Source organism: Dipodomys merriami, unplaced genomic scaffold (assembly GCF_024711535.1).
Source record: "Dipodomys merriami isolate MVZ:Mamm:240054 unplaced genomic scaffold, mDipMer1.0.p SCAF_1, whole genome shotgun sequence".
NCBI lineage: Eukaryota > Metazoa > Chordata > Mammalia > Rodentia > Heteromyidae > Dipodomys > Dipodomys merriami.
Window position 1 is genome coordinate 21,559,196 of NW_027202270.1, and position 285,988 is coordinate 21,845,183.

Consider the following 285,988-nt stretch of genomic DNA (forward strand, 5'->3'; position numbering starts at 1 on the left):
GACATTTACCCTTAGTTTCCATCTCTTGAATACCAATAAATATGTGCATCATTGTTATCACACAATTTCTGGAGCACCTCATTCTCATCTAACTTGCTATACTTGTTGTCTCATCAACTGATCATCTTGTGCCTCTAGAATGAACATTTCAGAGGGCAGGTTGTATTCTTCAGTTGTATTGTCAGGGTAAGAAGTTACTGAATGGCACAGTTAGATTTGCATTTAAGAAACATTGTTTTAACAACATCAAGAATATTTTGGATGGATGCCAATGGCAAGGAATAGAAGTGGAAAGAAGAGGAACAACTAGAAAATTATTTCTAAGAATATCACTTATATAGAATGGTGATGAATTCAATGTGAACATGTTGAGTTTGGATGCTCAAAGGAGATACATGCAGAGGTAGCATAAGAGCAGTTAGATATACTCAATATAGAGATATAATGTGGAGTCTTAAACTTTGTAGTTATTTAGTAAACAGCTTATAATTAGAGCTATAGAGGAAGAGATCCTCTAATCAGAACATGAAAATCCAAAACATCCAAGGTAGAATCAAAAGTTTGCAAAGGAAGAAGGAATGGTTTCTAGGTATAAGCAAAATCTACTGTTGTTTGCCCAGAAAGAACTAAAGCAACTTACTGATTTGCCTAGACGTGTGGGCTGGGAGACTCTGAATCAAATTACAGCATCATTCAAAAGAGCTAATGTGTAAAGCCATCAGAATAGAGTAGATAGACAAGCTGGGAAGACATAATGGGTTGATCAATATAATGTCATGCTTGGTATTAAATATGGTATATGATAAATAAGCAATAATGGATAGCAAGGTGCTGGGAAATGTCAAGTAGTAGAATGATGACAGAAAAAAATTAAAGAAAGGGAAGTGAAATATCTTACAAAGCTAATAGCCTATATACAATTTATATCAAATTTCCCTCTACCTTCAATCAACATAGTCTTGTATAATTTTGTAACACGGAAATCTCTATGTCTCATTGTCAACACATAGAAAATACTTTAGCTAGCACACTTTTATATGGGTTTCACAGTAATTCTATTGTACACATCAATCCTTTTGTCATTAGTGCTTATGATAAAGAGATACTAACTCTAATTACAAAAATCAGGTTGTTATCAGTGGTTTTTTGAGGATATTATTGCAAGATAGTGTGTGTGTGTGTGTGTGTGTGTGTGTGTGTGTGTGTGTGTGTGTGTGTGTGTGTGTGTGTGTGTGTGTGTGTGTGTGTGTGTGTGTGTGTATGCTGCTCCTAAGTCTTGAATTTAGGACCTAGGAGTTGTCCCTGAGCTTTTTTGCTCAAGGTTATTGCTCTACCACTTTAGCCACAACTACACATCTGGCTTTTGGTGGTTAATTGGAGGTAAAAATCTCACAGACTAACCTTTCAGGTGGGATTTGAACTGGGATCCTCAGATCTCAATATTTTGGGAATAGTAGCCATGTGTGATGGTGTATGTGATATATCATTTATTCCTGCAATAGCCCTAAAGAGAGATTCTATTGTTCCTGTTATTTTGCAACTAGAGAAGCTGAGACATGGAGATTTTGACTGTTTTGCTTGTTTAGATACAGAGCCTGAAATTATTTCAGTGTGATTCTAACACTCAGTCATTTTTCTTACAGTTGTTTTGCCTCTGGTCTTTTCTCATGTTGGACATTCATTTGCCAATCATTTTTGGGGGGAGGAGGGTAGAACTAAATCTCATAAGAAGAGTCATCTCTATAATCTTATATGATTCAGTATTAACTTTTTTATGTTTACAGTAGAAGCAAATTCTATTGTGTTGCTTTCTGAACTGAACAATCATACAGAAACTAAACTCAATAATGAAGCACTTACATATAGATTTTAATATGAAATAAATATAAAATTGTGATCAATATTTAATCTCTTACAAATAATGGGCTTATTTCCATTTCCTGGTGAGAAAGCCTCTGGAGACCCAATCAGCTAACAGAGCCGAAGACTGGAAAGGGACCACAGCTGGGTCAAGTATCTCCAAACTATTTCCTGAATGCCTGCTCTCTCTGAACTGAGATTATTTAAAACATGCACAGCAAGTACTTTGAGTTCAGCTTGCTGTATTTCCCTTACATTGTTATGAATTTTGAGTTTCTTGTAATTTCCTATACTTTGCTAAATGTATTTATTGGGTGATAGACATTTTTTTCCTATAATTTTACTCCTAGAAGACTTTAAGGTTTCAGATACGATTTTTATTTGCAATATTTTATATTTTATTTTGACATTTTAAACTTCAAATAATATCTAACTGTCTTTTATATTTAAACTCTAAATAAAATACTGCATGCATTGTATTTTAATTTTTCTTAAAAAGAGATTATATAAGGCAGCAAAAGACTATATATAAAAAGATGAAAGTAAAGGTTAGATGGTAAATTCACTGGTTTGATTTTGGTAATAATAAGTAGATAACTGAAACACAACTAAGTAACATTAGTTAAGTATATGAAGAAAGACCTTGTATTCTCAGTTTCATTCTAGACAGAGAGATAAATAAATACACATTGAGGTACTGGTTCCTAGTAGTAGAATTAGTTTTTTAGTAGTAGAATTAGTTTTTTAGTAGTAGAATTAGTTTTTGTTAGGCTTTTGGAAGATTGAATTATTCTTTTTAAAATAATACACCTAAGTTTTGATAAAGAAAGTAAATTCTGGAAGGAGAGGTGAGAGGAGGTGGGTATGACACTGTAACTCTCCAGTATCTTAACTGTGGTAATAAGAACAGAAAAGAAAACCAATGATAGAACTGTAAAGAAAGTCATGCATGGATGTGCATATACACACATATGCATGTAACTCACAAATAAATACAAATAAAACTGAAGCATATGCAAAAGATTGGACTGTATCAACATCAATTGCCTGGCTGGAATATTATGTTGCAGGGTTTTTTTACCTTTGGGAGAAAGTGAACAACACATGAGATAATTTTCTGAAGGCTTTCTCACACTAGGATGTCAGAATACAATTACTTCAATGAAAATTTCAATATAATATAATTATATATGATTTTCAATTAACTTTGTTAAACAGTGAATTAAAGTAAATATCAAATTAATTTTCAAACCCATATAGTTTTCATATATTAAATTCATTTAAGGCCAATGTTTTTTCCTTATTTAGAAACATTAGAGTCAGATAAAGTGGTACATGCTTGAAATCCTAACCCTCAGGAAATTGAGGTAGGAGGATCAGGTGTTTAAGGTCATCCTGGGCTACCTAAGTGAGACTTTCCTCTGCAAATTAAAGTACTTTTATTCATATAATTATCTATTTGTGATAAGTTTCTAATAAGTTCACTTCTAAGATTAGTTTTATTTTTAAATTTTTAATGTTTAGATATTTATTTCAAGGGCATGTGATTGAAGAGAATAGTCAGATTACATCTATAGCAAGCACATAGAAAGAGTAGTCTCAAACTGTGAAAAAGTAATTATATTTTATTTTACCACAAAGTTTTTAAATGAGTAATTTTTACATGAAATTATAATAATATCAAAACAATAGTATAATGATAAACACAAGAAAATTAGCTCCAAGACTTCTTAAGTATCTTTATATATGGAATTAATAATCTAAGTGTCTTGACTTCATTAACTCAATTAAAACTTATGTCAACATTAAAAGATTGATAGTATAATGATTACTATTTTATGGATGAGAAAATTGAAACCAAAGGAAATGAAATCATTCTGTCAAGACCAAATATCAAGTATCATAAGATTATATATAATATATACACATATATTATATGGAACAAAAGGTAATAATAAGGTATGTCAAGATTAAATATTGCTTTTTTCAAAACTTGAATTACAGGCAAGGAAGATTTCTTTTGGCCTATGGGTACTTTCAATGTTTTCAAATTCTATTGTAATTCTCTCTTTTACCCAAGATAAGACCATATTAGCTAACAAAAGTGTCAGAATACTCAGATTTGGTTAGAATTAGACCTACAAAAGTGATAACACTGATTATTTTTGCTAATCTTTAGATCTTTAGATGAACTATCAGGACATGTTTGTAATTTCTGTGGTCTGTAGTAAAAGAAGGAGAAAATGAAAATTATCATTTCAAGTATTTCCTATAATTCAAGAAAAGAAAGGATAAAATGACACTTTCAAATGCGTTTCTTCCACAGCTTTATAATTATTAAATGTGTTAAGTACAGTTTGATACTAATGAGATCAAATGTTGAAGTTCATGTGTTAGATTTATTCATTTAAATGTATTAGGAATTGTGCTATGAGAAAAGTAGTATTCTAAAATCTGAGTGAAACATGGAAGTATTTAAATTCTTTGCCCTTAAGGAGATCAAACTCTGACAAAAGATACAGCCAATGGAAGACAACATGAAGTATGAACAAATGAAGTGCTCAATTAAAGTATTTAGGGGATGAGTACAAATCTAGTTCAGAAGTTTTCTTGGTTTTGATACCTAGCTGGACTTTTAAGTCAATAAAAGCTAATTTATTGAATTATAAACTTAAAAGATCTCTTGTGATGTAAATTTCAGGGTAGGATTCTATCAGCTCTATTGTCTTTATTAGGGAAAAGTCTTGCTTCTCCAGTTTACTATTGTTACAAATGTATTCCAGAGCTGGATACCTTATGGTTACTAAATATCTACCAAAAGCCAAAATAAGAGGGTGAATATGAGAGAAAGAATAAGAGAATATTTGGTTTAATTTCTTATTTTAAGTATTCCACTAAAGACTTGAGGTGCCTTCTAATTGGACCACTCAAGTCCTGTGCTGATCCTGGGCTAATCTATCTGACTAGAAAGGAATTCCATGAATTAACATGGTTTACACCTTGATTTGTATGCTATATCCATGAACAAAGCTCTGCAGTAAACTTATGACTGGGTTAGTAGGATTGGTAACTGCTAATCAGAATCCATTGGCTTAACTGAATAAACGTAGCTGTTGGACAATAAATGTAGCATAGAATAAAAGTATGTCCATGCAGTCCACTCTATGAATCTACACATGCCTTCTCATTATGAAAGCCTTTTTAGAAGAGGTGGCATGTTATGGTGGCTCTTAAAGAACAGGAAATAAATGTAAGAAACAACCCCTTTCTTGATAATTTCAGGAGGCACTTGAAGTTCTTTTAGCAAGCTATAGAAATGTTAATATTCAAATTATTAAAGTGAAGAAACTACAAAAGCTTAGTTATTCAAGTCCCCACGGATAGGTATTCAGTTACAGACCAAAAAAGGCTGTTTTAGATGCAGTTGTTTTGACCAAGACATCCTATGATGAATATCTTGTCTTCCTCTCATCTCTCCTAAGCAAAATTTGCAGAATTGAACTCTGATCAATTCTATGGGTAACATGAGTTTGATTATTCAATATGCATGCAATATTCTACATATTAATCAAATGCTGCATACCCATGTTTGTTACTTATACTATCTGAGGTCTTGAGATCCTTGCTACTGTTTCTCAACTTTCTAATTTGATTCTATTCTTTTATATTTCCATTCTCACAGTGACTCCATCTTTTTCCTTATATATATATATATATGTATCTATATACACATATAGATATATGTATCTATATACACATATAGATACATATATATGTATATATACACAGATATATGATATATATATACATATATATATAATTTTTTTTGGTTGGTCTTGGGGCTTGAACTCTGGGCTTGGGTGCTGTCCCTGCGCTCTTCAGCTCAAGGCGAGTACTCTACTGCTTGAGCCACAGCACCACTTCTGGTTTTCTAGTGATTTTTAGTGGAGATAAGAGTCTCATGGACTTTCCTGCCCAGGCTGGCTTTGAATCGTGATCCTCAGATCTCAGCCTCCTGATTATCTAGGATTATAGGCGTGAGCCACTGGCACCCAGCTTTTTCCTGCTATATATTGTAGAACTTCTGTCATTTATGTAAACTGCTCTCACACATTTTTTGTGTCAGGAAATATATGTTAAGTAGAGCCCTCAATTTTTGACCCTATTTCATTTCTTACTCTCGGAGACTGAATTCCTTGAGAAAATATCACAACATGTATTTAGTCTTTAGCAAAGACTACATCTCACTGATGAGAAAACAAAAACTGGTGGGATTTTTGAGTCTCCAGACCTTTAACTTATCATTAATGTTCTATCTTCTTCCTTTGATGTTTACACAACCAGATATACCACTTTTAATTATTTCCACGTTTTCTTCATTCTGACTCTACCAGCCTCTACTGGCCTTTTAAAATTATTTTTCAAATTTTCAGAATCTGATTCATATGTTTAGTCCTAGTACTTAAAATTGGAGGCTATCCCAAACATTTCCAAATTCTGATATTGGTAGGATATCTTGACTTTAAAGTTATTGACCTTCTTGAGATCCATTACTAATATGTTTCTCCATTATGGATTTCCACCATGACCTGCTGTAGAGATAGCATTCTCATAATGTTCAAATTCACTAAGATTTCACAAACAAATCTAAGAATCACAAGTCTTGATCCTTCCCATTTTGAACTGGAAATTTACCTTCCATTGTCTCTGTCTTATTGAACTTGTTCTGCCTCTCCATCCCAAACTTCAATCATTTGATCTTTTCCTTTCTGTCACAATCTTCTGATGCTAAAAGTTACTTCTCTACAGAGTTGTCTAAGAGACTAGGTTTTCACATGGTCAGTCCTCATTTCATTTATTTCTCTCACATTCTTTCCCATCTCCTGTTTCTTGACATATATCCTTTGACTTTCAACACTGTTACATAGGCAGCCTTGCTTGAATTAATACTTTATACACCCTTCCTTCCTTCCTTCTTTCCTTTCTTTCTCTATGTCCTTCCTTCCTTCATTCCTTCGTTCCTTTGTTCCTTCCTTTCCAGTAATGAGATTTGTGCCTTTGGCTTCTCACTTGCTAGACAGTCATTCTATCACTGTAAAAACACCGCTAGCCCCAAATCATTTTGAATTTCCAAGAATCATTGAATTTCCAACTCTTTTGGACTTTTCCTCACAATGGCTCCTCTCACTTCTGAATCCTCATGGCACTTGTCCATATGACTTACTTGAAACTTAATATACACATTTTAATATATTTGATTTGTCATATTTAAAATTTTTTATTGTAAAGATGCTGTAAGAGGGGTTACAGTTACATGAGTAAGGCAATGAGAACATTTCTTGTCGATCATTGTTACCCCCTCCTTTGTTTTTCTCTAATGTTGAGTTTCATTCTTAAGACTTTAAGATCTTGCTGGGCACTGACATCTCACATCTGTAATCCTAGCTACTCAGGAAGCTGAGATCTGAGGATCGGAGTTCAAAGCCAGCTCAGACAGCGAAACCAATGCCAAACTCACCTTCAACTAACTACCAAAAAGCCAGAAGTGGAGCCCTGGTTCAGTTAGAGCACTAGCCTTGATCATAAAAGCATAGGGATAGCACCCAGGCCCTGAGTTTAAGCTCCAGGACTGACATGCACAATACAACATTGAACATAAGTCTAAGTCTTATGCTACTTTGTACGCTCCCTCTCCTCACAATGCTAAGTATATGAGACATGCACATTATAAAATTGTTGAGTGACAGAAATGAAGAATAACATGGTTGTAAGGTAGCAGGCTATTAACTCAGGCCTCCTGTTCCATAGATATACAACATTTTGTCTAAATTGTTCATTGACTGAATAATGAAAGAGTGAGGAAAGAAAGGATACAAGTAAATGTTCAGTTTTGTAAGAATTCCATGAAGTGGTCAAACTTGCAAGCTCTGATATCAACAAAACCTAGGTTTGAATCTAGTTTTAATAGATGTATAACAATGGGTAAGTTTCTTCTCCCTAAAACTCAGCCTTTAGGGTGAAGATTATAAGGTTACTTACCACATAGGATTGTTTTAAAGAGTAAAGTACTTAGCACTATGCTGAGAAGTTAGTAAATACCCGACTTATTTAAAATAGGCCAGGAATGGTAGCTCATACCTATAATTTCAGCTACTTGGAGGATAGAGATAGAAGGGTCATGGTTTGCTACCAATCAGAGCAAAAATGTCACTGAGACCCTGTCTCAAAACCAAACTAAACATGATGGTACATACTCTAATTTCAGCTATGTAAGTAGGAGGATCAGGCTATTGCTGGCCTGGGGAAAAGTGAAAGATCTTATCTGAAAAATAACTAAAGCAAAAATGGATAGAGAGATGACTGTAGTGTCAGAGGGCTTGCCCAGCAAGCACAAGGCTCTGAGTGTTTACCAGTACCATCACAAAAATAAGAAATATTAAATATTATTCTTTTCAAATATCCATAATACAAAGAAAACAATAAGGGGCTATTAGGAGGCTGGATGCCTACTGAGAAACTAAAAAAAAAATACAATTCATGTCTATTGCTTCCCCAAAACACTAATTGTTATTACATTACCGGCCAACTTCCATTTCATAAGAGATAGGTTGCAAACATCTAATAGCCCAGTATGTCTAACAATGGTAATTCTCCAAAAAGACGTGGTCTTTTACTTCAAGGTCTATCACCCATCGTAATTTGCTTCTAGAGTAATAATAGGTAATGGAAGTTCTGTATGGAGGCAATTGCTTCCTAGTATCCCTGTGTGTGAGCAGCACCATTGCCTCTAGTGACAACTCATTCAGTCTTGAATCTCCCCTTAGCCAGCACCTATTGCAACTACACAGTATTCTCCATCATGTGGATGCTATCGAATCCATTCAGTAGTGTTTTCCTGTGTTTATGGGAAGGTTATTTGTTTGCTTCCTGGATGATGTAAGTATTTTCCTTACAGATTCACAAGTTTAAAAGTAAGGTGCTTGAGATGATAAAAATTATGTTACCTTACTAGGGTAAAAGACGTCCATTTGGCAAAACATTGTTTTTAGTGTATTTGTGAGCTTGTTTTCAGAAAATATTAGTATGTAAAGAAAAAAAAATGGTCTTCCCCAATGCTTTGAGTTCCAGAATAGAACAAAAAGATAGAGAAAAGATGAATGAATGTCCTTCAGCCCTAGGATGTCAATGATTTTACACATTTACACTCTTACATCCTCTTACATCCCTTTTACACTTGGGATTTATGCCAACACATGGTCTCTGTACCCTCCCTCCTTTTCAGGCTTTCACACTCAGAATGAATTGATCTCAGACTGAATTGTATCACTGGTGTTCTTAGAGCTCCAGCTTGCAGACAACAGATGGAGGAATTCTTGATCTCCATAATCACATCTGCCAATTCCCATAGTAAATAAATATGCACACACATATGTATGTATATGTATATATTATGTGTGCATATATACACATATATTCTATTGGCTTTGTTTCTCTGGAGGATCCTGCACATACTGATAGGTCGATCATAAATTTCTTCTCCCTAAGACTTCTTATTTCTCTCAGCAAATTAATGGTCTTTTCATACTTTATATAGAGAAGGGATCTCCAAGTTGTTGTTTTCTGAGTCAGTTGGTCAGTTGGTCAACAAATATTCATAAGTGCTAAGTATGTATTAATTACATGCTAAATGTATTAATACAGTATTCTACATATAGATAAAGACCTCTGCTCTCAAAAGACTTATATTATAAAGGAATAGAAGAGTTAAAATGAGAGAGAGAGAGAGAGAGAGAGAGAGAGAGAGAGAGAGAGAGAGAGAGAGAGAGAGAGAGAGAGAGAGAGAGAATGTCACACTTCCTCATTTTGAATTCATGTATTCTCTTCTTTGGGCTAAACAAGTTTCTAAACTACTATAAGCTCATCAAAGACTGGCTACTTTCCTAGACTGTCAACTATGGACTACTCAAAAGATATCTTAGGTTTGACAAGGAACTTCAGTAGACTCTATATTCACTCTCATTAAACAGTAAATAGAAATAGACGGGGTAGGGTAGATGGATGATGAAGCTTTATGTTAAATGAAGCCTAATGTTCATCAGCCCCTAAAATATTTGCCCAGAGCGCAGCTTAAAACTCTCTTATATTTACTTAAGGAGAATAGAGGTCAAGACTCTAAATTCTTATTCTAGCAGTATTTCTATTTTATGAAATCCCTGGATTTGGCAGCAATATCTCCTTGCACAAATCTTGGAATCAATGCTCTGACCAATTTAAATAACATTAAATGTGAACAATGGAATAAAAAAAATTAAACCAATGCAAAACCCAAACAAAAATTTGAGAAATAGTTTTGAATTTGACTTTCAATCACAGTTTACTTTTTATACAATCTTTGCAACATTTTTCTACAAATTTAAAACTATTGCAAAATTGTTTATTTTTAAAATTATTTTTATATAAACACGGAATAAAAGAACATAGATGCCATTTGTCTCCCAACTTGTCTTTCTATTGCTTTATATTCTCTTTTTTATTATAAATCTTTTGGATAGGAACATAAAATCTTACTCATTGAATAAATTGAAATTAAGATGTATCTCCTTTTATTTTTCACAACTGTTTGCTTGATTTGTCAGAAGTCGATCCGATATAAAAAAATAAGTTATTCAAACCTTCATATCAGATAAAGAAAAGACTTAAATGCATTGACATAATACGTTGTCTGTCCTTCATATATAATCATAAGGTTGACATTCTTTCAATAGCAGTCAGCTTTGAAATGAACAGTAATGACAGGTTGAGGTTAAGCTATTCACAGAGAACCAGAGAATATTCTAGTATAAGATGGCTTAAACTTGAATGGAAGCAACACTGGAATTAAACCTGATTTTGGTAGACTTGAGTAAGAGTCAAAATTATGTTAAAGGCAAATTTTGCCCAGGATATAAAATTCTTCCTGCCATTAGTCAAGATGGTTACTGAGAATTTGAATGTGGACTACGATGGACTAAAGTAATAGTAATTAAATAATTGACTTCTTGGTTGTTGTGGCTTCAAAAGTAGTGTATGTTAATGCCCAAAGAAGTCTTCCTCAGAAAAGAAAAAAAAATCTCAAGTTTGAAGAAGTAAAGATTTAGAACTGACCCATTTATTTATAGCTGAAAAGAAATGCACTGATGTTTATAATACTTAATATGTGAATTGGCCCTCACTAGGTCTGCTTGTTAAGTGATTTTTGAGGAAAAATTGGTTTTCATATACCTTGTTTCTAAGAAGAGATTTTTCTAGGCAAACTCTTAGCCTTTCTACACTCCAACCTAATACTTTTAGCATTTTTTATTGGGTGGGGCTTATCCTTACTAGCAACACTTGGGATAAGTAAGTCTGGTATTTCTGGCATTAGTTATCATGCTGCTATGATTTGAATAAACATCCTATATGAATATCTTAAAGTTTTGTTACCCAGGAGATCGAACCTTTAAAAAGGTAAGTCACAGTGGGAGATTTTTAGGCCTTTGATAGTGTTCCCTTAAGGAAATTGTGGGATTGAGGATCTTTCTCTTCTGCATCTTATAGTAGCCATCATGATGTGAGAAATTTAATGCCAATACATGTTCTCTCTCTTATGTGCATCTTACAACTGACCCAAAGCCCAGGGGCTTACTGATCATGGGCTGGAACCTTCCAAACTGTGAAACAAAATAAACTTTTTGTCTTTGCATATTATCTCAGGTATTTTTTGTTAGTGATAGATGACTACCACAAGAACTTCCTGACTCTCACATATTTTAAAATAGACTTCTTAGTAACAAAAATGCTAATAGCATCCATATGCCAAATGATGTTTAATTCCAGTTGGTGAAGAGGAGACACCACTGAAGTTTCTGAGAGCAGTTGTATAATTGGAAGGCCTGCGAGTGAGTGGTTCCCTCATGCATTTGCTCATTTCCACTTCTCTTACATTGCTACTTCTCATGTGTATGTATGATTAAATAATTTTATGGGTATCCAGGTGTCATTAACCAGCCCTTCAAAACCTATTCTTCACCCCCTTTCAGACTTTAATGGGTTACATCCAGGGCTGTTGAGTGTTAGCTTCTGGTTGGTGACCTTTTTTTATGGTAACCAGGATTACACTGCCAAAGAAATACTTGCATAAAGAAAAATAGTCCATTCCTTTATGGTAAAAAATATGTTAATAATGAGTGATATATTTACTACTTTTCCTTTTTCTGCCAATACTAGGGATTGAACTCAGGGCTTTATACTTGCTCTGCTTCTTTAACCATACCCTCAGCACTTTTTACTCTGGTTAATTAGTGAGACAAAATTGTGCTTTTGGTTAGGACTGGCATGGACCATGATCTTCCTATTTACCTATCTTGCCCTAGCTAGGGTGGCAATGTGCACTAGCATACCATGTTCTTTCTGTTGAGATGTGTTTTGTAAACTATTTTTGCTGAGGCTAGCCTGGAATTGTGATCCTTTTGATCTCAGTTTCCCAAATAGCTAGCATTATAGTCATAAGCCTCCAGTGCCTAGCCAGTAATTACTTTCTAAAGAGCATCTCATCGAGGATGCCCTTTGAAAGCAGATTTTTTTAAATAGTTGCATTATATTATACCTTTTACTTTTATTTTTTTATTTTTTGTCACTCGTGGGGCTTGAACTCTGGGCTTGGGCACTGTCCCTGCACTCTTTAGCTCATGGCCAGCGCTCTACCACTTGAGCCACACTGCCACTCAGTTTTCTAGTTGTTTATTGGAGATAAGAGTCTCACAGACTTTCTTGCCCAGGCTGGCTTTGAACCGAGATCCTCAGATCTCAGCCTCCTGACTAGCTAGGATTACAGGAATGAGCCACCAATGCCTGGCTATACCTTTTATTTTTAAAGACAGATTCTTACTGTGTAGCCCAGGCTACAATCCTTCTGCATTGGCTTCCCAAATGCTGGGATGAAGTGTGTAACAATTAGTACACACCTTTTAGGTATGTACCTGTGCATCCAGTTATCCTACTATACTTTTGAAGTTGAATCAATATAAGTGAATATTAACATCTTCAAAAAATTTTATTTACTGGTAGGTAAACAACTTAAAAATAGAACTCTCTATAATGCTTTATGCCTGTGGGATGTGGAATGGCCTTTGTCAAAAACAGAGGAGTCAATCCTTGGATTACTTTGTGAAAACCATTAATTGACATCAGGGACTATGGAAGTTTTTATTTACCAGTAAAATTTCAACAAAATGTATGTACAACAATACAAAGCTTTGAAAACATATTCAGTGTGGATATTTTTTAAAGTATTTGACTGTAACTCTGACTATTAAGGGTCTTTTAACTGTAAAAACTACAAATCTAGGTGTTAAAATAAATTGAACTGCTAAACAGATCTTTGCTGCTTCAATAGAAAGTTTTTAAATCAATATTAAAAGAAAAAAGGTTTGGCAATATAAAATAAAATACTAAAGCTGGGCACCTAGTGGCTTATGCTTGTAATCCTAACTACTCTGCAGGCTGAGATCTGAGGATTAGAGTCAAAGCCAGCCCAGGTAGGAAAGTCCATAAGATTCTTATCTCTAATAAACCACTCAGAAAACTGGAAGTGGCACTGTGGCTCAAGTGGTAGAGTGTTAGCCTTGAGCTGAAAAGCTGAGGGACAGCATTCAGGCCCAGAGTTCAAGCCCCATGACTGACCCTTCCTCCCCCCCCAAAAAAAGATACGGTTGTATTAATCACTGAATGACATCTTATGAATCCATGAATACACAATAATTAAAAAATAAACTTTCAAGCCAAGCACTGGTGGCTCACACATTTTATCCTAACTACTCAGGGGGCTGAGATCTGAGGATCTTGGTTCAAAGTCAGCCCCTGGCAAGCCTATGAGACTATCTCTAATTAACCACCAGAATACTGGAAGTGGCACCGTGGCTCACAGTGGTAGAGTGCTCGCCTCAAGCAAAGATTTCTCAGGGACAGTGCCCAGGCACTGACAAAAACATTTTGAAAAATAAAATAAAATAAACTTTCAGTAGCTCGAAGAACAGTAGCTGTTCTACCTTGATCAGTACTGGAATTGGTAATTGGACACATGCTCCTATTATGTCTAAATACCAAAGTAAGTGGCATTGATTTAGTGAGACTAAAATAAGCTGATGTCTGGAAAGTTCGACTTAGCCTCAGCAAGTTTCAGGAGAGCTGCCATGGGAGGAGTGAAAGGCAGGCCACGCAGCTACGGAGTCTATGACGGAAGGAAGTAGTTGGAACTGACAGAACAGTTGTGTGTTGACCACAAGTTAAGTAATAAAAAGACATTTTCAGTTGAGTTTAGAATAACTTCCAAGTGGAGAGCAGAGGAGCGACAGTTCAGGGATGCCTCTATCCCTTACACTGTTGTAAAGTTAGTAGCTTGGGGACCTGAATAAAAATGGTGACAAAAGACCATTGTGATTTCTCCAAATGCAGTCCTTCGGTATACATCAGATTAAGAGAAATCCTTTTCTACAACAGAGTATTGTTTCAGGTAGCTTCAAGGTACCTGTCTATAAATGGAAGGAAATATATGAGATCTAGGCAACAAAGAGTAAGAAAACTTTAATGACTCTGTCTAGTATAAAACTTGGCACATGGAAGCAAATAGACCAAAGGCTTGTGCTAAGAAAAAAATTGAAGGAATTGTGTAATCTAGGACAAAAAAGAGCAGAAAAAAGATTACTCTTGAGAAGGAAAAGAACTACAAAAGCTGCCAACTTCCCAGGAGAGGATTTCCTCAACAACCATGTCAGATATCATAGACAATATTGGAGACGTAATTGTGGAATGAAGTATCCAACTATCAAGGACCAGTGAGATTTCTCAAACAACTCAGATAGTACATTAGCTCAAATCTTCAGTAGTCAGAATGTCTGCTCAGAAAGATTCAATCTTTTCTGTGGTCATTCAGGAATATGTATTTCCTATCTTCCTCTTTTCTGAGTAACAGCTTTTTTTTTTTTTTCAGTGGTGGGGCCTGAACTCTGGGCCCCCTTGAGCCATTCAGCTCAAGGCTAGCGCTCTACCACTTGAGCCACAGTGCCATTTCTGGCTTTTTCTCCTTATGTGGTGCTGTAGAATTGAACCCAGGGCTTCATGCATGCAAGGTGAGCACTCTACCCACAGAGGCACATTCCCCGCCCCTGAGTTACAGCTTTTACAGCAGCTCAGATAACCTAGATCACCAGGCCTAGGGCTTCCTTCTTAATTTGCAAGCCCCAAGATCAAATGAAAATGCAGTTCCATGTGTTCTAAAAAGCAGAACAAAAGTATAATTTCAAATATAAAGTGGGTTTTTCCTTATTTTTTTGGGGGGGGGTCCAGTCGTGGGGCCTGAACTCTGGGCCTGGGCTCTGTCCCTCAGCTCTTCAGCTCAAGGCTAGTGCTCTACCACTTGAGCCACAGCGTCACTTCTGGTTTTTTTCTTTTTGCTTATGTGGTGCTGAGGAATTGACCCAGGGCCGCATGCATGCAAGGCAAGCGCTCTACCACTGAGCCACCTTCCCAGACCCGGTTTTTCCTTATTTTGTAATAAGCTTTGACTAATAATGAGGTTTTATGTTCACTACTCATTGCCATTCTACATAAAAATTTTTAATTTTATGATTCATCTTTATATTGTGTGACGCCAGTTTTAAATGTAAATATGAGTGTTAAATGTGCATGCAGAATTACAAAAATGGCATAATTTGTATTCTATGGCTTGGGCATGTATGTGTTTTGTTCTTTACAGAACCTAGAAACACTACACATATCTAATTGAACTGTTTATATATTTTTATTTGCAATCTGTGCAAATTCTAGTAATGTTCATTATCTTTGGCATACTGATGAGAAAAGGAAGAATTAAAGAATGAGTTGCAGTTGCTGTATCTGTCTCTTTCATTTTGATATCATTTTAGTATAAGTTGCTGATAAATACAAGGGAAGGAAATGAAAGATTGAAAAAGAATATAATAAAGTTATTTTTTCCATTTTGTACTGCTCTGAACATTTTCTAGTTCACAGGGAAAATGTGGCTTCTGGGGCAGTCAGTGCCTTACTTTATTCAGTCATAGACATAATAATGTTATTGTGCACTCACTTTTCATAGTCCTGAATTCCCAGGTATCAGAGGTCTTCTGAAATTTCTGTTTTGAAGGACACAACATAAATGCTGTATATGAATGGGTAGCAGGGAACCGAGAATACACACATTGTACATTCCTGTCCTCACACTCATTTTCTTGACTCTAAAAGCACAGATTCAAAAATAAGATTATCAATAATTTCAAAATAGTAACAAACATCCAATGACAGACTTGTGAGTATAGGGCCCTCACAACCAATCAGGCCAAACATGCATAAGACCAGCTGGATCTGAAAGAACGACAGGAAATATGATCTGAAGATCTTAGACTTTGAGCTAGATTCAGGGTCTCTGTGTGTACCATTGGATGATCTCATTTGAGATGACGATGGGAGAATTCTTTTATGAGAAAAAGAATAAGATGAAAAAGTTTTGGTGAATAAAAAAGACTATGAATTCACTTAAAATCTTTCCTTTTCCTTCAGGACACACAGATGAAATTATCTACTCTTTTTGTTAGGTATATATAACATAACTAAGTCTAAAACAATGGAATCTGGACAAAAGTAATACACAGTAGTTATCTGCCTGACTAATAGAAACTTCCTGCATAATCTGCTGCTGTCTTTGTTTACTTGTCTGAAAGGAAAATACAGAAGGTCCAGTTGAGGACTCATATTCTCCAAAGGAATGACTGAGCAGCAGTTCAGAGGGGTCCTGGAGCTCATCAGATGCTTTGTGCAATATGTTAAGCTACTGAGATTTGGGGCATGCTTTCAATAAATGTTAACTTCTTTTGAATAGAAGTTCTAACAGCAAAATAAGCTACTTTTAAGTCAGGAACTTATAAGGAGGGGAGTTCAATGACAAGACAAATCAGGTCAAGTCAAGCAGCTGACACTGGTACACAGGAGACATGGAATTGTTCGGGGCTATGAAAAAGACACTGGTTGTAGGGATAGTTGGATATAGGGAGTTCACTGGTTAATTACAAATCTTGAGATGAAGCCACTGTTTTAATTTGGTGGGCCATAGTGGCTAGAGTAACAATTTTTTCTTCAATTAGTGTTGTCATTTCTTAGAGGGTGTCAGTGACATCCACTGCTTTATTCTTAATTGTGACACTCTGTTTCCCCTATGATACGTAAGGCACACTGTAATCACATATTTTTGCTACACTAATTCTTTCTTGTTTGTTTCATGCAGTATGACTTTCCTAAGGTTGACTTGGTCAGTTTTGTTAACTGTTGTCTAGTACAGTACATAGTACTTATATGACTGAATAAATGAAAGCAATTAAGATGTAAACTACATTCACTCATTAGGATATTTAATATATTAGACATTTGGTTCCTGTTTTGTCCCTTAGCACACATTTAATGAATCTCTTGTATCTAAGCTTGGTCTTTTTTGACAGTATCTCCATTTCATGCACACTCCTATCCACACTGCATAGGCCTCTATAATTTGCCTTTCACTTCTTTAGGCAGTACTTAGGATAACTCAGAGACTTAAGCTTACTAGGCAGGTATTCAACCACTTAAGCCACATCTCCATTGTCCTTTCAAGGCAGATTCTCACTTTATTATGTCTGGCAAGCCTTGGTTGTATTCCTTCCATTCGTGTTTACCCATATAGCTGGTAATCAATAGGCACTCAACCCTGTGCCCAGCTATTGATTGTGATGGAATCTTGAAAACTTCTCTTGGTTGGGGCTGGTCTCACATCACAATTCCCCACCCCTGCCCATCACTGTCTCAAGTAGCTCAGATTACAGATTTGGGATGTAAGCACCTGTTTTTGCCTTACATGTTGACCTTCATTCAAAATTTGCCTCACTTCTGCTTAAGGTAGATTTCCCTGGACTTTCTTCTCTTGGTTCTGACTCTTTTTGGTCATTTTGCCCATCCTTTCAAACTCAACCTATCTTGCAAATCACAATTTTGTGTGTTTGTTATATTTTTGACAAATATCAATATAATAATGTGCCACAAAATCTGCCCTCCCCTACTTCCAGTCCTAACTGGAAGTTAACAAAACTGACCAAGTCAACCTTGGCTCTCTATGCAAATGATTATGTTCTCATAGCCACATTGCATCACAGCAGTGAAGCAGGATAGGCTGAGGGAATGTAGTGCCTGCTCATAAAATCATTTTAAGTAAAAGAGTTCAAGATCCTTAGAACTGTCATTCCAATCTGTATATTTACTGTAGAACAAAAAATATCAAGGTCTCATGTATTTTTCCCCTTTTTGAGCTAATACCATCCATTTATGTGACAGGAAACCGAAGTACAATAAAGTCAGTAACCTCCAAATTTGTTTCCCCAAACATTCTGCTTTTGATTTTTCTTTTTTTCTTTCCCCTCTAAACTGTGGATGATTAGAATTGACAATCACATAGCTTGGAAAGGAATTAAATGCAATAACCTAAAGCTATAGTGTTTCAAAGGCTTAGGCTACATGCTGTGATATAGATCTCTGGGAATTTGTTATGTATCTATTTTGAGATAAACATTTTGATGCTGTTAAAATTCTGTAACTTTCTATTTAATTTTCCAAAAAAATAAGCCATTCTGGTTGCTATAGAAATGATTATGATGTCACAGAGGATGATGGCTTCTCGTAATCTATAAGCAGCAAGAGCAGATGTGCTTGTAAGAAACAAAGATCTTGTTTCCATACAAATGTTCTCAAAATAAAACACAAAAGAAGAAAAATACCCAGAGCACATAATGCAAAGAAAAAGAATTGCTTCTAAATAGAATGTTTTACAAAGTTTTCCATAAAGCCTCAGCTGCTCTTCAAAGCACAACCAGCTTGAACATGGATAGCAGACGTGAAATTACAGTATTCACAAAATTAGTATTCAGCTTGCAGAATCTCTCCTTTCAAAGGCTTCATGCATACTTTATGCATGCACAATTATAGAGGCAGGTAATGAGAGAGGTTCTGATTTTCCCATTGTTATTGTTGTACTTAGCCGGATAAGTCTTAATAAAAATTGCTTTGTTAAAAAATAAATCTCAGCAATAATTTATTAACTCTGTTGAAAAAGTCTTTTGGCTTGCATTATAAAATACATTGGATATTTTTTCAGAAGCACATATCTGTCCATAGGAGTAGATAGCAACATATCTACTTTTTATAAAGAATCAAAGCTCAGTAACATATATGCAAGCTAAAATAATTATTTATTATTATTATTATTTATTCACATCACAAATTATTAGAGGTTTTAAAAAAGGAAACGCAAAGTTTATAATTATGGCCACTGGAAATACAATGGAGGTGATAATATATCAAACAAATGAGTTAGATCAAAATTCATTTAAATGTTTCAATACCTAACTTTGATTTTATTCCTACATACCTTGATAGCAATTTATATTCTTCTAAATTAATTCAGTTTCTCAAGCTTCTGAATAACCCAGAATATTTCTTAGAATTAATCAGAGTTTACACAATAAAAACAAGTCAATAATGATACTCCAGTTTTGTTCATTACAATAAAAACTTTCTCCAACTAACTTGCAATGGGATTATGCCAAAAAATTAGGTCTTTATATAACCAAAAGAGATATAAATAGTAAAAATAAGATAAACTATGTGTTTTAAATAAGTCCTAACATGCTCATCTTAAGAAATATACCAGAAAATAGAGAATATTCTATTATAAACAAGCATAAAATACTACTATATTTATATATACAATTAGAATTCTTTTTTAGAATTCTTATATACAATTTAATTTCAATTTAATATCCAAATTATTTTTTCAGAGGGAAATGAAAATACTAGAAGGATTACATAAAAAGAAAACAAGTAAAAAATAAGCAAAGAATAAAAAATACCAACTCACTATATTTTCTAGCCTTAGATCAAAGAAATGGAAACTAAGTTAACAGGTGTTTCTGAAAGCTTGACTTTAACCCCAGTTTTAGTTCTGTGGTCATATTGGAGTCATGCACTATTTTAAGACACTAGCTCACTTTTCGAAAGTACATGATAGGAATACAGTACTTTGATGGACACTAGAGCTTGAGCTGTATATAGAGAACTAAAACTCTATGATCATATAATTCTGAAAATGGGGAGGTAAAAATAGTTGACAAGATTTTTATAAGCACTGGAAAAACCTAGGAGAAACCAAACAGATATTGTGTAAGAACTGCAAAGGAAGTAATTTTGGCAAAGTACAAAGGCCTAAGAAAAATGTAAGTATTTGAATTTACAAAAATGTAAAAAGAAACTGCATTCAAATTACTTCTTTTTACTTTTTGCCACTTCTTGGGCTTGAACTCAGGATCTGGGCATTGTCTCTGAGCTTTTGTGCTCATTAGTGCTCTATTACTTGAGCCATAGCTGCACTTCCAGTTTTTTGGTGGTTAACTGGAGATAAGAATCTCACAGACTTTCTTGCCCAGGCTTGCTTTAAACCAGGATCCTCAGATCTGAGTAGCTAGATAACAGGCATGAGCCCCTGCTGCCTAGCTAACATTGTATTTATTGAATGACTGAATGGACAACATTGAAATATTTTATTGTATTGATGAAGAATTTCATCTCTAGGAAAATTTTATTAACAACGACAGGGCATAATCTGTGTAAGGCACTGTTTTAAAATCAAGATTATTATTATTATTATTATTATTATTATTATTATTATTATTATTATTATTATTGGAGGTTGTGGAACTTGAATTCAGAGCCCATGCACTGTCCTTGAGCTAGGATAGTGCTCTACCACTTTGAGCCATAACTCCACTTCCAGTTTCTGAGTCGTTAAGTGGAGATAAGAGTCTCACATGGACAATTCTGTCCCAGCTAGCTTCGATCTCAGCCTGTTGAGTAGCTAAGATTACAGGCATGAGCCACCAGTGCCTGGCAAGAACATTATTTTTTAAAAGATGATTCAGTCTTTTGCTAAAATTGCTCTAATACAAAATAGCAGAAAAGACACATAGTGCATGAAAATCTGTATCTTATTATGAGCTCAATAATAGCAGTATTATTTATTTTTATTTTTATTTTTTTTTCGGTCATGGATCTGAACTCTGGGCCTGGGCACTGTCTCTCAGCTCTTCAGCTCAAGGTTAGTGCTCTACCATTTGAGCCACAGCACCATTTCTGGCTTTTTCTGCTTATGTGGTGCTAAGGACTCAAACCCAGGGCCTCATGCATGCAAGGCAAACCACCTTCCCAGCCCCAATAATAGCATTATTGATATAGACTATAGGTATTAAATAAGTTAAATGTTATAAACCATACATTCATAATACAAGGTATCAGCATAGTTGTGGGACAGAAGTAAAAATATGATATAATGACTTAAAAGATCGAAGCCATGTAACTAAGATATGATAGACTGTGATGGCTTTTCATATACAGCTTTTGCCTATAAATTTTCTGTATCTGTGGTTTGATGGCATTAAAAATATTAATAATCAAATTTGCTAGTTTAAAAATACCCAACAAGGGCTGGGAAGGTGGCTCAGTGGTAGAACACTTGCCTTGCATGCTCGAGGCACCACATAAGCAAAAAGAAAAAAGCCGGAAGTGGCGCTGTGGCTCAAGTGGTAGAGCGCTAGCCTTGAGCTGAAGAGCTGAGGGACAGCGCCCAGGCCCAGAGTTCAGGCCCCATGACCGGACCCAAAAAAAATAAATAAATAAAAAATAAAAATAAAAAAATAAAAATACCCAACAAGAGCAAAGAACAGTTTTTACTTTGGGAGGGTGACAATTTCATTGTCAAATTATCCTGAGCATAGATTAGATAAAATAATTATTGCCATGTGAGGGTTTTCTGGGAAAGGATACATATGCTCAAGCTATAGCTGGTTGAGGTTTGGGTACAGAAATCTAAATATGGCATATTTTATTAGGAATAATGCATTTAGAAAAGCAAGCATTAGAAATGGCTACTCTCACCCAGAGGCAGCAAATTTGTTTAAAAATGACAATACGGGGGCTGGGAAGTTGGCTCAGTGGTAGAGTGCTTGCCTTGTATGCAATAAGGCCCTGGATTCCATTCCTCAGTACCACGTAAGTAGAAAAAAGCCAGAAGTGGCACCGTGGCTCAAGTGGTAGAGTGCTAGCCTTGAGCTGAAGAGCTGAGAGACAGCACCCAAGTCCAGAGTTCATTCCCCATGACCAACAACAAAAAAAATGACAATATGTATGTGTGTGTATATGTGTGTGTGTGTGTGTGTGTGTGTACATATATGTATGTATGGCTATATATTAAATTATTCTGTGTGTGAAGTACTCTATTTCATTCTATGTTATTTTTTTTAACTTGTACTTTTTGTGCCATCCTTAGAGCTTGAACTCAGGGCTTAGAAGCTGTCCCACAGCTTTTTTGATCTCCACTTGAGCCACTTCTGGCTTTTTGGTAGTTAATCAGAGATAAGTCTCACATACTTTCCTGCCCAGGCTGGCTTTGAACTGTGATCTTCAGAATTCAGCCTCCTGAGTAGCTAGGATTATAAGCATGAGACACCAGTGCCTGGTATGTCAATATTTGAAGATAACAGTTGTTGAGTCACTAAATGCACAGCCTATTGATGGGTTATGACTAGGCACTTGAAAACATTATTCTAGAAGGCTATATTTAAACATTTCAGCTATGCTGATATTCCTGTCCAATGGAGTGGAAAACTAGAGTAGAGGGTGAGTCCTGCTAAGAATATTTCAAACAATAGTAGACGCAGCCCCAACCTTATATGTATGCTAATAAACTAAACATGCTTAACTCAGGTACTGAAACCATGCTTGTGAACTCTGGTTTCTTTGATGATTTCTTACCATTAGTTAATTCTAAAAATTTCATATGAAATTTTAAGTACAAGTTACATTTGTATTGATACAGCAAGATTACTCCTTTAAAGGATTCCTATGGGCAGTTTATTTGTAAATTAGAATATTTAAAAAATGAAAAGATAGACTCTGTTTTAGCTTATGTATTTATTTGTTATGTTGCTTAAAAATACACACTGCTCATAAAAATGACTTTCTCTACAATTCCATTATTCATATGAATTTTAGTTTCAGTTATATCACACTGAATTCATGGCCAAATTATGACCTTATTGACTCAAAGATCTCCTAAAATGATAGTGTAATGGCAATTCCTCTTTGGTGGGAAGGGATCATTCTTGTTCTTATTTTGAAAGAATCTTCATTAGAGTATATGTTAATTGATTTTGAAGTTTCATTTTAGTCTATGTCTGAGACTAAAGGTATAAGGATATGTTGCCTTTAAATATAGTGGTAATTTCTGTTCACTTTTTATATTGTCATCAGATGTAAGTATGATAATCTTTTAACATCAGCTCACAGTACACAATGGTTGGCAAAAGCTAGTAACTTCAATGAATAACTTAGTCTTCATACGATCCAGAGGCCTTAAGCTGCCTTGTTTTCTTACCCTGGTTTTGAAGGAAGTACTTGGAGTTCAGTTGGCAGAGAAAGAAGATATTCCAAAGTTCCAAATGAAAAATAGTCAATAAGTAAGTGATAGGGATAATGAGAGTAAAAGGCTGTCATACTAATTAGAAGACATTGTATCTAAAAGCAATGATCTACTTCCAGAGGAACTTAAATTCTGGTACATGGTCATAAAGGTCTCTGACCTGAACCTTGCTTCTCGTTTGTACAATGACCTGGTATAATCATTGGCCTTGGTGTAAAGACACAAATAAATATTGGACACATATAACCTCTAAGGTTTGGTTGTCCATCTGGCTCCAACTTGAAGGAATAAGAAAGCTGATATGAAGAGTGAAACACAATATGGGAGCACCTGCTGAGGCCAATTCACTCTTCAGCACTCTCAATTCTGACAGTGCCTGGTACCTCCTCTTCCCAAGTAACATTCCACTACTCACCACCCTCCCAAGTTCTTAGTATGGAGTCTGAAGGTCTTCTCCAAAGCAAAACAAAGTAAACAAGTAAGCAAATCCATCTTACAATCTCCCAATGTTTAAAAAACATATTTGTTTAGTAAAGAACTCTTCATTGAGGCTACTACTTCCCTTTAAGCTTGAGTGACTGTAATTTGACTTGGAAACCAGGGCACTTTTAAACAGTAAATGGGGCACTATTAATAATTATGTTAGGACCAGAGCTCTAAATTGGGCTGTTCTTGGTAAATTAGCTTTAAGGTCACCATTTATATAGTCTTCTCAATTGAAGAGTAGATTATTCACCCTACTCAGTGTTAAGACTGGGGGTGGGGGTGGGGGGATCAGCTTTCCCTACAAAAATCCAAAGACACTTTTAGAAAATTTATACTTCCATATAAAACCCAGATTTTATTTCTTGTCACCTCTTCATGACTCTTCACTCCCACTGTTCTCTGTCAACCTTTCGATGACTCTACCTTTATAGACTTCTGCTCCTACTTCAACATTTGCTTTATTACTCTAAGAATTATCAGAACTAGATCTCTTGATTGTCTTATCTTTTTTTTGTTAGATAACCCAACCCTTATTGGTCATGAATTTTAAACCTCCATTCTAGATCCTGTCATTTTATACTTCATCAAAAAATATCAACTTTCTCTTCACAGTCTTTTATACTACTTCACACTTGGCATTCCCACATACAACGCTTCTCAACCTCACTGATAAACACGGTCTCTACATCTCTCTACTTACTACTATATATAATCAGTTCTCTTTCTATTCATACCTTGTACAGAGTTTTTTTTTTAATTTAATTTTATTCTTTTTGTGAACATACTGTACAGAGGAGTTACAATTACATGGGCAGGATAATGAGTACATTTCTTACCAAGCATTGCAGCCTCCTCCTTTGTTTACCCTTCACATCCTTTCCCAGCCTCCCCCCTCCCCCCCAATCCCAATCCTTCTCCTTCCCCCCCCCCCCCCCGCACTGACGTTGTAAAGCTCGTTTTGGACATGACAACTTGTACTTCTCATTGTTGCAACAGGTCCACCTGTATCCTTAAACAACTGGTTTTTCCCCATCTACTCCACAAGTTATACTGACATCAAATATAGTGAAAGCAGGGGTTATACTGTGGGGGAGGGACATACAAAGCAACAAAGAGATAATCTTATAAATGCGTTAGAAACACATGCATGAAAGAAAAAAAACATTAAAATACATATCTAAGGGTTCATTTTCCTGACATCACATTATCTGACCTTTTCCGCTTGACTCATACATATACTAGATATTACAAATAAGGGAAACCATGGGACCTATGTTTCTTTGGGCCTGGCTTACTTCACTTAATATAATTTTTTCCAAGTTTTTCTATTTCCTAACAAATGGGGCAATGTCATTCTTTCTGATGGAGGCATAGAATTCCATTGTGTATATATACCACATTTTCTTGATCCATTCATCTACTGAGGGGCATCTGGGTTGGTTCCATATCTTAGCTATGGTAAATAATGCTGCAATAAACATAGTTGTGCTGGTAGCTTTAGTGTGGTCTTGTTTGTAAACATTTGGGTAAATGCCCAAAAGTGGGATTGCTAGGTCATAGGGGAGTTCTATGTGAAGTCTTTTGAGGAACCTCCATACTGCTTTCCAAAGTGGTTGAACAAGTTTACATTCCCACCAACATTGAAGTAAGGTTCCTTTCTGTCCACATCCCCTCCAGCATCTGTTGTTGTTAGAGTTCTTGATTTTTGCCATTCTAACTGGAGTGAGGTGATATCTCAATGTTGTTTTGATTTGCATTTCTTTTATGGCTAGGGATGTTGAACATTTCTTCATGTGTCTATTGGCCATCCTTCTTTCTTCTTCAGAGAAGTTTCTCTTTAAGTCTTTCACCCACTTATTTATTGGGCAGTTGTTTCTTTGAGGATTTGTTGTTGGGGGGTTTAATTTTTTGAGTTCCAAGTATATTTTAGATATGAGACCCTGTACAGAGTTTTTTTAATTGTACATTTCTATGATATTACTTCGTTAAAATAAGCTCAATTTATTTGATTTGGTGACTTCTAGCTTTCTTCCTTGCAAAATATTGACACTGGATCAGTCTGTGGCTCAATGTTTTCAACTTGGGTAGTGAGCTAAGCTGTCACTACAGCACTCAGCATACCAACACCTTATTTTCTGCTCACCAATCTCAAATGAGTCGTATATTTTCATTATCAATATTTCTATATCTTTTTAGTAAGCAAGTCTCTCTCATATTCTTCATAGGGACTGTTTCAAACTTATTGTACTTGATATGTCTCTTCTATGGCAACTGACAAGTTTATTTGCATCTGTACCCACCTTTTCATCTAAAGTCCATGAGGTAGGTTTTCCCCTTTCTGAAGTTCATCATGATACCTGTGCAATAGATCCTTTTCTTTCCTAACTTCAGAAATTTCCCTTCACAGCCATACATTTTAAACTCATAAAGAAATGGTTATAAATAATGTCTTTAGTATTAAAAATTATGATTGCAAGTATATTATTTCTTCATAGGAGAAGCATATAAAAATAAAATGATCAGATAGTGGCCCAGGTTTAGAACTAGGGGTTTTATGTATGATAGCTTGCCAAAGCTATCTAGTGTCTAGCTCCACATCAAGAATTACTTCTTAAAGTCATATTTCCAAAGACCTTCAAGAAGCAGGTACCCCTCTGTCATCCATATTATATGGTGAAGAAATATAATTCCTATTTAAATATTCAATCAGTCTGATGTCAAACATTCTCTATCAAAACTATTGGGAAATTAAAATGTAAAAATCTCTCAGAAAAATATCAGATACAATGTTCATTTTATTTTCTTGGTTACTTCTTGGCGTTTTGGGAGACTCTTTTAGATTAGAACAGTTAATTTTTTTTAAATGCTGTTCAGGAGACTGAGATCTGAGGATCATGGTTCAAAGCCAGTCCAGGCAGGAAAGTCTCCAATAAACCACCAAAAAACCAGAAGTGACACTGTAGCTCAAGTGGTAAAGTGCTAGCCTTGAGCTGACGAGCTGAGGGACAGTGCCCACACCCAGAGTTCAAGACCCAATGACTGACAAAAAAAAAAAAAGGAAAAGGAAAAAGAAAGTCCTAGATACAGGTGGTGGCACACATCCATAATTCCAGCAATGGGGAGGCTGAAGCAGGGGGATTGAGATTTTAAGGCCAAAGTAGATAGCAAGATGTGTTTACAAACAGCAAACAAACAAAGGCTCTAATGCAAAACTACCCTAATAACATTTATAAGCTTCTTTTGTAAATAATGCCTTTGTTATTCAATGAAAGTATATTTTTGTCTAAAACCCTGTTATGAGCAAGTCAATATACAAATTCCATGTCTATGTAAACTGTGAATTAAAAACATAAAATAATATAAGTATATTTCTCTGCCCTTGTATTCTTTTTATTTGGTTACAAGTCCTAATCTGACTAGATGCATTTAATAGATCCTAGCAAAATGACTTTTATTATTTACTAGAAAAAATGTTGTTTCCTGAGAATTTAAAGTATCAGTCAATGCTCTAGCCATTCAAAATTAGGACATTTACCCTAGAAAGTCATCTATTCATTCTTTGCACATGGTAGTTTAAGCAAGTCTTAAAGAGAGAAGGTTATGATCCATGTTTCTAGGAAAATTAAATTAGAAATTTTCTCCTTCAAAACAAAAAAGCAAAATGTTTAAATATGCTTGGTAACCCAGAATATATATAGATTATAACATTTCTAAACTGCATCTCATTGTTACCATTGCTGCCCAGATATTTGTTTATAGGACAATTATCTTTTAATTTATTCCCATAGATTCTCAGATTACTCAGTTGTTCAGAAGAACAGAAGATAGGTGTTAATGAATATCTGATATAATGGTACTGCATAGCAGATAGATCATCTTTTACAGATGAACATTATGTACTTGGATTCTCCATTTGATTGGACTTCTAAGAATACACTAGATTTTGGGTTTTCTTTCAAGAGATTTAACAGTGGGCAATATGTTACTCAAAGTGTGGGATTTAACTATAGCAACAGCTCTCTATCACTGATGAAAATAATTGGCCAAATGGGACTCAGTATATTATGATGGCTGTGAATGTATTTTCTAAATGTATTTGATACCATATTTGATACTGTAAGAATCAGGACAGTTAAGTAACTATACTCTTAAAAATTGCAGTTGGTGTTAAATGATAAAATACATCTAACATGCATACTCTGATGCCTGGAAAAAAAATTAGTTTAATGGTAATAATGATGACAAACATGGCCACCTTAGTTCCACTCTAGCTTCAGTGAATCCAGTACACCATCAATTTAATACTGTATAGATTCTGAATACAAACTTCCCTCTCAATAATAGTGTATTTCAAAAGCACAATCCACCGAATGCAACAGCTTCTGAAATATAGTTTGACTTTTAGTGATATTCTCTGTCTACTGAGTGGGACTTTCGTAGATGTCTAGTAGCTCACCCATGATGTCAAGTTAAAATACCTTTTGAAGCTTGAATACCACTGAAGGGGGAAAGATAGTGATGGTGTTATACTTTCTTCATATAGTGTCTTTATACAGTTCAGAATGTCATCCCAACTTCTATATTAAGCTAACCTTTCTCTAAACCACAAATCTTGAGAATTCAGAGGAAGTATAATTTGACTTTACTGTTTGTAAATGACCTTTCTTTCATTCAAAACCCTTTCTATAGCTTATACTCTCTTTTAGTTACCAAGCAGAAAATGGCACCCTAGTACTATACCCTTAGAGTTGTTAATTTCCTAGGTTGTAACCATCTGGCCATGAAGAAGGGGAAGATGGAACCCTTGCATTTCCTCTCTTTTTTCAGACCTTTGTAGAAGTGTCTATGTTTATGTGTTTGTGCACAGGTACTGGAAATTGAATTCATGACTTTGCTCTCTCATTTGGTCTCTCTCTCCTCTTCTCTCAAAACTGGTGTTCTATGGTGCTCTACCACTTGAATCATACCTCTACTTCCACTCCCAGGTCTTTTCTACTTTTGTCTTTTTTTTTTTTTGGTCAATCCTGGGCTTGAACTCAGTCTAGGTGTTGTCCCTGAGCTCCTTTTTTTCAAGGCTAGTGTTCTATCACTTAAGCCACAGGGCCACTTGTCTTTTTCTGTGATTAACTGTAGATAAGTCTCACAGACTTTCCTGCCTGGGATGGCTTCCAACAGTGATCCTCAGATCTCAACTTCCTGAGTAGCTAGGATTACAGGTGTGAGCTCTGCTCACTTCCAGATTTTTGCTTGTTAAATGGTGATGAGACACAGATTTTTCTGCCTGGACTAGATTCAAACAGCAATCCTCAAATCTCATCCTCCCAAGTAGATAGGGTTACAGATGCCCAGCTATAGGAGGTTCAAGCAAGTTAGGAGACTGCCATACTGTTCAAAGAATACTGGTTTACAAAGACTTGAAGAGTCTCACAAATTAGACTGTACTTCCACAAGCTTTTCAGAGGACTGAAAAGATGAGATCATATTACTATCAATGCTTCTCTCTCTCTTTCTCTCTCTCTCTTTTACACACACACATAAACACACACATACTTTTACTTGGTCATGGGCACTGTTCCTCAACTCTTCAGCTCAAGGTGAGCTTTCTACCACTTGAGCCACAGCGCCACTTCCAGTTTTCTGGTGGTTAACTGGAGATAAGAGTCTCACAGACTTTTCCTGTCCGGGCTATATTACATTTTCTAGAAACATCAGTGTTTTTCTACAAGAGCCTTATCTCTAATTGCAAAATGATACTTTAAGAGTTGTTAAAAGAAACTAATCAAGGTAAAAGGAATAAGATCCTTATCATGTAAAACTCACCAGCCAGAAAGACAGACCCTAGGCTATCAATGTAGTAAGGGAAGCAAAGGTACTAAAATGCGTACTTAAGAATTGGATTTTGATCCACTCATCTACTGAAGGGCATCTGAGTAGGTTCCATATCTTAGCTATGGTGAATAATTCTGTGATAAACATAGTTGTGCTTGTAGCTTTAGTATGGCCTTGTTTGTGATCATTTGGGTAAATGCCCAAAAGTGGGATTGCTGGGTCTAAGCTCTATGTGTAGTCCTTTAGGAACCTTCATATTGCTTTCCAAAGTGGTTGAACAAGTTTACACTCCCACCAACAATGCAGTAGGGTTCCCTTTTGGCCACATCCCCTCCAGCATCTGTTGATATTACATCTCTAGATTATAGAACAAGAATATGTGGCATATATATGTATATATGTATATGTATATATTCATATATGTACATACTATATGTATATGTATATATTCATATATGTACACAATGGAATTCTATGTGTCCTTCAGAAAGCATGGCACTGCCCCATTTGTTAGGAAATGGAAAATGGAAACACTTGGAAAAAATCATATTAAGTGAAGTAAGCCAGATCCAAAGCAATATAGGTCCCATGGTTTTCCCTTATAATGTAGTAATTAGTGTATGTCTAGGATAATCTTATCAGATGAGCAGAAAAGCACAAAAGCTATGTACATATGACCATATAAGATGATGCTAAGTGAAATGAACCCCAAGATATGAACACAAGAGGTTTTTCTTTGTTGTTGTTTTTAATGTGCTATGGGATTTTCTTATGTATGTTCTTCCCCCAAAGGTATATACCCCATTGTCAATGTATTTAATTTTGGTACCCTGAATCTTATATATACATTTATCCAATTTGGGGAGGGGAAGGGGCATAATAAAATGGTAAAATAAGGACACAGGATGACCCATTGCAACAATGAGACTCCCAAGACTATGTTGGAAATAAACTTTACAACTTCAGGGGAGGGGGGTGAAGTGGAGAAGGTGTCCATGTATGCTTATGCTGAGATTAACTCAACTTTTCCAGGGATGTAATTCATTTTGGAACATCTACTTCATGTGACTATGTCAAACAATAACAACTATTGAAATTAGTAATTAGCATATAATTAGTTTCTAAAAATTGATATTATGAAAGAACCACAATTCTCTAACTTCCTCCCCTCCTCCTGCCTATTCTGCTGAAAGCAAAACTAAAAACATGAAACTAATTCCTTGAGTAAAATCAATAAAAACTTCATGTTTCTTTAAAGGGAATAGCTTTTAAATTTAAAACAGATAACAAAAACCATCCAAAGGAAACAAAATCCATGATCTATATGTAATAATGTATCTTTTAGCAATACTACCTTGTAAAATTTTTCTTTTGCTATTTACACTTTATGGCTATAAAATTAAGTCTCTGAATTCTTTGATGTTTACCCTGGTTCTTGAATTGTTTATGAAACAAAGGAGTCATATAACTATAATTTAATCAAAAATTTCTTATGCTCCATGATATTAACTCCATTAACAATTGATATTTGTATAATTTATTTGATAATATCTAGGAAAGAATATATGTGACTTGATTTATATGCCAAGATTCTTGATGAAATCAGAATGTGTTTCTGAAATTTCTCTTCCTTGAAAATTGCTTAAAAAATAGGGAATTTGGGTGAGTATATGATTTCCTTAGAATTCTTTCAATCAGTGAATGTTTCTTGAGAAAATTGTATTAAGCCATGTAAGCAAGACTGAAAGAAACAGGTTGCATGTTTTTCCTCATTTGTAATAATTAGAATGTGCCTATAAATCTACAAGTAAACTCAATAGTAAAAGAGGAAAAATTACACGTAGACATGATAAATTAAATAGGACTCTAAACATTTACGCAGGATACTAATAGGAGAAGATCACAAGGGCTCAATAGCTATATGCAAAGATCATACAAAATGATGCTTATTGAAATGAACTCCAAGAAATGGAAACAAGAGGTTTTTCATTTTACTTTTTGTGTTTTTCTTGTACCCCCCTTTTGTTGCTTTTTTTTTTATTTCCGTACCTTTTGTCATATGTGTAAGTTTATCAGATTTTGGGAGGGTAAGGGGAAATCACAAAAATGATGGGACAAAGGTGAACTAATTTAGCAGTGATACTCACTAGACACTGCTGAAAATGAACTATACAACTTGTGGAGGAAGGGCACTGGGAGGCAAAAAAGCTGGGAGAAAACAAGGGAAGAGGTGACACTGTTCATAAAGAAATGTACTCATTACCTGACTTATGTTACTGTAACCCCTCTGTACATCCCCTTTACAGTAAAATTTTTAAAAATGTGCCAAATACTGCTCTAGTTTGGAGAAAACATGGTGAATAGGAAAGACATAAATGCTTCCCTTAAAAAGAACATATTCTTGCAGGGAACTCAATTTCATTTTAAAACTGACCATATGAATAAAACATTGATAAATGCGCTATGAAACAAATATTCGCAATGCTGAGGAGTTGGTACTGGGAAGGAACATAGTTGGGATAGGAAGAATGAGACAGCACTAGTCATGTGCAAAATGGCAGAGTTCAGGTATGCCTTCTCTCCACTTTGTCACTCCATACATGCAAAGTAAAGTCCCCAACTGGTCAAATAATATGGCACTCTACTTTCTTCTGGATATATTTTCAGACATGGTATAAACTTGTACAGTGTAGTTATGAGAAAAGACACAAATAAACATAGCCTTTCACTGCCATCAAAATACTGTGCAGAGAAGTCCTGAATCACTATGGTTTATACAAGTGTTCATTTTCCTAAGTGGATTTCAATGAGTCTTACTGAGTGCCAGGACTACAGATTCCAGAGTCATGAAATAAACTGCTAAACTCAGAATGCCTTTTTTTTTAAAAGACTTCTCTGGATGAATCCAACACATCAAGATCTACAATTTTGAAAGGAAAATGGGATGTTAAAAGAATATGCACCACTCTCTCACTGAAGATCTCTGCCATTAAAGATCTGGATTCCACCACTCTCTGCCAGTGTCTGACACATGGTAAACTATCTGAAGGCTTAACCACTAGAGGGAGAAAGTGTGCCTCCGGTTACTGGGAGCCAATGAAAGCAACTCATTAAAAAGACAGTCTTCATGGGAGTTAAATTAATCTCTTCTCAGCCAGGGGCAAAGACTATGTCTCAACTATGATAGCTTTGGTAACTTGAGTATGAATCCTTAAGACTTAACAATGGATCCTCTTCCAGCAAAGAATTTAAAAGCTTAAATTATCTTGATTTGAATATGCTTTTAATGCCTCTTTTCTAAGGATCTCTCTGTGCAGATTCTTCAATATTTAAATTTATCTTTTAGGAGGGACTTCTGACAATTCAGGGATGTTATGTTTCCTTTTAAACAATAGCTATTTATTATTAACAACATTCCAATTTCTGAGGTGATATAAAAAATCTTTGCTGTGTTTTGAGATGATTAGAACAACTTGTGAGTTCTTGGTTCAATCTTCCTCAGATATAATCTTAGGAGAATTAATTCTATATAGATAACTGGAAGACAGGTTAAACACCTGCATTATCAACACATACCACGACTACTGCGACTTTTCTGAAAATCATCAGAAAGTTTTAAGGCTGAGCGGAAATGATTTCTCTCAAGTGAAAATTGGTTAATCTTATTTCCTGTAGGGCACTACTATTGGCAATAACAATTAATAATAATAATAGATGGTGCAATGTATGACACACACTTGGAAAGGCAATTCATTATGGAATTCCAGTAGAGTATGAAAGTTGTAGATTAGCTAGTACTTAGTGTATACCATAAAAATGAATTCTTTCTCCACAGCAACAATCTAAAGAAAAGATAAAATTTCCCAGACGTAAAGTGATGCCTAAGATACGGCTGATGATTTTATTTTCAACGTGTCACTTCTCTTTCCTTAGGAGAGAGAGAGAGAGAAAAAAAAACCCACCAAGAAACCCTCAGCAACTATTTCTGGGATTCTTAAAAGGAGTAGGAGGACGGTGCCTGCTCTTACTCTTTCAGCATCGATTTTCTTCACAATCTGTGATATGGCTTCTCAGAAATGAGGCTTGGCAGTCCTGATAATTCCATGTGTTTTCAAACTTAACCCACCCAGACTACACAGTTCAGTATTTTCAGCTCCTTTCATTTTCCTTTTCCCTTTAATTATAGAAGTCTCTCTTCCCTCTTCTTGCAAATGTGGTCAAGAAACACACCAAAGGGCTCCTATTTGTAGCAAGGACACACATGTGTTTGTTGTTGTTTCAGCATTCCCATTCTTACACCTGTCACCCCGGTGTGATCGATGACACCGGGTGTACGAGGGGCGACCCCTCGAAGGCTAGTTACATCTCCCTGAGCCCTGCTGCTTGCCTTTGACTCAGGGCAGGTGGCACAAGCCAGGCGATCGGGGAGGAAGAAGAAAAGGAAAAGCGAGTAAACACTCTAATTTTAAACTTGCACCGTGAAGCACTTTCAAAATAGGAAGAGTCGAGCTTCACCTCACGCCGGCGTTTCTTTCCCTCCCGAGTCCAGTCCCGGGGGGGGGGGGGCTGCAGCCCCGCGGGGTGTCCGGGGTGCGCGGCGGGCCGCAGCCGGCCGGGGGTGTGGGGGGGTGTCCGGGGTGCGCGGCGGGCCGCAGCCGGCCGGGGGTGTGGGGGGGTGTCCGGGGTGCGCGGCGGGCCGCAGCCGGCCGGGGGTGTGGGGGGGTGTCCGGGGTGCGCAGCGGGCCGCAGCCGGCCGGGGGTGTGGGGGGGTGTCCGGGGTGCGCAGCGGGCCGCAGCCGGTGTGGGGGGGGGGTTCGGGGTGCTCGGCGCGCGGCGGGCCGCAGCCGGTGGGGGTGGCGTGGGGAGGGGTCTGGGGCGCCGGGCGAGCCGGCCCGACCCGGACGCCGCGCCCGCAGCTCCGCGCGCCCCGCTCGGCCTCGCACGCACGGACACACGCGCGCGCACACGGACACACACGCACACACACACACACACACACACACACCCCTCAGTTCCAAAGAAAACTTCCCGCGGCCGAAATGAACCTCCCTTCCCGGCTCCAACCGCTCCTCTCCCGCCGGCAGAAAACGTGAGGTGGACGGTGACTTCTGTGGAAGTGTGCGTGTGTGCGCGTGTGTGCGGCGGGGTTCGCGGACGGGAGCGGGTTACCTGGCCTCGGCCGCGGGGGCGGGGTCCGGGCGGTGGGGGAGGGGCGGCGGGCTGGGGGGGGCGAGGCGGGGCGGGGGCGCCGCGGCCCACAGAGAAAGAGAGAGGGAGGGAGAGCGCGCGAGCGCCGAGAGCCAGAGGGAGAGCGCGCTGGGCGCGAAGGCGGGCGCGCGTCGCGGAGCTGCCGGGCAGCCGCGGCGGCGGCGGCACTTGTCCTGTAATCGATTGCCGAGCGCGCCGAGCGGCTGAGCGCGCAGACACGCGCCCACGCGCCCGCCGAGCTTTCCCTCCCGCCCGCGCGCGCGCGCGCGCGCACACCCCCTCACATCTATACATACATACACCCCCCCCAGCCCCCGCGCGTACGCGCGCACCCACCTCACTCACTCGCACGGGCGCCTCGGCCACCCCTCCTCCCCCGTCCCTCGCCTTTCCTCGCTCGCACGCACGCACGCGCGCGCACGTTCGCGCCCGCCGGCTCTCTCGCTCGTGCCCGAGTGTGTGAGTCTGTGTGAGGTGAGGGTGGGGGTGGGGAGACGGGGGTGAGCCCGGCGCCCTCAGCCCCCGCCGCCGCGGCCGCCGCCGTCGCCGCCTCCCACCCGCCCTCCGCCCGCGGGCGTCTGCGCGAGCCCGGCCGGCGGGGGAGAGATGTGCTCGGGCTCCGCCGGATCGGTTTCTCGGGGTTTGACCAGCTGTCCCGGGCTAACCCTGCTCCTCGCTGAAGATGGAGGAAGTAAAAACAGGATTACCCTTAGCTACAGATCCACTGCCTTAGTTTCCACCACCCACTGCAGTGCACAAACACACGCTAGGCACAGGAAAGACAGAAGGAACAGAGAGAGACAGACAGACAGAGGACACACTAACAGTAAACACAAACAAAAGGGTGATGGGATTGTTTTACTGCATGCACTGCTGAGGTAAATCTCCGCTTGGCTCCCCCTTCTTTTTTCTTTCTTTCTCTTCTTTTTCTCTCCTGTTCCTGGCGTGGGGAAGGACAGCTCGCTGGCGTTGGTCTTCGGATTCCCGGCCGATTCCGTGCATTTGTGGATGGGTTTGCGAGCGGGAGGCTGGGGCGGGGGGGGGGCAGTGTTTTCAAAGTTAAGTGTAATTAATGTGGCATCGCGATTTTGCTCTGTGATGTGATCAAATGACTTGTTGCTGTTAACCAGTAGGAAGAATAATAATAGTAGTAGTAATGACAGAGGGTGGGTTTTTTTTTTTTTTTTTTTGCTTTTTTTTTCCTTTGGGAGGGATGGGTTGTGATTCTGATTAGGATCATGATTTCTGGTTAAAGGACGCTCAGGGAAATCGGGTTGAAGATGATGTCCTCTTCCTTCGTGTGTATCATCCTCCGCCTCTCCTGGTCATCTGTTTCTGGGATGTGAATCGATTAGTCAGTTCTCATCGGTGTAGCTGTCATGGATTTAGACTTGTTTTTGCTTTGTTTTAACTTGAATTCCAAGAAGAAAGATCGGATAACCTGACATAAATTGCAGCTGTCTAGATAGAAGGTAGAAATGCAGATCCTATTGGGATTAACACACACACACACACACACACACACACACACACACACACACACTAAAAAAACCCTGGTATGACACATGTAAAAAGGCAGCAGTTAAATCACTTTGACAGGCTCTGGTATGGGCGAAAGCGATGGAATTAAGATTTAATTTTATTTCTTTAATTTTTTTCTTTTTCTTTCTTCTTCTTCTTCTTTTTTTTTTTTTTTTTTTTTTTTTTTTGCCAGAGGCCAAAAGCAGTCCTGTGAAGTTGGCCTGGGTTCCCTGGCCGGGTTCTGCCTGACTGTCCCTCCCCTCCTACCCCCCCCCCCTTTTTTTTTCCTTTCAGTTTTCTTGTCTTAGCTTTTGGTCGATTCTTAAGGAACCGGTGGATCAAGTTTTTTCTCTTCTTGTTAATCGCATTGCTGTGGCACTGACTGACCTCTCTCTCTCTCCCTCTCCCTCCCTTTCTCTGTCTCTTTTTTCCTCTTTCCTGAAAGTACGTGGTGCCATTCCTGAGTGACTTTTCCTACTAGACCATCCCAAAGGGACAAGGGGGAGGGGAAGGAGGAGGAGAGGAGGAGGAGGAGGAGGAGGAGGAGGAGGAGGAGGAGGAGGAGGAGGAGGAGGAGGAGGAGGAGGAGGAGGAGGAGGAGGAAGAGAAGAAGAACAAGAAGAAGTAGAAGAAGAAGGGGGGGGTGTTACTTCTCCCTGATTCCTTGGTTTTGTTTATCAGCCGATCTGTTTGCTGGGTTGGGGCTCGGAATGACCCACCTGTAAAGTGCTTTTTCCGTCCTCCTCGCCTTGAACTCTGCAGGGGGCTTGGCTTGGAGGGGGCAAAGGAGGGAAAGAGAGAAAGGGGGAACCCAAGAAACTTCTTTCTTTCCCTCTCCGTGTATCTTCAGCACGACATTGTCACCTCCCTCTTGGAGGGGTTAGAAGAAGCTGAGATCTCCCGACAGAGCTGGAAATGGTGATGAATCTTTTTTAATCACAGGACAATTTCTTTTGTATGTACATTTGTTTCTCTTTCTCCTTTTTCCTTTCTTTCCTTCTCCGAGGGTTAATAACCATTTCATTGATGGGGCAGACTTCTTTCGCTTCTCTCTGACGTTTCTTTCTTTTTGATGTCTGTGTGTTAAATGTGTACATTTTTAAAGAGATAAGCTCAATTGTGCGTGTTTTTTTTTTTTTAAAAATCTCTAAAGAAACTGCTCCCCTTTGGAAACTTTACGGATCCCTTTCTTGAATGCCTTATGTAATCATTATTGAAAGAATTTGATAACCATACAGCAGGTTGAAATTTAAGTGCTATGTAGTGACTGAGTTAGGAATTTGATCTGATTATTCCATGAAGGAAGAAAGTTTTTTTTTGGGGGGGGGTGTTAGGGAGAGTGGTGGTGAAGAAGGGGAGGGGAGGGAGAAGGGAAGTGGTTTTGGAGACAAGAAGTGAAGCTGCCTGTTTTCCAGTAAGTAATGGAGAAATTCCAGGAGCCAGGGCTAAATATACTTGGCGATCAATACAGAAATGGCTCATTGTGAATAATTTAGCTGCTGGGGCAGTGAGAGTTTTGCAACTAAAGGCAAAAAGGACCGGGGCCAAAGGGGGGGAAATAAGTAAAAATTCTCTTCAAGACTTGTCAGTTCTTAAACTTTTTCCTTCACAGAATACAGTTAGATTATTGATCTTTTCATCATGTGAATCAAAGCTAGGGGGGTGTCATCTCATGCAATTTACTTTTGTTTCTGAGAATTAAGTTCTGTTTTGTGTCACTCATGCATGAAAATCATCTCCCCAACTTGGAGGGGGAAAAAAGTGATTCCTTCCTACACAGCCAGAAGTTTCTGAAATTCTCAAAATCGGAATGCATTAAGTAGATTTGGCATTCCTGTCCAACCAGGATCTGGCAGGAAATTAAACTTACACTAGACAGGTGCTTACACAGAACTTGGGGTAGGAAGGGAAAAAAAAGGTCGATTTTTTTTTCAAGTCAGACTTGTTCCGAGTCTTCAAGACAGAGTTGGGCACTAAGTTTTTTGTTTTGTTTTGTTTTCTTATATTTGTTTGTTCTCCCCCTCCCCGTTAGAACATGATGAACCAACTTGCAACAATTGTGAATAGAGCTATCTGTATACTGGGAAGTCCTCAAACTGTAGTGTGATTGTAGGAAGTGGTGAATGGTTAAAAACTACTTAAATCCTGGTCGAAGGTGGCAAATTTCAGGTCTACCCTTCCCATATTTTTATTTTTTCCTCTAAAACAAGTACATTTTGATGAGCAGAGCCCTTCCTTTCTTGCCCCAGCCCATCTCACAGCACACTTACCTTCCCTATCCTATCTCAGCAGGAATCAGATCATTTGCAGAAAGAGTTCAGTGACTTGCAAATGAGCACATACAGTACACTGGTGGTATGGTTCTTGGGCACAGGTTGCAGTAACAACCTTCACTAACTGCTTGGAGTTTCAAATAAGTTAAGAATTTAATGGCGTATTGGGAAAGGAATCATTGTGTGAAGGGTTTAATCTTTTGTCTTGCAGTACTGCACTTTGACTATGGAAACAGAGACTATTGATGGCTACATAACATGTAAGTATTCATTTTTATTAATTTGTTATTGTAATGTTAGCTTCATATCACTTATATTTTAATGTCTGAATTAAAAGATTTTACTAAGCATTTCGTATTCTTATTCATAATTTAACTTTAAATGAGTTTGAGGGAACAACTGCACAGAAGCAAAATAAGAAATTGTAAAATTAAGGGGAATATTGAAATCATTCGTGGCTTAGCATAGAAATACTTTTCTACTTGACTGTTTTTTCCAGTTACTTTAAATTTAAAGTATGTTAGGCTATGTGTATATTTACTGGTGTGATGTGTATGACATTTTTGCTACTCTGTAACCTAATTTTTCTGGATGCATAATGTGAAAGAATTAGCTTCAAACGTGTGTGTGTGCGTGTGTGTATGTGTATGTGTATGTGTACACTACCAAACTCTCTTCTTCAAACCTCTAGCTTTCTAATAGAATTTTGGAAAATGCTCATTATAGAAACTTTATATTAAATATTTAAAGTACATGTTAAAACTTACCTTTTTTAACTAAAAGATACTTTATGTATTAATTTCCTTCTCTTTGACAGTGTAAGAGTGTGTTAGGCAGTAAATTCACGTGCTTTTGTGTGTTTTTTGTTTGTTTTTTAGTTGTGACTTTCTGTCATTTCATTCATTTACTATGTATTTCTAAGAAGCATTTCTTTTTGGCTTCTGTGAGGGAGAATATTATTTTACTATAAAACTTGGTCAATGCATGCCACTGTGTGAATGCAGAAAATGTAGTAATTAGATTTTATGTTATGATGAGTAGAAACCAAAAGGTATTCTTTTGTGAAAACAGGTGACAATGAGCTTTCACCTGAAAGGGAGCACTCCAACATGGCAATTGACCTCACCTCAAGCACACCCAATGGACAGCATGCCTCTCCAAGTCACATGACAAGCAGTAAGTCTGCATTTTATGATTTTTTTCCCTATATCTCTAGAGACAGATTTGAATTTGGTTAGATCTGTGGGGTCTGCTCACATTGTGTTATAGCTACTGCTATAGATTTTGCTAAAGAAAGAACAATACCAATTTATTCCCGTTCTTTCTAAGTGAGATAAAACATGAGTCTGCTTAGTAGTGTGAACTATCCCAAGGTGGCATTTGGGAGCTGGTGCTTACCTGTATCAGGTAAGAAATGTCAAGCTTTGCTGGTGGTTGTTTTGTCAGGTTTTTGTCTGGATTTGTTTCTGTTGTTGGGTGAAAAATATGGAAACATGTCACTTGCACATGACTATTAGTATGTTAGAAAAAAATGAATTTTGTATTGTCTTTATACAAAACCAAACAATCAGTGGTAAAATTTAGTGGCACTTCCTCCTTTAAAAAAAAAGACATGATTTTTTTCCTCCAAAGCATAGGAAGTAAAGTATAATTGACTATTTATAGAACTCATTTATATCCATTTCTTTAACAGTGTTGAGAGCCTTTTGTTTAAGATTGTCCAGAAAGGACTGAAAAAATTTAGAAGCCTGATTTGGCTTGCAGGAATAGATAGTTTGGGCTGCTATTTTTGATAAAGGGTCATTCATTGGTGTAGTAGTATAACATGTTTGTGAAATAAAAAGAAAAATGTATATTCTGTGACAGAAGATAAAATACTCTTATTTATTAAGACTATAGTTTGTCTTCTCTTAATTAAAATGTTTTATCAAACTAGTTAGCAAGCACAAGTGCTTTGTTATTCCTACTCAAAGCAATTTACTTCATACTTTGGTATGTATTATATTCTTATATAGAAAAGATGTCTGATTTATATGCAGATTTTTTAAATTTGAAACTTTTCTATTTGAGGTTATATGTGAAATAAATATACTTTTTCCTATTTTTTTGAGCTTTAACAATTAAAAAAACTGAATTATGCACTTGGTTAGGAGAATACTTTGATTTTCCTAGAAAACTTTTCCTTTCCATTTACCTCTCTTACAGCCCAACCTAAGTAACTGTAAATGCACAAGCTGTGTAATTAATAAAGACTGAACTACAAGCAAAGTATAAAAACTACTCTTGAACTCATTTTGCAATTCATTAACTTTCAGTAATTTTAGCTATTTCCTTGAAATCATGATTGAACTCATTGAACTTACTTTATTTAAAACCTTTCTTTTTATGAATGGGAAACCTGAAAATTTCATCCTAGATGCAGTCCTTTAAATTCCTTTATCATGTAGAAAGGACAAGCTTATATAATTATTGAGTGAATATATGCGGCAGTATACAGATAATCTCTTAAGAGCGAATAGATCGTGCCATTAATCTTGTGGATCTTTTAGCATTAATTTATCATTTTTCTTGATTTGATAAGTTATACTATTGTACTGTACACAATAGTTACATTTGATATTATGAGACATTAATAGAATATGTTTTTATATCAGAGACTTTTCCATATAATGTCATAATGAGTTAAGATTGATTTTTGTGCGGTTTCTATTGGTTAAATATTTAGTTATTGGCTTTAGAAACATTCAGTAGTGTGTAATTTAGAGACTTGATTCTCAATTCCTGCCAGCACTAGAACGCCATCAGAAAAATGCTTGTTAATTAGTTTCCTCTTGTATTTGTGAATTTGATTCTGCTTTTCTAAGTACTTGCTTCAGAAAGGCAGGTCAATCATCTTCTGATAATAAATAATGAAAAGTATAGGCATAATTAATGGGAACAAATAAGAACATTTGGACAGCAAAGCTTTTTTCACCCAGCAACAGCAAACTTAGGTTTGGTAAAGAGTTTGTTGTTGTTGTTGTTGTTTTGGGTTACTAGCTTGTAGCAGTTCCATATTAGTACCATTTTTGGCTAAACTGCAAGTGTTTTCAAGTTCTTTTCCAAGGAGTTGCAGGTTAAATATTTTGGCTCTTACTTTAGAGCTGTCTGTTGCATCCTTTATGTTGCCTCTATTTACAGTATCTAGGTTACCCACTTAGGTGTTAGATGGAGAAGATACCCATTTTTCCTCTCTGTTAGATCTAGGAGAATATCAGCATTTTAGATTGGCTAAGCAAATAGAGTTAGAGGGACTCTTGTCTGTTAACTAGAACAGGGATCTAGAATTAGTTAGGCAGATTTTTTATTGTTTTATTGTGACTTGGAATTATGTTGGGGTTTATAGGACCTGAAAAATCACTTGTGTCTGAGATTACTGGTTTTGCTTACTCCTTTTCACACTCACACAGTTGCCTTTATTAAGTGAAAATAATGTATTTTCTACACTTCAACAATATCTTCAAATATACCTCCTGGAGGTATATACTGCTTGCAAAAGGGAATTGTGATTAAAGCCAAAAGTAAATGTGAATAGAATAAGGTAGTTTCTAGTAGCAGGAAGGAGAGGTCTATGTGTAGAGGGAAAAGAGTTATTTGAAACTAGTTCAGAAGAAAATAAAATGAGTAAAAACCTTTGACTTTTTAAGCTGATATTCTGGCCATAAGATTTTTATGGACAGAATGTGCAATGTATAATAGCCCATTTATTTTGGCTTTAGGAAAGTGGACAGTATTACTATCAGGTCCCAAACATTTGTTTTGGGTATTTTTTTGACTAGTCTAAGATGAAGGACATCTGTACAACTTGCTCCCAGCTATTGTGTAAAAAAAAATAATGACAGCAGCTATCATTATTTGACATTGCTAGAATAGAGTATTGGTGACTTGGGAGAGAGCTGAAAATGTTATAATGCCTGACAGTTTGGGGTTTTAAAATTCAGTGTGAACCTTCAAAGAAGAGGTATTAGTGGTCTTAACATTGTATAATGACTACTTCTTAAGTTTTAGAACATGTTTTCTTATAGAACTTTTGACTTTTTCTTCTTGAATGAAGAGCTCTTTGAGAAGAGGTTGGGCACTATTGCCAGAGATCATTAGTGTCCATATTGAGTTTGCTGACAATGTTCCGTGTCAGAGATGACAGCATATGCCTTGATGGCTACTGGAAATACACAGTGTTAAGTGATTTTAAAAATAGAATTCTGGAGGTTAAGAATCTGAGATAGACAGCTCAGACAGAACAATATAAAAATAATTCATATTGTGTTTCGGGCCCTAAGATGAAGCTTACTCTGTGATTCCTTGTGTTTGTGAGTTAGCTTATTTTCAGTTCTTGTATAGATGCTTCAGTATCAGTTGGAAGCTGTTCTTCATCTGGAGATCACTACTTTGAAAATGTTTTAGAGTTTAAAATTTGTAAATAATCATAATTGTCTTACACCTACTTTTGTAGTGCCAATAAGTCACTATTCTTTGTAGGTAAAGTTATTTCAATAGTATTTAAAAAGTATATCCTGACACAGAATTTGTTTCCATTACTTTAAAATTCTTATGTGGATCAGCTGTGCAGTCACTATTATTTATCAGTTGTTTGATGGCCAGGTGGCATGTAGAGAATTGGAAAAGCAGTAATTCTAGTTTTGCAAGACTCTGACCAGTAATCAGGTCAGAGAATCTTAGTGTATTCTTTTCATAGTACTTCACCTTCATTTTTTTGTCCTTTCCTACTTTCCATTTTTAGAGCCTTGAGAAGCCAAAATGTATTATGATTTCTGTTTCTCATAGGTGGAAATGGAGGATTAAAAAAACCAATTGACTTCACTGGTGTCTTAGCAGAAAGACCATGTTCACAGGGTTGGGACAAAAAGCTGGGATATTCTCTTGTGGATTAGATAACTGGTGTCTCAACAATGCCATCCTCTGAAGGCATCTGCTGTGTTGAACACAGACCGATGTTTTATTGACAAAAAATAGTATTAAAGAAATTGCAGTGTTGTTAGGAGGGTGGAGTGGTATCAGATAATCTTGTCAAGCCTTGTTCTAATGCTCTTTTCAAAATACAGCTTATATTATAGGACTCACTGGCTTTCTGAGTTGTCTTCTATAGCTTAGTTTGGCAGTCACTCTTGGTTGGATTTCCATGGACACACCCTAATATAACACCAGATGGAGTTGATGTAAGATCTGGCTCTGTTTGGAATCATAGTGATTTGATTTGTATTTTACATTTAGTTCTTATTGAAAAATTAAAACAACAGCGAAGTTTGATTAGTCTCCTTCATAGCTATCAGAATATATCACGATGATTGTGTATCAAAAGAAAAAGAAAGGAAAAAAGGAAACTTAATGGAAGTCTATATTTATGTAAGTAATCAATAGCATAATGCTACATTTTTTGAGCCTCCTTCCAGAAATGACCACTGTCTTTTTAGGGTGCTTAGAAGTGAGGTCTGTCTTAAAAAATCAAACAAAAACAAAACAAGCAATGTACTATAAGTTATTCTCATCTGTATTTGTCCAAATCTGTCTTTCCTGATGGAAGTATTTCTTTTTCGTTTGACGTAATATAATAGATTAGATTCTATTGGTATTCTTTCAGTAAGCTATAATGAATTAAGATTTCTATGTGCAATATTCTTCTCTCTTCTAGCTTAGGATACATTGATACGTACATAAATATATATGTATACATACACATATATGTGTATATACACATATGTGCATGTATGTGTATTTAGTAGTACTTATATATGTACTTATATAATGCATATAATTTGGAATTTGGTACTACTTTCCTTTTTTGGATTGAGATTAAGAATATCTCTGCTTTTAAATAGGTAAGGAGTATTTAGGAATTTTTCCCCCTTAACTATAAACATTGTAATCACCACTCAATTTCAAGGAGCAAGCATAATTTATTAAGGGAGCCTAGAATACTGTATTGTTTGAGGGAGGTAGATAATTTCTTCATTTTGTAACGGAACACTGAGGGTCATAAGGGACTTGGGATTTGCACCAACCTGCTACTAACTTGTGTGGAACTTTGACATTTTGCTTCACATAAATTTCTTAGCTCCAATTTCCTCATCAGTAATTTGCAAGTGACCAATACTGGCCCCAGTTGGCTTCTGTGAGGTTTAAATGAGACAGTACATGGAAAATGCCCAGCACAACCTCCTGCCATCCAAAACCTGATAAAATAATCACTACTGCTATCACTCAGAATCGTCACTTTCTATATACCTGTGACTCTTAAGAAAACAATTTGTTTTCAGATCCAGATTTGCTTGAAATATAGTTCTTTTGTTCTTGATATTTTTTACTGCATAGATCTATAGAATAGGGATAAGGATTTCTGATAATTTAGGGTAAAGTTGAAGAAAATAAATCTGCTTTTATTTAAAGTGTCTATCAGGAGTTAAAACATATATTAGGAGTCTGTCTGTATATATTGGGTTTTTAAAAATTGGATCTCAGTAGTCCTGAATAAAGTTTTGAATCCATGCAAAGAAAATCATTGCTTATCCTTGGTATTCCCAGGACACCAGTCATTAAGATGGAGTAGCCTGGGTATATGGAGAATCAGTTCATTCCCAGGGAGTTCCCATTTAAAATTTAATCTCACTTGATGCTTTTGAGAGTACCTCAAGTCCTTATGTAATTAAATTGTAGGCCTCATTGTTGTTACTTGTGCATTGCGGGCCAGTGGGGGCGGGGAGTACTAGTTTAAGTGTTTTAAATTTGAAGTGATTTTAAAATATGATTATTCATTGTAGGCATTTGATATTTTGTTTTATCATTTTTGTTGATTAATTCAACAAATGTTTTTGTGCCAGGTACATGGAAGGGAATCTAATGGGAGGCCATGCTTGTCTTCTAGGAGCTCATGCTTTGGCAGGACAGACAGATATCTGAACAGTTGTAATAAGCTCATTATCATGATATTTTGGGGCTGAGAGGTGGTACCAGTTTGGGGATATGTTCTAGAGGGAGAGAATGCTTCATCTGAGAAGTAGTAATCCTCAAGGATTTAGAAGAAAAGCTGAATATGTCTTTTGTAAATGGTATCCTCAAAATGAGAATTTTAAAATAACGCCGTATTCTGGGAAATTTAAGCAGGTTGTCCTGTAGGAATTTAGAAGCTAAAGATGATTCTGAAGAGTTTATGAGGGCAGGATGGTAGACTCTACTGTATAAAAGGGAACTTGGCTTTCATTGTCAGGAGAGCTGAGAGTGGCCACAGAGCAGGTAACTTCAATTTTTTGATTGATATGGATAACATTAATTGCACAGTTGTGATAAAGATTGTGGATAGGATAGAAAGCAGGCTAAACTCTGAATTACCTACTTTGTAATGAGAGCTAACTATAGTGGGGATAAAAAGGAAGAGAAGGATTTGGGTAACATTTTACAATGGACAGGACTTAGAGTTAAGGACTAGAGGAAGTTGAGGATGTTGAGCCCTAAATTAGTGGCTACATAGTGCTAGGCTTCATCAGCAAAGAAAGGAAATAATGGAACAAGTTTCTAGGAAAAAATTTGGTTTAATTTATGATACTATGTAGCATTGTAAGATAGGCTTTTGAAAGAGATAGCAACAGTAGGTAGAAAAACTAAATTGAAGTTGTGAATTTTCCTGATAAGTGGAAACTAGTATATAGCTTCTGTTCCATTGCATTGCTCCTGTATTGCTTTTAAAATAACTTAGTACTTCTTAAAAATTCAACCCTTAGTAATTATTAGCATTTTATCAGTGGCCTATTTCCTCAATTATCCCCATTAAATCAAATTCGATATCAAAATAGATATGCACATGCTTTAATAAACCCTTTGCTTAATGGATTCTCTTTATGCTAGTTTCAAAAGTTGAGTTAATTTGTAAGATTGACTCTCTGTTTTTAAATAAATTATACTAGCTACCACTTCTCCTTAAAATTGTTGTAGTATTTTTAATATAATTTTATGGTTTTGTTTTTACAATGTAATAAGTCTAATATATACTATATATTTCTGTTGTTCTACTCTTAATGATTTGTTTTTATTATATAACCCATTCTTTATAAATAAAGATGTTATATTCATAAATAGTTTGTTAGCTAAATACCAGCCTCTTCTGCCACTTAAATAGTAAAAAAAATTAGTAATGTAGTTTGGAGCCTTTTTGAAAATCTTGAGATAAATATGCAGACATTTATATATATATATATATATGTCTATCTGTATATACACACACATACACATAAACACATATAATATTAAGATGATTTGGGAAAAATCTTAATTTTGAAAAATGTTAGTATTGTGCACATTGGCAAAATTAGTATTGGGGAAAGTATAGTAAATACCTTAATTAACATACCTGCTGTCTTAGAATATCTATTATAGAATTTCATTTTAAAAGTAAGCTCTAATTACCTAAGACATAATCAAATGCCAACTGAATGTTAATGATGAACATATTTCTGAGCTTTTCTGTATGTGGATATTCAGAACTCTCTAAAGAGCTATTTTTCATGTTTGCATCACTGATATAGCAAATATTTATTGAGCACTTACTTTGTGTGATGCATTGCTAGTGTTTGAGTGCAAACATATGTTTGGGGTATTTTGAAAAGAAGGATGTTATCTTCAAAGATCCAAATGAATTGATATTTTATGTGAGTTCATAATGCTGCTTATAGCATTTAGGAGTTAATAGGTATGTTGTGAACACTATGATATATGTCCATTATAGGTACATTTTTTGCTTCTCATGGTTTACGTCTCAAGTGTTTTTCACATTTATAAATCTAAAGATGCAAATGCATAATGGCATAGGTAAAAGGGCAACTAGCTATCCAGGTAGGTTCCCATAGGATATCTTACAATGAATTCGCATATAATACCAGATTTAGTCCTTATCTTTCCAAGTTTCAGTACTTGATTTGTGCCAGTTCAAGTGAATCCTTTTATTGGGATGACTCAAATTAATGAGTTTACAAAACTGACATTTAAAGTCAGAATGACAATTTATGTTTATACTTTGGTTAAAATGGAAACAAACTAAAAACTTTAAGCAACTAACTTAGGGTCTGGGTCACTATAGTTGGCATAACCAGATTCCTTTGCTCTTGAGAAAATTTATGTAGGTAATTAGTGAAGATGATTTGGTGAGCAGAATCTGAACAATTAAAAAGTTATCTAATTCACATGTTTAATGCCCCAATCAATATATGCAGCATTGTAACAGAAGCTGCAGTTTTCATTGGTTTGAAGTCCAGGTCCTTTTTTCCCCTTGAATGGGATAGATTTAGACATCCTAGGTCTAGTCTGCTTGAAATTTTCATTTATTTTTTACCTTCCTTGGCTAATTTCTGGATTCAGTCTTTAACCTACATTAAAACAGAGAATCAGTTTGCAACTGTTTTTTGCTGGCCTGGAATACATTCCTTTTCTTTAATGTGATTTATATTTATGTTACAAATTTGTTAAATGTTGATTTTTTTTAATAGCTTAACTCTAACAGTCTTATAATTCTTTTAATGACTACCTTAACCATTATTACCATATATTCATCCATTCACAGACCTGTTTGCCAGGTGATTCAGGTCATCAGCAGTTTAAGAAGTTATTCCCCAGGGATCTATAAGATTTTTTTTTTAAAGCCCTTAAGTTTTCTGATCCTATGCCATCATATTCAGTAAATCCAAGATAATATTATTGTAGTGATTTTCTTGCAGCCACTATTGTCATCTGCATTATACTACTATATGTGGTACATGGAGAATTTACCAATTGAATTCTATCTACTTATAATTTTAAGCAAATTCTCTATTACTTACTTAAAATTGTTTTTAGTAGCAGGCACATGATGAAATGCTTCAATTAACTTTTCATATGCACTCCAGATATTTCAAGGAGCATATAATTAATCAGCGTAAAGTCACGTTTTAATACATTAACATTCTGGGTGTCTACACCTTTGACATTTTGTCATTGCTCTCTTATTATCATCAAAGCTGTTACACCTGACGATATCATCTCAACCTACATCTTATCATCGAGACATCAGATGTAGGGCTTAGTGATGTTTTGAAGTTGTAATTTTAGTTGAACTAACACTGGGAATTTCTGGTTGAGTTGTAAAGAGTTATCATATCTACTATATAAAACATGAACATTTTCATAAAGATCCTTCTGTTGTTTTAAGACAGTATGTATTTAAGTAAGTACTATTTATATACATAAGTACTATTTATTTACATATTTCTCTTAAAAAGGATTTAATCTTTTAATTAAACATGTCAATGTTTTCATTATTTAGCTGGTCTTATGTAGACTGTTTTAGTTTTAATACACTTGTTACTATTTAGATAAAAGTACGTATCTATAATTTTTAGGTTTGAGGGTTGATATTCCTGATTGTGAAAAATCCATTGATCTGTATTAGCAATGATTGATGGGTTGGGCATGGAGTCTCATATGTGTAATTCTAGCTACTCAGGAAATAGAGATATAGAGGAGTTAGGTTTAAGGCCAGCCCAGGGAAGAAAAGGTAACTAAAATCCATCTCCAAAATAGCCAGCAAAAGCCAGTATGGAGTCATGTCTCAGGTTTTAGAGCACCTGCCCATTAAGTTTGAGATCAGTAATTCAAACCCTGGAACTCTGGTTCTACAAAAATGAAAGGGGGAAAAAGAATAAGGAACAACAATTTGATGAGATAATTCACTTATTATTTAAAGGTTGGCAATCTGGCTGCTTAAATAAGAATTTGTAGTGTCAAAGATATGTGTTCTGTAGTAGGTAGATAGCAGTACTTGATCATCTTGGGATACTGTCTTAAAAATTACAAACACATTAAATACTGACTCTAATGTTATGATGTTAAATATTGACGAAATATTTGAAAGCTGCAATTGATTCTTCTTAGATATAACTGAGAAAGAACTAGGAGAAAAAAAGAAGCAAATATTGACTGTAAGTATTCTCTTTTCAAACGGTCAATACAGGATTTGTACCCTGTTCCCCTGTCTGAAACACTGACAAAGTAATAACCTAATGACAATTTTTGTACTTAGGAGTTTGGAAATTAAAATAAATAAGGACCACCTATTCCCAGGAAAATCAAATTTTTAAACAAACTATATATATATTGATATATATTAAATAATATATCACATGATATATAATTTCATAGTAAAGCTGTTGCTATGAAAGTTTTGATGAATTTGAGTGGTTTTGGTTGGTCTCATTGTTTTATAGTGGCTAGTTAGAATTCTGAAGTCTTTTTTGTTTGATTTTATTTATTATTTATTTTTGGGTCCAGTCGTGGGGCCTGAATTCTGGGCCTGGGCGCTGTCCCTCAGCTCTTCAGCTCAAGACTAGCACTCTACCACTTGAGCCACAGTGCCACTTCCAGCTTTTTTCTTTTTATTTATGTGGTGCTGAGGAATTGAACCCAGGGCCTCATGCATGCAAGGCAAGCACTCTACCACTGAGCCACCTTCCTGGCCCCTGAAGTCTTTTTTAAAAACCCCAGAAATCAAATCAAGAGAACCTAGTTAACTAGACAATTGATTTCTTACAGCCACCTGCAAGATAATACTACTTACATTTTAAAAGCATGTGCTTTTGATATAGTTCTGTGATCTGTGAAAGAAATAAGACTTGATCTGTTATTCTAAATACTTCTTAATTTAAAGATTTCTTATTGCTTGCACAACTAATAAAAAATGAATTTAGTTAGCCATAGTTTCGAATAAGTATGGAACTCTGGTTTGCAAGGGAACTAAACGTAGTTCTGTTCCTGTGAATCTACCTTTGACAACGCAGTGCTATTGTAGGCATGAAAATGGACAACTGATATTGATATTGTGGATAAACACCTAAATCTGAGGTATTTCCATATACAAATGCTTACTCATTAAATATTATTTTATATTTATTTACAATGTAGGATATTTTCTTAATCACAATAATACATAAGCATTTCTAGAAAATGTTATATATTCTAAATGAATATAGGTGATATTCATTTACAGCTTGAGATGCCTTAAAGTTAATAAATGTTACGATCACATTTAACAGTGGCAGTCAAGAAATTGTATCATTATGATAGGAAAAGAAATTTGAGTAGAAAGAGTTAAAACTTACACTTAGATTCTCTGCTCTATCTTCTAAGGGATAATCAAGTTTACTTAAAAAAATCATTAGTCTATGTTCATTTCCATTAATTTAAGATTTCATCGTGTTGCTAATGTTTTTTAATGTTAAACTCTTAAAAAGAAGCTGAGAGATGCCACCTCCTATAAAGACCAGCTAAAAGGAGGGGTGGAGGCTTGACTCAAGTTGTGGAGCAATAGCCAAGCTAGCAAGCTGAATGAGTATGACATGTTGAGTTCAAACCCCAATACCACCAAAAAGAGAAAAGAAAAAAAATTTTTTAAAGGAACTTTGTAGGAAATCAGCTATATTTAGTATATATAGTCTACTGTACTTTGTTAATGGAGTAGGACCTGTAAAAATGATTTGAGACATTTGAAAAGGATGAACAGAGGTATGACGAATAGAAAATACCCATCAGAGTAGCTCAAAAAACAATCAGAACAGATGATGGAAGTGATGGAGAAAACTGTTGACTGTGACTGGAGTTCTAGTGGAGAACAGCAAAAGGCAAAAGAAAATAAGGCTCTTGTGCTCCCTTTTATCGTTTTTTTCAAAATATGTATGTAATCCTAGCTTCTCAGAGGCTGAAATCTGAGGATTGTGGTTTGAAGCCATCCCAGGCATGACCATTTGTCAGTTTTTTTGTTTTTGTTTTTTGTTTTTGTTTTGTTTTTTGTTTTCTCCATAGGGCTTGAATTCAGGGCCTGGGTACTGTCTTCTGATGGTTAATCAGAGTTAAGAGTCTCATAGACTTTTCTGCCCTGGCTGGCTTTGAACTGTAGTCCTCAGATCTCAGCCTCCTGAGTAGCTAGGATTATAGGCGTAGGCCAATAGTGCTCAGCCTTTGAGACTCTTTAATCTCTAATAAAAGAAGAGCTGTGTTGGGGAGAGAAGTGATGGTAGGGAAAAACAAAGGAGGAGGTAACAATGGTCGGTAGGAAATGCACTCATTACCCTACCCATATAACTGTAATCCTTCTGTATAGTATCTTAACAATAAAAAAATTAAAAAAAAAAAAAACAAAAGAAGAGCTGTGGCTCAAGTGGTACTGAACTAAGCTTAACAGAAAGTTCAAGGATGGCACCTAGGTCCTAAATTCAAGTCCCAAGACAAGTATACAGGTTCACAGGCTCACACACACACAAGCACACACAATGTGAATAGAGAGAAATCAGAATTTTTAAGCCAACCATGGAAGCTTCTTGCCTGAATGATGACTGTGGCAAGAAGATAAATGTGATTTCTAGTAGAAAGCAAATGAATGAGCAGTGGGCTCCAGTGAAGAGAAGTATAGTTCTTGAGTTACTTGAAAGCTAGGTAGTAGGAGATGAAGGTAGATTAAATTGGAAAATTGGGGTTCTAAGGACATGAGCCTAGAAAAAATAATGTGTTTAAAGCCAAATGAATGTCTGTATTACTGGATTTTTTCCCCTTCTGTACTGGGATTTGAACTCCGAACTCAGGGCCATGTGCTTGTCCATTTGCTCTACCACCTGAGCCACACCCCAGCAAGTTTTGCTTTAAGTTCCCTCCTGCTTTTTGCTTTTGGGCCAAGGGCTACCCTTAGGCTGAGATTCTCTTACTTATGTTTTTTCATTTTCTTGTTTTTTAAATAGCTGAGGTTACAGGCATTTGCATTTAGACTACTGCACCCAGCCTAAAATAGTTTTAATATACCTGTAGTGGCCACCCTATACTGGTCTATTGTTTCTTTGTCTTTTTTTTTTTCTTCCCTGTTTTTGCAGATCTGAGGTCTGAAACTTGGGGGCTTGTACTTGCTAAACAAGTATTTGTCTACTGAGCTAAATTCCCAACCCCATACATTTATCTTTTGTACAATACTGTAATATATTCTGTGTTTTATGTGAGTTATACTAAGTGGTTGTATTGTGAAATTGTCATGATTCCTGAAATGCTGGTCTTGCCCCTCAGCTGTCATTTTATTTTACTTCAGTCAGAAGGAGAGATTAGGGAGAGCATGGGTCTGAAGGAAACAAAGAACATTATCCACTTTTCCCCAGCCCCCTCTTGTGGAGGTGTCCATGAAAGAGGAACTTGATATGGAGCAGAAGAGATGTTTTCTGATCTGTTGCTTTTTTACTTTCTTCTGGAAGAGTCTACCACATGGGCGCTAAGTATTTAAAAGACTTTTTCATCATACTCTCAGAGATTTAGAGTGCCTGGATTTGGGTTATTTTATTTTTTATTTTGGTAAAACCTTGTGATAATACTTCAGCAAAAATTTATCAGACAGATGAAGTTCATATGTATTATTGTTTGTTGAAGAAACAGGATGAAGGTATATGTATAATTTACTCAAGAGAACAAATGTTTTTAAGCCCATTGAAAGTAACACTTTATTTGTAAGATTCATTACACAGAATACTTTTATATCCTGCATAGAAAATATAAAGAATAAAACTTGAACTTGTTAGGTTAGAGTAGTACACGCTTATAATCCCCACTGCTTGGGAGGAAGGAGGGCAGCCTGCCCAAATGAATGAGACGCTATTTGAAAAACAAACTAAAAAGCAAAAGGGCTGAATGCAGATATCTTAAGCTTAATATTTATTTAAGCAACTGCAGAATAATCTGCAGTTTCTGATAATACTTAGCATTTTATTTTCTATTGGACAATAATATATAGGTTTAAAAGTGATGGTATTGAATGTGGTTTTCTCTTTCTTTCATATAAAACAACTCATACTCAGCAAGATAGATGATTCATCTCTTGGAATCTGAGCTCTATTTGTAACACAGGGACATTAATATCTGCTTGTCAAAGAGATGATGAACATGAGTGGCACTACAGGCAAAACTTCCAGAATGGTGACTAGCACGTTCAGAATAACCAAACGACAGTTATTGTTAGATTTTAAAAGTTGAAAAAAATAATAGAGAGCAAATCCTACAAACACATTAAATCAGGTATGTATACAAATATGTACATGTCAAATAGTCTTTTGGAGGGACATAGCTTTAGTCTACTTTTCACTAACAGCCATTTTACAAAGTAGTCTGAAGTTTTGTCTACAACCTTGACATGGTATTCTGATCACTTGTTGGATATATCTATTTCTATTTCTCTGGTTGCTATCAGGTAGATGTATTAATAATTTTGTTTGAAAAGAAGTATGTGTGTAAGATATAAGGAATTTATTAATGCTGTTGTATTTGAAATAATTACCAGAGAAATGAAAGTAAAATTACCTAATTAAAGCAAATCACAACTAAACCTGCTCTATTTGAGGAGAACTACAATGGTAATTATGGAGTACTAGTGCATTTCTTTTGAAGATGTCAACTGGAGATGCATTTGGTGGCAGGTCATGGCTGCGTAGTATATGTGCCTCCTTTTCGAGTGGCTTCTGTTTAGCATGAACTTGTTCTGTTGTATGCTAGACATGTTGGTAAGTGAATTCCTGATAGCCTCTGAAATTTTACAAATATCAATACTCAATGCTGTTATATGTCTTCTAGGTCAAACTTTTAACAGATATCAGTAGTGTCCTATTATTTTTCTCTTATCCTTTTAAAAATCAAGGAGAAAACAATCTTTTCAGAAGACTTTGACATAGAGCACATTGTCAATCATAGCTTGAACTTTTCATGCGTCTAAGCGGCTTCTTCTAGTAATTTTTTGTTCCAAAATTTTTTTTAAACCACTTCCCATCTCTTTTCCTCATTACCTATTTTTTTCTTGCAGCTTATCATTCCTATAAATTGGACACTGCTAGAGGGTAGAGAAAATGACTTTCTAATCTCCGTAGCCTAAAGGTAGCAGATGGAATTGGGATGTCACCGAACTCATTGGCTTTCAGTTTCAGCTATGGTTAGTCTCCCTTCATTTGCAAGAGATAAAGTGCACACGTGCACATACACACACACACACACACACACACACACACACACACACACACACACACACACACACAGAAGTAAACAGAAGTGCCTGTCTTATGGAGTTCAGAGGACCAATAAAGTGACTTTAATAAAGCTTTTCTCACAGGAACTGTTACCTTTCAAGAAATGATGAAAAAACAAAACAAAACTTGTTTCTCATTTACTTAGAACCTATGTAGGTAGTCTTATTCATAATTGTCCCCCAGTTAAGGATGTTTTCTATTATGTTAGTAATACATATGAGTAAATATATATTGATTATCTGACTGAATCCATTAGAAACCTATCACAGTTATTCTAGAAGTTATTTATTCAGATTACTCACCAGTGTGGTTGTGTGAGTTATGCCATTGGTGTTGAGGATGCCAGAGACCAAATCATCTACTTATTCTTGCCCACAAGGTAACGTTAACATAAACATTGTGCTTAGCTGTAGTTTCTACTTTCAACTTACTCATTCAAGCAGAATACTATGTTGGGCTAAAAATTTAATGTACTTGGAAACTTCGCAGGGCTTTAGAAAAATATACCTTTCATTCAGTATCATTCTAGAATATAGAGATGGATTTTACAGAAAAAAAGAACTTTTAAGGACATACGAAAAGTTTTGATGCATTATATCAAGGTATTCCTTTGCATGAAAGGATTGAAATTAACATCAGACAATTTTGTTATATATGGCTAAGAAGTAGGACATAAAAGGTAGAAATGTTTAGGTTGCATATGAATGTGGTGTGTAATAGTATTGTTGCTTTCAGTAAACTCTTAGCCAGTATTTAAATCTGTAAGATTATTTAGAAACCTGAGAGTCAAATGGTTCATCCTTGAAAGACAGTTCTATTTATGCCAGATTAGGAGGCTAGACCTCAATTTTTATAGAGTATTTGTGGTGATTATCACCTTTATCCGTGATTTAATTATTATCATAGTACTTTGGAGATACACAACGTTTATAAAAGAGACTTCCCCCATTAAGTTTAAGCTTTTCTTTTCTTAAGTGTATATAATGAATGTCCAGACTATTTGTTAGGTGTGCAAGCATTGAAAATATTTGTTTATAATTATTCCTATAGTTTCAAGAAGTAAGTCATTGGTGTATTTAATACTTTGGACAATTCTAAGTTCTCTCATTTTGTTTTCTTCCCTCCCTCCATAACTCCCTTCCTCTTTTTCTTCCTCCATCTTCCCTCCCTCCCTCCCACCCTCCCACCCTCCCTTCCTTCCTTCCTTCCTTCCTTCCCTCCTTCCTTCCTTCCTTCCTTCCTTCCTTCCTTCCTTCCTTCCTTCCCTCCTTCCCTCCCTCCCTCCTTCCTTCCTTCCTTCCTTCCTTCCTTCCTTCCTTCCCTCCTTCCCTCCTTCCTTCCTTCCCTCCTTCCCTCCTTCCCTCCTTCCCTCCTTCCTTCCTTCCTTCCTTCCTTCCTTCCTTCCCTCCTTCCCTCCTTCCCTCCTTCCTTCCTTCCTTCCTTACTTCCTTCCTTCCCTCCTTCCCTCATTCCCTCCTTCCTTCCTTCCTTCCTTCCTTCCTTCCTTCCTTCCTTCCTTCCTTCCTTCCTTCCTTCCTTCCTTCCTTCCGACTTGAATGTAGGGCCTGAGCACTGTCTCTGAGCTTTTTTTATTCAAGGCTATTCCTCTGCTACTTGAGCCACAGCTCTACTGGGTTTTTAAGGGTTAATTTCAGATTAGAGTATTACAGTCTTCTCTGTCAGGCTGACTTTGAACTGGGATCCTTTGATCTCAGCCTCTTGTAGCTAGATTTACAGATGTGAGCCACCAGCACCCCATTTGTTGTTCATTTGTTTGTTTTGCCAGTACTGGGATTTGAACTAAGGGCCTTGAGTTTTCACTCTGCTATTTTGGCTCATAGGTGACACTTTACCATTGGAGCCACACTTCTATGAGTCTTTTGTTGTGACTTTGAGATAAAGAGACTCTCAGATTTTTCTATCCAAAGTAGCTCTGAATAATGTGATCCAATAATGTGATCCTCAGATCTCAGCTTTCTGAGTAGCCAGGATTATAGACATGAGCCAAAGTGCCACCTTCTTTCTTCTTCCTCCTCTTCTTCCCCATTTGTGCTAGTACAAGGGCTTGAATTGGTTGCTGTCCTTTGACTTTTTTGCTCAAGTCTGGTGCTTCTCTGCATGAGGCATACCTCTCAATTTTTTTTTTGCAATTTTACTTCTTAACTAGAAATAAGAGACTAAAGAGCCCCAGATGGCTTCTATCTCAATCCTCAGATCTCAGTCTCCCGAGAAGACCTGAGCCACCAGCACCCAACAGAACATGATCTTAAGGAGTACTGTTTTTATTGCTCCTCTACCCTACTTGTGCTTTATTTCCCCCCTGAATCGTCCAACAAAAATTGATGTTATTCCGAAACAAATGAAATGTTATTTGCTTGGCAGGAGGTTCTGTGACTTAAACCCATACTATTTAGGAAACCAATGAATTTAATCCTAACTAAACTGAAGTGCAAACTTATGTCTGTTTATCTCTAATAGCAATTAAAGTATGATAGATCATATACATTTTTATGCTGATAAATAACCCTGTGTAGTAATCAGTTTGTAATTTTCTGTTTGATTTTGCTTTCATGTTTTGTGTGTGATTGGACTAGAATTACTGTAAAATACTTTCAACTGCAGGTGAGGTTTGTTTTAGGTCATAATTAAAATGTATTTTTACCTCGTTAAGTGGCTTTTAAGGATGGTTCCTAACTTCACCAGGCCCCCAGATGCTTCAAGTGTGAACTTTATGGATATTTTGAATTTAAATGTGTTATCAGGATCACATGTCTGGATAGTCACAATTTGGATTATTGATAGCTATTAATTGTGTGTATCACTTTGTAACAAAGTACTTATTGCTTTAAAATAGTTCCATGCTTTGAATTTGGAGTTTTCATCTTTTTGCTGCTTCTGAGGCCCTGAGCTTTGTGATTGTTTCAGAGTTTTTGTTTTTGTTTTTGTTTTCTTTTTTTTTGCCACTGTGTTTTGATTTTTAAGTTACTGAGGCTAAGAACAAGGTTCCAGGCCAGTCCAGGCAAAAAGGTTGTCAGAACTGCGTATTAGCCAATAAAAAATTAGGCCTGTTGATGTATGCCAGTCATTCCAGCTGCATGGGAAATATAAATATGAGGACTGCAATCCAGGTTGGCTTGGGCAAAAAGTGAAACCCTATTAAAACAAATGCCCAAAGTGAAGAGAATGGGCAAGCATGGCTCACATGTAGAGTGCTTGCCTATCAGGTGTGAGGCTCTAAATTCATACTCCAGTACCACTGCGAAAGATAAAGAGAAAACAAAGAAGAGCAAGATCTATTGCCTCAATCTAAGGGAATGAAATTGGGGAGTGGCTTTATTAGAAATAATAACAGTGACTGCCAGTTACTCTGCAAATTGAAAACTGCTAGATTCTGCTTTTATCTATCAGCAGCCTTTGTCTCCATCACAGTTCCTCTTTGGTTTCTTAGCTGCTTTCTTTATATTACTTTAAATTCTGTATCTAGCACTTTTCCTGTATCCAGTCCTTCAGAAACTGTTGTTTTCAAATACTTTCTGAGTATAAGCAATCTTTATCATATCTTTTCCTATAACCCTGATCTACTATCATTAAAGCCTGAGATATTGGAACAATTTACTACTGCTCTTTCTACCTTGACTCTTGTTCTAGAATTGCCCACCATCCACACAGTCTATAAGACCTAGATTTATTAAACCTTAAATTAGATTATAGCAATCCACTTGAGTAAATATAAAATATTTCTATTGAAATAGAATAAACTTGTAATTGTCTATAAAATCCTATAATTGTCTTCTTCCTGCCTCTAGCTCTTGCTCTTTTTCTCACTTTTCTGTGTCTTTTACTGTCTTTTTCTCCTTTCTTTTCCTTGACATGCTCTAATGTCGCACATTCCCATTCTCTGAGCTTCTGTACCCACTGTTCTTTTTGTTTGCATCACCCTTCCTGCATGATAACTTGGATCAAATACATCCTTCTTCTATCCTAATGTATCTGTTGCTTTTTTTGAGAAGTTTTACCTGAGCATCACAGGAAAATAAGCCCTAAGCATTCCAGGATAGTACCCCCTATTCTTTGTCTTTATGACCCTTAATAGAGCTTGATGTTGTTTTATTTATTTATCTTTCCTCCTAATACATACTTGAAGAACATTATTTATCTTGTTCTCTTGTTTTAGCCTCAACACCAGGAATAGGACACATAGAAGATAATAAATGTGGTTTCGGGAACTAATTGGCTGGCTATCTTTTCCCTTCTGTAAACAGAATTCTCTGCATCTGGGTCTGCAAATCATACACAGTATTTTTATACTATAGTATACATGCTCCTGTAGAAATCTGTGTACTAAAGTCCAGGATCACATGGGGAGAGAGTACACACTGATTAAAACCTTGCCTCAGGCTCTAGGTCTGTTCCTTCTTTTACATGACATGTTCACTCTTGTTTATTTCACACATGCTTATTTGTCTATTTACTACATTTTTGACAGATACTGGATGTTTGAATGCTCAGTCCCTGTGGGTGTACCTGTTCTTTTTTATGCTGTCAGGTAGATTCCTGGGGAAATGGCTAAAAATACCAAGTTGAAAGTTATGTACAACTCCGCTTACATCTTTACCTTTCCTAAGCCATAGGAAATTGGCTGATGTATTCCATTGGTTTTCATTCTTATACCTGAATAATAATGAAAGTATCCCTTGAATTTTCTAAGTTCAACTCCCTCAGGTGTAAGTATGTACAATGAGAAGTACTTTAAGGCTGTTTTACATATAGGAAATAAATGTACAAACTTTCATAGAGTGCTGAGCTCATTTTCTGTCATGATCTGCTGTTACTCATTAGGTACTATAAACATTTGCATGTTTTTTTTTTTTTTTTTTTTTTTTTTTTTTTGCCAGTCCTAGGGCTTGAACTCAGGGCCTGACCACTGTCCCTGATCTTTTTTTTTTGCTCAAGACTAGCACTCTACCACTTGAGCCACGGTACCACTTTCAGCTTTTTCTGTTTATGTGGTACTAAGGAGTTGAACCCAGGGTTTCATATATGCTAGACAAGCACTCTACCACTGAGCCACATTCCCAGTCCTCATTTGAATGATCTTTACACTTATTGCATCTTAAAGTTTAAAAATGAAGTGTCAACTCAGCCTGAAGTTATCAGTTGTATTCTATAGAATACATTTTTTTCTGAATTGATTGCTATAAGGCTAGACTATCCATATGCATTAAACAAACAAAAACTAAGTACCATCTTCTGACTTCACTGTCTTTACAAATCTATTTGATATTTTGCAAATCTGTTTTGTTAATTTTATAGTGGTAACTATTAAGCTTTTCTATTTGATTTTATATTATCGTTAATAGTGTTTTAATTATTGTGGTTGATTATCATGGTAATTTAATGGTCTCTTAGTACTTAGGAAAGGAATGTTTTATAAAAACAATCAAATCTTATTTCTTTAATTTCTAGGGTGTTTATGAAATACAAATTTTTAAGTTAGCTAATTAGATGGAAAAATTGCATTTTATAATTCTTTATAAGAGAAAATGGATATATCTAATCCAAATTTTAATGGCAATTTAGGACCTAAAGAGAAAATGCAAACAAGCATGCTATTGATTCCAAATCACCTTTATTTGGGTTGGATTAACTGTTTTCATTATATGACTAGTTACAGGTAATATAGAACAACTAAGGTGTTGAGAATGGAATTAACTGTCTAGAAGGAAGTGGTGTTATCTAACTACAACAGCTGGAAAATATGAGAATTAAAAACCTAATTAATTGATATTTTTCACATCATTATTCATTTACTAGAGACTGCTATGTAACCAACAAAATAGGATTTTCTTTTGGAAAGTAGCATCATAGTTGTAATGGTGTCCCAGTGGGCATTTAGTTAAAATGCTATATACTGAGAACAATTTAGGGTTTAAAAAGAGACTTACCCCTGTAACTTCATTGCTACAAAGCTTCAGACATGGGGAGTGGTTTACAGACCATATATAAAGTAAAAACAGCTATGACTTCAGCCAATATCTTAACAGTGCTTGTACTGAAAGGTCTTTGAGTATAATGGGCTTATACTCATTTTATTTACAGTTGTTACAACTAATGAATTAGAAGGAAATGTCCACAAGGACCTGATTGTTTACTTCACTAATAATAATTTACAGATGGCGAGTGCTGTGGTTGCCACAAACCATGTCCTTTAATAGAATTTGATGTGAGTTGCTGCTTATCACTCTATATTGTGGTTGGAGCTGGAGAAATAGAAAATTGGTCATTTCCCGGCAGATAGCAGTAACTTTCAATTCAGTCAGAATGCTGCATGTAGTATGATAGGTTTATAATTATTACCCAAAGATGGATGGGTTTTCTACCAGTGTAAAATTGTGCAGCAGTAATCCATTAAGAAATCAATAATCATTCCATTCTGATGTGTAGTTCCTATTCACTGTTATAAATGTGTATTAGAAGCTGAAACCAGTGTTTGGTGTGTGTGTGTGTGTGTGTGTGTGTGTGTGTGTGTGTGTGTGTGTGTGTGTGTGTGTGTGTGTGTGTGTGTGTGTGTGTGTGTGTGTGTGTGTGTGTGTGTGTGTGTGTGTGTGTGTGTGTGTGTGTGTGTGTTTGAAATCAGTCACCACTCTGAGAGAGAAATCCTTCTCAGTGTTTCTTTTCAAAGTCTATTTTTTTGGCTTGGGTTTTCTTGCCACATATGACTACGTATTTGTTACATACCTTCTGAACATCTTTCATGTTAACTAACCTTTTAGAAAATTTAATTAGACCCATTATTTTTTGCTTTAGTCTTTTATTTATTTTTTACTTTTTGTTTAATAATAAAAAAAAACATGAGTTCAAACGAATTCAAATGTTTCTAATGTGGAAGTGATTTACTGCCAGATCTTTATGGTCAGGAAAGATTCTTCATTTTCATAATAAAAAATTAACCTTAAAGCTATGAGCTCGCAAAGAACCCAAATCTACTATTTATTTATTACCAGACATTACAAGCATTCTGCTAGATACCACTGGTCGAAACCAGGCTCAAGACAGTACTGATCCTTCTGTCAAAAGAGCTTGTCAAAGGAATGAGAAGAAGGCAGACATCATCACAGATAACATGAGGATGTGAAGAAAGAGGAAAGTGGTGGAGGAAATGGCAGCTTTGAAATGATCCATTGTGTAAGTTCCAAGCTGGAACTTTGGCAATATGGCACCATTGTGCTGCAGACAAGAGCATATGAGATACACTTCTTACCACAGAGGATGTGGTCAATGTTACCAAATTTTGCATAGTGTGGGGCTAAAGAACATCCAAAGAGATTGTAAATAAAAAGGACACAAACAAAGAATAAAAATGTAAAGCTATAGAGGGAGGTATAAAATGAAAAGTCAAAACCTCATTACAGTTTCCTAATTATTTCTGCAAACTTAAGTATATATTATCACATTCATTTGTCTCTGAATATTCTACCTCTTTGTATTAATAAGAACAGGATTGTGTGTACTGACCTGTAGCTTAATTTTTCATTGAAGAATTTGTTTTTTTAATATTATACTTTATTCTTGTTAGCATATAATTCCATTACATAGTAAAGATACACAGTGATTTTACTGGTAATTTATTAGTTACTTGAACATTTGGGTTATTTCTAGGATTTTTGCTATCATGTAGACAGTGTTATAGTTGCTGGCTTGGTGTATCTACTTACCTTTGCACATGTATATTCTAGGTAACATTTTAGTTGTATATTAGCTGTCAGGAAGTTTGTGCAGTGACCATTTTGATGAAGTAGGCTAGATCCTCCTTTGAAAGGATAAAAAAATCACACCATAACTAAAAGTGTGTGAGACCTCATTTTTCACCTTGAAATCAATACATTTTGCAAATTTTTACTAATCTTAGAGGAAGAAAATATTCCCTGGGAAAATTTGACAATCCTTAATTATAGACACTCAAACATCATATGTTGACTGAAAAGTCTGGGTTGAAATTTTGCTTCTCAAGAACATTTGTGCTTCATTGTCTAAGAAAAACATAATTAAGAACTAGGAGAAAGGAGAAAATGATTTTATTTGGGAGCCATGTTTTTAGGCACAGGTAATAAAGAATAATAGAAGAGTGCAGGCTATGAATATTAAGTAAAAGCTTTCAAATATTATCATGCTACAACAGAAGGTGCACTTGTTACTCATACTTTTGTTTTTGTTTCAGTGGTTCCTGTAGTTTACATAAGTGACCTTTTCACCATATTTAGCATAGCACTTCCATAAAATTTAGAGCTTATTGAAATTTTAATTGATATAAGAAATGTAGACATTCATGTAACAATGTTTTGGAGCAAAGTGTATGCATCTGAAAGGTGGAGGTATGCAACAACAAAAAATTCCAGAAAACAAAAGTTCATCAGTTAACATTAAAGTTGCTAAGTGAAGTATCCAGGAATTGATACCATACATATGGTTTAAGGAGGTAAAACCATGATTTCTTTCAAAACTGTTTTAAGACTGCTGTAGATCTGAGTCTCAGTGATAAGCTAGCAACTCACAGGCTGAGCCGACTACTGAGAAAGCTAAAATCAGGTGTTTTCCTCTACACTCGTTCAAGAAACTACTGAGATTGGACTCACCTGTATTTTCTTCATATGGGAAATAAACATAGCTGAGAATGGAGAAGTTTCATTGCATGACTTGTTTTTACATGAGCAATTATGCATCCAAATGTGCTGTGCAGTTTTGTAGCACCTCTTCGGTTTCAAGAAATAGATTATTGGCAGGCTGTTAAAGAATATGCTAGAGGTCACTGAGGACCTAAGTTTGTTCTTTAACACAAAGAAAACCCTAAAATAGGAAAACCCTGTGTCACTTTCCCATGGCAGTTTGAGTGATCCTCTTTTGCTTTTTGCCTCCTTTAAAACTGTCAGACTTTCAAGCCCTCCGCTTCTATATGTCTGTGTGTACATATGCACACATACGTACATATGTCATTTATCTGAAAATAACCCTTGAGTTAAACACTAAATGACCTTTAGGTCATTTAGAGCAACTTCCTAAACAAAGCAAGAATATCCTTGACATGCATGTGTGACAGGTGGTCACTGGGATTTTGCCTGCTTCTAGTACTAGAAGAAGGAAGAACTCTGTTGCATTGTTGATCAGCTGTAATTCTTAGAAAGTTCTTCCTCATATTGAGCCCTTATCAGACTCCCTGGAATGCTAAGCTATTGGTTTTTGTTTGTTACTTCTACATTTCCCCCTCTATTTAGTGGAGTTTTTGGCACTTCATTCAGTAGTTTAAAATTTCCATAGGTTTTTATAGGGTTTTCTTGGCCTTGGTGTTTGGAAGACTATCTTAATGTCTTCTGAAAAATTACACCACTGGTAAAATGCTTAGCGTGTGTGTGTGTGTGTGTGTGTGTGTGTGTGTGTGTGTTCTGTTTCTTTCTGTTTGTGCCCACATAGCTATAAAGAAAGCATGTTAGTATGGTAAACAGCAAAACAAGACAATAATCTAAGTATATCTTCTGTAATTTTGTTATTAACATTAGTCTTAGGCATTTATCCTTAAACATCTTTAAAGTTCTTTTATTTGGAAATTCATATTAAATTATTATTCAAATGTCATTTTTCTTGAAAACTGTGTTATGAAGATATAACAACTGGTTACCTTTTTTACTTCAAATATAAAACAAAGCTTTGACAATACATAGAAGCGTTAGTAGGTATTATCCTACTTAAAATCAAATGTTTTGTGAGTTAAAAGTGGGATTTTTAAATTGAAGAGAGTTATAAAGTCATGTTGCAAAAACTCATATAAAGGAAATGTAATCATCTTTTAGGGTTTCATGTAACAAGGATGTGGAAATTTACCACAATTTTCTAGCTGACATTTCCTATGCAAGATTTTTGGGTTGAAAAAAAATAATAGGAAGGTCTTTAAAAGTGGTTCTAGGCACTCAGTTTGTTTCTTTGAGAATATTAGCATTATCTAAATTGGCATACAACTTTGTATTTCTCCCTTGCCTCAGTGGAAGTTTTACTGTGCCTTTATTGGGTTTACTATTGTAATTGGATATGGAATTGTGTTGGGAAGCACATATTTCAGTATGTGCACCTTAGCAATTTAACTTGTTAACATGGTGACTCACTCACATTTAACAGTGAAATTAGCTGGCTTCCTCTGTCTGAACATTCAGGGAGGAGCTGATCCTAGCTTCAGAGATATGACCAGTGGCCCAGGTCACCTGTGGCAAAACCTACCTGCATGCAGGCTTGGGGTCTCTCTTGATTAGCCAGGCTGGATTGGGTCAAACATGGCTTTGCTTTAGTTTGGAGAATTATCTTATTAGGAGATTCACTGGTTGAGAAATGATTAGAGGCAAGTTTAAGGGATGGGTTAGTCCAGTTAAGTATGTCACTAAAGATTTGGTAAGGGTTCATGAGCAAGGTCAAATAATATTCTGTGGTTTCCCATAAGGAAATTATTAAATTCTCAGGAAAGATTAGTCCTTACAACCAAACTGTTTTGAAAGTAGTTATGTCACAGAGACCTGTTTGCCAAACTTACTTGATCATAGGAATTATCCTGGAAGCCTGTGAAAATAAAGCTTCCCAGACCTCACCCCTAGGTATACTGAATCAGAATCCTCCAGGGAGGAGCCTCCTGATCATCAGGCCAGCTTAAGAAACGTTATCAAAGGTGCCAGGAATGGGAAAAGAGTGCACTGGGAATGACAATTGCTTCCAGAGCTAGAAGGTCAAAATGTTACCATCAGACACACAAATGTCCCTGACTTTGCAATGGATGATACAAGAATATAACTAAACTGTATCTTTAAAAGATTTGGTATGAGGGTGATAGTTCTTCTCAACAACAACAAAAAATGTAAATACATATTACATATGAACTTATTGTACTGTGCAAAAGGTTTTGTTTCTTTTTTCTTTGTTACTTTCATTTGCCCCTTTCTTTTTTTCTTTGTTTTTGACTTGCCAAATGGTTTTGTTTGTGATGTTTTCTAAAATCTTGTGCACTATTTTTCCACTGTATTTTACAGCCCTGTGTACTTCTCTCTCAGTTTATTCCTTCAGCCTGTTGATAGAAAATAGACTCATGTTCCTGTTTCAGCCAGGGAGCTTGTGCATGTGTTGACACTTCAGAAATAATCAGTTTAGATTTCAACAACTGATTAGTGCTCTGCTCTAACCAAACTGGGAAAGTACTCTTAAGAACTCTTAACATATTATGCACCTTAGTTTTCTGTATGAAATGTAATGATGGCAACTTTTTATCCATTCTTTAGTTATGAAAGGTCTTTGCTAAATTTTTTTTTTATGGGACCTTAGAGAAGCTTTCAAAACATTTAGTGACCTGTATTCCAGAAGTCATATTCCACGAATAATCATAGTCATTTTGTTAAGGTCTTTTTCATTTACACAATAACTTTCATGGAATTATTACCTAATAGTGTTTGAAAGAATATTGGTAAAATTCCTTAAATATCCTATGTGATCTTCTGAACAGTTTCAGTGACTCCAGCTTCTACATTGAATTACTACTGAATGTAAGAAATATAGCTAATGGTATCAGGATGGCACCCAAGTACTGATTTGCCTAAGATAGGAAGCTGTATCCCCATGACCTGGAGCCAGAAGGAAAGAAGAGCTGTACGTTTTAAATACACTTGTGCAGACATTTACCTAGTTGACCTTACAGTTCTCCAACAGGCTGTAGAAATAAATTAGAAATGGCATCAGGCAACTTAATAAAATTGGTAGAGTAGAAATCAACTCAGAAAGCATCAAACTTATCAAAAATGATCCCATAGGGTAATTGTTATGTAACTTACTCAATTAGCAAGTCCTTTTTGAATCTTTTATGAAAAATACTGTGTATTAGCTAGAGCACAAGAATGAATTCCTCCTTAAAAGAGAAGGACATTTAGCAGAGTGAAATTGTATGTTAAGAAAATGAAATGATTATTTTAGACATAAGTTTGAGAATTTAGGTAAATATAAGAAAAGTTTCCAAATGTTATCCTTATAATTAAGGCATGGAATTCACTGACGCTCCCCGTTCCTCCCCCCTCCCCTACAGTTTGGAAGAACTGTATTTCTATTTGTATTCATAGAATCAATCATGTTTCCTCTGTAATATTTTCACCTTTTTCTATAATAAAATCTGTTTGCTATTCTCATTCTTGGAAACATTTATGACTTGCTTATTAAACAACCCAGTGTATTTTTCTTTCTTCATCTCCTGACATTGCCTTGCACTGCTTTTATAGCCATGACACTTGCCATACTAGGAATATAATATAGTCTTTCATATTGCTTTTATCATTGCATAAACCCTTCCCCTTTCCTTGAATTTCTGCCCTTTTTCTTATCCAGGCAAGCTTCCAATCATTCTGTGAAACTTTAGTCATTCTCCATAGATTCATTGCATTCCCTGTGTATATAGATCTGTTGTATTGTTAGCCACATCGTATTGTTATTGTTTTATGTCTTTGCCGCCCCTATAAGACTGAGATTTTGCCAGGCAGAGATGATGTCATGTTCATCTCTGTACCTGTAATCTTCTTGCCTTGATAGCTGGCACAGAATAAATGCACCCTTTCCCAGTGCTCTATGAACAAATGACTGAATGAGATCATTTTCATGAAGTTGACTGGAGTAGGAAATGCCCTTGAAGAAAGAGAAATGGAGATGGTATCGTTAGCTAGGGAATGGGGAAAAAAAGTTATGAGATCCAGCCTCGTATAACAAATACAGAGTGTACCTTCAACAACAAATCTTTTCTCCAAACAAATAGCTATAGATACCTTCTTGTTCCATTCAGACAGGTGAGACCACTCCTTCTTTGCCATGTCTATTCCTGTGCCTAGAATTTAATGATTAATCTTTTTATTTTTTCTACTTCAGGACTGTTAGTAAAGGTGAATTGTAGGCCTAATAGGAGCAGGATGAGGTAGATAGGATTGGTGACCTTGAGCCCAGATCAGTAGTGGATCTTGCTTCTTCTGATTTAGAGCTGACCAGGTTGGATAAATTTGTAGCTGTGTCTCAGAGTAGGATAGAATATTAAGAAGCCACATTCTTTATGGACTTCCTTATATGTGTCATCTGTAACTGAATAATAATGGTACACCCTCTCTTCTTTGTCCTTCTCATGTTTCTTCTCTCCCACACTTTTCAACTATCCTGTTTGTGCTAGCTCATGACTTTAGACTTCTAGTGAAACTTCCTCTGGCAAAACCTAGGGAAATTTGTTTCAGCTTAGTCATTTGCCCTTTGTCAAGCTGACCTATTTCACACACACACACACACACACACACACACACACACACACACATATGTATATATATATCTATGTATATGTATATATATATATATATATATATATATATATATATTAAAACAAAGTTGGGGCGGGATGAATACTTAGAAAGTAGGAAGGGGCATGCCAGTATTCCTCTAGCAAAGGTTATGTAGATAGGGCTGACTTTAAAGAAGTATATGAACTGTCTTTAGGTCTCTTTTACCATTCTTTCTTCTTTCCTAGCACTTGCCTTTGCAAACCCACTTCCTTTATGGAACTTGTTTGCTTCTTCTCTGTCCAGCTCAGCCCCGCTTTCCTGAGTGTCACAACTCAGATATGTCTTCCCAGTCCTTCCTCTAAACCTAAACCTTTCTGTAGACACTAGGAACTCTTTTCTCATCTTTCTGTCTTGTCCTGATGCAATTCAAATAAACAAATCCATCCTGAGATTTTCAGAGGATGACATAGTTTCATAGATTACTGTTGTTTTATGTACTGTGTGTTCTTCAGCAGAGGTATCTAGAAGTTCTAGTTCAAGTCACAGTAAATCTCTAATCCTGGTGGGAACTTCATGAACCAGATCAGGTTGAAGGACTTGAAGGAGTTTGTGTCAGTGAACATTATTCTGTTGTCTATGGAATTAATGCCTGTCTTCTCAGCCCCAAAGTAGTACCAGACCTAAGTTGGTGCTATTTTCATGAGTGCAATGTATTAGCATTTATGACTGTGGTTACAAAAGTATTGAAGTATATACTAGGGGCTTAAGGTGACTTTGGCTACTCATGAATTTTTGTATCAAGTAATGTTTAGGTGAAAGAAAAATAAAATTTTTCAAGTAACATGTGTAAAGTTAAATAAGAACTTTGAGCTAATAGATTAGCAGCTGCATTTCTCTGTTGTGTTTTTCACATTTGGTTTGTTTTACTAAAAGGACCTTCTAGTTAAATACTTATGAATACAGAACAAATTTTTCCAAATACTGCCTAACTATATCTTCAAATATTGTATAAATATGTCCTTGAAAATCTGAGTCAGGTGGCCTCCACTCAGGCCTTCTCTTCTGGATATGCATTGCTTAGTTATGCATAATATTAAAGTTCCTTTAATAATTGCCACAGTTCTACTGTGGAAAAGAATTTCAGCTGTTTTCATAAGGCCCCCACAAAACCATAACTTCAAAGTTGTCCTTAAAGTTGAAATGCCACAAGTATAAAAAAATGTATTTTGTAAAAATATACCAATCCTTTTTGTGTTTGAATCTAGTGTAGTTGTCCTAAGAAAGAGGGAAAATCTGGTTGGTTAAAAGACATGGAATTAAATGTAGTCCTTGAGGTAATAGAAGTTGTCTGTTAAGTGTATTTTTTTATGGGTTTGGATTTCTTTTTTTTAATTTAATTTTATTTTATTTGTGAACATACTGTACAGAGGAGTTACAATTACGTGGGCAGGATAATGCGTACATTTCTTACCAAGCATTGCGGCCTCCTCCTTTGTTTACCCTTCACATCCCTTCCCAGCCTCCCCCCTCCCCCCCCAATCCCAATCCTTCTCCTGCCCCCCCTTCCCCCTGTTAAGTGTATTTTATAGGTCGGTTTTCTGTTTTTTTCTGTATCCTGATTATGGGGGTAGGTACACAAATCTACATGTTGTATGACTGTGCTGTGGTTTGAATGACTCCTCTGAGTTCTTAATCCCTGAATTTATATGGTGGTGATATTTGGAGGTGCAACCTCCTAAGAGGTTACGAGGGTTAGATGAAGTCATGAGGGTAGGACCCAATGATAAAATTGGTTGCTATATAAGAAAAGGAACAGAGCTCTGAGTTTGTATACTCCACTTTTGGCCCAGTTGTGTCTTTCTCCATGTTACAATGAAGCTCTCACCTGATGCTAGCTAGCATTTTTGACTATGAGGAATATGTTTCTATCTATATTGCCAATTTCAAATATTCTCTTTTAGCTTTACCAAAAATATGAAAGTTCAGTTTCTCTATGGGTAATTTTTACAAATACAGTAATAAACTGTTATCGTAACTATTCAGGAGGCTGAGACCAGGAAGATCATGGTTCAAAGCCAGCCTTAGCAAGAAGGACTACAAATATTGTCTTCAAAATAACCAGCAAAAAGTTGGACTGGAGATGTGTCTCAAGTGGTAGAAAGTCAGCTGTGAGCAAGTAAGCTTTCAAGTGTACAAGTTTAAGCCTTGGTATTGGCACAAAACAAAAAAGATGAATTTTTCACTTAAAAAGTAAAAATGTTGTTTAAATGTTCAGAATAACCAATGAAACGCCTTATTTATTTATGTGATATTTATCTAATTGGTAGTATTCATAGTACTATGCAAATTAGCATAGAAAAAGTATATTTCTTATTCTGGCACATCTGGAATTTGATATTTATCTAATTGGTAGTATTCATGGTTACATGCAAATTAGTATAGAAACATGATTTCTTATTCTGGCAGATCTGGAATTTGAACGCAGGGCTTCAGGTGTCCTAGGCAGTACTCTACTGCTCCAATTCTAGCCCTCTATTGCTTAGGCCAACCTGGATTGTGTTCCTCCTATTTATGCTTCCTGCTGTAGCTGCGATGAGAGGTAAGGGGCATCACCATAACAGCTTTTTCTCTTGCAATGAGTAGGGAAGCCAGTTCTCATGGACTCCTTTGCTTAGGCTGCCCAGGAATTGTGGTCCTTTCGATCTCAGTTTCCATTGTGGTTGGGATGATAGGTTTACACCACTACATAGACATGTGGAGGTCTTGTGAACTTTTTATCTTCACTGGTCATGAACCATAGTTCCTAATTTCTGCCTCACAAGTGGCTAGGATTTCAGGTATGAGCCACCTGTGCAGGCTGAGGGAATATCTTTCAAATCTCAGATCAGAATTTGAGGTGTACATTTTTTTTCCATTCATAGTCATACATGAAGAAACACTATAGTCATTAGGATTCCAGTCATAGTGGTGATAAATGCAATTACAGTAATGGCATTGATCGACGTAGAGGCTAAGAATCAGAACGTTAAGAGTTAGAAGATGGAGAGAGTAGGATAAATGGAGAGATAGACAAAGCTTGATAAAAGGTACTAAATTACAGTTAGAAGCACAAAATTCTTGGGTACATTTTTCAGTATGGTGACTATGGAAAGAATACTGTACATTCCAAAAAGTTATCAGAAAAGGTTTTGAAAGTTTTTCACTCTGAATACATGATTTATTTATTTATTTGGAGACAAGGTATAGCTATGTTGCTCAGGCTTACCTGGAACTCATGGTATAGCCCAGCTTCAAGCTCACAGTCTTCTTGCCTTGAATTCCTGAGTGTGCTGGTAGTACAGCTAGACATTACTATGTCCAGCTAAAAAATAATAAATATTTGAGGAAATGGATGTTTTTCCTGATTTATGTTACTCCATTTTTGTAGTTGTTTTTACATCAGTTAAAATTGATTAAATAGCCAGTGGCTCACACCTGTAATCCTAACTGCTCAGGAGGCTGAGATCTGAGGATCATGGTTCAAAGCTAGCTCCAGCAGGAAAGTCTGTGAAACTCTTATCTCCAGTAAACTACCAGAAGACTGGAAGTGGCGCTGTAGCTCAAGTGGTAGAATGCTAACCTTGAGCTGAAGAGCTGAGGGACAGCGCTCAGGCCCAGAGTTCAAGCCCCATGAACAACACGAAGATAACAAGAGTTATTGTTACAGAGACTCTGGCTTCAGTCTTGACTGTTGTGTTTTTGTATTAGTCCAATTTCTATTGCCGTAATTAAATACTTAAGGCTAGATAATATATGAAGAAAAGACATTTATTTAGCTCACAGTTCTAGAGTTGGAACCACATAGTAATTAGCATCAACTCAGCTATGGTGATGGCCTCCTTGGCTATATACATCTCTTGGTGGATGGTATCATGGTGGGAGTGTGGGTGAGAGGGAGAGATCACATAGAGAGATATGAAACCAGAGAGACCAGGGAGGAGCCAGTGTTGTTCTTTTATATCAACCTTGTCTCGAGAACTAACCAGGGTCCCATGACAACTACCTTAATTCCAGTTAAGGGTGTCACTTAAATGACCTAATTTTTTTCTCACTTCTTAAAGGTTGTATCACCATTCACATTGCTGCATTGAATGTTACACTTTTCACACACAAACCCTGAAGATAAGTCCCATGCAATTAGTAGCAGTAGTCATAGGTCCTTGATATGTTATGCCTTTTGCCCCTTGCATGTGCTCAATAGACTAGAATAGTTCTGCCTGTGTTCCATTCCTGGCTCAACTTACCCATCTGTGTGATCCTAAGTAGGTTGCTAAACTTTCTATGCTTCATTTTTTCTCATCCCTAAAGTGTGCAAAAGCATCTCTTTTGTAAGACTAGTTGTGAGAATTCAATGAAATTAAGCATGGAAAGTCACTAGTAGAGTGCATGGCACACAGTAGTTTCACATGTAAGTGTTTCAGTAAATGTCAGAGGCAATTACTCACTGACAGTTGGCTGTGTGCATGCTCTGATGGCTCACTGAGTGTGTGTATTGGGGGCGGGAGGGATGCTGGTGAATGGCAACTGCTTGTTTACAGCTTGGCTTGTTTACTGGGGTAGAGAATTCTGTGAAATTAATTTCTTTCATAGTATAGCTCAGAGCACCAGATGTCTAAAATTCTTATTTATTTCTTCTTTTTCACATATACCTCTAATTCTGAGCCCTTTTCCTGTGAAATTTTACCATAAGTGCTAGTGAATAAAAATTATTAGGGTTATCAATGATATGAGAACTTTTTAACATAGGTCAATTTTCCTCTATTGTGATGGTTCAGTGTGAAACATAAATTTTTTGTCAACATACTGTAATTATATAGATTTTATTATAGGCATTTTAATAGAATGAATGCAGGTTAATTAAAGGGCTAAAAAAATAATTTTAAAGTTATAGACAAGGCACTCAGAATCCTAGTCAGTTACCTTGCAAACTGATAATAACAGAAATTTGCATATAGAATTTACTGTGTTATAGCTACAAATATACTGTCTTAATATATAATAACTATGATTACTAATTATAGTTTGCATATACATCACCTAACAAAATATGTCTGTTTAGTTTATTTCCTATTCCATGCAGACCTAGGCATCGTTGGAAGTGTGAAATAGTAATATAATTAATTTTCCTTAACATTAAATTTTCAAGAACTGTTTCATGTTATGAAGTACATATATAACATTGTGATTTCAACTGCTACAAAATATTTTATTCTGAGGAATCAACAATTTGTGTGTCCTAGAAACTAAAGGAGAGGCTGGGAAGGTAGCTCAGTGGTAGAGTGCTTGCCTTGCATGCCTGAAGCCCAGGGTTCGATTCCTCAATACCACATAAGCACAAAAAGCTGGAAGAGGTGCTGTGGCTCACGTGGTAGAGCGCTAATCTTGAGCTGGAGAGCTGAGGGACAGTGCCTAGACCCAGAATTCAGGCCCCACGACTGACAAAAAGAAAAAGAAAAAGAAACTAAGGGAGAGTTTTACCCTGAATATGTTGACAATATGATTTTGCTTCTTTTCAAATAGTACTATTAATGACAAAGTCACTAAGTATACTCTATTATTCCATTCATGTTAAATGAGGTTTAGGCAGTCTTGATATTTACATTGTTTAACATACAACATAAGCAAAGCTCTGATGTACACATCTATTTTATTTTGCCATAAATAGTTACGATGTTTTAAAGTAAAACAAAATATATTTATTTCTACAATGGAAATAATTTGATTTTTTGATATATATATATATATATATATATATATATCAAAGAAAATCAATTATATATATATATATATTTAATCTTGGTTTTCATGGGAAAACTTGGTCCAGGATCAGTAACAACTCTTCCATGACAGTAAGTGGAGTGAATATGTTGATATCCACGTGGTTTGAGTCGTAACATACTTTTACCTATATTCCTTTTATGTATTTTCAAGGCAGATCACAGTGATGAATTGGTTTCAGGGTGTGAACACCTGTCCCTGATTATCATTGAGCAGATATGTGGATCTGAAGTTGATGGCAGGCTGTTGATGGGCAGGCTGCCTGCTTAACCAAGCAAGGTTCCATTATCGCAAGAACCTGTGCTGATTAGTTTGCTATCATTTTGAGAGACCTTGCTATGAAAGAAGGTGTTTTCTCAGGGTGGCAGAGAAATGAAAGGAAATATCTCCTGTGAGGCTGCTGTTTCAAGTCTGTAGGACTTGGTCTAAGAGTGTAACATGTTTACTCTGTGACTCTCAAGTTACTACCCACTGCTTCCTTGTTTCTTGGTCTAGAACCATTTCATAGTTAAGGCATAGAATGTATACTTTAAACTTCCTAAGCCAATTCCTTGGCCTTGCATTGGCTGCAGGTTCAGTAAGAGTATTGAATAGTCATTGAATCAACATGAAATACCGTTTAGTGTCTGATTATTATATAATATCAGATTATCCAGCTGGTCCACATTTGCTGTAGCAATACTCTCTTGAAACTTAAGGGTTACCATGCTTTGCCTTTAATTAAAAAAATAAAAGTTTCCCATGGACTGAAGGTATGTCTCAAATGATAGAGGGCTTGCCTGCAAGTAGACAGTGCTTTCTGTAAATACATTTATGTTTTGGTTTCATGTATTTGTTTGTTTGTTTATGCCTGCTTGAGTCATGCCCAAGTAAGTGAGCATAAGTGGTTAAGTTATTTTTCAGTTAGTCTGCTTTTGGCTTGGCTGGCCAGGGACCTTGATTCTTCTATTTCTGCCTGCTGAGTGGCTGGGATTCCATTTGTGTGCCACTCATATGGCTTGTTCTTTGACATAGTGTTTTATTAACTTTTTTGCCCAAGCTTGTTTCAAAACACAGTCTTCCCTTTCTGACTCACTTTTTAAATGGGTGTATGTATTTACACAAGTCATACTAATCAGATGCTATGTATTACTATATTTTCACAGCTGTGAGGGAACTTTCAGAAGAATCTCTTCACCTGAGAGATTCTTTGCATTTTTTTCATGTACTTTAATTTAGGAAGAATTTGGCTTATACAGTGTTGTATTATACATAGTCAATTGATGTGATCTCCATTAATTGTATTTCTCTAGTCTATCCCACAGCTAATTGTGGATGAAATATGAAAGGGGGAATAAAACACCTGTCCGTCCATAATTTTGTTTAATACAGATGGTGTCTTTTATTTTTCTGTAATGATTTTCATGTAGAATACATGCAAGTAAAACCATCAGAATATTTGTCAAAATTAAAAAAAGACTTACCTCTATAAAATGCACACTTGTGTATTTGCAAATAAACACACACGCACACACTTTTTAAATATGAGGAAGATTAAAATGAGATTTCTCTGAGGAAGAAAACAGATTTTTTTCCACCACCAAACCCTATGGTTATCATTAGGAAAAATGAGTACTGTAAACACATCATATACAATGAAAACTGTTAGTTATTTGAAACTAAAAAAATGGTATCAGTGTTGGGAAATTGAGGAACACTCTTATGGGCAGGGGGGAACAAGTTCATGGAGAAGGACCAGGACTGATTGTTCCAGGCATTAGGAAGAAGGTGGCATCAGCTGCAGGAGGAGAGAGGTGTTCTGCCAGATGGTTAGCACTTGATGTCCTTGTGAAAAGTATAAAAATATCCATTTACCTTTCTTTCTGTCAAACTTTACCCTTCCTTGGTGAATACATGCCAACTTTACGAATATAATCCAACTCAGGTTTAAGGAAGGACATGCTACAACAAAACCAAACAAACTCCTCCCTCCATTCCAGCCCTACCATGATTAGGGGGCAAATATTCCAAATATCAATATATATAAATGAGAAAAAAGAGAGTAAGGAAACAACTCTCTCACTTTCGAAGTAAATGAGCTTTTAAATATGGCTTTACAGTTAGAAAGAGAGAAAGTCATTTGCATAGTTACAAGCATTCTTGAGATTGGACCTAAAATTAAGGTAGTAAGTATACCCACTGGAATTACCTACATGTTAATGCCATTTGATATATATGATGGATAAATCCCAGTAAGCTGATGTAATTGTGAAATGATGTCTAATAAGATCATATTCATCATTGGCATTAAGGTGCACTTTAGAATGATCCTGGAATAGTGGGAGCTAGAAAGGAAATAAGATTACTTTCCCCCCCAGGCTGGATTTAAGCTGTTATATTGCTAAATGCCATAAAGATTAGGGCCACAAAGCTGGGTGATCTTGGCTCATGCCTGTAATCCTAGCTGTTCAGGAGAATGAGATCTGAGGACCATGGTTTGAAGCCAGCTCAGGCAAGAAAGCCCGTGAGACCTTATCTCCAATTAACCACCAAAAAGCTGGAAGTAGAGCTGTGTATCAAGTGGCAGCATGCTAATCTTAAGCACAAAAGCTCAGGGATAGTTCCCAGGTCCCTAAGTTCAAGCCCCAAGACTGGCACAAAAATAAATAAATTAATTAATTAATAAGTAAAAATTTGCTCTATGTTTCAGTTCTTTTGCAGAGTCCTTTCTACTTCTGGGCCAACAAAATTCATGGCTGTATATTAGTCTTGGTAGCTATAATAGAAAAACTTTTGTTTTTCATTTATTGTGGCAATCACCAGGAATATTTGTCCCCTTTTACATAAGTCTTTACCATATATTTACCACCTTTTCATTTTGAATCCCTGTGTATTGTATTAACTTGTGAATTTGGAGAAGGAAAGTTGGCTTCTACTTCATAGAAAGATATTTGAAAAACTTCTCCAGTAGAAGTTCAGAGGAGGGACATTAACCTCATAGATTTCAGGAAATGGATACTGAGTTTCTAATGACACATCTGTGGTTATATTAATGATATCAAACCTCTTTCACTACTGAAGCTGGAAAGAGTAGGGCAATGAACTTGTAGAATTTTATGAAGTATAATCAAAAAGCATAGTAGAAAATTGTTGTTTTACCAAGTTTACAGAGTTGAGAATCTAGATTATAAGACTGTTCAAAAAAAATCTCTGTTACTGTGGGCTAGATAGTATATAATTTAGAGTCATAACACATGATAAGTTTTTTAGAATAATAAATTATTAGCATATATAATGGTTTCTTGAGGGCCTTAACAAGGAGTTAAGAACAGAGGAAAAAGGGGGGACTGGGTTTTGGTGGATTACATCTATAATCTGGTTACTTGGTAGTTGGAGGTGGGGAGCATGGTGATTCAAAGCCAGCCTGGGCAAAATGTTAGTGAGACCCCCATTTCAAACAATAAAATTTGGACACAGTGGTATAAGCCTGTCATCCAAGTTATGGTGGGAAATGTACAAAGGGAAATCTCAGTCCAGTCTGGCACAAAGCCAAACTGTGTCCAATATGAAAAATAACCATGGCATAAAAAGGGATGGAGGTATAGGCAGAGACCCTGCCAGCTAGTGTGTGCCTTTAGTTCAAACCTCAGTGGAGGAGGAGGAGGAGGAAGAGGGGGAGGAGGAGGAGGAAGAGGGGGAGGAAGGGTAGTAGGAGAGGGAGGAGGTGGAATAGATATCTACTGGCTGTCTGCAAAGGTATTGGGATGGATAGCATATATATTACTATGCACTTTTAAAAATGTACATTTAGATTATATTTGTTCACAAAATTATTTTCATTAGATGATACAATATCTAATAACTTTTCCCCCTCAGTTTCTACATTGCGGGGGGGAAAGGGGATACTGATTTTCTTATAGCAACTGTAGAATCAGGGAAATGTTTATCAATCTAGTCACATATATGTTTTAAAATATATACTTATAAGTGTTAATTTATTGAATCACCATAAAATATATGGGTTGGAAATGAGTGGTGCCTTCGATGATTTGAATTTTTGGAGACGGTCTTACCAGGTATCTTGGGCTGCCTTCAAATTTAATAATCTTGCCACAGCCCACCAAGAATTGGGAGTTCAAATGTGTGCCACTTATTTGGGCTTGCCTTTGTGTTATAGATTAAGAAAAGACAGCAAACTTATAATTAAATACCTTAAAAGGAAAAGAAAATGTATGATAAAACCTACATTGTCTAGTTCCAGAATTCTTCTTAATGAAAGGCTAAGGAAGGGCTGGATGTAGCTCAGTGGCAAAGTGCTTGCCTAGCAAGTACAATGACGACCTGGGTTCAATGCCCAGTACCAAAGAAGAAAAGACAAAAACAAAAACATAGTTACAAAAAAAAAAAAAAAAAGCTAAAAGACAGTTCCTAACCCCTGAGTTCAAAGCCCAGTATTGTACCCTCTTCCCAAAATACAAATGTATAACATTTAATCCATTTTGTTAGGGGGAAAAACAGCTAATTATATGGTATATATTTTTGGCCAAGCTATATTTGCAAACAGACTTTCATACATTTTTGATGGGAGTGTAAATAGATATCCGTGTCAATGAAAATAATTGAACACAAGCTTTGAATATTCCTATTTCTGTAAGTTTATCTTAATAATCTTTTTATTGAATATTGACCACAAATTTTTTTCACTACAGTTTTTTAATGTTAAAAGATAAGAACTATATTTACCAGCAATCTTCACTAGTAGGTGACTGATTAACAGATTAAGTAATTTAGTAAAAGAATGTTACACAAAATGAAGAATTCCATGAATTCTGGATAGATTTTGAAAATATTTGCCAAGTCCAAACACCAGAAAAGAAGGGACAGAATAAAAAAAAAGTTAAATTTTACAAAAAAAAAAACCACACATTTGCTGGAAATATTATATATGGTATTTGGAATTATATAGATGAAAGTTACCATGCATGTGTGTGTGTGTATATATATATATATATATATATATATATATATATATATATATATATATATATATATATATATATGGATATATATATATATATACAAACACACACACACATACCTCTATTCTTCAACATAGAAAAAGAAAAACTATAAGTGACAAAGTAACCACATTAAATGTGAATTAGTTGAGAACTTCTTATTCCTATAAACTAGAAGCTTAAAGTGTCAACCCCTTATTTCCTTACCAGTGGAACTGGAAGTAACTGGGCATATTCCATTTATTTGTCAACCTCCTCCCTGCCCAGCTTAAATTTAGGTTTCTCTCCCAACCATTAATCGATAGTTTTCTTGTTTGCATTTGAAAATTTTAATTTTATTGCATTTTATTTTTTTACACTTAAATGCAATTAAGTATTAAAGTGTAATGCTTTATCTGTGTATAAGTAGTTCTTTTAAAATACCAAACACTGGACAAAAAGACAAAGACTGATATTCATTTTGAAATTGTTGGGTATTTTGGGGCAAGATAAAACTTTGGAAATTAGGATTTGTAGATAATTTACCTTGCTTATGTTTCCATCTTTGAAAGAGAGAACATTGTCAAATAAAGATGTTTTAGTGTGATGATAATAGTTTATCTTCATTAGTGATATCATACAGCTTGGAATTAAATAGTGTATCAATGAGAATGTTGAATAATCAGATATGGGATTCAAGAGCCATACCTTAAGTTTTGTTAGGATTCATTTGTTTGGTGTGTGAATTATTGAACCATTCTGATAATGTGTTTTTGTTTTTTGCATTTGAAAAGTGTTTAGTCTCTGGTACTTTTATTGTTTTTTTATTATGTTTTATTTAATTTTAATGCCAAGTTGATGTACAGAGGGGTTTAAATTACATACATAAGGTAATGAGTACATTTCTTGTTGAATGTTGTTACCCCCTCCCTCATTTTCCTTTCATGTTCCTTCTCCACAATCCTCTCCCCACTTACAACCAAGTTGTAAAGTTCATTTTCAACATGTGGTGTATTGCTGTTTCATTGGTTCACCCTTTTGTCCTTTGTCTCCTCCTTTTCTTATTCCCCTTTCCTTCCCTAATTCAGATAAATGTATATACAATACACAGAATACCAAAATCAAATACAGTGACAACAAGCATAAACCATAGGGAAAAAAAGAAAAAAAATGAAAGAAAAAAGAAGTACGTTCACATAGTACATTAAAAATAATAACAACAAGCCGGGAACCAGTGGCTCACGCCTGTAATACTAGCTACTCGGGAGGCTGAGAACTGAAGATTGCCGTTCAAAGCCAGCCAGGGCAAGAAAGTCCGTGAGACTCTTTTTTTTTTTTTTGTACATTTTTTATTGTAAAAATATTGTGCAGAAGGATTATAGTTACATGAGCAAGGTAATGAGTACATTTCCTACCTAGCATTGTTGCCTCCTCCTTTTCCCTCCTCACTTCCCCAACTCCCCCCAAGTTCATCTTCAAAATAGTGTTTAGTACATCTCATTGTTACAATGGGTCACCCTGTATCCCTATTGAAGCATTTTCCCTTCCCCTCCCCAAATTAGAGAAGTGTATATACAAGATACAGGGCACTGGAATCAAAAAGAGTGAAAACAAGGGTTATACCATGGGGGAGGAACATACAAAGAAACAAAAAAAAATCACATAGTACATTATAAATACATTAGAAACAATAGCAAGCAAGAAAAAATTTGTGTCTCCTATCTTGGGGTTTATTTCACTTAGCATCATCTTATATGGTCATATATACATAGCTTTTGAACTTTTCTGCTTGTTTTTTTTTTAAGTAATACTAATACAAGGTTAGAGTGAATGTGTTTAAAATACTTAGGATAGTGTCTTAAGCATAGAAATTGAAAGCGAACGTATTTTGGTAGTCAATCATGATATGGTAGTATGAAATTGTACAATATATTTACAAGACAACATACGAAGTTTCCACTACCTAGTTTTTATTTGTGTGAAGAAAATAGTGATAATGTTCATTATATAATTTCCACTGCTTTCTGTCTGCTTACATTGTCGCTTACTGAAAAGTTCGTGAATTCACTTGTTAAAATCCCTGAAAATATTCTCCCCAGAGTTCTTGATTACAATGACTATTACTTTCAAATATGTTCAATAGTATTTAACTTTTTTAATGATAAATCTATTGCAGAAAGTAGGATGTAGGTATTTAAAACATATATTATAAAAAACATTATAAATAAAATAATAGTGTAGGAATTTAAAAATACAAAATTTTTCAAAATTGCACAAGTTTATATAGTAGGACCTCAAGATCATAAATAATTCCTCACCATAGGTGTGTATATATATATATATATATATATATATATATATATATATATATTTCATAGAGACAAGTTGAGAAGGACATAGACCATTGTGGATTAATAGTAATTTTTGAATGCTAGGATTCTTACTAATTTTATTATCTAAAGTCTTCTTGAGATCTTACTTGTTTTTATATAAAATGAGTATATATTGAGTTTATATCAGGGAAGAAAAGCCATGTACTCCTATATATTCTTTGAAACTGAATTTCAGGGTGAATAGGTTCTAAATACATGTACTTGCTTCTAAAGAAAAAGTGCCGAAGCTGCATTAACTTACTGGAATCTTATTCCAGAGGGTAGAAGTTGGCACTAGAAGCACTCTTGGGCGGCTGTCCTATTGAGGAGGGGTTTATTTTGGTAAAGTAACACTAGCATGTAGCCCGATGGCTCTGCAGTGGGATCAGATCTCAGGTCACATCAGTTCAGTAGCTAAGCACGTAGCTCAGTTCTCTGAAATTGTGGGCCACAAGAAGGGTGTTTTAGAAGTTTATCCCAGTGCCTTTTGATACATGTAAATCTGCTTATTGTGACGGCAGGAGATTGAGGATGGCAAAACTAGCACAACAAGCAAAGTTGTTTCGTTCTACGTAAGTGCAGAAGATGCTTTTAAAGAAAAAATTGTGAAGTTGTGCCATACTATGTTCAGTAAAAATCACCTATTTTCTAACAAATGATTCTACTTCTTATATAGTTCTTACTATTTCATCTTTACTAGTTGGTATTATATAGCTAAAATTAGAGAAATTACCCATTTGAATGTTGTGGGGAATCTCACTAAATGCTTAGTAGGATAATGCCTTTTGGGAGCTAGATAGTAACTTCAGTTTGTCTTTCTGATAATTCAATATGGTGTCACTGTTGTTTTTATGTTAATTTTTGTCTAACTCATTCACCATATCCATGCTTATCCATATTTAATTTAACCATAGATTTTGAAATGTATTACTATCTCCCTTCTTCTAAGAGATAGAAGAACCGATACCCAAAACAGTTAATGAATTGTCCAGTGCTACATAGAACAAAGTGCTAATACACAGATCAGGTATTTTTACTTTCAATTCAGCAGTGTTTTTAGTTAATTTTTACTTAATATTTTAAAGTGTTATCAATGTTATAGTTAAATTGAAGATATTATCAACAAGGTTCTAATTTTTTGTGATATCTTTCAAGGAGTTTTGCTTTGTTTTGGTTGGTAATGTGTTTTGTATAAAGGTCCTCAAGTTATGCTTGCTAGGAAAGTGCTGTATCACTTGAGTCATTCCCCAACCCTTTTTTGCTTGTAGCTTTTAGGGTTCTTGTTTGTTTTGTGCTTGTCCTGGGGTTTGAAGTCAGAGTCTAGGTGCTATCCCTGTGTTTTGGGGTTTTGTTGTTCTTTTTGCTCAAGGTTAGTGCTCTCCCACTTGAACCACAGCTCCACCTCTGTTTTTTTGGTAGTTTTTCTGTTTTTATTTATTTTATTTAATTTTATTTATTTTTATTGGAGATAATAGCCTCCTGGACTTTCCTGTCCAGGCTGGCTTCCAACCACCACCCTCAGATCTCAGCCTCTTGAGTAGCTAAGCTGTTTTACAGGCATGAGCCACTGGCACCTAGCTGCTTTTAGTTATTTTTGAGATGGGATTTTACATTTTTTTCCTGCTCTCTTCCTTTAAATACCTGGGATTACAAGTGTATACACCCTTATGTGGCCATATGGATATTTTCTGTTCATTTGCTTTTGGGGGAAAATTACTTGGTTTGTCACTCCAAACACTAATACATGAAGGTTGTTATACAATTCTAGCAATGACTAAACTTGAATCCTATTTTACATACTTTACCTGTTAAGTTCCATTCAGTGGGTCTCACTACAGAGTGGCAAATATCCACGATTAGAGAAACATTTAACAAGAATTTTACAATTACAATTCTGGGATTCTAGTGGAAAGTGGAAGAATATATTTGGCAGGGTTTCACAGACACCCTACTTCAAAAACTACAACTGTAAAGACATGAGACTTTAGAATTATGTCTGCCTTGACATAAATGTAATAATTCTTGCACATATAAGTAGTATTATATTTCTCATTAAGCCTTAAAATTCTTACGGGCAAGAAATTGATTAGAAAGTATCATCTGAGGACTATTATTGAGCTCTTCAAGTGTTTTGTGCTTTTGCAATATTCGTTTGAGGGAATCCATAATCTTGTTTCTGAACCAGAGCAACTGAATTTGGCCATAGTGAACAGGTGGGATCAGTAACATAATTCTTCTCAGCCCACCCTCCTGTACGCGATGGAGAGAATTGTGAAATGTATAGTTTTCTCCATTCAGTTCTCCTTCAAGTAGTTCACTTCTCTGAAATTGTGGGCCATACAAAGGGTGTTTTAGAAGTTTATCTCAGTGATACATGTAAATCTGTTTATTAGATACATGTAAATCTGTTTATTAGTTAGTCATAGCATGGCGTGTCTGTTCTTGTATCATGACTTGCTTTATAGGATATCTCTAGCTCTACCTCTATCTCTATCGATGTGTGTAGGTGTGTGTACCCGTGTGCACTATGTGCACATGTATGCATGCACTTGTATATGTATGTGTTTTTGTGACACATATGTCATATGATTTGAATGGGAAATATGTGTTATATGTGACATGCATATGTGTCGCGTATGTTTATAATTTGAATAAGAATTACATTCACTTTTTGCCTGTTATCTCTAAATTGGAAAGATAGTTTTAATTACTATATCCAAATATTATGTCTTACCACATGGTTGCTTTAATTTGCTTCTTGTGCTGAGACTCTATGAGAGTAAGACTTGGAATAGTTTACTGTTAGATTTTTTGATGTTAGAAATGTCAAATTGGAGTTGGAGGCTTCTCAGTGGAAGAGATATCATGCTTAGTGTTCCATTCCTGCCTTCCTTTCCCCAAAAGAGAAATATCTACTAAAAACTAATATTTTACCTTAAAAGTAATTAGACTCTTTTATTTTTTTAGTAAAAAGACAATATAAAATAAGATTCTCCTAAATTAGTTTGGTCCTTCCCATAATTATTATTTTTTTAACCATGGAATAAATTAATAACATTTTTACTATGAAGGAGTGATTGATTTTAAAAAAGCACTTAAAGGATTATTTGGTTTATATTTTACTCATTGTGGTAGAGCCAATTTTTGAAGATAAGTAGTCACTTATGAAGTTGAACAATCTAATAATAAAAACAGTTCAGATAAAAACAGTTCAGATAAGTTTATGTTTTAGAGGGAAAGTGGAATCACTTAATTCTTCTCTTTGTGATTCTGGTTATAAAAATATACTGATTGGAGGAAATATTTTCAAATGGATTGTTTTTACATTTTGTCCCAGGGATAGTATTGGTATTTGAAGTAGGCAAACAAATAAAATAGTGCATACAGAGTTACTGATACTTTTAAGTCTTGATGTAAACAGAGTGAAAAAATATAGTTTTCTAGAAGAGTAAATGATAGTACAGCTTCTCAATGGAGAAAGTATGAGTAGGGTGCCAACCTGTCAATAGTTACAATAGTTACAGCAATTGTAATAGGTGAGTATAAAGTAATCTTTGCACATATATTTTGATTTTGGTCACACTTTTATTAGTAAGTTTTACAGCTTTTATTAGAAAAAATATTGAAACATACATATACATACATACATATGCACACATATCCTAAACTTGTTTGAAGGTTCCAGATAAACATAGTTTAAGCAGGCTTTTTTTGGAATGCTTCGGGATATCAGAGGTGATACATATATACATCATAAACAGCTGAGGAATTGCATTATCATTCCTTCATAGTACCTTTGTGTGGTGCAGTGTGTTTTCTAGTGGTATTCCTCCCTTCTCTCAAAACCTCTGGTGTATTTTCTCTCACAGTGATGTCAGATTTGGTTCTTTTGGGAGCAGTTGGGAAGGAAAACAGTGAGGGAGAAGAGGATTGGATCTTGAGGGAGTCAATGGGAGGGAAGGCAGTTGGGGAATTGGTTTCTATGGGTAGCTCATGGGAGAGAGCTTTGCAGTAGAAGACAGGAGAAATCTTTTGGGAGGTTTGGGGGAATAGAGGGTCAGGAGTTGGACATTTCAAGGAGTCACTAGAATTGAAAGAAGCACTCAGAACAATGAAGGAAGTCTTGGATGTTCTTCAAAGGAAGTCAATGAAGGAAAGCAATGAGTTTCCTGGAGATGGAGAGGGTTCTCTCTTTACTAGTGTATTAGTCTTCATTTCCAGACCCCTATGTGACAAGATCTATGTGGGTGTAATTATAAATTCCTTGACTGTATAAATCCATTTGTGTTTGTGAATGTGGTTCTGACTTCCTCTTCTTTTTAGTCTTATTTGAGTATGGGAATGGCTGAAGGCTTTTTTTGCTATCTCTGTGTTCCATGCTATGTGGCTCTTCTAAGGTGTGACCTTATCAAGGCTGACATCTAAATGCAAAGGAAAATCCAGGACAAGCTTGTTCTAGTTGGGGTTCCTTGTCACCAGACCATAGCAATGTGGAACAATGGATGCATTACCTAAATTCACTGGGTGCAATCACAATCCTTGTTTCCATCCATGACCTATCCGTGTATCACATAATGCTAACAGAAATACACCTTCTTCCCATGCTTTGCATTTCTTTGTCAACCTTTATGAATATTTGGGTGAGGGGAAGATGTTTGTTCAATAGGTAGAAAATGTGGAAAAACAAGATTACAAGGTCAGGGTGAAAGTAGTACAAGATGGGAAGAATGAAAGTTTTTCTTCACTCAGTAAAATGATACTTCTGGCAAAAGGCCAAGAAAACATAGGGGAATTACGATGGTTGCAGACAGGACCAGCAACAGGTTTGTTGAGGAATGGACTGAGGGTGTCTTGTGCTTTACGGATGTATTTGTGTTCTAACTTTCTTTTTTGTCAGTGAGAAGCAGTGATGTAGAGATTACCTTAAGCATTAAAACCAGAAACAAAGCAAAACTTTTAAAACACTCTTGAGTAGTCTAACAAAAAAGGTTAAGAAAGGTTCTGATTTAACTTTACCAGGTAATATGTTTCCCAGAGTTTCCAATACCTCTTACATAGTCATTATATATATATATATATATATATTATTTTATCTATATTACAAATACAGTATGAGTGCATTACATTTATCTGTACAATAAACAGAATCTGAGATATGTTAGCATTAAAATAGATGAAATAAAATACAGTTGTATCCAGAAAATATGTACTTTTGAATACTAAACATTTTTCAAATATGCTTATTGGTATATGATTAGCATCACTTTTGGTATATTTTAAGATACTGTCATTAAGAAATTCAGATTTAACCATTTCCTTATAAATCTGATTTATAATTAAGAAAGAATTTACACTGATAATTTTTAGCTTATTTCTCTAACAATTACTCTGTTATCTCTGTTATAACAATATTTGTCGTACCTTAAGTAGCTCATTTTTAATGCAAACTACGTTCATATATTATTATTATTATTATTATTATTATTATTATTATTATTATTATTATTATTATTATTATTATTATTATTATTATTATAATGTTGGTCATGGGGCCTGAACTCGGCCTGGGCCTTTCCCTCAGTTCTACAGTTCAAGGCTAGTGCACTACCACTTGAGCTACAGTGCCACTTCTGCCTTTTTCTGCTTATGTGGTGCTTAGGAATCGAACCCAGGCCTCATGCATGCAAGGCAAGCACTCTACCACTGAGCCACCTTCCCAGCCCCCAAAATGTTATATTACAATCTTAATTTTCCTAATTACTCAGAATTTACAAATACCAGCCTTGTATTAATCTTATTATAAGATTTATTTTGGGGAAATGGTGTTGTGGCTCAACTGGAAGAGTGCTAGCCTTGAGCAAAAGAAGTGCCCAGGCCCTGAGTTCAAGCCCCAGTACCAGCAAAAGAAAAAAAAAAAAGCAAGCAAGATTTATTTTGGGGGTATGGGGTTTGAACTCAAAGTCTCATGCTGCTTAGGCAGGACCTCTACTGATAAGCCATGCATCCTGGCCTGTTTTGAACTGGTTATTTGGAGACAGGGTCTCACTCTTTGCCTGGTTACATGCCTTGACCACTCTCCTTTTATTTTACCTTCCTGAGGTTACTGGGATGACAGGTGTTCACCTGCACTCAACTGTTTGTTGAGAAGGGGTATCATGTATATGCTTAGGCTAGCCTGTAATTCTCATAATCTCAGCCTTCTGAATATTTTGGGATTAACAGTTATGATGCATCATGCCTAGCTAGAAGACATTTTATTTCAGAGAATAGAAGAAAAAGATAAGGCTAGATTTCTCATTCATTTCTTTAAAAAATATAAGCCTATTAATTGTTTACTTGTCATTTTAACTTTTATTTTCTGTTACTCAGTGTATATTTGTTATGGACCCACTAAATATTTAACTTCTCTCTGACCTATTGATTTAATAAACCAGAAAGTTATTTTATAAGCATTAAAAAATATTTTTGGTTAGCCTTTTGTAATTGTTTACTAATGTAGGCTCAAGAGACAGCCCTAGGCCCAAATCTAGTATTGGGATTAACTGTGCTTGATAGGTCTAGATGTCTATTTGTTGTCTTTTCCCACAGATCTTCTGTGTGTGTGTGTGTGTGTGTGTGTGTGTGTGTGTGTGTGTGTATGTGTGTGTGTGTGTGTGTCTACTTCTGGATTTTGGGTAGTTAATTGGAGAAAAGAGTTTCACAGACTTTCCTATCTGGGCTGGCTTCAAACTGTGATCTTCTGATCTTAGCCTACAGAATTGAGGATTATGGCCACTGGTGACCAGCTCCAAAGCCCCTCATTTTTGCCCAAAGGAATACCTAGTTCCTGACTGACTTTGTGAATACATTTGTATCTCAGAGCCTTAAGTGACTTATTTATATAAAGTGTGAATACTTACATTTGCAAAGTTATATAAGCCTCTACATAATTGGATCATAATACAGGCTCTGTTATTTGTCATTTATATTATCACTATCTGCTATTTGGAATTCAGTCTCCACTTGTTTCTTGACCCCACGCCATGCTACTTCTGGTATTTTCTATTACTGTTTATTCCGCAGTATTATGGAATGCACAAGAACAGCTTTTGGCGGGTCTTTTTCTCAACTCTGCTTCCGTCTGGATGCAGTTGTGCAGGTGGGTTTTGCTTGGGTTGCAGAGCAGTTGTTGGGGAAGTTCACCTTCAACCTTTCCCTTTCTCTGGTACAGCTGGGAATGTTGTGGAAGACTAAAATATTTGATCGTTCACATAATCAATGGTGTATCTTTCTATAGATTCAATGTATATTCAGTATATATGATTGAGAGCCCTTCTTTTAAATACTAAATTCAATCTTAAAACTCATTTTACTGATCGTGAACTTTATGTAACTTTAAGTTTCTGAAGTAAGCTATTGAAATCTTGTAAGATTGGTATCTTGGGCTAGGAAGGTGGCTCAGTGGTAGAGCGCTCGCCTTGCATGCTTGAGGCCCTGGGTTCGATTCCTCAGCACCACATAAGCAGGAAAAAAAAGCCGGAAGTGGTGCTGTGGCTCAAGTGGTAGAGCGCTAGCCTTGAGCTGAAGAGCTGAGGGACAGCGCCTAGTCCCAGAGTTCAGGCCCCACGACTGGACCAAAAAAAAAAAAAAAGATTGGTATCTTATTTCCTTCAAAATTTGATTTTGATTTTACAATGGGAACAAACGAGGAAGAGTTCAAAAACATGCACACTTCACTTAGTGGACTGTAAACTGCTTGGATTTATTTTGTTTCACAGAGTGTTAGTGGTCAAGAAAAGTACTATACACCTATATATGTATAAATACATAAATGTACATATATAAATATATATACATATTTATACATAAATATATATTTTTTTACAAAAACTATGCTTTTTTTTTTTAAGATTCTCTCCTTTCTCTTTATGCTTCAAGAGCTTATTCCCTTTGCTCCAGCTGGATGAAAGTTGGGCAAACAGATACCTTGACAACTGCCAACAGTACCACACCTTGGCCTTCCTGGGTACAGAAAGTATTAAGTATTTCTGGAAATATACATCTGTCTTATATGAAAACCTCCACTGACAGGAACCAATTAGAGTATGATTTTAAAAATGAAAGTTACTGCGACTTTAAGACTATGTATTGTGTGTGCTGCTTTCCAAAGAAAGTGTAAAGTAATTTAGGCAGCAGATTCAGGTCTGTAGCCTGTAAATTGCTTCCGGTTGGCGTCCGTGTGATACTGCACTGTGCCAGTTTTGTATACTCATAGCCCGTCATGGATCAGTTATCTGAAATGGCAGGCTTATTTGTTAAAGGAGGAATGACATTATTCCCTGTCCTTTAGACAGATTTATAGTGAGAATAAAGTGATAAGAAAGAATGTGCCTTTGCACTTGAAGTGTGAATGTGTGATCGTTTGTGCTACTGATTTGATTGCCACAGCTACTATCATTAGCATCTTGGACGAAGCGTGGAACAAGCTGTACTGTATTCCATGTAAGATGGAATTCAGAGCCTGACTCAAAATACTCTGAAACATGCCTGATTATTCATCTGATAGCTACTTATGGTCTTAAACCAGTGAAGGCAGTTTCATTTTTGGTTGTTAAATGATATTTTTTAATAATTGCTTTTTAAAATGAATTATATATTTGGAGCCAAAAGAAAGATTTTTCTCCATTTGAACTAATTTAATTTTTGTAATCACAGAACCACTGTAAAAGTAGGTACCATCACTTGTCAGAAAAGCCTTAGTTCTTTTCCTGGTGCCTTTTGAAAACAGATTGGAGTTATGGTAGGTTATGAGGTTTTTCTGTGCTACCATAGGGAAAGCTTAAGAAGAAGAAAAAATCTTTAAAGGTGTACAGATAATGAGAACTATTTGTGTAGAGACCACCTCTCACCATCCTTCCCAATCCCAGTCAATCCATGGTGCTTAGTGAAAATACTGTAGTGGCTAATTTGTTCCTAAATTTATGTAGGTAGATGGTATGAGGACCTTCCTTAATTATTTAACTATAAACCTGTGAGCTTACTTTTGTTGTTACATTCTGCAGTATGGAAGTCCTTCTCTACTCCTTTTTTTTGGGGGGGGTGTCTGGTTGTAGGGCCTGAACTCTGGGCCTGGGCGCTGTCCCTCAGCTCTTCAGCTTTTTTCTTTTTGCTTATGTGGTGCTGAGGAATCGAACCCAGGGCCTCATGCATGCAAGGCAAGCGCTCTACCACTGAGCCACCTTCCCAGCCCCTTCGCTACTCTTTTGTACTGAGTTACAACACAATTGTTGCTTGGTTATATAGCTCTTTAAAGCACATACCAAATCAGCAACGATGATGGGATGTTGTAGAACAGTTGATGTCTATCACTCCTAAAAGCAAGCAAGTATTCATCACTCCTGTTTACTATATAACCCATGGACAAAAGTCCAAATACAAAAGTCCAAAAGTCAAAATTTGGTAATATAAAAGTTGCCTGAAACTTTTGCCAAACTTGGGCAGTCATTGAAATTGGAGGTTTGTGGTTCATATTTGTCAATTTCACTTTTTATAATATATATGTGCATTTGTATGTGATGAATTAGAGATTAAAAGAAAAAAAATCATCCTTCCCACACATCATTTGAAGAGTACTGTTCGATCGATTGCTACATTGCTGGTTCTAGGTCTTGAACTCAGTGCCTCTTGCTTCCACTCTGCTTGTTTGCTTTTGACTGCTGCTCTACCACTTGAGCCATGTCTCCACTCTGACATTTTTGGTGGTAGGTAATTGGAGATGGAGTCTTGTGGAAATGTTTATGCAGGTTGGCTTTTAGCCATACCTCTGATCTCTACTTCCTGAAATGTTAGGATTTCAGGCATGAGCCAAGTACCCCCATTTCAAAGTGTTTCTGTTACAGTGTAAGAAGTATTATCTAGGCTCAGCACTAGTTATTTCTGAAATGAGGGCCTAATGCTTGCCTACAAGTGCTCTACCCCTTGAGCCATATCTTTTTTTTTCATTTTACATTATCTTTCAAATAGGGTTTCAAGGGTTTGACCAGAGTCAGCCTCAGCTCTCAGTCTTTCTACTTACGCCTCTTATGTTGCTGGGCTTACAGTTTTGTATTACCATGCAGATATTTTTTGTTTTTGTTTTTTGTTCTTTTTTGATATAAGATCTTGTTAACTCTTTCCCCAGGCTGGTCTCTAATTCTATGCTCCTGACCCTTACCTCCTGAGTGGCTGGTATTTGAGGCCTGAGCCACATTGTCCTTCCATAGCTTGTAATTTCTTTTTTTAAGAAAAACTCAGTGAATCCTATAAAAGCACATTAGGGTGGGCTCTATATTTCCCTAATATTAAAGATGTCGATATAAGAGTCAGAAAGGTTACAACAACATCCAGATAGTTACTTAGCTCACTAGCAAGCCTGATATTAACACATACTTTTCTTCTTGGTATCATTAGGCCTCTGTATTAACAATTTGCTGTGCAAAGAAGTAATAACATGAACTAGGTGAAAAACATCATTTGATGCTTGTGGGTGAAACTTTTGTTTTAATTGAAAGAAAAAAATTCTTTAGCTTCTAAAATATAATTTAACTATCCTGAACAATTATCAGAGTACATATTCTTCCTTTCTTTCTTTTCTTTCTTTTCTTTCTTTCTTTCTTTCTTTTTCTTTCTTTCTTTCTCGGTTGTGGGGCTTGAACTCTGGGCCTGGGTGCTGTCCCTGAGCTCTTCAGCTCAAGGCGAGTGCTCTACCCCTTGAGCCACAGTGCCACTTCTGGTTTTCTAGTGGTTTATTGGAGATCAGAGTCTTATGGACTTTTCTGCTCTGGCTGGCTTTGAACCATGAACCTCAGATCTCAGCCTCCTGAGTAGCTAGGATTACAAGCGAGAGCCACTGGCGCCTAGCTCTTCATAATTTATTTTTAGAATACATTTTACCTTGTTTTACATAGTTGAGTTAGATTAATATTAATAAATTAAATTTGTAAATTGAAGTTAGCAGTAATAAATCCTATTAGGCATTTTATAGATTAACCTCAAAAGTAAATAGTATTTTTTACCTCAAAAGGTAAAATATAAAAAAAATATTTTACCTCAAAAGGTAAAATAGTATTTCTAAATAAAATATCAAAAGTTACAAACCTCACTTTAAAATACATTTTTCTGGTTATAAAGAAATACTCATTAAAAATAGTTTGCTAGAAAAAGATAGTTTATTAGAGAAAAGTACCAGATATCCTACCTTATAGGTAATGACCTTCAGCCAAACATCTATTTGTAGACTTTTGCCCAGATGGAATGAAACATACCTACTTTCATAATCTTATGTTTCCAAATCACAGCATTCCAGTACATGTAGATCCATAAAATAATGGATCTTAGTATATTGGCTACATATCAATAGTAAACTTGCCAATACCATGTGCTTGCATCAGGCTCTCAGTAGCTTCTGCACTGTCACTGCATTATAGAGAAGAATTACATTACCATCACTGAGTTTTTGGTTGGGTGTTAGGTTAAAACAGATAAATACCAGTAGTGTATGATAAAGCAAAATATAAACCTGTGCAGGTTGAATTACAGCCTGTGTTCTTAAGTCCTCTGCTATGTGTAACTTTCCAGCAAAAAATGTCCATTCTGTGTTTTAGTTAACAGTGGTTTTTTTAGTATGCCTTTAGATGATTCCCAGGTATTTACCATTATGAATATTCTTATTTATGTCCTAATCTAATTCTTCTTCTTGGTCAATTCAGCAATTCACTGTAGTAATTTAAAGATTTTAAGATTTCAAAATTGTCTATTAGATTGTATATACCAATTTCTAATCTCTCTGTGAATCTCTTAGAATGTATATCCTACACTTTTTTTTCTTAATCATAATACAGGATCTTAGAAATTATGTGAATTTAAATTTAAAATATTCTGTGATGATTTAAAGTTTTGTAAGAACATACCTATGAAATGGAGAATGTCAGGGTGGTTACTTTGTTTTTAGATTCTAAGAAGAGACCAATCAAGTGTATGTGCCTAGTGTGAACATATGTTATTTCCTTTTATATTGTGACCATCATTCTGTGATAAATAGCATTTCCATTTTCCAGAAGGGAGATGGAGATTCAGAGATGAAGTAATTTGTCCTATTTAAATGGCCACGCCAGGAATTAAACATCTCAAATAATTCACAAGTATCAAAATGGTATACTTTCACACATTTCCTTTATGAAGTAGGTTGTTCTTTTTGTAGATTAGGATGATCTTTTAAAATTATTATTCTTTTTATTCTCTTACTAAGGGGATTGTGTAATGCTTCAGTGTCTGGATTTTATATTTTTATATGTATTATGCTACAAGTTCAGGAACTAGTTAAAGGTAGAAGAAAGCTTACGCATTTACAAATCTTTACAGATCTTACTCATTTACAGTATTAGATTGGTACAAGAGAGGCTTCATTACAAATATTGATCTGGACTAAACAGTCAGTCCTTACAAATTAATGATAAATGAAAAATTTAAAAGATGATGTATTCAAATTATAGATCATACAGCTTATAAAATAACATTCATTTTCTCAAAAGGCAGATGAAATGTAATTTTATGAGTTGTTTTTTCCTGATTTTACTAGGGACATTGATACTTAACTTTCAGTTGCACTCAAATAGTATTTACATTAAATATTAATATAAAAATATAAAGTATTTTTCTCCCCTAACATCCTTAGTTAGGTTTGGAAATGAGTAAAAGGAAGGGAGAGAAAGGAGGGAAGAGGGGAGAGGGAAAAGAGAGAGAGAAAGGGGAGGGGCAAAAGGATATGGGAGGAAGGAAAGAAAGAAGGAAGGAGTAAGGAAGAACAGAAGGAAGCAAAGAAGGAAAGAAAGAGAGGAAGGAAGGAAGGAAAGAAGGAAGTTGATTTCTTTCTTCATGGTGAGTCTCCATCTTACATAAGCCTACAGCTCTTCATTAATACATGGGTAAACTATATTTACTACAGGCTTTGCTCTTGTAAAATCCTTTAACTAGGAAATCTTTCATTGGATTTATACTATTTGGCTTTTGGTCAATTTGGTTGCTGATTATTGATATCCATCTGCCTGATTAACTTTGGGTGTGCTTAAGGAGTGCTTAAGACCATCAAGGACAAGCCTGGAAATGGGAACTGACACCTTGGGACTCTGCTGCCCTTGGAGATACTCAATAATGGCTAAACAAGTGCCTGCACGTGTTGGATTTTGTTAGTTGGATCCAGCTCCAGCAAATAGACAACCAAGGTCACGTCAGCACCTTGGAAGGCTGGGAAGCTGGAACTAGAGCAACTAAGCCAATCCCCAGACAAACAGGTTTTAACCAGGACAAGAGTGAGAGAGTGCTTTGCTTTGGAAACACATTGCCCATCACCCAAGGCAATGAATCTATTTGTATTTATTTATCCGTTGTGGTCTCCTCCTCCTCCTCCTACCCCTCCTTTTTTTTTTTTTTTTTTTTAGCAAAGAATAGATTAGTTGGGAAGATTTATCTATCTTTTCTAAAGCAAATGCTAATTGCTTTTTTGTGTGCTGTACTTGGAGGGATTTTGTTTTCTACAAAGTTGGATATAGTGAAATTGTTAGTTTAGAAATAGAGGTAGTATAAGATATCTTTCATGGCAATATGTGGTCCATTTGTTCACTGTCAGCATTTTATCAAGGTCAAATGTAAACAAAGCATGCTAGTTTCTTAAGAATGTGTGGGTTTCCAGATTATATAACATAAGATACTCAAACTGTTTTTTTGTTTTGTTTTGTTCGGTTCTGGTACTGGGGCTTGAACTCAAAGCTTATGCTCTGTTTCTGATCTTTTCTTTTCTTTTTTTTTACTCAAGACTAGTGCTCTACTACTTGAGCCACAGCTTCATTACTAACTTTTTGTTGATTAATTGAAAATATAATTCTTGTGGAACCTCATACAGCCTTGAGATCTCAGCCTCCTGAGAAGCTACTTCTATTCTACTTCTATATAGGTTGTTTCTTATTAATATACAGGGATTTTCAGCTGTGGCTGCTTACTACATTAATTTTGGGATGTTTGAAATTGTTCCACCTCACATTAATTTAATAAATATCTTTGAGGGTTGGGCTTGAACCTTTATAATAATTTTGTAATTTTCTTGAATAAATCTTTTTGTACATTGATGTTCTAAAGTTGCAGATATGGAATAGTATAGCTGATTTAATTTCTGTGACTTTCTGCCATTTGTTAGTATATACTAACTATCAATCACCCTTTCAAAATAATTATAATTCATAGGGTCTTTTGAATATTGCAATTAAAAAACCCTTTGATATGATCTTGTGCTTAGATTACATTCAGCCATTGATTGATAATAATGATGCTTAATGAAACCAACAATGGTCTCTTATGTCTAATTTCAGCTACTCAGAAGTCACAAATTAGGAGGATCACAATTCCAAATTAGCCTGGGCAAAAAAAAAAAAAAAGAATTACAGAGAACCCATGTCAACAAATTGAACATAGTGATGCACATTGGTGATCACAGCTATGAGGGAGGATAAATATAAAAATGATGATCTGAGAGATTAGTCCTGATCTACTCTGAAAAATAACTAAAGTAAAAAAGAGTTTGGTGTAGCTTAAGTGATAAAACACTAATTAGATCCTGAGTTCAAACCCTAGTACTTCCAAAGACAAAAAGAAATGTTTGATGATTGGTAATGTAACTATGTTATTATGTCATATTTAATTACAAGTAAATACTTGATTTGTCAATAAATATGTACTCACACAGCTGAGGAATGGAAAGTTAAGGGACAAGGTATGTTATTGAATTTATCTGTGTACTTTTGCTATAAATTTTTTGCTAGTGATCCTTCTGATCTCAATCTCCTGAATAGTTGGGATGATAAATATCAGTCAGCTACCATGCCCAGTTTAACCAATACTAGATAATTCTTTTTTTTTTATTGTGAAAAACTGTACAGAGGGGTTACAATTACATGGGCAAGATAATGAGTACATTTCTTATCAAGCATTGTAGCCTCCTCCTTTGTTTCCCCTTCCCATCCCTTTGAAATTCTAAGTTATATTATAATTTTATTTCAAATTACTTAGTTATCTTTTAAAGAGAAATGATATCTATAGATGAGCTAGAAATACAAAAGTAGGAAAGTGTCTGAGTTTTGCTTTTTCTGAAATACATGCAATAGCTGTTTTTCTTTAGAGCTAATAACATATCTACAGGTTTCTCTCAGCATAGAAGTTTACTTTTCAACCTTTCACTAACATCTCTTTCTACCACAAGATAGGTTCATTTTTATATAAACATTTTTTTGAAGTTAATCTTCAAAATGTTAATCTTCAAAATTTTAATTTTCAAGATCTTTAAAATGTTTCTGGAATGCCAATGAAAACAGTTAATTGCATAATTAAGAGGATATATGACTTGTTTTATTTAACTTTATACTTTTATATTTAAATTACATTATTTACATACATTTTAATATAATTTCTTAACATGTTTTAATTCAGCATATCTCACTTAACTGAGCAAATATGTTTAAACAATTTACCCAAGCAAGGCTAGTACACATATTAGATCCTCTTATAAATATATCTTGGGTTTTACTTAAAATGATTTAGTAGTACAATATTATAAACATCCTGATTTTCAAGTTAATGTTATATTTTGATCAATTTTAATTTACCCAGGAGAAAGCTGTATATATCTATCTGTCCATTCATCTTGCATTCAGTTTAATATTTCCCAACTAGAAGAATTTATCCATAGTCATCTTATGATAAGGTATTTACCTAGTGTTTCCTAAAAGCTATAGCTTTTAAGGTCAGATCAGCTTTTAAGATTGATGTTTATATTTGCATGTAGGATACTTACACATAACTAATATTTAAAAGTCAATAGTTCTCAATAGAATTCATAATACTCATGTGTCATTTTGCTCAAATTTATTCCTTTTTTTCCAAAACATCTTGAGTCTGTCATTATCCTAACTCTGTCCTCTGTATATTGCCTTTTAGGTTCAAAACCTTGGAATTGATTGTCATTCTTAAACTGTCCTCCGCAAATTTCTTTTGGTTCCTTTATGATTTTCCTTGATTTTGTCTTGTCTACTGCTCTCCCAGCCTTTGTCTCCTCTAACTTCTTTTTTACTGATGGCTGATGAATTCAACACCTACAGATATAACAATGTTGGTCACTAACATATTGAAGTGTATGTATGCTCCTTTATCCCATAGCTTTATGGACACCTTATTTCTCAGCTAGGCAGCCTGTTTCAGTTCATTCATCTCAGCTCCCATCTTCCCATGGAGCATGTCTCTCAGGCAAGGGCCCAGAGTCTCCCAGAGGAAAGGTGATGTCCTGGGAGCAGCAGGGGCATTCATCAAATACTCAATAATGGTCTGAGTCCCTGTTTCCTGCTATTTTGAGAAATGCAGCTCCTTGCTGCAGGAGGGCAATTTGTATAATCGTTAAGTATTCAGAATATCAGCTTCATTATTGTTGTGTTAAGTTTGCTGGCTGGTTACCTCTAGTTACTTCTAACTCTGGTACTCTGCATGGGCAAATGAATTTCCCAAAGTTTCTTACTCCACAGAGAGATTGAAATTAGAACCCAGCTCAAACCTTTTGTCAACTGACCTTACTTATCTGTTGAACCTAGTCATCCATAGCTATCCCGGGGTGAATTTCCCACACAAAAAGTGCTTATTTACTTTTATTTTCATTAAGTAGAAGAAAGTTGTAGCTTCATAAGTCAGGTTCTGATAGAATGCATCTTGATCAGTGTCACCTCTTCTTTTGTTCTCCCTTACCTGTCCCCTTCCAGCCCTACCTTCAAATTACAGAATTCAATTTTTACATAATGTATATTGAACACAATGACTGCATATGCTCACTGCTCTTTCCATTCCTGTCTCCCCTTCATTGACCCCCCAAGCATGTTTATGCTTCCTCATATTTATTCATTTATTCTATCTTATGCACATTTTTACATTTTTATGATTCAGTGTCTTCAGTGATACTCCAGTTTAATCATTTTAAGTTTTACCCCAGTACTACTTCAGATCACATTTTCTCAAAACATTTACTAGCTTATCAGATTATAAGAGCTTTTTTCTTCTAAGAGTCCATAAAAAAGGACTGTTTAAGTATTAGTTCCAGATCTAGAAAGTTCAAGATTAATTTGAGCTCCTTTCTGACAGTATATGATACACAATGATGATTTATTTTAAGAACATTAAGCCAGTAGTTAAGTTGTTGGATACTTCTAGTGAATCCTTCAATTATTTAATAAAATGTTTCTTGAGGAAAAGTATGTATTAGGGCTAAATTTGCTCTGTAACAATGAAGAACACTGTCCTTATAGAACTAAAAAACTATAGAGTGGGAGTAAACATTCAAAATGCAAATACAATAATTTATGATAGGGACTATCAAATAAAAAAATACAGTATTAACACCTAGTCCTAAGTTTCCATTGAATATTTGAAGGAGATGAAGCTTAAGCTGAAGAGTGGTAAGGAGAGGCGCTCAGCAGTAGAGTAGGGAGACGTGTGCAAAGTAGGGGAAAGCTGGTCTCTCATTATGTGTTCGTCAGGGTGAAAGAAGGCAGATGGACCTTAAGGGTGAGTCTGGAGAAAGGTGACATGTGTCTAAGGAGGTAAGAAGGAATCATATGAAACATCTCCTTGGAGAAAGGGGGAAGACCTGCATTTTGTGTGTGTATGATTATATTTCTTGATATTGAAACTCTCCTCTTGTTATTTTTTCTCTTTTTTTTTTATTGTGAAAATACCATACAGAGGAGTTACAATTGCAGCATTATTTACCATAGCTAAGATATGGAACCAACCCAGATGCCCCTCAGTAGATGAATGGATCAAGAAAATGTGGTATATAAGGGCTGGGAAGGTGGCTCAGTGGTAGAGCGCTTGCCTTGCATGCCTGAGGCCCTGGGTTCAATTCCTCAGCTCCACATAAGCAAAAAGAAAAAAGCCGGAAGTGGCGCTGTGGCTCAAGTGGTAGAGCGCTAGCCTTCAGCTGAAGAGCTGAGGGACAGCGCCCAGGCCCAAGTTCAGGGCCCATGACCGGACCCCCCCAAAAATGTGGCATATATACACTATGGAATTCTATGCCTTCATCAGAAAGAAGAACTGCATTTTTATCCTAAATGCAATGACTTGAGTTATATTTTGGAACAGTGGGGAGGAGAGAGCATTTTTTTATGGAGAGGGGGGGAGAGAGGAAAAGAGGGAGAGAGGAAGAGAGGGAGAGAGGAAGGGGGGATCTGTTTTCTTTTTCCCTCTCCATTACCTCCTTAACATTCCTAACTGGGCAAATATATAACAGACATTTCTTAGAGCAGAAAGTTTTCTGACTTCATTAATAAGACCTGCCACTCCTTGGGAATGTACTTTATTCTGTATGTAAAGCTGATCGTGGGAAGATGGGTTTGCATAAGATGCCCAGGGCTTCCTGAGAGAGAAGAAAGTAATGCTTTGTTTCTGTTAGGACATACTGTGTGGCAATGTCTAAGCCCAGCCTCAAGAATGAGCAAGGAGATTCCTAAAGCAAGGAAAGGGCAATGAGATTTTATTGGGGAATGCTAGACTGGGAGTGAGCATTCCAGAGAAGAGCTTTAGAGTTCTTGGGCTTGATGCTAGAAAACTGTGTAGATGACTCTGTCATCAGTGTAGGCTATCCTCTAAGTAAAAGCAGCAGATAATAGTTTTGTTAACTCGGAGATAGTGGACCTTTAATTGATGGGATATAAAGGGAAAATGGGTCATCAAACCACTGTGGCTTGAACAGAGAACCAGGAAGGCACCATCCCAATGGGGACTAGTGTCACGGGAAATAAAAGGCCAATGATTTTGGGAGTAACTAAACTGTGCTTACACCACCCCTCCTTGTAGTATGGTATGTTGCATTGTACTTCTGGGGCAAGTAAGAATGCTGGGCAGCTATATTTAAAGTAAAAATTTAACTATGACCATAATTACCATTGAAAGGAGAAGAGGTCATTATGGTTACAGTTCTAAAAGATGGGTTTATGATGTTTTTCAGAAAATATATTGGAAAATGTGAGAAATGAAATGGGGCAATGCAGATAGGAGGAGGCCAGCAGTAGTTAAGTGACTAATATTACTGGTAGAGTGGTATAGAGTGGTAGAGTGATATAGTGAAATATTCTTTTATTTTCTTTTAGAAAGATCTCAGCTCTTTGATCGCTCAAGCTACTTTGACATCTTCCATATGTCCAAAGATCTTTCACATCTATCTTTTCCTCTCCTTTTCCTTTTGTTTGCATAACTCTTATTTCCTTCAATGATTCCTCAGATAGATGATTTCTAAAGTCCAAACTCAGTTGTTCAGAAGATCAGGTATAGTTGTCAGGTATGCTTCATCCACAAATTACTAAACATGCCTTGATGTGTCTCTTTATTCTGGTTAAAGTAGCCTTGTGGCGTATGACTAGAGACCTCTTTCCAGTTAACATGTTTTTATTAGTCAACCTTTTGGGTGCGGTTGTTCAACCTGTTATGAATGTCCTTATGATACCATTTCCTGCATATTTCTCTATTTTGATCTAATAATCTTAACATATTTTTACAGATGGATAATTAAGTTCAAGATGAACCAAGTCCTCATTTTTAACTACTAGCCTTATAATCCCATCAATAATAAAAATGTTAATGAAACCATTAAGTTGTGACACAAATTGTTCTCTCCTGATTTTAATGGAGTTATCACATGCTTATTTATCACAGACTTGGGAAATTCTTATGTTTTGCCTTTGAAGTTGTAAAGTAAGCCTATTTTTTGTTTTCTGGCAACTTTTTTCTGAAGCATTGTTCAAAAGGCTCTTGTAGTTTCTCCATCACCTCATCAAGCGATTTGAAGTTCGTCAAATATATCTCATCTGACCCTATATTAGTAACAAAATACTAAAGACTGGGGAATCTAAACAGTAGAAATGTACTGTCACAAGTCTGGATGCTAGAAGTCTATATGAAAGCATCAGAGTGTGTTTCTTAGCTTCTGATAGTCTGCTAGTGATCCTTGATGTGCTCTTGGCTTGTAGATTTATCACTGATACATCATATCTAATACCTAGGTGTTGTGGAACATGTCTGATATCCCAGCTCTTTGGGAGGCTGAGATTGGAATGATTGTGATTCCAGGCTAGCCCAGGGAAAGAAGTCTAGGAGATCCCATCTCAGTGGAAGAAGTTGAGTGTGGTGATGCTTCTGTCATCCCAACTACAGATGAAGGTGTAAGTAGGAGGAGGGGGCAGGCCAGGATGGCTGAAACAAAGAGTAAAACCCTATTCAAAAATAATGAGCAAAAAAGGGCTTAGTGGCATGGTTCAGAACCGTGCTTCAGGCAGTACAACATCTGCCTGGCAATTACTAAGCATTTAGTTCAAATCCCCATATGAAAAAAAAAGATAAAAACATCTTCTTTTTTTTATAAAGGGATAAATTTAGCCCCCCCCCACTCCAGAATGGGCTCATCTTACTTTATTTAATAGCATCTGCAGTTGCTATATATGTATGGCAAGAGCACCAGCTAAAAGAGTGACTGTCATAGAGATCTCACCAACCTGTCATTTCCACATAAGATATTACACCTTAGTAAGATGATTGTGGGAGGTTTTACTCCCCGTCATCATCCGCTCATTGACCTGATTCATAGACAGCCATCTTCCTCATATATGCCTAGTTATCTCTGGAAACCCATAACCCTTTTGTATGTCCAGAAACCATTCCCTTAGCTCTTACCACCACATATAGCCGGATTGTCTCCCTGACTCCTAAGTGTCTGCATCTGTAGCTCAGGAAATCCATTGACCAAGGTTTTTGATTTTTTTACTACGCATCAGAATAAAGACAGTGCTCAAGTCAAGAATTCCATATGTGGTTCTGGATTTTCTTATGGAAACCCGGTTGCCTAGCTCTATCAGACAATGTCATGTGGACCTTTAAAAACTTCTTCCACTGCCCACAGTACCAGGACATGCCTTTGACCATAATCTCTATTCTAGGATTTCATGTTTTTGGCCATCATTCCTCCACTATAAGCACTTAAGTGAAGAGTCCAATGAAGAACAGATGTGAGCCTGTATTTTCCTCCACCTTTTTTCCTTTGCAGAATAAGGATTATCATGTACTTAAATAGCTGCTAACAAAGTTGAAGCTAGATGGTGGAGATTAATTTTGCGGGAACTCTATCTTCTAGTCAAAAACATGTTCTATTTTGTAATGCAATAGATTTACTAATAAGAGTCATTCCCAGTAATTGTGAAACACTGCATATTTGGTCTATTGGAGGGATAGCAAGACTACTAGTTTAGTGTGGTTGATTGTAGTGATACTAGTGAGAAGAATAGTAGGAGAGGGTGCTCTGTGCTTCATAAAGGCCTCCTGGGCTCTATGGATAGTAAGCAGAGGAATAGTACTGTCAGCAAAGGTGACTTGTAAGAAAGGCTGCATGAGCAGCCTGCATGACCACCTGTGTGGTCCAGTTAGAGGGAAGTGGGAGGGTGAGGATGGTCTGCAGCTTTGAGAGGAAATCAGTTATTAGTGTCAATGGCTGTTTTTGGCCTATGTGGTCGAGAATAGTAATGATGTTATTTACTGATATGGGAAAAGTGGACTTGGGGATTGAAAAGAAGAGCTCTATCTTGAATTGATGAACTTTGAGACTGATTTCTGGAAGAATACAGGTAAATAAATCTTAATCAGGGTGTCTTAACAAGAGGATTGTCATCAGAATATTCTTGCTGGATACTGAAGTTATGAAAACACTTACGAGTACAGAGGACTAAAGCTGCAAAGCATTTTTAAGGTTTGGACCCTTATCTATAAGTAAACGTATATTATTTCTTTCATTAGGTTGTTCTGAAGATTACATTAAATAATATTTGTGATACATTAAATAATATTTGTGTACCTCACATACAATTAATACCCAAGGACTATCTAGTTATTGTTGCTATTTTAGTAAAAGGAATATATTATTATTATAATAATCATTACTACTTCCATTATCACTATCATCATCATTATATTTGTTTTTAAGACAGTCTCATTATGACTACCAGGCTGATCTCAGATTCACTATGTAAGCTACTATAAACATGCAGACTCCTGTTTCCACATCTCCAGTGCTGGCCTTACAGTTGTATGCTTACGTACCTGGCAGGAATATTATATTTTTTCTTATTTATATATTGCCAATCCTGGGACTTGAACTCAGGTCCTGCTCACTGTCCTTTGAGCTTTTTTTGCTCAAGGCTAGCACTCTACTACTTAAGCCACAGCCTCACTTCTGGCTTTTCCTGATTATGTAGTACTGAGGAATCGAACCTAGTGCTTCATGCATGCGAAGCAAGCACTCTACCACTAAGCCACATTCTCAGCCCAGGAATTTTATTTTTAAATTTAATTTTAAATATTTTGGGTTGGGATAGGATATAGACTAGTAGATGACAATGGTGAATCTATTTACATATGCATATATACACAATAGCTATGCAAACTGTTTTTCTTAAATGAGTCCTATTATATACATCATAGAATTACAAAGTAATTCTAGTAACATCAGTAGTTTAACATTTAATGATTAAAATATATGGGAGTTTTCTAAATTACACATGACTAATGATGTTAGTATTTGCTGTCTCATAAGATCAGAATATCTATAGAAATAAGTCAAAAGGCAGCAATAGGCCATCTTTAGATCATCCTCTTTATCTATCCTCTACTGGGGTTAACTTTATCATGAATTGGGTTTAAGATATTTGATTTGCTCAGGTTTTCCACTGATTAAATACGATTTGTCTTAAGCCTGATTATTTCTTCAAGTATACTGGTATCAAGGAAGCTTCTTTGTTTTTCTTTTTTAGAATACAGTCAATGCATATATTAAGACTATTGCATTAACAGAGAACTTTAAGAAGCAAAGGCCACATCACTTAAGAAAACCACAGTCTCTTCTTTGGCAATAGTGTTGAATCTGGAGGAAAGCCAGATGTTGCCAGTATAAAGTTAGATTCCATTCCATCAGCATAATAGTTAATAATAGTTGATTGACAGGGATGTGAAGGGTGCCCTCTTTTCTTCCCTCCTCCACTCCCATTCCACTCTAACCTCTCTAGGGAATGTGCCATTCCTTTCCCCATTCCTAAAATTCTTTGCTTGAGTACAGCCAGGGGCTGTTGGACTTCACTATATGGAGGAGATTGAGGGGTCCCTCTGAAAGTTAGTAACTCTTGTAGGTACTACTGGTAAAACCAGCAATCTCCAAACATCTTTAAGGCATTTGGGAGAAACATGAACTTCTCTTGATAATGTTTATGTGTGAAAAATCACCAAACTCATGTCAGTCACCTAACTTTAAGTTAGTACTGGGTAATTGGGATCACTTCTGCCTCCCTTTAGCCAATGTAATAACCTCCACGGAAATGTTATTTTAGTGTGTCATATCTTGTGTCTTTTATTACTTTGCAACGTGAAAACTGTATTTTTGGGAAGCTTACTTCTAGTAAATTAGTAACACTTGGAGCTCCCAGCCTTTTTTTTGGATGCAGGTATTTGCAGGATATGAACTATTCAAACAGTCACAACATTCCAGAAATTCTCTCCCTGGATTCTTCATAGCTTACATATGGAGTTATATTTAAATACTAAAAAAAAATTATTGCTGATTTTGGGGGTGCAGATTCATTAGTATAATGTTTCGGTGAAAATTCAAAAGTGTTTTTCTATGTGCAAGTAACTTCTTTTCTTAGTGAGAGGAATGATACTAACACAAAGCAATCTTGTGTTCTGTAATTTGGTGAGTTTAACAAATTTAACATACAGCATTGCCATTAGTTTAGGCTAGCAATCATTCTTTACCCTGCATCTTACCAATGCTAAGCTACTTGCTGACTTCTAATCACCATCTTCTCAAGTTTAAGAACTTGGCCAGACTGATCCCGGAAAGTCTCAACATTTTCCAGTGAGAAAAAGACCATCTCTGTCAGAGATCTTGACACCTATTATCAACAAAGTACCAATCTCTTTAAAGATGGTGGAGGGAAGAAACTCATCCTGCTGTGTAGAAAGCATAAAGAGGTGTCACACCTGAAAACGATCATCCTTAAATAGAGTGCATTGTATTGTCTGCCAGGCTGACCCAACATCATGTTGCCTCCTTCATTCTAGATTATGTTGTAGGTTTCAAATGTTTTTCTCAGGTCAGTTTCCCTATCATTAATGCTGCAACACCTTTGCTGGGTAGATATCTACGCTCTCATTCTTTTATTACACTACCATGTAACCAGCACTGCTGCCTCTCTGGGGCTGGTGAATAAACTTCAATTTGACTGCTTTTCTAAATAAAACTTTAAAAACAGTTTCTGAAATACAAATCAGGTACCTAAAATTCTAAGTCAGATTTTTAAACAAAGCCTTACTTAAATGGAATTATGTCCAAATTTACTATTTAAATTATGTTTATATTTACTATATTTATATGTCAATAGATATATTGTCCATATTCTGAGCTGTTAATCATGTCACCTTACTGGTCAATAAGAGCTTCTATCCAGTCTATTTGATAACACAAGTAATCTGAAAAGTATTTATTTGAAGAAGGTGCTCACCATTTGATTTTCAAAATGCTTACTAAAAAAAACAAAAAAACAGTCGTTTACCAACATCTGTTTCAAAGTGTTTTTCTGACCAAAAGGAAAGATGACCTGGGAAGGGATTCAAGTTGATTCAGTAAACGTTTTCTGAACATTTCTATCTATAAGTCACTATGCTAAGTGCCTGACCCAGCCTGTTCCAGGTCACACCATACAGTGGCACATAACAGACAGTTGAGTCATTACACTCTATTTACAACTGAATATTACAGTTGTTGTTCTATGAGAAACCACACATTTTTCCCAAAGTGGTCAGAAAGAGACATTTTCCCAGGAAATCACATTGGTACTGGACCTTGAATGATGAAAGTTGGAAAATAAAGACAAGCAAGATTATGTAATGAAACAAATAACACATAAACAGAGCAGAATCTGGTGGGAAATGCAAAGTCTGCAAAGGTTGTTACTCCAATTCTTCTGGTCAGAGAAGTCTTTAAGTAACTATATAAAGATATTGGGACTTTGTAACGACTTAAAAGATTTTTAAGGATGATACAGTAACTTGGTTTTCTATCTCTTCATTCTTTCTCTTCCTCTCTTTTTTTTTTAAATGTCAGTTCTGGGACTTAAACTGAGTGACTGAATGCAGTTTCTTAGCTTTTTTGCTTAAGGTTGGTGCACTGTCACTTGAGCTACTACAGTTCCATTTCCAGCTTATTGATGGTTAATTGGAGATAAGAATCTCATGGACTTACCTGCCCTGACTGGCTTTGAACCATAATCCTCAGACATCAGCATTCTGAGTAGTTATGATTACAGACACAAGCCACTGGTGCCCACTTGGTTTCCTTTAAATAACATAAAGTAAGAGGTTTTCAGATAAAAAAGGATTTCCTAAAACCAAAGTGCTATTTTTTGGTAGAAAAGAATGATTTTATTCTTTACACATCCATCTTTGCATACAATATTAATTAACCATTATCTATGTTGTGTTTCTTCTAGGAAGACACCATGTCATTGAGATAGACACAATAACTGATGTTGAGGAACATTAAGTTTAGGAAAAATTCATGATTTTTCTCAAGTGTAATTCCTATGTTAGCATGGCAAAGATGTTGTTTTATATTATGTTTTATCATTTTGTGGTTGTTCCAAAACCATTTTGTGTAGTGTCCCCTAAGATATTATGAGTGTATGGTAACTGTCAGTTTAATTATAAAACAAGGCCTAACTCACTCCAAAACCTTTGTTCCTTTCCCTCCTACTTACAAAGTGGAATTCTAGTATTTTAAAGAATTAATTACTGAAGGCAGTGCTTGGTTTTATTGAGACTTACTTCTTAGCATAGGTTTTAGTAGTTTTCACTTATTTGGCTCATTTTCATTAAAGGTTTTGAGAGGTCACTACATTTTCTTATATTAGAGGTATAAAATTACCACCACATGAAGAAAAATAAACACAAAAGGTTCTTCTGGACTCTAAATGAATTATTGATGCAAATTTTTTTCTTTGAGATTATATTGTACAGTTATATTTCAAAATGAAAAGAAGGAAAACTTGAACTATCAAATGTGTTGGAAGAGTCACCAGTTTTTTATAGATACAATAAGTTAGTTCACTAAAAATCCTATCCTGAGAATTGTTACTAAAATTTATGAGTCATTTTGGTATAGAGTTGACTGCATACTTTCTTATTTGCATACTTAATAGTCTTTGAAGAAAGGTATTTGTAACTATTACTTCATAATCAATGAAGAAAATATTCCTTAAGATCCCCTATACCAAAAAACTTGAGTAATAGTAAAGTCCTAGGTATGGAGTGCATGTGGGTTATATCTAAACTCTATGCAAATAGAGTTTTAGAATCACCTTGGTTTAATGATGTCATTGCCACCATCTAGAAAGCTTTTTTCCATTTACTCCTATTCTCTAATCATAAATATCTTCTCTACTGGCATAGATAGCCAATTACAGCATAGTAATTTGCACATTGGTAAATAATTATTGATACTTGCTTTACTTTGTATGTGTTCATACTTTTAGGTAGCCTTTTCATTTCCTTAATTTTGCTGTAAACTTCCCACATATGAAGCATATTTATCATTCTTAACATATAGTAAAATCACAATAATTTTCTATAACAGGCCTTCAATATACATTAATTCCTACTAGATTTCATCAGTTGTTTCAATCTGAAGTTCATAATCATACCATGTAGAACAATCCTCATTTGACATGTTATAAAAAGTTTGAGATTTATACTTTGGGTAATTTTTAGTCAACTTTACTTCTCTTTAGTTTGGTCATCTGTTTTGCAAGTTCTTTCTAGACCTTTATGAGGACTATAAAATTCTTATTAAAATATAACATTTAATTTTTATATATTTAACGATAAGCCTGACTCTGCAGCCTGACCTATGAACTTTCACAACTTAGGATCTTTAACAGAATTAGATTTAGGATCTAAACCCAGAGAAGAAATTAGTATCCTCATAGCTCCCTAGTTTAGTATAGTGTTACATTTGATGTCATTCTAGGTCTCACCTTGGTACTTCACTTCCTCAGGGCCTGAGTTGTGGACTGCTTCCATGATTTTGAGTTTCTTGGCTTTAAAGTTCACTTTCTCCATTGTTAGTACTGACCACCGACTGTTCACCATCCATTTTTCATACTCTGTTATTCCCTCTGTCTGGATTCTACCTGCATAATATGACTGGTAAATTCTTTTTCATGGTTCAAAATTTAGTTATCTTCTTTGAGAAGCCTTTCTCAACCCATCCTGAAATTCTTTGGCCATCTTCTCCTTTGCCTATAAGTCCTCAAATCTACTAATATATTTATGCCCTATTCTCATAATTTGTTGACTTTTTCCTCTCTGTTGGACTTTGAGCTCTTTAAGTTCAATAAATATCTGAAAGTGTGAATGTCTTCTGCAAAGTACCTGTCCTAGATCTAGTCTGAAGATATGGTAGATACTAGATTTCAGTTAAACCTTGGATCTACTTAGATAGGACTAACAAACCTTTTTTGAAAATACTGTAATAGCTAATATCCTGATTTTCATGTACCTTTGGGGCCATGCTTTTAGTTTATTGCTTGCTGAGATAAGCACTGGACAGTTCTCTATGGTTTCAGTTATCCTGAACTACTTCATGAGGTAGTTCACGTGCTTCTGAAGTTGTTCTTGAACTATCTTCTATGTCTCTACTTATTCTCATACTTATCCTCAGGGCTTGTGACTCTGCCAAACAAAATGTTGGACACCTAAATAAAATTCTATAATCATTTTTCATCAGTTTTGCTAAAAATAAAAGTCTAAGCCAAACACTAAAAAATTAAGTCTCTAGAAAGGGACAGTGATTAGCATTAATTTAAAAATAAGTCAGAACCCAATGCAGGATGCAAAATTGGGATGATTGTAATTCAAAGCCAGCCCCAGAGTACCTATGTTTCAAAACAGGTATGGTGGTACATATCTGTTATCTGGGTCAGTTAAGACTGTCCCCATCCAAATTTGGACAAAATGTGAGACCTTGTCTGAAAAATAAACTAAAGTCCAATGTGCTGGAGATGTGGCTTAAGTAATAGAGCACTTGCTTGGAAAGTACAAGACCATGAGTTCAAACCCCAATATGATACCTCCAAATGGAAAAGAACAAGAAAAGAAAGAAAGAAATATCAAAACCGATTAGTAACAATGAGATATACAAGACACTGTTGAAAACGAATTTTACAAATTGGAGGGAGGGGAGGGTAAGGGAAAAACAAAGGAGGAGGCAACAATGCTTGATAGGAAATGTACTCATTACCTTGTTCATGTAACTGTAACCCCTCTGTACAGTATTTTTACAATAAAAAAAACTTATAAACAAACTCCCCTCCCCCTTCCAATGTGTGTTGTATTTGTCATCAAGGCTATTAGAATTAAGAATTTGAGTCACTGATAGTTGGTACCTATGGGTTAACACCATAGAAATATTTCTATCTATGAGTTGTCACACTTTAGAAAATTAATATAGTCCTTTAGAAAATATTTACCAGATGGATGATAATTAACTAGATGTAAGAAATCATTTGAAAGTACTTTTGAAATATTTATTTCTTTTTAAATCTTCATCACTTGAACTTTATCCATGTTTCCTATTGTCAAGCATTGTTTTAATATTTTTTCCTCTTTGATAAATTTCTATTCAAACCATTGCCACTTTTTTCTAAACTGTAATTACTGTATTTATTTCATGAATTTGCTGATTGATTGGTCAATTCACTTACTTTCCTTTTCCTTGTTTCTTTGGTTTTAGTGTGCAAACTTTGAGTATATAGACAAGTAGACTTTCATCAACCCTCATGTATCCATCATTCAGCTTCAGTGGTTACCACTTAATAGGAAATCCTTTTTTGCTATATCCCAAACATTTCTTCTCTCAGATTATTTTAAAATAAATCCATGACTTCCTGAGAAATCCATCCATCCATCCATCCATCCATCCATATATACATACATACATACATACATACATACATACATCCTTCATCTGACTTTCCATCCCTGTCTGTCTGTCTTTCTATCTATTCATGTCAGCTTATCTATTAGTTTTTATAACTACTTTAAAGTTCATGAAAATTTAGGGTTAGTGCTTATATTTTGTGATATTAAGAGAGCATTTATTTTGTTCTGTCCAATTTCATAGTTTCATTATATGATGTGGCAGTGGGGTATACATAGTTTTAAAAGGGTTCAGGATTTTTTTTTTTTTGCTAGAAATTGCTTATCATATTAAGTAATTGGTTTCTTGGAAAGCTGTTGGCAGGATTCCAGTACTCGGCAAAATTATAGGTAAATTTTGATTGAAGTAATTGATAGGAAAGCAATACAAATTATTATTTATTGAGGTATATGTTAGAAAGGACTAGCTGGATGTCAAAATGGAAGGCTAAAAAACAAATAGACACTAACTAATAGTCCTCATGGAATGTAGCACTTTAGAAAAATGGAAGCAGTTGTCAAAAAGGCAAAAACAGGAATAAGAAAGATATAAGAAATTTTTATTTCTGTTTATTTAGACTAGTAAATTATGCCCAGCTATAATAGGACAGTGCCAGCCTGTATCTTAGTGGTATTTCAGATGGATAGGGTGGTGATTTAATTGACAGAGTCTGTTTTTAATAAAGCTTCCTTCCTCTTTTCCCTCAAATAAATGAAAACAATCCCTCCCCCCCCAAAAAAAAAGAATAAGGAAAGAAAAAAGAAATATAAAGAAAAACTGTAGAGTAAATAGGTGTGGCAATTCATGCCTATATTCCTAGATACTCAGAAGATGGAGGTAAGGAATTTCATGGTTCAGGCAAAACATTTTTGAAACTGGGCATGGTGGCATATACCTGTCATCCTGGCTTATGTGGGAAGCATACATAGGATTATTGTCCAGGCTTGTTTGGGCATAAACCTAAAACCTATTCTTAAAGTAACTGGAAGTAAAAAGGCCTGGAGGAATGGCTCAAATCATGGAGCTACTACCTAGTAAATTCAAGGTCCTACATAGTTCATAATCCTAGTACCATTAAAAAAACAACAACAACAAGAAAACAAACAAACCAGCAACAATAGAAACAGTACAGTCCCTCTTACCCATGTCTTTGCTTTTTGTGGTTTCTATTACCTAACCTGTCGATGAAATTCTGAAAATATTAAGTGGAAAAATTCTAGAAATAAACAATTCTTCAGTTTGACATTGTGTACCATTCTGAGTAGTAGCATGATAAAATCTACAACTTCCTGTTCTGTCCCACTTCAAAATAATTCCCTTGTTTAATATATTTTTTGCTGAATAAGTTATATGACCATTACTGACAGCTGTCTCTTTTATAAGAAAAACAAACAAACAAACACATAATTTCCGTAGTGTTTGGTGCTATCTGGCTTGAGTTTCCCCCTGGAAACCTTGGATCATATCCTCTGTGATTGGGGAAGGCATTGCATTTGAATTTTGTTGATAGAATTTACTCTCAAGATGATGATTTAGTCCTGCCATATGAACCTATTATATCAGAAGCTAGTACTAGCCATGCAGGTTTGTCTTTTAGAAAGCTGGAAACAGAAACTCAGAGAATACTTTGGATCATAGGTATTTATAATCAGAATTAAAATGGAAGAGAAGAAAGATGTTGGCATGGCAGGAAATAATATGGCAGGAAGTAAAAGATGATTTGGTCCATTTGGTCCATATATATGGAACAGGTAAATGTTCAAAATACATTTTATTTCATCGTACGTAAAATATCTTTCTGCACTCACCTTTCAAAATGTTGAAAAAAATCACAGTGTTTGTAGGAAAAACAGAAAATATAGAACTCCTTGGTTCTTCAACTACTACTGGCTATGTGACTTTGCCCAAGTCAACTCAGGTTGTTGGGATTCACTTCCCTTATATGTTTAGTTTTAATAACATCACCTACCTCGGATTGCAGTGTTAAGAAATAGACGATTTGAAACTCTGAACTCTCTACAACTATTGGTTACAGTATGACTTCTATATACCATAGGTTTTGTTTACAGAAAGAATTTACCTATGCATTGTATGCAAAAAATGAACAACTTAGGAGAGGAAATTTATTTTGACTCATGATTTCAGAGAGTTCTTTTCATGATCAGTTGGTTTCAAGTTTCTGGCACAACAATGAGGCAGTATTTAAGGGTAATTGAGCATGTGTCAGAGTTTATTCACCTCACGGCAGCCAGGAAGTAGAGAAAGGGAAAAGGACTGAGGAGCAGGTTTAGCCTTCTAAGGCATGCTTCCAGTGACTTATTTCTTCAGCAAGGCCTTACCTCAGATTTTTCACCACTTCTCAAAACAGCACTACCAGCTGGGAACCAAGAGTTCAACACATGAGTCTATGAAGGATGTCGCATATTCAAAATATCAGATAGGTAAGGGTTACAGTTCTATTTAAGTAATATCTGTCTTTACTAGCATATTAATTAATATTCATGGAAATCACTATAATATTTTCAGACGTGAAAATAGCATGCATTGACCATAACCATGTATCTTTTACCCTGATGCCCCCCCCACACCTCAAAAGCCCTTATTTTCTTTTTTTCTTCTTTACTTTTTTGATTTTTTTTACACAGAGCCAGTGCACTGTCCTTTAGCTTTTTTTTTCTCCTCAAAGCTGGTGTTCTGCCACTTCAGCCAGACTTACACTTTAGGGTTTTTTTGCTGCTTATTTGGAGATAAGAGTCTTATGGAGTTTTGTGTTTGAGCTGGCTTCAAACCATGATCCTCAGATCTCAGCCACCTGAGTATCTAGGATTACAAGAGTGAGCCACTGGCACCTGTGTGCCACCTTTCCTTGCCCCTACTTTTTAAGGTGACCTAGCAGCTTTGAATTTATGGTCATCCAAGTTCAGCCTCCCAAGTTCTGAAATAATGGGAGCTCACTAAGCTCATTCTTTTTTTTTTCTTTTCCTTCCATGTTTGTTGGCATTCACCATAGATAAGGATTTAAAGACTGGCTCAATACAAATTCTTAGAGAAAAATCTAAATTTAAAAAGTTTAAGATTCTTTATCGCCAATTAACTACCAAAAAGCTGGAAATGGAGCTGTGGCTCAAGCAATAGAGTGCTAGCCTTGAGCAAAATAAGCTCAGAGGCAGGTGCCCAGACTCTGAGTTTAAGATAAACTGATACACTTTTTGTCCACCTTAAGATATTCATTTGTTGTTAGAATGTTGGACATAGAATCTACCCCTAGAAAATATGAAAATAAGCCTCTCTGCACTAGGTTTGTTGATTCTTGCACGTAAGATGGATCTTTCTGTTTTCAGCAGCCTGCCTAAAGATGTTCCACATAATTTGTGCTACTATCTTATGATCTTTTGTCCTGAGGAAACTAAGTTTTACACTAATTATATACTTGTTAATTTTCTAGGGTTAGGTACATTGATTTCTTAATAGTAAATGATACAATTTTTGTAGACTAGAGGACATTTACTAGCCTTCTCCTAATTTAAAAGATTCTCCTAATTTAAAAGAGCATATGTAATGTTTTTTCTAAGCAGTTGAAATGTAAAAGATAAACTGTAAATGCTGGAGGTAGATTGAAAGACATGTCAAAATACTGTATTTAACTTTAGTATTAAGGTTATGTGCCTAATTCCCATTGTCTCCAGACATCTATATCATTCCGATCTTGTTTATATCATATTCTTAGAAATCTTGTTATTATTTTAGAAAATGAAATTATATAATCTAATCTGTACTTTTTAGTATTGCATTTCTCACTGGGAAACTGTCAATGTTTTGTAATATCTATAAATAGAAATCTATAAGAGTCAAAAACTACATGGCTTGACAGTTTTGTGTCTGGAAAAATTATCAGAATTATAATGGTACTCTGTGAGGTTTAATTCAGTATTGGTTTTACTTGCTTAAAAAAATGTTTCCTGTAGCAAGGTGCTGGTGGCTCATGCCTGTAATCCTAGCTACTCAGGAAGCTGAGATTTGGGGATCAAGATTCAAAGCCAGCCCAGGCAGGAAAGTCCGTGAGACTTTTATCTCCAATAAGCTACTCAGAAAACTGGCTCAAGTGGTAGAACAGAAAGCTTGAGCTGAAGAGCTCAGGGACAGTGCCAGGCCCAGAGTTCAAGCCCCATAAAAGACAAAAAAAAAACACACAACAAAACCCCCCAAAAACGCAACAACACCAAAAAAACAAAAATAAAAAAACTGAAAAAAGGAATGTAATAAAGACTTCAAAGGGTTGGAGGTTCTTAGTACCTGTCTAACTCTGCAAAAGACTTTTAGTTTGATGGCCAGCCCTGCAAAAAAAAAAAAAAAATAAAGCCTTGATCTGGAATAATTGTGTTTCTGTGTGTGTCTGTGTGCATGTGTGTTGTATGCAACAGTTCAGAGGCTTGAACTCAGGGCCTGGACATAGTTTTTAAGCTTTTGTGCACAAGGCTAGCTCTTTGTCACTTGAGCCAAACTTAATCTATGGCTTTTGGGTCATTGATTAGAGGTAAGTATCTCATGGACTTTTGGGCTAGCTTAGAATGACAGTTATCAGATCTCAGCCTCTTGAGTAACTCAAACTAAAGCCATGAGCCATTGGTGCCTGGCTGGAATAATTTCCTTATTGTGAGGTGTGGAGTTTATGCCTGTAGTCGCACCTACCACTCAGAATGCTGAGGTAGAGGATAGTGAGTTTATGCCCAGCCTGGGCCATATAGCTGGATCCCATATTAAAAAAAAAAAAAAAAAAAAAAGATTTTTTATTTTTTTAGTTCTGTTTCTTTTTTAAAGATGTTTTTATCTTAAAAAAACATTTTTTTACTTCAGTATTTTCTTTTATGAAGTGTTTACATTTATGTTATAATACCATTTAAGAAGATTTTAAACTTTTAAAGTATCTATTTCTTCAAATTTCCTGTCTTTTTGTACCCAGGACAATATTGTGCTTATATTGAATAATAAATATTATGGCTTAATACTTATCAAATTCTAAAATATTAAATAAATTAAAATGAAAAAAATGGAACATAAATTGAACGTATAGCACAGTAGTGTTAAGCAGATTAAAAAACATAGAACAGAGAATCAGTTGAGGCTCCAAGTGAATGAACACCTTAAACTTTATGCTTATGTATCATCTTAGTTTAATTTTTATTTCTTCTAGATCATTATTAACTTTTATTGAATTACTGTCTTTTTAAACAATTGCAAAAGAAATACAAACACTAGTAAGTCTAAAGTACAGTATGTGTAGGCTTTGAAAGAAATCTTATAAATGAGGAAACAATGGTAAAGAAATACAGTTCTTCTCAGGCTTACTTTATCAAGAGTGTTGAAATTCACTAGACTTCTAAAAATATATAGTAAAATGCAGGCTGTGTAGACAGGTTGCTCCCTTCTCTATTTTAGAATAAGGTGTTTGGTGACGCGTTCAACTGTGAGACAGGCCCAATACTCAATGAATAATAATGACAATGAAATCTGAGCATTAGAGTCTATCTACTGCATTTTTTCCTACTATGGTAATTTTAAGTGTTTTCAGCTAGTTTTACTCAATATGCCTGTTGGAGACAAAGTGAGTTAAAAAAAAGAAATAGAAAAGAAGTAGCTGACTGGTAACATGGGAAAAGCACCACTGGATGGAAGAAAAATGCAAAGAAAAAAAATTGAAAATAAATCTTTCTTGACCATTTAGTGACAGCAATTTCTAAGTTCCTTCTTTCTTATTTTTCATCATTAGATGATTTGATTGGAAAGAGAAAAGAGATTTTAATTTTACCCTTGTCATGCAGTAAGTGAACTCACTGTTTCAAAATTGAACTGACAAGTGAATTTCATTAAGACTGATAATATGGCAGCACAGTGAAATTTTGCCACTATCATCATCAGTGCCTAGAAAGTTTAACCAAGCTGTTATTTTTTCACCAGTATTCTATTGCTTGTCATACAGTCTTGTATTTAATGATGATGAGTATAATGGGCTGAAGAGATTTCATTTAGTTTGTCATTTTAACTCTGTGTGTGTATATGATTCTTCTTTTTTTTTCTAGGATTTTACTCACCATTATAGGGCTATTTTCATGATGAAAAAGAAAACAAATTAGATAATTTCATTTATATTTGGGATAGAAGCCATCTAGGCATGTGGTTGAGAATTGCCAATTGATAATGTCATGTATATTTTCAACAGGAAGTACTCTACTTTGCATTATATAAGTAACCCACATCAGTAAAAAGTAATAAAATGAAGAAGTCACCAGTTCTGAGTTCCAGGAATTTTAAGTAAATTGCTCTGAGTCCTTCTTGTTCTAAATTCTGTGCCTTTCTGTACGTCTCCTCTGTCCATAGATATGGACTTTTACAGAACTTTGGTCTTCCTTGTCTCTGTTTTATAGAGTCAAATGATCAAGGAAACACTATCTGGCCTAATTGTCACAAGATCTCTGGCGCTTAACAGTTTGTCTAATACAAAAATTTTATTCCATAAATATTTGTTACCTGAAACTCACTTTCTGGCTTCAAGCTAGGCGTGAAGTCCAGTTCTTAGACCCACTCATCTCATCCAACCTCTTTTCTCTACAGATTCTTTGTAGATTATTCTTATTATGTTGCTTTTCACTTACTTGCTTGCTACTTAGTAATGAGCTGTGTTTTGTTTAGCTCTGAACGTCTTAATTTATTCCATAATGTTCTTTCATCAGTTACTAAAAATATTTACTCGTATAGTTCCTATTAAAATGGTAATGACATCATCAATGGAAAATGAACTTTGAATTCACGTAGTTATAGATTCCCTCCCCCTTTATGGTTTTCTTCGTAGATAATGATATCCATAGGATGGGGTTTGGCTGGTTCAGAGACTCACTGGTATTCACAATTGTGATGTGATTCTGATCTCCAGCTTCCTTGATTACTAAATGAAACTAATACCTGCCAGCAACATTCTTTTGGAGATTAAAATGGCTAATGTTAATAATTCTCAGTTGAGCTTTTACTAAATGATCATGTTTTTCCATTTCTGTTCATTTGTTCTATCTGTTGCTAGTATTTTACACATCTGGTCCTTGAGTACACACTGGTGGCCTCATTGATTCTAGATTTAACCTTGAAGAAGTTTACCTTATTTCTAGTAGCACAGTTTTAAGAGGGTGGGCATGGATACTGAGATTGACTCTCGTATCTTTTTCTCCTTTCAGACTTTGTATGTTTTGGCACTGAGACTGTTAGTCCTCTGTCATCCTGTACAGTATCTTTCATAGAACTCGTTGCATTTTGGTGATTGTCTCTGTCCTTAACTGCAGTAACTGGACACTATAATGTCTAAGGTGTGATTGTGTTCTATGAGTGAGTATTGAATGGATGAATCAATTGGCTTTTTTATTTATCACCTTTTATGATGTGTAGCATTGTGGAAGCTAGTGAATTCCTCTTTTCCAGAATAACTTTTCGTTACTACTGCTGGTTTGATGTTTGTATTAGCAATAACTTTAGTATTTAAAGAAAAAGAAGCTAAGTTTTCTCTCTATTAAAGGTATTCAGGGCCTGTGCTTTAGATTTTCCCCCCTCTGTGATTAAAGACAGGATGTTTAAACCTTACCTGATTTCTTTTAAATAACATACTTGCCTTTCAGAATATTAAACATGGCAATAATATAATAAGTTTAGGACTTTCCATATGATTTGAAAAACTGCATTAAGATTTTACTGTATTTTCATTAGCATCATGACTAATTCTGGTATCACTTGAAACTGTATACCTTGAATTTAAGGGAGGTAGTTCAAATTTTAGAGGTAATTTTCTTTTGAATTTAGAAGTCGAGCCAGTCATTTGAAAATAAATCTAGTTCTGAAATGCATGAAAGTAATATTCCAGGTAAATATATGTAAAGCACTATTTTTTTCTAAATTAATCATGCAGCGGGTCTAAAATACTTAGAAATAGCACAATGAGGGGAAAATGAAATTAATTCTGATGATAGGGTCATATCAAGGAAAAAAAATTACAAAAACATCCTTATTCTTGCCAAGTCTATAGTGTTATTTATGCTCAGGTGTCAGCTTTTGTGATTTGTTTAGGTTTCAACTTGTCCCAGAACATGATGCTGTATTATGAAGGTGTTGGACAGTGTAGTAATGAAAGCAAAGATAAGCTGCAAGGCTCATAAAATGTCTTATCATTTGGGCTTTCCTGGAGAAACCTAGCTTGAATTTCTGAGTGGTCAGCTTGACATTTTAAAGTGGTGCGAAGTTGTGTCATTATTTCTAGACTACCACTGTAGTTAGAGGAACAAGATTTAAAGTTCATTGCAGTAATTGCTGACAGCTTCCACGGAATGAGAGGTGCTTTTAGTAAGCATGTGCCGCCTTTCAAAAAGGCAACCTACTAGGAATGTGAAAGAGAACAGTGGGCTTTGGAAGAAGAGAGTGACAAAAATGCAGATTTGGACATTTCTGTGCCCCTGAAATAATGGCATTCATTTTAAAGGTGGAAAAGAAGTAAAATCGCTTTTAATGGTTGTTCCTGTGTATATGGTCTTCAAGCAAAGAAAGACTCTGGGCTTCTATAACTAATGCCTATCTATTTTCAGTAACTAAAAATACAAAGTGGGGTGGCCAGGTTGTGACAGGGAGCAAGGTAGCTGGTGTCACTGGGCTTGGCCCTATCCATGTGAAATGCCTAGGCAGTGATCCCTGCTGTACCAGCATTCTCTTCCCTGGAAACCTGCAATTTGCCTCTTAGTCCCAGATGGGGAGGAAGCTCACAAACAGCCGCAAGCCAAGCATAATGGCAGGGTTCACATCCTGACAGGGACAAAGTAGAAGAAAGGACAAAAAAAATATCACTAGAATATAAGATTTGATGCATTTTGTGAAGGTAGCCCTTTTTTTTCTTTTGTTAAGTTGGATATGTTCTGTGTTTGCCTTTTTTTCTCCTCTTTTGTATGCCAGCCAATATTGAACTGGAAGAAACACATGGGATGGCACACTGCACTGCCTTTAAGTAGGGAATGTGTTCTGCTTAGTATAGAGCATCCTGTGCACATTTCAGCTAGCTTTCCTGTGTATGTATCATACATGTATATCAGTGTATACTCACATTTAAACATACTCTTTTTTGTATGTTTTTTATTGTAAAAATGCTGTACAGAGGGGTTAGAGTTGCATGAGTAAGGTAATGAGAACATTTCCTATCGAGCATTGTTGCCTCCTCCTTTGTTTTCCCCCTACCATCCCTTACCTCCCACCTCTACAACTACCCCCCTCCCAAAGTTGTAAAGTTCTTTTTTAACATAGTGTTTTGTACATCTCATTGTTATAGTGGGTCATCCTATATCCTTATTTAAGCATTTTGTTTTTCCCTTCCCCTCCCCTAATTAGAGAAGTGTATATACAAGATGCAGCGCACCAACATCAAATACAGTGAAAACAGGGATTATACTGTGGGGGAGGAACATACAAAGAAACAAAAAAAATCACATGGTACATTATAAATACGTTAGAAACAATAGCAAGAAAGAAAAAAAGATATTTGCGTCTGTCTTGGGGTTCATTTCACTTAACATGAGCCTATATGGTCATATGTACTTAGCTTTTGGCCCTTTGTGCTTGTTCTACATATGTACTAGTTATTGCAAATAAGGGAAACCATGGAACTTATGTTTCTTTGGGCCTGGCTTACTTCACTTAATATAATTTTTTCCAAGTCTTTGCATTTCCTAACAAATGGGGCAATGTCATTCTTTCTGATGGAGGCATAGCATTCCATTATATATGTGTGTGTGTGTGTGTGTGTGTGTGTGTGTGTGTGTGTGTGTGTGTGTGTGTGTGTGTGTGTGTGTGTGTGTGTGTGTATACACACACACGCATATATATATATATATATATATATATATATATATATATCACATTTTCTTGATCCATCCATCAACTGAGGGGCATCTGGGTTGGTTCCATATCTTAACTATGGTAAATAATGCTGTGACAAACATAGTTGTGTTGGTAGCCTTAGTATGGCTTTGTTTGTGATCATTTGGATAAATGCCCAAAAGTGGAATTCCTGGGTCACAGGGGAGCTCTATGTGGAGTCTTTTGAGGAACCTCCATACTACTTTCCAAAGAGGTTGAACAGATTTACCTCCCATCAACAATGCAGTAAGGTTCCCTTTTGGCCACATCCCCTCTACCATCTGTTGTTATTAGATTTCTTGATTATAGCCATTCTAACTGGGGTGAGGTGGAATCTCAATGTTGTTTTGATTTACATTTCTTTTATGGCTACAGAGGTTGAGAAGACACCCTGAAAACATTACTGGAAGGAACAGAAAAAGCCTAAGTCTCCTTGGCACAGGCCAAAATTTTCTTAATAGAGACCCAGAAACATAACAATCAAAGAAAGTTTGGACAAATGGGATTGCATGAAGCTGCAGAGCCTCTGCATGGCAAAGGACATAGCTAGCAAGATCAAAAGAAAGCCAGCAGATTGGGAGATCTTCACTAGCCATACAACAGACAAGGGTCTCATATATAATATATACTTGGAACTCAAAAAATGAAATCCCCCAACAACAAATCCTCAAAGAAACAACTGCCCGATAAATAAGTGGGCTAAAGACTTAAAGAGAAACTTCTCTGAAGAGGAAAGAAGGATGGCCAATAGACACATAAACGAATTCTTCCTATGACCTCCAGAAGCACAGTAGAACAGAAACTAGGAAATCTGTTGTTTTAAATATATTATCTGAAAATTAGATCTTCATCCAAGTCCCCTCCCCCCATCTTAGGAACACATTTTGTATAAATATATTTATATTGTGGGTACTAAATGACTGTAGTAATGACCAGTTACACAAATTATTGTTCTTATAATATTTTAAGCACAGTCTAATTGTATCCTGGAATTGCTTATACTACAGAGTAGATGGACCTCAAGATCCTTGACCTCTAACAGTTAGACTTAATGATTTTACCTGCATAAATAAATAGCATTATCTCCATTTCATAGATAAAAAGCTAAGCCTAATGATTTTACCTGCATAAATAGCATTATCTCTATTTCATAGATAAAGAAGCTAAGCCTCTTAGAAGGCAACTTGCACAATTATACATAAAATAGATGCTATGTCACAAGTTAATATAATAAATAATAAAACCCGTTGTGGCTGGAAGCTGGTAACTCACTCTGGTAGCTACTCAGGAGGCTGAGATCTGAAGGATCACAGTTAGGCAAGCTTGGGAAGAAAAGTCTGTGAGACTTTATTTCCAAAATAATCAGCAAAACTCTAGGCTTGGCGTTATGGCTCAAGTTGTAGAGCACCAGTAAAGCAAGCACAAGGTCCTGTGTTCAAACCCTAGTGCGACCTTCCCAAACAAAACCCAACAATATGTATAAATTTTAGTTTTATTATTTGATGAGACAAAAATCAAGCATTTTAATAAGAAACAGCCTTTAAATGAACATGATAGACTTCACCAAAGCCATTTATGTGTAGTTTTAACTGTATATGGTCTACTTTGCTCTCTTTGATGCATAAAACTAAATCATTGCTTTACAATTTTATGTACTAAGTCATGAGCTTTGAAAAGTAAATTTAAGAGTGATATAAAAATGGACGCACAATTCATTGGGTAACCAGAACTTCCATTTGCAAAGTAAGGATGACATGTTAGGAGTAGCATAATGGAGAAGCTACTTTCTTAAATTGGTGGCCCCTTACATCTTGCCTAATATTTTAATATTGTGGAGGTGAGGATGTTCTGAATCATATTTTTCATCCCAATATTTTACAGTGCTTAGGTGGCCACGCACAGAAAGAGAAAAGAATATGCATATACACAACACACAGATATATCTCATAGTGCTACAGCATTGTCTGTCTTGTTCGGCTGGGTAACTGCCTGCTACAGAGCAGATTGCTCGGTGAATAATTTTGAGTTGAATAATTTTTAAGAAGTTCCTCTTTTCATACTTTGGATGTTGAGACACAAGTCTTCTAATAAATTGACAGTATTTGTCCTTTGAAATTGCTGCCATTCACTTGTTGCCTTATGTTTTACTCTATTTAAACCCTGTTTGGTTTAAGTATATATTCTATGTGTATGTTACCCATTGCACGACATATCTAGTAAACAGTGTCACTCCATTTCTGCCTTCATGCTCATTTCCTGTCCTAACTACCATCTGCCATCTCTCTTCACATTAATTTTATTCAACATGTAAATGCTATCTTTAAAAAGATTTTTAACCTATATGTAAACATTGCGCATATTTATGAGGTACCATGTGATGTTTCTATATACATATACATTATATAATGTTCAAATCAGGGTAAACTTACCTATCACCTTATCATTCATGTTAAAAAAAAATCTCTTTTTTTAAGCTATTTAAATATTCAGTATATAATCATTACCTCTAGTCATCTTCCTATGTAATAGCTTACCAGAACTTCTCATACTTATCTAACCATAACTTAGTCCCCATTGATCAACTTCCCCCATCCCTGCCTCCTCCTATTCTCCCAGCCTCTGCTAACCCCCTTGCTCCTCTCCACTTCTGTGAGATCAACTGTTTTAGATTTCACTTATGAGTGAGATCATACAGCACTTATTTTTCTATTCCCTGGTTTACCTCATTTACTGTAGTGGTCTTTAATTATATCTATGTTGCCTTAGGTGGCAGAGTATCATTCTTTTTATAGCTGAATAATATTCCAAACCTGTATTTATCTTACATTTACTTTTTCTATGAATCTATGGATACTTTAGTTTTCATATTTAGCTAGCATGAACAATATTGCAGTATATGTGAGCTTTCAGATATCTCTTCCAGCATCTTTGTTTTCTTGCCTTTAAACGTATGGTCATAATGACATTCCTAGATTATACAATAGTTCTGTTTAACTTTCTGAGACACCACCTTACTGTTTCTCATAAGGCTGTTCTAAGTTGCATTCTCAACAACAATGTCCATGGGTCTCCTTTTGTCCACATGTTCACTGACCCTTGTTAGTAAATATCATTTTGGGTTATAGCCATTCTTATTGGTGATACCTCATTATAGTTTTGATTGCATTTACTTGTGGATTAGTAATTAGTTGATTTTTTTCCTATACCTGTTGGCCCTTTGTAGGTCTTTTGAAAAATATCTATTTAGATCATTGCTCATTTTAATTGTTTTTTTTTTTTTTCTGTTGATTTCTTTGAATTCCTTACCTGTTCTGGATATTAACTCCTTGTCAGAGGTATAGTCTTAAAAATATTTCCTCACTGTAGATTATTTCTTTGCTCTCTTGAGTGTTTGCTTTGCTGTGAATCATTTTTAATTTGATAGAATCCCATTTGTTTATTTTTATTTTTGTTTAAGGTGCTTTTGTGGTCTTGTTCTAATGCCCTAAAATACTCATTTCCTTATTTTTTCTCTTAGTAATTTTATAGGTCTTATATTTAAATCTTTAATACATTTTGGGCAATTTTTTAAGTGATAGGGATGCCATTTTATTATGCTGTATGTGATATCCAATTTCCCAGCATTTCCCAATCATTTCAACTTATTGAAAACAATAAAGAACACTGTATTGAAAATCAGATGGCCATAGGTGCTTGGGGTTACTTCTAGCTCTGCATCCTGTTCCATTGGTCTATGTGTCAGTTGTACCATGCTTTTTGATTATTTCAGGTTTGTAGTATATTTTGAAGTAGGGTATTTAATGACTTGTCTTCTATTTTTGCTTAAAATCATTTTGACTTTTTTTTTTTCAGGTAAGGGGTAGGTTTATTCAGTAGACCTGCTGGGACCAGGCAAGGTTGGCACTCCACGTGGCTGGGAAAAGCCTGGGAAAGAGAGAGATCTGTGAAAGAGAGAGGAAAGAGAGAGAAAAGAGCTAGAAAAGAACTAGAAAAGAGCAGAGAGAGGGCGTCTGGGCCTGGGCTAGGCCTTATCTAGGGTATGGGTGGAGAAAGGTGTGGCCACATCAAATTCAGATGTGACCTCAGTGGATGCAGATGTGACCTCTTCCAGGTGTGCCAGTTGCCTAGGTAACGCAGGTATTGGGTGGAGAGTTTGCTGGGAGGAAGGTGGAGTCTGTTCACCATCCAGGAGCAGACCTTACATTCCAGCCTTTTAATAATCATGAAATAGGGCGCGGATTCTTTCTGGCTACTTCCTGCAATTTGGATTTTTTAAATGTTCTGGTTTTTACGTTCTCCTCAGTTTCTTTTATCAGTGTTTTATAGTTTTCATTATAGAAATATTTTCTTTCCTTATTACATTTTTTCCATAGCTATTATACATGGGATTGATTCCTTGATTAATGTAGTAAAATAATTGGTCATTGCCAGATAGCAATATTTTGAATTTTTTATTTTTAATATGTGCCATTTATTATATGCTAATTATAACTCAATAAAGAAAATGTCAGTAAGTAAATAAATATGTTGATGTTGTATCTTGTGTCTTTGCTAAGTTTATTAGTCCTAAAACTACCTGATGTAATCCTTGAGATTTTTCTATGTATAAGATCATGCCAACAGGGACATTTAATTTCTTCTTTTTCAATTTGAGTGTTCTTTATTTTTTTGTCTAACCTGACCACTATGATTAGGACTTCTAGTGTTATATTGAATAAAAATGTTGAAAGTGGGCATCCTTGGCTTGTTGCAGATTTAGAGAATAAACTGTCCACATTCCCTGGCCAGTATTATAGCTCTTGGCTTATTATATATGTCCCTTATTGTATAACAACCTGTAAACTGTTATTTAAGGCTACCTCCTTCATGAAGCCTTTTCCTTTTTCCTGAATTACACTTGTACAATGCTGTGCATTTATGAAATGGCTCATGTAGATCTATTAAGAAGAAGCAAAATAGCTTTTAGTGTTTCATATATGCAATTATATGTAATACTCAGAACTCATTATCTTGGTTTTATAGATGAGAAAATTGAGAGTTATGTTTCCTAAGGTCATGAAGCTAATACATGAAAACTCCTAGCCAAATTTGAGGGAACGGGATTTAAATTCAGTGTTCGTAACCACAGTACTATCTTGCTTGCTGTACTTGACAACAGTAGAAATTGGGGAGTACTCAGTGATTTAACATCTACACATGTTAAGAGTATAAACACAGGTATTATAATCCAACATTCTTTATATGAGCTAGTTCTTCATATGTCACTTTGTAATTATTTTTATCTTTTAATATATATGTTGTATATGCTTATATAAGATATTCACTCATTAGTGGCTGGAAACTAGATATGAGCATTGTAAAAACAAAAATGCTGCTGCTACATGGTGGAAAATAAATACTTGGCATAGATCTGTTAAAATCTGGCAATTGTCCAGATTATTTTTCCTAATTACCACATGTTCTGTTTGTCACTTTTTAGTACATTTTTGTCTATATACATATTGTCTATACATTTTTAATTGATATGCCTTACATCTCAGGGCTAGGTATATAGACTATTTTTCTTAGACAAATAGTGATATGTGTATAAACACACACTAGGGAAAGAACCCCAGTAGCTTTGGTCTCTGTGTATATGACCCAAACATGTTTGAAGCCAGGGGATGGAGAGCTGCTGTGCTCTCCTGTCACCTTGTCATTTCACCCCTCAGACTCCATAGAGCTGCTAAAGTGAGTCTCCAGGCTTTGGATCCTCTCCCTTGTTGTTCCCCCGTAATAGAAGCCTGCCCCATTCTTGATCTTTGTCTCTTTAGCTCACAGCACTACCTTCTGACCTGGTTTATGTGTCCTTAGTGACCTCAGGCAATTCTGTGTTGTGGTTCCCTTCGGGAACATTCCCGCTCAGCTGGATTCTATAGTAATGATTTTACTTCTTTCAGAAGTTAGGTTAAGAAATTTGTACTCCCTTATTAAAGAGATAATTTCACAATGTAATTTGCTTCACAAGCCTCCCACAGTTATGTTAAACAGATGGTTGCCAAACACCGGTTCAAAGTGGATTGCTCTTTATATGAGATAAAAATCCCTACTCAGAAAAGTTGGCAGTATCAACTGATCTTTTTCCAAAATAGATGCTCAGGCAAATTTCTCTTTACCCCAAATTGGCAATGTAATAATACCTGAATTAGACATGAAATAAAAACTATAAATCAGATGATACATATTGGTGCTAAGTTACTAGTCTTTAACATATTAAGATCTTTTTTGTTTGTTTCCTTAACTAATAACGAATAGCTGTCTTGCTTTTGATGACAAGTGGATATACCAAGAATTTAGTCCCCAGTAATTCTGGTCCCCACACTCAGCTAATTCTAAATAGCTGTGTGATTTCATGTTACTTCACCTATTCTGGGCTTCACTTTTCTCACCTACAAATTGAAAATAAAATTAAATACTTCAGAGTGGCTGAAGTTAATACATTAGTACGTAGACAATTTCCTGCCATGCAGTCATCTTTTAATATTCTACTGATGGTGTTTTGAGTTTGAACAACCAACTCTGTGCTTTTTTGTTTACTTGTTTTAGTGATTTGTTGTCAAAGGGTGTAGGTAACTTGTATATGAAAATCATTAGCAGGAGTTTAACCAGTTACCAGGTGCCTAATTTTATGTAAGGACAGAATTGTTATACTACTGAATCAAGAATGCATTTATTTTCAATGCCTTACTGTGTAGGCCATGAAGAGTTTTTGAAAGTATATTAAAGAAATCACTATAATGTAATGTTTCATAGGAAGAGAAATTTGCAACCTGAAGACATTTTTGAAAAATGGTAACAGATAAATGAGCCTTGGCTGGTGTGCCTATTTTGGTAACAGCATATGGGAAAAAAATCCAGAAAGTAATTATGGGAGCCAAGAAAAAGTAGTAAATAGAGATGCATAGGCTGTGTTCTGGGAAGATGACGAAAACAGTTTGACCAGAAAATATATGAATAAATAAAGGGCCAATAGTAAATCGACCTGAGGAATACTATGGGTGCTGTGAGGATGTTGAGAATGCTCTACGGAGATTGTTCTAGGAACCAAATATAGGATGAATTTAGGGAGTAGGATGTAGCCAATGACAAGAAAAGAGAACAGTTCCATTGTGTATATATCCCACATTTTCTTGATCCATTCATCTACTGAGGGGCATCTGGGTTGGTTCCATATCTTAGCTATGGTGAATAATGCTGCAATAAACAGTTGTGCTGGTAGCTTTAGTATGGTCTTGTTTGTGATCATTGGGGTAAATGCCTAAAAGTGGGATTGCTGGGTCATAGGGGAGCTCTGTATGGAGTCTTTTGAGGAACCTCCATACTGCTTTCCAAAGTGGTTGAACAAGTTTACACTCCCACCAATAACGAATGACATTGCCCCATTTGTTAGGAAATGGAAAGACGTGGAAAAAATTATAGTAAGAGAAAGTAAGCCAGGCCCAAAGAAACAGGTCCCATGGTTTCCCTTATTTGCAATAACTAGTATATGTCTGAGACAAGCAGAAACAGTCATTTAAGTTGATGTTAGGCTAATTGAACCCCAAGATAAGGTCTCAAATGTTTTTTCTTTCTTGCTATTGTTTCTCACATGTTTATAAGATGATTTCTTTGTTGCTTTGTATGTCCCTCCCCCATGGTATAGCCCCTGTTTTCACTGTATTTGATGTTGGTATAATTTGGGGAGGGGAAGGGAAAAAACAAATTGTTTAAATAGGGATGCTGGTGGACCCATTGCAACAATGAGATGTACAAGATGTTATGTTGAAAAATGAATTTACAACTTTGGCTGGGGGTTAGGGAGGATGAGTGGGGGAAGGGGTGAGGGGGAGGGGTGGGAAGGGGAAACAAAGGAGGAGGCAACAGTGCTTGATAAGAAATGTACTCATTACCTTGCTCATGTAATTGTAACCCCTTTGTATGGTATTTTCACAATAAAAAAAACTGATAAAAATTTTTAAAAAAGAAAAGAGAACAGTTTCAGAAAGCTGTTGAAATATTTTCATCGGAGAGGTCATAAGGATTTCAAAGTAATTATATTGCCCAAAAGGAGGTGTAAAAATGGAGTTAATAATCAGGCATGGTAAATATGTTATCTTTAGAACTTAATCATTCATTTAAAGGCTGAATAAAGGGATAGGGCATTGTTTATGGCATTTCTTTTTAAATTAGGCTGATTTACTCCACATTCTCTAGTTGTTAGCCAAAAAATAGAAACTCCATTTTTGAGCTACAGTGGTGCCACCAGTTTGGGTAATATATAAGGTTTCATGAATTGTAGGAAATCTCCAGGAGCTTAATGTTTTGCCCTCTTTTGTTTTACATATTTATTTCCTCAAGAAAAGTTGGGGGACACTATGTATTTACTTCAATTGAGAAAGATGAAGGTGTGATTTATCTCTACACCAATAATTTATGTAACAGTCAGAACATGTCCTCCAAAGAAGTCTTGATAATATGGCATTTCTCCACCAACTGTTGTTTTACAGGTTAAAATGGATAATAACTAACATAGTCCTCAAATTGCTAACTACCACTAGTAAGTGATGCTTTAGAATTTACTTGTTCTGGATGTCAAATGAGACAGAATATGTATTTTTATGAAACATAAAAATTATGCTATTTTGATATTATCATTATCATTACTACAAGAAACTGAATTACCTAGCCAGTTGTTCTGAGGATATCAAGTAGTTTTTTGTTGTTATTCAGTTGTTTCTTTTCCTTTCTTATTTTAGATGATGTAGGTTGGCTGAGTCCTTATAAACCAAGTTCCCTAGGTCCAACAACTAGTTAAGTGGCAGAGAGGAAGAGACTTCTCTGCTTTAGGTGCAGAGAAACTTACACTGCTGTTCTTAGAGTCATAACAAGAGTTCAGAATTTGTAGCATCTTGATCTGGAGTTATTCAAATGGATGTAATAAAGACAAAATCTAGATATATTTCTGGGAGATGAGGAAAGGGGAAGAGCAAACATGAGGTCATACAATGTAGACTTTAGGTGCTACTCAAAAAAGGCTCTGCTGCACTTCAGTGACACTGGTATCTGCGCTTGTCCAACCCTCTGGAAAACAAGCATTTGAGAATGTTGGGAGGAGCCCAATATTCATGCCCCTTCATGTGTCTGCCATTAACAAGAACAAAGGTTCTATATTACATGAAATTTTGTTGAGGAATTTTTTCTTATTTTAAATTGTTATTATAGAGATGATGTCCTTTTTTCTCAAAAGGTTTAAATGAAATATTTTATATTATTTGAAGAAATCAATTCCCTGAAATTGGAAAGTCATATGCTGTCTTGCATATATGAATAACTAGATTAAATTAGAGTATAAAACTAAAATGTACAGTTTTAAGGAAAAAAACTCAATGAATACATTTCTTTTTGGACAATATCACCCTTCCTTCTCTCTCTACCCAGTTTAATAAAAAAAATGAAAACATTGTAAGCTGGCACCAGTAGCTCACACCAATAATCCTTGCTACTCAGGAGGCTAAGATCTATAGATCCTGGTTTCAAACTAGCCCAGGCAGGGAAGTCCATGAAAGTCTTATCTCCAATTACCTAGCAAAACACCAGAGATAGAGCTGTGGTTTAGTTGGTAGAGCACTAGCCTTGAACAGAAAAGCTAAGGGACAGTGTCCAGGCCCTGAGATCAGGCCCCAGTACTGGCAGATGCAGACAAGCATGCCTGCACGCACGCATGCACACACACACACACACACACACACACACACACACACACACACACACACAAATGATTGCATATACTTTAAGATACTTTGGTTATGATTTTTAGTTTATTTAGACCATTAGAAGAGTTTGGTAAATGGTGTAGTTTCTGTCAAAGTTTTGAAGGTGGTTTTTTTTTCTAACATTATATAAATAGCTAATCTAGCAGCACAGATTTAGTCACATTTGATGTTTCATTTCTAAAGTTTGAAGAATATGAGTGTATTAGTACAGAACCAGCTTCATCTGATTAAACAGGTATTGACTCAATTAGTGAGCCTAATACTGTTTTAGATATATGGCCCAGACTGGGTGGAAATGATACTTGTAAGGTTTAAAACCCCTATGGGCCCATTCCAGTTCTCACATAACAGAAACCAAGCAATAAAGTCTACCTATACATAACACTTGAAAAAAATTGAAACCAGCCTTTTATCTCACCATCGTGAAACAAATATTACTTGAACTTCTTCCCATTAAAAGTGAAAAAACTCGAGAAAACAAACTTTGTGCTGGTGGCTTAATTTTAGCATGGGAGCAGGGGCTAAGATCTGGAGAATTGTCTTTTGAAGCTAGCCTAGACAGAAAATTCTGAGAGACTCCATCTGTAAAATAACCAGCAAAAATCTAAGTTGGGGAAATGGATCACAGTACCAGTTGTGAGCAAGAAAATCAACTAAGTACAAGGCCTGAGTTCAACCGCATATACATATATAATACATACATACATACATACAGCAAGCTAAGATATGACTGAACTTGAGCACTTGTAAGCATGAGCTTGAGTCTAAATTCTAGTACTGCAAAAAGACAGGAAAGGAGCGAGGGAGGGAAGGAAGAAGGTGGAAAGAGAGAGGGAGAGACAGAGCATGGGGGGGAGAGAGGGAGAAGAAATGGGAGGAAAGGCAAAAGAAAATATGAAAGATTTGAGAAAGAAATCATCGCTAGTTTGACAGTAATCTAGAAAACGTGTTTTATACTTTATTTGATAAAAAACTTTATCTTTTTAAACAAAGAAAATGAATCTTAATCCCTCTCTTATTATTTTCATGACTAAAATTTGAATAATCTGTGAGTAAAATTATGTCACACTAATTATAAAATTTTAGGTTGTAAAAAGCTTTGAGTAACCAAAATATTTCAGTAACTATATTTTCAGTTCTAGTTACTGTATTTCTAGAATATGACAGTTGAAATTTAATAAGATTATTTAAAGACCAAATTTTTGTAAACAGATTTTTATATTGAATCTAATATGTCTTCCATTTCAAAACAGAAGTTACGTGAATATTTTTCACTATACATTAAAATGATCCTTTTCTCTCAAAAGATTTAAGTTAAATATTTACATTATTTGAAGAAATCAATTGCCTGACATTGGAAAGTCATATGCTGTCTTGCATATATGAGTAACTCGATCAAATTAGAGTATAAAGGTAAAATGTTCAGTTTTAAGGAAAAAACTCAACATTTGTTTACTCCCATGTTAAATAAATTTATTGTGTAATCATTATATATAAATTTAGTATAATGACTGACACTTGTAATCCCAGCTACATAGGAACTGGCGATAGAAGGATTGAGCTTGAGGCCAGTTCAGCCCAGAAAACCAAGACTCTTCCCTCACAGGTTTTAGGGTATACGTATATCCTTGTAAGTCTAGCTACTTGGGAGTAGATGTAAGGAGCTTATAGTCTGAGGTCAGCCCTGAACATCAAGAGATGGATTGCTGGAAAAAATGAATGAAAACAGAACTAGAAACATGGCTTAAGGACCCAAGATTAAATACCAGTGCACACAAAAATAAAAAGTGGTGTGTGTGTGTGTGTGTGTGTGTGTGTGTGTGTGTGTGTGTGTGTGTGTGTGTGTGTGTGTGTAATATTACTGAGAGATGTTTGTGACTTACTTCTGAGTGCATACTATCCTGTTAATATAGGTATCTTAAGTTAATACTTTTACCTTTCATGTAAAACTTTCACTAAAGTTTTAAGCAAAATGTTAGGCAAGAAGCAAGTTTTGTGTGTGTGTGTGTGTGTGTGTGTGTGTAGTAAAGGCTGCTGGACTTGAACCTATAGCTTTCTGCATGCACAGCTTTCATGAAATTTTCAGTGTTCTGTTTTAGTATAATAGTGGTTGAAAGAAAATTGTCACTATAATATAATTGAATTTATTTAACAGTTTCATAAAATATTATAATTTTTCCAAACTTTGTTTTAGATTCTAGCTATGAACTATAATTATTGAAGGATACAATTTTGCATAGAAAAAGAATAAACTGATGAAGTAACTAAAATCATATTTCATCGCCCCTTTCCATTGCTAATAATGTGTGTTCTACAAAAATCCGTTTTTCGGAAGATTTCTTTTCTTTTCCTTTTTTTTTTTGACAGTTCCATGGCTTGAATTTAGGTCCTTGTGCTTGCAAGGCAGATACTCTATCACTATAGCCACATCCTTAGCCAAAATACTATTTTTGTTAAGTCATTCTTGCTTGTAAGTGTACATTAATGTGTGTAAACCTCAATGCATATTAGAAAAACAAGCCTGAAAAATTATTCTTGAGATTTGTAATAGTAAGATGTGTGTCTGTTTGTATGTGTGTATATTCAAGGACTGGGTTTGAGCTCAGTCTTGTATTCTCCTTTTCACTCAATGCTGGGCTGACATTCTACCATTTCAGCCATATCTCCAGTCCAGTTTTCTTACATGTGGAATTTCAGCTACATTTTAGATATTTTCCTTAAAATTAATTACTGTGGTATTGTTTATACATTAGACCATTTTTAAAAAATTTAATTTATAAAATATTATTAAAATACATTATACTACTAATTTGCTGTATTAGGACAGCACTAGGATTCGTATTCATAAATGATGAACATATTATTCTTTATAAATTAATAGAAATAATTCATCATACTATGACAGTCATTTCTTTTTTGTCTCAGTTCTAACAAAAGCATCTTTTCTTTATATTGGCTTCTAATATATTCTTTTAGGAGTACAAGCTTCTGATAACTATGTTTATATGTGATCAGTTGTAAATAATATTTTCCATGCCTATTGTTAGGTTTTTATGTCTATATTCATGGGCTGGGTTAAATCATGCTTTATAAAGTCATGTTTTCATGTGCTTATTTCAGCTTTTCCCTTTTGAATACCAATTATTAATAATATGTTAGATTACATTAGGCAACCCAATAGCTACACACACACACACACACACACACACACACACACACACACACACACACACATACACACACACACAAAATATCTTGAGGGTAGAAACTTTCTTGAAGAAAGATATTGAACCTAAAATTTATAGTGGAAAACTTTAAAAATGTATATGAAACTAGCATATATGCCAGAGAATACCCTTGAGTAAAATGGTAAACCCAAAGTATTTGTAAACCAGAGCAATAGAAAACTAACTTCATTAGTATAGATTAAATATCTTCTGTCAGAAATTCTTTGGATTAGAGGTATTCCTAAATTTATTTGGATTTTTAGAATAACATTAGTTATTTTGGGGGATGGAACTGAAGTTGACAGAAGAAATTTTGATCCATATAAAACCTACACATAGCCTGAAGGTAATTTTACACATTTTTATTGTGCCTGCATTTTTAAAAATATGATTTTATTATTATTATTATGGTGTTGTACTGAGGGGTTTACCATTTCACAATTCAGGTAATGTGTACATTTCTCTTTTGTGCCTACATTTTAACTACAACCTGTCAAATGAAATCATTGCTCAAAACACTTTAGATCCTGTATTTTCAGAATTTTAGATAAGGGATATTCGACTTGCATATAAGGAACATTTAAATCCAATGAGAAAAGACATGCAGTCTAGCAAAAAAACCTTGGTAAATAATTTTGATTTTGATATTTAATTGTACAAAAAAGTGGCCAATTTTGCTCATAGTTTTTAAATGCATGTTAAAAATTGTACATAAGTGACAATTTTCACATTGACAGTACTCTAATATGGCGACAAAGAAGAATAATCTTAGAGTTCTAATGATTGTCAAATGAAAAAGTTATATTTAAAAATGGATTCAGACATACTTCTGAGTATGAAAACTATGGTCATGATTTCTCTTTGAGATTGTGTCTGAAGTATTGTGAACCTTGTTTAGAATACATTGTTTCTTTTTAACTATGTAATTTATTCTTTAAATGTATTAAACAAGTTTAGAAGAATATATAAACTTAGTAACAAATGTATTAATTGACTTGTTAATCAGTGAATATCAATTTAACATCTGCTATGTATCCCAATTTCTTGAGCATGCTAGGGATATCACATTGGAGAAAATTTTGTTCATAGATTTCTAAAATCCCTGTAAGGTCATAGCAGTTTCTAACTAAAGTAAAACCTCAAACAGTACATGTTGTGTCGGTGTTGGGTTCAGCAAGAACTTGTGTCCTTTTGTAGACTATGGAGTATACTCTATGTTAAAAAATCTGATTATATATATATATATATATATATATATATATATATATATATAGAGAGAGAGAGAGAGAGAGAGAGAGAGAGAGAGAGAGAGAGAGAGAGAGCACTGCATTTCTAGAGAAAAGTGATAGGTAAGCAAGGTTTCTATTTTTACCCATTTCATGTTTTCATTAACTCTAGGAGGTAGGTACTGTTATCATCTGTACTTTATGGAAGACATAGAGATCTTAAGTTCATTAAAATGCTTAAGAAGTTAAGGACTGTCACCCTTACTCAGTAAATTCTTCTGCTCTAACTTAATTCACTCATCTGAATTCATCTCCATTTTGCAAGTGAAAGATGTAAGAAGTCAAGGTTAAATAATTAGTTCAGGTTTATACTGCTAGTACTCATTGTGTCTTGTTAAGGGGACTTTGAGGAGGACAGGAAAAGAACCATTTTGATAGCACTGCTTGTCCTGAGAAGTATTAGTAACAAAATACATGCAGTGAAAAATATTTCCTTTCCATGAAAATGTTTCCTTTACTCAAGTACTACTAAATAATTTGTTTTGTTCTGCAACTTAGATATGACTTCTTCAGAAATGTTCAAGGTCACCAAATTTAAAAACTGATATTAACTTAAAGCTTGCTTCTGCTTTGTGAAAAGACTTGTCAGCAATCCAGAATGAGGGCTGTACTAACAGAATTCCAACTTTTCTGTGGGATGATCCAAAAACAGCAAACAGAAGGCATTAAATTTCTCAATAGTCACAAGTGTCTACATGCATGCTCTGCCATTTCTGTCACTAACTCCTTTTTGGTGTGCAGAGATTAGTTAGATATACTTGATTTGCAAACTCATGTGTTCCATAGAGAATTCTTTTTTTCTTCTTTTTTCATACAAGAAAAAGGGGAGAGTTAATTTTAGGATACATGAGGTCTGTTCACTTTGCCCTGAATTTATGCAGGTCTTAAATGAATATTTGTATTTAGTCTGATTTTAAGACATTTGCCTTGATTGTGTGCCTTTATATGTGGAAGACATTAGGGGGATTAAGATCATGATTTGTTTCTCTTGCTCTGTTTGAAAGCAGGTTTATACAAGTTCTATGATGTGAAGCAGAGAATATGAAGTAAATAGTGATGGTTGTTTAAGAAGAGGCATGGCTCTGTGTGTTAAGCAATATTTAACCTTGTGTCTTCCATAAATGTGTCTCACTCTAGTTGCCTTAATAACTAACCCAAAAGCCAGGGTGAGAATTATACTTATTTAAAAAACAAAAATAATTGAGTTAAACAAATGAATGTGTCTATGCAGAAGTAGAGTCTCTCTGTTTACCTAGAGCTCTAATTAGCAAAGCTTCAATGAAAAACCATAAGGCAAGGTATGTATCAGCATGGTCTTGATGATGGACACTATTCTACTTTATGTATCATTTGCATCCATCTTGTCTAATGACAGGTAGTAGGAGAGATGTAGGTAAGAGCACATAGCATATACTTAATATTTCCTTTTTTTAATTACAGCAAATTCAGTAAAGCTAGAAATGCAGAGTGATGAAGAGTGTGACAGGAAACCCCTGAGCCGCGAAGATGAGATCAGGGGCCATGATGAGGGTAGCAGCCTAGAAGAGCCCCTAATTGAGAGCAGCGAGGTGGCTGACAACAGAAAAGTCCAGGAGCTTCAAGGCGAGGGAGGAATCCGGCTTCCGAATGGTAAACTGAAATGTGACGTCTGTGGCATGGTTTGCATTGGGCCCAATGTGCTTATGGTACATAAAAGGAGTCACACTGGTAAGCAGCTGAAAGAATAACCTGATGACTGCCTGTGACATCTGATGTTGATATTACCTGACATCTATTCTCTTTCCTTTTTATTCAGGGGTAGCAATGGTGAAACTCCCTTTTCAGAATTCTGCTAGTATTGGATTGCTGAAAAGCAGAGTTAGCCTGGGTCCTGACTTCCAGCCTTCAAATCTGAATAGCATATCAGAAGAGAAGTTTGGGATTCAGTTTCCACAGTTCTTAATATAGCAATAATACGATAAGGGTTCAAAAGGTAGAGGAGAATTTCATTAGGTAATTTGATCTTTTTTTATTTCCATACATATTTTACCATACCCATGGGCAGGTAATTTAGTTTACTACCTAAGATTTTATACTACAAAATGGCACTCACACATTTATATAGGGGTGAGTCATTTTCAGTTTATCTCATTAACTCCTTGAAATGGGATTTCCAGTCAGTCCTTGACTGCTCCAGTTTTCTGCAGTAGGCAGATCCTCTCCCTAGTCAGGGATGTTGCCCTCTTCCTCGAATTTTCAGTTTTAAGCTCTGTTCAGATGTGTAGGGTCAGATGTGACAAAGAATGGAAAGTATGTAGGTAGCTTGCGTAATATGGATTTGTTTAATGGAAAAGCCCTCAGATATATTTAATTTATCCTTGTAGGTTTTTTACACATGAAAATCAGACAGACAAGAAGGCCTTACTTAAATAGCTTCAAATTCCTGGCCAATTTTTTTTAAACATTATAGATGAGATTATAGGAAGATAACTGATTCTTTAAAAAGTTTCAACTTTATGTGAAATAGTAATTTGAAGGTAATATAGCTTTCACTATAATGTAAACTAGTATCACATTCCAAAATATTAATCACTGATATGTCACTGTGATAGATGGGACAATTACCTAGAAATATACAAAATTCAAGCACCTTTGTAGAGATCCCAGGCAAGAAAATGGCTATGGCAATACATGGTACTCAAAATTTAGTCAGAAAAAGGGGATTACTTCATCCCAAAGAAAAAGACTCACCCCGATATAACTGTGTGTGTATGTATATATATATATATATATATATATATATATATATATATATATACACATATATATATATGTGTGTGTGTGTGTATATATATATATATATATATATATATATGAATACACACACACAGACTCACATTGTAACCATCCAGCCAAAAATATTTTTGTTTTAGTTTTATTTTGACTTTCTTTTTTAAACAACACCATATTTATAAAACGTATATGTCACTTGTGTTTTTTTCTTTCCCTTTAAATGTTATTAAATATCTTAGGGAAAAGTTGAATGATCAAGCTTGGTATGTATGTCATATAAAAGAAGAAAAGACTGTAATTAGAAACCTACTACTTATGTATTAGGAGAAGATAAAGTTTATTTACCTTATAATGAAAAAACAGGAAAAATTTTCAAATTACAAATCTTAATTTTTGCCGATGCTCATAAAATAATGCTATGAGTCATTAAATTTGTTTCTCAGAATTTTGCGAGGTCAGTGTTGAGGAAGATAAGAAACACTCATTCACATGTGTAACTTTCCAGTAAATTACTCAAAATCCATGTAATTACGTTCCAGTTGAATTGTACAGTGTTAATGTCAAGGCTGAAGTGTATACTAAATGCTATTTTGGGAATGGTTTTAATAAACCTTTTGTGTTTTTAGTTAAGAAAATTCAAAGAAGCACAGTACACTTTCATGAAAAATTAGGTTAATCAGTATTTCACTGTCTGTAGTAACCTTCATGAGAATTGTTAGTCTGCAAATACAACAATTATGTTCCTGCTCTACTCTCTGCTTGATATTTTTATTACGAAAGTAGAGTTGAATATTTTAATACTACAAATGACCTAATTGGCATGGTACATTTTTATAAATAGTTTCAGAAATTTCCAAAGAATATAAAGCTTAGGCAACTAAGAAAGGCAAAGACATGGGCAAAACAACCATTTAAATACGCTTGCAATACTATGACTTCATTAATGTGTTTACTGGTCTGTTAGGCAAATTATTGCACATTCTTCATATCTAAGAAATTTGTTAAAGTTAATAACTCTTCATGAGGAACAAGAGATACCTGTCAAGCACTGTTGAATTTGAAAATTTAGATGTTATATTTTTGACAACCCATTTTGCAGGTCTGAATGAGTTTTGACTTTTTGAACTTCATTTTAGTACTGCTTGAAAACATAGGGTTATTTGTGTTTCTTTAAACTAGGTCAAGAAGTATATAGTTAGAATCTAGTCATTAACAAAATGTTTTTCTGTAAGACCATGAACTACTTTCTTTATTTTCCCACTTTTGACTTGAATCCTTATGGAGCCTTTGAGAAACATTTTGGAGTGTTTTTAGGTCATGGAATATTTAAATTAAACTGGCAATGAGAAAGCAGGTGCAAAACTACTGATTAAAATGATATGGAGAATCAGATCTGATTCAACTGTTCTTCTTTCTCTTTCATACTCTACTAAAGTGCCAATAGCAGAATCTTATTAATGGTTGGGTGTTATTTCTTTGGCATTGCTTCTAGAGTAAGAAATCAGGTAATATTGTCATCGGATACTCCAGGCACTCTTCACTGGGAATATAGGGTGAAGGAAACACATAGGGGTAATAAATCCATTCAGACATGAGAAGGAATGGATGAGAACACTGCAAGTCTAGAAAATGCTCAATTTTGCTCTTTTTTGGAATGAAGTAGTCCCCTTTTTGTGACTTAATTTTGAGCACCATATATTGCCATAACCATTTTCTTGCCTGGGATCTCTACAAAGGTCCTTGGATTTTGTATATTTCTAGGTAATTGTCCCATCTATCACAGGAACACCATCTGCCTTTTATTTACAAAGGCAAATTTATGCAGATGTATTTGCATTTCATTGGAATATGTAAAATTTTAAAAATATATACTTATGAAAATATGTAAGCTATTGAAATATACTGCATTCCATAGTATTCCATAATAAACATGACATATAAATTCATCCAGTGAATAACTATACATGGATGAGTAGATTGGAAGACTGGGGTGTAGAAAGCACAGTTGAGACAGGATATGAAGCAGGCATGACCGCCTTATTTGTTCTCCTAGAGTTGTTAGGCCAGACTTTTCTGCCCACCAATGGGAAGACTAACTGCCACATGTAGAGCAGCTTCATAGATTTTTACATTGATTATTCCATAATATTATTAGTGTAGCTTATAATAATGTAGGGTTTACATAATTTATATATATACATAATATATATATGTATATATGTTTTGTTTCATACCAATTTTAAACTGCCCAAAAGGGCAATGTTATTTGGCCCATTTAGTTTAAACACCAAATAGTTAAGTTGTGTTGTTTAACTTTCCGTGGACAATATACAGATTTTTGTATATATACTTTTTTATAAAGGGAGTTAACTTTTTACTTAAATATCAGGTAGATTTACATATACCTCTGTAATGTCCAAGTCATGGAATATCCCATACTTCAAATAAAAGGATTCCTAATGTCTTACAGAATTTTCTTTCAAAATGTGAGTTAATTAATTTACTTCTTTTTGTTATTAAGCAGACATGATGTGTTTATTGTATTTGGAATATTTCTGAAATACATGTATACTTCAAAAAAGTTTTAGATCATTTTCTGCTTTCATTCTTGTTCCAGTAATTGGCAGTATTGAGAATGTCACTGTAATTCAACTGCTTTATTGTTGATTATAATTTTTTAAAACTGTATTATTGAAATGGTCATTATCATTTTATACAATCAAGGCATTAAGAATAGTGAAATAGATTTTACCATAAAATCAGGGACACTATAGAGTTGCTATCTAAAAGAACATCATAATTCCCATCAGTGTTTCCCAAAGCCTTATCTGGTTGAAACCAAGGTGCATTGCTCTCAATGCTTTCTCTCTCACCAATGGAAGAGACTGAGTGGTGACCTGGATAATACCTTTTCTTCATTTCTCATGGTCACAGCAATGTACAAAGACCTCCAGACTTCCATACCATGATTTGCATGCTCAGCAGTCTGACAACATTTCCAGGTGTTTCTATATTCCTTTCATTTCTCCACCCTTCTTTTAGGGTAATTATATAAATTCAGAAACACTTTCTCTACCACTAAAAAAAAAAGTCTCTATTTAGAGGATTTGTAAATATAAAAGCTCAATTACCTCATCATTAATCCCATAAACTGAAGTAGGTAAACTTAAAACTTATTTTAACAAAAAGGTTCTCCTGGTATTATTAATTTGTTTAGCCTAGCATTATTATTTTTTTGTGGGGGAGGGTCCAGTCATGGGGCCTGAACTCTGGGCCTGGGCACTGTCCCTCAGCTCTTCAGTTCTCTACCACTTGAGCCACAGCGCCACTTCCAGCTTTTTTCTTTTTTGCTTATGTGATACTGAGGAATCGAACTCAGGGCCTCATGCATGCAAGGCAAGCGCTCTACCACTGAGCCACCTTCCCAGCCCATAGACTAGCATTATTTTTGAGTGCTAAATTAACTAATCTAAGTGAGAGATTTTTTCAGTATTTCAATTCAAATATTATAGATGGCTTTATGTCCTGAAGGCAACCCCCAGTGGCTTCATTCCTTAAAAGTTATTGCAGAATAACTTGTTACTTGACTGGGAAAATTTACATATACTGGTTCCAAAAGTAAAAATGAAAACTTTAAATGAACACTATAATTTTTATTTGTTGCTTTCTTCCTTTTCACTTGTTAATTTGTGAAGGAAGTACCTCTTTCTTTTTACTTCCAATTCCATGGCAGGGGTGGGACGGAGATAATTGTAATTCTTGAAAGTTACGTTGTGAAAAAGTAGCTTGAGTCTAGCTTCAAATGGTAAAGCTCCTGCCTAGCAAGTATGAAAGTCACGAATTCAAACCTCAGTCTCACTTCTCAAAAGCATGTTATGCTGCTATTTTATTGGAGGAAAAAATGCAAATGCAGAGAATCAAATTAAGCTTTTATTTATGTAAGTGAAATGGGAAAAATAAGTAAACTACAATCATTAGATTTTTAGTGTGTGTGTATCCCAATACTGGGGCTTGAACTCAGAGCCTCATGATCTCATTTGGCTTTTTCTCTCAGAGCTGGTGCTCTGCCACTTGAATCACATCTCCAGTTTCAGCTTTTTTGCTGGGTAATTGGAGATTAGAGTCCTTAGAGTTTGTCTGCTCAGACTGGCTCCAAAATTTGATCCTCCTGAGAAGCTAGGATTACAGATGTGAGCCCCCAGCACCTGGCTCAACCATCCACTTTCACCTGTTCAATAAGACTTTATAGAACAGGTTTTAGATTTTGCCAAATGAATCAAACTAGTTAAATAAGATAAATTTAAGGTAGCATTAACAATGATGAATATTTTTAACTCCTTATATTATTATAGAGCCTCTTGTAAACTTCACTGTAGGATTTTCAACATTTTAAGGGGGGGAACCTTAATTCCTACCACCCAGAAAGATTATATTCTTTTAACATATGTCATTAACTTCCAAATGGAGAACTACACAATTTGAGATACACATGTCCTATCGATTTTTTTTTCAAATTTCTCTTAAGCTTTTTAACAAAACTATATAACAGAACTTTCAGTAGCTGTCTGCTAGAAAGTGACTGTAAATGGTCTGTCTTCTTTATGTGAGGCCTAGCTTTCTTTAATAAGAGTCAATGTGTTTGAATTATATCAAGGGCCAAACAGTATATTGAGTTTCAATTATTCAGTATTATTATGAATGTTTCAGCTAAGAACAAATCAGTTTCAATTGCTTAAAACACTTTTGATATTATAGACATTATCTAGTCTCAAGTAAAGAAAATACTCAGTTCAATCAAAAGAGTTGTTGTCATACTATTTTTTTATTCTAAACTTTGAGCTTTAGGACAATATAGCTTTACTATTTCCTTATATATTAGTTTGTACTTTATTTCACTTATTCAGTTATTTATTCATTTATTGCCTAACTCTGTACTTAGTGAAAGGCAAAGTTAATGTAAGAATATTTTCTCTATGGTTTAATAATACTATCAGTTTGAGCTTAGTTGACTATTTTACTGCTTCATTACACACATGTTTTTATGTTTGATGACATTAGTTAGTGGAAATACACTATTAAGGAGACTATCACCATAGAATAAACTGTTAATTCAGACTTATACAATTATAGCAATATTAGTAATAAGAGAAAAATGAGAGGATATTACCATTAAACAGAAAATCATTGTAAAGAATATTGGGGGAATGTATGGATGAAATTTTTCTTTGAATTTTTATCCTACTCTATCAGGAAATTTTGCAAAAAGTTTCACTGTTCACCAAGAGAATCAAGATACTTGTGCAGTGTTTGGGGATCTTGTAATGAGCATCAAAGCTCCTTCATATAATATGCCTGTGTAGGCTCCTTTTCCTTAAAAGCTGAGTGAGGAAGTAAGACAAATTATTCCATTCAGTGTAAGATTTCTATGAATTTTAAAGAGATAGCATGGCAAAATAAAAGGAACAAGATTTTGTATTCAAACTGACCAAGTTCAACACAGCATGAGCACTCATTAGCTCTGTGATTCTTATCAGTTTCTGTAATATGTGAATTCAAATTGTTTTCACTTAGAAATGGAAATTCATAATATCAAATTATTAATGTCATCACAAGAGTTTAATGCTGCGTATAATGCAACCTCAAGGTAGTAAAGTGATTGTACCTAGGTACTCAACTACTGGTAAATACTTTGTCCAGTTAATATGAAATGGAGAAATGACAGCTTGACCTAAAACTAGAGACATTGCTGTTAGCAATGTACAATCTAGAAGATCAGTGATCAGAAGACTTATGAAGGAGTTCTGATGAACATCCTGAACATAGAGAATGGCTTTGATTAAGTGGTTGCCGAATCAGTCACTGGTAAGTAAAGTACACATCTTTCCCACTTCTCCCTGCAGGTGAACGCCCCTTCCACTGTAACCAGTGTGGAGCTTCTTTTACTCAGAAGGGCAACCTTCTGAGACACATAAAGTTACACTCTGGAGAGAAGCCGTTCAAATGTCCTTTCTGTAGCTACGCATGTAGAAGAAGGGACGCCCTCACAGGACACCTCAGGACCCATTCTGGTAAGTGCCATCTAGTTTTTGAGAAGAATGCTAAAATATGAGAATGCAAGAAATTGCTACATAATTTTACTAAGTAATACAGTTTGGTTTGGAGCAAGGAAGTACCTAGTGAGTTTGTGTATGTTAAATAACCAATAACTTGCAGAGTGCCAAAGGCCCTTCTTGTTTTGAGTTATAAACCTTTTTCAATTGATGAGTGCCTTATTCTTATTTCTGGATGTTGGAAGAAAAACAGCTGTTATATACATTTTCTATGATTTTTAACCTTATAATTATTAATAGTAATGACCATAGTAAAATAGTTAACCTAGGATGATTGAAGATGTAATGAAATGCCAGAATAAAATTCTAAAGTTACTACAAAGGAAATGAAAACTGTGATTTTTTTTCCCCGATACAGTAATCAGGTTCAGACTTCAATGGCAGAGAAAATACTATTTTTAAACCAAATAATACTATACTCATTAAAATTTGGCTGTTAAGACTAATTATATTTTAACTCTCCTTTTGTTTCTTTGTTTCTCAAATTATATTTGTTATACACTATCTGAAACTTTTCTCTGCTTTATACATGATTTAATAATCTAGAGCATTTGGCTTTTTAATGCCAGAATAAATATATAAAAGAGAAAATAAGGATAAGAAATCTGAATAAATCCCATTTCACTGTTTGCATAAATTGCCATAACTAAGAAGTTAAAGGTAGGGAATTAATATAGAATACTCTCAAACTAGTTTTTTATGCCTTTTCTGTCTATAATGACACATTAAATTTTAATTTTAATATAAATATATGAAGAAAGCATAAATTTTCATCTATGAGAGATTGTATTAAATATTCTCAAGGTAGTAAAGACAATGTTATCTTTCTTTACACTTTTTCTTGTCTTTAAGACTGAACAGAATTTTTGACATGAATGTAAATTATTTAAAATGATTTACACATTAAATGGTAAATCTGGGATCATTTTCTATTTTTATTTATTTTTATTTTTTATTTTTTTGTCAGTTGTGAGGTCTGAACTTTGAGCCTTGGCACTGTCCCTCAGCTCTTCAGCTCAAGGCAAGTGCTCTACCACTTGAGCCACAGCGCCACTACCAGCTTTTTCTGCGTATGTGGTGCTAAGGATTTGAACCCAGGGCCTCATGCATGCAAAGCAAGCACTCTACCACTGAGCCACCTTCTTAGCCCATCTTTAAAATAAATTTAATGAAAACATTAAGACAAAATATTCTAAGTATGCATTTTACTTTCCTTCCTCACTCAAAAGTTATTCCATTTTGTGTTATTTCAAAATTATGCTAGGAAAATTCTCTTAAAATTATCTCTTTTGATTATTGAAATATACCTTATGTTGAAAGATATTTTAAGATGGGCCATGTATTTCCTTTAGATAGCTATCCATTTTGATTTATGAAATATTACTGAGTTGACAAAAATATACACAATGATTAGGATTTTATGAATATAAGCTTTGCTTCAGCTTCATATAATAGTTAACTATAATGCTTCATTCTTTACACAATTCTGTTGTTTTTAATATTACAGCTTATTATATATTACATATATTACATATGTTACATATATTATATATATTACATATTATATATTACAGCTTATTATATGTTATTTTATCTATTTTCATAAAGATATGATCCTTATAACTGCTTTGTACTGTTTTGAAATATAGAATACCACGATTTCTGTAGATAAACAGCATTGTCAAATAAATATGAATAAGAGAATTGGGGCTGATTATAGAGAAGGTTCTCAGCTACTGCATCATTGAGTAATAATAATTTATTTTACTTCCAAAAGAATTTATATTAACCATCAGCAATGCTCTTCATAATAACTAGAATGTAAGACTTAGCTACTGAAGCCTATTTTTCTCTAATTAGTCAAAAATCTCAAAATTGATCTTTTTCTTTTTGTCAGTCGTGGGGCTTGAACTCTGGGCTTGGGCGCTGTCCCTGCGCTCTTCAGCTCAAGGTGAAGGCTCTACAGTTTGAGCTACAGCGCTAGCACTTCTGGCTTTCTGGTGGTCTAATAGAGATAAGAGTCTCATGGACTTTCCCGCCCAGGCTGGCTTTGAACCATGACCCTCAGATCTTAGCCTCCTGAGTAGCTAGGATTACAGGCGTGAGCCACCAGTGCCCAGCTTTCAAAATTGATTTTTTAAGTTAACTTCCTTCCTCTACTCATTTACATCTTCTTCTTCTAATCCTCTTTGTTTAGCCTAGACCATCCTCCTGGACAAAATAAGATTCATTATCTGGTAACCCAAGTCTTAATTCTTAGCCAGTTTTTGTAGTACTGTATTTCTTGGTTTACTCTAGTTCTTCAATAACCAGAATTATAAGTTTGAAAAATATGACAATGAATTTCAAGAATTTCAAATATTTCTCTCTTGGCTCTTCTTAAAGTCAATTTGGTAATCTGGAAATATTATCAGCCCATTTCTTTCCCTGTAAGTTCAACAACTTGAGATGCCTAAAATAACCAATGAGTGTTCATAGATCTTAATGCAGCCATGCCAGAACTCTGAATCCTGATTAAAGCACACTTCTTTAAGGACTGAGATCTCCAAAACTCTAATCCCAAGGTTTTGGGATAGAGAAATGTGTTAGAGTAACCACTTCTTTAACATCTCTATTCTCAGATTTAGTCATTCTGGCTATAGTAGAATGACTTTGGGCATATACTCCATCCTATAGAACATCCAAAAACTCCAAGCTGGCATTCCTATAAGAAGCATTCCATTTGTAGGTCATTTTACCCTCCATTAGCCAGCTGGTTCTGATGATAGAGCTGGAGGGGAGACAAGAGAATTCTATAGGGTGCTAATCTTTGTTGTTGTTGTTTTTTGCCACTAAAATCCGTTTCCTGGTAGAAAGCAATGCTTAAGGAATATCACATGGAAGATTCTGATAAATCCATGCATGAAATATGCAAAAATATATTGAAGGAGAAGGCAAATCTTTATCCTAAATGTCTAGAGATTCCTCTGGTAATAAAATTCTGTCTCCTCTATGTTGGAAGGAGTCCAATGTAAAATACTTGGCAATTGGTTCCATATCAGGATCTCTGCATTTGAATATTTTAGCTCAGAACTAGAAACAGGTAATGTATTACATGTCCTTATACTTGAATCCATATATATAATTCCTATTCCTTCTCCTAGTATTGCCATGTACATGGCCCATCGAGCAAAACTAGGGCAGGAAAGTAAACATTTGGCTTTACTTTTTCTAGATTATCAAGAATTTTCTACACAGTGGATATTCTGAAAAGGAATTAGTATGACATATTACCAGATTTTGTACCAATTCTTAAAATAAAAGGCATCCACATAATCCCCCCTACACCTTCTACTTCCAATCTTCCACTTAGTTCTTTGAACTCATTGACCACATGGTCATGTGATGTATCATTACCTCAGCTATCTCTTCTTCCACATAAAGTGTGCAATCAGATGTAGGAGCTGAAATCCTAGCTGCTGGGAGATAACCTCTCACAGCTACCTCAATGTTAGTCCCTTGAAGTGGAGTTGAAAGTACAGAGATCACAGCTAGTGCCAAACACCATGCAAGTCATTTACAAATTAGGCCCACTTTATTTCCTTCTCTGTTAATTGTTCTAGGGAACAACCCAAAACATGATGATATGTATTAAGGGAACAGATGTAGACATAGTATTAGCAGTTGCTGTGGACACAAGTTATTTGCTTATCACTACATATGTCTGTCCCAAACTACTGGGTCTTATGTTAACAATAAAATAATATTGTACCTCTTCTTCTCAGATATGTTGAATCAGATCATACCTACTTCATGATGAATAGTTTGGTCAGCTTAATTGTTTGGAATTCTGTATCTGTTACTAAGTCTTAAAGAACATCCAGCTATTTTGGAGCTGCTTTTTTAAATGGAGAATTATTTTAAATTGAAGTTCTTTACTGCAAAACTATTAGGAATCTGCACGCAGAGCCTTCCACTGACAGAGATTTCACACATCTCCATTTGCCACAGACATCTCAATCATTGTATGTTCTGCCCTTAGTAATGAGTGAAGGGTACCTTTCCTTAAGACAGAATAATATTGCAAATCCTTTATGTCCCAGGTTCCTCTCAGAACTGGCAGTTCTGTAGTTTATGTAATGCACGTTTATGCTGCTTCCAAAATAAAAAAAAAGTCACCATGATTTGTGCCTTGTTTTACATCATTTAAAATAAGGGAGAGCAATATATCACTTACTATAGAAGGCCTGTTTTATGCCTATACTACTGAACATTTCCCATCTCACAAATGTTGGAAGTCACTGAACTTTCCTGGAGTTTATTCACTATCCTCCAGCATTTATCTTATGTAGGATCATGGATATTCACTACTTCCTTCTCACCAAACCCAATCAGTTTAGTGTCATGAATGTAATAGACTGGCTTGATGTTTTGTGGTACATTAGGATGAACAAGTTTTCTCTAGTTTTATTATGGCAAAAAGAAAGTTGTCTAGTCTTAAGGTAACATAGTGAAAATATGCTCTCCCTATAGTATCAAGGCAAACTGCTTCAGAATCTTTGTTGACAGGAATTGTTTTAAAAGGAATTGAGTTCATGGCGTTGTGTCTGAAGTCAAGGTCTATGATAAAATATGCTCCAATGAATTCTTCTGGTAGAACTGCATTTGTAGTTGGCTTTATGATATGACTAAGTCTGCATTCATCCACAGATCATATAGGTATATATATAGGTACACTCCAGATCTTTCAGTTTCTGACAACCTCACTCATATCTATAATTCATCCAGAGATGCATTACCTCAGCTCTACCATTGCCCCATAACCTAGAACTACTAGTTTTTTGTATTGTTCATTTTATATGCCAGTACAATTCCATAGCACTCTGAATCGGATTTTGGAGTAGGTTTTTAGCTCTATTTGTTCCCAGGCTTAGGTAAATAAGGGATGTTTAAGCCTAACAGATAAACATTGTCATGTTTCATCTATGTTCTGACTTGAACATTCAGTGCATTTCTTTGGTCATTTCACCTTTTTGTGGCCTTCGGGGATCATCAGAACTAGCCCCGTCATACTATAAGCTTCTCTCTACATACATACTGCTGCTGCATTAGCATGTAAGTATCATAGCTTCCCTAACCTAACCTCTGGGTGGTGACTGCCTACTGTTCTATGTCTTCCATTATTAGGTTGGCTATCAATACCATATTTTGACTTCTGGTATGATATATTAAATTTTTTCTATGGTATTTTCCTACTGAATCCAGCTCTAGTGAGTGCATTTATATATACAAATTATGTGGGAAACTCTTAACAAAAATATTTGGTATATAGTATGTATTTTTATTTTATCTTTAAGTAGTTTCATAAATAGGTTTCCATCCAATGAATCAATGTATGAGTACAGTGCATTTTAATCAATGTCACCTTTTCATCATTCCCCCCTCAGTACTCTGTGTTTGTATAATTCCTATAAATCTAATAATTTTTATTTGTAACTATATTTTCATCCCCTAGAAGACATGAGGTAGTGTCTTGGTTTTTGATTGTATAGGCACAATAGTTGTGCCATCTTTAGATACTGGCTTGCATTTGTGAGCCTTCTACATACAGTAAACAATATACCAAATACTTTCTATGGATTGTTTAATAAAAAACCTTTATAAAGCCTAAGCAAAAGGAAACATTTGTAGATTAGTAACAGTAAGCCTTAAAGCAAGGAAAGTGCTTTTAATGAAAATGCCTCCAGTCGGGCACCTGTGGCTTCACACCTGTAATCCTAGCTACTTGGGAGGCTACAGCTGAACATTCAATGCATTACACTTCTAGGCCAGTTTGAGCATAAAAATTTGTGAAACCTCTCTCAAGGAAGAGCTGAATATGGTGGTGTGCAGTTGACATCCCAGATACATAGGCCTATCACACTCTGGTACATAACTGGGCAGGGACTGAGACTGTTTCTCTTAATAACCAACAATAGACAGAGCTAGAGGTAGGGCTCAGAGGAACAGCCTGTACTCAGTCCCAAGTTCTGCTTGAGGTCCCAAGTTCAAACTCTAGTACCATCTGTGCCCCTTTCCCCCAAAAAAAGAAAAGAAGAAAATTCCTTACACTAAAAAAGTAAATATTGGTCAGGTGCAAGTTGTTACTATCTGCAATCCTAGGACTCAGGAGGCTGAGATCTGAGCATCAATGTTCAAAGCCAGCTCAGGCAGAAAAGCTCTTGAGACTCTTATCCCATTAGCTACAAAAAAGCCAGACTTGAGCTGTGGCTCAAACCACAGAGTGCTAGACTTAAGCACAAAAAGTTCTGTGTCAGCACTCAGGTCCTTAGCTCAAGGCCCAGGACTGACCCCCTCCCAAAAAAGTAAATATTACCTTTTTATCATATGTGCATTTAGTAATTTATCTTTTGATATAAACCCAGCTCTTTTTATTCAGAGAGGAATTTAGTTTTTGAGCACTATACAGTTTGTCTGGCCTAAACCACTGCCATGATATATGATCTGTAATTTTATTTTCAGTTTCTTTAAGAACTTAAAAACCTCTATTTTGAGATATAATTTCAGTAATTTTTTGTGATTATCACTGCACACAATCCAATTCATAAATTAATTTTATCAGCAGCTCATCTTCCTTGAACTTTTTTTTTCAGTACCAGGGTTGTAACTCAGCTTTGCACTTGCAAGTACTCTACCACTTGAGCCATACCTCTAACTTTGGTTGCTCTATATTATATGTGTGTGTATGTATTTATATATGTATATATATATTATATATATATTATATATATATATATATATATATATATATATATATATATATATATATCCTCTTTTGTTACTGGGGACACCCAGACTGCAGCCCTTCTATTTATACTTTTCATTATACCTGGTGTGAAAAGCCTGTGCCACACACCCAACTTTGCCTATTGCAAACCCCTATTGGGGTTTTATGAGCTTTTCTACCCTTCTAGCCTGGAACCATGATTCCTCTGATATCATCTTCCAGCATCGTTGGGATAACAGGAGCACACAACCATACCTAGCTATTGATTGAGGTGAAGTCTCATAAACTTTAATTCAGGCTAACTTCAAACTACAGTCTCTCAAGTAGCTTGAATTATATGTATGAGCTACCAGCATCCAGCCTATTGAATATTTTTAAGTGAAATAAACCATTTAATTAGTAATTGCCTTTTTATAATTTTCATTAGAAATCGAATATGTGGGTAGTTATGTAATTGTAATTAAAGGTATAGGCTGCATCTATAGGTTTGGCTACAATCATACTTGACTTTATGACTACACAGTTTATCCCCTGGAGTTCAACTTGGACCTACTGAAGTGTTTCCGGTTACTCATGTGTCTAAAAAAGGAATGGACAGGCTGGGAAGGTGGCTCAATGGTAGAGCGCTTGCCTTGCATGCATGAGGCCCTGGGTTTGATTCATCAGTACCACACAAGCAGAAAAAGCCAGAAGTGGCGCTGTGGCTTAAGTGGTTGAGTGCTGCCTTGAGCTGAAGAGCTGAGGGTCAGTGCCCAGGCCCAGAGTTCAGGCCCTACAACTGGCAAAAAAGAAAAGGAATAGACAGTCAATGGGAAATCAGTTGAGTGAGTTTCATCCTATTCATGTTAAACAAATGAGTAGACAGGCAGAAAGAAGTCACACAGAGCCTGGATTCTAACCCAGGCACTACAACTGCAAAATCTATCCTTTGCAGATTTTGTCTTGTTATTCATAAAACTGTTCCATGGATTTATCCTATAAAACATTAACTCTTATGAAGTAACTCCAAATGAGAAGAGAAAGAAAGAAGGCTTTCTAGAAGGCAAAAGTCAAAACATACATGATTAAGAATAGTCTTGCTATGAATTAGCTGTAGCATTTGTCTAGTTATTTGATTAGCTCTTTAAGTCTCTCTTTGCCACTAATATTAATGACTTTTTTCCACCTGAATGTTACCCCTATTCAGTCATCACAATAAACTTTAAGGAGTAGTGATCATTCCCTCTAAACTTTCATAAAACTTTTTATAAAAAACTTTTTATATACACTTTATATAATTCATTTTCACTTGTAAAATAGTTTTATATGAAACATTTAACATTATAAAGATTTTGAGTCTGCACAGCACAGGTTTTTCTTCCCTACTGTTCTCTGCCACGTCATGTATGCGACACGAAGTTTAGATAACTTATTAACAGTAGGAAGGAGGAAAGGAAAAAAAGAGAAATAAATAATTGAGATGTACTCTCAATAATGTGTAATCTAAAGATCACAATCAAGTTTTCAGCTGAATGAGCAAATGAGCTATTGTTTTCAAAACATGTTCCAGATATGTTTTATTTAAAGTTGTGGGCAAAATAAAAGTTACTCTTGCTATTCCATAATCTTGTGATATGCCATACAACCATATAAATTCTGTTTATATAAGTTTATATAGCTTACTTTATGTAAATTCACATTGTGCATTAATGTGATTTGGTGATAAATCAATGAATCCCTGTTTTTTTTTATTACCCTTGTCTTTTTTATTTTAAGTTTAATAAGCAATTACAGTCCTTTCATTTGAAAGGAATAGGCTAGTATGGGTTTTGTTGTTTTACTTTTGAGCAAGGCTGAGAGTAGACTCATGGCCTTGTGTTTATTAGACAAGTCTTCTACCAATTGAGTTATATCCCCAAACATTTTGATTTGTACTTTGTTTTTGAGATAAGGTTTCACATTTTTCTCAAGGTTGACTTTGAACTGAGATTCTTCTGCCTCTGCCTCCTTAGTAGCTGAGGTTATAAACATGTCTGTCTTAATTAATGTGTTTGTCCATTATATTTTATTCCATGTATTTATTATATCCAATATTTGAAGGAAATAATATTTTTAGCCCTGTACCATTATTAATCCAAATAATACTTAGCATACACGTTGGTTTTAAAATTATGAGATAAACTACAATTGCATGTTTTGTCTAGTTAGCACTTCAGAAATATTTCTCATCTACTTTGATAAAGTATATAAATATGTAAAGGAGAAGCATGTTTTTAATGTCTAGAAAACTTGTATAGTACCTTTTAAAAAATTAAATAGAGAAAAATGAGTAAGACTTTCTATCATGAAATAAAAATAATTATGCTATGCCCAAAATTTAAATCTGACTATGGAATTTTACTGAATTCAGATTACTGTGAATAATTATTACTTAAAGATGGAATCATTTACAAAAATGCAATCATTTTAAAACACATGAAAGAAAAAATCTTATTCTAAGGTCATGCATTTTCCTTTATATTCAAGAAAATCAACATTTATCTGTACCATATTTTTAACATGTATATTACTTCTTTTTTAATGGGATTTGACCTCAAGGCCTTGTGTTCTCCCTTGACTTGCTTTTATATGGCTGTTACCAAATAAAACAGTCCTCCAGCCCAGCATTTTGCTAATTAATTAGAAATGGAGTTTTGGAGACTTTTGTGCCCAACCTGACTTTGAATTACAGCCCTCCTGGTCTCAGCCTCCTGAGAGGCTAGGAATACTGATGCATCCACTGGCACCTGGAAACATGCTTATTTCTTGATTCTGAGGTATTATTCAAAAATATGGAAAGAAAATATTAAGTATACGGCTCAGTGTAGGAACTGTTTTGTTTTTGCTCATTTGCAAACAGAATTACTTCATATTTTTCATAATACTTGCTATTAGTTTCTAAGTAGCTTTCAACTAAATATTTAGTATATCCTTTTGTATTTATATCTATCGCATTCCAAGCTGACTTGAGCATACACAAGACTTAAAAAATAAAAATAAAAAAACACCAAAAAATGGAGATAGATGGGGTTTAATAAGTATCTAACTTATTTCTAATCGTGAAAATCTTGATTTTTCTACAACAATACTTTGCAACCTATTCAATGTTTGACAGATTTCAGTTTAAGCAGTTGGTTGTTTATGTCTAATTGTCAGTTTAAAGCTATTTTGTCCTATAAAAGGAACTGGAACAGATGTTCCACATAAATGTCCATCTGTTAAAATAACAACAACTTCCTCTCTATTGTACATTTTTAGATATCTTTATTTCTCTATAATCCCAATGACTATATTTTATCTACCAAATAGATCAGAATTATGGAATATTAATATTAGTTCCTAATAGTTTTCAAAAACTTGCCAGTAAAATAGTACACTGATTTCTTAAAACTCACTTGAGTTTGCCATTTTAAATATTTCTATTTATGATGGGAAGGGGAAACAAAGGAGGAGGCTACAATGCTTGATAAGAAATGTACTCATTATTTTACCCATGTAATTGTAACCCCTCTGTAAGTATTTTCACAGTAAAAAAAAAAAGTTAAAAAATATTTCTATTTATATTTTTATCTTCAGTTGTGCCTTTACCTATCATGAGAAAACTCTCATAAAATTAGGTATTATGACCTACTCTGCTTCTAGGTATATTTGCATAGTTACCTTTAGTACAGTTTTTAAATTATACATGCCCTTGGAGAATCTAATCTGATAGGATAGCTTCTTTTGTTTCTTGAAAGTTCTTAAAAATAAAACTCAGAATTACTATCTCTGGCTTGGTTTTGAGATAGAACTACAGTTCTATGATCTAACATCAATTGCTCTAGTTTTAAATCTGATATAAGACAGGCTGCTTATTGGTCATAAGGAAGATATATCCTCAAAAATATTATCATTTTTTACTAAGTAACGCCTGTTACCATATTATTTTTTAAGCCACTCATTGGTCAGCAGTTCTGTAAGTTTAAACTTTTTCTTTTTTCTTTTTTTGCCGAGAACATGCATTCTATAATTTCATTACTATGGTATTTTTTATTGTGAAAATACTGTACAGAGGGGTTACAATTACATGGGCAAGATAATGAGTACATTTCTTATCAAGCATTGTAGCCTCCTCCTTTGTTTCCCCTTCCCATCCCTTCCCATTCTCCCCCTGCCCCAGTTTAAGCCTTTTCTAAAGGATACATGGCATTTGTGGTTACTCACTTCCTTTTCTAATATGCCATTTCCCATTTGGCTTATTATATTTTCCTCTTTTATTGTTTCAAGGTTTCTTCCGTACTCTTTTTTTTGTAAGTCCTGTCCCTAATCCAACAACCATTTAACTCAGAATTCCTTCATCTTATTTTTGTGATGACTGCCACATAAAAGTACATAAATGGCATCATTGGTTTATTTAATATGCAAAGTGTTTTGTAACAGGTGTTGGCTGTAGGTTATAGACCTTTGGATATTAAAGTCTGCATTATTAAATGAGTGTGGGAAAAAATTTGAAAATTAGGTACTTGAGTACAAGGTTATTATAATCAGTTGTTTTCATATTTACATGACACCATGAGTTTAGTAGAAGATTTGCTAAAGAGATCTTAAAGCAAAAATCTATGGTCCCATGTAATGATAGGCACCTGGGATTAAGTTATGCAGGCTCAAAAACTGGATGTAGTGTGGCCCATTCATAATAATGTTGGCACATTAAGTGTAGTATAATTTGTCCTGAAGGCTTCCCATAAGAAGGAATTGTTTTAAGCTGCTCTTAGACCTGGCTCTTGGCCCATTTTCTGGGTGAGCTCCCAAGTGTAAACTTTCCCCACCCTCACCCGTCCTTCCCTTCCTGGAGGTAGTTGATAGCAATGAACTACATTGGTAATTACCCATGCAGTGTCACTGGTGAAAATGACTTGCATAGCTGCCCAGGGCTCATTTTGCCCATTAAGTACTGAGCCTTTGCACTGACCAGAGGGGATAGGACCAGTATCTTCAATTTCCAACTCTTAAACACACATATGAGGCCCGTCTCATAGAAATATGATAATTAGGTCAGTCAGACAAACTAATAGACAATCACAGGGACTTCTACCTTATAGAACAAATCTTTTTTTTTTTTCCCTCAAGACCAGTAATTGTTACCTATGTAGCTTACAAGTTCTTTACAAAGCATATAAAAATTTTAATAGTGGGCCTGGGAAGGTGGCTCGGGTAGAGTGCTTGTCTTTCATGCATGAGGCCCTGGATTTGATTCCTCAGCAACACATCTGCAGAAAATGCCAGAAGTGGTGCTTGGCTCAAGTGGTAGAGTGCTAGCCTTGAGGTAAAGAGCTGAGAGACAGCACCCAGGCCCAGAGTTCAAGCCCCACGACTGACCAAAAAAAAATTAATAGCATGTATAATATCATCTTTTACAAAAGTCACTAGCCATGCTTCCTTTAATTTCTAAAATGAATTATTGATAAGTCTCTACTTTGTAATGTACATTCATATGGTGTACCTCTTTTCATTCTAGTATAAAGTCATTTGTTAAATCAATGTAGAATCCTTTCCTCTCTATCTTTCTCTATTCTCTGAAGTCCTAAATAAATGGGTAAGAATCACGATTCTTGTTCTCATTGTTCTAAATGTTCTCTAGATATTTTCCTGACTGCAGAGTTTGCTAGTAGCTTTGCATCCTTGTTGGCCGTAAGTATGGACAGTCTTAACTTGTTACCATTTCACATTTTCCCTTCTGCACCAATTCTTCACCTGATGTGTTTGGAACACTGTGGTAGAATTGGAGAGGCTGCATGCCAAATACATTGCTCTTATAGTGTCCAAAAGAGCATATAGCAGCACCTTTGATGGAAAAGATAATTTAAATTTTTTGTTTTGTTTGCTTTTGTTACATTTAATAAACTAACCTCCACATGATTGTTTATGTGAATGAAACAAACGTTCATCCATAGCCTGTACTATTCTGACTAATCTTTTATAAAGTTGCTCAAATAATAGAAAATCAAATAAAAATTATAAACTAAGCATCACTCATTATCAACATATAAAATATATTTAGAATATATTTAAAATTGTACTTAAGCTACCATCAATCATCTGTTAGTAGTGTCCCATTAAATTATACAGAGCTATGGTGATGACAAACAAATAGATTAAAATTGAAAGAACCTATATCTGGCATCTCAAAACAAGATATCTTATTTTATATTTTCTCATCTATCTTTATCCTTTTCCTAATGTACTGACTGATTGAATGAGTAAACACTTTCATCGGAATATTCTGACATGGATTAGAAAGTTTAGGATTAGTGGAGGTCAGTAGTGATTGGGGCATACTTTCTAATACATAACAAATATTAGTGTTTAATTTTTAGATTATGGATTAAAGTATTGTTATTTTGTGATAAGCATTTTTTATTTTACAGGAAAGCCAAGTTTTAAGAGGAAGATTATCTAATCTACCCATGATCTATTATTTTACTATTTTTTTCTTTTTGGCAGTACTAGAGTTTAAAGTCAGGACCTTGTACTTGCTAGATATTTGCCTAATATTATCTCAACCATGTCAGCAACCCTCTCTGCCAAACCTGCTTTTGCTATTTATTTTTGAGATAATATCTCATTTTATACCTGGGCTAGCTTCAGCCACAATCCTGTTTGTGCTTCTCTATGTAGCAGGGATGACAGACATGTGCCACTGTATATAGCCAGATTTAATATATTATATATGTATTCTTTCATTGTATTCTTTAATTCTGTAATTGTATTGCTTTGTATACATACACATATGATGATGATAAGCCTAAAGAATTATGTCATGCTCCTTACAAAGAAATAATTCATCAAGGTATTCATACAAGGATATAAAGCAGGGAAGAACAAAATAAATTTAGAATAGTACAAAGTGCCTTTGTGAAAGTACTTTTAACATATACTCTGATATGACAAAATGTCTATCATTTTATACAAGCTATACATTTTATACAAATCCAACATATTTATGAAAAACTGGGCCTTGAACTCTTTTATCTTTGAAACTCCAAGGCCCATCCACATGGCCCCTATATACCTGTATTGTTATTTATCCTCCAAACAATAGCTGCAATCTTATTTTTAAAAAATTTAAATTGTGGTACCTTTTCATTGCTCTTCAAATAAAAACCAAACTACTTATAATGGCTATTGGAATTTCTGCCCAGATTTCTGTCTCACCTTTCACCACCTTTCCCCTCATCTCAGTTCTTTACCACCCCAGATACCTTTTGGCTCTTCCACCCATGGAATTTTGCAGTGATGGCTAAGTAAAAAGTTACTATATACAGCTGGTCCCCTGGTTCTTGGCAGAGTTACCTTATCATCCTCCAGGTTATCAGTTTAAACATTCATCTGTTTGAAAATACCGGCTTCTATGACCGTTCTACCTGAAATTCCCTCCTAGTTATTTTCTACCTCTTGTCTATTTCAGTGTCTTAAGTTTGAATGAGTACCTCCCATTATCTAAAGCTTTTGTTTATCTCCACATGTTGTCCATCTTTCCCTTCTCATATGTAAGAGGACATGGGCCTCTTCTGTGTCGTCTATCTATGTATTCAAAGCTCTGACAGTTGCATTTGGGACATGATAAAAAAATGTTTGTTAGTGGGTGCAGTGGCTCATGCCTGTATTTCTTTTCTTTCTTTTTTTTTTGGGGGGGGGTCCAGTCGTGGGGCCTGAACTCTGGGCCGGGGCGCTGTCCCTCAGCTCTTCAGCTCAAGGCTAGCGCTCTACCACTTGAGCCACAGTGCCACTTCCAGCTTTTTTCTTTTTGCTTATGTGGTGCTGAGGAATCGAACCCAGGGCCTCAGGCATGCAAGGCAAGCACTCTACCACTGAGCCATCTTCCCAGCCCTCATGCCTGTATTTCTAGCTACTTATGGGATGGAGATCTGGGTGGATCATGGTTCCAAGCCAGCCCAGGCACAATGCTAGCAAACGCTCTCTCCCTCTCTCAACCATTAAAAAGGCAGGTCTAGTAGCACATACCTGTCATCTTAGTTATGTGGAAAGGTATAAGTAATAGGGTCATATTCCATGGTCAGCTCTAGGCAAGAAATACATGAGGCCCTAACTCGTATAATAACTAAATAAAAAAGGCTGGGCACATAGTTTAAATGTCAAAGCACCTGCTTCATAACCATGAGACCCTGAGTTCAAAGCCTAGTGCCAACAAAAAAAAATGTGGTTGGGTATTGAATAGAAAGTGTGATATCTACTTGTTCTTTTTTTTTAATAAGTTTTTTTATTGTGAAAAATACCATACAGAGGGGTTACAATTACATGAGCAAGGTAATGAGTACATTTCTTATCAATCATTGAATACTAATGAGAAACCATAAGCAATAATTAGTAAATACAGTAAGTAAATTATTCAGTATATTAGAAGGTGAAGATCACCATTTATTATGTACTGACATCATTTATTGAGTACTTGACTACGTGACATGTTCTGTAGCATTCCCATATGAATATTTAAACAATTTCTTATGAAATCGTTTGTAGTTGGTACCAATATTTCCTCATTTAACTTAATCTAGGATTCACACACAGCTGGCATGAGGGCTGTAATCCAAAATCCAAGAAAGAAACCATATTCTGGATATATACACATATAGCCCTTAATCTATGAATAGATCATAAATTTGTACAATGTATCTGCTTCCAAATGAATTATTTTTGGACCTATGAGTTATCCCAGTGTCTTTCTCAGTTGTGGTGTGAGTTATAATATTGCAAAGTCAGATGAAGAAAAACAGTTTAAAAATAGAAATTACATCAAAAAGGAAACATTTCATGATTGGATCATTTGTTCAGTTTGTTCATTTATTTTTAATTCCTAGACAGTTCTTGCTTTACTTTCTGTTTCTTTTTATCACCCTAAAGAATGCATTGCACATTTTTCACCAGTAACATAAGCTGTCTTTTTTCTGTCTTTTCTCTCCGCTTGCCACGTTGTAACTTTTTGCACTTCTAGTTCTTTTCCCTGAATTCTTCAATTAGCCAAATAATGTGTATTATAGTTGCAGTGAGTTCGGTGGTTTTGGCTATTGTTTATTATTATGATAATACATAGCACATTGTAGCTAGTTGATACATATACTAGTCGCATAAATGAAGAAATGGCAACATATGATTTAAACCAAGCTCTAAATATTTTGAGATATTTAAGAATTTATTGGTTTAGGGCTGGGAAGGTGGCTCAGTGGTAGAGTGCTTGCGTTGCATGCATGAGGCCCTGGGTTCGATTCCTTAGCACCACATAAGCAAAAAGAAAAAAGCCGGAGTGGCGCTGTGGCTCAAGTGTTAGAGTGCTAGCCTTGAGCTGAAGAGCTGAGGGACAGCGCCCAGGCCCAGAGTTCAGGCCCCACGTCCGGACCCCCCCTCCAAAAAAAAGAATTTATCGGTTTACTGTTTAAGTAATTTTTATTAGGTAATACATAGACAACAAGATATATAAACATTTTATGTGCTAAAAAAGAGCCTGCTGGGCTGGGAAGGTGGCTCAGTGGTAGAGTGCTTGTGTTGCATGCATGAGGCCCTGGGTTCGATTCCTCAGCACCACATAAGCAAAAAGAAAAAAGCCGGAAGTGGCACTGTGGCTCAAGTGGTAGAACACTAGCCTTGAGCTGAAGAGCTGAGGGACAGCGCCCAGGCCCAGAGTTCAGGCCCCATGACCGGACACCCCTCCCCCCAAAAAAGAAGCCTGCCTCTTATATTACCAAGGTATTTTACATTGCATGTTTTGTTTAATTGCGTTTTATATACTTAGGCATTCAATTGAGGAATTCTGGGGAAATCATTTAAATCACTTTAAACAAAGTGATATGGAAGTAATGCTATCAATTTCCACTCTTACAAAAATAATCTTACATGAGATCTGTTTTGGACCGTGACTATTTTGTGAGCTGGAAATAAAAAGATTTTTTTTTTAATTTTAGAATGTTTTTATTTTTTGTTTTGTGCTATTGTTTTTCATTTAAAAAGCTCACCTGTGATTTTGCATTCAGTTTCCCTTCTTGTTTATATATTTGTAAGGGTTTTAATTTCTTTCTGACAGATCAATTTTTAACTATATTTTATGATCTTTAAGTATTTTTATAAAGGGGTTACAATCCAACATCTCAGTTTGTGAGTACAGTGAATCTTGATCATTGTCATTCCTTTCATCATTCCCCCCATCTCTTCCTATCCAATCCATAACATCAGTCTTCTTAGTTTCATAGGCTAGACATTAAATATTATGACTGTTTCTCCATTCATCTGAAATCTCTCTCATTGATCTCCCTCCCACACACCTCCCACACACCAGCTTCTTGGTATTCATTTTGTTAGATTGTGAATTAGTTGTCCTAAGAATTTACACCAATTGAATTCTCCCCGAATATACCATATTTTGTTAATACACATGTACACACATGTATGACCCTATATATATATTAATTATGTATGTATAAATTAGATATAGCTTCTACATATGAGAGAAAACATGGGCCTTTTGTCTCTCTATGCTTGACTTACTTCACTTAACTGCCAGTGTCTAAGAATTTTAATTTAATTTGAAGAGCATATTAATACATTGCATTACCAAAGGGAAGACAGAAGAGTCAGTGTTGGGGCATAAGAATGATGATGTCTTTCTTGTTCTCTGCTGTATCCAGAGCAGTGGAACATGGCAGTGATGCACTGAGGGTTCTCAGTAAATGTATATTCAGAGAATATTCAAGGAATCTCATTCTTGCTCAGCTCTTGGCAGATATTATAAAAGAACATGAACTCGATTGATGACAGCCTTATGTGACTTTTTGTTAGTAGTAGCATACATCTTCTCAAAGTGCATTCATAGAATAATTGCTAACTTGGAAAATTAATAGTTGCTAAAATAAAAAAATCTTTACAATTATAATAATTTGGGGAAACATTGGGTTAAACAAATTTTGATTGTTTGCCTTCTTATCTTGTTTTAAGAAATCAAAATATCCAAAAGAACCTTTATTCTACTCAAGTGCATTGTAAATCTCTAAGAATTCTTTAGATCTGCCTTTTCACAGATCTGATGAAACACTTTACATCATTTTTCCAACCCCTCATTTCATTAATATACTCTTAGACAGATCAAAGTTATTTGACTATGATCATTTCTAGACTGACATCTAATTATATTGATACAATTAATATAATAGACATTTACTTTGAAATATAGATGATGTTTCAGGTACTCCTCTTTTCACTTTCTCAAATGTTCTCTTCCTACTCAATCATCATTTTTTTTAATCTGAAGTTTTTATGACTTCTAAAAACTTAGAAAAAAAAGTAGATATGGATATTGCTCAAAAATTCTGTCTCAGAGTATATTTTGAAATGTGTAACAGTAAAATAGATCACAAGTTTTGACCACATGATAATTAAGAACGTTTAAACCACCCAGGCACTAGTGCCCCTAGCTACTGAGGAGGCTGAGATCTGAGGAATGTAGTTTAAATCCAGCCTGGGCAGGAAATTCCTGAGATTCTTATCTCCATTATAATCACAGAAAAGTGGTAGAGTACTAGCTTTGGGCAAAAGAAACTCAGAGACAGCATCCAGGCTGAGTTCAAGAATTAAAGCTGGCAAAAAGAGAAGGAAGGAAGGAAGGAAGGGAGGGAGGGAGGGAGGGAGGGAGGGAGGGAGGGAGGAAGGAAGGAAGGAAGGAAGGAAGGAAGGAAGGAAGGAAGGAAAGGGAAGGAGGAAAGGAGGGAGGGGGTGCTTAGAAGGAGGGAGGGAGGGGGGAAGGAAAGATCCTTTAAACCTCAAAAAATAGTTGTGTTTGATTTGGCTAGGTGTTATTAGCACTATTGTGTATACAGATTGAATAAAATGGTAATAAAGTCAAAAGTATTGCAATTATATTTGAAAAAATAGGTTAAGGTACTAAATGGCCAATATTTTTAATAACATTGTTTCTCTAATGCAAATTAAAAAGAAATATGTATTTTATCATATTGCCTAGAACAGACATTCCCAGGCTTTATTGGTTCACTGTTTTATTAATGTCTAACTTTTTCACAGTATCAATCTTAGAAACCTAACAGTTTCGCTTATTAAGTAATCAATTCCAAATAGTAATTATTTACATCTTAACAGCCATTTGAGGACATTATGATAATTGCTGATTGAGAAACAAAAATATTTTTATTTCATTCTTAGTCACAGTTATGTGAGCCTTTGTGCCTCATTGCTTCCTCCTTAACCTTCCAAACCCTAGCATCAACTTAGACCATATCTCCTTCATTTCCATACCTATATTGAACACTCACAGTATACCAGAGTTGAAACTCATCTTTACCAAATTATTATGTCATTAAATGTTGTGAGCAAATAGTTTGCATGGTACTGAGAGGTGTTATTATTTCCTTCAGAAATAGAAACTATCTCATAGTTCTCCAAGAGTTTGATTCAGTACCTTGTACAATTCTGAGTCATAGACCTTAGCATACAAGTAGAGAGTTTATTATTTTTTCTTGGTATTCTTTGTTAATAGCAATATACTAAAGCAGCCATCTCCAATACTGTTAGTGTGCATATAAAGTTGCAAAAGCTTTTGATTGAGCAGTATAACAGTAGAGATCAAGTACTTTAAAATTTTTCTATAAGAGTCCATATGATAAAACAAATCACTAAGACAGATAGACTAACTGTGGAAACAGAAAAAATGTAAATACTTTATCATATGTTAGTGGTAATATTTCTTCAGATTGATTTATGATTTTATAGGCAATTACCAGATAGAATCAAATATTAAAAATTCTAGTTTTAGTCCTAGAAGTATTTATAAGAACTAAGTATGTTTAATTCTAGTAAAATATATGAACATAATATGGAAAATTTAGCAAATTCATTAGAACTATTGTAATTTGTTTTATAGGTTCACTAGGAAAATTCTTGAAGTGACCTATTTCATGAAATTATAAGTGACCAAGACTTGCTTGTGCTATATATCTTCATAACTCCTTATGAACTTATGGTAAACATTCCTGTTTCAAATTCTTTATGGCTCTTTTAGTTTTCTTTTTACATAGGCGTGTGTGAATTCTAGGAGTACAGAGATAGCAGTTTAAAATTTTCAATTTCATAGAAAAACATAGGGAAAACTGTAGTAAATGCCAATCACTTTATTGTTATTTTCTGATTGAATAGTTGTGGCAGAATCATCAGTATTTTTGTTTTATATTGTGTTCAAATTCTTCTTTTTTTTTTTTTTTTTTTTTTGTCGGCTGTGGGGCTTGAACTCTGGGCCTGGGCGCTGTCCCTCAGCTCTTCAGCTCAAGGCGAGCGCTCTACCACTTGAGCTACAGCGCCACTTCCGGTTTTCTGGTGGTTTATTGGAGATAGGAGTCTCACGGTCTCTCCTGCCCGGGCTGGCTTTGAACCGCGATCCTCAGATCTCAGCCTCCTGAGTAGCTAGGATTACAGGCGTGAGCCACCAGCGCCCGGCTTCAAATTCTTCTTTTTATAATTAATTCCTCAGGTCAGTAGTCTGAATCTACATCTCTGACAGATTCGGGTTGTAAATCTTCTACTTTTGTTAGTGGGGGTCTTTTGTGAAGGAAAGATCAGCATGATAAGAATGGAATTAGATTTTAAAGAGAAATGTATCAAATCAAGAACCATTGCTAAAGAAAAGACTTAAACTTTAGCTTTTGAGAAGTTGTTGGAAATACCTGCTATATTCTTTGTCTTAGAATCTTTGGTATCATAATTCATCTTCTAATTTACCTGAGTTGCATTTTTTTTCTAAAGTTTATATAAGTGTGTGTGTGTGTGTGTGTGTGTGTGTGTGTGTGTGTGTGTGTTCTGGTTCTGGGGCTTAAACAGCGTGGGTGCTGTTCTTGATCTTTTTGCTCAAGGATAGCCTTCTACCACTTGAAACACAGTTCCACTTCCAGTTGTTTTTTTTGGGGGGGGGGGTTGCTGGGAAGAATAGTTACTTGAAGATAAGTTTCTATGGACTTTCATGCTTCGGCTGGTTTTGAACAGATCCTCAGATCTCAGCCACCTGTGAGGCTAGGATTATAGGCTTTTTTTTTTTTTAATATCTGGTACCTGGCTTAGCACAACTTCTTGGTCATATCTTTAGGGACCAGAATTATCTTCCTTTCTTAAACAACTAGTCTACTGAACAAAGTATATGAAATAATTTTTAGGTAATGAAAATACAGCAAACAAGGAGCTGGATACCTAGGAGATGAAAAACAAAACAAACAAAAAAAAAATTGATGAGTCCTCTGATTTCCCCAGCTTAATTCCTGAAGGCAATTTTCAGATATAGCTCAACAGAAGCAAACCAAAACAGAAACAGGCACTCAGTAACTGAATTGAGGCAGATATGACAGACCCGGAAGACAAATGTGGTTAAACCATATTAGATAGAATCCATGTGGAAAGAGGTGTGAATATTGCAAATGGTCCCCTTAAGTATTGTGCTACTTGAGTATGAGTGAGGTAAAACTACCTGAACCTGGGAAAACACAAAGTCAAATGTTTCCCGGAGCTAATGTAAGTCCAGGAATAGTTTCTTACCAAAATGGAAAGACCGTGAGAAGTCAGTAAAAAACCTCAGAGACGCTAACATAGCCCTTTAAACATTCTCTGGACCTTCCTGAAAATATAAAGGCAAATATCAAAAGGATCAAACTGATTCCAGGTAGTAATATAGAAGCATACTGGAAGAAATCACAATTTAAAGATATGCAGTAAAACCTAAAACCCACTAATGCAAAATTCATAAAATCCAATATCCCATTAAAATCTAACAGACTTGAAAAAGGAGAAAATATCTACAGTTAAAAGATTAGTCATTTGATAGAACAGATCCAGGAATTATCAGAATAATGTAGTTAGCATATATCTTAAAAAAAAAAAAAAAACCTTCCCAAACAGAAAAGTCCAAAGAACTTCATTAGTAAATTCTTTTAAACATTTAAAGATAAGTACAGCTTAGAGAAAGCACAGGTAGCAAATTCTTCTAGAGAAAAAAGAAGGGAAAATTATTTCCAAATGAATGTAGTAGTTCAGCATTTCTCTGATGTCAGAATGAAAGACAACTGCATGATGGTAACTATACAGTGAACAGAGATGTAAAATACTTAATTCAATTTTAACAAATGGAGTCTCGAAATGTTTGGAAGGGGTAATATCTTAAACCAAGTAAGATTTATTCCAGGAATTTAAGTTCAATCAACTCTGGCAACAATCAATCAATATAGCTCTCCATATTAACAGAGAAAAAGGAAAAGCCATGTAATCATCTTCATAGTTATAGAAAGATCATTTAAAATAATTCAGCACTCAACTCAGTAGATGAATGGATCAAGAAAATGTGATGTGAGGGGGCTGGGAAGGTAGCTAAGTGGTAGAGCACTTGCCATGCATGAGGCCCTGGGTTTGATTCCTCAGCACCACATAAGCAAAAAGCAAAAAGCTGAAAGTGGCGCTGTGGCTCAAGTGGTAGAGCACTAGCCTTGAGCTGAAGAACTGAGGGACAGCACCCAGGCCCAGAGTTCAGGCCCCATGACCAGACCCTCCCCCCAAAAAAGAAAATGTGATGTGATATATATAATATAATGTAATGTAATATAATATAATATATATAATGGAATTCTGTTCCTCCATCAGAAAGAATGACATCGCCCATTTGTTAGGAAATGGAAAAAATTATAGTAAGTGAAGTAAGCCAGGCCCAAAGAAACATAGGTCCCGTGGTTTCCCTTATTTGCAATAACTAGTATATGTCTGGGACAAGCAGAAAAGGTCAGATAAGATGATGCTAAGTGAAGTGAACTCCAAGATAGGGACACAAGTGTTTTTTCTTTCTTGCTATTGTTTCTAATGTATTTATATAAGGTACCGTGTGATTTTTTGTTGTTGTTGTTGCTTTGTATGTCCCTCCCCCATGGTGTAACCCCTGTTTTCACTGTATTTGATGTTGGTATAATTTGTGGAGGGGAAGGGAAAAAAACAAATTGTTTAAATAGGGATACAGGTTGACCCATTGCAACAATGAGATGTACAAGACGTTATGTCAAAAATTGAACTTTACAATTTAAGGGGGAGAGGGGAAAGGAGGGGAGGAATGTAGTTGAGGAGGTGGAAGGGAAGGGATGGTAGGGGAAAAACAAAGGAGAGGCAACAATGCTTGATAAGAAATGTACTCATTACCTTGATCATGTAACTGTAACCCCTCTGTACAGTATTCTCATAATAAAAAACTTATTTAAAAAAAAGAAAAAATTCTCAGCAGTAGAGCAGAAGGGAATTTTTCAACATGACAAAAGTCATGTTTGTAAAACCTCAACCTACAGCATAAAAGAGTTACCACTGCTAATTCTCCTGAAACTGAGCCTCTCATTTCAACATAATCTTAGTTAACATGTTCCAGCAGGTTTGTCTTCTCCTGTGGAAACTGGTAAAAATAGAGCAAAATTCATTTGGAAGTGGAAAAAGACCTAAAATATCAAAAAAGAAAAGGGAAAGGAAAAAAAGCAAAGTTGGATGACTTGTACTCCCTAATTTAAAACTAATTTCTTAGGAAGACTTGATGCTTAAGTCTTACCAAGAAAGTAAGACTTGATCATGTAATCCTAACTACTTGGGAGGATCTCAGTTCAAGACCAGCTCAGACAAAAAGTCCCCTAGAACCTCATCTCAACAAATTAAAAAAAAAACAGTATGACCAAATGTGCTCTGCAAGGAGTGTAAGTAGTGAAATTATGATCTAGGCCAACCCAGACAAAGTAAACTGAGACCTTATTTGAAAAGTAACTACAGACAAATAAGCTGACCGCATGGCTTAAATTTTGGAGTACTACCTAGCAAGTACAAGGCCCTGAGTTCAATTTTTATAAGAAGAAACAAAAGAAAGAAAGAAAGAAAGAAAGAAAGAAAGAAAGAAAGAAAGAAAGAAAGAAAGAAAGAAAGAAAGAAAGAAAGAAAGAAAGAAAGAAAGAGAGAGAAAGAAAGAGAGAAAGAAAGAGAGAGAGAAAGGAAGGAAAGAAGGAAGAAAGGAAGGAAGGAAGGAAGGAAAAAAGAAAGAAAGAAAGAAAGAAAAAAAGAAAGAAAGAAAGAGAAAGAAGGAAAAGAAAGAAAGAACGACACCTAAGCCAGGTGCTGGTGGCTTACGCCTGTAATCCTAGATACTAAGGAGGCTGAGATCTGAGGATCATAGTTCAAAGCTAGCCCAGGCAGGAAAGCCTGTGAGACTCTTATCTCTTATAAACTACTCAGAAAACTAGTAGTGGCACTGTGACTCAAGTGGTAAAGCACTAGCCTTGAGCTAAAGAGCTGAGGAACAGTGCCTAGTCCCAGAGTTCAAGCTCCACAACCGAGAAAAGAAAAAAAAGACATCTAGAGATTAATGGAGTAAAAGAAAGTAAAAAAAAAAAGCCAGGAAATATATAGTCAATTGGTTTTTATCAATGTACTATTATTTTTGTCTGAAAGGATATTATATTCAACAAATTACATGAAAACTGGATAATCCTATTATTAAAATGAATGGCATAAATCTCATACTGTACATAAAATTTAATTAAAATAATCACAGATTATTTGCAATTACAATAACCTTGTGTCACACACTTATGTATTATACACATATATACATGTTATCTTTGTCTCAATATATTTTATAATACTTTATAAACATTATATTTGGCTATAATGAACATTTCTTGAGAGCCAGTTTGTATAATAATAATCATAGCTGCTAGACCAAAGACGTACAGCTCATATTTTAGAAATGTCTGAACATCAAGGACAAATAGAAGATACTTAAAAGTTTCTGATAAGTAAGCCACATAAAACTTAAATTTGCAACAAATACTTTAAAAGAAGCTGTAAGATTACTACTAGTTCAGTGGAACAACGCCTTTAAAATGTTAAGGGAAAACGACCTCTATACCAAGGATGCATAAGGAAAACATGAGATCTAGGCATTGAAGGGAGCCAGTCATGAGATAGACAAAGGAATCTCAGGATAACACTTGTATGATAATCCAAAGGATCATCCATTCTAGTAGGAGCAGGAAATGTACCTGGATGCTCAAGGGCAGGATGGAAGTGGAGGTAGATAACACTTGAGACATTGTTTGGGACTCTTAATATTTAGAACAATTATTATTTGGTACGAGAATATTTGGAGGGCAAAATAAGTAGTTTGCTGAACAGAAACACCGATCAATGGGAAAAGAAGTAAAACAATTGCTATAAGGAAAATTGCACTTTGCTCATAAAATGAAACATAATCACTATTGAACCAATGTAGTAATACAGAATGATTAATATTTACATTTATAATGCAGAGTTTCATTTATCCAATTAATTAGAATTTTCTAATAATTGTTGAAAGAAGGGTTGAAGATATTTATGAACACAAAATCCTTAGAGACAGTCAATATAATCTCTAAGCCTCATGAATGAAGAAAAGATTGTTTACTATTTAGAAACATAGATATTATCACTAAAAGAACAAGTTGTGAAAATGGCTGTTTATATAGATTATAATTAAATTGTTGGGGACCGGATACAGACTAGACTACACATTAAATGCCTGTTAGCATTATGCCTGTTAGTAGCTTTTAAGTAAGGGCATATGTAACTGCAGTTTAAAAAAAAGAAAGAGAGAAATGATCACCAAATTAAAAGAAAATGATAAAATAAATTTACGGCTTTGATACAATCATTAGTACTTGACTTCAACCTATACCACCCACCTCCAACCCCATGATATTATTGGGGTACTAGAATCATTGAAAGCATTGCAACTGTTTTTCCTTTAGATATGGAACATAGATAGTGTTTGTCATAATTAAAATAGTCCTTGGATGTTGATAAAAAATAAAAGAATGGAGCTAACTAAATGGTTTCATGCTACCATAATTTTAGAATCTGACAGAAGTATTAGTATGTAATAGCCAGAACAAAAGTACTATTTCATGACAGAGAAATAGTCAAGATATATTGCTCAGTAAAATAAACAGATTATAAAATACAGTATATAAAATAGTTATAACAAAATTTGTATTTATGCACATAGAAAAAAATGTAAGAGATGAGACAGAAATACCAAAGAATTTATTTTTAAATGTTATAATTATGAATTTTTTATTAATATTTTTACAGTTTTATATGAATGTACTGGAATTAGAAATGATATAAGAAAAACTGAGCTTTAAAAATCCTATTTAAAGAGTCAGACACCTATTTAATGAGTTAGAAAATGATGCAATTCATGCCATTTATTATTTTTCAATTAAACAAGGTACCATGATAAATCTCTTTTGAGTTTACAAAGATATACAAGTTGTTGTTCTAATTTCTCAAGAAGATAACTTCTAACACATCAGATCTAAGTGACTTTATAAATACCATGAATAGAAGCCTAAAAGAACACAAAGCAGGATGTTAGGGGTCCTAAACATGAGGGCCAACACAATTACACTTCTCTGATGAGAAAAAAGCACTTGTAGATGGAAGGGTATTGAGGAAGTTGGAAGTAGAGGATGCAGAAAATTTTAAGAGGCAAAAATTATGGAAGTCATTCTTGGGGAAAACAGATCTCAAATCTGTGGTAGAAGATAAGAATATGCTTTGAGATCGGATTGAATTGTGAGGGGTACTGAAAGCCAGGTGAAAAGATGTATGCAGTACAAGTTAGCAGTCATTGAAGGTTTCTTTTCAAGAGGATGTGAAATAATTATACCCAGTAAGAAAAACCTCACTTGAAGTCTATTATACTTGCTCAGGTTAGTTGTAATAAAGGCTTGAACTAGGATATTGATATAGGAGATGAAAGGCAGCATCAGACTTGAGAAACAGTGAAAACATACATAGGCTCTAAATATTATTTAGAAGCATGAAGATAAATAGATGACAAGAATTGCTGCACCTCCTGAATTATTCGAATAGTAATAACACTAGCATACAAGGGCAATCAGAACAAGGTTGGAGTTTTGTGGAATGAAATGGATTTGGATATCTGGGGTGTTTATTTTTTTAATGGGAGTATCTGTAAATTGGGAATATGGCTTCGAAATTTAGATATTCAGAAAATGAAATGTTGAGGGTCTCCAATATTTAATAACTACCATGAACATTATCAGTTTAAAATTGAGTAAAGCATGATCTCTGTCCTTACAGAGCTCTTTCTGCTAAGGAAATAGGTATCAGATTGATAAATACAATGCATTTGTCATATTCATGGATCAATAGAGTATAAACAGAGTGTTGTACGAACAGAGAAGAATGTTTGGATTACTTGGAAGGAAGTATAAGAATGAAGGTTTAAATGTCCAGTAAAAACTTCAAATAAGTAAGTATTCCAGGCACCCTGGCTGGTTCATAGAAATGAAGTCAAAGCAAAGACTGACAGCATGTAGATATTTGGTGCTATGGGAGGAGATTTGAGAAATAAAGCCAGTGACGGTGAATACAGAATCTGATCCCAGGAACTACAGCAAGAGATTCAAGATAAAAGAAATAGAAACAATATTTCCTAAACTTAAGTTTAAAAAAATGACATCAAAGAACTAATAGGAAATGTTCTTACAGGGACAGTTGAATCATGCATGAATTTAGCAAGAATTGTTACTGTTGCTTGAAAACAACTTTGAGAAAAAAGAAATTACATCAGTTCTCATAAAATCATTAAATTCTGCCTCTTTCCTTCTCACTGTAATCCTCAGTCTGCCACATTTTCTTCATGCATTACCCTAAGTGGTCCTATCTTAGTTAGACCAACCTTCCTGTCCATCCACTCAAAATTAAAGTAGATTTCCCAAGCTATATTAACACACCATTTATTTGCCCAGTAGAACCTCCCATAATCTATGGCACATTGCTTGTATATTTACCATCTGTATTCCTATAAGACTCGCTTGGAGAAGGATAAACACAATGAGAACATGTCCTCTGCTTTATGAGTTGTAGCTACACCATAATCTCAGCATGTTGGTACATAGCAGTCTTCTGGGCTTTTTGTTTTCTTTGTTTGAGGTTGGGGAGAAGGGTTTGCTGTTGTTTTGTTTGTTTGCTTTGAGACAGGGTCTTATTGTGTGGTCCAGGTTGGCCTGGAACTCCTAGACTGGGCTAGAACTTATGATCATGCTGTCACAGCCTCCCTCATGCTGGAATCAAAAGTGGGTCTCACCACTTCTAGCCACGCTAGTGAATAAATGAGAAAGATAGAAGGATAGGATAGAGCATTTCAAGACCAAATTTCTTAGAGATTGAATGCTCTTAAGACATGTCAAAATCCAATATGGAAGCCTTGTTTGATTGATATGAGTAGAGATGAAGAAGAGGGAAAACTGAAGATATGCTTTTAAAACAACTACTCAGATTCCCAATAAGCTCACTAACAACAGGATAATGTAAAGTGGAAAGGTGTTTTAAAATAAACCTGACAAGATAGGAGAGGCACAAGTGACACAGATAAAATAGGCTTCAAAAATAAGAATAGTTAAAAGTTAGTAGATAGCAGTAAAAATTTTTTTCTCTTATAAGGTGAGCTAGGACTTTATAGAGGATTAAAGTCCTTATGAGTGCTTACTAAGTATTAATTAGTAGACTTAGTCTGTAGACTGACATGGTCATGTGGATTTATTTAGTATAAATTATTTAAAAATAATGCTAAAAGCAACAAGGGCTTTTTGTTATGAAGTTCCCATGTCTCACAATATAATTATCCATGTCTCTCAGTGTAATTATATGTAAATATATTTATACTATATGCACTGTTTCAGCTGAAAATGCTTCTAACATTTTTTAATGTAAGTGGTATAAGTATTGCACAGTATTCATAGATACTGCCTAAAAATACTTGGTTCCAAAATATAGTACTCTGCTTATTTTTTAAATGACAGATCATGCTTTAGATAGCTATTTTTTAAAGATGATGTATAAAGTATGGTTATAAAATAGTTGACTTTAAGTTGGGTATACTTCAAATATAATATAAAGATTGGTTTGGCCTTTTTTGTGTGTTTAGCAGTTTTCTGGTTTGTTTGTTTTCTGAGTGATTACAGTGAATCTTAGGCAATATTGAGTACTTCACTTCTTGTTATGGTATTCTAGTTTCTCTTCGCTGTGTTATGTGTGTGTGTGTGTGTGTGTGTGTGTGTGTGTGTGTGTGTGTGTGTGTGTATTATCACATATATATGTTAAGGGGCTGGAGTTTAGGATGCTATCTTTAGTCATGAAAAAAAAACTTGTCTATTCTCTGTTCAAAGCTAAATTATTCCTATGGGAGTCAAATGAAAAACATCAACTCTTTCCCACACTGTCCTTTATATCTTGGGGCATCAGCATATATATTCTTTATACTTTTTGTTCTTTTGTATCAATTTACCACCAAGAATTGAAGTGCTATATTGAAACATGCCTTTTTTTTTTTTTTTACAAAGGTGCCTTTTTATCTTGTCAATGAATTGTTTTCAAAGTTGTCTACGTAAGCATCACAGTGTATATTTTAATAGATGTACTGAGATAATGGCTCCTTGGCTACTAAGGAAAAATTCATTTTCTGAATGAAAAGTATTTTGAAAAAAATCACTGTCATAACTAAATATATTAAAGTTTTAGTGGTTATTGTTAACAATTCTGACTTGAAGTACCTAGTAGGTTTATTGTTAGTATTATACAAAGAGTTCCGATGAGGAGAATATACTTCATTTACTGAAAAGCTTTGCATATGTGAACAGGTATTACCACCGTGGAAAAAGAAGAGAAACACTCAACTTTCATCTGTAGTTTTTCTCACCATATCATCTGTAGTTTTTCTCACCACATGAATTTTTTTCTAACCTTCTTGCTACACATAAATAATCTCATTTTATTTAAGCAATACATTTCAGATGGTTGCATTTTTATTTTTCTTCAGAAAAAGTTCCCATTTTCCCCAAAACATATGTGCTCCTCCATAAAAGCAATTCTTCATGTGTGTAGGATACCCCCGAGGTATCTTTTGAGTGAGTCAAGGCTAACATACCTAAAAGGGAAAATGTGTAAAGAGTCAGATAACTTGAGAACTGATCATCACGCTATCATGATCAGGAATATAGTCAGAGCACAAGTTTGATTCAGTATTTCCCCTGAAACTAGAAGTACAGTCTATGTTCTCGCTGTATTTTTCTCTTAGTAGAAATTTATTCTCTTTTCTCATCCAAATTAGACTGTGGAGGAGGAAGGGACCTAAATCTAAATAGCATGTAAGTGCTTCCTCCAACCTACCAAAAGCTAATTCACAACTCTCTTTGGATGTGGCTGTGGACAAGACACTAACCCTGAGCTCTCCTTACAGTGGGTAAACCTCACAAGTGCAACTACTGTGGACGAAGCTACAAGCAGCGCAGTTCACTGGAGGAGCACAAGGAACGCTGCCACAACTATCTCCAGAATGTCAGCATGGAGGCTGCCGGGCAGGTCATGAGTCACCATGGTGGGTAGAAAGACATTTGTGATTTTTCCTTCCTGACTACACTGCTTTTATCTTTTCTTATGGGTTAAGTAGTTCCCTCCACCAGTGAGCATGATGATAAAATCTTGCTCTGCTTTAAACAAGTTGAGACCACATTAACATTGTATGGGATTATCGTCTCAGATACTTGAAATGAGCTAAGCTTTGGAATATATTACAAGCTATCTTGAGTAGTCTTCCTCCCAAATTATTTCTGATAAAGTGTTTGAATTAGTGTAATAATGGCCCATGTGTTTGAATATGCGTACTTTTCTCTTGCATTTCTATATCCCAATGTTAGTTAGGATATGATAGCTTATCATAGATGTCTGCAGGTTTCCTAAAAGAGTGAATTAATTGTGTCCATTATTTATTTTCTAGTAGGTAAATGATCTGTGATATAATTTGAAATTCTTCCAGACTGTATTATAATTTGTCTGGGAAATAATTTTGCTTTCTACATGTGTAAGAGATCTAAAGTAGATACCATCTTCCTCCATTAAAAAAATCATTCTCTAAACAAACGATCCTGGTTCTCACAACCCATGACACAGTTAAGATGGCAATCCCTACTTAGGTAGTCCCTTGAATTTGAATTAATAGTTCTTAATTCCTAAAATGTTAATTTTTGTAGATTGGACTTACAAAGGAAAGTAATAGATTTCAGTCCTTTACATTTGTTGTGTCTGTCTTTTTCTAATTGTGTTTGTATACTGATTTATTTTATTCATATAAATATACACAAAAGTCTTAAATTATTGATATATTTATATCTTTTACTTTAAAAGTTAAATGACCAGTGCTAAATGATATAGTTTTCTGTACACTTTGAAAATGTAGACATAGTTCCAAGGATGATTTGTGTAACTGATTATTTTAATATAGTATGAAGTATGAAACTGCTTACTAGATAGTGTTGATATGTTAGTGGGTTGTGAATTTTAAATACAAAATATCTGTTATTCTAAATAAGCATATTCTTATGTTAATTATAGCTTCTATAATATAAAATAATCTGATTTAGTTCCATTTTTGTAATTGATTCCATGTATCTTTATATTACTGTTATTAACTAACAGGCCAGCTTCTAACTCATTGTGTAGCAAGTTAGCCTTGAACTTTCAATCCTCCTGCCTCCCACTCCCAGTTGTTGAGATTACATCTAGTGTCTAATGAACATTCTGGGGATACAAAGATAAATGAACATAATTTCATTTATACACCTATATTCTGCTAGGAAATGCATTCATTTTAAACATAGGAAAATGAACTGATGCAAAAACTGTAATAAAGATGTGTCTATAGTTCTCCATTAATCTAAGGATTGGGATAACTTAGTAGAAAACTCAAAGAAAATGTCTTCCATTTCTCAGTGTTTGATCTGAGCATGAGGGTGAATGAAAATTGCATGTATCTGATGGGATACAGCATGTATATTCCATGCAGAGAAGAGACATGGACTAATAAAGGTTCATCGACAGATTTATTTATCTCTCTCTCTCTCTCTCTCTCTCTCTCTCTCTCTCTCTCTCTCTCTCTCTCTCTCTATATATATATATATATATATATATATATATATATATATTTCAAGTTAAAGGAGTGATATGAAATAAGGCTAAAAGAGTATGTTGTTCTTTTAATCCAGTGATTGGATTTTGTAGTTGGTTCAATAGGAGCCAATTGATAATCAATTGTGTATCTTCTAAAGGAAAATATGACCAACATAGAATATAGAATTGACATCTGCCAGGAGCAAGGGGTTTGAGTAAAGAGAGACAGCAAGTGATAATGTAAAAGAAAGGATGAAAGGGTGGGTAGGATGAGAGAACAGTGGACACTGAACAGCTATTAGCATGCAGAGGAAAAAGTTGTTACAAATGTTGACTGAGTTTGAACAAAGGGAACAGTTTTATGACTTCTGGTGTTGGAAATAAAGATAACAATAAATTGGGTTTTATGGCAGATTATTTTATCTTATTTGAATGTTATCTTTATGCTCATTTTTCAAGTCTGTTCAGCTTGAGAAACAAGCTTTAAAAAGCAAACTGTATAATTACCTTTTCCCTTAAAGCCTGAACTCAAAATTGAAATTGTGTAACCAGGAAGATAACAACTTAAAAGCTATGTATTCTTAGGTTTACTTTCAATTATTTCAGGAGAGAGGGTTCTTTATGTGCAAGCAAGGAGGTGATATAATTGGGAACCTGCAAAATTTTATGTTTGATTTTTTCATCAGTGACATTATTTCCTTCATTAAGTCATATAATAATCACCCACTGAATGTAATACTTCTCATCTAATAAGCAGGAGAGGCACAGTTAAATAAAATGCAATTTCTAGTGAAAGAAATCGAACAGTAAACCAACAATTATTGGAGTATCTTCTGTTAAGTACACTGGGTAGTGGTAAGGAACAGATACCTAAATCAGACTGGGTGTCCAAGAAAAATTTCAAGAAAAGTTATGTTAGAACTGAATTTGGAAAGGTTAAACTGACAAGCTAATAAGTCAATGTTTCATTCAGAAATAACAGCATATGCCAAGAAATAGTAGTCTCAAAGAGCCTGGAAAGTTAAGGACCTACAAGTAGCTATGTACAACTGGAGCAAGAAGGTGATAGGATTAGAGGAAAAGTTCTGGACAGAACATCAACTGCCTGTTATATAGTTAGGCAAATAATTTTTATACTTTAAAACACATAATTATATTAACATTTTACTGGAATATAAAGCAAAGGTTAGAAGAGTCAAGAAACAATTGGACTTGTTAGGAGATTGTTGCAGTTGTCAAGATGGGCTGGGTAGCCTTGAATAGAAACATTAGGGAATTGAGAGTCTAAAATACTTTATACCTCCACATTTTTTCATGTGGTAGGGAGTAGAAAAGTCAAGATAAAGAAATCTAGTATCTGCCAATATCTAGCATGGATGAGGGGTAGGTGATGCAGTAAATGATGGAGCCATTCATTGGGGGTGGGAATTAGAGAAAGCCTGTGTGAGGAAAAGGAAGATTTCAGTTTTTGAACACATCTTTTAGGTACCTATAAGAGCCAAGTAAAACTATCTTGGACTTTGATATTGAAAGAGATCTCAAGATCTCAGTAAAAAAAAAAGAAAGAAAGAAAGAAAGAAAGAAAAAGAAAAAAAGTGAAAACTTCATAGACATCATTCTGTTACTGTAACAAAATGCCAAAGACTAAGTACTTTACAACAGGAAGCAAGCATGGAAGGCCTAGTCTTCCTCTTCTACAATAGTGGGCTTTCTACGAACTAATCTACTCATAGGAGACCTTACTATTTTTGAGACACCAGCCCAAATCCCTTGGTAACTATGTCCCCAGTGACCTTACTACACTAGGTCTCATCTTTTGAAGGTCCTGGCATGTTCCATTACTGTTGCACTAAGGACCATGCTCCTAGCACATGATTGGTCGAGAGAACATTTCATATCCAAACTGTAGCATAAGGCAATATCGGAGGAAAGAAGCTATGAAGATGAGAAGAGCAGGGCCAGGAGTATAGAAACTTACTTCATAGAAGCTAGGACCAGTATTGCAACATCATAGCCTGTCCAGAAAATAACATATAACTTGAAAGATTTAAGATTCAACAGCATAGAAAGAAAAGTTTCAACGATAGGAAAGATTATCTGTCTTTCTCTTCCTTCTCCCATGTCTTTTTTTTTTTTTAACAAGATTTGCCTTTTCCTTTAAGAGAACTTTCTCCATCGTATGTAGTTCTTTGGAACTGTCAGTTAACCTGACCTCTCCTGTTCAGGGGCAAGGGGGTTAGGGTAAAAACATGTGAGAGGATCTTCATTCTTCAGTTTATTTATTCTTGGAATTTGAATTTTGAGTGGATGGTTTGGCTAACAATAAATAAAGCCATGTCATCTTATTGATTTGTTGTTTTTTTTTTAAGTAAGAGTTTTGTTATATATAGTAGGTTGATCTTGAACTCGAGATTCTCCTGCCTCAAATTCCTGAGTTCTGGGGTTATAGGTATATACCATCATACTCAGCCTAATGTTGCCCTTTTGGTTTTACCTTTATCTTTATTGATATAATGAAATAATGGCATAATACAAGAATAAATACATTTTTGTTCTAGTTACAACTTCAGATAATGTCAGAAAAGAGATGGTTGGTTTTAGTGCTTTCTCCAAACAAATGAAGATATCAGCACATTGGTTTACCTGTAGCCTTGATAATTTTCTTATTGTTAATGCAATTCAGATATGAAGTATCTAGAGAACCTTTTTGTGTTTGGAGGATATATCCAAAAACATTTTGTTGAGCTATTCCCTGGTTCAGGAGAGCAAAAAAATAAATATTAGATCTTTAGGAAAAGTGTGTTTTGTCTTTTATCCATGACATTCCTTACACATATATCAACCCGGTGTACAACATGTAAATACTCAAAACATATCTATAATATCATTCATATCTATAATAGTATAGTGTAGCACTGGCTCTGAATTGTTGTAACATTCTCTACTAAGTAGACATAAACACTGAGAAATGTTATTAAAATTTCCAAGTCTTTGTTTTCCCATCTGTAAAAATAAAGATGTAATAGCATCTATATCATGAGGATTACATAGGATATTAAATGTAAAGCCTCAAAAAAGCACTTAGTGGTTATTATTGCCAACATGGTTAAAAACAAGATTGACTTTTGACACAGAGGGCAGTTGCAAAGAAGAATTTAGACCAAAGCTTGCCAGAATCATTGTTTTCAGTGTATATGAGCCTCATTGAACTTGGGACAGATCATCTGAATTGAGGTGGATGTGGTGTGGAACGGTTCCCACATGCAGGTTTCGTTTTGAGTGTTAAGTGTGTGCAAATAAGAAAATTCAGGGTGAGACTTACAGCAGAACTGCCAAGTTTTAGGTTACTCATTTCAAAACTAATTAACATTCAATATTGGGGGGAAACCCTGTTAACCAGTTTTGCTGGTTTTTAGCAAAAATTAACAGCAATTTTTTTCTATTTTTTTTTTTCATTTTAGATTTAGGTTTGTGATATTTTCAACTTTGCTTCATGCATAAACTACTTTGTGGTTATTGCACTAATGAGATGTGTGCCTATGAATCTTACCAAAGAAAAAGTAAGATATTGACCATAATCTCCATCTCATAACCTGCTTTGCTAGGAAATTACTATCAACATTTTTTCCTCCATATATTTTTGTCTGAATTCTATGAACAGCCATGATATTTGATTTGTTTGGCCATTTTTAGTAAAGAGATTATATAATACTTTATGTAATGTTTTTGGATATGTTTCCCACTTGATCATATTAATAACATCAGTTCAATAAACACTTCCTTATTACTAAATCTCATCTTGAAATTTATTTGTCCAAATCAACATGCAATTGTTGCAGAATTCCTTGCTATTTGGAATCAGAGAATCTCTTATTAAAATGTAGGTTAATGATTAACTTTTTCTGGCCCAGCAACTAGGCTAACCAAATCATAGAGTGGATGTCGATTTCTTTAAAGATGTCTAAATTAGGAAAACATTTTGATACTGTTTTTTCCTTCCATGTCAGCACCCTGTATTGGTTATTAAATAGGTCACTTGAATTGTGCGCTGAGTTTTGTTCACTTTCATCTTTGCTTTCTGATTTTATTGTCAGCCAGTAGAGCCTCCTTATAAATGAGAATGGATTATGTTCCATACCAGGGGACTTTGTTGTACAAACAAAAAGGATCCAAGTAAATCATTTTACTTGCATGCTGTCAAATTAGAGTACCTAGTAAATGGAAATTTCAGGTATTTACTATGAATAATAGTTTTAGTCAACTGATATAATCTGTCTGAGAAGTTGCCCTATGCTAAATTTAAATTCGTTGGACAAAATTCCAACTCATAAACACTTTCCTTAAGTTTCTTGAATTTATTCTACAACATGAATGTCAGTATCTCAGGACCAATATTAGCCCACAGCAACTTAGATGAATAGAATGAGTTAGAGAGTTTGTCAGGTGAATTAGGGTTAGCAGTTTTGAGTGACCATGTACCAATTTAGAAATAGATTTTTTTTATCCTGCTAGAGAACTCTTTTGAAAATAAATTATAATCATAAGGCTGTCACAATTTACTATGCATAGACATGTTCAGAATTGGATCTCCTTCATGAAGCCTGTGTTGTGCAGGTATTTAAGCTACTGCCAATATGGCTAGCAGCTCATCAGATAGAAAATGTGCAGCATGAAAACAGATGGGGAAAGTGGTCAAATATTGTACTGTTATTCTGAGTGTGTAGCTAATCTTTTCTCCAAAACAAGTTGAATTGCTTACATTGTCTAAGAAAAATAAACTCCCAAAGCCTTAAAATAGAGTAGTCTTAAAGTGCTATTGATTTTAATCAATGTTAAAAACACTTTCAGAGAAATAAGATGAGAAAGCAAATGAACATGTTGGCTACCAATAGTTGCAACAGTTTATGTCATTGATCTGAAAGAAACAGACTTAGATAGAAACAAATCACCTACATGCACGCTTGTGTGTGTGTGTGTGTGTGTGTGTGTGTGTGTGTGTGTGTGTATGAGAGAGAGAGAGAGAGAGAAACAGGAATAGAATTAAATTTTCTTTGACAGAGGTTTGTCTTACCTGCTTTTATTAAAGTGTATGAGTGTGTTTTCTTTAACACATATTGAGATGTCATCTGTGTATCTTTCAAAATGTGGAAGAAATTATCAGATTCCTTTTTATATGGTTTCATATAGTACCTCCTATGGAAGATTGTAAGGAACAAGAGCCTATTATGGACAACAATATTTCTCTGGTGCCTTTTGAGAGACCTGCTGTCATAGAGAAACTTGCGGGAAATATGGGAAAACGTAAAAGCTCCACTCCACAAAAGTTTGTGGGTAAGCAGCACAAATGTTTTCATTTTTTTATCAGATGATTTTAATTTGAAAAGGCTAATCCATATATTAGAAATGCATATGGTGTTTCATATCATGAATGACATTCCTATTTTCCACATTATTCTTTTCTACTCTGTTATCTCCTATGTGCATCACAGACACACACACACACACACACACACACACACACACACACACACACACACACACACACACACACACACCCTTACATATGAGCATGAGAAAGAGAAATAATCAAAAGACTGATAAAAGTAAATCACCATCTCAAAAATATAATGCTACATGGAGTTAAACACATATAGAAATAAAATGTTATTTTAAAATAATCACACAAAATAAGAAAGCCTTAGACTATTAGCCACTTTTGTAATTTGTGTTAAATTTACATTAGTAGCAGGGTTTTTACTGATTTCTTTACAGAATATAAATTCTTTAAGCATTTCATCTAAAATACAGAGAAATTAATTTTTTCAAAATTCTGCATTAGAAAATAATGTGATAACTTACATTCAAGATGCTTTGTGTGTCTATCTGTATTTTACACTTCAGTCCCTTTTTGTCCCAGCCTATGATTTTGAAAAGATTAATATTAAATATTATATATGTATATTAAATTTTACACAGTGTTTTATTTCCAAGCCATGAGATGATTTTTGAAACTCTCCTGTTGCAAGTCAGAGTTTGTCTAAGAATGAAAAAGGTATCTCTGTTTTTATAGAATATTTAAGATTTAGCAGAAGAAAATTGTTTAATATCATTTTTGTATGTATTGTGGTTGTTTTGCAGACTTTATAGAGGATAAAATATGGAAATAAAATAGTGAAATGAATTCTCAGATTCTAATGTTAGAGAGCATTGTAAGACATCCTGATTAGAGATTGGAGAAAGGCTTTTCTTTGGTTATTTCAAGAAGGAAAGAGTAATAAAAATCTGTTAGTCCAATAAACATATTAAGTGAAGAACTAAACAAACCAAAATATCCCATAAAGACCAGCTGGCAGGCCAGGCACTCATGACTCAACTCTGACATCTCAGTACCATGGTTCAAAGCCAGCCTGAGCAGGAAATTTTGTAAGACTCTTATCTCCAATTAATGCCCAGAAAACTGGTATTGGTGCTATGGCTCAAAGTAGTAGAGGGCTAGACCTGAGCAATAAAGCATAGAGGCAGCACCCAGGCTCTTGAGTTAAATTCCCACTACTCTAAAAAAAACTAGCTGGGAATTTAGTGAGCACTCATAGAAGAAGGCTAACATGTAATCCCACAGGTCAGAGTTGAATTACAGCAGTTCAGGATCTGAGATTTTACCAAAAGGCCTGCCTTTAATGGTTTTTTTATGATAGGGAGAACACAGATCATTTATTTTAAAATTGATTAGTTTATGAAAATAATTAGATAATTATATCTAACTAGATAGTAGTACAGTTGGAAAAACAGGAAAATTATTATTGCACTTTATATTGCAAATTTTTATAGTCTGTTCTTTGTAACAGTTTTTGTCACATTTTCTATGACTTAGGCTTGCCACTCTCAATTTGACTTAATTACATTACTTACAAAAGAGGAACAGAATTTTACAAAATTATAGTATGACTCTTTTTTGTTCTTTATTAGCATTCATTAACGATACAAGGAGGGATTTCATTTTGACATTTCCACACGTGCATACAATGTATTCCTGTCAGTCTCCCACCTCTCACTCTCCTTTACCCTCCTCTCTTCTTCCTAATACAATCTCAACATGCTTCATTGTTCTACTTTCATACTTGCCAACAATCTATTTCAACCATGTTCATTCTCTTTCACCCTCATTAGCCTACTCCCTCTTGCTAATACCCCCCAATCAGGGGGGTATTATTGATTAACAGCTTTCATTACAGTTATTTGTTGTTGTTGTTTAAATATATAGTTGCAGTACATCTCAAAATCATTCACCCTTGATCGGTGCACCAGTGGCTCATACCTAGCTACTCAGGAGGCTGCGATCTGAGGATCATGGCTTGAAGCCAGCCTAGGCTGGAAAGTTCTTGAGACGCTTATCTCCAATTAACTACCAAAAAGCCAGAAGTAGAGCTATAGCTCAAGTGGTAGAGTGCCAGCCTTGGCAAAAAAGCTTAGGAAAATTGCGCAGGCTCTGACCTCAACCTCAGGACACACACACACACACACACACACACACACACACACACACACACACACACACACACACACACACACACACACACACACACACACACACACACACACACACACACACACACACACACACACTCTCTATTTTTCTTTTTCTTCCTCCTCTTCTGTAATATGAAGGAAGTTATACTATCATTCTAAAATAATATTAAATTTTTATTAAGAATTTGAGATTTTTTATTTAGATTCTGTCCTAGTATTATATAGCAAACTGTAGGTACAATATTGTTTTTGCTCTTGAAATGAACATTTTCATCATTGCACATGTACTATAAATCCTTTTATTCATGGCCTTCCATTTTATACTGTTCTTTGTCCTATCAGGCTCTCTAGGCCAAGAATCTCAGGACTGGATACATATCAGTGTGTCTCTTCCTCCCTTCTTTTGGCAGTTTAGATTGCATGGTTTATCACTTTGCCACTCTCTTGCCAATAATTTCGACACTTTTGCCTTAGTATCTTTCCACCTTCTCCTGATGAAATCTCAATGTCTCATGCCTCTGAGTGAGCATCTCTTCTGTATTTATATCTCATTCACTAAGATTTTGGAGGAAATCCCACAGCCTTATGAAACATTGATCTTAAATATCAAGTTTTCTATGAAGATATAAAGTGACCTTAATTTAATCTATTCATGAACAATCTAAGCCTTTGTCACAGACATTTTCAAACTTTCTATGCTCTCTGCAAATGGTCTCTGCTCTCTGTTCTTGGTAATCATATATCTACAGTCACAGAGAGTGAAATGATTTGGAATCATTTTAGTATAATATTACCAACTCTCTCAGATATGTGTATCCACATAAGTATTTGATTTTTCCCTTATTTCAATAAAAGAAATATCCCTCTTCTTCATATGCCTGAATATCTTACTGACATACATTAAGCTGAAAAATGTATGTTCTGTCCTCCAAATTTAAAACATTAAGTTTTAAAAATATATAGACACAGATTCCTTGATACTCCTCACTAGACATAAACAGCATGGACATAAGTACCCCTGCCCAATGTCTTCTAGTCCTACCCATTACCAGAAGAATTGTACACATTTTTCTCTTCATCATATCTGTGTTTCTTTTACATTGTACTACACACATAGCAAATAAATAGTAGTGTCTTGTATATTCATCAGTACCATACACTTAGCACCGAAGAATGGGTACCATGTAGAGGATTGTACAGACCCTGGAAACATACTGTCTATTGGTGAAGGAATTCTGGTGTCTGTTTACCCTATGCTCTGGACAATGAGTTAGATAGGCAGGGTTCTCTGGCCCTGCAAAGTCCTTTCTCCATGGAGAAGGATCAAGACAAAGAGCTTTCAAAACATACTGCCAAATACAATAATCCAAGTGAAATTTGACTATGGGTTGGTACATAAATATGTTTCAGGTTCTGTTTTGATCCTCTTTTCTATATTTGACCTATTTCTTCTAAGTGGTGTTATGTATAAACTCAGGTCTCAGAAGTTGTCTTCTGACAGCTGATAGCTGTCACATCTGTATCTATCTCTATCTCTCTCCTTAGAGACATAAGTATTACTCCTAGTGCTCCCCAAACAGATTGTATCTTCTCTGTCTCACTATCATCCATTAAATTTCCTAGGCCAGAAAACTCACTTTCATACTTCCTTCTCTCTCCCACCATCTTCATATAGTTAATCTCTCAAGCTGTAGCAGTATTTTGTAAATTTCTTTCCATATTTTCCTCTATTTATATCACATTAAACTAGTTCAGGACACCGTGTTTACTATAGCAACTTTCTGAGTCAGTTTGTTAAATAAATTAGGCTGCTATATAACCCCTCAGAGTCGACTGATGTTCAATGAATGCAGAATTATTTTATTTACCTTACTCATCTGTGTTCACTCTCAGTCATGTTGAAATATAAGTAATTGCTGACTTAAAAGTAATTCCCTCCTCTCTCTGCCTTCCTACCAGCAAATCTATCTCCATATTTCTTCCTCCATATTTTTTTTTCTTTTTTATTTTTTTATTTTTTCTTCCTCCATATTTCTAATGTTTCCTGCCACATTCTTATTCCTAAAGGCACTTGCTTCAGGAAATTTTCTTTAATTTCCTAGTATGAATTAAATACTAGGAAACACTCTTATTTCTTCCTGGTGAGTCTATACCTCTTATCAACATTATACTTTAAGCTTCCACCCACTACATACTAAACATATCACAATGAGAAATCTACATATATTTTTAGGAAGGACTTACATATAAACTCTACTTATCAAAAAAAAGTAGGAAAATAGCATATTGTCTTAGTGGCAAAATTTTTTAAATATGAGCTACTCTGACATCTGGAAATGTTCTGAAAAAAAATTACTTCTTTTTTTAAGCACCGAAATTCTTTAGATTTTGTGTTCATGTAGTATGTTGAAGTAAACCACTGGAGTAAAAATTATATTTATTTATGTAAATGCTTAAAGAAAAACTACACTGCTTTAAACAGGAAAACGTATAGAAAAACTAACAATGTGTGCACCTACCAAATCACATGTCAATAAGAAAGTGATGAAATAAGAGGAATAATTGTCTGTTTCCAGAAGCAAAGGGATAGACAATTTTTCTAAGTTCATGAGAAAGTACTTTTAGAATTAATCCCTAATTTACTTTTAAATAGCCCTTAATTGTGTTCATTTTATTGGGTGATATAACATTTATAAGTATTATAATAATGACATTTCAAGTCTCCAAAATGACAAACATTCAGTAACTCGTTAAAAAAATAACAATTAAGTCAACCAAATAAATCTTACTCCAGTGAGTTAACATAGGCCACAACAAGCTATTTCTTCCTTTTGAATTGATTCTTTCTCCTATAGTCTATGAGTCTCATGAAAGTAGGAATTTTAATAGAAAAGGAAAATAATAATTTGGATGCATTCTTATAATGACATTAGAGCAAGTGCAAATGGCTTATTGAGAGATTCATATGGAGAATGGAAGTCACTAGTTAACTTTGCCTTTTTTATAGTTTTTAATCCAGTCCATTTCTGTTGTAATGTCTTTTCCTTTTCTTACTCTTTTTTGTTTCTCCTACTTCTTCCTTTTAGGGGAAAAGCTCATGCGATTCAGCTACCCAGATATTCACTTTGATATGAACTTAACCTATGAGAAGGAGGCTGAGCTGATGCAGTCTCATATGATGGACCAAGCCATCAACAATGCAATCACCTACCTTGGAACTGAGGCCCTTCACCCTCTGATGCAGCACCCGCCAAGCACAATCGCTGAGGTGGCCCCAGTCATAAGCTCAGCTTATTCTCAGGTCTATCATCCCAATAGGATAGAAAGACCCATTAGCAGGGAAACCTCTGATAGTCATGAAAACAACATGGATGGCCCTATCTCTCTCATTAGACCAAAGAGTCGACCCCAGGAAAGAGAGGCCTCCCCCAGCAATAGCTGCCTGGATTCTACTGACTCAGAAAGTAGCCACGATGACCACCAGTCCTACCAAGGAAACCCTGCCTTAAATCCTAAGAGGAAACAAAGCCCAGCTTACATGAAGGAGGATGTCAAGGCTTTGGATGCCGCCAAGGCTCCTAAGGGCTCTCTGAAGGACATCTATAAGGTTTTCAATGGAGAAGGAGAACAGATAAGGGCCTTCAAGTGTGAGCACTGCCGAGTCCTTTTCCTAGACCATGTCATGTACACCATTCACATGGGTTGCCATGGCTACCGGGACCCACTGGAATGCAACATCTGTGGCTACAGAAGCCAGGACCGTTACGAGTTTTCATCACACATTGTTCGAGGGGAGCACACATTCCACTAGGCCTTTTCATTCCAAAGGGGACCCCCATGAAGTAAAAAACTGCACATGAAGAAATACTGCACTTACAATCCCACCTTCCCTCAGATATTGACACACCTTTTAAAAAATATTATTTCTGTCAATAATTCTTATTTTGTGGACACAGTGTCATTTGCTCTGCCTAATTACAAAAAGGAAGAAAATGGAAGAGTAATGGGATGGGTATATTGTTTCCTGATAACTTGGCTTGTTTTATTTTGTGGAAATTTAAACAAATTCTGCCATGAGTCATTATTAAGGCATGTCATGCTTTGGAAAAAATAGTTGATTCATATGGATTCACCTAAGTGATTCTAATTTGCCATTGATGTTCAGGATTATGATTGAAGGCAGGAAAATTTGAAGTTTTCTGGGTAGAACTTTGGCAATTTCAAATGGTATGAGTAATTTTACTCTTCAAAGAAGATCTTGTTTCAAAATGTAAACCAGTCTGGTTCTTTAGAAATCATGGAACACGAATTCCTTATTACTTTCAATGCTAACCGCTAGGACAAGTTGAGTTGTTGTGGGTTCTATGTTTACTTCCCCTATGGAATTTATAACTCAGTATGTTTTACACTGTACCATAGAGCAAAACTTTTAAACTACAAGTAGTTGAGGACAACTACAAGACATCTGAGGTCCTTTGATCTTATTTTTCTAAACTTAAGCACTGTTTTTCCATAGTTTTGATGACTGGCATTTTATAGACAACCTTGCAGCCTTACTTTTAACACCTGTAACAAATAGTATTTTTTATGTAGTTTTCAGAATAACATATGGTCTAAGAGTGGATGACAAGCAGTAATTTCAGGAGGGCCTTCCACTTTTCGTAAATTTCTGTGAGATTTTTGTTTGAAGTTTTAACATGATAGCAGGATACTTTTACATATGTCCTTCTAACATTATGCTTACATTTGTCACTTTATCGGCATTTAATCAGTGTTAACCAGTCAGCAGAAAAATATAATGAGGCTAACAATAGAGAGAAAACCCACCGAGTGATCCTTTGATATTTCTCTTCCCTCATTTTCTCAAACTGTGACCACTCAGTGTTCCGTTCATTTTCCATTCCTCTTTTACTCTTGGAGTAGAAGTTCTTAAAAGTCTTGTGATAGGCTGCCTCTTTCAAAATGGTCTCAGAGCAACTGCTAGTTTAGTCTGCATATGGTAACTTGAACCCTATAAGATTTATTGAAGTAGGGCTATTTATTCTAGTATATCTTCAGTAATAATATTTACTTCTTTTACTGCAGAGAAAAAGGAACTTCTTTCTAAACTGCACATTGGACTATACAGATCTAACAAAGAAACAACCAACTTTTCACTTTTCTCTTACCCTTTTAGAGCCTAGAATATGACAGAATCTTCAGGCATGTTATTTTTTTTCTGCTTTACAAATATTCAGCTCTATGAATCCATGTCAGAAATGAATCTCAACCTGGTAGTACAGCATTTCCCATCTTTTCATTCATTTGTGGCATATTTTATGTTTCATGTGCACATTTTAGTTTCATTTGTGTGGGTGCTTTGTTTTATCTTTTCAGTTCAATGGCATTAACAGAGAGAAACAGAGTAACACTGGCACCCAAGTCATTTGGGGAACACAGTTTGAAGGCAGAGCCTGCTGTTTGTTTTGTTTGCAAAGAGCAGGCCTAACCATAGCTGTATTATTTGTGAATAATTAGTTCTGTTATGAAGTAACTAATAATTGTTCTAAAAATCAATTAAATAGGATGCTGAAGTGGTTTGCCTATAATGTGGGATTAGAAGTGTCAAGAACAGAGAACTATGGATGGTCAGATACGTCTTAACTCATGTTCTCCTTTGCCATTTGCTTGTTTAAGCAAATTCTAAGAATTAACACAGCTGAGACTAGAAAATGGTTTTAACTTGCCTCTCTCTAAGTAACCCTGTCTTCAATTAGTTTTGGAGAATTTTTTTAAATAGCCCCTTTAAATCTATGAGAATGTACCAAAACAGATCTAAAGAATACCAACCATTAATTTCTTTTTTTTTTCTTTCTTCCTACATCCATAGGTATATGGTAAATATAACTTATTCAAAGATAACACGTCTTTGAGATTTTTTTACCTTTACTTAACCTAACCACCCCCAAATCATAATTGAAATGCCTTTTTTTTTCCTTTTTTTGGGTGAGGTAAAAAATATTGAGGTTCGTGATTTTGTGTTTTGTCACGTTTTAAAGAAATACTTGCATGCCAGTCAATATGTCCACAATTTTGGGCACATGAATTTTTACTGACATTACATAATCTATGAATCTTTTTCCTGGGTTCCTCCCCCAATGAAAACATTTATGTACCTGCTACCTTGGGTTGAAACTGAATTCAGATGGACCTAAAACTTATGTGGTTCCACTGTGATGACAATAATGATGCACTCACCTCTTTTGATTTTATCTTATCAGAAAATTTAATTCCTTGAAGAGCGCTAGTAGGTGTAAAGGTACATTTGCAACAAGTGTATTTTCCTAGTTGTATGACATGAGGGACAGAAGAGAGCTGGAGATGACTGAAGGAATGGTGGGGACATGTGAGGACAAGGTCAATTCAAATTTTTAGGTTAGAAAGAATTTTTGTGGAGATCAAGCTTTCTAAAAACTCTGGATGGCTATATTTTCATGACTCTTCTACACAAAAGAAAATGTGCAGTTCAGTAGCACCTAAAAATAAATATGAGGACCAGATACCAAATAAATCAAATTTTACGTAACACTAGCATGCCCAGTTTATTTAGGTGAGATTTCACGTTGCAGGAAGTATTTGAGAGACATTGAAAATGGGTTAGCCTCTGTATTTTCCACTTTGGCGAAAGTTCAGAAATTCATCCTATTGCTTTGCCCTAATTTTGCCCAGACTTTTTAGTCATCAGCCTTTTTGGAGAAGTGGTTTATTTCTCTGTAGTGAAGAATCATTCATTCTAAGGGCATTTGAAAACAGAGATAGTGGCCAGGAGACCGACTGAAAGAAAGATGAGAAGTTGTCAAAACATTCCCTTAGGAATATTTTGGAGGAATAGAATGGAAGGATGAGAGCCTGGAGTTCAGAGTTTTGTATTAGGAAGTCTCAGTCCTACATGCATGCAAGCCATCAATATGTGTGGATCATGTTGTGAGTGCATCTATGTGCCACACACCTCTCTTAAAATGTATGAAAAGAAGCAGAGTTATTAGATGTGTTGAGTTAAAATTACATTCAATACCTGAGCAATGAAGTTTACTTTTCCAAAGTGATTGTATTAAGAAATACTAAAGAAGTTATCATTGTGTCTTTAGGACTCATGGCAGTTTTGTAGCTTAGGCCTTGGGACAAAATGAAACAAACAGTAGGGGGAAAAGGATGTGAAACGCATCAATGAAAACTTAAAGAAATGTAGATTCCTTTTTGGTTAGGAAGAAAAATGCTTTCAAGTTAGCAACTTGTTAGTTACTTGTTGAGATATAAAGACAGGCAAAAATATTTTTTAAGAGCAGTTTTTAAATTTTTTATTTATTATAATGTTTGTGCTACAGTTTTACATCTCACAAAACCACAAAGTCTTTGCATGTTATAAATGTTTACCAAAACTTCCATTTGAGAATGCAGTTAGAGGAAAATCTTTATTAATATTTTAAAAATCTTATTTTACCCTATTTCCAGAGATACAGCAGAACAAGCTGCAAAAATCAAACAAAAATATATATGCCCATAGTTTCAAGACAGAACTTAGCCTGTAAAAATCCTAAATTTGTTTTAACTTGGATTATTCATTTTAGAGAACTATAATGTGAAGACTTGTGGTCATTCTTAATTATATTTTATATATTACTTTAATAAGTACTACCTGTATGATTACACCAGATCCAATTCTCCAAGTTCAAAAGAAATGAAAAAACCTGATGAAATTAAAGTTTGTATATATAAAAATTATTTTATAAATATTTTAATCTTCCAGTTTCTGCAAAATAATTAAAATATACAGTAACTGGTCTCTTAAAGGTCCTGAACTTAATGTATTAAATACTTATAAAAAATGTTATTGGTGCCTTTTAAAATGCATTGAGAGTGTTGGCTAGCTATTTTAGCTTTACCACACTTTTACTGTATATTTTCTAAAAAAAAAAAATCTCTTAAAATTGAGTACAATAGAATTCCTCTTTGTGTTCTTAGGGCAAAAAACTGCTAAAGCATTTTCCTATACAGAAATTATAACCTTAGCTGTTAAAAGTAAAAGGAACCTCTGAAATCAGATTTTAATTCCTTTTTAGTTTGATCCTGTTTCTAAATACTATTACCAGATTATGCAGGTAAAAATATAAAGTAGAATGAGATTTTAGCTATGAATTCAATATTGCTATTTGTTTTCATATTTCTTTTCTTTGTCTTTAAGGATGAATAAGATTTGTGTCACACAGGCTTTATTACTGGAATTTGGTGTCAATAAAATGCAGTATTGCTTTTAGTTTTTTTATCCCCAATCTAGTGTTACACTAGTCTATCTTCTAATCTGAGAATGCTTTATAAAATAACATTGAAAAGAAAAAAAGTAATTAATTTTCCTTTAACAAAATAAAACTGAGCAGTCATATCACATTGCTGTTCTCCAAAGCATAATCTCAAATGGTTTCATACCATGGTTGTATATTACCTGCTGTGGATGTGTTAGAATATGACAGCTTTTAAAAAAGTGAGCTGATTTTATAAAACAAATGTCCTATGACCAAGAAGCTGTGATATGCTAGTGTTTCTTTTTATCCTATTGTGTATTGCTAGGCCAAATAATGACACCTGGAATATTTTTACATTTATTCTAGTAACTTAAAATTTTGGAATTTCCACAAGACTTTTTTAATGTAACGTCCTCTGTTCCGCTTTTTAGTTTGATCTTGCTGTACTGTAAGTTTGTGAATGTCTTTCACATGCCCTCCTAGAAATAAGTTCATAATTCTGTTGCTGTACTTATTCTCCCATAACATTGCATTTGTACATTTTCTGTAAAAGGAAAAAAATTGTGAATTACCCCATACAGAGAATGGTACAAGAATGATGTCATTTTCTACAATGTCATTTTTATTGTGAATAAAAATAGAAAATGTAGAGGCCCTCTACTAAGCTACATACAGTACCCTACATAACTTCATTTAGGTACTGATAACTCAATTAACAGTAAGTTGGGCCCTTGTATTACCTCAAGTGACACATAGTAAGAAATGCTTCTAAGAACAGGTAGAGGCCACTGAATCCCTTACTATGCACTTATCAGGATTTTGCTTAATTTAATTTGTTGGAAATTGATTTTTTAATCCAATATACTGTAACCAGAAAAGGAATCTAGGCTTTGTTTTCTGTTGTTGTTTGACTCTTATTTTTTTAGTGGTTCAAGTTCTGAAACTGATACGTTTGGGTTTTGTTTTTGTTTTTGTTTGTTTGTTTGTTTTTGTCTATCAAGCACTCTCAGATTTTGAATCTTTTTCTTCCTTGTTTTTTGTGTAAGTAAACTCTTCATTACTTTTACTTCCAACTGTGCACTCCTCCACTTTTTGCTCACCCATCTTTTTATCTGCCTTCCCCCAATATCTGTGGAAGTCTGCTGCTCTCCTGCTACTACTGCTTTTGAAGATTAGGTCAACTCTTAACTTCCAATTCATTGGTTTCTTTAAGTCTTACTTTTTGTTCATTATTTTTGTTGGCTGAATAATCTGCCTGCCCATTTTTGTACTTAAGTAAAGTGTTATATTAAAAGAAATGTGATTGGATTAAAAATGGTACACTATATAAACTTTATGTTAATTTAACGTTCAAATATTAGGTAACTAAAATGACTCCAGAGATTATGTGACCAGATTATCTACTTGCTTTTTTGTTTTCTTTTGGGTTAGATTTTTATATTCTTACTTGGCTTTTCTTGAAAATAGAAATGATGGCAGACTGACTAGACAGTTCTTTAGAAATATATTAAAAATGTAAAGCAAAGAGTCTTAACTTTCTCTCTCTTAGGAGAAAAGTGCTTTACCATTACTATACCTATATTCCAGGGACAGCCAGGGTATCCAGGCCTCATAATTGCTCTTAATAGTTGGACCTTTTAGACCATGTGTTATTTACAATCCCAGAATGATTACTTCTGTTCTTTAGTTAAAAAGATACTCTTCTTTCTGTACAAGTGCAATACCCCCCTTGAAGTCTTAAAAACTATAGTGATTTTATTTTTACTTTCTTGACCTATTTCTTTAGCTGATGTCAAAAGGAAACTCTTGAAAATTATGGTGTGTCAAAGGACACAAACATAAAGAGAAAAACACACCACAATCAAAAGATTAGAGCATGTAGCAACTACTGCTCTGCTTTTATGGAATCTTTACTTAGGCTAAATTTTGAATGAATCTACTGATCCTTTCTGAGAAATGTGTCCTAAAGTTGGAATTCTTAGAGACTGCATTTCTTTCCTTAGACTCTTGCCTCATGCTTGAAGTTAAGAAACTAATATTTAATATTTTATTTCATTTCTCTATGTTTGAAAATAAACTTTAATATTAAAGCACTTAGGTCAATTTTAAACTGGTATCAACCTATTGGAGTAACACATTTTTAAAAAATATTTGGAACAGCCCTGTTTTCTTACAAAATTTAAGGAGTATTTTTCGTATCATGCATATTTATATATATATATATAGTGCTCTGGTTTTTCTTTTTTTATATACCTGTGTTCCTGCTGTAATGTAAATACATGTTTTGTTATAAAAAATAATGTTGACATTTTGTTTGAAGGCATTTACTGCATTTGTACAGTATGTGTCTTGGGTACTTAATTCTTTTTTTCTTTAACAATACCAAAGGTAATTAGACTATTTTAAAGACTAATTGCTTGACAGTTTCTAGGATATTTTGTGTTTTAGAAGCAAAAAAGGAAAACAAAAAAAAAAAGGTCAAACCAGTAAACCTCATTTTTTTCAAACTAATAATTTGGGGAAATAAAAAACTATTGTTTAAAAAAGAAAATATATATAAATATATGTAAAATTAAAATACCAGACCTTGTATGTCAGGTTTGCTCAGTGTAATGTAATTTTTTTAAGGCTCAAATAGCATACCTCAGAAAATGGGGTGAACTATGGAAATACTGCAACAGTCTATGCAGCTGTGTAACAAGTCACTGCTGTCTACTGATCTGGAGACCTCCGCTATACAGTTTTATCACTGCAGACTAAAATGTGGGACTTGTATCTTCTTTGTTTTTAATGCACACTCACACATGCCCTGTGCATGTCTGTGGGTATTGTGTATAAGTGTATGAGTGTTGTATATGCATGTGTGAGTGTGTGTCTGTATGTGTGTACAACTAAAAGAAGCTGCAGAAACTTTGTAATACTTTGTGAAAAGGATTATATTATAAAGGTTTGTACTGTCTGAGTGCACAGCTACTGGAATAAATTTAGGGAATCTCAGGAACAAGCATATAATTTGTCCAAGATTTATTTCTTCTCAGAAGTGTAAGTGCAGTTTTTAATTCTGTATATTATTTAATATTTTACCAATAAAATAAACTTCTGACAGAAAATGTTTGCTATAAAAAAAGCTTTCTGGTGAAAATTCTGTACACAAACACATCTTCCAAACACAGGAGACTAGACAGTTGAATATTACCAGGCTTAGCATCATGGCCATGGTAGGTATCACATTTTTCTTACCCGGCGATTTGATGCTTACAGCCTCATCCATACTCATCTTAGTCACAATTCTCCATCATATGGAGTCTTTCAGGGTAGACAAAGGAGTATTCCATGGTTTTTTAAGGATGGCCTTTCAAACAATTTTCATATAACCCTTGTTTTGTCTTTAAAATAAATCAAAGAGGACTCAATGACAGAGCCAAACCTCTTTCTATTGAAGAATGATGTCAGACCTGAGAAAAGAAAACCAGCTTGCTCCAAAGTACACGGTGAATCAGTTAACACAAGTGGCCTAAGAAATAGTCAATAGTCACACTAGAAATAATTTCTTAAAACTCAGATCAGGAAACACATAAGTCACAAAGATTGAGTTTCATTGGTTTAAGTTTGGTTTTCAATTCTGTTTCATGATGTAAGTTCAAACTGCTCGTTTCTCAGATTATGAAAGTAATTTTTGCTATGCAAGATCTGTTCTATTACAAATATTGGATTGAAAGTCCAGTACACATTTGAGATTGTTATTAAAGAGTTTTTCATCAATTCTTATTTACAGAATTTATGGATATATTCTCAAATTTCCAAATGTCACACAGAATAAAAATTACTACAAATTCAAATGAAATTTGGGCATCCAAAGAGGGAAACAGGAAAGCAAAAAGAGGATGAATTTACCAACCAAGTTGCTCTCTAGTACTAAGTTTATGAAGGGTCCCCTCACAATCAGTAAGAAATATGAGATTATAGTTAACGGTATGAACAAATGCCAATTTAAACAGTTCTTGTTGTTCAAACTTTGGTACCAGTAAAGAAAGAAAGAAAAAAGATTTTTTTGAAAAAGATGCTATTTGCTCCTGAGTTCCATAATAATAGTCAGAAATGAAATAATGAATTCTTGATAACAACTGTTAAAACTTGGTGTTTATCATTATGTTCAATCCAAAAGACTTGAGATGTGAATTACATGCTAAAGGAATTTCATTTAGCATCTTAGCAACGGTAGTGCCTATTAGAAAAACCCTTGTTATTAGTGGGGTGCCAGTGGCTCATGCCTGTAATCCTATCTACTCAAGAGGCGAGATCTGAGGATCACAGTTCAAAGCCATCCCGGGAAGGAAAGTCCATGAGACCCTTATCTCCAGTTAACCACCAGAAAACTGGAAGTGGCACTGTGGCTCAAGTGGTAGAGCGCTCGCCTTGAGCTGAAGCAGAGTTCAAGCCCCATGACCAACAACAACAACAAAAATAATAAAGAAAGAAAAACCCTTTTTATTAAGGGGTCCTAATTCCAACAAAATACCTAGTTTTTTCCTTACTCCTTTCTCTCTCCTTCCCTTCCTCCCTCCCTTCCTCCCTCCCTTCTTCCCATCCTTCCTTCTTTCCTTCCTTCCTTCCTTCCTTTCTTCCTTCCTTCCTTCCTACTTTCCTTCCTTCCTTCCTTCCTTCTTTTCTTCCTTCCTTCGTTCGTTCCTTCCTTTTCTTCCTTCTTACCTTCCTTCCTTCCTTCCTTTTCCTCTTCTCTCCTCTTCCCTTTCTCCATTGAACCAACAAGAATAACAACTGGGAGTTTGACTTGATCCTGTTTAGGGACCATGTTTTGGTGGTGGTGATTTGGTTTTGGTTTTCCTATTTCAAACAGTGCATAAGGTAGGTGCTTTCATGAACTACCAAGGGGGAAAAAGTGAGAGAAACTGACCACATATAGTTGAAAGTAATTATATATCCACAATCCCATGGAAGATTGGACAAATGATAAAAGTAGGGAGAAATCCAAAGATCTCAATCTGAGAAAATTATGTTGGCCTTTTTCTTATTATTTATCCTTTCTTGCTCTATAATTCTAGACTGTCTCAGTTCACACCTACTTCTAATTTGATTATCAGACAAAAGGCAAGTCCCTCAAATAGCAAAAACAGATACTGCCTCAATACAGGTGCTGACTTGTTTATCCTGAAAACCCTTATAAGAGCTGTATGGACATGACCTTCAAACCAACTGGAATATCTTGTAAAGAAGTTGGATTTTTTTTTTTTTAAGAACTCCAGGAAGAAGCAAAGGTAAAAGGAAATAAGGTAAGGTCTTTGGGTTGGGCTCCTCTTAGGTAAGCCTATGACTAAAAGGGAGGAGTCACTTTGTGTTTACTTTAACTTAACAAATGGAGTTGGGATCAGAATCAGCTATCTCGACCTGGAATGCTTTGTGAAATCTCTCAGTTTGGAAGTAGAATTAACTAGGAAGGAATGGCCACAGAATGTATTGAGTCTGCTTTAGAGACATTGAAGATTAAAGGAATCAGATCAATAAGGTTTTGTAAGTGATAAAGGAGTCTTTTATATTCTCATTAAAAAGCAAGGCTAAAATAACTCAGAGGATTTGGCTAGTGTAGTAATACTGGGGCACACCATCCCAGGGAAGAGAATGAGTAGTTGTCTTCTCTTTCCTATTTTTCCTTCTTCCATGAGTTTTCTTCATGTCTGTAATTCCTCTCTATTTCCTTTCAGTTCTTTTCCCTGTCCTCCTCATCCTTATTTCTCTTCATTAGTCTTTCCCTAGATAACCTGTTCTATTTCACTCTTTGCTGCCACTTCATAACCTCTCAATTCTACTTACATACTTTAAACAAAATTTTTATTCTGAACAATTTGATATAGCCAGAAAAATCATTATGAGTTTTAACTCCTTATGAGCATTTGCCAAATATCAGCAATTGTTACTAGCTTTGCCTAATTCCTACAATATCACAGAAACCAGTGGTTATTAGATACTTTTAGTAGCAAGGAAACAGGCTCAGATTGGTCATAATTTTGTTCATAAACATTTGAGGTGAAAAGACTAAAGTTGGGCTCTAATTTCATATATACTTGGTCTAGTATTTTATTTTCTACCCAGTTTATTCAGTATCTGATTGATAAAAACCCACCAATAAGGTGAGAGAGCAATTAGGACAAAGTACTGAATATCAAGATATAATTCAGAAGATACCTTTTAATGTTTTGCTGATTCTAATTTTTCAACAGAGTGATTCCAAACAAAACCATTGGTTATGATCAGAGGTGTTGAGAAGCACAGTATTAAGTAACATAAATAACCTGAAATTAAAACTTTGCTGCAGAAAAACTTTTAATGGACAAAAAAATAATATCCTAAGTAGGCCTTTATATTTAACTGAAATTAGTTTGCGGGGGGGGGGGGGGAGAGGGAGCGGGGGAGAGGGGGGGGTTGGAATTCTTTCTTCTTTCCTATATCACACTATATTCATCTCCTTAATTCATTTTCTACTTTAACTGTAAAAATTAATTTTCAGTGTTTTTATCTGACTCCCTTAATCCTCTTCATTTTCTAAATTCTGATCTGGCTCCATTGTAAAAATGGCACATGGCTCTAGCTGTGGTAGTCAATAGTTCTCTCATGGTTGGCATTTTGTTATACTTTTCAAAGTTAATGAGTGAGCAGCCTAGTTATTGTGCTTATTCCTCAAAATCTGTGGGCAAATTTATCTCTGTAATCTTAATGTTATAGTATAAAGCAATATCGTGATTCACTCACAATCCCAGCTTTATCCATTGTGAAGTAAGTGATATATTTATGGTAAATTTTAGTCTCATTTTGCCTACCCTTAGGAATGAGAAACCTACAACTACCTGGAATTTCTGATGTGAAATTTTCCCAAGTCTTCAGGGGTGATTTCTATACTTAGGCCTACAGTCATGTTCTTCTAGCCATAGCTCTACAATATATGTAAGTAACCTAATTTTTGGCCTTTAACTATTTTCTTCTTTTTGTCTCCACCTTACCTCACCTACCTTCACTGTTTGTATTTGTTTACTTATTTATTTATATCAGATTGTAACATACGTATTACTATCATTTGATAACACTCAATGGGAAGTGGAAAAAAACTGGGACAGCAAATGACTCATGGTTTTCCATATTCTAAGCCAAATTCCTTTTGTATTATCCTAACCAATGTTATAACATTTGGCTATATCATAACATGGATATATTTTCCAAACTACAAGTATCACGTCAGATTCTCTCCTACTTCCTTGATTCATATTTTGAAGATTCTGATTGTAACTACAAATGTGATCTCTTGATCCTATAAAAAAAAAAACAAGAAAAAAATCTACTTCATAGAAAAATAAGAAAATATTTTCTTTTCTTTGAATACAGGTCATCTTTCGTACATCTCTATGATAAAAAGTGGGTTATTGCCCAATTCTTCATTGTGTTTTTCTATTAGTTTAGCTGAAACTCTAAAATATGCACACCATATCATCAATTTAAACTTTAGTATTCTGGAAAATAATGTCTCCCTTAATTATAAAAATGTATTTTTGACTTTTAAAAACGTATCAAACAGCCATCATATTCAGTATAATATCTCTCAGCATTGATAAATGCTTAGTCGTGATGAAAAATTTCTCTTAGAGAAATTTCCCCTGGTTTGTAATTTCAAATGTATACAAAACCTATCAATAAAGAGACTGATAGAAAGAAGGACTTTGGGGGCTAGTAAAAAATTACCGATGTATCTTCTTAATAATATGGATTATTTTAAGATGGTTTATTTTACCTTTTAAAAATGTCCAGTCTATTATAAATTTGTTAGGTACTCTAAGCTTGGGTTAGTTATATTCCTAAATATTATTCATTTTAAAAATGACACATTATCCCAGTTGTTTTTCAAGCATTTCAGAACTCCCATAAATGAATAAGATAATGATGAATTCATGTCTTCCTTTCTGAAATCATGTGGTTCATATCAACATCACTATGGCTTTCTAGCCCTAGTTCTAAAGTATGTATGCCAAAATAGAGTTATTAGTCAGTACATAGAAGTATTTAAGAAGCTTCAGGCAATCCTTGTATCCCATAATAGTACCTTCAGCATCATGCATCAGCAATGGCAGTCCATCAGTTTGTTACTGAATAGTCACTACCACCTTTTCACGCACTAACACAGGGTGGAGGCACAGCTACTATAATTTATTTACTTCTTATTACATTCTAAATATGTAGACTGATTTCTTTTTATATGCTGTGTGTTCTTTAGTCCTGAAGGGTGTAAATATGAATTATAAATAGCCCTTGTATTTCTCAGAAGCAAAGCCTTTAGATTTTTTTTTCTTATTTTTAATTAAGATTTATTTTAATTCTTTCAGACACATGTAAATTACAAATGGAATAGTTTCAGAAGATTGATTCAGTACTTTTTTTGCTCATCTAAAATTGTTCCAGTCTAGGAGATCTAAATTCATCCCATTTGGCCAGAGTATTATGGCAGAACTCCATAATAAAACTAATTTGTAGAAACAAGGACAGCTACATCATTGACTGTCTGTATGACAGTAAGAATGAATGATATATCCCACCTCGTTTATCATATGTACAAAGCAGGCTTGGGTTATATGTAGCAACACCTAACTCATGACACAGCAAGGTCTTTTGATATTTTCCTATGCTTAATGCAATGCCATCATGGGTCTAAGTGTGAAAAACATCCTTGATCATTTGATTGATTGATATTAAATATGGAGTATCTTGAAGTTATAAACTCAAATTTAAACTGAATTAAAGGTAAGGGAATAAAATATTTTGATTTTGTTTTTTTTTTAATGTGAGATTTTTGCTTTTGGTCTTTTGAGAACCCTGAGCAATATATTTGGGAAATTATTATAATGGACTAAAAATGAGGAGGCAACAACACTTTAAATGTTCATTCTAGGATTCTGATCCTGTTTTTTTAAACAAATATTTTTTTGTTGGTCATGGGTCTTGACCTCTGGACCTGGACACAGTCCCTCAGCTCTTCAGGTCAAGGCCAGTACTCTACCACTTGAGCTACAGCACCACTTCCAGTTTTCTGGTGGTTAATTGGAGATAAGAGTCTCAGAGACTTTCCTGCCCTGGCTGACTTTCAACCGCGGGCCTCAAATCTTAGCCTTGAGTAGCTAGGATTACAGGCATGAGCCACTGGCACCTGGCTTGACCCTGTTTATTTAACCGGAAATTTAGAATAAGATCTCTGTGTGTCCTTAGAAAAATTGAAATAAATGGCCAAAGCATTAGCATGTAGGATGAGAATTTAAGAAAATAGAATGTACCAGATATGTTAGTAAATGCCTATAATTCACAGCTAGTAGGGAGGCAGAGGCGGGAAGGAGATTGAGGCCAGCTTGGGTCTCAAAAACAAAGTACAAACAGATGATATGGGGCTAAGCTCCAGTAGTAGAGTACTTACCTAGGATTCAAACCCCAGTACTGGGGTTGGAAGGAAGGAACAGAATATTCTTAACAATAAAGTTTGACTCCATTTGGAAAGTTGAAAAGATCATACACTCTCTTTTCTGTAGAATCTCTTCCGTTCTGCATGATTGGTACCTAATCTAGTATCCACTGAGAAAATCTAAAATTTAAAGGATTACAGTGGCTACTGTGTGCCAGCCATTTGGCTAAGTACTGCATGCTGTTCCTTCAGTATATCCATATATCACTCTAGGTGCTACGGACATAATATTGAATACAGTGTAATTGTTGTTTTTAAAGAAATTGAATCTTACATTGAGGAGGCTCACAAATAAATAATAATAAAACAAGGTAGCCATTACTATAAATGCGGAAATATTATACTACAAAAGCTAATGAATGTGTAACCTCATTTTTCCTTGGAATAAAAAAATACATCTTGATAAATGTGACATCTAGGTTGAATCCCAAAGATAAATTAGAGTTTGTGAGACAAGGAAGAGAAAGTTGAAAGACAAAAATGGAAAACAGAAAAAAAAATTGCAAATTTCTGAAGGAAAGAAAGACATAGGGACAGGGCAAAGGAGGATCAGAGACAAACACAGAAACAGAGGGACAATAAAAACATGGAGTGTGATCTTAGGGATTTAAGAACTTGAGTTTATAACAGGGAAAACAAGGGGCAAGAAAGACTTCATTTGGGAGTGACATAATTCGATTTCCAAAATTGCTTGAGCTTCCAGATGAGATCAGATTGGAAGTCAAAGCTGCTGCAATAAGTCCTGGGAAAGATAATGATGATTTCTTCTATGGGAGTGGTATGGAAATGGAGAGTCATGGTTAGATTGTGAAGATATTTACAAGGGAGAATGTGCCAGACTGGTTTGTGCTGGGTTGAATGTAGAAAGTTGAGAGAATGGGGTTAGTTGAGGATAATACTCTAATTTCTGACTGGTAAGTGTAGAGAAATTGTATTGCTAACACAAGGGAGAAACTGACCTAAAGGGAACAAAAGCAATGAACTTGTTGAACATGTTGAGTGTGAAATGCTGGTTTGACATCCAAATAAGAGATAGGTAGCAGGAGATACTGGGTTATTATCAGCAAAGAGATCAGCACTGGAGTGGTGTTTCTGTATCAATTTATGCGTGATACAGTAATTAAAGTCACAGATTTGATGAAGCTAGGGAGAGAATGCAGTGAAGAATGAACCCATGGCTCTTAAAGTAGGAGGAGAGTTCTATCAAAAAAATGTATGACAATTGAAAGGAAAATGTGGAGCAGAGATAGCCAAGGGACCAATCAGAGGTGCAAATTACATGAAGGATCCTAGTGGGAAAGGGCCCCATGGAGAGGAGGGTGTTGAAAAAAGTTAAGTCAAAATCATGTTGCTTGATTATCTGTTCCTTGAAGACAAACACAGAGTAGAGCCATAGAGCCCAAAGCTCCACAACTACAGAGCACAGCTTGATTCAGCCAAACAGTCCTCCCCAAGGGAAAGTCTAGCAATATGCATTCCTTTTCTCCAGATTATTTCAGCAGTATCTTGTTTTTCTTTGTTTTAATAGTTGGTGAGTACTTAGCACTGTTCTCTTTGGGAGTGTAGCATACTTAAGAAGGTGTATGTGTGTACTTGCTTATTTGAATTTGCCAGACATGATCATCATCTAAGCTGGTATTAGAGATCATCTCAGTACAATGATGGAAACCAAGGCCCTTATCATGAGGCTTCTGGTGAATTTACAAGCCCCTCCCCCTTTTTTACATGCCTAGTGACTTGAAGCTTCATCAGAGTCAAATGGTGCTCAAGGTCAAAGTCACTCTAAAAAGGATAATATACCAGTATAGAGGATGTTATATTTCCAACAACTTTTTAGACAGTATTTTCCTTGCATAGGCTTTTCTGTAACTACTTTTGTTTTTTGGCCAGTCCTGGAGCTTGAACCCAGGGCCTGGGCTATCCCTGAGCCTCACTGTGCTCAAGGCTGGCACTCTACCACTTGAGCCACAGCACCACTTGCATCTTTTTCTGTGTATGTGTTACTGAGGAATTGAACCCAGGGTTTCATGCATGCTAGGCAAGCAGTCTACCACTAAGCCACATTCCTAACACTGTAACAACTTTTTAACTACAATCAAAGAATGACCTTTTAATAACTTGAATGCTTTATTAAGAAAAAATTAAGTCCTCCTACTTACTAGATTTTCAGTTAACCATATATATTTAATTAACTGGGCACATAAGTGTATAATTTTTAAGTAAATCTTCACTATCATTTTCACATCCTACACAAAATGTACATCTTTTAAATACAATATAATCTTTTATTATCTAAGTATATTGACAAATCATTTAAAAGTAAATGATATTTCCTAGTATCTCCAAACAAATCTCTATAATCTTCAAAGTGAGCATATCCTCTATCACCTGTAATAAAAGATTTCAAAATATTTAAAATATTTATAGAAGACATTAATTCATATAACAATAAAAATTCATTATGGGGAACATTTCTTATGTTAAATATTAGAATGAGGCTTCTAAATAAAATTTACTCATTGGTTGGTAATAATCATTATCTATAGATATGTAATGTGTTCCACAAATTTTTAGAAGTTAGATTAAAAATGTCAGAAACAAGTTAAAATAGTATGAATTATCATTTCAACATGTAAGTATAGAAAAATTTACTGGTGAGATAGTTTGCCATCTTTCTTTTTCATGTGGTGGAGGGTCTTAGAAATATATCCTGTATTTTATATTGATAGTGTAACTCATTTGGGGCAATATTTCAACAGTTTCATAGCATATCTATAATCTACCCTAATAATAAGACTCAAATATAAAAATACTTCTGTGTTATAGCAGTCAAAGCTACACCTACCAAGTCCTTATCTATGTGGCAATCCCTATGCTTATTTCCATGTTTTTCTTATTTCAGTTTCAAATCAACCCTAGATGCCATTGTCAATCCTACATTCTACATGGAGTAGCAAGAGACTTGAAGGGATTTTGTGGCTTGCCTAAAGCTACAGTCTTAACAAATAATAGACCAGAAATAGAAACAGAAAGCTACACAATTATATTGAAATAGGGTTAGCAATTATTTCTTTGATTTTATATGACTTTGCATTTATAATTTTCAGTAAAGGTAACCAATTGCACTGTAGGGGAAACCACATTTTTAGGAAAGTGATTGACATGATTTGAAAGTTGGAAAATTGAAACTCTTCTTACTTGGGTATAATAAGAGAATTTATAGAAAAAAGAGAAAGAAAGAGAAAGAAGAAAAAGAAGGAAGATGAGGGAGAGAGAGAGGAACGGAGGAAGGAAGCAAGCACACACATAAGCTAAAAAGCAAGTAAAGAAAGACTGGGAAGAATGAGGGAAGAAAAAGAGTAAAAAAGGAAGAAAAGAAAGGAAGAAAGAAAGAAGGAAGGAAAATTAAAATATATTACAATTTAATTATGTTGAAGAAAGTAGCCTCAGACTTTATATCTTTACCAGATAAAACTGAAAAAAAACAAAAACCAAAACTGAGTAGTGATAGGAAGAACAGTATACCCTAAATGTATACCCTAAATGTCTTTTAATGAAGTGATATGAAAGAGAATAACTTGCTATGAAACACAAAATGTTGTTGAATCTCTGATTTGGATACAATAAAAGAAGATTGGAAGTTTAGGAAATTCACCAATAAAAATATGATATATTTCTAGTGATTCAGTGGAATTCTGTACTGAGCACTCTACCACTACAATTTCCTTCTTTCCTTCCCTCACACATCAATATTTTCCCAATTTTTATTTACCTCCATTTGCTAATCTCATCATCTTTGCAGCCTGCAGCTTAGATCTCTTTTTCTAAACTCCAAGTGGCAATTTTTTTTCTCATTCACAATTTTATCTACCTCTAATCAAATCCCAGAAGTTTCCCAAAACAATATAGGAAACAGTATCCTCTGTGGAGAAGGAAAATGACATGGATAATTTATACAAATGTTTTCATTCCATGGATTAAGTAATGCATAGGTAAGTCTATAACTTGGGTCTGGTTAATTTTCCAGCCTCTTTCCAACTTATCCTCCACAAAACGGCTTCCATATTACTCAAGTTTGCATCTTTTCTCTTAAGCATTGTTTCTCTTGTGTTACTCTTTACTTGTGAGTCTGAAAATAAAACTTCAAGCAGCTGGCAAGTAAAAGAATTGATAGGGACCAAGGAAGTACTTTATTTCCATTCCTAGAAGAGGTCTTCCCTAATTAGCTGATTGAAGGAGATACTGTTTATGAAGTTACAGTATTTAATCTTTCTCACCTCAGTTTTCTCATCATCCAAAGTAATGTTATTTTTAAGGCAGAGTTGTTTGTTTTTCAATTCACATAAAGTTTAATCAATCAAGTTACTGAAAATATCAGACTTTTTGAGTCTAGTGTATGGCAGTGAGAATTTAACTTCTGTTGCAAATAATACAGTATTGGGTGTTTTCATTATTGTCCAGCTGTGCTGCAGAAAGAGCGATTGCATTAAACTGTAGTTCATCAGAGTCATGCTCCTTAAACTTCTTGCAAACTTCTATCATCCTCTAATAACATTTCATCACTAATTTTCCCATGGTCAATTGGAAATGGTTTCTGCCCATGTAATTCATAGAGATGTCTGTCTACATGAACTAATGCAATTAAAAAGGAGTCTACTTTCTCATCTAGGCTTGGTGCCTTTGGCCTCATGGGCACCAGTCTCATGAGTAACTAGAATAGCATCATAGTTCTCCAGGTACCTGGCTTGTTCTTCAGGGCTCATAGACACAGACTCCTCCAGGAACTGTTTCAACACTGATAAAGATTCAAAGTTCATCTTGTCTTTGTTGTTCGAAATTGTTCCACAGTCATTGCTGATAGTTTGCTTCTGTCCCTGAGATTTTATTCTTTCTTCCTCACCTGTTCTGAATACCCCATACTTTTCTGTAGTAGGGAGGAGCAGTAACACTGCACACACTGGTCTTGGTACCATGCTAAGAAGTTCAAAATGCATCCCATAAACATTGACAAATTGCCAGTTAGGATGTAGACCTAATATTTGAGAAGCTGGTTAGTGACCTCAGGATTTGCCTCCAGCGGCAGCCAGTGCTGACCCTCCATTGTTGCTCTACCCAGCCCCTCCCCACCTCTGGCAGAGTTGTTGTATATATTTGTTTTATGTTAAACTTTTAATCAGCACTTGTTTTAGCATACATAGTTACACTTTATTCCTAAGCACAAAGTGGCAGTATTCATTTTTATCAATTAATTTGAGAAGCAAAAAGAATGCCATTTATATATTAAATATAATATATGAAGTAAAATGTTTCTTTTCTTCAAGCGATACATATTAACCTAAAGGAAAATAAGCAAAATCAAGTGTTAATATTAAGAACATTTTAATGGTAGGAGAAAGTACAGAACACACTAAAGGTAGAAAAGCAGAATTATTTGTAGCATGAGAAAAGTATCCAGAAAAATCAAGTTCTTCTAAGAGCTTAATAGTACTTAAGCAAGGACAAAGGATGAGAGTTACCCTAGATATTTGTTAATATTTTCATTCCTAAGATATGCATATTTCCTTGTCTTCACAGTACCTACAGTCAATGTGGAGGAGAGGAAACTATGTTTGCAGAAATGCTCTTAACAGAACTCCATTTAACTGACTTGATATACTAACCAATGCTGTCAGTTTGTTTTGCAACAACCTGATTAATATTCAGGACTCAGTGAAAGCTCATAACCAGTAGGCTACACTCCAGTAAGCCTACAGACTTCTCTTATTGATTCAGCTGCATGTCTGCCAAGAATTACTTGTGTTTATTTTCAAACTATTTATGCCAGTTGACTTATTATTGTAACCATGTAACATGATTAAACATTGCTGAGATAATTCAGTGAAATAGAATATAAAATGCAAGAACTGTTTCTTTGAAAGTTAACTATTTTGGAAAGGCTCAATAAAATAGGTAGAGGGCACAGAAAAGACTCAGAACACATTTCTCCATTCAGATTGATTTCCAAATGCCTTAAGTTTACAATAGACTTTAAAGAAGATAAAACTAGAAGTTATAGATTGTATCTATACTATGCTTCAGAAAGGCAGCATGGGTCATCAGTGGGTTTATATCCAAGTTAAGGCCCATTGTCCTACATCAAAAAATTGTTGAGTGACTCTGTGCTTAAATGTATTAGGTCAAAGTAAATGTTTAAAAAAATGGAGACATTTTGTGGTTCTCTGATTTGAATCCAAGGAATGTATTCTGTTAAGACACAGAAGATAATTAGGATCTGAGAAATCCAGAGGGGGGGGGCATGGTCATTTCTGTGAAATGAGAATGAGCCAGGCAGAGGAAGGAAGCAGTCAGACTACAATGGGAACAGGTGTGAAGGGGGTTGCAGAGATGATGATGATGATGATGATGATGATGATGATAATGACGAAGACGACGATGATGATGATAAGAATACCACTGTTTTTGCATTGCCAGTGGATAAGGAAAGGGAAAAAAATTATTTAAAAAGAATATAGAATTATTAGCTTACTTTAATTCTAGGAGGGTGCATGGAGTTAGCCATGGTGAGAAAATCAGCAAAGAAAACCACTGAGGGAGGTGGGGAGAAAAGGGATGGTGGGGAAAAATAAAGGAGGATGTAACAATGCTTGATAGGATGTAACAGTAAGCCCTCTGTACAGTATCTTTACAATAACAACAACAAATATATATATATATAGAGAGAGAGAGAGAACAAAAAATCCACTGAACACAAGTATTTTCAACAACAGTTGAAATACAAATACAGAGGAAATGGGAACTAAAAGAGAGATATAAGAGACTAAGAGAAATTCTATTCAGCTGAGTTATAGAGTATAAGGGTACACAGGACAAGTCATTGGGATGTTGAGGCCCAATTCTGATCTTACAAATACTGATGATCCATGATTTTCAGGTTTTATCTTGAAAGATTTTTAGTTAATAAGTCTTAATATAAGGTTTGAAGTAAGGTAAGTGGCTACAGAATTGGGAGCAAAGTTGAAAACAGATTTGGGAAAACAAATTTGGGAAAGAGATGTTGGTAGACTTGATTAGGTGGCAGCAATAGAATTGAAGATATTTAATAGGCATTAGAGATAGTCACAATGACTTCTGTGACAAGAACACACATGATATTCCTATAGTTGAAATCTAGGGAGTCAAAAGTAGTGGGTGAGGTCATTTATAATAGTTTCTAGTCAAAATATCTATAAGTAGTAATTTGTTTCTGGTGACATGTAACCCTTGGTACTCCAGTAACTCTGGGGTAGGAGGATCATAATCTGAGAGGCTAGCCCAAGCAAATAAGACTCCATCTGAAAAACAAACTAAATTTAAGATAACTGGAGGCATGAATCAAATGATAGCGTGCTTATCCAAGAAGCATGAGGCCCTGACTTTAATCACCATTATCAAAAAGGAGAGAGAACAGACAGAAAAGAAGAGAGAGAGAGAGAAAGAGAGAGAGAGAGAGAGAGAGAGAGAGAGAGAGAGAGAGAGAGAGAGAGAGAGAGAGAGAGAGAGAGAGAGAGAGAGAGAGAGGCAGAGATCGGAAGGGAAGGGAAGGGAAGGAGGGAGAGATGAAGTAGAGGGCAATGCCATTTGTACTTTAATGCAAAAGAAATTGGTTGGATAGCATAGGGATAATGAATTCCCATCTGAGAGCACTGTGCTATGTCACAAGATCTACTAAATAAAAAAAAACAATCCTGTGAGCAATTGAACACAGGAAAGTAGATTCAGGAAAGTAGGTATTGAAATAGAAGACTGTTTGGTCTCAAAATACGTATAACAATTGAACCATAAAGGGTACAGCAGATCTTCTGAAGAAAGTAAGTAGAACAAAGAGAAGAAAAGATAACTAGTTAAGAAAGTATTCTGTGGTTGGAGTATTGGTGCATTCCTAGAAATGAACCAAGCAAAAGTGAAATTAATAAATCAGAATCCATTAAATTAAGCGCAAGGGAAATAGATAAAAAAAATTTTGTTGCTGCTTAATTAAAATATGCCTAGTGGGTTTTTAGGTCATATGTGTCCAGGACTTGGTCACAATTTGGAGAATGCCTAAACTAGATACTACAGATTACAATGGGATCAGTCATGAAGGGGGGTGAGGGGAAAATGACACTATTTTTCCCATTTGAAGAGGCATATACAAAGTAGATGTAGAAAGAGAAACAGCTGAAAGAAAACGGGACTGGGATGCCATGGATTTAATATTAGGGATCTTAATATTGTCCTATACAAAATATAAGGTATACAATATATTAATATATAATACAGTATATAAATATAGAGTATATAGTGCATCATTTATATTATTAATCATATATAATATATATATATTGTTAAATGGTAAAGTATAGTTTACTTTAATTCTTTTTTTTTTTTTTTTGGTCAGTCATGGGGCTTGAACTCTGGGCCTGGGCGCTGTCCCTCAGCTCTTCAGCTCAAGGCGAGCGCTGTACCACTTGAGCTATAGCGTCACTTCCAGTTTTCTGGTGGTTTATTGGAGATAGGAGTCTCACAGTCTCTCCTGCCCCGGCTGGCTTTGAACAGCGATCCTCAGATCCCAGCCTCCTGAGTAGCTAGGATTACAGGCGTGAGCCACCAGCGCCCAGCTTTACTTTAATTCTAGTAGAGTACAAGGAGTTAGTAATGATGAGAGAATCAGCAAAGAAAATTACTGAAAACAAAGCTGCTCAACTGCAATGTGATGGCATATACCTGCCAGTGATTTACTACCAAAAACTCAGTATCCAAACTTACACAAGACTTAGAAAGCTCAAGGAAATTCAAATTTATTCTTTCTTTTCCTTTTTTTAGTATCATACTTTTTTGCTTATTGTCCAATGGAAGGAGAAACAAGGAAATAAACAAGGAAATGCCATTGTACTTATCACCAAATATGCCTGTGGAGGAGATTCATGCCCATGATCATCCTTGATTTTTTATGTTGTCATCAGGATAAAAGATGAACAACCATTGTGGCAGAGAACATGCCAGCCATTGAAACGATGATGACAGGAATCTCATCAGAGAAAGGACTGTTGATGTGATATTCAGGTTTAGAAAGAACTGTATTCAAGAACTGATTAAAGGTAAGATGTGTGGTATCATCTATAATGTATTAAAACTCTTTATTGGATGCTTTTGATATATCTAGCATTGCGAAGTAAACAAACATCAAACTATTTCTTTTTTTTTAAAAGCCTTACAAGTGTTTATATTTTATCTCCATTTTTAATACCATAAAACTAGCTTTTCAAGACTCAAGCATTTATTTCTGTGCTCATCCAGATTCCAATGGCATAGCTAAGGTTAAAAGTTAATGTTACTAATTACTCAAATTGAGAATGAGCCTCTTGCACTTGCTTGGATGATAATCACATCAAATTCAGATTGTAAGTAGGAGATGAAAATTCAAGTGTAAATAGATTGTGTTTTTATAGTCTAGAGAATGTCGCTGGTGAAGATATCTGTAGACAGTTACACCTGTAAGTCTAGAATTTAGGAGAAATATCTAGGAGGAGATAAAGATTTTACAAGTCATGTAGATAGATGAGATTTCCCAGGGATAACTTTAACATGAGAAGAGAATCAAACAGAGAGCCAAGGAACACTAAAATTTAGAAGGAAGCCAGAGAGACGTGAGAAAGATGGGAAAAAGTGTTCACCTAAATTAGAGGGAAGTAGCAGAGGTGATCTAACACCAGATACAGAAGACAGGCATTCCAAGAGAAGTATCATCAGCCACAATAGAGTGGCCAAGAAGGATGAGAACTGAAAAATATCTCATCAATTCATTGTGAATGAGATATTTCAAATTCTAATACCAACAATTGTCCACAGTCTAAGAATATACAGTGTACACTGCCATGCAGAAGCTCTGCAATTTCATGCAATCCCATTTGTCCAACCTTTCTTTGATTTGTTGTGTTTCTGGGTCTCTATTAAGAAAATTTCAGCCTGTGCCAAGGAGACCTAGGGTTTCTCCTATTCCATCCTGTGATGTTTTCAGAGTGTCTGCTGTGACTTCGAGGTCTTTGATCCATTTGGAGTTGATTTTGGTGCAGGGTGATATATAAGGATCTAGCTTTAGTTTTCTACAAGTGATTAACCAATTTTGCCAGCACCATTTACTGAAGAGGCTGTCTTTCTTCCATTCTATTTTTTTAGCTCCCTTATCGAAGATTAGATAGCTATAGGTCTGTGGTTCATTTCTGGGTTTTCAATTCTATTCCATTGGTCCTGGGGTCTGTTCTTGTGCCAGTACCAAACTGTTTTGATTACTATGGCTTTGTAGTAGAGTTTGAAATTTGGTATTGATATTCCTCCAGCACTGTTCTTTCTGTTAAGGATTGTTTTTGCTGTTCAGGGTCTTTTATTGTTCCATATGAAGTTTTGGATTGTGTCTTCTATTTCCTTGAAGAATGATCTTGAACTATTGATAGGTGTTGCATTGAATTTGTGGATAGCCTTGGAAAGTATTGCCATTTTCACGATGTTGATCCTTCCAATCCAGGAGCATGGGAGGTTTTCCTACTTTCTAAGTTCTGTTTTGATTTCTTTTTTCAGGTTTTTAAAGTTTTCATCATAGCGGTCCTTCACTTCTTTGGTTAAGTTAATTCCTAGGTATTTTATTTTTTGTGGGGCTAATTCAAATGGAGTTGCTTTCCTGATTTCAGCCACGTTTTTCTCATTGTTGGCATACAAAAAAGCCATTGTTTTTTGAGGGTTAATTTTATACTCTGCTACTTTGCCAAAGTTTTGAATCAGCTTGAGTAATAAGAACAAAAGAAGTCCTTTGATAGAGCAATTGCTTTTGCATTTATATGACCAGCCATTTCATTCTAGGTCATTCTTTTTGTTCTGGTCTTGGGGCTTAAACTCAGAGTCTGGGCACTTTTTTGGAGCTAATGCTCTACCACTTCAGCCCTCACTCTTCTTCTGGCTTTTTGTTGGTAGAGATAAGAGCCTTATGGACTCTTCTGTTCAAGGTGGTTTTGAACCAAGATCTTCGGATCACAGCATCCTAAGTAGCTAGTATTACAGGTGTGAGCCACCAATACCTGCTTTCTGGGTCATTTTCTAAGAAAGCAATAACTCTGGACTTTCATGGCAGTATTGTTAATGACAGAATTAATTAAAAGCACTCACCCTAGAGCCTCACAGTCTGAATAGAAATCTTGACTCTGTTGCTTTCTACCTCTGTAAATCTGAGCAAGTTGCTTAACAGTAAAATATTACATTATTAATAAAGTTGACGGGGTTAGTTTTTACAAAAATTACATGGGTAAGTACTATAAAATGTTTATAATACTTTATGTCCATCAGATACTGAAGTAAACTGAGTGTTAGCTAAATTAATACAGATGAAGATATCAAAATAAGCAGTGATACAATTGTTTTAAAGGAACGTATTGCCAGGAACTGATGGCTCACACCTATAACCCTAGCTACTCAGGAGGCTGAAATCTGAGCATTGTGGTTGGAAGCCAGCCCAGGCAGAGGAGTCCATGAAATTCTTATCTCCAAGTAACTACTTTGAGCAGCAGAGTGCTAGTCTTGAGCAAAAGCAGCTCAGGAATAGTGCCCAGGCCCAGAGTTCAAGACCCAGGACTGGGAACAAAAGAAGTTATTGATGTATTATGTTGCCACACAACTAGGAAATATTATATAGTTCACTATTTAGTGAGATGGAAAAGTATTAATAGTTTAAATTAGAAAAAAAAGTACAAACCATAATAAACATAGTAAGTAAAACAATGTGCCTATAAATACTGAATATGCATGACAGTATTTAGAAAGATATTTTCCAAAACCTAACTGGTTGGATTATGCACTTATATCATTTTTTTCCTTTTCACATATTTATAAATTATATATTATAATTATATATGTCTATATATAATTATGCACATATATAATTATATGTATGTATATACACATATAAATCAAGCTAGTTCCTTAAAATTTTAGACTGAAATAATGAGCCTGCTAAGGTCACCAAAACTTTCTAGATTTTTTTTTAACTCTCTTCAGAGGATAAAAACACAGTTGTGTTGTCTAAATAGACAAGTCTAGCCATTTTCAAAGTTCAAGAGCACAAAAGAAGGAATTATAGCTACATTAGTGGTTTGCCACAACTCCATAACTAAGACCCTGACTTCCCTGCCCTCTTTCTTCAGCCTGTCACCCCTCCTCTCTATCCTAGTCTATAGACAAACAAGCTCTCCAATCTAATTCTTATCAAGATGGAAGCAAGGCCAGACCTGCTCGTCTAGATAAAATGCTCTGAGCTTCTAACTGCCAGCCTGCTTATCTTTCATCTTGCAGTGTTAACCATAACCTCTTTCCTGACCTGCTCTACTTCTTGTTTTCAATGAGCAGAAAGGACTGGAGGAAAAAAGACTGTCAAATGGACAAGTTCACTCTCATGTTCCTCTATGTTCCTTTTAAAGTCCAATCAATCCTCTTCACGTTCATACACACACAAAAATCTTTCTAAAATGATCAGAAATTTCATTGTATGCACAACAGATAATTGACACATTTCGAATTCTTTTCCACTTTTTCCTCTCCATATAACTCTGTATAGCTTTTCATAAATATTTTCAACTTTTCATGTTGATTCCCCCCCCACCCCAGAGAGAGTATGTTAGGTTTTCTGAGGGAAAAAAAATATGTAGGTTTCCTAATATTATTCTCCTCATCCCAGCCATTTGTCTACCTTGATCCTAATAAGGTAAATCATTTTTTCCTTAGCCTTTTGGTTTGGCTGAAATATTGTGTTCTCACACACAAACAAAGCACCACACTTGAGACTTTTCTCCTGAGCAGTTGAAAGTTAATGCTCAATACATCTTAGGCAGTCAGGTAATATAACTGGTAGGTTGGAGCTAGCTTGCTGTATGAGCTTCACAATCCTTTGACCTTTGCCCTCTATGCATGAAGTAGAAAGCAGAAAGTAATTTACTCTCCTTTTGTTCTCAAGAATCTGGAGAGTGCAATTCTAAATTTTGAAACAACGATTAAATTTGAACACTGTGTGAGATTACACATGACCTAATGTTGTAAACACTGTGTTCTGGTTTATGACACCTTTACCCCACACAAACATATCTACCTGAACCTGATTGTCCCTGATAACGTGGGAGTCTTTCCAAACTAACTGCAGCTCCTTAGAAGAAAAGCATTCTAATAAAACAAAATGTTTGTTTGATTTTTAATTTTTACGCTTTGGCATTTGAAATTTGTACTGAACACAAAGAAAATTATAGATTTCCCGATATGCCTTAGGTAATCCATTTCATTTTCTTAGCTTAAAAAAGATTGAATCTTAAAATTACACGATTGCTTTTCATTTTTAAGAAATGAAGAATGAAGAATCTAATTGGCCATTGGCAACCAATTGTTAAACTGTGCAAGTATTATCACCATTGGGGAAATGGTAATACTGAATTGAGTTCATAAATACATATTTTATCTTGCCATATAGAAAGTACTTTCTTTGGTACTAATAGAGATAAAAAGATAAATACCTTCCTTTAAAGAAATAATTTTATTCCAGGATTATAATATATGTAAAGTATTTTTCTCTTACTGTGGCATTTTCATAGTACTAATTATTCCATGTTCAGGATACCACATTTTTGAAAACCACAACACAATCCATTTTTCCCCATACCCATAGATTTTTTTATTATAAAGACAATTGGTTTTCAAATATTATTTTCCTTAGAGGAGACTCATCCTTCTTAGCCAATTTTTTAAACTTTATTTCTAATCTCTGCTGCAAAGTTTCACAAGCAAGTAACTTTTCTTCCCTCCTCCTTCCTCTGCTAATTTAAGATAGAACAGAAAGCCTCCAGCATACCAAGTAAGTGCTGTACTACTGAACTGTACCCTCAGTCTGTAATTAAGCTTTAAAGCTTGTTTGGTTTATAAGTATGACTTTTCCATGACTTTTAGCTAAGTCTGGTAATTCTATAGGGTCTTTGAGCTTTTTGTACTTTTAGTCAAGTGAGGAAGATCTTTAGTAACTTGTTACTTCTGAATATTATCCTTCAATGGTTTGTGCTCATGAGAGTTTGTCTGTATTTTTTATAAGACAGTGGTCCAACATTTTCCTTTCTTTTAAGAAGCATGGAGAGAGTGTTCATTAGACATTGGGTTTATTTGTTTTTAAACAGATTTAAATAAATAAAATTATCCACTGGCAAATGACTGAATGTTTTAAAAGTCCCCTGGAAACTCTGATAGTATGATTTAAGTAGAGTAGTAAGTTTGGAATCAAATTATGTGATGGTCTGTAAATATCACATACAAAATTTTTATAAATGTTTCTTAAAATCTCCCTGTACTATGAAAATACTTTAAATACTAGACTATGATGGTTTTATAGCTCAGTGATAGAGCATTTGCCTATAGTTCAAGAAGCTACAAATGAGAGAGAAATAAACCAGCTTGACTAAAGTGAATTATAATGGAGAGAGGTGAAAACTTTGATAGAAAACATTGCAAATTTTGGAGCCAGAGTTTGATGTAAGCATAAATTTACTCTAGTATGATAAACTTGAGAAATGGCTTAGGATGGATAAAAAACTTGGAAAGTGAGGTGGTCAGTTGGGATTTCAATCAGCTTTTCAGGTTTGAGAAAATAATCATATGAATTTAGTAATTGTGAGAATTCAATCCCAATCTGTAATTTTCTTCTCAATAGTATCTTCTAAAAGCAAGTTTTAATTTTGATGAAATCTAATTCATTAAAAATTTCTCCTTGGATCACACTGTTAGTGCTGTATCTAAGAAATCTTTATTTAAGTCAAGATTAAAAATGTTTCTTTAAAAAAAATTAGTTTTTGTCTCACTTTTAGGAGAAATCACGTATAAGAGATGCTGTGCATAAAAAAGAAAATGGCTAGCATATGACTATTCATTAGATTTAGAGAGGGACATAATTAAATTAAAAAAAGTTGTTTCAAGGTGGACAGCAGCAAAGAACACCAGAGGCACAGGCATCAGGAAGCTGAGAGGAAAAGCTGATAGGGAATCTTCTAAGGGATACAGCATGCAGCACTGTTCAGAGCTTAAAGAGATAAGCTACTGGCCTGATACTCAAGGAAGAGCTGAGGCTAGAAGTTCTGCTTTTTTTTAGAGCTTTAATATGAAAATGTTCATGGAAATGGTGCGAAAGTTTCCAGAGTTCATTAAGACCAGTCATGCTTAGAGAAGAAAATCTCAAGTCAGTAGCACTATCTACAGAAATAACCACAGAACAAACATTAATAAAGGAAGAGGCAGAAAAGAACAAAGTTGGAGGACTGATAGTATCTGATTTCAAGATTTGCAAGGCTAAGCCATGAAGACAGGGTGATATTATTGTGATGGTAGACAAGTAAATTGATCAAACAGAAGTCCATACACAGAGACGTTATGTTTTGATATAAGTATAGAACAATTTATAGAGAAATGACCATCTTTTCAATGAGTCGTTGAAAAACTATAAAAATAACTATATAAAAATTAAAATATAAAAATTAACTAAAGCTAAATCAGATACCTAAAAGTGAGGCATCAAACTAAAAATTTTTTAAAGAAACATTTTTAATCTTGACTTAAATAAAGATTTCTTAGACATAGCACTAATAGTGTAATCCAAAGGAGAAATTTTTAATGAACTAGATTTCATCAAAATTAAAACTTGCTTTTAGAATACTATTGAGAAAGAAATTGCAGATTGGGAGAAAATATCTTAAAATCATGTTTTGACAATGGGTTTGTACCTAGAATAAAGAATGTTCAAGCAAAAGATAAGCAAAAGTAAATAAATGAAACTAGTAAACAATATGAGGACACTTTGCCAAAGAAAATATAGATGTCAAATTGGTACAAGAGATGATATTCAAAATGGCCTATACAGGAATACAAAATTATGCCACAGGGAGATACCACTATATATATTAAATGGTTAAAATTAACATTCTGAATATATCAAGTGCTAACAATGATTTAGAATAAATATGTTCACTGTTGAGAATAAAAAATTTACACTACTTGGAAAATCAATTTTCCTATTTTTGTAAAGAGATAGATATTTCTTTATTGTCAATGTATTCTACTCAACAGATATATAAAATATATTCATAGGAAAATCTCCACCTACATATTTATAGACTTTTCTATGTATAACAAGAACATGGAAAAGAGCTTAAATGTCTTAAGAATAAATAAAATTGAAAATCTGGCTGAATTGTAACAAATTTATAATCACTAATAAAAGGATGAACTACTTAAACAGAAAATAATACCATAAATCTTAACATCATTATCCTGAGTGAAGAAGATCTAGACCAAAAAATAATAAATGTCATGTTATTCCACTTATAAAATTCTAGAAAATAAGAACTAATCTGTAGTTATGACTTCGATATAAGTTGGCCACTAGATGGTAGAACCAATCATGGGAAGTTATTTGGACTGTAATGGCTATACCTTCATAATGCATTGATGGACTTAAAACTTAGTGGCACTTTTGGGAGGTTGTAAGTAAGGGGCCTGTTTAGAAGCAGTAGTTGCCTAAGCATGTCTCTGAATGGTGTTGTATACCTGTGTCCCTCTCTGTCAGCATCAGCTGCCATTAAGTGAGTTTATCTCTGTCCTCTCAGCCATGATTCTCTTCCACAACATCAGCCCACAGCAATGGGGACAAGGACTTAGTGACTGAAAGCTCTCAGACCATGAGTCAAAATGGCTTCCCTCTCAGGTACTTGTCACTGTTACAAAAAACCAGCACAATAATGATAAAAACAACATTAGTGATTGCTTCAGGATGAACTCTATGGGGATGGAGAGAGGGAGGAGATTGTCATTACAAAGGGTCATGAAGAAATTTTGAGGGTGAGAGATATGTTCACAATTATAGTTTAGGGTGCATATCAAAACCTTAAACTGCATACTTTAAATATGTTTTGTTTATTGTATGCCAATCTGATCTCAATAAAATTAAGGAAAAGCTTAATAATCTCATCCATTCATTACTCCCACATAAGCCATAAAATGAAGATATACAAAGGGAAACAATGGGCAGTTAAAAATCCATTATACAGACTTATCAGAAGAAGGAGTTAGAGATGTCCAATGGATTTGGCAAGAGGAAATCTGCTAAGCTACCTGGAGAGTGTACGGAGGTGGAGGCCAGAAAGTCAGAGGCTAAAGGGAAGATGCATGCAGGAGAGTTGATGCAGAAAGCGTAAACCACTTCTTTAAAAAACTGTGAGTGGGGCTGGGAAGGTGGCTCAGTGGTAGAGCGCTTGCCTTGCATTCATGAGGCCCTGGGTTCGATTCCTCAGCACCACATAAGCAAAAAGAAAAAAGCCGGAAGTGGCGCTGTGGCTCAAGTGGTAGAGCGCTAGCCTTGAGCTGAAGAGCTGAGGGACAGCGCCCAGGCCCAGAGTTCAGGCCCCACTACTGGACCCCCCCAAAAAAAAAACAAAAAACTGTGAGTGGCTAGAAGGCATAGTGAAAGAATGAAAAGGTTTATGTTTGGTTGGCTGGTTGGTTGGTTGCTGTATTTGTTTCAAACTCAGAAAAATAACTTTTAAGAGAAATGAAGAAAAATCCAAAGATTCTAGAGATGAGAGTCAAGTGTGGAGGAAAGAGACTGGTGGTAAGGCATTTGTAAGGAATAGGATTTAAGGTACTGGATAGGAGAAATCCTTAATTGTTAATTCCTGGCCCTCTTCCTGAAAGGATGGGTTCTAGAGCACCTATGTGGATTCTTTTAAACTCTAAGGAAAACCAAAAGTGAACACAATTCTCTTGCCAGCAGAACTGTTGAAAAAACTAGAAACTGACATTTCTTAAAACTGTCATCTTCCTTCCCCCAACCCCACTGTCAGTGTGTGCTCTTGACTCAGTTTCTCAATGCATCATCTCACCAGTCTGTCAGGACCAACTGATTCCTGACCAGGAAACAATAACAAAAATTGTTCTGTCTCCCACTGGATCAGATGAAACTTAGAAATAAATTTATGAACAATGTGTTATATATTTTAGACATTCGCTGTCTAGCAATTTATAGGATCTGGAATTTGTGGATTGCATCTATCATCTGTTATATATTTAGTGAGGCAAAAAATATGTTGATGATAAATTTTCAGGCTAATCACACAAACTTAATTAATAAGATCTGTCCAAGAGGAGATGTCTTGGAAGGACCAAGTTAGGCACATAAAGAATTACAGCTGAGATACACTCATGCTTCTTAAACAGAAGATGTCAGCGCTATCTGGACAGGGAGATGCATTTTATTTGGAATTTGATTTTTCTTCTGGTTTCTCTGCATTCTACTAGTAGATTAACTCAGTAGTAAACATGTGGAAACTTTTGGGAAAGAAACTGATCTCTGATAAAAGAAGACACATTAATCATCATCTCTAACCCTCCAAAATGTGACTCTTCCCAGCTGTAATCTACTGACCACAGCCCATAGGTCTTTGTCCCAAGCTCCAATACACAACAGTACTTCCGTTTCGTTGCTGTCAGTTAGGTGCTGCTTCAGGAAGATTACCCTGAGTCAGATGTTTTAGAAGGAAAAAAAAGGGGGGCAGAAAAAGATTCAGGGATAAGCGGTGAGTTTGTGTGCACAAGGGGCAGGAGAAATCTCTATGAAGAAAACAAACAAACAAACAAAGCCCAAAAGGCTGTAAGTAGAAGGCTTGGAGGCATTGCAAGGCTTTTAGAATAATGTAAACAATAATGGCCTTAGAATTAAACTTGGTCTCATATCCAGCTTTTTCTTCTTACAGACACTGACAAACTGGCAAAAATGTGAGATAACGCATCATCATGAAAGGATGAAATAAAAGTACAAAGTAATTAAGTACCCCAAAATTCCTTCCTAACTTAATAGCACCATGCTCTGTTCTTGTCACAGTGAAGTTCTGCAGTAACAGAGAAGAGCCCTCTGATCCAAGCAGATAAATCCCTATGGTGTAATTCTCAGTGGAATCCCTGCTGTGCTGGCTATTTGGTAAGACCATAAAAATACAATCCATGTTCTGGCATATGCTTGTACTTTAAATTTACAAGAAAAAAAAGCCTTACCATTTCCAGTATTAAAGGAAATGTATTTTTTTTAAGATAAATTGACTTTTTTTTTTATTGTAAAGATACTATACAGAGGGTTACAGTTACATGAGTGAGGTAATGAGTACACTTCCTCTTGAACATTGAAATACTTCTTCCCGTGCATAAAGGATCTTCATCTTACTTTTATAACATTGGCCCATCATGATACATTATTTTTTTATTAGAATTAAACTGAGCTTTGTTTCTTAGTGTATACATGCACATACACTGGTACTGATGCTTGAATTCAGGACCTCTCACTCTTACTAAGCTTTTGTGCTCTACCCTTTGAGCCATAACTCCAGAGATAAGAGCTTTGATAAGACATTTGAACTGTGATCCTCAGATCTCAGCCTGCTGAAAAGCTAGTACTAGAGATGCAAGTACCTGGCTAACTGAGCTTTATAAAAACAATTTATTATACATTTTAGGTATTCTCTGTGTTAGAAATTTATAGGATTTAAAATTTGGGTTGAATCTATTTTGTAAGGTAAAAGAAAAATATTTGGGATAAGTTCTCAAGTTGAACATACAAACCCAATAAAAAATAAGATTTCTTAATCATGACTGGAAATTCCAGTGTGTAGCATGAACACATTCTGATAATCATTGGTGATTTGATGCAAGGTAAGTTTGTTTTGAGTTTTACAACTATAATCAAGAATAACAAGCAATATCAGATGATGGCATGGATGTGAACAAAAAAGAAACCTAGTACACTGTTAGTGGAAACATAAAGTTGTTCAACCACTCTGGAAAGCAGTATGGAGGTTCCTCAAAAAGCTAAACAGAGCTCTCCTATAATCCTATAATCTAGCAACTCAGCTCTCAGTATTTATCCAGGATTACAAACTAGGATACAGTAAAGCCACCAGCAGATCATTGTAGCAACTATTCATCATAGCCAAGTTATAGAATCAGCCCAGATGCCCCTCAATGGACAGATGAATCAAGAAAATTTAGAATATATACACAATGAAATTTTACTTGTATATTAAAAAGAATGGAAGGATTATATTAAGTGAAGTAAAAGTTAAGCTCATAGAGACAAAGGATCTAAGTTTTTCATTCCCATATGTGGAACGTAGAATTAATTGATAAATATATAAATAAACACTCCAAATGGTAGATTCAGGGGAGAACACAAATGGTGTAATTCCTTAGAAAGACTATCTCACAGTCCAACAAAATAAACACCAGGAAAAATAAACACTGAAAGGGGGGAGTAGAATCAAGGGAGGAGGATAAATGAAGAAATAAGGGAGAATGCAGTAATGAAATGCAATGTATAGTTTACAAAAATAAGAAAATTGAGGATAGGGATGGGTTGGGAGGGATGCTGGAGGAAGAAAGGGATGACATTGATTACACTGTATTCATCACCTGTGGTTTTAAATGTCAACTCCTTTGTACAGCTACTTAAAGATAATTTTAAAGGATTTAGAAGTAACTACCTCAAGTAACAAATGGAATGTGCTCTCACTGACCAGAATACATTTGTTAAAGATACACATCTCTGACCCATCTGATCCTTTTGGTGTTAGCTCATCTATTGAATCCTTTGACTTAGGATCTACAATGGGTGTGGAGTGAACTCCTTCCTAATACCCAACCTGAGCTTTGGTTTGGCTCTAAGCACCAAAAACTTTAAAACATAAATTATGTATTATTTCTGTTAGAACACACACACACACACACACACACACACACACACACTCATATCCAGAGTATCATGGAAGCAAATCTTTCCTTCAAGTTATGAATGAAGAGTCAAAAACTTAGAAAAACTGTGCAAACTTGCCCTGAACTAAGGGGAAAATGAACACTGCAAAGTTAGTACTTCAAAGTTAACTTGGCACATGTTTAATGACACACATTATTGTGCTACATGGTAATTAGGCAGAAATGGCAAGCAATTAATATATATGGCTGAAATTAGAACTTTTACACAGGCAAAACCAATTTGAATTGATCTTTTTCTTCTTGCTTCATTAATTTTCCATTTTCTTATAAACAGCTTCAATGTTGACAGCTTTTCTGACACCTTTCTCTAAAGGAAACCCAGTAGAAAATTATCCTGCCATGCTTAAAATATATTTGATGCTGGAGGAGAGGAGCACTTACCCTTATTTGAATATTAAGTGATGTATACATGAAGTAAATATCACAAGTTACCTGGCATGTGTGTACAAATTCTCTGTTGTCAATTAAGAACTGGTTTTAAATATACTTGCATCATAACCCTAACTATGGGCTTGTGCTGTTTAACCAACCCATGCTGACTGCATCAATACTTAACACAAAGTTTTAAAGGAATTCAGAATAAAATCACTAAGAAGGCTAAATTCCTGCCCTGCTCTTTCCCATAGGCCATCCACCCCAGGATGCAGAACTGTGTGGACACCATAGGTGAGTTTTTTCCTTCTTTGATGTCCAGGTAGTCAGAGAAGAGGGTGCAGAGGGAGAGGGATGGGAAATGTCTTTGGAGATCTAACCCCTCTGCTTTTAAAGCTTTAATCCAGGTCCTAGTCCTTTTTCTGTCTCCAGGTTCCAGTAACTACCCTCTCCCATTGCTCCTCCAGACCTGGGGACCATGCGGAGCTCTGACTCACACTAATGCATTATATTGGCCTCCAGTTTCTTGAAAGGGACATTCAACTCTTGTCATAATTTCCAAATTTGAATATACCAGCTCTTCTCTGCTTGGACGCTGATGAATTCCAAAAATATGATTTTACTTACAAGCCTTTGTTGTTTTTCTTGTGTAGTATTTTATCTGTCTTTGTAAAAGACAGTAGGTACTGAATATTGACTTGTTGAATTAATGAATCTATATGATTTCTATTATTTCCATTATTTTCAGAGTCATTATTTCCAGGATTACAGCTTGTAAGAGCAGTAGAATTCCAGTGAGACAAAAAGATACCCACCTCATAAATGGTGTACATAATAGATCAAGGATTATTATGTTGTGATTGCTGATAAATAAATGAGCTCCAGAACATGCTCTAATTTTTAGTCATCCTTATGAATTTACAAGCCAATTGCCTGCACTGAACAACCGTTTTCTCAGTTTCTAACTCTGTAAATCAGCAACATTTTGACTTTTCACTCATAGCATAGTCTGATATATTATTTGATTCATCAAGGTAACTGTTTTTCCTTGCAAAAAAACCCCACATGTTTAATGAATTCTTTTACAAATAGGACTATTCAGTGCCCAAATGGAAAGATCATTGGATGGTTGTGTGGAGAACGGATTGGACAAGAAGCTAGAAGCAAAGAGATTAGTTAGGAATCTATTGCAATAGTCCAAGACAAACTCAATATTTACTGGGCTTTGTTCTGGCATTGCTTTGGCTATTTCAGTCCTGCTTAGTTTTAGGGTGGGGCTTTGAGTAAACCTGGCATTTGGGCTGTTCTGGGTAATTCTTCTGATTTACAGTGTTTACTTTCTTTTGATGCATACTTTGACAAACAATTAAAGGGATAAAAAAGATATCTTCCAGGAACTTTGAAATTACTTGCAACCTAATTGGGAAACCATATATATGCAGAAAAATAATAGCAGAAGACTAAAGCAGCTAAAGAGTTAGAATATTGCATCGGATTAATATCCAAATGAACAATAGAGATAGCAAGTACTAGAAGTGCATGAGTCTAAAAGGTGGCTATAGGTTGGGGACCTTGGGAAATATTCCTGATGACCTTTAATGGCTATTGATCTAAAAAGAGTAAGGAATCTTGTTTTATAGCCTTGCCTTGCAAGCTCCTCTCAACTTTCTTTCCAGGGCAGAGCTATTTGAGTCAAAGCTGGGTGGGGTGGTGTTATCTCAGGCCAAGAAAGGCCATTCCACTTCCTTTTTTCCCATTCCTCAAGGCTCAGTAAGACCTGAAATGCTTGTGGGACATGTTGAAGTACTGCATTTCTTTCAAGTTTGGCTTTAAGCTTCCACTGAACCCTTACTTAAATATCAGATAAGAACTAAAAGTGAATATGCTTAATTCCAGAATTCATAAGGTTGTCATCTCTTCCAGGAATAACTGTATAAATAGAAAGATATATGCTCTGTAAATTATTCTAAAAGTCATAAGGAAAACATTAAATGTCCATAGTAGACATTAAGTTTACTTACTGAGTGCATCTGAATTGCAAATGCTAATTGGATTTATGTCTATATATATTTATATATATATGAGTAGATTAATTTATGTTTTGCAATGACCCTATGAAGGAGGACTACAAAGTCACATGACTTCATAGGACTTGAAGCTGGTAAAGAAAGAGGAAGTAACATATCCTGTAGATGGTAAATGCAGGACTGGTGATTGAAGTGAAATAATCTAACGACTAAGCTTTTGCTACTGGAAGTCTTGAGAATTTATAAGACAGTTCTGTAAACTCTGAGACATTGACCTGAATAATCACTGAAGATGGTCTCCTTCACATATATACCTTGACATTTTCCCTCATATAAAAATTTGGTGTGGAAGTCACTTCCTCAATTCCTACTTTTACAGGAGTCCAATATGAAGATCTCTATTCTAATTCCCTTAGGAATGCTCCTGTCACAGAAACTGACACCAAAGGCTCTGGGTTTTGAATAACTTAACGAGGATAAAATTCCAGGTCAACGATGAGCAACTCCTGTCTCAGATTTACAATCTTTCTAAATGTTCCATGAAATACAGAACCTGTTTTCAGAGTGCAATTACAAAATCATCCTATATTGTGACAATCTTTAACACATTAGTGACTAAAAAGTGGATCTAATTTTTCCCACTGACATTAATGAGTCTACATGAATGATTATACCTGCTCCCAAAAGACCAATGAAGTTATTCCTTTGTTGAAGGTTTTTTTAAAAAAAATTGTGGCCTGTAAGTGATTTTATTTTCCCAAATTAGTTTACATGAAAAAGAAAAGTGCTTCCCCTTGCACAAGGTCATGACCTTTACATCACCAACATTATATTTGAGGTTTTCCCAGCTGTTTTAACATTTAAGAGAAGAAGGGACCATGAAAAGGAAAGAAGAGAGATGAGACCTAATTTAGAGGTGGATTTAAATCCTGCTTATTTACTTTGAGCTCTGTGTCTCAGAATTTTGATACATAGAACTTTAAATAAGCTCCATGCTTTGTTATTAGCTCTATCTCCTGGACAGTAGAGTACATCAGCTACCATCTGGGCTGTCTCTTGTACTACTTCTTGTACAAAAGATCAGAAGAAGGGAGGATTCCTCAATCACCTGCCACTACCACATCCTCCATCTTTAAAGGAGTGTTTCTCTTTATACTTTGTCTCATAGGTAAACACAGTAACAAAGCCTACATTCTGGAATTTGATCCAGGGGTTACAGCAGAAATCCCACTGAAGAAAGTAGCAGACATGATTTGACACTGGTAGAAAAGTAAAGATGAAAGCAAACAGAGTTTTCTTGTTATGATATAAGTTTAGACTGCTATGTTACTGTGAATCCATCGTAAACCATTTGCAAGCACATTGAAAGGTGTATTTAAAGGAAAACAAGGACACTTGGTGGAATTAATTTTGTGTCAAAAGAAAAATAAAGTAGAATTATTTGTTTCCTCCTTAGCTTGAAGTTCTCTGGCAAGTCTCTAAAATAGCTCAAGGTACCTGACCACACCATAATTCATGCCAAGAGTACAATGACTGCAAGCTTTATCCTTTATATGGCTCTCCTCTGGCTCTTCTTGACAGAATATTTTGACGTGTGAATTCTAAGTAATTGCTCATTACTTCTAGGCTCCCACTTCCCCCAGCAGTATAGGAGGTACTGACTCACATGTTCACATATAAAAAAATCTATATGATAATATATCATAAAGATTAACAATGTTATAAACTTTTTTTGTGGGTGGGGGGGGTCCTGGGACTTGAATTCTGGGTCTGGGCGCTGTCCCTCAGCCCTTCAGCTCAAAGCTAGTGTTCTACCACTTGAGCCAGAGCACCACTTCCAGTTTTCTGAGTGGTTTATTGGAGATGAGAGTCTCACAGTCTTACCTGCCTGGGCTGCCTTTGAACTGTGATCCTCAGATCTCAGCCTCTTAAGCAGCTAGGATTACAGGCATGAGCCATCAGTGCCCAGCCCATAAACGTCTTTTAAAGCTATAATATTCTTCACATTAGGGAACATTTAAAATGTTTCCATTTTCATTTGGACTGTTGACATGTTTATACCCCTTTGTTTCTCCTTCCTCCTGGTTTCTGAGTTTATAATAGTGACACATGGTATCAGAATTTGATCACAGTGCTGCACGCTCTCCACTTGTTTTTATGGTTCTATGATGTTATTGCCTTAATTATGTGCTGATGAACTTTGCAAGGAAGTTTGCATTATTTGCTTATGTAGTACAAATTATTAGGTCAACCAAGATAAAATATCCCTTTTGTTTTTTTTTAAGAAGGAGCCCCGCTGGGGGTCAGAATTTGTTGTCAAGGTATGGTCCCCCTCCTCTGATGGCAGTTTGGGGTTTTTTTTTTTTTTGTAAAGATACTACACAGAGAGGTTGCAGTTACTTGAGTAAGGTAATGAGTACATTTCCTCTTGAGCATTGTTACCCCTTCCTTTGTTTTCCCCCTACCATCTTTTCCCTCCTCACCTCCCCTACTCTATCCTCCCCCCAGCCAAGTTGTCAAGTTCGTTTTCAACATACCGTCTTGTACATTTCATTGTTACAATGGGTCAACCTTTATCCTTGTTTCAATGTTTTGTTCTTCCCCTTCCTCTCCCCAAATTAGAAAAATGTATATACAAGATGCAGGGCACCAGAATCAAATACAGTGAAAACAGGGGTTATACTGTGGGGAAAGAACATTCGAAAGAAACAAAAGAAATCACATAGTACATTATAAGTACATTTAAAACAAAAGCAACAAAGATAAAACTTCTTGCATCTCTATCTTAGGGTTCATTTCACTTAGCACCGTCTTATATGGTCATATATGCATAGCTGTTGACCTTTTCTACTTGTATGATAAGGTTATCCTAGATGTATACTACTTACAGCAAATAAGGGAAAGCATGGGACCTATGTTTCTTTGGGTCTGGCTTACTTCACTTAATATAATGTTTTCCAAGTCTTTCCATTTCCTAACAAATGGGACGGTGTCATTCTTCCTGATGGAGGCATAGAATTTTCTTGATCCATTCATTTTCTGAGCGGCATCTGGCTTGGTTCCATATCTTAGCTATGGAACATAATGCTGCGGTAGACATAGGTGTGCTTATAGCTTTAGAATGGCCTTGTTTGTGATCCTTTGGATAAATACCCAAAAGTGCGATTCCTGGGTCATAAGGGAGCTCTATGTGGAGTCTTTTGAGGAACCTCCATACTGCTTTCCAGAGTGGTTGAACAAGTTTACATTCCTACCAACTGTGCAGTAGTGTTCCCTTTTGGCCACATCCCCTCCAGCATCTGTTGTTATTAGATTTCTTGATTATATTCATTCTAATTGGAGTGAGGTGGAATCTCAAGGTTGTTTTGATTTGCATTTCTTTTATGGCTAGAGAAGGTGAACATTTCTTCATATATCTACTGGCCATTCTTATTTCCTCTTCAGAGAAGTTTTTCTTTAAATCTTTAGCCCATTTAATAATCAGGTGGTTGTTTCTTTGAGGATTAGTTATTAGGAGAGTTAATTTTTTGAGTTCTAAGTATATTTTAGATATGAGGCCCTTGTCTGTTGTATGACTAGTGAAGATCTTCTCATAATCTGTGGGCTTTCTATTGATCTTGCTAGCTATGTCCTTTACCATGCAGAAGCTTTGCAGTTTCATGCAATCCCATTTGTCCATCCTTTCTTTGATTTGTTGTGCTTCTGGATCTCTATTAAGAAAGTTTCAGCCTGTGCCAAGGAGATCCTAGAATTTCTCCTATTCCTTCTTGTAATGTTTTCAGGGTGTCTGCTTTTACTTTGAGGTCTTTGATCCATTTGGAGTTGATTTCTGGTGCAGGGTGATAGCTAAGGGTCTAGCTTTAGGTTTCTACAGGTGATTAACCAATTTTGCCAGCACCATTTACTGAAGAGGATGTCTTTGTTCCATTCTATTTTATTGGCTCCCTTATCAAAGATTAGGTGGCTATGGGTCTGTGGGTTCATCCTCAGCTCTGTTCTTGTGCCAGGCCAAGCTGTTTTAATTACTATGGCTTTGTAGTAGAGTTTGAAATTTGGTATTGACATCCTTCCAGCACTGTTCTTTCTGCTAAAGATTGTTTTTGCTGTTCAGGGTCTTTTATTGTTCCATATAAATTTTTGGATTGCTTCTATTTCATTGAAGAATGAGATTGGGATATTGATAGGCATTGAATTTGTAGATAGCCTTTGGCAGTATTGCCATTTTCACAATGTTAATCCTCCGAATCCAGGATTATAGGAGGTTTTTCCACTTGTTTAGTTCTGCTTTAATTTCCTTTTTTCAGGTTTTTGAAGTTTTCCTCAGAGGTCCTTCACTTCTTTTTTTTTAATTTTTGTAGGTCATGGCACCTGAACTCTGGGTCTGGGCACTGCCCCTTAGCTCTTCAGCTCAAGGCTAGTACTCTACCATTTGAGCCACAGCACCTCTTCTGTTTTTTTCTGCTTCTATGGTACTGAGGAATGGAACCCAGGGCCTCATGTATGCAAGGCAAGCACTCTACCACTGAGCTACCTTCACTTCTGTAGTTAACTCCTAGGTATTTTATTTTTTGTGGGGCTATTACAAAAGGAGAGCCACAGCGCCACTTCTGGTTTTCTGAGTGGTTTATTGGAGATAAGAGTCTCTTGGACTTTCCTGTCTGGGCTGGCTTTGAACCTTGATCCTCAGATCTTAGCCTCCTGAGTAGCTAAGATTACAGGCATTAGCCACCTGCAATCAGCTGTTGAGAAGTTTTGCATTGATGTTCATCAAAGAAGTGGGTCTATAGTTCTTTTTCTTTGATGAGTCCCTGTCTGGTTTTGGGATGAGGTTATTATGATGGCTTCATAGAAAGAGTTCGGTAGTGAACTTTCACTTTCAATTTCATTGAAGAGTTGGAGGAGGATTGGTGTGAGTTCTGCCTTGAAGGCCTTGTGGAATTCAGCTGTAAATCCATCCGGTCCTGGGCTTTTCTTGGGTGTGACGGCTCTTATTGATGCTTCTATTTCATGCTTAATATGAGTCTGTTAAGTTGATTTAAATCATCTTGATTTAGTTTGGGACTGTCGATATTTGCTAGAAATCCCTCTATTTCTTCCAGATTCTCAAACTTATTAGCATAAAGGTTTGAGAAGCATCCCCTTATTATGTTTTAAATGTTGGTTGTTTCTGTGGTGATGTTTCCATTCTCATCTCTGAGTTTGTTTATTTGGGAGTGTTCTCTTCTTTTTTCCTGATAAAAACATCACTTCTTTTAGACCACTTTTAACTCACTGAAAGAGATATCTATCATCTAGCCATGATAAGAACAACTTCAGAGAAGGTTGCTAATTTTTACCTTGGAAACACACAGCTGTAACTTTAAGGAGTTTGGGATGGTCCTATCATCTTTGGGGGCCCTTTGAAAATTCCTGTTCTCATTTAGCTACTTAGAGCTCATGTCCTACTATTTTTTAGGTTAGAAGAATATGAAGGAAACCAGTGAGAAGTCTCCTTACAACCAAAATAAGAATTCAGGAATAATTTAACATAAAGAAAATACAGCATGAGTACAAACTTTTTAGATCTCAAAACACAAGCTTGCTTATCTTTACAAAGTATAAACTAGGGTTTTTTTCTATTTCAGCCAGAAAAAAATGTGGTATATATTTTATTTTCTCCAACTCCTCCCCCCCTTTTTTGTTCCATATTATTCTCACTGAGAAACATAAGTTGATCATGGTTTGGACTTAGATATTTCTTTTTTATTAAATAAGTTAAAGGTATTATTTTTAACATTTGCTTTTTTCTAAGAGAACCCTTCTATTATTAATTTGATTTCTCAGATGTAATAGAAATTATAATATAAAGGGACCACCAGGGGCTCCCTAAGACATTAAAGAAAGGTGAAGAAGCAAATTACTCAGCTAAATTAGCTGGTTGCTCCAAAAGACAGGAGGGATCTTTGTGCCATCTTGCTACACCTCATTAGCTCCATTAGTTGCTTGACATTGTCATTACTCTACCCACTTCTTTCTGTGCAGTTTCACTGTGTCAGCTTTGATTCCCCTCTGTACTTATTTTTTCTTCCAGCTAAGAGCTATTATATCACCTTCTGAGTGCATTGATTTTAAGTCAAGTGTCACAAATTTCTCACTCATCATTTCCTTACAAACATGAAACTGACTGTTGCTGCTGCTATTGCTGCTGCTCCTTTTCATGATTTCAGAATTAATCACTTGTTCCTATTGGCCACCACTAGCTGCTTCCTTCCCTGTTAAACTCAACATTTCATTGTTAAATGTTTTCATTGACAGACATTCACATAACTTCCCATCAGTGTGTTTTGGCAAAAATAAATCATTAAGACCTAAAAGGAGAGGTCAAGGATACAAGCAGTTTTTGTTAAAAAGATGGGCATTTGTAGAACATCTATTATTTGTCTGGAATTATCATAGATTATGTTGGAAGGGTGACAGAAATACAAGCAACCAACCACCTCTGATCATTATAGTAGTTACAAACTTGTTGTGTTAAGCAATTTTGAAAAGAAGTTTAAAACCCAAACGAACTATGAAGCTAATTTTTGATTTAGGTTAGATTTTACTATGGCATTATTTTCAAATGTGGGTAAACTTTAGTAAATCTATAACCAGTGAAGAAAAGTGTTATTTCTTTCCTCAAGTGTATAAGGAACAGTAACTGCTAGAATTTCAAACACTGAGTTGAGAAAGTGATGTTACAAGTTGAAATTATAGGTAGTTACTAGACAAAGTTATTTACTGAGATCAAAAGATGCAACGCATAGCTAAAATATTACTGAGATAAACCACTGCCTCATTATTTAAAAGAATTCTTAAATGCTGGTCATTTTTTTCTCCCTAGAGAAACAGAAATTGACATGGACTTTTTCAAAAGTTCCCACTAGTCTTTAACTGGTCATTTTCAAATAAAAAGCTCCAATTTGCTTATTTTCTTTTTCTTTATTTATTCTTTTGACTGAGACTCAAACTTGGTATCTGACACTTTCACTCATTTGCTGGTGCTCTACCACCAGAGTCATGCCTCCATTTGTTTTATTTATTTTTAATTGTCTTTAAATAGTTGTAGAAAGAGGTTCAGGAAGAATGGTGTAAACTCACATTGCATGTCCCTAAACAGAACATAGGAGACAGTGCAAATAAAATCATATACAACATACCACTTCAGGTTCAAATAAAAAGCTACAAAACTTCCTTATACTTTCGTACCATTGGACCCAAATACCCAATGAAGAACGTTTAATGTCTTCTCTCAAATTTTTTTCTACTTATAAAATTTCATCTTCTTATTCTGTTGTGGAAAATGGAAAATATATAAAACTGGATTATCACATAGCAGAAAAATATCAAAATATTATGTACCTAGAGCTGGCTTTAAAAATGTCTATCAATTGTTAAAATTCTGATCAGTTTGAGCCATTACTTCAGATACAATTAAATATAACATTGAACAAGCATTGAGATATTTTATGTTTTCTTCATCTATATTACTTGATCCTCATTGGCAGCTGTAGTCCAATTATTTAATTTGAAGGATGATAAACATTCCTTAGCCTGTCTTAAAATTACTCTTATCTAATACTATGCATTACATAGAAAGACATATAAAAAGGCTAGCATATACATATAATCAGTACATTGCTATTTATCTTCTATAAATCTATCTTCAAACTTTAAGTAAAGCATTCAGCAATGTATGTTCATCGATTTTAATTTTATGTCCCTCTATGAATATACATAGTGATCTATACACTGTAAATAGTAATTGTCCAGTCAAAATTAAATTCTGCTATAACTAGCATATTTATAAAAAAGACAGTCTTAATAGAAATATTTACTAATCATATTCAGAAGTATGAGTCTTGCCCAAGATTAGCTTGTCCCTATGATAATATTGCTCAAAATGTCTAATCTTCTACAAAATTTTCCCTTCTCCCACATAGAAAAAGGAGAATATTAAAGTCGTTACTATGCTTTAGAACTGCAGGAAATGACATTAATATTCGTTTTCTTGTCTTAGTACATCTGCTAATATCCAACCAAGTAGACCTATTGAACTTCCTGGTGTTAATAATATGAGGCTTCACTAATTTTTCTTTATTTTCATAAATAAATTACTCTAGTCATGTATTGGTTTTTCTTGTGGTTAAATTTGTCAAAACTTCTCTAAAAATTTTAATTTTTCTTAACACTTCCATTCTTATATGGCTGCCATTCTAACACCTTCTTTTAAACCACCTGATGAACACTGGGTTATTTATAAATATAGAGAATGACAATACCTTTATACATAAGTAAACCCCTAGCATAGTAGCAGCAGAGAGGATGCCAGTATTTGCTAAAGCTTATTGACTATACTCTATCAAGGATTTTAATAGTAAATTCAAAGAATAAGTAGTTGAAATTCATTTTTAGTCTGCATAAAATGGGATTATACAGTATACCATTTCATTGTACAGATTACTTTAAATCATGCTAAAAATCCATTTCTACAGGTAGAAAGAGAAAAGTGGGATAGAACACATCGTTGAGTTTACATTGGACAAGAGCTAAACTTTTACTACCATAGCAACAGATCTTCTGTCTCTCAGGAAATTAAAGGTAGTCAGATCCCAGAAAATTTTATTCTCAAATAATACCAGAGTTATTGTTAAGTACTTCATTTCTGTAACAGTCTTTATTTAAGTCTCATTGTCTTCTTTGGTTTTCACTACTTATTTATTTATCTATATATTTAAGTAGTTGTGCAAAGTAGATGCCATTTAACAAAGCAGTTTATGAATACAATGAATCTTGATCAATGTCACCCCCTTCATTTTCAGCCCCATTTAACCTACCCCTTTCTTACTTTTCCTTTTTTTCTGCCAGTCATGGGGCTTGAACTTAGGGTCTGGGTGCTGTCCCTGAGCTCTTTTGCTCAAAGCTAGCAATCTACCACTTTGAGCCACAGCTCCTCTTCCTGTTTTCTGGTGATTAAGTGGAGATAAAGAGACTCATGGCCTTTCCTGACTGGACTGGCTTTGAACTGATATCTTCAGATCTCAGCCTCCTGAGTAGCTAGGATTACAGATGTAAGTCACCAGTGCCTGGTTTTCCTTACTTTTCTTGATTTTGTGGTATATACAGTGGATTCCTGACTATGTTCTCTCCCCACCTTTCCTTTCCCCTCGGTTTACTCCCTCCTCCCGTGCATATTTCATGCTGCTTATTTTGTTGTACTTTGACATAGGTCTTTCTAAAAAAAATTATACTATTTAAGTTCTCCATAGAGCCTATTACACTTCAGTTAATTCATTTGTAGCCACTTGTATACATCCCAACTTGTTTACTTGTATATTAATATTTACCACTAATTAATTTTTCATTTATTATTCAATTTAAGACTCTGCCTTAAAGATAAGTTCACCTAAATTCTAGTATCTAAAACTAGTATCTATTGCTGAGATCATATAATTTTTTTCTGAAAATTCTAGAAGTGCCTGAATTGGGTTTTGTGTCCTGTGTTAACATTCCCTTGTATCTCTAGATCTTTCTCTATTTCTCCCTGCTGCCTTGTAACTGACTAGGAGTCACACTATCATCTACATTCATTTCCAGACTTCCCCCAGTAGTCAGCTATAAATCCAGCTTTGCCATAAAGACCATTCCATCCCAGAGAAGATAAATGAAGACCTTGAGTCTTTTCAGAGATGGCATTGCATACTTTGCATACTTGCATCTGACTTAACCAGTGTTACCTTTTCCTTACTGGAAATGGATTAAATTATTATTAACAGGCATGTGAATATGATCAAGTATATTTACTTGGGTTTTGTTTTATCAGATTACCTCAAATGTTGAGTTTACCCAGCAATACATATTCTTCCTTAACAGCTCACACATGCATAGAAGTGACCTGTACCCATTTAAACACATTTAAAGTGAATTATCATATAACATTTTGATCTATAACCAAGTGTATGGATTGATAGTTGAGATGGCAAACAGTAAGCTTCTCCTACTTTCTCCTAATTTCTAATTTACCACCACAACTCATATGAGCTCTGTAATTGTGTAAAGCAATGGTACAAATTACTAGATGTGTAGGCATCTAATACTGTAAAAATATGAAACTGTTTTTGTTGCAACTTTTTTGTATCTTGTATTTGGTTTATTTTCCCATTGTCTTCCTAATCTTTGGTAAGAAAGTTACAACAGCATGATCAGCAACTCATAAGTTTAGCCAAAGGCATCTTGGCATCAGAGACCAGCTTGAAATAAAACCACATGGTGACTGAAGTCTTATTATTAGAAGATATCATTTATAGAGAAGAATAAGAGTCACAGTTCCTAATAAGTACAGCAGCATTGTCGTCACTCATTTGTCTTTGAATGCAATGTCTAACCTTCACACATGATACAATGAGTGCTTTGAGTCCTGGTTTAGATTTTCTGGGTGGGAAATAATTTCAGTCTTAAGTGTTGAAATGAAACACCGAGAGGACTATGGGATTGGGAAACAGGAAGTCAAAGTAGAATAATTGAAAATAACATGAAGTCTCTGGATAAGATCAAAAAAAGTCCCTTTTTCAGTTTGTACCATTTCTGGGGTGGGAAATGACATTAACTGTGGTCAGTATTCACTGTCTACATAAGCGTGAGACAATTCTTATCTGTGGTCCCACCGTGTGTGAAGTTTTTGAAACAGACTTGGATTACCCAAGAGCGCTGAGCAGAGAGATAGCACAAGGGACGGGGCATCTGTGCCATAACAGCTACCAACCCTCCTTGGGGTGTTTCAGGATTGTGTGTAGATAGTATTACTCCAGGGTAGGACTTTTGGTCTGGCTCCTATTTCTAATACTCTTTCTTCTAATTATTTATCTAAGGAATGGCTTATTTCTTCAGACAGTGGACTCTTAAGGCTTTAGGAGTTCAAGTCTCCTCATCAAGTCGAATGCATAACTTTGTTTGTACAGACTTCTATTTCTTCTTTTGTTAGTCTTCACCTTAGATAGGAGATTTTGTAGGCAGTGTCTAAGTAGGAATAATTTTATCTTTGTTTCTATCATAGGTTCCTTTTGTACAAAATAGTTCACCCTATAACTTTTCTATTCTAGTGACTCTATTTCTTAAAGTTAGGCACTAAGCAAACATTGAGGCAAAATAGTGTCACTCCCTGGCTTGTAAAATTTGAAGACAACAGGCAAGAAATAGAAAAAAACAATGCTTTATTATTCCCAGAGATAAATAATTCCCTTTTTAAAAAATGTGATGTTCATTAAAACTCAACAGATACCTACAACAACAAATGTGGTGATGTCTGTGCTACAAATTTATACTTCATAAAAATCCATGGTTTTAGATAGAGCTGGAAGGGGCTTTCAATAATCAAGTTAACAAAGGTATTCTTTTACAAAATAAGAAAATACAGGGTCACAACACCCAAGGACTATCCCAGGCTACACAGACAGTGAGCTCTGCTTCTTTTCTGCTCTCAGTAGGTCCCTTTCTGATCTGCAACAGTATCTCCCCTAGAATACTAAAAGAATGAAAAGAAACCATTATATAGTACTGGTATACATACATGTAAAGCAGACATTTGGAAACTAAAAGAGAAAAGAGTAAAAAGAAAAAAGTTGATGATGTGTATAACAATTGGACCCAGATTCTAGTTATCCCAGTAAGACATCTTTAAAGAGTATTATAGAATGTTTTGAAATAAACTAAAACCTGTTGTTCTGATCCATCACAATCTAAAAGACATTAAAAATGAGAAGTGACTAAGCCAGCTTTCATGAGCGTTCTTCTTTTCCCCTTGTAGGAATGTCTCCATATGTTTACTTTTCTGTCTTATTCCCTGTTTTGATTTGAAGCTGTCTGATAGAGCCCCTTCCTCTTTCCAAACAGATATATCCAGTGTAATCTGTATCAAGGATCAAGACAAGAGATGCTGAGGAGACGGGGTTCCCTACAGAAAATGTTGTTGCATGACATCTGAGAAGGAGGACACCAGTTGCAATCTCAAGATGTGAAATCACCTGGGAGTCTCCAAACATCACTTAGCAAGTGACAAATAACCAGGGCAAGGAACACAATTGCATTCCTTATTAACCAATCAGGGCCATTTGGTATCCAGGGTATCATCTGGAAGGAATAGATATCCAAGATGCCTGAAATATAAAGTACACTCAGGCTTGCTTGTCTGGACAAATCCCCAAGAGAAGAAAAACGTATAGTGCAGCTACTCAGATGCCATGTAAGGAGTTATTAGCCAGCTGGGCAGAGCGAGTGACATTTGGTTGAGGCAGGGTGTGGGCACAGTACTCCAGGCAATCTGGCTTTCATCTTCCCTAGTAGTTGGCAAACTCAGGCATCGTTCCTCACTACTCCCCCTTATAACTGAAGCAGTCATCTTAGGGGTGAGATGATTTATTATACGTTTCACATAATGTTTCTTAAAGAGCTTTCCAAATGAAACAGACCTCCTGGAAAACATGTCCAGGTCAAAACGGAATTTAGTGTGGCAGTTCCAACTCAGGCCGGGCCCGATTGACCTCAATCATTTCTGGCATCCTTGTGTTCTTGAGTTCTTCCTTTGTACCTTCAGAGGAGCCTGAATCAAGTTGCAACCTCTTTAGATAGCAGAGAGACAGAACATGAGATGGAAGCTCCGTTTTCCCCAATAAACCAAGGAGCTCTGAGGGTTACACAGGAGGGGGGGCGGGGGAAACTTCAGCGTTTCCTCTTTCTTCATTGCTTCTATTTAGTCTCCTCATCCTGATAAAGGGTGGTGAAGATAGAACCTATTCCCAGATGACTCTTGGGTTTTTCATTTTCTTTGTTCCTCCCAAATCTGACCTGCTTTATTCAGGCCAAAGTTACGGAATCAGCTGTAAGGAATTCTCCAATGTTGTGGAGCCCGAAGGGGGAGAAATATGCATTTACAGGTGTGCACAGAGAAATGGGGGCAGCGTTATAACCCCAGTATCTCAGTGGGCCTTGTACTTTGCTTTAACCAGGACTATAAGTAGGGCATGTGCTCAGGATGGGGTGTGGTGGGGCGGGGGTGGGGAGAGGAGGTGTATTATGGTCTGAAGGTAGGGGGTTAGTTAGATCTGTTTTATTTCTTATGCCCTTTACATTCGTGAGATCATTATCATGAAAAACAGATTTGTGCTGTGCCATTTCCTGTTCTGGCTATAGTCTTTTGTCATGACAAGAAGTTACCAGGTTTCTAATGCCTGGTGACTTTCAAAAAAGTATGACTGTTCTCATAATGGTATACTGCGTGTCTTGAGACTTGAGACTAGCAGGAAAGGGACAGCTATCTATCCCTCTGTATCTCACCCTGACCACAAGAACCTTCACAAAAGGGCTCTGGCTTGCTTCTGCACCCTCCAGATAGACTTCAGATGCCCACTTTTCTTGCCCATGGTTCTTTACAGTCCAAATGTCACTCTTAGTGACAGTCAGATTGTATCAGGTAGGGGCAAAACCATACAGCTTCCAATTATCATCAAAGCATTTCCCCCTCCATTACTATGCTGAGACTTCAGGCTGTTGATACAGAGGAGATCAAAAATAGGACAAGGTATAATAAGGACCTTTACTTCCTGGCCTTGACTAGAATCAGAATACCTAATGGTACAACCCTTTCAAGCTCTTCTTTTTTTAAAGTGGGTTTCGTTCTTGTGAAAGCTGCTGAGTTGACAGCCTGGGAGACTATGGATAGAAAACTGATAAGCATTCCCTCCTAGTTTTTCCAAGTATACCTTTAGCCTGCCCTGAAGGGAAAGTCTCAAGAAGAGAGAGGTTAGTACTTTTTCCAACTACTTTTAATCACTGAATTTGGGAATAAGGAGGTACTATCCATGCTAATTATGAAGACTATATCAAGGTGGGCTAGGTTTCCTTTCAGATCAAAGCTCCCGTTGACAGATCATTTCATACAGGCAACTTCCAAACTACCCAGCTAGTGCCAGTTTTGAAGTCATGTGTACTCTTAAGCGAACTCCACAGTTTCACGTTAAGTTTTGCAAGGCACTATGTATGATTGAAGTTTGAAAAACTCAGCCTCTAGCTGAAGATAGAACATTTGCTTTGTAACGAGCACTTGTTTATGAAGTGCTCATCTTATTAATGCTGACCCACGTATATTTCTAGACTAAGAGGAGCTAAAGACTTCAGTGTAAGTGGGGCATAGTGATGCATCCAAAATCTTTCACACCCTAGTGAAATACAACTCAAAATCCAACCCTTTTCCTATACAGAACTTATCTGATATTTATAAACTTTGCAGTGGGAAATAAGTTGATCCATTTCAGAGGGATTCTGAAATTCTGCACACATTTTGTTCTGAGCTTATGAATACTTTTTTCCTTCCTAAGTGTGTACTAGTGTTTATCTAATTTTCAAAGGACATCTCTGTTGCACCCCATACTTTGAGAGATTCTATGTTAGGTAGTCAATTCCTTTCTTCACTCTTCTTCAGGTCTGGGACAATGTCACCAGTCCCACTCAGAAACCAGAAGTAAAGATCCATAAATTAATAACATTTAAGTTGATTCGTTACTTTCAAGAGTTCAGCTCTTTCCTTGTGTGTGCTGTCTTCTTATCTAATTTTTATTTTTGAATTTGAGGTGTTTTTTTAAACAATGTATTTGTATACCATACTTGATGTGTAGCATGAAGACTCATTAAAGTAAGTTATTACTATGTACCAGTAGCTCATGCATGTTCTCCTGGAGGCTGAGATCTGAAGATTACTGTTCAAACAAGCAAGGAAATCGATGAGACTCTTATCTCAAATTAATCAGGAAAAGTCTAGAAGTGGAAGTGTGGCTCAAATCGTAGAGTGCCAGCCTTGAGCAAAACAGCTAAAGAAGAGCATGAGGCCCTAAGTTCATGCCTCAGTACCTATACAAAAAAAGGAAATTATTAGAGTGCATGCATAAAATAGTTGGCTTGTGATAGTATATGCTATATATTAAGGGAAGAAGAGTTCCTTAATGAGCGCTGTCTTTTTAAGAAAAAGGAAACTAAGAAGAATAACACCCAACTCATAAAGAATGGAAATCCATTATCAAATATAGCATTTCTAGCTCCAAAGTCATATTGAATGCCAAAACAAACATAACCACATCAACCTGTTCTTAATTTTAAAAAAGAAAGAAAAGCTAAAGCAAAGAGCCCCTTCTTTTCCATTGAATATTGTTCTGGAGAGTTCATGAGGTCAGGAGCTTGACACTGGTATCAAGTGGAAGCCAGTCAGGCAGGATTTCTTTGCCCTCTGGACAAATGGTTAGTCTACTTCAGGAATTTTGAATAATTGTTGTTATTCCGAAGCCAGGAGAAATTTACCTTTCACAAGTGAAGAGCCTGTGGCATTAACTTAATCCCATTGCCTGAGTGTGTGAAATCAGTTCTGCTCCGCAGAACTACTGTTGCAAGTTAAGAAGAACTGTATTATCTCAGTTCCTGGGACTTCATGAAAAACGAAGTTCTTGTGGCATCGTTATCCCATGGCACAACATCCCCAGCACTGTAACGGGAAGGAAATCTCACAAATACAATGTAGTGAGAGATGCTGGTGGCTTTTCCCAGGGTGTCCAATGTCCCCACTCCTGGTCTTCAATAGACACTAGGAACGAATTTTGTGTCAGCATCCATGACACTCAAATGTCTTTCAAAGTCTCTTTTCCCACTAAAACTACTCTTCATTGCCATATATTTAACCTTCAAATAGCCTAACTTGGTAGCAGAGTCATCAATACTGAGATCATTATCATGCTTTTATGAAGCAAGTAGCTGAATAATGAAATTCTTTCATAGTCAGGTTTTGGGAACCCAGTTCACATCTGAATTCATTTTTAAGAGGACTTAGAACTGGTAACCGCTGATAAAACTTTTCCTAGCAGCTGTATTTTCATCTGAAGAGCAAAACTCCCTTCATTTTTATCTCTCTCCGACTATCCCTTGGTGGTTTCTCTTGTTTTGGAATCATTCTCTACCCTACATAACAAGTGCTGTTAATCATGTGGGATTACCTGGCCAAATTCCCAGGGAACAGAGAGTAGCTGTGAATATTTTTGTATGCCTCAATATTATTGTCTTAATGATGCCTCAGATTACTGGAGTCATTTTCACAAAGAATCCCTCAAGCAGTTGACATCTCAGGAATTAGTTCAATCATTAATTCTGAGGAAGACTATATTGTTTTATAAATATTGTGTGTACATATATATATATATCTTTTATATATATTTGAGAGAGAAAGAGATCCAACTTTATTTTCTATCAGAAACGTGTTGTACAGAGGAATTGCAGTTATGCAAGTCAGGTCATGAGAACATTTCATTTTGGACAATGTCCTCCTTCCCATGTTCTCCCACAGTTTTTGTTTTTACTCCTTTCCCCACCCACAGGTTGTATAGTTCATTTTCTATGAAGTGCCTACTGAGTACCATTGCTGCATTTGTTCTCCTGTTGTCTCTCCATTTCTGGGCTTCTTGTTACTCACCCCAAACAGATGAATGAAATATATGTGTGTGTATGTATGTATGTGTATGTGTATGTATGTGTATGTGTGTCTATAAACACATATATATAGCATATACATATATAGACATGTAGTATAGTATAGAATAATTATCTCTGTGCTCTTTTGTAATATGACTGTTTCTGTTTTCTTGGAAAACAATCAATGCAGGGCAGTTAGACTTTTAACACAACCCAAGTGAAACAAACACATGGATCCTGAAACTATTATGAAAGTGATATAATTGATCTTGTATCCAATTAAGAAGGTACTAAGCATGGTATTTATAAGCCTAATGTTTTATATAGTATTGTCTCTATATTTTTACTTATTTTTATTAATTATGTCAATGTCATTTCAGTATCATAAGGGTTTCCATATTATAAAATAATAATTCAGCTCTTTAATCTTACATAATTTGGAAGTGTGCCTTATCACTCAATCTTTGCAGTTACACTTTTACTTATATCATCATCTCAGGGGAACAGTAAGAAAAAAATATAGCTTTAATGACATTTACTTATTTACCAAGTGTTTAGAGTTCAATAGATAAAATTAAATATCCCCCAGGAAGCATTTTTAATGGTGTTAAATTATATAAGTTGGCCAAACTTTTGAGCTATAATCAAGTTGGTAGGTGTACTCTACCTCAGAAGTGCTTGTTAACCCAATCCTGTCCCCCCACCAAAGTTGTAAAGTTCGTTTTCAACGTAACGACTTATACATCTCATTGTTGCAATGGGTCCACTTGTGAGGGGGTGGGGGGAGATGGGAAAGGATGGGAAGGGGAAACAAAAGAAGAGGCTACAATGCTTGATAAGAAATGTATTCATTATCTTGCCCATGTAATTGTAACCCCTCTATACAGTATTTTCACAATAAAAAAATCTAATAAAAAAAAGAATTGCTTGTTAAGATTATTTGGTGCTATGTGCATTCAAACAGCCACACGCTGAGAAATCTTGATTTAAGAACCTTTACTTTGTTAAGATTTGGGTGTCCAGATTTTGTCTTTCACCCTTTATGTAAAATAACATTTATCATGAGTTTTGCCCTTTTAACCTTTAGGGAGTGCAGCACTGCACTGTTAACTGTAGGTGCCATGTCATGAAGCACATGGCTAGGGCTTGTTCAACTTGTCTACCACTCTTTACCCCTACTGGGTGATTTCCCATTTGTTCTTCACCCTAGCCCCTGGCAACTACCATCACACTCTGCTTCTATGGGCTTTGGTCTCTTAGTTTCTTCATCTGAGTAGAGCTGTACAACCTTTGTCTTTTTGCTATTGGTTTAGTTCCCTTATGTAATGTCTTCAGTGTTCATCTGTATTCTTATATATGGCAACATTTCTTTCTTTTTAAAGGTTAAACCATGTTCCATTTGTATGTGTGAGAGAGGAATCTCCATCGTTTTTCTTAAGCAAGACCATTTGACATTCCTAATTGTATACAATCCTAATTGTATACAATCCTATACTATCCTAATTGTGTACAAGGCTTCTGATTTCTCCAAATTTCACCAACAGGTGTTTGCCATCCTTACAGGTTTGCAATTCCCTAATTGTTAATGATCTTGGTTGGGCACCTTTCCTATACCTACTAGCCATTTGTATATCTTCTTTGGAGAAATAGATATTCAATTCCATTGACTATTTCAAAATTGGATTTACTTTATATTAATTTTTGTCTCTCTCTCACTGTAGGAATTGAGGTTCTAGATTTGATAATAACATTTCCTCTCAGACAATACTTCTGTTGCTACCATTTAAGCGAACACTGGAAAAATTGTCTTTGGTTAAAAAATGTTAGTTTGTGTGAAAGAACTCAATCAGTGAGAAGGGTGCCACTCAGCTGTGCCAAGGAAAGGTGCCGTTCAAACGTCCTGTTAACAAAGGCCTGCGGGTCAGATACACGGAGGGGCAATTAGGTGAAAGCCTTCAGCTATGCAAGCATCTCTGAGATCCACTGTAGCATTTCAGAGAAGGTCAGACTCCCCACCAGACAACTCCTAATCAATCACTGGGGCACAGAAAAGATCCTCATTCTGGCCATTCTATCTCCTGAGGAACTTCAATTCTCCAGGCAATCTTTAGAATTGTTTTTGTGCTTGTGCATGCGCACAAGGTGATTTTAAAAATAAGCCTTATCATTATGTTCAAATATGAGATAAAATTTGCAAATATGAGATAAAATTATGTCCTTGTATGTTTATAAAATAATAACTGATACATCTAAGTAACGTGGATCATGGCATCTCAAAGTAAGATCATTCAGGAACCTACTCAGCTATTTTTCAATGGATCATAATGCATTTTACATTCTAATACATTATCAGTCAGGAATTTTAAAAAAAGATGATGTTTCTTTTTTTTTTTGTTGGCCGTGGAGCTTGAACTCTGGGCCTGGGCGCTGTCCCTCAGCTCTTCAGCTCAAGGCGAGCGCTCTACCACTTGAGCTACAGCGCCACTTCCGGTTTTCTGGTGGTTTTATTGGAGATAGGAGTCTCAAGGTCTCTCCTGCCCGGGCTGGCTTTGAACCACGATCCTCAGATCTCAGCCTCCTGAGTAGCTAGGATTACAGGCGTGAGCCACCAGCGCCCGGCAAGATGATGTTTCTTTAGAAGGAGACTACTGAATATTTTGTGGTGATTGTATAAGATAAAGCATGGCATTTAAAAGGTGAAATGCCAGCTACTACCTGAGCCAGGTAAACTTAATTAAAAACATCAACAGTATTTCACTGAGGTAGCTAACTTACATATTGAAAAAATAAAGTTAATAAAGTAACTTGCCTACATTCAGTGAGGTAGGATTCTTCTCAACCAAGATTTGGATCCACATCACTTAACTTTAAGCTTGTACCACTTTGAGGAAGTGATTTTATTGATTTGAAAGTATGAATAGCTGTCACTTACATAGGGGAAAGTTGAGTTCTTTACGCTTGCAGCTGTACCACTAAAATCCACAGGGGATTTGGGGCGCAGATAATATTCTATTAGAAATTAAACCGTAAAAGTATAAGAACAGCTCCATCACTAGAGAGATCTGGACCGCTGCAGAGTAGTGATTGGAGCTCCATGGGAATCCTTCAGTAGATTAGGCCGTTTCCCTTTGGTACTTCACTTCAAGCGTACCAAAGACCCATCTGAGTATTGAAGAGAAGAATTGAAAGGCCCTCAAAGCTGACCCAGAGTCAGAATGTTCCCGCCTGTGCTTTCTAGTATGGGATTCTGGCTTGATTTATCCCAGATTTTTGCTTGTAGCCAGCAGCAACCATATATGCTATGCAGGCAGCACTTTAAGTTCCCGGAGGGATGAAAAGCTTCATTTTTCAGCAACCACTTTGGCAGACGATAGGGTGACATTGATTGGCTTTGAATAAGTGAGCAACTGAATCAGTATCTGAATCTCTGGGGGAAAATATGATAGGAACAAAAGCTTTCTGCTGATATATACACACATATAGCAACTACCTTTATTTCCAATATTAAAAAATGTACATATCTATAAAAAAACAATGCAAGTCCATTTGTGGTGTGGAATCAGGCACTCAGATGAGGGTCCCAACGAAGACATCCTTAGTAAAACACCAGTTACTCATTTATTTGTTCAATATGTACTGATCCTTTAATATACAGCCTGAATGAAAAGTCCCTGATCTCACAAAGAGAAGAAAGACAAATACTGCATACTATAGTCAGTGAAGGAAGGCCTGTCTGACAAGAGAGGTGAGGAAATATCAGAGGAAACTGGTAGATATTTGCGGAAAGAGAACAGCAAGAGCAAAATGGTGTATGAGCCAGAAAACCAATCAGGTGGCTAGAGTAGAGTGAAGATAGGGAAGAGGTAAGCAAGGGAAGGCATGGGTGGGTCCAGTCCTTGCCATATTAGAGAAGGGGGCTGAGCTGGTTCCTGCCATTGGAGGCTATGCGGTGAGGGACCGCTGCAGGCTCTGGGGCTGGGGTCGGTACCACTTTGCAGGCTTCAGGCTTTTAATGTGAGGGCAAAGGAAAGTGATATGATGGGGAGTCATCTTGAGCGAAGGAGTAACAGGATGACAGTTCACAGCTTAAAGGGACCACCATGAATAAAATAACAAGGGTAGAAACTGAACACCATTAGGAAGCTACACTGGTTGTTCAGCAAAAGTTGATGGTTGGAGCCAAAGAAAATTGGCTTATCCTGAGAAGTCATGAGATCTGGATGTATTTTGAAAGGATATCTTCCAGGCTCTACTGATTACTCAGATCTGAAAGACTATGGGTGGTTTACACATGAAATAGAGGCATTGATAGAGTAGGTAAAAATCAGAGATGAGACCATTAGATGATGCCAGAAAAATCAAACAGTTCAGCTTTAGATAACCAAGCAGGGTAGACAATTGGATACAGATTCTGGAGTTGGTGGGAAAGGCCAGAGAGTGATATAGATTGGGGGGCAAGAGGACTTAAAAATACAGACCTAGAGGGATCATCATGAACTTGAACCAGCTCACAGTGGAGAACTTTTTAGTATAGACCAGGCATTAGTTTAGATGCATGAATTGTATTAACTCAAGCTTAATGGCAACACGGTAGGGTAGATTTTGTTATCTAGCATTTGGGCAAATTAAGGCACAGGAAAGTTCAAGCAATCTGTGATTGAAACACTGTAAAAAGTGAAAGAGGCAAGATCACACCCAGACTGGCAAGTATTGAGTCTTTGAGTCTTCTACAGGGAAGGTCCAGGCTCTGCACTGTTACTGTCAGACCTTTCTGTTCCATTGCCTACATATTCTACAATGGTGAGGTTAAAAGAAAAAGTGAGATGTACAAGATTTTATGTCGAAAATGAACTTTACAACTTTGGTGTGGGGGGTGGTGGGGAGGATGGAGGGTAGGGGAAGGGAGTGGGGGGGGTGGGAAGAGATGGGAAGGGGAAACAAAGGAAGAGGCAACAATGCTTGATAAGAAATGTACTCATTACCTTGCCCATGGATTTGTAACCCCTCTGTATGTTATTTTCACAATAAATAAAAAATTTAAAAAATTTAAAAAAAGAAAAGGAATAAAGGTCAGAGAGTTTTTTATGCCATTTAAATTCTAGGCTTTTGCAATCATTAACAGAAGAAAAGGTTCAAAGCAATTGTTAAAAGCAAAATACAAAAACCATACACATTTTTCCTTAAAGTAAAGGTAAGAAGCAAAGGTATACTTCATGTTATTCTATCTTTTTAACTTTATCTATTGACTGTAAGATGCTTTTCAAAAAGTACCTTTTCAGCAGGAAAAACATGTGTCTCAGAATTGATGAAATACAATTTTAAACAAGTCAGGTTTGTTTCTGTTGATTGGATTCTAAGCATTAATTCACCAGGAATGCATTGTTCTTAATATACTTTCCATTATATAGAGACCACAATGGCTCGTCTATATTAAGTATGACCTTCTTTTCTAGGAATAACATTCATTGTGAGCACCTTTCTTTTTAACCCTTGTATTATCATCATTGTACATAGCAGTTCAGAGTAAGGTTCATAATGAGGTCTGAGGAGGAGCAGAAAAAACACAGATAACATGACCTCATCTTTGCTGGTGGCCCAAATGGAGCCTTAGAGCCTACTGGTTATCTGCTGCAGAAAGACCTGGTTATGTGTGTAGTGCCAACAGACCAAGGGGACCATGAGTCCTTTTGAACCCAATGACCTAGGTTCTTCTCTACTGTGATATGCTAGAGAAACATCAGTCTCTCTCTGATCCTCTAAAAGACAGAATATCCAGTTCAGACACCTGCACGATGAACTGGCCATCCAGGAGACTGAGAGGAGTAGGATGTACTTCCATCCATGGCAAAGCTGCATGGCCAAGCAGGATGGTTCCACAGCCCAGATGCCCATGCTGCAGTTCATCAGCAGTGGTCTAGCCATCTGTGTATGGAAGCCTAGCTTGGGAGTGAGAAAGACCTGTGCCAGGCCAAGGACAAAACTATCATTTCTTGGCAACTGTGAGGACCAAGTATGGCATAGGCTTTGGGAGGACTAGATCTGAAACCATTCACTACATCATTATGGAAAATGACAAGCAATTTATATCCATTCCCCCAGGTCTTACAAAGCTGATGGGCCCCTACTCTTATTGAGCCTCCCATATCCGATGTATTGGCAGTATAAGATGGCTCCCGTTTTATTGTGGAATGCCCTGGGCCTGGTGTAGACTCCATATCCTTCATGGCATGGCAAAAATCCTGAAATATGGGCAAAGAAATAAAGGCCACTACTTCATGGTATGCTTACAACCACAGGAGAAATACCTGAGCAGACAGGCAGGCATTGCCAATCAGGGACTACAGAATATACAAGCATCACTGCTATCTGATCATGGCTGCCAATATGACCTATTGATTGAAAGGAACTTAAACAAGCTTCAGCTCCACATCAGTGGCTGTTTACTCCTGACCTGGCTCATCGTTTGGAAGAAGTGGATGTTGTGGTGGAAAAGAAAAGATGGACGAAGGACACCTCATTGCATCAGATTAACAGCTGCACCAGTTGGAACTATAAAGATGTGGAACACCAAGCTGCTGCTATGACCAAGTAAGCATGGGTCCATGAACTCGAGTCCCAGGCCCCAGGTCCCATCAAGCTAGGCAGGAGGGATCAAGCAGGAGGGATGTGTATAAACCCTGAAGGATGTGGGTGGCATGGTCCTGGCCAATGCCTGTGGGCCTTGGATTGGTCAGGGGAAAAGAATGGCTATAAAGAGAGAGAAGAACACAATTGTTACCTCTTAAAGAGGGAACTTCACAGTCCCCAATGACATTAATAATCCCAGACCATGACTTTATCATGTCTTCAGAGATTGTCACAACTCTTACCATTGTAGAAGCTCTCAAGTTCAATCCACAAATCAACTTCCTGACAGGTGAGGATGGCAAAAAGCACAAGGAGCTGATGGCTCCAGACAGAGATGAACTTCCCCAAGGGTGGAAAACTTACCAGCAACTCCTCGAGGACAAGAGTGGATAGCAGGTAGGAAGCAAAGAACTGTTTGTCATGATCAAGATCAAAGTGTAGACTGATCACCCCTCAGCAGCCAGCCCTGGCTCAAATTCTATGGGCTTCTGGATAAAAACTCCATCAACATTGAAAATGGCAAGGCCAACTCTGGGCACAATGCTTTTACCCAGGAATATGTCCCTGGCCCGGACACAGCCCACTACTACGAAGCATGGTTTCAGATGTGCAGTGACTGAAGTTGCACGCTATGGTAAGGGCTCAAGCCAGAGCATGAAGTGCTGGAGCCTCACCAGCTCAGGGGCCAACGACATCATGAAACCAACCTGAAGAGGTAGAGTCTGCTGGCTCTGACCTTCGGGCAGCCCACTGACTACCAAAGGCACCCTGTGTGAACAAACTGGCCATTCGAGCTCTGAGGGAATTTTCTGCCCAGGAGATTCCTGAAGAGCCATTATCAAGACTCCAGCAGGGCCTTCGAGACCATCCTTCTGAGCACACCTTCAAGAAGCCCTGGGTTGAAAGAGTATCTTGCTCAGACATCTCTCTGAATAGGATGCAGGACTGCTCCATGCCCTGTCTGTCCTTCACCCCCATGCCCATGCTGGTGTCACTCACAAGTGCAGTTCCAAATGCACTATCACTTCTGCATGTACTGTCAGAGCCAGAGCTGGTCCATCTAGCCATGACTTCTTGCTCCGGCATGGTGTACCAAACACACTTTCTGCTTTCTCCCGCTCTCAGGCCACCAAACCTGTGTTGAAGAGCTTCTTAGAATAGTTTTCCAGACCCTGCCTTTCCATTTTTAGCTTGGTTCAGATTTTGAGTGGCCCCAAATTATACATATGTATATAATATATAATATTTCCCTCCATAGAAGTTTTTATTTGGTCTGCTAAATTCACTGGTAACTGAACACATTAGAAAACTGTACTTGCAAGCAAAATAATCCAGCCTCACTGATGGAAGGAAGGAAGGAAGGAGAAAAGAAGAAAAAGGGTAGAGAGAAAAGTAGAAAGGAGAAAAATAGAGAATAAGATGAAAATATTTTTCACATCTTTATTAAAGCTAGAGTCTAATTCTTTTGGTAGTTTTAATATAGTAGGGGCTTTGCAAGTCTTTACTAAATAAAATCATTTAAAATAGCCATTGCTAGCATCAAACTGTACCATAGACATATGCAGAAGTTATGTGAAAAGCTCACCATTTGTCACCTTGAATTTTTGCTGAAAGTGTATTTTATGCTCGAGTCAATATTTACTTTAAAAAGAAACATTTTATCCTCACTTGTTAATCTGCATATTGTTCAAATTCCTCCATCTCAGATATATCTGGCTTTGACCTAACTGAATGTGCCACTGTAGACAAATGGTTACGATTACCAAGTGATAATTAAGATGAGCCACAAATAGGTAAACACTTAATCACACACAGTAAGGGAAACCTTGAAAAGTACAAATATGGCAGGATTTCGTGTATAGAATGGACAAATTAAAGAATGGACAAATTAATAGAGATGGTAGACTATGATGGTAGACTACTAGGGTCTAGAGGGATGGTAGATACATTTGTTTGTTTGCAATGATGGAACATTTTAGCACTGTGTATATCACCAGAATTGACCACATCATACGGATGCGATTCTTGCGTGACAGTGTGAATACTGGATACCAGTAATTGGTTAATTTTATGTTATTTATATTTTACCACAATAAACAAACACAAACTCTAGCCACAGTGCTACATCTCCCTATTCTTAAATGGCTTTCTAAAGGCAAGGAAGCAAAAGCAGGAGGACCTGTATGCACTTATTAGATGGAAGTGTGTGTGCACACATCTACTGTCTTCATGCTTATCTTCGAATAATTCCCAATTCCTCCAAACCTGTTACCAATCCACAAATTCACTTTTAAGTTTACCTGAACTATGCAACTGACCAATTGGCACAAAGTAGATCTTCCTTCATTTCCCAGAAATATCTAGCATGACCAAAAGGAATTTGGATTTTAAGATACTTAAGTGTGGGAACCCATAACTAATCTCCAAGCCTCTGTGTATGGAGCTTTGCCTGTAATTCCATACTAAGAAAAGTAAAATCAGTTCCACTGAGGACCACCTATTACAATAAGGAGAATTCAGATATTTAAGACCCAGTGAACTATTGCTACTTTTCCTTATATGAGGAGTGACAAACTCATATCAATAGAACTCATTAATCAATATTCTTCCCTTCTCCAAAGAGTCTAATGAGAGAGACAGAAGAGAGAGAGAGTGATTTAAGCAATGGCTAGGATTTTGACAGATCTTTCAGTATTGTTAATTTAGGTGTAAAGCAGGAGTAAAGCCCGCTGACTGTTTGGGCTACCAAATTCATGAGTCTTTGTGAAGACAGATGACATAATTGCCCTCCAGAACAAATGGAAAAGAGGAAATATTTGAGGAAAGCTTTGAACAAGCACTATGCATATATATCTATGTATCTATGTATCTATATCTATATCTATTTCTATATATCTGGTAAAGTTTATACATGGAGTTCCTTGTTAACTCCCCAAGTCCTTAATGAAAAGTGAGACATTCTCAGATAACTGCTGTAAGTAATTCTTAGGGGGCAAAATGGAAGGGGAGCTTCTCTATTCTATGTCAGCTTTTGTGAGTTAGCAGCACAATCCATATACAGACTTAGAAGAAATCATTGAGAACCAAAGAAAAGACATGCACCAGCATTGTCTTTCCTTCCTCGGCTAGAATTTTAGAAAGACTGGAAAATGCAGGGTTCCTAGTGTATGTACAATAAGTTTCAAGTCAATTCCGTTTGAGGGGAAAAGGATGAAGTTTGGTATACACTGGTAGTGGGCAGAAAAGTAGGATGGGCTGCCACACAAGCTCAGACACTGTCCTGTTCCCCTGAGTTTTACTCAGGGGACCTGGGCACTGGTGGCTCACGCCTCTAACCCTACCTACTCAGGAGGCTGAGATCTGAGGATCTTGGTTCAAAGCCAGCCTAGGCAGGAAAGTCCAGTGAGATTCTTATCTCCAATTAACTACCAGAAAACTGGAAGTGGCTCTGTGGCTCAAATGGCAGAGGGAGGGCTCACCTTGAGCTGAAGAGCTGAGGGACAGTGCCCAGGCCCCAGAGTTCAAGCCCCACGACCAATGCAGGGAAAGAACCCAAAAACCTCAGGGGAGGCAAAACAGGAGTCTATGTTGCAGTGTACTTTCTGTAAAGGAAGAATCAGGTCATCCCTGGAGAGAGAGAGAGAGAGAGAGAGAGAGAGAGAGAGAGAGAGAAAGAGAGAGAGAGAGAGAGACAGAGACAGAGACAGAGACAGAGACAGAGACAGAGACAGAGACAGAGAGACAGAGACAGAGACAGAGAGAGACAGAGACAGACAGAGACAGACAGAGAGAGAGATTACATGTAAAACTAGTTTCTTTTTTAAAAAATAAGTTTTTTATTGTGAAAATACTGTAGAGAGGGGTTACAATTACATGAGCAAGGTAATGAGTACATTTCTTATCAAGCATTGTTGCCTCCTCCTTTGTTTCCCCCTACCATCCCTTCCCTCCCATCTCCACAAATACACTCCCCACCCCACCCCCCCACCCCCACCCCTGCCCCTGCCTAAATTGTGAAGTTCGACAAACAATTTTCTTAATGGGAGCTTGCTATACCAGAAAAAAAAATGCTTAAAACATTTCTTTCCATGTATGTCAGCTTTTGAGATGTGTAGCTCATATTCAAGCTTCAGTTTGGATAGGACTAGAGATCCATCACTTCATTAAAGGCCTGTTCTTATTTCCTTTTTTATACATATTTTTTATTGTATGAATAGGCTAATGAGTATATTTCCTATTGAGTATTGTTACCTCCTCCATTGTTTTTAACCTACCATCCATCCCTTCCTTCCCCACCTCCCCAACTCCTCCCTCCCCCTCAATCCCAGAAATTGTAAAGTTGGTTTTCAACATAGTGTCTATATGGTCTTATTTCTTGACATCATTGAAGGTATGTAAGGAGACAGGCTTGCTTTTAGAGAAAGTTTAACTATAAATGTAAGTACCCTTATTCATTGTTCGGTTTGCTCTTTTAAACCCTACCTACAAGCTTGATTCAAACAAATAGACCCAAAGATGAATACCCTTAAAAATCACAACCATTTTGATGTTAGTGAAACAAACTCAGGTGCGTTCAAGTTATTTCCTCTGTAGAATTACAGTAATTCACTTTTGGATTTCTAGTTAACTGTCAAGAGAATAGCTGTGTGGCAGGTAATGCTTGGAATAATGCAGGTTCTTGAGAAAATGCTTCAAGAGGAATAAAAATGAGATAAACCAATGAGTGAAAGAACTAATTGGAGTTGGCCAATGTTCCCAGGAATTGGCCACGTGCTCTCGGGATATAACAGTAATAGTGCCACTGCTTGTCGACTTTTTGTATTACTTCCCCGCCAATAATCTCTCCAACCATGGCCCACACACTTACACCTGTGTGTTTCTATAAATGTTGGGCTAAGGAAGTGGTTAACTTAGAATTTTGAAGGTCAGTCGGGAGAAAGAGAAGATAAAAGGAGCTCTGTCTCTAGAACTCACCTCTTGTTCCGGTGAGTTCTGATGTTCAGTGCAAGCTATTAACTCTTATTTGAGTTTCCTTATCCTTCCCAAAGAGTTTTTACAAATGATATAAGACAGACATCTTGGATTTTAAATGAAATGTGTTTAATGATGTTGCTTTCCACAGAAGTGATAGCAAACATCACATGTGTACAACTTAATTCAAGATCAAATGGGGAGACTCACTTTTTCCTTCCTCTCTTTGAACAAACTTTCTTCATGGGTCTCAGTTTGTGATTAAATAATCCCAGCACTATATCTAAATATACAATTCACTGGGAATTTGTGATATCTCTTGTTTAATGATTAAAAAGATACCATGTACAGAACAAATGGAATTATAATGGGTAATTTTTACTGTAATATCTGAATAAAAGGTTAAGGTAATTAATACCAAGGGATTACTAAGGTGTTTGGTTTTTCTTTTAGAGGTTTATACTCCTGTTGCAACACGGATTTATCTTTTTCTTTCACCGCTGGAACAATGTTTGCAATTAGACCATTTGTAGTCATGTAGGACAGGTATGTAAGTGGAGGCATGCAGAAATGCAGCTGGGCACATGATCAGATGACATACAAAAAACCCAAAATTGGTGACAGTGTGAGGCTGGATATGGATCTTTTAAATCAATTTAAATAAGAATCGTAAATATTCTCATATAACTTTAAGATTCAATCTGTTTATGACCCAATGATGAGTGCATATTAACATAAAGTTTAAAAAGAACAAAAAGCAAAGGTTTAGATACTTGCAGGTTGGCACAAGTCAGCAGCAAGTGTCAGCGGCTGAAGTGAACTGACTTTCCTGGCTTCTTTGCATTTTTGGGATTAGAATTGCTGAAGTACCATGAGTAATGTGGAAGTTCTCTGAAGGGAAAGTTGGTGCTCTGAGTAACACTTGCTTTCTGGTAATTCAGCTGGAAAAATAGCTGAGAAACATTGTGAGGCTGTTTCTTGGAAGTGATACACTGACACTGTCTGCTTGGAATATCATCGTGTCGTCCCTGGCCGTTCAGGAAGTAAGGCCTCATCCAGTGTATTCAATACACACACTGTTGTTGTTATCACCACCACATTCCTTCTTCTTCTTCAAGGCATCCTATTAAACCTCTACAGAACACTCAAAGGCCATGCTTTTGTTCCAGTTAGACTTTTAGTTTGAATTGATAGTTTATAATAGTTGAAATTTTCCATCTGTTTCAAAGTTAATGTTTAGATTAGGTGTCACCCTATAGACTGTGTTGATTAACATCAAAACAACTTCTCTCTTCAGTGTCTAAAATACATCCATATTTTTTTCTTCCTTTCTGTCAAGATGCTTTGGGGTGCTGCTAGTTTATTTCCCACTTGTTTATTTTCTTATTGAAATAACAGTACATTTATATAAAATTAAATAAAATTTTACTTATAAAAGTAAAATCATTTCTCTTTTAAAGAGAAACACAAGGGATTAGGTTCACTTCTGATCTCCTGGTTGTACTCATTTGGCACTGTGCTTCAATTTGGGGCTCCACTGAAGTTTATCATGGCTTTTTATTATCACATCACATGTATAAATGGAATTTTTATTTTAATTTAAAACTATTGAAAAATGCTATTGCACAACAAATAAAGAACAAATAAAAAGTTCATAGGAAAAATCCTCACACAATTATAAACACATCTTAGTATGATTTAGAACTAGTTTTGTACTTCCTTTCAGTTTGTAGTTGCTTTTAAAAAGTACATCTTAATCATTGTGTTTATAAAGACTAAATAATAATAATAATAGCTGAGGAGTAACTTATTAACACAAATTTTGAGTGAGTGATATCTGATAATGAGCTAACATGTTCTATATCTTGTGTTTTCTGGTTTGTTTGATTTTGATGCCAGTACTCAAGATCAAACTCAGTTCCTGGCCCATATCCTTTAGCATTTTTGTTCAAGGCTGTCACTTTACCACTTGAGACACAGACTCAGGTTCATTTCATGCTTTTTGGTGATTAATTGGAGGTGAGACTTATGGACTCTCCTGCTGAGGTGGCTTCATACCTTGATTCTAAGATCTCATCCTCCTGAGTAGCTTGGATTACAGGCATAAGCCACTGACACCTGGCTTACAAGAATTTTAAATATACAGAACAGAGACTTTTTAGCTACTCCCAGAATGGTCAATTATTGTTAATTCAGTAGTAACTGATCACCAAGTTCAATAGATGAAATTTATTATTAAACAAGTAGCAAACATCTCAGGAGATATTTTGCCACATTTGTGTAATATGTTAAAACTTTGAGAAAGGTTTAATCATCTATATGTATATGTGTGTATACATATACACACATTGTATATATATTTACCACTCATATATATGTATATGTGTATATATACCACTCATATATATGTATATATATACACACATATATACACATATACATATATATGAGTGGTAAATATATATACAATAAATATATGTAATAAGTAGATTTGCAATAAATACAATATTTGCAACAACTATATTTGCAATGAATTTTTATATTGATTATTATATGTACAATACAATCAAAATATCTTTTCTTTTAGCTGCAGGTTTTTAGGCCTTTAGCTCCTTAGATAAACTTTGTATGGATATTATATTTTAATAACACTATCTAGTTTAAAGCTTTTTTTCCATTTATAGTTAGAGATAATTAGAAGTATCTATTTTAAATCATTCAGGATGCATATGCATGTGTATATATTACTATATATTTAGTTTGGTAACATTTCTAAGAACTTCAGTTAACAACATAAGTGGTATTGTCTTGGTGTTTGTAGTGGTAAAACTCTTTTCCTATTTGTGCTTTGGGTTTTTAGTAGGTGTGACTACGGAGTAATTAGGATTTACTTTTTAAAAATAACAATTCTCGCCAAGTGAGAGCTAAAAAGAGCCATGGTTCAGAGGAAGTGCAAGTTATAAATTTATTTTCAGTGTCAATATCAGACTACTACTTGGTCTCCTTTTCATTGATCTATAGTTTTTTCATTACAATGTCTCAGGCATCCATCTTTCTTATTTTCACAAACTAGAGACTTGGAAATCTATCAGGTTTTCCATTCACTATAGGATTTTAGGTAATTTATATAATGGTATCTATGCCAGCCTGAGTTTCCTCATACGTAAAGCGCATAAACAAAGGAGTATGACTCTTTCCTCTGAAATCTCATTATGCAACAATTCCCATCCCATTTCTCTTCATGTCAAACACGATCTTATTTGATTCACCAACCTCCAGTTCCAGATTCTGGTTTAAACTTTGCTACAGCTATTTAAAATCACTTCTGACATTAGGATATCTTTTTTGTTGTTGTTCTTATTTTCATTTGCTCTTCAAATTAGAACTCTCACTTGACTTTTTTCCAGGTAGTCCCACCTCATTTCAAACCTGAGTAAAACCACCAAGAAAATTTGAATTGTTGTCCTGCTAACTTGGTAGAATTTTGTGCAGGCAGCTTGACTTGTTAGTCATTGGTCTCAGTCACAGGCAGAGGTAATCCATTTCCTTCTTGGCTGTTAGGGAAGGGCCTAATTAGTCAATCCAACAAATTCTACTCCACACCCCTTGCTTCCATACCTTAGTTCTCTGCTCCTTGCCAGGTTGCCCTGAGAATGATCAAATTACCTTTACAGCCAAGCCAACCATAGCACAATGCTGTTTACTTCCACCCTTCAATTGTCTCTCCTCATCAAAAGTTCTGCTCCATTTAACACCTAGTCATTCTTTTTCTTCCTAAGAATACTTATCACTTCTCCCATTTGATTAAGACAAATCCATGATCTTGTTATATTTTCTAATGAAATTAAACAATGGACCTCCTTCCAGTAAGACATTACTGCATTTCACATGATGTGTGAGATTTAATTTCAGAAGCAAATGAAAATAAATGTTCTCCATCCTCTCATCTCCAGAAACAAAAATTCTTTCTCTGTCTCTCTCTCTGTCTTTCTCTGTCTCTGTACCCATCTCTGTTTGTCTCTATTTCTGTCTCTATCTCTTGCTCTGTCCCTTTCTTTCTTCCTTCTCTCTCTCTCCCTCTCTCTCCCTCTCTCTCCCTCTCTCTCCCTCTCTCTCTCTCTCTCTCTCTCTCTCTCTCTCTCTCTCTCTCTCTCTCTCTCTCTCTCTCTCTCTCTCTCTCTCTCTCTCTCTCTCTCTCTCTCTCTCTCTCTCTCTCTCTCTGTCTCATCTCCTCTCTCTTGTCCTGGGACTACTCAGGGACTGAGGTGTCTCTTAGCTGACCTAAGCTATCCCTTAGCTTTATGTTCCAAGCTAACTAACCCTCTAACACTTGAGCCATACTTTCACTTATTTTTCTGGTCAATTGGAGATAAGCCTAGGCAGGCTTTGAGCATTGATTCAAAGATCTCAGCTTCTTGAACAGCTAGAATTCCAGGTGTGAACTAACTGCCCAACAAGATCTCTGATCTATCTAAAAGTTAAAAAATAAAAATACAAAGTAATGTACACATGCTAACTGCATTGGAGAAAAACAAACTGGAATGATTTCTAAAAGGCATTTATCATTTTTATAAATATAGAAATTGAATGATGTCCTTTTAATCATAGATTTTCACTTAACCTTGATGTTTTCATATAAATGTCTTTGCCTAGTATACTAGATGAAAAGACAGCATGAAGAAGTGAAATCTGCAATATAGCAAAGTACATTTGGCCAGAAGAATGACTCATCTTCCTAGATTCTGGGTGTATTCATGAAACAGTTCAGCAGAGCAGCCAGGTGATCAGGAGAAATGGGTTATTTACCTAGGAGGACCTGGAAAGCTTTTCACACAGTGTCAACAGGATTGTTGTTAAGCTGCAAGTTGGCAAACATGGGAAGGCTGTCATTAAACAATGTTGGGATTCAGAACTGTTGACGTTTATTATTTGCTTTTCAACTCTTCATCAGCTTTGTGGGGAGATTCAAGTCATCTTTGACAAAAAAAAAAAGAAAGAAAGAAGACAAGAAAGAAAAGCATATGCATCACTGAATTCCTCTCTGGTTAAAACTCTTGGCAACCCCTAAACAGGGTAAAACAATTCTGTAAGGTAAGAGCTATAAAAAAAATCAGGTTTCCTTAAGGAGGTTTTAAAGGGAATGGGTTCATGAACTCTTGCAATCTATTGTTGTACTTAGTGTATCATTATAATTATGTACACACATACCATCTCCTGATTGGGGCAGAAGGATGTGTATACAACTTTTATTCTATTGCCACAAAATCTGTGAAGCAATCGTTTCCAAAGAACTAGAGCACTTGTGGGTTTAAATTCATCTGCTTTAATAATTCTAGCATGTCTGAGTACACAATAATGTGTGTCCACTCATGAGATAAGGCAGAAGAATAAGGAGTTCGAGGCTATCCCAGAAAAGAGAGACCAAGTTTCAACTAACCAACCAAACCAACACACACACAAACAAACTAAAGCCCCTGTAAAGGAAGGAAGAAGATACTGGCATGATACGTGTCCCTCTCATTCAGAATTTGTGATGTGAGTGTGTGTGTGTGTGTGTGTGTGTGTGTGTGTGTGTGTGTGTGTGTGTGTGTGTGTGTGTGTGTGTGTGTGTGTGTGTGTGTGCTGGTCCTGGGGTTTGAACTTAGTACCTTGGTACTGTCCCTGAAATTTTTTTGTTGTTGTTCAAGGTCAATGCTCTACCACTTGAGCCACAGCTCCACTTTTGGCTTTTTTGGTGGTTAACTGAAAATTAGAGTCTCCCAGCCTTTCCTGTCTGGGCTGGTTTTGAACTCATCTCAGCTGCCTCTGAGTAGCTAGGATTGCAGGTGTGAGGCACCAACACAGACTTAATCATCTTGGTCAAGGCCTGAGCATGCAGTGGGCAAACATGGAAGGAGGGTGAATCCTTTACCCTATTCATGTAGGCAACAGGTCCTCACTGTTGATCGCTTTACAAAGTAACAGCAAACCCTGCTTTCCTTAGGGTCCCATTCACTCTTCTTCTGGGTTAGGTGACTATGGTTCAGCTGCCTTTGCACTGGGTTCATTGCCCAGGATTGAGATAGTCAGAGCCTCCTTTTCTTCCTTCTGTTGGATAAATAAAGGGAAAGTGGTAAGGGAGGAGTGGTACAGACTTCTGAAATGACCCCCTGGGTTCTAAGATTCTGCCACCTTATACTTACCTTAGTGGGGTCCAGCTTCTTGTAAGGTGCTGCCCTTAGTTCAGAAACTAGTTGGCTAAAAGCTCGTACTTTTGCCTTGTGGTTACTTTGAAGCGTTGTGTTTCATGTACCTACTTCTCCTAAGGAAATGTGTCCCACCACTGTCTTACTGACCTCACTCAGAAGTTGATAGGAAAATGACTATGGTATTAGGCCTCTTCCCTGCATGTCTTGGTTCCTCACCTGTCACCAATCCTATTTTTGGTTTGTAGGTGTGTATTGTAGAGGCAGGGGTGGGGAGGAGAAGGGGGGTGTCCAACTTTGATTGACCTTGATAGCTTAGCAAACATTCTTTTTTAAATTTTGTCAGTCATGGGGCCTGAACTCTGGGCCTGGGCACTGTCCCTCAGCTTTGCAGCTCAAGGCTAGCACTGTCCTTGAGCCACAGCGCCACGTCTGGTTTTCTGGTGGTTTATTAGAGATGAGAGTTTCACAGACTTTCCTGAAGGCATTGGCTTTAAACTATGATCTCCAGATCTCAGCCTTCTGAGAAGCTAGGATTACAGGCGGGAGCCACTGGCAACCGGCCTATAAACATTCTTTATGGGATAGGTCCTACTGGGGTTTGAACTCAGAGCCACAAGCTCTACCACCTGAAATACATCTGGTTATTTTGGAAATGGAGGCAAGTAAATTTTGCTGGCTGGGCTAGCCTCAAACTACTATCCTTCCACTTTCAGCCTCCTGAGTAGCTAGATTTACAGCATGAGTCACCTGTGCCCAGCTAGAAACATTCTTAATGCAGTTTGTTAGCTTCTTATGCAGCTCTTCCAGTGAACAGCACACAAGTACACAAACTGTATTCCCACAGAATGTGAGATTTTACTTGTCAACAAGTCAAATTATCAGAATGAACTGGCAAACTATCAGCTTCAGGAGTGCTAAATCTGTGTCACTATTTTAAATATGCCTTATCTACTGATGGTATCATATGTTTTCCTAGCTTAAAATTTTTCTTTTAGCATTCAACCAAAACACCACTGTTGAAACAGCATCAGGGATATGGAGTCATGAATGTTGATTTGCATCCAATAGTGACCACTTGTAGTGGTGAAAGATAATCCTATTATCTCTGATTTGGCAGACCTCAGATACAGTTTCTCCCATAAAAATTTGAATACATTTGTAAGCCTTGCTTTTTAAATATACCAGTTTTTAGTGTTGTCCTAACATGTTTTGGGCTTTAAACAACACGATTTTTTTTTGCTTATATTTCTGGAGGTCAGAAGTCTGCAATGGCTTCTCACCAGGCTACCATCAGGGTGCTGGCAGGGCTGCGTTCCCCTCGGGGCTCCAGGGGCAAATCCATTTCTTTGCCTTTTCTCACTTTCAGAGGCCATCTGTGTGCCTTGGCTTTAGACCTATCGCTCCATCTTCCAATACAACACAGTACCATTTTCCAATCTCTCTGCTTCTCTTCCTCTGACCTTCTGCTTCTCTCATATGATTCCACTGCGTCCAGACTACACTTCACATCTCTAGAATCTTAACAAAATCCCATTGGCAATGGGTAAACATGGGTTCTGGAGATGAGGTGACTGTTGTGGGCGAAGATGGAGAACTTTCTTAAGCTTACCACAATGAATGAGTGAATGAGTATCTACATTATAATATGTCCTGTAAAGAAGGTAGTTATTCTTTACATTTTTATGAGAAATCAAAATATTTACTTTGCATTAAATGAATAACCCAGCCATGTCATAACTCTTCAAGGAAAGTCTAATGAGAAACTTTCCAATTCAACTATACAAATGTGTTTTTTGGAACAAGCCTAGACTAGAACTCCTTGGGTAAAAGAAGTTGTCAAGGTAATTTCTTTCAAGTTCATGGTTTTCTCCACAGATGGTTCAAATAAATCAGGAGGAGAATAGAGAAACAGCATATGTGTTTAGTATTCTCCAAACTGTGCTGAAGGCTGACAAACCATAAAAATTGTTTTCCATCCTTATTCCCAGGAAAGGAGTTTCACAGCTAGTTTGCATAACTACAGCTCTGAGTTTCTCAAATTTTGTAACTCTATGCCATCAGTTGTAGAAAGCACCCGAGGCCATGCTGGGTCTTAGGTGGCCCTTTTGCTGCTGTTCTCAATGCCTTCTTTCCCATTGATGACAACTGACATGTACCGACTGAGGAGCAGGTGTGTGGGGTCTGCTCTTGGCGTGTCGAAGCATGACTTCAAGAAGGAAATTTGATTTTTTTTCTATTTCTTATAGGATAGGGGAACTAAAGGGATGACAGATTCCCATAGGAAATGCACACACACCTGGTTTGCTTGATTTTTTATTTTGTTTTTATTTTTTAAATGTGGTGCTCTAGGCAGTTTCAAAACACAAACCCCAGAGTAAAACCATCAACATGAGAGAACATCTTTGTGTCATTCAAAATTATTCTCAAATGCTTGTGGCACTTTCTGGCTAGGTGTAAAAGAATGTTATTCCCTTTTTTGCTAAATATAGCACTACTTTTTTTTCTTTCTGAAAAGCAACCAATCATTCATTTAAAATACATTGGAATGGATAGCACTCAAAGTTTTAAAATATTGACATTTTGGTTTATGACCCTTGAAAACAAAATCTAAAATAATTGGGGCAGATTTATTTGTGAAATAAGGCATAGCTGACCATCCAATCTCTAACATCTACTCATCTGATCTCAGTTGGTCTAGCATCTCTTTCTGGCATTCTGGTAATTCTTCTCTTTGTGAATTCCTAGTGTTGAGATTAAACATTTTGTTTTGAAGCTTTAGTTTAAAAAAAATCACAGGAAGCTGGGTGTCAGTGACTCACACCTGTAATCCTAGCTACTCAGGAGGCTGAGATTTGAGGATCATGGTTCAAAGCCAGCCCAGGGAAGGAAAGTCGGAGAGACTCTTAGCTCCAATTAACCACCAGAAAACTGGGAGTGGTGCTGTGGCTCAAGTGGTAGCATGCTAGCCTTGAGCTAAAGAACGCAGGGACAGCACCAAAACCCAGAGTTCAAGCCCCATGACAAACAAATAAAAACAAAAATCACAGGAAGATATAAAATCTCATTTAAACATTTGACACCAAGTAGAGGGAAGTTTTTTTTTTTATTGTGAAAATACTGTACAGAGGGGTTATAATTACATGGGCAAGATAATGAGTACATTTCTTATCAAGCATTGTAGCCTCCTCCTTTGTTTCTCCTTCTCATCCCATCCTCCCCCACTCCCCCCACCCAACCCTCCTCTCCGCCCCCCACCAAAGTTGTAAAGTTCATTTTCGACATAACGACTTGTACGTCTCATTGTTGCAATGGGTCCACCTGTATCCCTATTTAAACAATTTGTTTTTTTCCTTCCCCTCCACAAATTATAACAGCATCAAATTATTCTCTCTGATGGACTTGAGTTCTTTCACTTGTCAGATGAAAAAAACCAACAAACCTATTTGTTTGGAATTTCCCTGAACCCTTTGCTCTTAACTATGACCGAGGACTCTGCGTGGACTGTTATTCCCCCAAGATTGTAATGAAAGGAAAGGAGCTGGTGTTTTGTGAGGAGTAATCTGGAGGATGGGTATCAAACTTTACATACAGCTACCATAGATAGCTATGAGTGTGAACACTTGTACAGAGCAATGTGGAGAATGAATATTAAGGCACTCAATAGAAATAGAAGGTCTAAGATTAAGGACTAGGCCTCCCTTGCCATCTACCAGTGTGAACCCCTGAAGGCAATGCTCATGTCAAACCTAAACCTTACTTTTTAGTAAAGCACATGAAGAAATGCTCAACCTCTCTAGCCATAAAAGAAATGCAAATCAAAACAACACTGAGATACCATCTCACCCCAGTTAGAATGGCTATAATCAAGAACTCTAATAACAACAGATGCTGGAGGGGATGTGGACAGAAGGGAACCCTACTGCATTGTTGGTGGGAGTGGAAACTTGTTCAACCACTTTGGAAAGTAGTATGGAGGTTCCTCAAAAGACTCTACAAAGAGCTCCCCTATGACCCAGCAATCTCACTTTTGAGCATTTACCCAAATGATCACAAATAAGACCATACTAAAGCTACCAGCACAACTATGTTTATTGCAGCATTATTTACCATAGCTAAGATATGGAACCAACCCAGATGTCCCTCAGTAGATGAACGGATCAAGAAAATGTGGTATACATACACAAGGGAATTCTATGCCTCCATCAGAAAGAGTGACTATTCCCCATTTGTTAGGATGGAAAGACTTGGAAAAAATTATAGTAAGTGAAGAAAATAAGATAGAACATTCTAAATTCAATAGTTTCCTAACTTAATTTAAACTTCTAAGTTATATATATGCATGTATATATATAATTTAAACTTCTAAATTATATATGTATATGTATTTATGTTTATATATGTGTATGTGTGTATATGCACAGATGTTTATATGTATAAATAATATGTATGTATATATATATATATATATATATATATAAAACATACTGACTTTGTATACTTGCTTCAAACCCTAAAAATGTGAAGCCTCACAAACCACATGTTAAAAGAAATATTCTTGTTCATTTCCTTTAAGCATATAAGATAAATAAAGTGGAGGATTTGGAAAATTTCAGAAGAGGCATAGGAACAAGTTTATCAAAGGATAGAAAGCAGAAGAATCATTGTTTCTACCACTGAGAATACAGTCAGCCTTATTATTGTAGCAGTTGCTATGAGGAAATTCATTGATCATCAGACCAGAAGCAGGACTGTCAGAGGATATCCTATGTTTTCATGGATCGGAATTAGACTGCCCTGATCAGAGTCCTTTTTCATCCTTCTCTCCTCAACACAGCATTACTCTTATCAAGAGAACCAAGAACTGTCCTGAGCCAGAATGCTGGAGTCTCCTCTCCTGCAATTGCTGTATCAACTCAATTCCATCTTTTCTACCATAGTCAGAAAGTCATTTACCAATGGTTACTTTTTTTTCTTTCTTTCCTTCCCTTCCTTCCTTCCTTCCCTCTTTCCCTCTTTCCCTCCCTCCCTCCCTCCTTCCATTCTTCCTTCCTTCCTTCCTTCCTTCCTTCCTTCCTTCCTTCCTTCCTTCCTTCCTTCCTTCCTTCCTTCCATTCTCTCTCTCTCTCTCTCTCTCTCTCTCTCTCTCTCTCTCTCTCTCTCTCTCTCTCTCTCTCTCTCTCTCTCTCTCTCTCTCTCTCTCTCTCTCTGCCTCTTGTGCTGGTACTGGGGCTTGAACTTGGCTTTTTCCATTCAAAGCTGGTGCTGTACTACTTGAGCCACACCTCTACCTCCAACCTTTCGATTTGGGCTTAAAACAACCTCATTGGCATCACCAGTTTTTTTTCTTTTTCTTGTCATTAACTTTCTTCTCTCAACTACAAGCTGAAGTGGCTCTAGAACACTATAATAGAATGGTTTTCTACTCAATATTGTATTGAATACCTTCATGAGACTTTCCCACCAAACTATTCCCTGAGGCTTTCCCAGCAAACTCTGTATCAGTATTGAAATCCAGGTTAAGACAAACTGTAGATGGATATCATTTTACAAACTTCACCATAGGATGTTGTAAAAATTCAACACCAATCCAAGAAGGTCTCAGTTTTCATGCATTCAGTAAAGAAAATCAAGTTTTCCATAGAATAGCTTCATGCAAGATAGATATTCTAATATTTTTTAACTATAAAAAATATTAAGATGAATATTTTTCTAATTTGAATTTTGAGAAAATCAATAAAATTATTGACTGGCTAGCAGTTAGAAAGCTACTGAGTTTTATGAGGTTTGAAGTGAAAATATTACAAGAATAATACCTTTGAATGGGAACTACCAGAAACACACCAATAACAAACACAATGAATTACCCTGGATCAGACCATGTTTTTTTGTTTGTTTGCTTGCTTGCTTTTTTGTTTTTTTGTTCAAAATTTTATTTTATTGCAAAGGTGCTATACAGAGGGGTGACAGTTACATGAGGAAGGTAATGAGTACACTTCTTGTTGAGCATTGTTACCCCTCCTTTGTTTTTCTCCTACTATCCCTTCCCTCCCCCACCTCTCCCACCCCCACTTCCACCCAGAGCTGAAGAAATTCATTTCCAGTATAATGTCTTGTGAGTATCATTGTTGCAATGAGTCATCCTGTGTCCTTGTTTCACATTTTGTTATTCCCCTTCCCCTCCCCAAATTAGATAAATACAACATGCAGGGTACCAAAATCAAATAAAGTAACAACAGGGGTTATACCATAGGGGGAAGAACATACAAGAGAAACAACAACAAAAAATCACATAGTACATTAACAACAACAACAAAGACAAAAGTCTTGTGTCCATATCTTGAGGTTCATTTTGCTTAGCATCATCTTATATGGCCATATGTACATGAGTTTTCTGCTCATCTATAAGGTTGGCTTAGATGTATACTAACTATTGCAAATAAAGTAAACCAGGGGACCTATATTTCTTTGGGTCTGGTTTACTTCATTTAATATGATTTTTTTCGAAGTCTTTCCATCTCCTAACAAATGGGGTGGTATCATTCTTTCTGATGGAAAAATAAAATTCATATATATATATATATATATATATATATATACATACATATATATACACCATTTTTTATCCATTCATCTTTTGAGGGCATCTGGGTCTATGAATGCTATAGACAGTTGAGACATCAAAGAAATCCTTAAAGGGAGCTATAATTGAAAAATATAGCTCTTGATAGATGATTGGTACAGGAGGAAGTTCACAAAAGTTTGAAACATTATCATTCATTTTAACCTGTCAGCATGAGTGGACTATTGAATGGCCAGATATTTAATCAGGGGTTGTTCTAGGTGTGTCAGTCAGAGTAGTTTTGGAAGAGATGAACATTTTTATGAACACACAGAGTAAGGTGACTGCCCTCAGGACTGCTGATGGGCCCTGACCAATGCAGTCAGAGCCCAAACAGGCCCAGTAGACAGACCCTTCCCTAAGTAGGAAAGTATCCTTCCTGCAGGATGGCCTTGGAACTTGGTTATCAGCCTCCTGTTTGGGGGTTCATATTGAAACAAAAGCTCTTCCTGAGTCTTGAATCTATCAGCCTTGATATTAAGTTGTATCTTAATTTTCTGGGTCTCAGAGTTCGACAGTCAGTACTCGGATATCTCTATTTGCCAGTGCACCCTGCATACCCTGAGAATTGCCTGCCTCTATAATTCCATGGGACAATTTTTATAATACATTTTTCCATATATCTTTGGCTATATTCATAGAGAACTTTGACAAATAGGATTAGTAAAGACACACAGACATTGTAGAAAAATTCCTAGTTCATCCTGACCAAACTAGGAAGGATGTGTTATGGGAAAATAAAAATAGAGCTGATTTGATATATAGAGGAAGATGGAGACATATGCACACCAATGACACACTTAGCATACCTGCCTGCTTCTGTCTCTCTTAGTCCGTTCTGCTCCTGAATTTGACTGGTGCTTACTATTAATCATTTAGCTAAATAACTATACTAAAGCTTTATCTATCACCTGAGGATAGATAATACATAGTGTCTATAGTACATAGTACACACTTAAAATATTGATTATAAGTTAGAATGCCCAGGGTAAAACCTTCTACCTGTATCCCCAGTTGATATAAACATCTCCGGTCTAGTGAATGTGTTACAATTAGATTGCTCCTGAAGATCTAACTACTGAAGCCTGGTTTGGGGAAAAGAGAATATATACTGGGAATATACACACACACACATATATATATATATATATATGTATATCTATATATGTATGTATAGTTATAGTTATGTATAACTATATAGATACTGTATATAATAGTTATATATAGTTATAGTTATATGTAACTCTAATAAATCTGTCTGTCTGTCTAGTCTATCTGTCTGTCTGTCTGTGGTACCCATCACCTTGCAATTATTGTATTTGGGTATGGCTTATCAAGAATTTGCAAAAATTAGAAGAATATCAGTATTCATCCAGATTATGGCATTTGTGTGAGCTTGTCAGAATAAATGATACAGCCATTTTGGCTAATACTAAGAGATGGCATTTTGAATTACCTCTAAGATGTGTTTGAGGTAATTATTTTAAAAATGACCATATTAGTTTAGTCAGCCTAGAGAAAAGCCCAGTAAGAAGGGATCATGGAATTTAGGTAATTTACTGGAACCTTGTAACCCGCTTTTCTCAGAGAAGCAAAGCAGCATGGCTGGAGATACTCAAGTGGCAACTTTCTAAAGGGAAGATTTGTAGTACAAAGCAATCTACTAGATAGGAAAGCATATATACATATATACATATTACATATACATATACATACATGCAAATAGGAAATTTATCTTAGAAATAAAAATAGTTATCAATTTGTCCTTTACCAGTACCATTTGCAGAGATAAATTATTAAAAGATACAAAGCACAAGTTATACATGAATAAATAAAAAATGAGGCAAAAATCCAATGTAGGGTCACATTATTTAAATTACTCAGCTCATTGTAACAAAAGCAGTGAATAGTATGCAAGGAATTGTATGATGAACATGAGGTTCTAATAAATAAGATGGCCACCTAGACAAATAGGCATGTGTTCTCTCATCTCATCTATCTGTGTGTCTATCTATCTATTCCATCTTTTTGTTTTTATTTGATTTATATTAGAAAGGGATCCTAAGTTGTCCTGTAGGCATCTAGACAGACATTAGCGGGAATAAGGAAATGCCCTAGGCTACGAGATTCAATTTCCCTTTTGGTAGATATAGAATCATAAAACCTCAGGTGACTTCACCCTTCTGGAACGGCAATGAAGATTATGGCCCATATATTCCTTATTAGCACACTCCCTATAGCAAGGTGCAGTATGAGCCAGGAGGAGCATCATGACCCCCATATGACCTTCCTCTGGTAGCACCTTTGTAAAAGGATAGGTGTAGGACACCCTACACTGGTGTAGTCACTGTATAGTTCCCAGAATGTTTGGGAAGAACACAAGAGGAGGGTGAGAATTTCATTCCACCTAGTAGCCTCTCTCTATCTAATACTAAAATCCCCTTCCCCAATAGCTTCCAGAGGCTTTGCTCTTATTTGAACTGCTCACCTTACATCTCAGTGTGTGACTTTTCTCTGTCAATAAATCACGCCTTGCTATTTTCCTACTCTTTGTGGTTCTTCTGCTGCAACCTGGGCAGCTTTTTAACCTCTGATGTTTCACATAAAGAGGGGAGGAACACCCCTCCTCTGGTAATATTTTGGTGTGGTGACTTGCATTCGCTGAAGGGGCGTGTCCTGTTCTTGATCCCTGTGGGAGCTACAGAACTATCTTCTGATTATGTTACTTCCCCATCCCTGCCTAGCTTCTGTGGCAGCCCCATGCTGAAAATCTCTTAGCTTTCTGGAATGTCTGGACCTCACCTACCATCCCTGCTCCACATGTTGACGTTTTCCATGCTGCATTTGCCTAACCTCGTGAACTGATGACCCCTTTTCCACTATGGCCTGGGACCCCACACAACCAAAATTCTCCCGATTTCTCTGCTTCTTTGGTCATCTCCTCTCATGTCACAAATAGAATCTAAGGGAATCTATGGGAAAATCATGAATTGCAGGTCCACCTGGACTGAATTCCAATTGGAAGAAGGTCTAGAAGTTCCTTCTAGAAAGTGAGAAGATCTCCAAGATGGAAAGTTCTGGCTCCCTCTACCGATACCATAAGCCATTATTGGTAAGTTTGAAGGGATTTCTGGAAGGAATGGATATCTAAGTTGGCCCTGTTGCAGGGCTTGCATCCAGCTGGGCAGAAATCAATGTGTGCCACAAAACGGAGAGCCAACACGCCACCCCAAAATACAGGAAAACTAGATCACAGGGTGAGGCCCTTGGCAGAACGTCCTCTTCTCAGAGGCACAACAGGAGGGACGTCTCCAAGGTCGCCACACAAGGTAAGGACCATTCTCCCATAAGGAGGTACACGTGGAATTAACCACTGAAGGGACGCATTTCAAGCATCCCTTAATTATGCGCCCCCTTCATCTCCCTGCTGAAGATGAGAAGCCAGTCTTTCACGCCTCAGCGTTGACACATAGGTTGTATACCACACAGCTAGAAACAATTTGATCCCAACGTGAATATTTTTTCTTTAACATTACTTAGCTACAATAAACACTGGAGAATTGGGTGCCCTGGTTTATTGAGGTTTATAAGAATACCGTCCCATAACTGGACCTGCTCTATTAAAAGTTGAGGAAATGATCAGGTCCAGTATATCTAAGCATTCATGTTTTTTGTTTAAATAATAAATCCAGGGATAGACCATAAAGCCAAAACAAAGTTTCTACTCTAGCCATTCTCTAATATCCACCCCTTCAATACTTCTGCATGTGGAAGCCCCTCAAACTTCTGATGGAAACAGAAGTGGTTTTTTTGTATCCATGAGGTGAAATGGATTTCTTATCCACATAAGAATATCTTCCTCTAATTAAACCTAATATTCTTGTCAGTACTGGAAGATGGACTGAAAAGCTAACTCTCCCTCTTCTTCTATGTTGCATAGATGCTTAACCATCCCTTACCTCTTCTTCACCACATCCCATCTCCTTATTTGGTGATTGAGGTGAGTGCCCAGACCTGACACTGGAATCCTGGCTTTAGTCAGGATTAGATCTCTACTCTAAGACATCAGTAGTCACCAGTGGCTTCCTCCCATTGACAAAGGGAACAAACAAGGAAAATATGCAGCTGCAGCAATCATATTTATTTTGTAGTACTTCTCATTAATCTCACAGGATTGGCTGTGGGTTTGTTGTTGTTGTTTTACTTTAACAATCATTCAGTGAGCTACAGAAGTTAATATTTGGAATTCTCTGAAGTCTCACCCTTGGTAGGTCCTTTTCATGGGTGCACCTCAGGCCTTGCTTGGCCTTCCTATATCATGTTCTTGGATTGTTTGAGCCATTTGAGTTAATTTAAGCTAATTTGAGTTTCTGGTATTTGTCTGACAAGGAAATCTGAACTCTCACTTGGCGTTAGAAGGAATGGACAATATGCAAAGGAATCAGGGTGTATAAAGTGTATAAAATGTGTTTAAGAATATAAAGTACTAACTCTATCTTGTCCCCTAGAAAGAATTCTGATCAACATACCTGTGGCCACTTCATTTAAAAAATAAAAAAGGCGGGGCTGGGGGACTTTTAAGCTGGGAGCTGGTGATTCACACCTATAATCCTAGCTACTCGGGAGGCTGAAATCTGAGGGTCACAGTTCAAGCCAGCCAGGCTGGAAAATCTGTAAGATTCTTATCGCCAATAAATGACTCAGAAAAAAAAAACCCTGTATATGGCACTATGGCACAAGTGGTAGTGTGCTAGCTTTGAGCACAAAGAGGCTCAGGGACAGAACCCGGGCCTGGACTCTCTCTAGGATTAGCCCCAAAACAAAAACAAAGCAAAACAAAACTACTTTAGCTCATCTTTTGAGCTCTTAATGTTCTTGACATATGTAATTTTAAACTGTGTGTGCACATACACAAGCACGAGTGTGTGCTCACGTGTACATATGTAAACTTCTTTGAGATGATTATTCATGGATTGCATATATAGAGTTAATGAAAAGGAGCAGTTGCCTTTATTTCTTTTTCTCTCCTTTTCTTCCCCTCTTCTATAAAGCTGTTTATTCATAATGCTTATCTCAGTCAGGCTTAGGTAAATTGCAAGCATTCAAGAGTTCATTCTTTATGTTGAAATAAAAAGTTAAAGGTATTATTTAGAAGATAATACAGGAAGCTTGATGGTGTTGATATAATTCTGGCAATCACAATTATTATCTAATAGTCTATACTTAATGGAAATAACTACTGTTTTGTCAATTGCTAAACTTTCTTCAAAATCCCAAGGTTATTCTAAGTCTTCTATACTTGAAGTTTTAGTCCTTCTTCTGAGTATTAAACTTTTAAATTAAGTTAAGGGAAAGTGACTCTAGCAAACTTAGGTTTGTTTTGGTTTTTATGTTTTTGAATACTTATTTATCATCTTTGCATAATTGAACAAAAGAGTTGCCAAGTACCAAAGCAGTTAACAAATACAGCGAATCTTGATCAATGTTGCCCCTTTCAACATTCTCACCCACCCTCCCAACCCATCCTTTCCCTTATTTACTTTAATTTTAGGTTATGTATTGACTCTTTTTGCCTTTTAACAAAGAAATCTGTGTGTACAATGCATTTTGACTGGTGTAATCACTTCAACATCTTATCCCCTCCCCTTTGAACCACTCTTTTCTTTATATTTCTCAGTTTCCTGGTGTATATATAAGAAATTCTTGCCTGCATTCTCCCCGCTTCACTAATTCTTCTACCACTTTCCACTTGTTCTCATCCTCCCCTCCTGCAAGCATCTATTTCCTAGTACTTGTTTCATGGGGCATTGACTCAATCTTTTATAGAACATATTACACTTCAGTTAATTCATTTGTAACTCCGTGCTCACCACTCACTGTGTTTACTAGTAGATTTATAGGCACATTTTAACTACCACAAATGAGAGAAATGATGCAATCTATGTTTCTTTAGATCTGGCTTATTTTGCTTAATATTTTTTTCTCAAGTCTTCACATTTCCTTATAAATGGTACAGTATCATTCTTTATGTTAGATGAGTAGAATTTCTACTCATCCACATTTCTACACAGTCCCCATTTTCTTGATCCATTCATTCATTAAGGGGCATCTGAGTTGATATCATATCTTAGCTATGGAAAAAAATACTGCAATGAACATGGTTGTGCTGGTAGCTTTTGCAATGAACATAGTTGTGCTGGTAGCTTTAGTGTGGCCTTGCCTGTGCACTATTGGAGAAATGCCCGAGAGTGGAATTGCTGGATCATAGGGTAACTCTATATTTAGTTTTTTTGAGGAACCTCCATACTACTTTCCACTGTGGTTTCATTCACACCAACAGTGAAATAGAGTTCCCTTTTTGCCATATCTGTGCAGGCATTTCTTATTGTTAATTTTCATACTATTGGCCATTCTAACTCGGGTCAATGGAATTTCAGTGTTTGGCCATTCTAACTTGGGTAAATGGAATTTCAGTGTTTTTTATTTGTATTTCCTTAATAGCCAGAGATATTCCTTCATGTGCATAGTCAATTTTGCCAGCACCATTTGTTGAAAAGGCTTTCTTTGGAGCTCCCTTATCAAATATTAGATGTCTGTAGTTCTTTAGATGCATTTCTGGGTCTTCTATTTTGTTCTATTGGTTCTCAGACTATACTTGTGCCAGCATCAAGGTGTTTTAATTACCGTGGTTTTGCCGGGCACCTGTGGCTCACGTCTGTAATCCTAGCTACTCAGGAGGCTGAGATCTGAGGATCACCGTTCAAAGCCAGCCCAGGCAGGAAAATTCGTGAGACTCTTATCTCCAAAAACCTCTAGAAAGCCGAAAGTGGCATTGTGGCTCAAGCAGTAGATTGCTTGCCTTGAGCTGAAGAGCTGAGGGATAGCGCCCAAACCCAGAGTTCAAGCCCCACGACTGACAAAAAACAACAACAACAATAAATTACTGTGGCTTTGTAATAAAGTTTGAAGTTTAGTATTGTTCTTCCTCTATACTGCTCTTCCTGCTAAGGATTGCTTTTGTTATTTGGGGTGTTTTGTTATTCCATATGATATTTTGGGTTGTTTTCTATACATTATTAAAGAATGTTGTTGGGATTTTGATGAGTTTTGAATTAAATTTGTAAATTGCTTTGGGCAATATTACTATTTCATGATGTTAATTCTTCCAATCCAGAAGCATGGAAAGTTTTTCCATTTCCTTAAAACTTCTTCAGTTTCCTTTACAAATTTTTGAAATTTTCCCAATAGAGACTCTTCACTCTTTGGTTAATTCCTAGGTTTCCTTTTTTTTTTTTTTTTTAGTTTAAGGCTATAACAAATGGGATTGCTTCCTTGATTTCAGTCTCATTCTTCTCATTGTTGACTTACAGAAAAACTACTGTATTCTGTTGGTTGATTTTATACTCTGCTACTTTGCCAAAGGTTAGGATCAGCTCTAGTAGCTTAGGAGAGGAGTCCATAGGGTATTTTTTTATTAAAACTTTTTTCAGAGGGGTTACAGTTACATGAATAAGGTAATGAGTACAGAGGGGTTACAGTTACATGAATAAGGTAATGAGTACATTTCCTATCAAGCATTGTTGCCCCCTACTTTGTTTTTCCTTACCATCCTTTCCCACCCCACCTCCCCAACTCCTCCCTCCCCCATCTCCTGCCCCAAAGTTGTAAAGTTCCATTTTCAACATAGTGTCTTGTATGTCTCATTGTTACAATGGGTCAACCTGTATCCTTATTTCAGCATTTTGTTATTTCCCTTCCCTGCCCCAAATTAGAAAAATGTATATACAAGATGCAGAGTACTGACATCAAATACAGTGACAACACGGGTTACACCACAGGAGAAGAACATACACAAGAAACAAAAATCACATAGTACATTAAAAACAACACCAACAAAGATAAAACCTCTTGTGTCCATATCTTAGGGTTCATTTCGCTTATCATCATCTTATATGGTCATATGTACATGGGGTCCTTTAAATGAAGGATCATGTCATCTGCAAAAAGTTATAGTTTAACTTCTTTCCCTATTTGGATCACCTTAATATTTTTCTTTTGCTAGGTATTCCAGTATTATATTGGAGGAATGGAGAGACTGGATATCCTTGTCTGCTTCCTGATTTTAGAGGAAATGGTTTGAGATTTTTCACCATGGATTCCTAGCTTCTGCTGAGCTTTTATCATAAAGATCTGTTGGATCTTGTCAAAAGTTTTTTTCTGCATCTATTGTATTGTTCATGTGGTTCTTGTCTTTGCTTCTGTTGATGTGTTATATTATGTTTATTGATTTACATATATTGAACCAGCTTTACATCTTTATGATTTTTTTTGGTTAGTTGTTAAGTTCAATTAGCCAGATTTTTTTGAGAAGTTTTGCATCTCTATTTTTCAAAGAGGTGGACCTGTGGTTCTCTTACTTTGATGGGTCTCTATCTGGCTTTGAGATGAGTATAATACTGGCTTCATAGTATAAATTTGCTAGTGATCTTTCCCTTTCTATTTTAGGAATATGGGGTCAGTTCTCCTTTGAAAACCTTATAGAATTTGTCTGAAAATCTGTAAATCTATTTGGTCCTGAGCTTTTCTTGGAGGGTTTTTTTTTTATTGCCATTTCAATTTCAGTACTTGTTATGGGTTTATTTAATTGACTTAAATCTTCTTGGTTCTCTTTGGGTATATCGAAGCTCTCTAGGAATGGAAAATATTTAGTTTTACATGATTTTTTTGTTAAAAATTTGGCTCTTAATAGTTTTGTTTCATGTTTTCTTTGCAATACTGCAATTATTGCCTGTGGACATTCTTTTTTAATTTAATTTTATTTTATTTGCGAACATACTGTACAGAGGGGTTACAATTACATGGGCAGGATAATGCATACATTTCTTACCAAGCATTGCAGCCTCCTCCTTTGTTTACCCTTCACCTCCCTTCCCAGCCTCCCCCCTCCCCCCCACCCAATCATACCCTCCTCCCCCCCCCCCCACACCGACATTGTGAAGCTGGTTTTGACATGACATTTTGTACTTCTCATTGTTGCAACAGGTCCACCTGAATCCTTAAACGACTTGTTTGTCCCCATCTCCTCCACATGTTATACTGACATCAAATATAGTGAAAGCGGGGGTTACACTGTGGGGGAGGGACATACAAAGCAACAAAGAAATAATCTTATAAATGCGTTAGAAACACATGCATGAAAGAAACGAAAACATTAAAATACATAATTAAGGGTTCATTTTCCTAACATCACATTATCTGACCTTTTCCGCTTGACTCATACCTATACTAGATATTGCAAATAAGGGAAACCATGGGACCTATGTTTCTTTGGGCCTGGCTTACTTCACTTTGCCTGTGGACATTCTATCAAAGTATAACTTCTAACCAAGCAACCTGAGCAGCACAATTAGAGGCCAAGATATCAACTTAAGAGTTGGCTTCATGTGTAAAATAAAACTATTTCATTTTGACTTAAATTAGGTCTTTCATTTCTTTAGTCATTCTATCCATGGAGTCTTTCAGGTTCTATAGAATCTAGATTAACAACCCCTGACAAATTTCTAACAACTCAAACTACTAGAGTTCTTTTTTCACCTGAGTTTTATACTTTCTTCAACTAGTGACTCTGGCTCTACTGCTGCTCTCAATAATAAGGACTTAGAAGAAAATGAATGAATGGTGAAACAAAACTTTTTTTTATTATATAGTTACTTATATCTCTTATGACACAGAGTTTAGATTCTGGTCACCAATTTATTAGTTAAGAAGGATGCATCATATACAAAAAAAAGATTTTAATTTTTTAAAAAAGGAGGGAACATTGACAAAAGCTTTTGTTTGCATATAGCCAAATTAGATTAATTTAAGAGGAAAGATAAATTAATCTAAGAATGAGGAGCAATTCTCAATATTTAAAAAATGAAGAAAAAACAGACCTCTAGAGAAATAGAAGCAGAGTAGTAACAGGGATCTGGGTAGGAAAGTAGGAAAAATCTCTATAGAAAGACAGAAATCAAGACACCTCCAACCATGTCTGTCCTTAGGCCAAATTCCAGGAACTAAAATCTGATTGGTCTTGACAAGTGAGAGCAGGGATGGAGAGAAAGTGCCAATTTCTCCCCTTTGCATTTGAGTAGATAATTTGACCTTCCCACCAAGATGGCTTATGATAGTGGAAAGTGTTGACCCAGAAAGTCAGACAGATGTTCACAAAGCAAGGCATGGAATACCATGCTAGCAAAATCAGAAGATGCTCACCATGGGCAATTTTGTTTAATCAAGGGAAAATAAAATTACATCTCCAAATTAGTCTATCTGATCCAGTGTTGCTAGCATTTTTCTGAATAAGTATATCAGGAGTTCAAAACCTATTCAGGAAATTTTTCAGCCCAGAGAACACTTGATGATGTACATATTATTAACAAGTTTTGAAGTATTAGCTGTTCTTTGTAAACAGTTTTGAAAGTTTATAATAATTGAGAAAAACAACTAATTTTAAATAGATGCTGTCTTCCTGATAATTTTTACAATCATCCTCTTAGTACCCAATTTCATACTCAGCAATATATAACTTATATTATAGAACCTGCTGGTGAAAATATCATCCACATTTTTAAAAAGCTTGTATTACTGTTTCCTGTGGGGGTTTTTTAACCATCACAAGGATGGTTATCTTTGGATCTTATTTTTTTTCCATTTTATGGGATGTTGAACTCAGTGTTCAATTTTCATTTTAAGTTGCTAATGCTCAATTATCATTTTAACCATAATCTGGGTTTGGCTTGTCTTATATTCTCCCTAGGATTCAGTGATGGAGAGAAAGCATAAAGATGTCAGATGTTAAATGCAATTAATGTTAAAAGTAGACCTGATGAATTAGGCTGTTTTTTTCTGAAGGGAATGACTCAACAAAGGCTTGCCAGTCACAATTACTAATAATTAGTCATCCTGTGAGATCTATTTGCTGAAACTCATAGATAAAATATCTCTGGAGAAACCCTTTTAAAAAATGCTAGTGTGACCTCAGAGAAATATGATTTTCCAGACACCAAATGACATATTAATTCACCCAAAAAGATAGGAGCAAAGTTTTCTTAGAATTTACCTATCACTGATGAGTATATTTATGACTAATTTCTCTTCCTGGTTAGGCTATAAGTAGGTGCTTTTTACTCTAATCTTGACATTTCATAAAGCTATATAAGACTAAGGATTTAACTTCTACTAGTTTCAGTTTCTCAGTCTGAATAATGGGATAGCATTAGTGTTTCCCCCTCCATATCTTCATGAGTAAATAATTATATTTATGCATCTCAAGCACTTAAGTATAGTACTAGACACCTACTACAAGCAGAATAAACAGTAAATATAACGTATATGACATGATTTTTAAATAGCTCACTAATTTCTCTGCCGATTTTGAAAGTCTCCTTCATTTTATCATGTCAGTAAATACTATCTGCTTCACAGTTTATGTTGCAATCCTTATTCCCTGAGATGATTGAGATCCTTTTCCAAGTTGTTTTTTGTATGCAATCGACTGGATCCCTCCCACTCAGCTTTGCATAAGGCAATAGACTGGCACAGTCCACTCATAGTTGGGCTCTTGGGTGCCAAGAAGATGGATCAATTCCATTGACTTTTCTCCCTGTTCCTCAGAGGCATCTCTTTCCTTTTTCTGCCTCATCACCTTAGAAAACACTCCTTTTGTTCTCACAACTGCCAATGAACACATTCTTACAGTTTGCCAGATAATGTGCTGGCTTGCCCAATGATGAAGAATTCCATAGAAAGAACTGAGAGTCCTTAAAAATGAAATTCATACATATCTGGACAGAGGAATGATAGGACAAATGGACAGGTTGGGAAATAATACATACATTGCAGAGAATCCTAGATTCTTATCATTTGATACCTCTTAATAAAGGAAAACATCAAGATATCTTTGTGAATTATTTTTAAAATTATTTGAACTACAACTCTTTTCATGGCATTTGTTTCTTTAAGACCTTAGAAATAAGCATGAGTTTGTAAGGGAATGTAAATATCTGAAAAAAATAAGTTCTTAGTGTCACATTTCACTTTGCTAGATACCCTAGTGGTCATGATTTAATTCCTTCTGTATATTAAACAGAATCTAAAGTATCATAGGAGGAAGATTCAATTGACTGATCCATTCATTCATTTTAAGGCATAAGGGCAGTTGCTATGCTAAAAAGAAGGGGAAAAAACTATTTAAAAAAATTAGGGCAACAAAATGGCTGACGAGGTAAAATACTTGCCTTCAGTATATGGAAAAAAACTTTAACTTGTACATATGTGCCTATTTAATACCATGTTAAGTATATGTAATCTCTATTTAAATCTTTTAAAACTATGTTAAATATTATTTTAATTTTCCATTTCACAAAGTAAACTAAGTTTTAAAATTTTCTGTCACTAAACAGACCATAAGTGGTAGGAACAAGAACTGAATAAATTACTATTAAATCCAAACTCAGTCTGCTTATCTTCTATTACACCTCCTCTAAATAAAAGCTAATTTCAAACTTAAGTCCTGTAGATCATTCTGCTCTTTTCATTTGTGAAGTTTTGTCCTATTTCCCCCTTACAACTAAGTCACAGATTGTCAGTCTTATAATAGAAATGATTTAGCTTCAAACATTTCTTATCTAAATGGGGGTGGGTGGGTGAAGATACCTCAAGCTAAAAAGCAAAGATGGAATGTTCAACTTTCAGCTTCTTAAGGGTCCAGGAAAACTTCCCCTCAAGAGTACAGTGACCTCTGGGCATCGTTCCAGGCTCAAATCCTGCCTGCAGGATTTGCTTGATACATCTTGTCGATTCTCAATGGAGGACTCTGTTTTGGACTCTGTTCTTGTATTCTGCTCAGTGGACTTGAAAATTGGAGATTTCCTTGCTTTCTGGCCTTTCCTGTGTCTGGGAAACAAACTTGGAATTCTTCTTTTGTTTTCCATTCAGCAAAAGGAAAACCCCAGCAGTTCTCCTTCCTTCTTTCAGCTTTTGGAACCCAGCCTGGGCCAACAGTAGGCCCATGAGAAAGGAAGTCTAACTCCTTTTGCCTATTTCTTCCTTCAGTTGACTTAAGAAATAAAGACAGAAAAACTACTTGCTGTATAATATATAATGATACATTGTACATAAAAACTTAACCCTTTGATTATTATTTGAGAAATATGATATAGGCTAGTATATAGGATAATTACAAATCATTTATATTTTTCTTCCTGACTGAAGATTAAATATAAATAATTGTCTAGGCAGAATAAATCCTATTGTTAATAGTTTTTAATATTTCTGCGTACCCAAGGGTTCTGTGACTGATGCTTACATAGTCATCATTGATTTTGTGGAGATAGAAGTAGCATATATTTATATGCATTGTCCAACATTCCGAAGTATTCATCAGGAGCCCTACATTCCTGAAGCGAGGCTGTATTTCCCAGTCTTCTTCACAGTTTAGTATGTCCAGGTGCTAGACTTATTTCACTGGTGTGCTCCTGCCTACCCTTCCTCTTGATGCTTCCTGAGATGTATTGGACCACAGCCACCTCGAAAGGGCAGTAGAGACATTGTCATCTTCTCCCATTGAGTGGCAGCAGAGAGATGAGCTGGTACTGCTATGGATCCTTCACCCTGCTTTTTTTCCACAAAGAAAAATGAATGTATTGTTCTTGAGACACTGAATTTGGAGGTCTAGTGGATGAAGGATAAGACACTGCATCCTCTTCCTACTAAAAGGATGTATGTGTGGTATATAGTTGCTCAAATGTCTTAGCTAGGAAGATTGGTTAGTGGGTAAGCGAATTGATTACTTTTAGCAGCAGATTCTACTCTATTTTAGGTCTAAGTGGATTCTTTGGCTAGAATATATGTCAATCAAATGATATAAAAATCCTTTCAGAATGCACAGGTTTTCTTTTACAAGAGTCGGATGATGTTTGTACCTCAAGTGATACTCATTCCTTATATCAGTTCCTTGCTTATCTTACTTAAATAGCATTTTAACTGTTGGGAAACGATTGTGTGATTCCCTGAAAGATAATCATTAATTAATTTAAGAGGGACAGAAAAAGCAGATAGGGAATGTTGGAGAATATCACCAAAAGTTTAGGTGTCTTTCATTGCTGTGGTTCAACTTTATACAATTGGTGCTGGAAATTATGGATTCCTTTACTGTCTCTGTAAGGAGAAATACTCATGACTGCTTTTAATTGACTATTTCACCACCATTCAAGTGCTTTTGTTCACATGGATTAAGTTTGTAGTCTGCTTATGAAATAAGGTATGTCCAGATAATCAAAAAGTTTTGAGAAAGAATGACTCTTTGGGACCATCTTCTGTTTGTAGCTAAGAGACTGAGGTTCACTTTGGCTTTCAAACATTTAATACAATACCATCTCCGGATTCCTATATTGCAGTTGGCTGTCTATCGCCATTACTTAGTGACCCAATCGAATTAAAAAAAATAAAAACTCCTCTAGATTATGCCTTTATTTAACTACACTGCAAGAGTCTAATTAATGAGAATATTAATAGTTGGCTCCAAAGCACAAAGTACTGTATAGTGTAGCATGAATGGTCTCTTTGAGAGGCAATGTTAAGACATTTGCCATTTTATTTTATTTGGAGTTGTTTGCAAAATCCGATCTTCCTATATTTCACAGCAGGGTAGCTCAGGAATAACTCTTGTTGAGGAAGTGTTGAAAAAATATATTCTCTTCATGGAGAAGCATATCCAGTTATTTCAGCTCACCTGGTTTGACTGCAGAGAGTTGCTTCATAGTGAGGAAGTGGAGCATTTAACTTCTAGCTCACCTTCTCTGTGACCCCTTCATACCACACCTCTGTTGGGAGACAAAAATAAACAGAGAGCTGAGAATTCCCAAGGGCTGAGGGCCAGGTAATCCTTTCAGAACTACTCTAACCTGATACTCCCTGACTCAGGTGGGACTCTGAGTCTGAGAAAATGAAAATCTCTTTCTTTCCTTCTTTGTTTTTGCTTAAAAACAACCATCATGCAATCCCAAATATGGTATATGCTCTTATAATAACTCCCTCTCCTACTTACTTTTGTGATTTTTTTCCTGAAAGAAAAACAAGTGACAATCAATGATTTAAAAAAAAATCAAGAATTATTGATCTGGGAAGATGCAAACAACTTTAAGGAAAAATGTCTCTCTTATAGTCACCCAGGAAATATCCCCAAAGCGGGTGGGGGATCTCAAAAGAGCTCACAATCATCGTAAATTCTTTTCTAATTGCCCCCACAAAAGGGAACATGGGAAATGAGACATGAAGTGTAATTCCTAAAATCCAGTGTTGTGGATGAAGTCTCTTGGTAGAAACTTAAACCAACTGCTTTCTGCTACCTGGAGAGGACCGTCAAAATTTTGGCTCGTTTTCTTTCTGCTGGGAACAAGAAGTAGTTCAGTCCTTAGGGAATCCCCAATTGTGAACACTTAAATTGAAAGACTTTGTGGTTCTGAGTTGAATAGAACTGTCAGGGAAAGCCCAGACATTTTGTCCTTGGTTTCCCAGAATTCCCAGTTCTATATTAACACGGTTAAATACCATACCTTTTCTGAATATTTTTAGTAAATGGATGTCCCCAGTACACAGCATTTCTATAGGCCTTGTGCAGAGACAACTGTCTTTATTGTCTCCAAAATTCTATCCGAGAAGCTTGTTCTCATCCTACCCAACCAGGGCTGTTGTTCTGAACACAACAGCCATAGGAAGCATGGAGGCCCAGCAGCTTGGAGGGTGAGCATGCTGAGCTCTGATTGGTCAGGCACTTCTTACTCGAGCATGCTGAGCTCTGATTGGTCAGGCACTTCTTACTCTACAATTTCAGACTCTAGAACCTGACCATATTGCTTTGTACATTTGCTGAGATACAATTTTTTAACCTTGGATGAGCTACTTTTTCTGTCTTCTGTAAGAATATTTACCTTGTGGGGTATTTCTTTTTTTAATATAAACATATTTTATTGTAAAGATACTGTACAGAGGAGTTACGGTTATATGAGTAAGGTAATGAGTCCATTTCCCTCCTTTGTTTTTCCCCTAAGGGTATTTCTTTCTTTAAGAAATATTGGAGTTTGAATTCAGGGCCTTATATTTGCTAGGAATATATATCTATATATATGTATATATATATGTATATGTATGTATACACACACACACACACACACACACACACACACACACACACACACACACCACATTTTCTTGATCCATTCATTTACTGAGGGACATTTGGGTTGGTTTCATATCTTAGCTATGGAGAATAATGCTGCAATACACATAGTTATGCTGGTAGCTTTAATATGGCCTTGTTTGTGATCATTTGGGTAAATGCCCAGAAGTGGGATTGCTGGGTCATAGGAGAGCTCTAGTGTTGTATAGTCTTTTGAGGAACCTCCATACTGCTTTTCAGAGTGGAACACTCCCACCAACAATGCAGTAGGGTTCCCTTTTGGCCACATCCCCTCCAGCATCTGTTGTTAGATTTCTTGATTATAGCCATTCTAACTGGAGTGAAGTGGAATTTCAATGTTGTTTTGATTTGCATTTCTTTTATGGCCAGAGAAGTTGAGCATTTCTTCATGTGTCTACTGACAATTCTTATTTCCTCTTGAGAGAAGTCTCTCTTTAAATCTTTATCCCACTTATTAATAGGATGGTTGGTTCTTTCAGAATTTGTTTTTGGGGGATTTAATTTTTTGAATTCTAAGTATATTTTAGATATGAGACCCTTGTCTGTTGTGTGGCTAGTGAAGCTCATCCCCTAATCCGTGGGCTTCCTATTGATCTTGCTAGTTATGTCCTTTGCCATGCAGAAGCTCTGTAGTTTCATGCAATCCCATTTGCTTAGCCTTTCTTTGATTTGTTGTGTTTCTGGGTCTCTAATAAGGAAGTTGCAGCCTGTGCCAAGGAGCCCTAGAGTTTCTCCAAGTCCTTCCTGTAATGTTTTCAGGGTGCTGTTATTTCTGAGATAAGGTCTCCTTTCCTTCAGGAAAGGTCTCCAGGCATATGCCTGGACCTCAATCCATCTAATTTAGTCTATCTGTTGTAGCTGAGTTGACAAACAGGCACCATGATGACTGGCTTCTGTCACTGCAAATGGAGTCTCAAGGGCTTTTCTGCTTGGGATGGCATGAAAGTATGAGCATTCCAATCTCACTCTTTTAGACGCATAGGGGACAAGTATGTGCCACCACACTCTGTGAGTGGTAGAGTTGAAGTTTCATGAACTTTTCTACCCTTGCTGACCTTTCACTGTGATCCTCTTGGTATTAACTTCCTATGCACATGGCAATGACTGAGAACCTGTAATTCTACCCATTTAAAACATACTCAGTCAGGCTGGGAAGGTGGCTCAGTGGTAGAGTGCTTTTCTTGCATGCATGAGGTCCTGGGTTCAATTCCATAGCACCACATAAGCAGAAAAAGCCAGAAGTGGCATTGTGGCCCAAGCAGTAGAGTGCTAGCCTTGAGCTGAAAATCTGAGGTACAGCACCCAGGCCCAGAGTTCAGGCTCCACGACCAATAAAAAATAAAAACAAAAAAATACTCAGTCCCAGATGAATGAATATCAAGACAAAGAGTGAATAAGCAATTCCTGATCACAAAGTTTATATACCAAAGATGATTTTTGAAACTAAACTTCATCATTTTCTTTTTTGATGGTACTGGGATTTGAATTCAGGTCCTCATACTTGCTAATAATGCATTCTACCATGTAAGCCATTCCCTGTGGCCTTTATAATTTTTTAATTTAATTTTTTAGTTTTGCCTTTAGTTATTTTAGGTTCTTGTACCCAAGTCTAGCCTAGGCTCACAATCTAGCCTAAGCTCACAATCCTTTTAGATAGGCCAACAAGATTAAAAATTGGGTGGGTTCTCAAAAATTTCTCTACTGTGCTGGCTCAAATTATATAAATCTCTGCCTTCTGAGTAGCTGGCATTATGCCATATGCCTTGCCCATGGTTACCTTTCAGACAATTTCATAGATTGTTGAGAGGTTCCTGCAAATGGTATATCTGGAGTTGGCACCTAATGATCCTTCCTCTCTATGGTTGCCTACAATCATGTTTTCTCTTTTGTCTTTTATGTGTGTGTGTGCGCGTGTGCGTGTGTGCGCACATGTGGTAGTGTTTCTTTTTCTTTCACAAACACAAAAATGAATTACTTTTTACTCTTGTGGTCTCTATTGATTTCTTCTGACACTATCAAATTAAGTACAGTTTGTCAGAGACATTTGGAAAAGAGAACAAGTGCATTCTTTTCTCACAGGTGACTCCCAGATCGCTGAGTTCTATGTGGTTAGATGTGTGGTAAATTAACATGCAAACCCAAGTGGTTAAATCCCTCTAGAATTGGATGGAAAACTTATGTAAATTGCTGTTGTTGCTGCTGCTACTAAACCAGTGTGGAAGTTGCCAATCTTTTTAACAGGTCTTTCCGTGTCTTTGTTTTTTGGAGTAAAGTATGTAAAATGAAACCAATGCGTAATTATTGAGCGTGTACTATATGCAAAGCATGGTACAGACATGAGATTATGAGCGAGGCATTCTTTAGAAAGAAGCTGATTATGCTCATTTCAAGATTTCATACCTTCTGCCTTTTTCTTCTAAGAGATGTTTCTTTTGTGTAGAAAATAAAAGAATATTTCATCAGCGGAAGAGAAATTTACATTAACTGAACCTTTGGACTACATCAGTGAAAATACCGAAACGCTGTCACACAGGAGAGCCTGGCCTTTTTGTTTTTCTGTAGGGGTTGGGAGGCTAAAGCCCCATTGTCAGATACTGGGGGCTTGGGGACTGCGGGGACGTTTTCTTTTTCTTCAGGACTTCAACTTGTGAAAGTTCAACGTCAGAAAGCCTGACCAAAGGACTAATTCCTGAGTGGAGTTTTCCAAGATCTTACAAGAGCAACTTCAACCATCTCACCTGCCTCCCATGGGGAAATCTCCTGCCAAAAGAGTCCTGTTTGCTGCTTGTCTGTGCTTTGCTTTTTGTCATTAGGCCAAGTTAAAACAAAGCCAACCAACGCTTTTGAGTGCCAAGCACTTTTCACAAACTTCCATATGTATTACTCATGTAATCCATATAACACCTTCTAAATAAGCTACTACTCTTTCCAGGTGAGGAAACCAAGGCACTCAGAGATTAAGGAGTTGCCAAGGGTTATAGAGCTAGAGGTGCAGCTGGAATTCAGGCCACCTAGTGACAGAATATCTACCTCCCCAATGCCCCCTGTTGGTCCAAAACAGAGAGCATTCTAATACATTTACCTGTGAGACAAATTTCCTTATTCTACTTTTATCCACTAATTCAGTAAAGTTTCAAAATGTAATGAGAATAGAAGATTCAATCTGACTTAATATCTGAATTTTTTGACTAAAAGTTACAAGTGATATTACCTCCAAGAAAGAAGAACTAATCAACACCAGACAAACTGAACCAGGTGAAACTCTGCCTCTAAATAATCCCTGGGGTCTCACTCTGGGGAAAATCCATTGGTATCCCCTTAGGATAGAAATTGAGAGCCCAGGGGTATGGGCTTGGAAGAGGGGGAAATCTACCACTCAGGAAAGAAGATTGTCTATGTATACTAAAAGGTATTTCCCGAACTTTTAGGGTTTCTTAGTGTTTGAGTTGAAAATATTCCCATGCTTCAATGAAAACTCCACTAAACCACCCCAAGCCCCAACCCTGTGCTAAGGTTTCATTTCCACACGGTGTCATTATGGGAACGGAAGAGGTATTACTGGGAGATATAATCTGGGAAGAGTTGATATCACTAGTGCCATCAGCAGAAGAAGAGGCCCAGAAGCAAAAGAGCTCCTGGGAGCTTTTGCCCATGGAAATTTGTAGGAGAACCTCTAGATCTATATACACTTCGGAATGAGGGGTTTGTGCAAGTGTTACCTAAATTTCAAGAGATGTGGTCACCCCAGCTGTCATGGAGATGGAATGTATCAGTATGGGCACATTGCCTCTCTCTAGACCCTGGTGTTAGTGGCTAACAACTGTAATCCTTGTTAGGAGAGGGGAGATCTGAGGATCACAGTTCAAAGCCATCCAAGGTAAGAAAATCTGTGAGATTCGTATTTTCAATTAACCATCACAAAAGCCAGAACTGGAGCTGTGGTTCAAGGGGTAGAGCACCAGTCTGGAGAGAAAGGGCTAGGGGAGAGTGCCCAGGACCTGACCTCCAGTGCCAGCACGCAAAAAGCAGCAGCAGATAGGAGAAGAAGAGAAGGAAACAAAAACAAAATCACATAGCACATTATAAGTACATTAAAAACAATAACAAGAAAGATACAACCTCTTGTGTCCCTATCTTGGGGTTCATTTTGCTTAGCACCATCTTGTTTTTTTTTTTTTTTGTCCTTTGTGGGGCTTGAACTCAGCTTGGGCGCTGTCCCTGCACTCTTCAGCTCAAGGTAAGCACTCTACTGCTTGAGCCACAGCGCCACTTCCGGTTTTTTAGTGGTATATTGGAGATAAGACTCTCATGGACTTTCCCGCTGGGCTGGCTTTGGACCATGATCCTCAGATCTCAGCCTCCTGAGTAGCTAGGATTACAGGTGTGAGCCATCAGCGCCCGGCTTTAGCACCATCTTATATGGTCATATGTACATAGCTTTTGCCCTTTTCTGTTTGTCCTAGACATATACTAGTTATTGCAAATAAGGGAAACCATGGGACCTATGTTTCTTTGGGTCTGGATTACTTCACTTAATATAATTTTTTCCAAGTCTTTCCATTGCCTAACAAATGGGGCAGTGTCATTCTTTCTGATGGAGGCATAGAATTCCATTGTATTTTTCTTTGTCGCTGTTGTTTTTAATGTGCTATGTGATTTCTTTAAAATTTCTTTTGTATGTTCTTCCCCCTATGCTATAACCCGTTTGGGGAGGGGAAGGGAAATAACAAAATGCTGAAATAAGGATACAGGTTGACCCATTGTAACAATGAAAAGTACAAGTCACTATGTTGAA

The 285,988-nt window shown here is 35.8% G+C and overlaps 1 protein-coding gene and 1 pseudogene across 4 annotated transcripts; one reads left to right on the forward strand and one right to left on the reverse strand.

The window, feature by feature from the left end:
• The first annotated feature begins 34,780 nt into the window (after positions 1–34,780).
• Positions 34,781–194,337, forward strand: Ikzf2 (IKAROS family zinc finger 2). Of its 4 annotated transcripts, XM_070017802.1 has the most exons (9): positions 36,399–36,435; positions 37,335–37,439; positions 38,969–39,017; positions 39,829–39,933; positions 136,141–136,407; positions 143,373–143,540; positions 173,717–173,854; positions 180,610–180,753; positions 186,036–194,337. In XM_070017802.1, exons 3-9 carry the CDS (start codon positions 38,984–38,986, stop codon positions 186,758–186,760), a joined length of 1,581 nt encoding a protein of 526 aa, XP_069873903.1. In that variant the 5' UTR covers positions 36,399–36,435; positions 37,335–37,439; positions 38,969–38,983; the 3' UTR covers positions 186,761–194,337. The 4 variants fall into 4 exon arrangements, with proteins under 4 accessions (XP_069873921.1, XP_069873920.1, XP_069873912.1 ...); XM_070017820.1 differs by lacking the exons at positions 36,399–36,435; positions 37,335–37,439 and adding an exon at positions 34,781–34,844; XM_070017819.1 differs by lacking the exons at positions 36,399–36,435; positions 37,335–37,439 and adding an exon at positions 34,802–34,873.
• A 10,809-nt stretch (positions 194,338–205,146) lies between these two features.
• On the reverse strand, positions 205,147–205,837 carry LOC138803071 (ubiquitin carboxyl-terminal hydrolase isozyme L3-like; annotated as a pseudogene).
• Positions 205,838–285,988: the final 80,151 nt, after the last annotated feature.

Excerpts from the sequence above, each read along its gene's own strand:
- Ikzf2 (XM_070017820.1), top strand. The coding sequence starts at position 38,984 with ATGGAAACAGAGACTATTGATGGCTACATAACAT. Across the intron at positions 136,408-143,372 it reads ACATAAAAGGAGTCACACTG|GTGAACGCCCCTTCCACTGT; the intron begins GTAAGCAGCTGA and ends TTCTCCCTGCAG. Across the intron at positions 173,855-180,609 it reads GCAGGTCATGAGTCACCATG|TACCTCCTATGGAAGATTGT; the intron begins GTGGGTAGAAAG and ends GGTTTCATATAG.